The following is a 286718-nucleotide window of genomic DNA, read 5'->3' as shown; positions in this document are numbered from 1 at the left end:
ATTTTTTGCCCCCAAAATCACCCCCGCATGCCCCAAAATCCTCCAATGAGCCCCCCTCATTGTAAAGAAAACAGTAATGCTGGAAAAGCAGGAGAGAAGAAAAAAAATCCAGACCAGCTTGGCTCTCTGTCCCCCTGCTCAGAGTTTAAATGTGATGCTTTCGATGTGAGAAAAATGGGCCAGGAGACCTGCTCCCTTAAAAAGGCCTTTATTGATTTTTCAGCTCTTTAAGGGGAATCTCGAGGGGTCGCCTGCGCCGCCGCTGCTCCCTAGCTCTCGGGTCGCCGCTGAGGAGGAGGTCCAAGGCGAATCTGCTGCTCTCGCCGCAGAGTCGGGATTCCTGCCTCACGGGAGTCCCCAGGAAGTCACTTGGCTCGCGTCGTCTAGGGGTGTTACTCTTGTCCTTCGCTCTTTAGGTCATGGCGAGGAGGTAAAGACTGCGCTAGGCATCATGGTAGTCTTCTGATTTTCATATTAGGCGGGGGCAACAGTGTGACGAGCAGGCAGGGGAGCATTAGGCGTGGTCAGCAGTTTGACGAGCAGGCAGGGGAGCAGCGGAGGCCTAGCCCGACGGAAAGACAGGAAGGATTCAGGAAAAAGGGGTATGTAACTTGGAATACAAGACTGAGGGACTTACAAACTGGGAAAAACAGGGTGTTGGGAAAAATGGGGGGACAAACATTCTTAACAGCTGATACAATTCCTTCAAATAACAGGTTTAGCATGGCTTTAACATATTAACTCATGCGTAACAACAACCCAACAGGAGTTTTCTGGACTTTGTTTATCTCAGTCCCCCCTCTATTTCTTTGATCGGGCCTTCGCCCGCATCAATTTGTTGTTTCTGGTTCTTGGGAGTATATTTTCCTCAATTTTTGATATTGGTTGTATATTCTTTTTGCTTCATTTAGTTCTTCAGTTTGGTGTTCTACTCTCATTATATTGGTGGGCCTCTGAGAGTTTATCTCAGGAAGTTGGAGACTTGCTTGGACTGTGGCAGTTACTGCTCGAATTAGGCAGGGAAGTATACAAGGGAGGAGTAAAAGGCTAGCCAGGGCACTGATTGCAATGAACACTATCTTTTTCCACCAGGCTCCTTTTAGTGACCAGAAATTGTCCCACCAGTCTGTGGAAATCAGGGGTTTCCACTCTTGGGTGCCTACATAAGCCACTTTCCTAATTTCTTTTGAGATGTTCCTGATCACTTCACTTTTATCGTCAATTTCTAGGCAGCATTCTGACGAATTAAATTTTCCACAAATGCCACCTTCATTGGCTAATAGATAATCAACAGCTAATCGAATTTGATAAACCACTGCTCTGGTTTGAGCCAATTGATCGCTTATATGGTCCAGTGCCAGGGCTGTTTTGTTTGAGATGACTTCTAGTACGGCTTGTAGCCGAATGATCCTATTGAGCATATAGATGGGAGTTCTATATCCCCAAGATCCGTCTTGTGCCCAGGTCGCTGGCCCATAAGTTTTTATAATTTGTTCTGGGGTCCAAATTGTTCCCTTCCAATTTTGGTTGCTGCCTAGATCTATGATAGTTCTTCTTCTTCGAATGGTCTTTTTCAGATTATCATATAAAGGCACACCAAGGTGGTTCCCTGATTCCCGGGGGAGCAGAAAGAAAGCCGGTTTTATTACTCCAATGGTACAGCTCCCAGCCCAATCTCCTGGCAAGTGAGTGTAAGCGGTATCCCCACAAATCCAAAACAGATGTTCAGGGGCTTTCCATGAGTCGTCCCCGAGGTCAAAGGGGCACTCCCAATACTTAGATATCCCTCTTACTCCCCAAAAGGGGTTTATGCCCTTTTCTGCACACTCATACAAGTTATACCCTTCGTGGTGGATACACCCTGTTTGTTTCTTTCCCATAGACCAGTATCTATTTGGTTCCTGGGGAACCCACTTTTGTTGTAAGTCCTTTATAATTAGGTACCTTTTACAGGCCATTTTTCCAACAAAGGTTTGATACCGTTTCCCTGTTCTCTGTATGCACTCCTCCCCAATTATTTTAGATTTTAATTCCCATTGCTCTTTTCTTCTCTCCTGACGGTTAGGAGGCTCCTGTTTCATTAATTTCCATCTTAAAATGTCTAATGGTGCTAAGCTTGTCCCCTCCCAGGGCCACACGTCTGACATCTGCGTACTTCCACATATCCAGCAATTTGTTATATTCAGTTCTTGACTGATCTTTTCTATCAAGTCAATATATAAGTTTTTATTAAGAGGTTCATCTATTTCATTCTTTTTCATCACCAATGTTTTTTCCTTTATCAAATCCGCAACTCCCTCTGGGTTATCCAAGTTTTCAAAACAGAACCATTCTCTGATAGGACATTCTCCAGTCAGACGTTGCCTAAAATTGGCAGTGCTCCTGGCAATCCAATACCTCTTCCCATCCTCTTGACAAGAGGAGACCTGGGATTTGTCATAACAGGTGGGTTTCACATGGGTATGGACCTGTACGAGAGATTGTATGTTCTCCCCATCGTAGACTGGCTGATAACATTTGGAACATGTTCCTTCAGCGACCTTGCTGATTATCAGGACTGTCACCAGTCCTCCCAAGAGTCCGGTATGAACCATCTCGGTCTCACCCGGTCTTGCCTCTTGGGGTAGGGGAGTTATTTGGTGGTATTAATCCGGTCCCCCAATGTGTCTTCACCTTTTCTCCTAACTTTTGGATCGTCTTTCGGGGTTATATCCTATGAGAGATATTTTCTCCTTATACTAATTTTCACAAGAATGGTTCAATTATATAACCTTAGAAACCTTTTTAACAACACAACACTAGAAACTCCTCAACAACGATGGGAACTTTTCACGACAAAGTGTAGTCTTGTGAGATCTCAGTCTGCTTTTGGCTGTTTTCTAAGAGTCACTTTGATCGTGTCGGGATGTGGGATCACAGTCCATTGAGAAGGAGGATTAGGGTGCACACTGGATGGATCGCTTGCAGGTGCTACAGGTCCTTTTATCCTCGATACATGAGTCCAGCCTTTTTCCTGGGTCAGCACGGCAGTGTGGGTGGTGAGCAGGACCTGAAAGGGACCTTCAAACTTAGGGGTCAATGGGGTGGTATTCCAGGACTTAATCAGTACCCAGTCCCCTGACTTTATTTGATGTATGTCTGTGTCCAAGGGAGAGGTTTGAGGAAGATACCCTTTTTGTTTAAGATTTGCCAATGTTTTGCCAATTGTTCTTATGTATTCTTTGGTCGCTGCCTCCCCTTCTAAATAATTACCGGTGCTATATGGTGTTAGCAAGAAGGGGAGTCCAAATATCATTTCATATGGTGATGCCCCTATATCTGATCGTGGTCGGTCCGAATTCGTAATAGAGCCAGGGGCAGACACCTTAGCCAATTAAGTCCAGTTTCAGCGATCAATTTGGTTAATACATTTTTCAGGGTTTTATTCATCCTCTCAACTCTCCCTGAACTCTGGGGGTGCCAGGGTGTGTGTAGCCGCCACTTGATTCCCAGGGCCTTGACAACATCTTGTAGCACTTGGGCTACAAAATGAGGTCCCCGATCTGAATCAATGTTATTTACTAAGCCATACCTGGGAATAATTTGCTCCAGCAATATCTTTACTACTGTTTGAGCCGTCTCGGTTTTTGTTGGGAAAGCCTCTACCCAGTGGGTCAGGTGGTCAACAATTACTAGCACATGTTTGTACCCTTGAACCGAAGGCATCTCAGTAAAATCTACTTGAATGTTTTGGAAGGGTCTCAGGGCTAGTGGTCTTCCCCCTGGTGTAGGTTTCCTCATTACTTTTTGGTTGACTTTTTGGCATAGTAAACAGCCTTCTGTTATTGATTTTGCCAAACTATATATTCCCAGACAGACATGTTCTTTCAAAAAGTGGTCGGCTAATCCTTGGGTACCCCAGTGGGTCAAACGGTGTATTTCTTCTAACATTTGTCGTGCAAGGGCCTTATTCAAAAATTTCCTTCCATCTGGGGTTAACCATTCCCCTTGCTTTCCCTGCTGCAATCCTAGCTTCTTTATTTCTTTTAATTCATCTTTGGTGTATATAGGTTTCGCTCCTTCTTGGGCTGGTACCTCATGTATAGCAAAGACTCTTATTGGATCTTTGGTGTTTTGGGCAGCTGCTTTGGCAGCCTGGTCTGCCAAGTGGTTACCTCTCTTTTCAACATTGTCCCCCTTTTGATGTCCTTTTATATGTACCACCGCAATTTCTTGAGGTTTCATAAGTGATTCCAATACTAATTTGATCAGTTCTTTATGCACCAAATCTTTTCCTTTAGAATTTAGATATCCCCTCTCCTCCCAGATCTTTCCGAAGGTATGGACTATCCCAAATGCATACTTAGAGTCGGTATAGATGGTTCCTTGGTCCGACTCTAACAGATCTAATCCTCTTTTAAGAGCATAGATCTCACAGCATTGGGCTGACCAATTTGGGGGTAACCTCCCTTTTTCCGTTACCTCTAAGTTGCTCACCCCGGTCCTTTCAATCACAGCATAGCCTGAGACTCTTTTCCCTTCCACCACCCGGGATGACCCATCAATAAACAATACTCTCCCATATGGCAAGGGTATATCTTCGAGGTCTTCCCTCATTTTTGTCTGCAAATCTATAATTTCCAAACAATTGTGTTCTAAATCAGGTATAGGTTCCCCTGAGAGAAATTGTGCAGGATTTAAGCTTTTTGAGGTGGTTAACTCTAGGTCACTGGTTTCTGTCAGAATTACTTCATATTTCAAGATTCTGGAATCTGTTAACCATTGTTGGGCCTTTTGACTTAATACTGTCCTTAGATCATGGGGTGTATGTGCAACGATTTTTCCTTGCAATGTTAGCTTTTGGGCTTCCTCCACCAGGACTGCTGTGGCTGCTACAGCTTGGAGACAAGCTGGCCATCCCCTTGCGACTGGGTCTAGAAGCTTGGAAAGATATGCAACAGGTTTCCTATGCCCTCCCCACTCCTGGGTTAATACACCATAAGCAATTCCCTCTTCGGTATTGATAAATAAGTCAAATTTCTTCTTAAGGTTTGGGAGGCTTAAAACTGGGGCTGTAGATAATTTGGTCTTTAAAGTCTCCAATTGTTCCTCATCTGTAGCAGTCCATTTCACAGGTTCAGGTTGGACTAGTTTCTCATACAAAAATTTAACACTTTGTGAATACCTTTCTATCCACAATTTGCAGTAGCCAAATAGCCCTAATAATTTCCTTATATCTCCTTTTGTCGCTGGTGCTGGGATTGAGAGGATACCTGAAATTCTTTCTGGGCTCAATTTCTTGCACCCTTCCCCAATGAGGTGTCCAAGATAGGTGACTTGTGATTCTACAAATTGCAGTTTATTTTTCGACACCCTGAGGCCTTTTTCTCCTAGGAAATTTAGGAGGTCAATACTGGCTTTTCTCACTTCATCCTGCTCTTCTCCTGATATTAGGAGGTCATCTACATACTGCAGGATTTGCACCTCGCCTCTAGGAATGAATTGTTTTAATAATTCTTCTAAAGCTTGTCCAAAAATGTTTGGACTCTCTGTAAACCCTTGGGGAAGGCGCGTCCATCTTAATTGCTGTTTCCTCTTTGTTTCGGGACATTCCCACTCAAAAGCAAACCAGTCCCGGCTCTGTTCAGCCAAAGGACAGGCCCAGAAAGCATCTTTCAGGTCTACTACAGTAAACCAGGAATGTTCCCTAGGGATCCTGCTTAGAAGAGTGTAGGGATTTTGTACCACCGGGTATCTAGTAATTGTTCTCTTATTTATTTCCCTGAGGTCTTGCACTAGCCTAAATTTATTCTCGGTTTTCTTTATTGCCAAAATGGGAGTGTTATGTGGGGACATACAAGGCTCTAATATTCCCTCTGATAGTAGATGTGTTATGATTGGTGCTAACCCTTTCTTACCCTCGATGGAAAGAGGATATTGTCTGACTCTTATAGGGGGTGTCTTTTCTTGCATTTTTATCTCTATAGGCGGGATATCTAAATATCCATATTTCCCTTCTTCAGCCCACACCCCCGGCCTTATCTCGTTAAGGTCCTGTATTGTCAATGTCATTATTTGTACTACCATCCTTCCTTCCTTTGGGAGGATTCCTACTCCCAGTTGGACCTGTAGATCCCTTCCCAATAGGTTGCTATCTATTTTGGGTAGATAGATAAGATCCACTATACACCTTTTTGAATTTCCTTTTATTTCTACCTTTGGTATAATGGAAGCTTTGAAGGGTCTTCCCTCTGCTCCTAAAATTTCACATGTTTGTTCCCCAATTGTTATTCCTAGGGGGAGTTTGTTGATGCACGACCGGTCTGCACCGGTGTCAACTAAAAATTCAAATTCCTCATGATGGGGACCCACTTCAAAATTTACTATGGGCCCTTCTTGATGTTTCATTGGGTCCCCTACTGGATAGAGCCCATGACACCCCTAATCCTCATTGTTTTCCCCCTTCAGTAACCTCTCCAATGCTTCCTGCTCTTTCACGATGGCTTCATCAAATGATATCTTTTTGCAATGTTTCTTTAAGTGGCCTGTTTCCCCACAATAATAACACGTTCGGGTCTCTCCTGGCATTTGAGGAGTACTCCAAGGTGGTAGACTTCTCCTTCTTCCCTTTCCCGGTAAAGGGTCAGTATTTTTCCCATCTGGGGAGTTGGTATTATTTTTGAGGTCTTTCACACTTTCTCTGGCCACTGCCACCATAATTTTGGTTTTGGCCTTTGTTTTCTCTTCTTCTCTTCTGAGATATACTCTCAGGGCTTCCCTTAATAGCTCATTCATTTCCCTCTCTTGCCAGTCCTCTATCTTTTCAATCTTTCTTCTAATATCTGGCCAGGCTTTGGTGACAAACTGCATTTTTAATAGCATCTGGCCCTCATGACTATCTGGATCCACACTAGAATATTGTTGAAAATTTTCTCTGAGCCGGTTTAACCAGGCTGCAGGGGTTTCGTCTTTCTCTTGGGCTCTATCAAACGCTAATTTAGTGTTTGTACTCCTGGGCACAGCTTCCTTTATGCCCCTTACCACCAGACTTCTATAGTCTTCCATATTTCTCCTCCCCTCTGCCCTATTCGGATCCCACCCTGGATCTACTATGGGCAGTTTTTGGTCACCGGGAGGACCCATTCGATTTTCTCTTTCCCAAACTCTCATCCCTGCAGTCCTGATCAACCGCACTTCCTCAGGGTTGAACAAGATATTCAATATAGAGTGTAATTCTCCCCAGGTGTAGATGTTAGGACCCAGGAACTGATCCAGTTGGTCAGCAACCTTAACCGGGTTTTCTATCAGGTTTCCTAGCTCCTTCTTAAAACTTCTCACTTCTGTGGCCGTTAAGGGGGCATTCACAAAACCTATTCCTCCAGCTACCCCACCCATCGGGACCTCTCTTAAGGGAAAAAGCCTCGCTTTTGATCTTGTATTATAGTGGGGTCTCTCTGGGGCTTCTACCATCTGGGATGACTCAGGAAGTGGTGAATCCAACTCCCAATTGGGTGGAGGGGCAGGAACTATAGATGGTGAGGGGGAAGAAACTAGGCCATCATTAGTGGGCCTTGGAGAGTAAAAGGGGTTACCCTTCGAGATATCCGTGTTAGTTTGGGGTGTAGTCGTCGAGGATGGTGTAGGACAGGCTGGAAACGGATTTATGGGTAGAGTTGAGGAGTTAGTAGGAATGGGTCTAGGGACCTCGGGATAAACTGGGGAAGGAGGTAGGTAATCTAAGGGATCCCACTTACGGTGGGTTTCTTTTGGGGTTTCTTTTTCTTGCTCTTTGTTCTGCTCTTTTCCCTGGAGCTTACAAATTTTTGCTGTTTCTGTTTTGGCTGATGGTTTAAGCCAGCATGCGGCATATGGCAGCTGTTCTGCGTTCCCTTGGGCTCTGAGGTGTTGGTTTAGTTGCGAACACATCCACCGGTCACTAGTACCGCACCATGGCCATCTTTCAGGGAGAGCTAAAGTTGGCCAAACCTCTATACAATAATGGATCATTCTAACTTGATCCAATTCTTTTGTTCTTCCGTCTACATCCCATTTTTCTAACATTTGTCCTAGTGGACTTTCTGATGGGATATTCTTTATCTCGGTCTTTCCTTTCTCACCTGGTCTAGGTTTGCTTAAACACGAACCCATCTTGGGTCAGGAAACTGACTACCTCCCCAAAAACTGCCCAAAAATTAGTTTCCTCTTTAAAAATTGGTCTTCTCAAAAATTGGGTCTACTCTTTCACTCTCACTCTCGCTGGGTCTTAACTAAAAAGGCATAAGGTGCTCTTACCCAAACAGAAACTTTAAGACAGAGCAACACAAATTTATAAACTTTCGACCCTTATCTTAAATTAAATCTCCTTAATGTGCCCCTACTCGAACTCAAATTTAACAGACGGGCTACTCAAAATTTAAAGCCACACGCGCTCCGGTACCCCGAAAGTAGCTTAGGCCCCGAAGGTAGTCTGGGCCTCAGCCACTACCCCAGCCAGCCCTCACTACTTCAGCCAGTACCCTCACTCACAAGCCCCGTAAGTAGCCCGGGCAACCCGCCCTCAGGGTTCCGGCCACTACTACAGCCAGCTCTCACTCACTCCCTGCATGCCACAAGCCCCCGAAAGTAGCCTGGGCAGCCCGCCCTCAGGGCTCCAGCCACTACCACAGCCAGCACTTGGACATACAGTGCACAGCTCACTCTCTCCCCCCCCTATCCACAGATCTCCTGTGCTCTGAGACTTTTCCTGACTCTCACTCCCTGCACCCTGACAGCTACTCCGGACTATAGCCTCAGCCAATGCAGCCCTTCTATTCCAGCACCCCGACAGCTACTCCAGCCAGTGCAGCACCCCGAAAGCAGCCTTACAAGCCCCGAAAGTATCCTGGGCAACCCGCCCTTAGGGTTCCAGCCAATACTTCAGCCAGCTTTGCTACCCCAGCCAGTACCTGGACACCCCGGACTGTAGCCTCAGCCAGTGCCCTCTTACTCTCCCCACACCCCGGCAGTTATAAGCCCCGAAGGTAGCCTGGGTAACCCGCCCTTAGGGTTAGCCAGCGCTCTAACCTCAGCCAGTGTGGTACGTGCTTCACACAGCTCAAGCCTCTCCGCACGTTTGGATTGGCTTGAGCAGCCTACCCCCGTTGGTGTTTAGAATGGGGAGGTCTATACTCTCATCCACCCTAAGACGTGCCACTCACTCCCTAGCTTTCCTCCGCACGTCCGGAGGGGGGCCCACTACGCCCCTGGAGGCGCCTCACTCGCTCAGTGGTCACTTGCTCACTCGCTCGGGGTGGTCTGAGCTGCCAGCCCCCCCCTCATTCACTCCACACTCGTCCGCCTCCACTCCCGCCACCGGTTGCTCACCGATGCTCCCTAGTGGCGTCCCTCGATGCTAGCGGGCGCTGCCTTCTGGGTCCGGATGGCCAGCGGTCCCGGAGGTCCGAGGTCGGGTGGCGCCTTCCCGTCCCGGAGTCCTCTTCTGGGCGTGGCTTATCCCGGACGAGCCCCCAGCTGAGAAAAATGGGCCAGGAGACCTGCTCCCTTAAAAAGGCCTTTATTGATTTTTCAGCTCTTTAAGGGGAATCTCGAGGGGTCGCCTGCGCCGCCGCTGCTCCCTAGCTCTCGGGTCGCCGCTGAGGAGGAGGTCCAAGGCGAATCTGCTGCTCTCGCCGCAGAGTCGGGATTCCTGCCTCACGGGAGTCCCCAGGAAGTCACTTGGCTCGCGTCGTCTAGGGGTGTTACTCTTGTCCTTCGCTCTTTAGGTCATGGCGAGGAGGTAAAGACTGCGCTAGGCATCATGGTAGTCTTCTGATTTTCATATTAGGCGGGGGCAACAGTGTGACGAGCAGGCAGGGGAGCATTAGGCGTGGTCAGCAGTTTGACGAGCAGGCAGGGGAGCAGCGGAGGCCTAGCCCGACGGAAAGACAGGAAGGATTCAGGAAAAAGGGGTATGTAACTTGGAATACAAGACTGAGGGACTTACAAACTGGGAAAAACAGGGTGTTGGGAAAAATGGGGGGACAAACATTCTTAACAGCTGATACAATTCCTTCAAATAACAGGTTTAGCATGGCTTTAACATATTAACTCATGCGTAACAACAACCCAACAGGAGTTTTCTGGACTTTGTTTATCTCAGATGTGTGCAAATGAATGAAGGAATAGATCTTACAGATCCTTTAGAAGATACAGTCACTATGCACCTTTAAGGGCACATGTGTCTCACCAGAAGTGTGTTACGTGGTCTGGAGCACACACTGAAGTGATTTCCGTGCGGTACCTCTGGTGCCCAGAGAGGATTTGACATCGCCCACCTCTGAGAAGAAAGGGTATTTCAGCTGAGCCCCCTCTCGGCTTTGGGCAAAGCAGCGCCGGTGTGCGGAGCAGAACTGCCCGGCCCTGGTCACACCCAGCCTGGGTGAGCCAGGGGCTGAACTTAGAGCTGAGAGAAAGGCAGCTGACACAGGGTGGGGTTTGGGTTTGCCGCTCTGAACTCTCATGTCTGAATTGACTTGTTCTTTTATAAAGCAGGCAGTAGGTTTAGGCATTACCACAATGCAAAACATTTCATTTACATGTAACAGAAATGGCCTGTGTAATTTTGCAAAAGAGAATATTTTTAAATGCTTCAATCTGTCCTTCAGCATTTCAACACCTCTTCTGTGCGAGCTTACAGGGAAGTTAAAGGCGATACTATTACAAGCTATATCTCCACAGGAGTCCATGAGTTTATTCTTAATTCCTTACAAGTTTTTCAAGGCTGTCAGCTTCACTTTAGCTGCTTGAAGCATTTCCTTTCTCCTGCCTCTAATACCAGCAAATGTGTTGTTTGAAACACCAGCCCTAACTCCTTCCCTACCACAGCACTGACCTGCTGGCTTTGTTCCTTTCAGTTTGCTTCTCCCATATTTTCTAGCAACTACTTCCAAACTAAAACGCCACTGGTCTTCCAGTGGACCAAATGGACTTCCTGGTCCATTTCCCTCTTTTGTCTTTGAGTCGCTGTATGCTGCTAGCTCAGGGATGCAGCTTCCAGTCTCTCACCCATGCTTGTGTGAGCACTCTGCTTGGACCTCCCTTAGTCCCAAACACAAACTGGGAGCCAGTCCTGCCTTCTCCCCAGGGCTGAAGGAGAACAGGGACTGCGAGGGACTCCACTGGCACTGGAGGCAAAAAGGCTCTTCCAGCTGGAAAAACCAACAGTCTCCCATAGGAACACTCTTAGGGTGGTACAGGATGGGCATGAGAGTTCCCTCGGTATCCTTCCCCACAGAAGCCTCTTTGGTCAGCCGACCTGATGGCTGAGGAAGCTGGAATTTAGACAGTGGAATAATGCACAGGCTTTAAAGGACATTTAAGGCTAGGAAAAAAAAAAAAAAAAAAAAAAAAAAAAAAAAAAAAAAAAAAAAAAAAAAAAAAAAAAAAAAAAAAACCAACAACAACAACAACAAAAAAAAAAAAAAAAAAAAAAAAAAAAAAAAAAAAAAACAAAACAAAAAAAAAACACTAACTTTGCTACTCTGAAGCACAATATTAACCAGAGAAGACAAGACAAAATGGGTGCTTTTCGTTATGGTAGTGCTAAATCTAACAAAGGCCAGAACAAGTGTTCCTTATGAGACCATCCTTTTATGCCTTCTCAGCTGCCAAACAAGGCACCACAGATCTTCTTGCATTTAAACATCAGTGGGAGTGGTTTTGCATAGGGAAACAATTAAGAAAATAGATCTCATTTCTGAGATTTCCTGTATTTCCCTTCCCTGCTAAAGTTAGAGGAAACTGATACTCCTACCAGCTGGTGAGTGCCTTCTACAGTGGTTGTGGTGATGACAGGTACCACACATTGTGCCAATCATTCCATAAGGTATTGAAATTAATTATTTTTAAATATGGTAAATTGTGTCAGAAGGAATGAAGAAGTTATTTCAGAATAGGTTTTTGAAACTTCTCTAGTTAACTCAAAAGTCAAACTAAGATGTTTGAGTTTATACCTAAAGGGGAATTCTCAGCCTGTGTGTGAATCGACACGTACGGGTAACCATGGCAACCACCAAATCACACCGAAATGCAGAGTACATTATTTCGTTACCTCACTAACAGCGCTGGGTGGCAGAGACACACGGGACACAGGCTCTGTCAGGCTCAGCTCATCCCCAGCAGGAGGAGCTGCTGTCTGCCCATGTATTAAAGGGCTTCACACAGTTTATCACAAGGCTGCGCTTTTATGAGCTCTCTCTCTTCCAGCAGGAGACAAGCATGTCTACGAGACTGGTATCTACATAGGAATTTTACTTCTCAAAACCCGTAGAGTGTGAACAACATTAGGCATAATAAATAGAGTTTTCCCACACCAACATTCTTAGTATTCCCAGCTGCAACAGCATTTTGAGTGAAATTATTCTCTCCTTGTCAAATCTTGTGGTTTTAACCCATTCCTCCCAATAGCATGCCTTCAAATTGTTATTATTTGTTACGAACTGAAGCTCAGAAAAATACAAAACTTTCCCCCTTAATGTCTTTGGTCTTTTCCATTTGGCAAATTTTGATTTTTTTTTTCCTTCTTCCCTACAGTGAAGAAGGAAAATTCATGTTACTGGTAGTAGAGAAGTTCAGGCTAGAGGCCAAACCTCCTGATCCCTCTGAAATTATCTACAGTCCCTCAACCATTGAAACAAAACCTTTTCCATGTGAGCAGCTGGTCACTGGGAGACCTCTGACCTTCTGTCTTTTCTGTGGTGGCACCTTCTGTCTCGGGGTCTAGACAGTGCACCAGCAGTGGCAACACTGGGGGTCTGCTCCTCCTGCAGCCCCTGCGGGAGCACTCACTGCCCAGGCAGGCAGACATCCCTGTGGCACAAGCACAACACCTTGCCCACAGCACGTCTCACACCCTTGTGCCTGCACCAAGGTTGCAGGAGGGAACATCTCTTCAATTGCTGGCCTGAGCTCTGCCCTGCTCTCTGACCCCGGGACTCACAGAGGACCCACGGCTCTCCAGGCTCACAGCACCCACACTCCTCTCCCTCAGAAAGGGGCTGCAGCAGGTGCCCTTCAGAAATTGCCACCAACTAGATCCCAGCTCAAGCCTTGGGCCATAAAGACCTTTATCCGCTGCAATTGGTTTTGCTCTTGCTGCTGCAGACATGGGAAAACTCCAGCTGTATCAGAATCTCATCCAGTGCTGGAAGAGGCAGGAAAGGTGCTGCAGTTGTTTCTTTGCTTGCTGGGAACACAGAAAACCAACAGGGCTTCTGCCCCAAGCAAACCGACCAAAACAAGCACACAAACAGAACGTTGGGTGCAGGGTTCCCTCTGTGAAACGGAGCTTGGAGCTGCTGACAGCTGACACGGAAAACAAGCTACTAGGCAGCAAGGCCTTTGCTCTTGCTCCTACAGACATGGGAAAACTCCAACTGGGGAGGAAATTCTATTCACATATGCTCTAGATCCAGGAGGATTTATGAGCCCATTTCCCACAGATACCAATGGAAGATTACTTTGGCCATTTTTCTTCTTTTGGTAGCAGACCAGGTTAGTTTGTGTCTTAAAATATCCTTTCCCTCTCCTGCTCTAGGAGTTTGTCATGACATCCTACAAATGCCTCCTCTGCTACCACAACTTTGTTGGAAAGCAAAAAAAAAAAAAATCAAATATAATATATTTGTTCTTTCCCTCTCACAAGTTTTTCCTGCTAATTACACTTTCTTTCTAAAGTAGCAGATCCTCTACATCCTTCCAGTTTCTTTGGAGACTGCAGGGCAGTTATGCTGATGCTTGAGTGATGTAACAGCCCAGGCTTACCAAGACCCAGCAGTAATTCAGGGACTGCAGGTTAGAAATCTCTGTAAATCAAATAATACTGCACAGCCAAATCTGTTCTGCTTAACTCCCCAATTGTAAATGCATGAGTTGAACAAAAACATATTTTCTCATTTCCCATATCTGTGACTGGGGAGTAAGAGTGGATATTGTCTATGCTCAGACTGCAGCAGGTAAATGCTTAACATTAATTAAAATGTCATGTGCATAAACCCAGTTTCTATTTCCAATAAAGTATTTTGTTCACTGCTCTCTCATTTCATAGTGGTCAGAAGATGACATTAAAAGATTCTGAAAACATAACAAAGAAAATCAATTGTCTGACTCTTGCCTTACATCAAGGAAACCAGATAAAGCAACCTAAAAAAGATACAAAAAAAACCCCCAAAACCAAAAAACCGGGAAGTGATTCAAGAGAGAATGAGAGGATTTGAGCATCACCACGGCCTGAATGAGATTACCTGTAGCAAAAGCACCATCCCTGTCTACATGGCAAAATGGCACAGGCCTGGAGAAAATGACACTCCTGTCCCATTTGGGAAATGGGAACTCAGCTCACTCCACCCACACCCAGAGAAACTGGAGCTGTAACTACAGGCACTAAAAGATGAAACAAGGCTGTCCACTTAGCTCTCTTTGCTGATTATAGCAACATTTCTTGAAGACACAGCTAGAAAAAGCCTTGTGTGGTTTATGTGCAGCCACTCTGTAAGGTTTGTTTCTGCAGATGCTTTGTTGGGACAGGAACAAAACAACCACATGCTAAAAGCTTTACTGAGACAAAGAGGTGAAACCTTTTCAAGTCAGAAGTGCAACATCAGGATGAACTACAGACACTGGGCAGGTGAGTTACCTGCAAAGTGCTGTTTATAGTCACATTGCACATACTTACTCCAGGTAAGCTATCGAGTGGCATTTCCAGAGAACACCAGAAATACCCCACTCCACAAAAGCTGTGACCCACCACTCTTCACTGTAATGACTCACCAGTTCTCTGACTTCTGGGTGAATTCTATGCTAAATCAAAAAGAAGAGTTATTGCTTAGGTTTTTCATGCATAACATTGCCTTGTTCATAAATTACTGCTTTCAGCACATACTTGAGAAACTGAATGCCCACAGCAATTCAAGCTCTCAGGGAGCTGAAGTGGGATAAAGAAACAATATTAACAGCACTTATCATGAATCTAAACCAGGCAAAATCATAACTTGATATGCATCAATAACAAAACTGAGGGAAAAGAAATCAAGTAAAGAAGCTAATAATTTTCATTTTCCCCAAACACTGTGTTCAATACTGCAAAGATAAACACATTGTGATGAAAGCAATAAAGAGAATCATACTTCTTGCAGTAAAAGGGGAGCCCATTAAACACTTTCGTGTGGAGGGAAGAGAAAAAGAGCAGGAAGGGACAGTAGCTCCTTAGAGAAAACCAACAATATTCTACTTACTGAAGTTTGCTTTAAAACAGATTCTTCATAGGTCAAGAGGGCTCATGCTCATTTTAGTGCTCATGCTCAAACCTTTGCAAACTGACTTTGCAAAGAGATTGACAGGGTTTCTCAACACTTTTGAATTGTGACAAAATAAACATAACCCAAATTTTCCTGACTCAAAATCTGAAGATGGAGAGAAAAAGCCAAACACACCAATGACTAACTCTTGCCACAGAAGTAATTCATTCACTGCAATTTAAAGCTCTCTTAGGAAAGCACTGAAGATTCCTAAACTTGTATTCCTAAAGGGATGTTACACAATAAATACTACATATACTGCAATTCAATTAACTACTTTACATGTTAATTGGACTTCTTAGAGTAAGAAAGGTTCTCAGACTTCTTTTTCTCTGTTTAATGACTTCAAAAGGGAAATTCAAATGCTTTTTCCCATTTGCATCTTAAAACTGCCTGCAGGTGACTGTTTCTATACTGACCCCAACAACTCCTGGTCAGAGTCACTACTTAAAAATTTTGCAAGTATTGAGATCATTCCATTTAAATCATAAACATCGTGTTTGTGACAAGGGTCAGACTCTGCTGGAAAAGCTTCATGTGTGAACCAAAAATCTATCAAAGAACTGAAAACAAATCATGAAGATCAGACGGTATTCTCCTAAGAATGCTAAAAAACCTGAATGAGGTTGAAAAATTAAATACACTGTCTAATCTCTAAAGCAGTAGAAATCAGTGCCTTAAAGATTTTTGTGCATGATTTTGCCTTGGTAAATATTAAATCCTTAAAAAAAAAAAAATAAAAACCAAAACCCCCCAAACCTCCTCTTATCCCAAGGTATTTCCAGGCCAGTGGTCACACCAAGCTTGCAGTGTGTGTGGCTAGCCAGGATGAGTAGCTGCAAATTAACAATGCTTGCTAACACATCTGTAAAAGCTCCACAAAAAACAAAACCGACAATTCATTTCAGGAAAGGGAAGGAAACAAAATCTGAACACAATATAATTTTTTCTTCTGCATATTTTACCCTGAAAACACAGCACTTAGTAGAAAGAGATCACGACGATACTAATTCAGAATTACAACATAAAAAATTAAAACTTTACATTTATTCCACATGAAAGTTTTAAAGCTCTTAATAATGTATGAAGAATCAATTTCAGGAGGACTATTAAAACGTGCAGTTTCCACAGCTAATGTATATGACTGATTGATAAACCAAGTTTGGAGCCATGGTGCTCACACCACCAAGGCACGAAAGAGAAGTCTCTTTATTCTCCTTCACACACGTCAATTTGATTTTCAGATCCAGTCATAAATGCTGAACAAAAGCAGAGAATTCAAGGCAGCCCACAAAACAGGCTGGTGCTTCTCTCACACTGTGCTCTGCTCCCCAGTAACCTGAAGGGAGGGATGCTGCAACCATCCTCTTTTCTCACAAGATCCCTGAAGAACAGATCCCATCTCTTCTTCACCTGCTTCCATCCCAGACATCCTTGACTGGTCCTAGAGTGCAGCACACACCTGCTCTACCTTGGCCCTGCACAGCAACTCTCCTTCCTTCCCTCCCTGCCCCAGCTTTAGAGGAGAAAAACAATGCAGCACAAAATGAGAATGCAATGCCCAGCAAGCACCAACACTTTGGTTTTCCAACTATACTAAACAGCAGCATCACCACAGCACCCAGATCCTAGGCCAGACATGAAGATGGAGAGCTGCAAAACACCATAGATAATTCAAAATCTCAATAACAGAATGAAGTATGTACCAACAGTCTGAGGCAGTGGAATCACATCAAAGGGAAAATAGATTTTAAAACATTAAATTCAATTAAAAACCACACACACAACTGTAACGTGAGGGGGACAATTTTATTGGTCCTTTAGATTTCCAATGATTACTAGTAATATGTTCAGCGAATTCATTCAAATATTACATACAAAGGATTTCCTTGCCATGTTAGAACTAGCTTAACATTCAGTGGAAATGTAAGGAATAAAAGCAAAAAAGGATAATGTTGAGTTTACTGTGAAATGCATTATTATTTTTTCCTATTTCAGCAAAACACCTGTAAAGAACTGGGTTCTGTGCTCAGCACCCACCCTCCATGAAGGTGACTCTCGCAGATCACAGAAGGCACTTGAAATTCCTGGAACTTGGGATGTGGGGAAGAAGAGGGATAATAACGCGCTCCTTTTTGCTAAGTGCAATCCTAGTATCAATTCAAGCAGCCACAAAGCATTAAGATACAAAACCTCAGGCAGACATGCTAATGAAGGGCTGCAAAGCTGGAGCATGACGAGTGCTGCGTGTCCCCTGCTCATCAGTCGTCGTCTCCACCGCAGAGGAGCAGCAGAGCTTTCCTGTAGTCCCCAGACGTGTCTTTCTGTCAATGCAGCACAGCAGCACTGTGAGTCACCAGAGCAGCTGCCAAGGAGGGCCCCAGCCCCTTACACATTCATCCCACCCACAGGAAATCCACACCGATGACTCTCCACTCAGGAATGACACAAGGAAATTCTCTGCCTCTCACATGCCAGTTTTATTTACACAGACAGACTCTGCCAGAGACAAAAAATCTCAAAAAGCTTTACTAAAAACCAGAGCTACCCGTTGCACATTTGATGCATTTGTCTCCAGGGGAAAGTCCAAAGGAGAAGCTCAAAGGAGCACCAAAAGCAACACATGGGCAAAGAAGTGCACCTGCCACTGCCTAGAGAGGCACCAGCTCTGATCCCTGTAATCAATGGGAAGCTTTGATACAAAATCCATATGGGCCTGACAGGCAGTGCCAAAAAGCAACTCCACCCAGCGTAGTTAAGGAACATAATGTCAGGAATAACAGTAGAAAAATCATAAAAAGCAGACTTTCAAAATAAAACAAGGGAAAAAAAGCCTTTTGGCTTAACTCTGCAGCAACAGCTGGCTCCAGATTCCTTGCTGGCTCCTTCCCTTCCTGATCCTTCCCATTCACTCAAAGGAAATTATGACTCAGAGTGATTCCACAGTGAAGCTCTTTCCACTTGGAAATGTTACAAAGGGTTCCCTACCACAACCCAAGATCTAAACTTCAACCTCATGATAATTCAGACTCCCAGCCCCAGTGTTATTTCTCTGCACCCAGCACCGTCTCTGAAGCGCTGCACAATAAGGAACCCAGACAAGAACAAGGAAATTATGCAGTAGCTAAAAATGGTGTATGAGTAATTGTAATTTCAGAAAATTACATCATCTGCCCTAGTGAACATTAGAAGGAAACATTTTTCCACAGGAAGTGTTCCCCACCAAAATAATGCTATGTCAAACTGCATAGGAACTCATCAACCTCAGAGCCCAGGTCACCCAGCTCTACCCACACCAACCCTCTGCCAAGAAAAATAACAGTGAAAACAGTGACATCTCAGTGACTCCTGTGTTCCCCGAGAACAGAACAGAAATTTTACCTGAATCATTTGGTACAAAGATTTAGCAAAATTCTTTCTGAATTCTCGTCTAATATCCAGCAGATCAATTTCACTTCTTGAAACCATGACTCTGATCAGGGTGTCATCATCAGTGCCAGCCCCCTAAAAAGAAAAGATCACATAACATTCAAATATGAGTTTCTTCTGGACAGATTCTGCAACAAAACATGAAGCACAAACAACTATGGTACAACATGAAAGCAACAAGTGGCATCTCAAACCACTCCTGCATTACAGTTCAGCTCCAAAACAGAACACTTGAGACAGTACCATGGGACACTCACACCAAAACGTGGAGAACACAGGGCTGACCATGCAGGGTGCTCCATCCCTGGACCTCTATCAAGTGTCAAATGCTCAGGCCTCTTATTTTCATGTTTCACCTCAGGCTTCAACTGTGAATGCCCACATAAATTTAAAGGAGCCCCATTGCAAGCTTACACAGTAGCACAGCTGCTCACCACAACCAGAATCACATGTGCAGTGCACCCTGAGGCTGCAGAGCTGCAGGCAGTTCTGACACTGGGTACCTCAATCCCAACAGTGACCAGTACAAAGGAACATCATACAGTAGGACACAGCAGAACACCTCATCCCATGAACTCTCCAGCTGTTTATTATGGGGGCAAATGTCACAAACCTTTTCCAACCACACAAACATGCCCCACTCTGCTCATCATCTTCAGTGCTTGAAACATTTCACATTCCTGTGCAGACCAAGGCCCTGATCCCTCTGCTCAGACAAGGCAGACTCCACACAAGCTGAAGCCATAGAAACTTTCACGTGCTGACCTGCAGATGCACCTCAGGGAAGGACTTGGCAGAGCCCCCACGGTCATCTTCAGCCTAACGTCCAGGGCCACTCAATCCTTCTGGGGGCAATATTCTTGGATTACACCTAGAAATGCCCTAAAGCTGCTCAAAAGTTATGCCATGAGTCCGGTGGTTTCCCAGGAATAAAAGCCAAGCTCTACTCCATCTAATCATGAAAGCAAGCTCTGCTCAGTGCAGAACCTTGTCAGGCCAAACTGATAAACTAGAAGTACAAACTCCTCTGTCGAAGTGATAATTGACAAAAGGCTTTCTTATCTGATGTGTTAAATGATTTTTGTTTATATTTAAAAAAAAAAAATTGAGGATCTCACTAGCACACATTGGTCAGGCTCCTCATAGCAGAAGTGTATAAGCATCTAAAGCCTATATGAAAATTTCATTCTTTAAAAAATAAAAATTAGTAATTAAAGAAAAGTAATCCTCCTCAGACAGCTCAGCCCACTGGTACAATATTCTGTGTTATTCACCTGAACCTTATTCTACATTGGTATCTAAAAAAGGAGTAAAGGACTTTTTAAAATGAAGCTATCATTGTGTGTCTCATCATTAACTCTCAAGCTTGTCACCTCATCTTCTGACAAACACATGTCAGGGGTCTCCAGCAAGGGGAAGGGAGGAATTCCTCAGGGAAGCTGATAACTTGCCTGAAAACAACAGCCTAGCTGACTCTGGTTTAATTAATACTACTCACTGGGAGTTAAAAATTACAGCTTTTCCAGCTTATCTCTTCCCATCCAAGAGAAGGTAAAGCCAACAGAAACATGGATGCACTAATGCAATTCCCATGTGTAATCTTTTGCAGCTGTTTAAGCTTTTCCTTTTCTCTGCTGCATTTCTTTTGCTTCTCAAAACTGGATGGATAGTAACCAAAATGTATTTCAGTGCTACCTAACGCCCTCAGTCTGGAAATACTCACATCCAAATCAAAGAGCACTAATTTGCACAATTTACAATCCTTTCCTTTTTCGGTACATCCACCACCTAAAGACACTGGAGTGTTCATCAGCTGGAAGTGCCCAGTGGATCTTGCCAGATACTCTCCAGTGTAGCAACACCAAATTAAACAGCTGATGAGACTAAAAGGTCTAAGGTCTGACAAACCCATGACGAACTCCAAGGAAACTGAATTGTTTGCATCCTCTCCCAGACCTGCATTCCCTGAACCTTTTACAGATACTTAGCCACTCTGCATCTGTCAGCATTTACAGTGGCAGAAGAAATTAGGAACAAGCTAAAGGGAGAGGAATTGTAGCTGGAGGAGATGGAAAGTGACCTAGGGAAAACATTTACATACCTTCATGGAATAATACAGGGTCTCAGCAAAATAAGCAGGCACACTTCGGATGCATTTCACTGCAGAAAGCAAATAATTGAATTACTGACTGATGCTAAATAGAGAGCAATCTTTGATTGCCAAGACAACGTGTGTCATACTGGGTTATTGTCTCCTGTGGTGTCACCTGGTCTGTTCCTCTGTTATAACTCTTTGGGTTCTGAGATTTAGAACATACATATATTTCTCGTAGTAGAGAGACTTTATTAGACAAATTCTACAACACTGTCCTAGATTAGCTGCCAGGAATACAAGTCAAGGCAGAGTTCTGTCTCACCTCTGGCAGAGGTGCACATGACCAAACAGAATGCAGTTAACCACCGCTTCTCTAGATACAAAAATAGATCTCAGGTGATTAATTACCTTCCTGAAGGAACCCTGTTTTCATGCCAGTCTCTGTGACAACTGCAATTTTAGGAGGCCTGGGAGTAAGCAAAGGCAGCTTAGTGCTAGATGTGTAATGACTCAATTACCCACTGCCAGAAGCAGCTTCTCCAAATCACCGGAGGTCTCCCGGTCAATGGTCTCTTCAATCTGGAAGCCAGAAATGGTCATGTACTTGTCAAACACTGCAAAACAAAATGTGCTCAGTCAGTGAACAGCCAACATTCCTGCCAGTGCCCCTCGGTTCAGGACAATGCCACCTGTGTATCATTACCCACGGTTCAGGTGCTATTGCCACTCACTGTCATGAGCACCAATTTCCCATCAGATGTCCCCTATGCAACCCCTCCCTGCACCTGGAAGGGACAGCCCCATGCATTATTCCCAATGGCCTAAAGAGATTAGTAAAACAGACTTATGGATGGGCAAGGAGCAGGGGGGGAAAGGTATTGTGTCTCAATTATCAGCTCATAAAATAGGCACCTCGATGTGGGCTGAGCTTTTCCAGGCTGGATTTCAGGGAGAAGCTTTCAGGCCCTCACACTACCTACCCCTCCTCAAGTGGGAAATGCTGCGGGTTCCCAAGATAGTGATGAACTTTTCTTCATCTGTTCCCCATTTCAGCTCCCCAGCTCTGAACAAAACCTGTTATGAATATAAGAAATCAAAACATCAGCATTTGCTTTGTGGTCACGCATCCTGTTGAAAAGCTCTATTTGTCTCACTCTAAGGAGCATTAAATTTATTCACAAGCTATAGCTGGAGGGAAAAAAATAGATAAAACTGCCAAGTACTGAACTCATCTTAGAAATAAATTTAAAAATCTGAAATGGACTGTGAAAGCATTTCCTTGAGCAATGCAGCTTCAGGCCCTGAAACTGACTGTGCACAGTCCTCTTCATAAGCCTGAAGTTTCTTGAAACTCTGATAATACAGCAGATGAAATCTATTCACAGTACTGCCCTTTCTGCCCTTTCTTCCCCCTTTCCTTTTTCAAACCAAGTAGCAAAATTTTGGTGTATGATGGCTCTTTAACAGCAGAATCCTGCCAGCTTGGCTCAGGAGGAAGTTTTCCAAGAAGGAGGGAAAGATGGATTTAGCTCTCAGAAACAAGATTTGTGGGCTGATAAATTCTTAGTTGTTCGAAACCAGATTTTAATCATAGTTTTAGCACATTCATGGCTTTTCAGGTAAGTCTGTCTTTGATGCAAAGACCTGGGTGCATTTTCAGCATCGGGAAAATAAAGGACTTCAAGAAGTTGGGATGAGCAAGTGCCAGGAGAAAATGCGAAAGAAAAATAAATTTGGAAAACAAAGCAAGTTATTTTTCCTGACAGCTGGAAAACTTTGCTGTTTTCCAAATTGTGTGCTAAACACTTGAAGGAGAAAGGTTGTACATGTTGTAGTATATATGCTCTTTCTAATATAAATGGTACAGAATAAAAAAAGGTGGAGAGGAAAAAGCTCTCAAGGCAATCACTGCAAGGATATTTATTACAAATAACATATACTAAGCCCTCCAAATGAATACCATCACTCTCCATCAAGTAGCAAATGAGAAGTCCCAGTAGAGCATTTACAAATACCAGCAAAAGACTGATTTACGACTAGAAGCTGTAAATAGAACTTCATGTCAGCTTTAAGTTTTTACCTGCCTTGCCACTTGGCAATACACAAAATGTACCTCGACTATGTAACTTTAAAGAAGTGATATTCACAAAATCTTTTCCAAAAAGTGAGACTTCCTCCTTCAGGCATTCTCAGAAAAGTCTCACAATTACTTTGAATTAATATTTAGTAATGGTAGACAGAAAAAGTTTAAAAATCACCACTGGGCAAAAAGTTTGTCTTTTAACATATCAAGTCCTTTCCAGAATATATGGCTTGAGAAAAACATTGGGAATCTGAAAATATTCCTACATTTGCAAAGTCATGCACCTCAGTTCTGACCATCTGTACCCGACAATAGCAATTAGAAAATGACTGACTCTGTTCCAGCTGTGGTGGATGGTGAATGGAAAGTCCATTAATTCAAGGTCCCAGCCCAAGCTAAATGTATGCACCAAACCACAAAGACTGTTTGGAAAACCAGGACCTTTTCAACAGCGGGCCTTGGTGCCTCCTAAATTTAGCTGCTCATTTAAACCCAATTAAAGGGGCCAAAAGCAACCTATCTACCTACTAGGGCTGATGCTTCCTGGTTTTCCTCAATTACATAGGCCTAGCCAAAAGCAAGACTGAAAATTTCATGGAGCTGTCTAGTTCACGATTCAAATATTTTCCCCTCTAATTTTCCAGCTGTAATTGTCACAGGAAATTAACAGCAGAACAATAATGCTTTCTGAATTTAAATGACAAAGGATAGACCTGTGCCAGTAAAATGTGTTTTGCCAGTTAGTCTCTCCATCTTGCTGTGGTATCAGGGGAATGTTTATTGATCTGATATTCTGTGTTTACTCCATGTCACCTTTAACAATCCCTGTATTTCTTCCATCTCAACAGACAATTTATGAGAGAAAACTGTCTCATGCAGAGTCGTCTGAAATAACTGGGAAGAAACCTGTATTAAATGAGTTGCAATCAAATTGCTGAAATACTGACTGTGACTCCAACAAAGCAAATGGCACCCATCAAGAGACTGGCAAGAACACCAGTGAACTGTTGGCCTTCCTTTCCATCCAGAGCACAGGGTTAGGGAGCAGTCATGGACAAGGGATGAAATTCAGAGAGAAGTTCAAGTCAGATACTAAGGAATGAACAGTTAATATCTGAGTTTTCCAGCAGTGGCCAACACCAAGTGTCAGCCTCTCTTCCAATGGTCTACTGAACTGGTTTGTTCAGGCCCTTCATCAAGTAGTAAGCAAAATTGAAATGTGGAAGTGCCAAAACTTTTGATCCCAGTATTTCAGGTTTTGACACTTCTTTTGTCCAGAACATACAAAAAAGCACACAGAAACATAAAAAAACCACATAGAAACTTACCTATCACTCTTTCACATTTGAATTCTAGCTGTTTACCAACTTTGTGAGATAACTTGTAGAAATACCCCAAACTTTAAGTCAGTCACCCACCTGAGCATCCTGCTCAACCAGAGCCTCATCAACTCCAACATCAGGATCTCTGTTTGCCTAATCAGAAATTCAAAAGTTGTTAAATTGAAGAACTAGAAGATATATCAAAAAGCATTTAGCTGTTATGTTGAGCCTGTAAGTTACTGTGAGAAGTCACTCCCTAATGCATCTTCTCCAAAACCACCTTGTTTTTCCTTTTCCCTTGCATGTATCTATGAAATAAGTGTCCTCTTCCCATTTTACCCTCAAAACCCCATGTAGCAGCACCTGCACCCATGAGCACCACAGAAGTTTTTTGCTTCAGTAATATGGAAATGACTCAGAAGGGAGCCCAAGGCTGACCCTGCAGGTCAGAGGAAGTGACTCAGCTCCAGAGCCAATCCCACCTACAGCACTGGGCCCACCCAGAACCCAGCTTAGTAATCAGAAAGTGATAAGTGCACCTGGACGTGAAAGTCATCACACAACAGGACACTGACCTGCAGCAGCACCACCAGCAGCCTCTGGAAGTGGCCTGATGTTTCTCCTGTGATCTTATCCTCCAGGTCGGCTTCATACTCTGCAAAACAGCAACATGCACTCACCACCCTACAGGCTCCCTCAGTATTTTGAGGGGAAAGTAAGGAAAGGCAAAAAGTTCACTGGGCTCACAATTTGTAGAATCATCTATCAGAAACATCTTTAACACTCAGGACATATTCTGCTTTCACTTACAGCATAATACTACTCTAACAGAGGAAAATACAGCACCTCACACCTCATGTCAGGAACAGATTACTCACAATATTTTGAAATACAAGGTGACATGCATGGGTTCAGCTCCTTAAGGAACTAAAGAGGATACAGGCATGAAGTCATGCTAAAATATGGCAGTCTCACTGTACAAAAACTGTGAGCCCAGAAAAGTCTGCTACTAATAAATTTTGCCCCTGGAGACTCTGTGTTTGGGCTCAAAATTTGGTAAAATGTGAGACTTTCTTGTGCAGCAGGAATCTGCATAGAACTAAAAGAAATTTGCTGAATTAAATATTGCCCTGAAAAATAAACCCACAATTACAGGGCAAAAGCATCTACTCCTGGGGACAGCCAAAAGCTGCACCTACTTTAGCATAAGTGCACTTGAACACAACATAGAGCAAAAGGAAAAAAAAAATCACTTCTGGTTTTTTATGTGATATCAGTTTTCTTGTTTCCAATTACTGAAAATTACCTTTCAGTCAAAGGGATGAAAATAACAAGTGGAGGAAAGAAATGCCTTTGAAAGAATTCTAACTATAAAGCACAAAGCATCACAACCTGCAGTCATAACCCTGAAATAAAAACTATTTCAGTTTACAATTCAAATTCTAGTTCCTTTCAACACAAAGTTTTGAAACAGAGCAGAAAAATTCCCTCTTATTGGACACATCCATCAGTTCAGAGATAGGCCCTATCTAAAAGATGATCTAAAATCCTATTAAGGGAATTGAACAGAGATCCTTATTTTATAGAGAAAATTACCTTGCTGATAAACCTGTTTAATATTCTGCACTTCTGCAGGTGTTCTGGAGGCAAGAATTTCAGTCAACACTTTCTCATTGGTTCCTGCTCCCTGCAGGGGTGCAAGTATGAATCAATTGATGGAATAACAAAAGGAAAACAATTCCCTTTGACAATCAAAACCAAGCATGAACTCATACATTTGGACCAAATAAAAATATTTCCTTCTTCTGGTTTACTGTGGGGGTTTTGAAGATGATTTCTCCCACTTCTGTCTGAATTGTTTTTAAAACCAACCCAATAATTTATAAAAACCCAGTGCTGTAGGATACATATTAGCCCTTCCATGCCCAAGCCCAGCCAAGGGTGCCTCAGTTCTTTGCCATTACAATCAAGGACACCAAGAGAAGTGAATGGAGTAAGTTTGCACCTTAGCTCTAAATCATTTGGTGTCTGTCACCAGGCAGGACACTGAGCCACCCAGCACAGATGTGCACCCTACTGTGAACTGTGCTGTTAAACAAACCCCTTCTCCCACTGCAAACACACTTTACAACAGAATTGCTAACCCAGATACTTCCAGCAATCCTGCAGTTCTAAATGACAGCAGAAACAACAGCCACTCTTTCACTTGTTACAAGGATAAAATTTACAAAAGCCACACCAGTATCTTGTTTCCACAAGTCTAAGCCTACTTTGTTTGCAAGAATAATCCACTGCTCTTCACACATACAAAGGAGTCACTTCACAAAAGCAACACTGAAATGCAATACTGAGCAATTTTTGCTTCAGCATGTTATTTACAACCTTTCCTGTAAGGAAAACATTGAATACTAAACACATACAAAGATATGCAACTGCACTATCCAGAATACAGACCTGCCAGGTTACAGGCAATGATTTCCAAAATGCAGAGTGTTTCACGAACGTGCCTACTCAACAAGGGAGGCAGGCACAGTTAAACTCACTGTAATCCAAACAGCAGCATTGAAAATTCATGGGACAGCCTCCAGTACATAGTTAGTGCTCTTAGCTGACTTATCTTGCACTCAAGTTCCTGCCATCACATCTCCTTTACTGTTACCCCCCCTTGGTTGAATGGCAGCCAGGACTGACATCCTTTCCTGTGCAGACACATTCTCTGAAATTCTATCATCCCTAAGGTTTAATACCCCTTTTTTTTAAGTGACAAGAACAAAACCACTCTTGCTTCACTATCTCTGCTTTACCTCCTACACCCATCTATCCTGTCATTTCCCTGTCAGTCTTTGACTCCTAAATCGATAAGAGGAGCTTGGGAATACAATTTGTTTTATAAATCAACAAGGCCTTTATCAGTTTCTCTGTCCCTTCCCCCAGTGCACATAAAGGCATTACAGAAAAGCTCCAGGAACAAAGTTTCTGTCTGAGGGACTATTTGCTGGGTCACAAGTGCATGAGCACTTGCTTGCACAGTTGACTAAAGCCTATATATTAACCAGTTGCCCATCCAGGATCTTGAGAGTTTACATGGGAGTGTCATTCCACACAGCACTACCTCACACTAGAGTCAAGTTCAGTGTCCTCTATTTTGATCAATACTGTAAATAGTCCAGGGTCATCCAATTCCTGAAATTCCACAGGTGTGACAGAGGCGGAAAAAAAGAGCACATGAAAGAGACCCTGAAATTCCTACACATCCACATTGTAAATTGTTTGTTTACCTGGTCTGCCCAGAAAGGCACTAAATGCACTCACTGAAGAGAAAATATAGAAGGGTAACACTGACAGGGCCATTGATTATTCCCTCTGTGTTACTTGAGGCAGTTTTTACAGCACATTCAATACTACAGACAATACCTGCTCATAATTTTGGGGGACACCAGTTTACACAAGCTAGTCAATTTTGGACTTGCACTGCAATCCATTAGGGCTAAATACTCTGTAGCTTAAATAACAGTCAAGAAGAAACAAAGAGCACCAACTTCCTTTAAATGCTCTGAACTAATTTTCATACAGGTGCATAGCTATTAAACCTTGTCTGTTCACAGCAGAAAAACCAGAGCCCACTGGACTTCAGCACTGCACTTGAACAGCAAGAAGAATGTGAAAGCAACATGCACATCTACGCATGGTATTTAAACAGAAGGTACAATTCTTATGCTGTGTAGATTTCTAAACTGCCTCTGAGTTACTAGGATAAAAAAACAAGGCAAAACCATGACATTGGCAGGCATTAGCACATCTTTGCTGATTTTTTTTTTTTTTAATCAACCAAAAGCACCAATCATTTAATGTAACACATTGATTCCTCTTACCTTGATGGCATGCTTCAGTGCATGAGCATCAAAAATATATGCTGGTCTCATCAGAGACACCATCAAGGTTTCAAATTTGCCAGTAAGTTCTGATTTCAGGTCATCCACGAGATCCTAGTGCAGAACAAACAGGGCTGTGATGAACAAGGACTAAGCATTTTAAAAGGATGCACACGATCTGCAAGCTGGAGACACAGCAAAAAACACAAGGGACACCTCTCTTTTTGTTTTAATTGGTACCTCAGCTGAAACAGATAAAGCAGGAGAAAAGGATAAATAGCATTTGGAAAACCTGAAACACATTGTGATTTTTTTTTTTTTTTAGGATAAGGCAGGGTGGAGGAGAGGAGGAGAAAAAAGCAAAGTAGATTTTCTTGTAAGGAATGTTTTACAGGGAATAGGGTGAATGTGCCTTGTATTTTAAAGTCATCATTGTAAGCCAGAACCAGCTCATTTCAAGAGGTATTTCCATTTCTTCTTACCCTGCCAAATAAGGTTTTAAAGGCAGAAGCTATTTCTTGACGCTGAGCATTGTTTCTGGTGGTGAGGATCGTCAGCACAGTTTCTTCATCAGTCCCTGAAGTTAGAAAGTACAAGTTACAAACACACTCTGAAAAACAAACTGCATTGGCACAAACTCAAAAGGCAGTGAAAGACACTTTGACAACAGTCTACTGGCAAACAGCAGAGGCATTTAAAACAACAAATGTCACCGTACCCCAAGCTGAGCCACCAAGTTTGGTGCAAAAACATGACTGGAGGACTTAAATGTTGTTTGTTTTCCATCAGTGCTCTGATCCAGACTCTGCTTCAAGCACCAGTTATAACATTTAGTCACAGTCTGTATTCCACAGAAAGGCCTTTCCTTTGGGCTCACCAACAAACTGCCAACTCCCAGCAAAACTCAGTCCAGCAATCCCAAACACCCAAGAGGACAGCTGTGTGGAGCTATTATCCATTTTACAGACAAAGCTTGCAAGGTAGGTCCTCCCAGCACAGCATCTTCCCAGCCCTACCGAGTTTGCCTGTAGCCTGAGGTGTATCACACGTCACTCCTTCCCTTCCTTCTGCTTCCTTCCAAAGGTGGCTTCAGAGAAAGCAGCAAATGGGGGCTTGGTCTCCCAGGGAAGTTTTGGGGCAGAAAGCTACAGTGTGGGTTTACAGACCACTTCTTAGTCTGCATTCACACTGTGTGCTCACATTCCTTGTCTCAGTAAGCACACTGTGCTCACACACTTCCAGGCTGAGGAGGCTGCTGCGGATTTTCTGTGCAGATTTCCTACCATGCTGCTGTAATTCCCCACAGCTGTCCCTGTAAATCCAGGGCTACTGTGCTGTAAAACTTTTGTGTGCCCAGAACAGCATGTGGAGCATCCATTTCTTAATGGGGAATGTGTGAACTCCTTTTCTCCCTTATGCTAATCCAAAAATAAACACCCTTGAGAGCTGCGCAGTCACAACCAGGACATGCCCAGACCAGTGTGGTCCTGGGGCTGTCGTTCCATGGCTTGTAGACACACGCCCTACTCTCATCTACTGAGACAAAAAGGTGTATCAGAAAGGATGTTTGCAAAGGAGGAAGAGCCTTTTCTTTGTGGTAAAATAAAAATTATCCTTACCAATTCCCTTCATGGCCTTACGAAGGGCTTCGGCATCAGCTCTGGCATCAAAAGGAGCGAAGGCTGCCACGGTGCCTCTCGTGTACTGGGGCAGAAAAGGGGTCAGGGGGAGAAGGAAAAAGCCATGAAATGGAGTATTGCATCTTTCACTTCATACATGAGTACAGGCTAAATTTGAATTCACAATCCAAAAGCTGACTGTATTTCTTGCAATTGTCTGGCTAAAGAGCAGTCTGTGGGTGTTTAAACACAGCTCACTCCAGAGGCACTACTATGGTTTTCCTTAGCAGTGCACCAGCTAAATTTGAGTGTATTTATGTACCAATTCTGCAAACTACTGTTATCTCCAATGCTGGAACCTGAATGTAGGGAAATGACTAAGAATTTACATTTGCTAAAGAAATTTGAAAAATTAATTGCACAAATCATGTACGTTAGGCAAATGGCACAAAGACACATATGGAAATAATAACCTCTCCTCAAGAAAACCCTACTGGAACTCTCAAGTAGTATCACACCTATTTTTTCCACCACCCTGTAAATGAGACCCATCGAAGTCTGCAACTGCCTTCATTTTTTCATCCTAGTGCTTTGTGAGCAACATGAGCAACTTCTTAAAAAGTGATTCAGCCACATTAGTTTACAGTTAAAAAAAAAAAAATAACAGTTCCAGCATAATGGTAAGAGATCAGCTTGTCCAAACACAAAAATAATTCCACTTGGTTTCCATGGAACATGGCTGTTGAGGGAATTTCTCTTTGGATTAAATACAAAAGGACATTCATCATCCTCGTGGAAAAGTTTTGCCTTTATTTAAACAGGGTAGTTCAGGAACCTATATATGTATTTAGCACAGTAGTTAATTTATTAACTATGGAAGTGGCCAAAAGGGGAAACAGCTGGGTTTGGGGAATAGGAAGGTTTCAAACAGCTGAAGAGGGAAAATTTCCTGTAAAGCACTGCCATAAAAATGCAGCAATAGGTACAGGCAGGGCATTTTTCCACTCTCAAGAAAGTGCACAATAGCAAGTGCCAAGACACCTACTGAGACTGGCACCAGATTACTCCAGAGGCAGCACAGCCATCTGGCCTTCCCTGGAGTTAGGAATTTCAGCCACTCTGTGCTTCGCTCTCCAGTCAGTGCACTCATCAGAGACAGGTCAGGCAGAAGGGCAGGAAGAAAAGAGCAGTAACCAGAAACTGCCCCAGGGCTCCCGTGTGCTCCTGCCAGCGGAGACTCCCCAGGGCTCCCACTGCAGCAGCAGCAGCCAGGAGTCAGGTTCATTTCTCACATATTCTGACAGATCAGAACAAAAGCTTCATGGTATTTAATGGCAACAACAAATTTATTTTTGGGAGATGGTTTCTAATAGCCTGAATAACTCAGGTGTAACAATCCCACTGGAAGCAATTTTTTTAGGTAGTACTTTGAATGTATTTATTGTCATCTTCCTAGCTAATTCCAAAGGCTACCATGAAAAAAATATCAAGGATTTGGGACTCACTTTTATGAACTGAATTCAATTTTGTAGAATAGATAAAGACTGAGAAGTCTCTCCCTCCTCCTCCCTTACAACCACTCTAGCCAGAGTGGGGTTATTTATTTTATTTTTGTTCCATATCATGTCAACATAATTAATATTACAGAAGTACCACAATTCTCCTTTAGAAATTACAAATGTCAACAAATCTCAGGGGAAGTAGATATTGATCTTTAGCTTTCTTTTGCTTATCTTGTTATAAGCAAGTGGAATTCCCCTTCACAATTCCGAAGTCGTGTGACAACATTCCTGTGTGGCTGTTATAGGCAAAGTATGTGTGAACACTAAATGCCAGATGGAATTTCTCTGCATCCCTTCTCATTTTTGTTACTGACAGGAATCCTTCAAAACTCTCCTTTCCAAAGCACTGCACAGAAAACCTGAACATGCACTAAGCTTGATGAGTAGCTCCTGAAAATCTCCTGATGCAGCTGAAGCCTAAAAGACTTTCCTTGATGTCTGAGCACCATTTGCATTCCAGGCATTCCCTTGTGGCACACAGCACTCAGTGGATTTTGGCACCCCACTTGCCACAACCACCCTCCGTCAGAACCTGAGCCACACCTGCCTTTAGGAGCCACGTGTGGGCAGATGTGACACTTCCAATCTGGCCCCATACTGGGGAAGGGTGAAGCCATCCCTAAATCCACATCAGAACCCTACTCAACCCCAGTGCTTTTTAGAGCACTGCAGTGTGGCCTGACAATTGGGTTACAGCAGGGAATACTTCAGGTACATTGTGTTCAACAACCACAAATCCATCTGAAACACTCCACCATTCACAAATGCCCTTTTAGTTATTCCACTTCAGATTTCTCATTTGTGAAATCCATGGACACAAGCAGAAGGCTCTGCAGCAGTAAAATACTCAGTCTACGGAGGAAAGAGCTGTCTCCTTGTTCCCAAACATGGCACATTTTGGCCACATAAAGAGAGGGCAGCACCTCTTCTGAACCACCATCACAGCCTGACCCAAACTTGCTGTCACAGCAAATCTGAAACAGGAGCTATGAATCAGACAATCTTCATTATTTATTTACCTCTATGAAAAGATATCTTATCTTTAAACATTCCTTGCCGTTTAAGTAAGCAGATACACAATAACATTACAGCCTCGTAGGTACATTTTTCTTTGGATAGTAAGCAGTACCCAGTAGCAGCCAAAAGATATCAATGAAAAAGACAAATAGTCTTCAACATAAATCCTTGTGTAATTTAGAGTTATCCTTTACTCAATCACCACACCTTACACCAGGCAGTAAAAAATATAAAGGGAAGCACAACACAAAAAACCTCAACACAAAGTATATTGCAAGATTGTAACACCCCAAACCTACACACATTCTTTTCTGCCTACATTCCCCAATACAGTGATTGTTGTTAAGGAGTCATCTGTAGTGCAAGAGAAATTTGCGATTACACACTAGAAATAAACAGCGGCTTTCATTTTCTCCAGACACTTCCCTGTGAGACCAATGAAGTTACTAGAAACACAAAATTAGCATGAAAAGGCAGAGGGGAAAATAAAAAAGGCAAAAAAAAAATACTACAAAGTAAGAGATAATATTGCTTTAGAATTTATGCCCCTCCAAATGAGGAAATTCACATTCTCTGGTATTTTTGTCAAACTCTGTGCTAGCAAAGGTTTCCAGAAGGAGAAGATGAAACCTCACCAGGGGAAATGTTTCTAACCAGCACCCCAAAGTGAATGTCTCCCAAGAGACAGTTCAGCATCACAAATTAATACTGCCACATATCCTGGCAATGGTAACAATAGCCACTTAACAAGGTTCCTTTTCATCTTCCTCACCAAGTCACAAAATATTTCCCATCCACAGGCCCATGTTTATTTACTGTTAAATGCAGAGATTGATATCAGCAAACATGATTGAGACTCCTTCCCCACTACCATGGCTCTGTACCACGTACAGCAACTTCTTCTCAGAGTTCCACAGATGAAGAGCCACTCCCTTTCTCTGCAGCAACAGAAGCAGTGTCTCAAAAATTTGCTGCTGAAAACCCAGTATTTAGTGCAGAGAAGGTGCTGTGAGACCTTTTTTCTTTTTTTTAAGCAGCCATTTGTTTACAAGATGGCAGAGGAAAACTGTGGAGTGGTAAGATTGGAAATGGAGAATATTTACCAGCAAAGAGAGAAGGTATGCTATTTCCAGCAGACAGAGGAGAGCCCAGAAGGTCATGTGCTAGAATAAATGATAGACTGCTGTAAGATGTCTTACACAAGAACCATCTAGCAGATAAACACAACACAGTGTTCACTGCTGACCTGAAAGCCTTCACAGCCATTGAAGCCCACAAAGAGATGCCAGTTCAAACTGTGCTCTAAAACCAACATGATACAAGAAATATGCAATTACTTCCTGACATTTCAAAGGGAGTACAGTGCAAATGATATTGTGAGTGAATGGATACAGGCATAGAGCTGATGCAAATATAAAAATCTATAAAAAATCTATAAAGACATGTCTGCAAAACCTCTTCAAGTTTAACAGTGCTTCAGACTATCTGCTTGCACAGGAGGAGTAAGCTCAAGTCAGGAGACTATACTCACATCTGCCCCACTAAATTTAAACTCTTGAGAAAAAACAATTACACAACATCTGTGGTGAACTCTGAGTCAGTACACCATGGAGATATCAAAGACAGGGTGGAGGGATGGAAAAAAAAGGAAGAGAGGGAGTGGGACAGGAGAAGAGCAAGCAGCAGCCACATAGGAACCAACACAGACATATTTGAGAAACCCATCGTCACAAGTAACCTCAACAGAGCCAGAGGGGGCTGCTCAGAGCCCAATTCTGAAGAAGTGTTGTACTTTGGAAGGTAAGACAATCCTCTGGACCACTATGGAGCTGGCAATACTATCCCTGTGCTCCCAGTCACACGTGCACATTGGCAGAACAGAACTCCAGATACAGGACAGAGTGGCCACACCTTCACCAGCTGCAAGTGATCCTTTCCTGGCAGTTTACAAATGGACACACTAAATACTCCCAAAGTTTTATTCACAAAAAAAATGGAAGTAGCAGACCAAAACAGATTAGTCCACAGCAGTTGCTGCTTTCTTTCCAGATTTCTGAGCCAGCAAGCATAGGGCAGTAGTTCCTGCACAGAGCAGGAGGAGATGGTGCCCTGTGCATTGCTGCAGTAACAAAGACCACCTCACACAGAGCTAGGAGAGAAAGGGCAGCTTGTCAGGGCAGCAAGTGCTCCCTCAAAGCAAGCAGATAAACACAGGCAGGGAGAGCCCAGCCTGTGCAGTACATCACAGCATGCTGTGGTTTTCCTACAAAATGAATGAACCTTTCTGTTCTGGACAGTGAACACGCAAAATTCCTCAGGCCTCTGAGCAAAAAAAAGGCTTCACAGAACTGGGCAAGGACAGGCTCTTCAGTGACCAAGACACCAACTATATATAGCTTACCTTCTTCAAGGGTTTTATTCTTCAGTGGCGTACCTAGGCCAAACTAGACTCCAGTACACTGTGCTGTGCAGCCTTTGTGAACTCTGAAGCTTTAGTTGTACACAAGGAGTTTCTGTCAATTGACAGTCAATATTTCATGGGCATTTTCTCTCCTACCTCCATTTCATAATGCAATATAGAGAACACACAGCTGTCATGAGGAGTTTCTTCTTCAAGCTTGCCTTTTCTGTTTCCATAAAATGAGTTACAGGCTACAATATTTAACACTCCCAGTCTTTCGTGGCAGCCTAACTGCACAGGCAAAGAATACTACTTACTGGAAAGCAGCCTCTGAATGTGGAAACTGGAGAACAAGGCCTCCCTAATAAAAATCCTCATTGTTCCAATGACTTCAATCTACCATCACCCATCACAGATAAAAAACCAACCCCAAGTGTCACCTTAGGCAGTAGAAAATTTACTGCCTGAAGCCAAGAGTAACTGGTTTGCACTAGTAAAGAAGTAAATATTCCTGTTTAGAAGAGGAATTAAAGTTTGTCTCTGTGGGACAGACAAGATTAATGTAAATTTCTATGTTTTTAGTAAAAGAAAGTTACCCTTAAGCCTATAAGCAATGCTACATATACTGTAATAAAAGTCTTATTGTCCAAGTGTATCTCTCTGGCCAGGTGCCCTGCATTGGCATGGGTAAGGGCTCCTGTTCTCCTAACACACATCCTACAATCCAGGCTTGATGTTTAGAGATCTAAAAGAAACCCCTTCTTTGTCACTCAAAAGAAAACGCCACAACAAAACACAACTTCAAAAACTTAGAAAAATACTACTAAAAACTTTTTTTTTTCTTTAAAAGAAGTTTCCTTTCTTCCTTTTAAAACTAAATCCAGACATAATATGAGTAAATATTAACTAGGGTATTAAAACACTACTAATCATTCCACTCATTAAGTGCAATTACTCTGACCTTTGTGAAAGCCCTAATAGATTCTGATTGCTTTCACTTCCTACAGCAGTACAAACCCCATAAAGCCATTACAAACCCTACAACAAAGCCATTAAACTCCTCTTTTACTTTTCAGAGCATATGCATTTGATGCAATTATAGAAACAAATGCTGGAGTCCGTAGCATTTTCCACGCCTTCATCCAGGCTCAAACCACAGCAACCAAAGGGCTGCAAAGGAAAAATCCCCAAACGAAGAACTGCATGATAGCTCCAAGACTCCCAGAAAAATTCACGTTAGCTGTGGGAAACTGCGAATGGAAATACCGAGCCCCGAGCCACCACCAGATACTGCCACGACGATATTTTTTTCTACTTCCTTTCAGTGGAAGGAGCCTCCACCCATACGCAATATAAACACAGGGTACCGAAAACTTGGACAAATTAGTGGAAACTAGTGGGGGGAAAAAAAAATAAAAGAGTTGTGCCTGACGCGTCCCTCACATGATCCCCGTCCGCCTCCCGTCCGCGTCCGCCCGGGCTTGGGGATGGGCTGGTTTAAGACAGCCCGAAAAGAAATCGGTGAGTAGGGAAAGTAATAAGAGGGAGAATACAAGGATGTCCCCAGGAGCGGCCGGGCACGGGCCGTGCCCTCCCGGAGCCGCCGCCTTCCTCACCTTCGCCATCTCTGGGATCCTCCGGGTGGAGCCGAGTTCGAGTCTGCAAAGAGAGATGCGACAGTGAGGGACATAAAAGCGACAGCGCCCGCCCGCCTCGGCTGCCCGCGCCCCTCGCCTCCCGCCGCGCCGCCCTGAGCGAGCACCGAGCGGGGCACCGAGACACAGACCGAGACACCGAGCGGGGCACCGAGACACGGACCGAGACACCGAGCAGGGCACTGAGACACGGACCGAGACACCGAGCGGGGCACCGAGACACGGACCGAGTGGGACACTGAAACACGCACCCAGCGAGCACCGAGCGGAGAGGAGGAGGTCCCGGCACGGCCCCGCCGCTCTTGCCTCACCCGGGGGCCGGGCCAGCCCCACCCCGGGCGGGCAGCGAGCCTCGGCCGCCGCCCGGAGCCGCCTGCAGGCCGGGTATCCCCGGCTGAGTCCCGACTTTCTCCTCCAACCCTGGGATGCCCTGGAGGGGCGGCATTAGTGCTTTGTTTCTTAGCGATCGCGAACCTTTTAAAAGAAACATTACATTTGCCGACAGACAGCCTCCAGCAGGTGCTCAAGCGCCCTCCGGATGAAGTCTGTATAAAATCGGCTCCCGTGGATCTGAAGGGGAGCCTATGCCAGCACTAAGGGGCAAGTGTGAACTGAATTCGGTCAAAAAAAGACATTTCATTAGCTAACCTAGCTTGGCTCCAAGTTAGCGCAACAAGAACAATGTTGAAGGGAATGTCAGGGCTGTAGCTGTGAACTGTCAGAAATTGCAAGCATGTCAGGCGATATCATGTCTTCCAGCAGGACCGTTTCCCTGCCCCAGGAATAGGGAAGATGTATCCCGTTTGGGAGAGCAAGGAGGATGCAGTTTGCACGGCTACTCAAGGAGCTGCTCCATCTAAGCTGCAGACAGACTCACTCCCTCAGCCACACAGCCCTGAGTCAGATGAAAGGAGAAGTGACTGCAATGCAAATGGAATTCACTGTCTCCGCCAAAATAAAACATGAACATAAATCCCGCTGTGTGAGCATTTTAACATGTAACAGTCACTTCTGTCTGAAAGTAAGTTGCGTTTATCTCACAAACAGCAAGAGAAACATAGATCATGATGTAAATTTAAATATTCTGTGCAGCATTTCTTGTTGCTCCAGCAGTGTGCATACTGTTCACCCATCTGGCTTCCTCTGCAGGACCGAGGAACAAACTGCTAAAATGTCCTGATTTGCTTATTAAACTCTGATTTGAATCTAAGCATTGAAGTGGTATTCCACACATGCCCAAAGATGCATGAAGGGAATAGAGAGCTGCTCACAGCATGCATGTGGAAATGCTCATGTGGGTTAGATGTAGAATCACAATATTAAAGAAAACATTATAGAGTATAGTTTAAAAAAAGAGCAGTTGATATTCAAATTGGTTACTTTTAACTTATGCACAACCTTGCTTAGACATCCACCCCTTTCTGCAAAAATAAATCTTTTTCTCCTTACACATCATACCCAGACGAGACACAGGCCACACTGGATCATGTTTCAAGCTGTAGCATCTAGACAATGTAGACATAAGAAAATGCAGTGGGAGCTAAATCCACTCTGTTTAACCCACTGCAAAATGCTGTCAATCAGAATGAGGCACATGAACACTGCAGGAAAGGCTCCTCAAGTGCCACGTGGAAGTTAAACCTCATTAGTAAATCAGATGTGTGATAAAGAAAAATTATTGGATGAGGTGGAAATTTTAAAAAAGCTGTATCAGTATCATGTGAACAATTAATGAGACTCTAGGAAATAGTAAATCTGTAATCATCATCACTTTGAAATATGTTCACAGAATCTCTACTACAATAAATATAACACAAAGGTCAGTAAGTTACTTTTCTTGACACAAAAATATCTATTAAACTTCACAAATAAAACAAACCCTTGCATAATTTGGAAAAAGGTATCTGTCTGACAAATTATTTAACAGTTGTCATGGGACCACTGGCCTGCATCTGCTCTACCTCCCTCTCCTCGCTTCAGCAAGCCCATCCCAACTCCCAGTGAAGTTTGGAGCAACCCAAGGTTTGAATCCTCAGCTCCCTGAAGTGCTGGGTATAGTTTAACCCAGGCACAGTGACACACAATTCCTGCTATCCTAAAGAATCTGTTCCAAGTGTGTCATATATAATAGCACATTAAGAGGCAAGAAGGGACAGCTAGGCTTTTAACCTTTCAATTTAGGACAATGGATTTTTCTGCTTTACAGGATTTTTGTTTCCTGTGCCTTATTTGGTATCCTTACTGCTTTATAGCAACTCTCAGATTCAAGGAAATGATCCAACAGATGTATTGAATTCCATTTTGCCCTTTAAACTTCGTGTTGGGGGCTGTGGATTTGGAGTCAAAATAACACGTGCCTTTTGTTCTGCAGTAAGTGTCTCTGTGTACACTTTGCTTCTCATCTCCAGTGGCAAAAGTCTATTTTATTCAAAATCAAAATATTTGCAATGGTTTTCCACTCTTTTACCTTCAATCAGCTCGTTATTCTATTCTTTGTGAACAAACACGAGGTAACAGTCAGTCAATGGGAGGCTACCTCTGGATTTCTGATCAGTGAAGGACACGGAAAAGAATCTTGGGAGTAAGAACACAGAATATTTTCCTGCTCTGGAAGGGGTCTGAAGTGCATGATCCAAGATGAATTGCAATGGTAGGAAAAGGTTAAACAGAGAACAGAAGGATCTTCTTGCCAACAGATGTTGTTGGGAGTAGAACCCACTTCAGTCAATCTAAAATGTTATCAATGTGTGTTTAAGCAAGGGAATATTTATATAACTTCATAAAGCAAAGAGGCCTAGGGGAGCAGGGGGAATTGTTAGAGTAAAACCGTGGGAAAGATTCGCCAGGCCATTTGGCGAGATGCAGATGTTTGAAAATAAATCTGATTATCACAGAATTTCAGCGTTTACATCAATTTGAATGCAAAAGGAAACTGCAGGAGTAGCTCTATGAGCAAATCCAGGATGAACCTGAAGACATGAATGTGTGCCTGGAGAGAAATGCATTTTTCACTGATTGTCTTCAGTAGAAACAATTCAAGTTAGGCTAAACCAGTTGGAGATGGTGACTCACAAGCACCAACTGCAGGACCTTCAGGGTCACTGTGGGCAGGTATTTCACCTGACAGCAGCTCTAACAGTCAATAGTGCCCACCCACGTCACAAATAAGCCTTCTAGATTTAGTATAATTCTTTTTATAATTTTTTAAAAATGAAGACAAATTTTCACACAAGTTAAGAGACTGCATGAGGTCATAGCAGTCTTTTCACCTTCCAAACCCCTCCTCGTTCTTTACATCTTCAATCACTACTAAAATCATACCAGGATGTGACAGTCTGCTTCCCAGGGCTGCTGCTGGCACAGTGCACTTCCAACTCTTCCTTAACACAGAGCTGCAAACACCTGGAACGAAAAACAGCAGTAAAATACCAGAAATAGAGTGGCATTGCCTTAATAGTATATTTAGCTCTGGCACACATTGAGACTTTGCAAGCAGGGCCCTGTCAGTTCCCAATCCATTTCAAGGCACAAGATTTGTCCATCCAGAGTGAAATCCTGGGGTTGTAGCTGCACAGGAAGGCAAAGAGTGCATGCAGGAAACATCAGATATGTGAAATAATAAACTTGATATGGGGTTTTTAATAATGGGCTTGAAAATGTTTTCAGAGTCTGGTTGCAGCACTAAAACACATCTGTGTGCTTTTCTGGAAACAATGGAAAAGTCTAAGGGGATTAAAAGTTAGAAAAAAAGCAGTTCATTTCAGAAGCACAGCCCCTTGCAGTTGCTTTGAGGAGTTTGTAAAACATGAATAAATAGGAAGATAGATGGTTTGCTGTATCAAGGCAGGTTTCCAGCAGGTCCTCACCTCCTGCCCCAAAGCATCACGCCTCATTTTGCTACCAATGCTATTTCTGAGCTGTTCCATGACCCTACAAAACAACCTTTAAACGCATCACAGAAGAGAATAAAAGAGCAAGGCTGTCCTCAAAGCTGAGTTTGCTCTACGTATCCAGAAGCTGCTGAAAGGTCCTTCAATTTATCAAATGGAGTTGGGGCACAGGAATCACGTTAAAACACTTCTCACACAAGAGAGAAAGGCCAAGGCCTGTTATTGTCCTAGTTAAAATATTTCCTCCTAAAAATAAAATCCTATTGCAAAATATTTTAAAAGCCTATTGTAGAGGCACTGGAGGGCAATAGGCTTATCAAGGGAGATTTTCAGGCTTGGGAAATTTCATGGAGCAGACCATATCCTTATGGAATTATAACAAAAAATCAACCAATGCTTTTCCACACTTTAATGTCTCTTTGGAAGTGAAACAGTCTAAACTCCTTGATGAACCACTGTCAGAAGCAAAGGTGAGGGTGGGAAAAATAGAGCAGTTTCAAGTTCATGGTTTGATCAATGCTGACAGAGAAAAATCTTTTTTGTTCCAGACTCAGTGCCAGAGGATAGAAATTTCTCAGTGCCTCATTTCCCTGAGGACAACTCAGAACAAATGGAGAGAGTTTTGTGCTGCACTCCAGCACCTTGTGGGTGGAAGGTGAGACAAACACTAAGCAGTAACACCATTAAAAGAAGGGATAAGAGAGGAGAGTTTTACTGGTCTGCAGGCAGGGAAAAAACTTTAGAGTTTAACACTGACAGAAAGTTTATAAAATTTTTTCCCTGCTGCAAGTGCTGGCATCAGGGGGCTGCTGAAGGACAGGGTAAGAGTACAAAGTAGAAGATTTTGTTGTTTCTTGAAGCACTTTGAGAGTTGCTTTGGAGACTAAATGTTGTATTATATTCCAGCAAAGACAACTTCCTGCAAGTGATTCATTACTTCTAGTCCACAACCCATTATAGAGCAGCATTCTGTCAGATTCTTGATTTCTCTGGGGACACCAGTGCAATATGAAGAGGTAATGGAAGGTACAAGCATTCATACCAATTACAGCAGCAGGCAGCTGATTTCCTCTTATTGGAAAACAATGTTATTTTCATTTACTCAGAGGAGGTGCGGGTTTCTTTGAAATTGTCTTTAGAATAGGACACATCACAAGGATGCCATCAATGCAGTAGTCTCAATTCAAGCAAAGATAAATCACTTGAGCCAGATTCTAGTCCTTGTCTCAGCCCCTGATGCTGCTCTTGATTACTAGGACAGCTCTACAGCACTATACAACTGGCAGGACTTGATTTCCAGGCTAGTTCTTCCTGGGAACACAGTTTACATCCCTAATTACTACTGAGATGGACTCCTTATGTGGGGAAGCGAGAGAGAAAAGGAGATAGGGGCTCAGGCTATTTTCCTGAACTTCCAGCTGTTTTGCACTACAGCTTATCTTGAGCAGATCACTTGGGCTTAGCTCTACACTTCCACACCGAGAGGCTGTATGAGGGCACAGCTCATCTATAATAGCGAACACTTGTCTTGTCCCCTATTCAGGAGCTTGAAACACCGTGTGAACAACTTAAAAGCCATTTCAAACCTTTGGGATAGCACTAAATAACTACCCTGAGCAACCAATTCAAGCTCAGAAAGGTATTGCCCTTAACCATTAAGGCCATTAGTTCTACTTAGGAGAGAGGAGCAGAGAGAAAAATAATTGAGTTCTGTTAGCTTAATGGAAATTCAAAAAGTCTGAGGCACAGAAATAAAAATCACCCATGAGTGGTTGTTTCCCTCTCTGTGGAGAAAAGAAAAAAGTTTAGCTGAAATGAACTGGCATACGGTCACTAAACAAGTGTGGGCTTTGCATTTACTGTTCCCTGAAACACTTCTAAGTGAGATCCTGTAACAAGACCCCTTTCTCACTAAGGGGCCTCCCATTAGAAGCCACACAAGAGTCCTGGGATACAGAAACAGCATTATCTTCATTTTTCAAATGGAGAATAAAGGTAGGCTGAGGCTCAGTGGTGTCCCCAAGGTCACTGCTGGGGACTGATAATTGAGCCCAGGTTTCAAGTCACAAGCTACTGACTTTGCACTGCTTTGTTCTTCCTCTCTCCACTTTGCCAAAGGCCCTCAGTCACTGAGAACTGCCTCCTTGGTTTACCTATTGACTCATGAAGAAGAATCCATAAATTATTCTGAAGGTGCCAGGATAAGAAGCACCCTCCCGCCTCCTGGTGGCTGTTGTCACCTGACAAAGAACAAGCCTTGGCTCCCATAAGGAAGAGTAGAACCAGGCCCACAAAATTCTGCTTTGATTACGAGAAAGTAAGCCTGGAGACAAAACCAAAGCCTACGTCAACTTTTTTTCTCATCAGCCTTTTATTAAGTTTCTAAAACGTGCTGATCTCAACCTTCCAAGTGACTATTCACCAAAACCCTGACTAACAGTCTGATTTGATTTCTAACTGTGTGGAGCTCACATCAAACCCAGATGACCCAACAGTTTTATCAAGAGGCACTTGTGTCCTACCGAGCTGAAACAATTTGTTTGGAACTAAATTTCATTCTTTCTGTCAATAACTTTCCATATAATCCTGAACTCTGGATGTTTAATGCCCTAAAACACAAATATTTTTAGCACTTAGCTCAAGATTTCTAGAGCCACTTTCCTGGTTTCTACATTACTTTTTGGTACCTGAACCAAAACAAACCTACCTAAACTGCCAGCACATAAGTCAAGTGTGTTTTAATTGCTCATTGCCAGCACACACAGACACTCTAGAGTAAAATCCTCCATTTCTTAATTTCTTAATTTTTAAACTTTAAAAGGTGACCAGGTCACTCAAAGGTTTATGCATGAACAAAGCCATGCCAAAATGAGACTTTGGGCTTAACTGTGGATAGGAAAATATTCCATAAACCTTCTTCTGCTCACTGTCATACACAAACAGAAACACAATATTCTGAGTTGGAAGGGACCCACAAAGATAAAGGCTGAAAGGCCTGCCACTGTCTAAAATCCAACTTTCACCTCAAGAAAATATTCAAAGACATTTTAAAATAGCATTTCTTAGCATTCTACTATTCCCACCCTGATCATTGCAAGGCACCAGGGGTTTTTCCCTCCATGGATTACTGGCCCTACTGTTAAAAAATCAGACACTGCTGGTAGCTAAAATTTCTCACATCCATCATAACTTTGAAGAGTTGGCTGTATGACAGAATATTTTAATTCTTCCTAAACTAGCTGTTTGCCTGAGAATAAACTATAAGTCCAGGAGAAATGTCCATAGTATTGTTCCTCTAAAAAACCCTCAGTGCCTCAGCATCTCTTTTGGTGGAGGTTTTGTTACTTTAATTCACATTTTCGAGTTCAAAACAATTAATATAGTACACCAACAACTTCCTGTAGTGTTAATGACAGCAGAGCTGTAAGTAAACCAGAGCCAGGTTAAGGTCCAGGAACAAGTGACATCCTGATGCAAACTGCAGTTCTGTTTACTGAAAGGTCTTCCCCCTCCCATGCCCAGCAATAACTGACATGTAGTTATTATTCTGGTATTCCCAAAGGAAAAACTGGTTTTCTTGATTCTACTGATAGCACTTTAATATTTAATTTCATTTATTTATAGCTATAATTTAAGTTTTTCAGATTAGAGGATGAATTCAAAGTCAGGGGTCTTTTCAAGATCCACTGTTAGGCTCCTATGAAACCTCAAGCCTCTTTTTCCAGGAGTGATATGGTTAAAACGTATCACATATGTTAAAATATATGGTATTTATTCTTCATAAAAGTGCATTGATGCAAATCCCTACCCAAGAACTAATAACAAGCACTAAACTATAGTGTTCATGTAACACCTGCTACGTATCCTGATCCCTCACGAAAAACCAGAGTGGTTTTTTTGGCATTCAGATGCCACAGGATAATCCCATTTGCAAGGGGAACCACAGACTGCCTGATGTTAAATGTCATTCCCTGCCTCCTCCTATGCCCTGAGCTCCTCATTTTGTTGTATCTATTTCCGGTCAGTGGTTTGACTGACTTCTCCCAAACTGTCTGCAACACCACGTGCTTGACCATACCCCAGGTAATCAAACCCTAAAAATAAAATTGCTATTCTATTCCAGGTCTGGAGGCCATTGCTCAAAAAAGCCAATGCCCAGATCCAAGAGCAGAGTTAAGAAGGAATGAGATGCCACAACTGAGCCAGTCAAATCATCTTCCCAGAAGGAGAAAAGAGAAATATCCAGACCTTACTGTGCCCTGGCATGGGTGAAACTGAGGTTAGACAACATTAAAGTTTTGTCACACAACTTTTCCAAACAGGGCAAATCTTGCTCCTCTCTAGCAGCACAACTCCTAGCTCTGGACTGGTAAGAGGGAGGGAAATGGGGAGAAATTTCTGCCCTGATCCCTTCAACACCTTTAAAGCCCTTAGGCACTACAGTGGCGGGAATTGCAGCATCAGGCTGTGAGCTGCAGGAAAAGCTGGTGCAATGCCATCTGTGCCACAGCACCTGGCAAATCAGCATGTTTAAACTTTGCATCCAAACTACCAAGCAGGAGCAGATGCATTTTATTCTTTTAATGGCTAACATATTTTCTTCCTGGTGTTCTATTATTTGCTTAAGACAGTTGTGGACATAAATTACCTTACTGCCTTCAGCCAAAATAAAGAAATATTTATGGCTAATTAGGACTCTCCTCCCAGGGTTGGGAGCGTTCACGTGGCTAAATAAGAGCCAACGCCATAGGTCCCAGGAACAGGGAGCAGCTACTGTGCCTCTAACCAGAGGGAGAAACCAGGAAACTCCGACTTCACAGCAACCCCAGCCTCCATCTGCACCCCAGATCTATATCCCAGTACAGAAGGGATATATACAACTGCTGTACAGCAGCTTAATACCAACTGACCCCAAGTTATTCTGCAGAACACAGTGGCAGAGAAGGATGGATACCTGCTTTTTGTCAGGCTCCCCGTCTCAGTCGTTGTAGGAACTTTAGTTAAACCACTTCAAACCACGCTCAGTAGCAAATTTTTCAAAAATAGTTATGGTAATAGTCAAAGGGGAAGTGAAAAGATGAATAATGTAAACCTTGACTTGCTGAAATCCCGGCCTGCATTGCCAAAAATCCTAGGGATTTTGAAAGCGGGATGAACCTTACAGAAAGCGCACCATCTAGTGGCACTGCTCGGGAAAAGAGAAAGGTTTTGTTTGCCTACACATCCTAGCATTTGATCCCAGGATATTTTTGCTTACTGAGCTTTCCCAGCAGCTCTAGGCAGGTCCCCCACCAGCTCTGCTGTCTGCAGTATCAAACTGTGAGCAGGTTTCTGTAAGGCAAATTTTCCATAGGAACAGATAATCTCATGTCAGGAGTTTGTCTTTAACACAGGAAAGCTCAGTTCTGAGCTGGAAAAATGAATCCAGTACAGAGGCAGTAGGATCAAAAAGGGGGAAAAAATAGAAGGTCCTGGTTGGGGTTTTTAAAATTTTTTTGTCCTCAATCCTTATTAAAACTTTGTATTTAATTTTGGGTATGTGTTACACGTTGAGGAAATAGTTAATGCCAAAAAAAGCTGCAAACTAAACCTACAGTTGTGATGGACAAATAAGGAGAAAACAGTAAAGCCTGATGATTAGTCAGGTTACTTCCGTGGAGACTGCAACCAAAACCATCACAACTCATAAATGCATCTCATGCCTTCCTCTGTACTAGCACTGAATAGCATTGCAGTGCTTTCTAGTGTTCAAATAATTCCTGTCAAGGAGGGAAAGATTTTACAACAGTGTCTCTACAGACAAGGCAAATTTTGGTCAAGCAAACTTTTTTTTTATATTTGATATTCACAAATGATATCAAGAAAACAGCTTTCAAATGATGAATGAGAAATCCAGCTATGTCTTGACTATGCTCAAAGGACCAGACTAAAGTAGAAGTAGTAGATTAAAAAACTTTTAAATTTAATTTCTGTTGAAATTAATGTTGCACAGCTCCACGACTATGCATTTCCTTTAAAAGTTAAATTATTTCTACAGAACCTCCCAGGTGAAACTTGGTTTCTCAGCATTGCAGACTGAGACAAGCAAACAGATGAATTTGTAACACATCTCACATCACACAGTTCTGCCTTTTCACAAGCATTTGCTGATGCTTGAGGTCTTTTATCCTAAAACGTTGTCAACCTTTGTGTTTTCCATAGAGCCTGCTGTTACTTACAGAACTGGTGGCAGAAACAGGAAGTTGAAAAGGAAATTTGTCTGGGGGCTTAGGGCCACAAGTAAAAGCCACCAAGCTGCTATCACAGTGTGGAGGGGACCTTTGTGGGTTCATTAAATAAGTTTCCTCACTGCACTCCTGCTAACCAGCCACCCACGGGGCAAAACAAGTTCTTGTTCCGTAAGCAGATTCACCTGCCTTCCACACTACAACAGGACAAGGGGGAAAGTACTCTTTTCCCTCAAGGCCAAATTGCAAGCTTTATTAGCTGGCATTATAACACACTTTCTAGCAGTCTTTTGGGTTTCTGACCTGCATTAAAGTGGCAGGTAACAGTGCATGCAGGAGTAGCTCTCAGTCCATCTGTATTCGGTTCCAGCAACCCAAAATTTTGGCTTCAGCCACCGGGGGCCTTGAGGCAGGTGGGTCACTGCTCACCCTCAGGTTTTGAGAGGCACACAAACTCCCCACAGGTGATCCCCACCAAAGGCTTGCATTATATCCCTGCTCAGAACCACTTTATGCCTCTGTTTTCCCCGCCTGAGGAATTAGGGTAACAGGGCTTTGCCAAAAACCAGCAGCCAGAAGAGGATGGGCAGTGTACACACAGGCCAGGTGCAACACATTTCCCTCCCAGTTTTTTGAGCCATGGATAAAGTGATTGAATTCAGTCAGGTTTGAATGAGGTATGTGAATACAGTGCTGGAGTAGAGCAGCATCTTTTCCTCCATGCTTAATCTTTGCACAGTAACACATTGCAGACCTGTAATTCCTCTGCTAAACATCTATAATTTTCTGACAGCTGACAGATCTCCAAGGGTTTGTATGTGAATCAGGGCAATAGACATAGACAAGTCCATTAAAGTAGACTTCACTAAAGCAGAGCTATAAAATTTGCAGACTTCTACTTTAACCAAACCGTGCATTTTAACAAAGAAGTGGTTTACATCACTTCAACTACTGGCACTCTTAACAAAATTGTTTCATTGGGGTTTATGAAAAGACCATGAAGATATACTGTCTGATTCCCACAATTTTTAAGTAAGGAGGGCACATCAACCCAAGACATGGTATCCCTCTGTCTAGGAAAAGGGTGCTAAGATGTATTCACAGGACAGACAGAAGAACCTCTATGCAGACACCAAAACCCCTATGGAACTGCTGGGGAGATTTGACAAAGGAGGAGAGGCCTCATCATGTCCTGCTTTGTAAGACCTCACTGTTTGCCTGGGAACTATGTGGCTGAAGAAGACAAGGCTCCACACGCACATTTCCCTTCACCCTCTAAGGAGGGCCATGCTTTGCTCTTTCCTACACAATAACCCAAGTATGGCAAAATACATAAACACGTTGCCTGCTCCATCCTCACCTGCTTCTCTTGCCAGACATCCACCTGGCTTCTCCAGAGGGCACCACTACTGCCTAAACCAGCAGCCAAGTCCTGGGACATCCTTCCCAGCCCTCCCCTCTCCAGAAAACCCACAGGTACCTGTCTCAGCGCTTTTAACCTCTGTTTTCACCCTCACCTGCAAGTAAACGAGCCCGATCCCCTCTCTGTTGGTGACACCTCTGTTTTGTTCTGCTCCTCCTCCACCTCCTGCCAATCCTCACCTCCCCCCATGGCTCCCCCGTGGCCATCAGAATCCCCCAGGGCTCACAGATGCAGTCCTAGGCTATCCCAAAGAGTCAACGACATTGTCATAACATGAAGATCTGAGAGTTTTTGGGAGGCTTTTCTCATTTTCAGGACGGGAATATCAAGTTTTCATGCCACGTCTGATGTTACCTGGCATTCACGTCGCATAGAAAGGACTGGTTTGAATACATCAATCACCCCAAAGGAAGAGAAAACAACGGAGGAAATATATACACCAGTGATCCTTTCTCCAAGCAGAGCAGTTAAACTTGTCTGCAGCAATCAATCAAGGCTCCAGCAAAACCTGTTCTACCAAAGATAGGTGATCTTTTGCGAAAGAACAGATTCCTCTGAAAACTTCATTACCATGCCTGAAGATACAGTTACCTCTTGACAGGCTCCTTAAATTTTAATAAGACAGCATACACCATTTCCCAGGTGTGAAATAGGTGTCAGCGTGCCCTGGTGATCGCAGCAGACCCACAGTGAACTCAGCTTTTAAAGATATTAAGTCTTACTGAAAAAGCAGGACCATTTGCTAACACAGAGATTAAGTAAATCTTTGTGCAGTGTAGGGGACGTCCGAGGACGGCAGGGACAAGGTAATGTGCCTGACCTGAGATATTCTAGAACACGTGGTTTTATTGCAAGGGTCGTGGGTAAAAGGGCCTTGCCTTCAGCCACCAGCCTGGGCTGAAGGGAAGTCCCAAAGAGAGAGGGAGAAAGAACAGGAGGGTGAGAGCTGAGAGAGAAGGGAGCGAGAGAGCAAGGTGGCAGCGGTCAGAGCACAGCAAGAGAAAGGAAGAGTAGGAGGAAGAGCCAGAGGTAAGAGAGGTAAAAGGACAGGGGTAAGAGGTAAGAGTAGGGGGAGTAAGAGGAGGAATAAGAGAGGAGCAGTAAGAGGTAAGAGTGGTAAGAGAGAAGGTAAGAGGTAAGAGGTAAGAGGTAAGAGGTAAGAGAGAGAGGTCCTTGTTACAATACATATCTCCTTTTGTGATGAATATTCTAATTTACAGTGACCAACCAATACAAGACACAAAATCCTATAGAATCTACATACAGCCTATAAGAACTACTACATTACCATACTGTGTTATATTTTAAACTCTAAAAGCTACTCTTTAGACCTTTCTGTTTTGCTACATCGACCTTTGGATCTCTTAGCCAGCAGAAAGGGATTGTTCAATCCAAAGGGATTCTCCTTCAGCTAGCTAGACCATTGTTTTCAGGTTATATAGCAACTAAGACTCAGTATCCTACAACTCAAAGTAAGCTTTCATTTCTATTTCGATTATAGGTTTCATATTTTCAGAATCTTTTGCCAAGCAATCATATTTATAAGGCTTCCCTGATTCATCTTCCCCAACAGTGCACAAAAACTGCAATGAAAATGAAATTAATTTTTCTCTATCAACAGCTTTCTTCAACAAGCAAGGACTTGTCTTTTAACCATTTTTGCAGAGTGCTGTCTCTGTCAACACACATCTAGAAAAAGTACAAAATTAAATTCTGACAGCATAAAGACAGAAATTATAAATTAATCAGACTGAGGATGTACATTTTTTCCCCTGATTATTAAAAAAATTATCCAGGAAATGCAAAATACCATTTTATTTTTAACTATTGTTATTGACCAGATCTATTCTGAAGATGTTAGTTTCTCTGAAATCAAAAATAGGATATGCATTTCAGAGGGAAATCACCTGAAGCATATGCTGCTGAATTTCACTGGAAGTCACACTGAAAACATGTAACATTCAGATTTGTGAGTCTTTCCATAAATTTCCTCCAATAATTATATAGATTTCTCACAGAACTGATTAATACTTCAATTTTTCTAACTACATGAAGCAATATGTTCCCCATTCTCTTAAACTTGCAGTCATTACCATGTCGTAAAGTATCAAAGTAACAGTAGTAGTAGTAGTAATAATAATAAAATTCTTCTGTAAGTCCAAATAAGATGGACCATCATATTCTGTATTGAAAGCTGTCAGCTCAGATGTGCCCATACACGTGAACAAAAAACCTGTTTTGGCTGAAGTCCCCCCAAGGCACCTCAAAACAGATCTGAAACGACTGTCAGAATTTTGACAGCAATTCAAAGAGTGGAATTTGAGAGCTGTAACAATGTTTGAAGGGAAGCAACCCAACAGAGAGTTTCTCAGGAATGCCAAAAAAGTAAAGGTACTGAGCAGGCCTTGCACAGCTGTGGCTGTGAGTGGAGCTATGCCACTACCTGTCACTGTGAAAATACACCAGATTAATCATCAGAAAAAAGAAACAGATTGCTCTGCTTGGTTTAGAGTATTTTTAAATACCCAAATTAGGACATTTCTGGCATAATTCTTCAGCTGGGAACTGTTCTGGTCCAATGAGCCTTTCTGTCTTTTAATCTACAGATAAGAAAAGAGGTGACAACCTAGTTAGTGCCTCTTCATGAGAGCACAGCATTATTCCATCTAGTCACAGTCAAACTTCCAACGGGCAAACATCGAGCTCTGTGTGTCTTCCCTGGGAGATAATTCTTAAGTACTTTCTCCTGCTTTTAGTGTTACTAATCCCAATCTGTACTCTGTTATGTCCAGTTACAGATCATGCTAAATAAATCATCTCCTTCCTCAGAATTTGTATTTTTCAAATATTTGCAGATGATTTCGTTACCCTATAGCTGCCAGCTAACAAAAGCATACATATTTAACTGTTTTATTCTTTCCTTCTGGACTCCCCAAAGGCTTTTCACGGCTCTTATCTGACTTTCCTCTGGTGTTGCGGCAATGGCCCAGTAATGAGGTGTCCCAACACCTCAGTGCTGAACAGAAGGGAGACCTTGCCCCCTGCCAGGACAGGAGACTTTGCCTGCCACTGCAGCAACACTCAGGACTCAGGAGTAATTTCCTAATAATGATTCCATCTTGTATTTCTCTCACCTTGCAGCTTGTTTACATCTTCCCGTGATGAATCATCTGGCTAATCTTTTAGAACCTTTGGCTTACTTATGCCTCTCATCACTGATTAAATAAAAGGGTGTACACCTTCTCTTGAGAGGTTGGACACTGGGAATTTAGCACCTTCCCACATCTCTGGACTGTGGGACAGGCTCTTTGCACAAGGGGTAGCCTGCCCTCCTTCCTGAGCAAAAGGATCAATCAAAGGATTGGCAGCATCAATCTTTGGGAAAACAAAGTACTTATAACACCAGCACAGAAGAGCTGAATATCCACCACCTTCCTGCCCTGTGACCATACCAGCAGAGGAGAAAGTGCTGCCTCCACAGCTGTGCCCTAAAACACACATCAAGAAATGGAAAATTTTTGAATGGAGCAGATGTTCGATGCTTCTTGGGTGTGCAATGCCAAACAACTCCCCTGCTTGTCCTTCCAAATTACACTGCAGATTACAGCACTGGAACATGGAGCTTATAAAAGGAGCATTCATCTTGTGAACTGAGGTATTTATTCCTACAAGTATTAGGTATTTGGTATTTATTCCTGCAAGCATTTGTGAAACGACAAGATTTGAGATGCAGTACTAGTACCAAAACAAGACAAAGCAAAGATATTATCATCCTCTGACCTGCAGATGTTTCACTGAGTAGCCCCCACAAACTTTTCTCCTGCACTGTTGGTGTGTTGCCTCAAGTTTGCCTGTTTTTCACTTTTTGCATTTTGTTCTCACGCAGCTTCAAGTAAACTATGTATATTATTAGAATTGTTTACATTCTTCCTCTCTAGGAGGAGAATGATGATTGATGGTGATGGTCACCAACGAGGTCGAAGAGGTGGCTACCTGTGTAGCCAGTCTTGGCCTGTCTGTAAATTGGTATATATATGGAGTCAGAAAAATAAAGTAGAAGCTTTCCTGCTTGACCTCCTGCTGGCCTGCGTCGTCCTTTCGTGCTCCTAACAGCACATGTGACCCTCCGTCACAAGTGTGACCTCGACGGTGGGAAAGGAATTCAGCCGTCTGTGTCTGAGGTCACATTGGTGCAAAATGCTTATATGTCAGAGAAAAACCATGTACTAGTTTACATTTTCCAGAGAAAGGCAACTGTGTGCTGCCAGTCATGCTTGTAAAGAGTCATTACAGAAACGAGATTCTCTCTGCTCCACACCATACAGTAAGTATGAAGGGCTTCTGCAACACAAATTATTAAAAGTGCCCCAATCATTCCCAAGATTATAACACTTCAGGACTTCTCTGTGAAGTCACCTTCGGAAGGTAATATCTTGGTGCTCATACAGAATATGTGTCGCAGTTTTACTCATATTAATTGAGCATTTTCACAGAGGAAGAACAAGAAAACCATAGAGATAAGAGGCTGATGGGTCACTGGCAGGGAAACCTGCACTGGATTCTTCTCTCATCATTTTCCCATGACTGAAAAAACCAGCCAGGAGTGGAGAAGGGCGGGGCTACAGACAGCAAATCCTCATGGCCCGAGGTGTGTGAGGCAGCACGGCATCAGCTCCAGGACTAGTATCCCAAATAGAATGTCCCGTGTCTTGCAAAGCCAAGCAGGGCTGCGTGTTGGGACAGTCGGTATAAGAGATGATGGATCTGTAATGATCCAAATAAAAGACCTGGCCTAAGTCACAGAGTGTGCAACAATTTCAAAAGCTTGAAATAAAAAGCCATAGTGAGCCAGCTGTAAGAAAGGCCAGAGCAACGCCAACAACTCTGGAGGAGTGCCTCTCCTACTTGATTTTAACTACCCCTGCACCATTAGCAGATTCCTCCCCCATGCCAAGCTACCCAGCAGCAAGCAGGAGAAGAAAGCTCAGATCATTGCAGCAAGGCCTGGAGAGCTGGAATATCCTATGTTCCCTCTAACAGACTCCTCATGCTCGCAGCACATTCTCTTGTAACAGAGCAGTGCACAGCAGGACTGAAGAAGGCAGATCATGTACTGAGAGGCACTTGTTGAATTAGCAGGAACCTCCCCTGTAAAAATACACTCCACAGCAACGCTGGAGACCCAGCTGCCTGCAGCCACACCGCCCCAACAGCTGCCATCTAAATGTGCCTAAAGAAGGGCCCCTAAACCCCACACTTTTAAACAAGAACACCAGCTCTACAGCAATAAAAAATTTTCTTTTTGCCACGCTCACTACATAGCTGTTAGCACCTGTTCTTAGCTTCTCCACAGTTCCTTCCTATAGGGACAAACGGGTGTCTGTCCATCTTTTGCCATAGTGCAGAAACTCACCAGTGAGCACAGGTCAGAACTCATGTTTGCTTAAGCTCACTCTCTAAAGACACCCTGGTTCCAGAGAGCTGTCAAAAACCCCATACTCTGACAGGTCTGCACGAATGTCCAAAGGGCCTTAAGCACGAATTTCCAGCGGCTGAGTTGCTTTGTCCATGCCACCCCTGATGCCCTGCCCAGGATGGGGGCAGTCAGCAGGAGGTGGCTGCTCAAGCCACACTACATCGACACCAGCTCCAGGCATTACCTGGGGAGCAGCAGCTGCTGTGCTGGGGCCAAAGTGGTCCCTGGGGGACATCAGAGATGGGGCAGAGTCAGCCATGGCTGTTGCCAGGTCTGTTCCCAGCCTACAGGGAGTGAAGCCTACTTAGCATTTTTACTATATGATGGAGGTGATTTTAGCTCCTGTGAAGTAAAAGCAGGAAAACTGAGTTAGATGTTGAAGTTAGGGGTGGAAAAAAATCTTTTAAAAGGGGTATGTCTTCTGCACTGGAAAACGCTGCATTTAAAAATTCTCTAATCGGGTCAAATTCGGATCTCTATATGCCAAAGGAAAGCCTACATAACCTCCTCCACAAAGACAGCCTGAAGGGAGTTTTATAGTACTTTCTTACAGAGTGAGAGCTGCAGGGTGAGCGCACCTTCAAATTTCCCCCGAATTTTACACGGCAAACGTAGAGACAGCGGGGAACCGGGGACAAGGGATGCTGACGGAGCAGCACCCAGCCCGTGCCTTCCCGGGCAACGCGGAGAGGCAGAGGCGGCCCCGGGGGCGGCCCCCAGCCCTCCCCGCGTGTCGCGGACTCACCTGGAGGCTGCCCGGGGCGGCAGCGGGCGGCTCCCGGCTCCCGGCTCCCCGCACTCAGCCCAGGGCTGCCGGGGCGGCGGGAGACGGCGCGGGGCTGCTCCCGCCGAGCCCCGCAGCTGCCGGAGGAGCAGGCACAGCAGGAGCAGCAGCAGCAGCAGCAGCAGCAGGAACAGCGCCAGGTAGAGGAGCAGGTTGAGCTCCCACTCCATGCCGCCCGCGGCGCGGCTCGGCTCCCCGCGGACCGCTCGAAGCCGCCGGCAGCCGAGCCTCCTCCCCTGCGGCAGGAGAGGAGCAGCGGCCGGAGAGGCCGCGGAGCCCGTCCTGCCTTCACCCTCCGCCTCTGCGGCACCTGCCGCCGGGCCATCCCCGCTGGCAGGAGGGCACCGGGGCGGTGGGCGCAGGGGGCACCGGGGCTGCACCGCGCCGGTGCTCCGAGCTGGCGCGTGTTCTGCCTGCTTCCCTGTCACAGAAACGACGCTCCGAGATCACCTGTCAGCGGCAGGAGAAGCTCCTGGGGTGGCTCACTTGGAGTCGGAGCCTCCCATCCAGACTGGAATGCGGGCCCGCATCAACGTACCCCAGCACAGGCAGACAGCTCCTAACTCCAGCGGTGCCAGAAAATGTCCTTCTCCTTGGAGACATTTGAGGACTCTTCTCTTGAGTCGAAGCACAAACACTCTTCACGTGGCAGTAGGAGAGTTATTCCGAGTTTTGGCTGCTTGACTCAGATTTTGGTGAACGATACAATTGTGATGGAGCCACCGTGAGTTCTGCTTTTCATGATACCACTTGTCTTGGCTCAAGTCATATTCTCACAGCTTCCATGGATTTATAAGCCAGGGAAGTGAAATTTCACAGAGGGAACATTATCATGGCTGCATATACTGCAAATTTTGTGAGGGTCAGAGAAAGTGTACTGTTGTCTGAAAAAATACATAGTAAAAGAAAAAAAAAAAGCTCATGAAGTCTACTCCATCAAGCCTCCCAAATTCCTAACATGAATACAGCATCACTCCAAGTCTGAGCTAAGGAGACAAATGAGTCTTGAGTTATGATTTTACACCAAATCTATCCTTGTTGGACCTCTGAATAATATTTCACAATAAAGCTCAATATAACAATTTGGGGCAATTTGGGGAAATTATAAATTTACCTTTTCTTGAAACATCATTCATACAACTTCATCCATACTGTAGAAAACATTACCTGCTGGAAAAAGGCAAAGCCAGCATCCATCATTCTCCAGTGCTCATCCTGGTTCAACAATAATTGGCACTTTCCCATTTTATGCTTGTATTACTACGAGGAATTCAAATACTCACAGCAGTTTTCTTGTCAGCATTTCTTGGCAGGGAATGAAGGATTGGGATCTTTGAGAAATATGGAGAGATTAACACTTACATGTGGTACACAGAGAATACTTAGTGTGAGACAGTCTCACCACTGGTGAGTGGCTGTTCTAAAGAACAGGAGGCACTTCTCAACCACACTTCCATCTTTTAACAACACCGGCATTCTAAGATACAACTGTAAAAGTGAAATTTCATTTAAAATCAGCTGAACCAACAACAAGATGCATCCCCTGTATTAAAAGGAGCATTTTAGTATCAAGATTTTAAGAGACGTTGTCCATGAAGAACAACAAAAATACTTGATTGAGAAAGATTATGACTTCCAGCATTTCAAGGCAGTGAAGATTAACTTCTGGTCTGCAACAGATACTTGGAAGCTGAATAAGCAGGAGAAATAATTGGAAAAAAAGGCATTTTGACTTAATGGTTAAACTTGATTATCTGATTATCCCCCAGTTTTATTAAATGGGCTATCATCTCTTAGGGATCAGATGTGACTCATAAGTTTGTCAGTACTCTGGATTTCCTCTGTGTTGTAGCACTATCAATATGTGGTATCAGCAAACATTTTCTGACCAACAGAAATTTTCCAATAGGAAAAAACCCCAGCTTCCAAATAGATAATCACTTCATTTTCACACTCCTGAGTTCTTGCATCAAGCCAGTATTTAACCTATATAGCAAGTAATATTTAAGATTAGAATATAAGAAAGCGCTTTTTTTCTGGCAACAGTTTTGGTTTATTTTTGCCTATTCCCTATGAAATGAATTTACAGTTTCTACTTTAACACGGACATTTGTTGCTTCTTAAGTGAATTTGAAGATGCTTCTAAAAGGTTTGAAAATCTTAAACCACGCTAAAATCTGAACTCAGGCATTGGCTTTGTATATTCAAAGCCTTCAACTTGAGCTGTAACGATTCTGGCTTAGCATGACACTTAACTCAGCCACTGGTTTCACTTGAATCCATAGAAATAGTGGAAACAGTTTGCCTGGAGACAGGAAAATTGCAGGATGTGGAGAGGAAAAAAAAAAAAAAAAAAAAAGCAGAGGTGTAACTTCTTTTCCTCTGACTTTGTTGCTTGCCTGGCATCCAGCCTTGGAAACACTTCCCACTTTCCTGAAGGGATTGCTGAGAGCTGAGAAGTGTTCAGTGTTCAACTGTCTACAGGATCAGAGTTCCTGGCAGGACCCTTTGAAGCAAAAAACTTCTTCCATGAGAGCAGTGAACCCCAAGAGATGATGTGAAGGCTAAGTACAGGTGGAAACAGCAAGAATATTTTGGGGTTGACTCTGAAATCTAGCATATGGAAGATGATCAAGCAAGCATCCAGCAAGTAGATGAAGATGATATTAGCAGCTTGCCTTAAGCCGGTGTTTGGATGATTTCGTGGATTTGAGCACATATACCAGGCAACTCCTTTCCTAAATGTTAGCCTTGGAAGCTGTGACACATTCCTTCTAATACCTAAGGGACAAAGGTGCTTATCTGTGCTTCAGATAAAGAGCTTTTTTGAGTGCTTCCCTGGATCCTGGCCAGAATATCCTGCTCCTCATCTCAGCAGGAGGTAGTGTTCATACCTCCCTTCTGCCGGCAGCACCGCTTGCAAGGACTGCCCATCCTCCCACCCCCCGTGGAACTGTTCATCTTAAAAACAAACTGTGAATTACATTATTACATCTAGGCAGAGCCTTTCTTCCCAAATGAACTTATCAGCTGGAATACTGCACACATCATGTCGTGTACATGGGCAGGACTTGCAGCCAAGCAGCAAAGGCACGCTGCAGTTAAGGCTGCCATGGAAAGAGAAGGTCAATTTCTTATTTATTTCGATTAGCCCGTAAAAATTGCTGGCAGCTTGCTGTCAAGATGCTGAGATTCTGATGCAGTTTGGTCTTCTTCTCCAGTCCTCAAATGTGATTTTCCCTTCAGGCTGGGTTCAGTAAGATAATCCAATTCAAGCATTTCAGCCCACAGAGCATTCAGCTCAAATGAAGAAACCTTCCATGTGGGCACAGTAGATCATCAGGATCTTCTTTCTAAAAATTCCTGCTTTTCTAAAATTTCCTGCTCGTTTATCCACTCTGCAGGGTGTGACAATCACTCCTTCTGAACACCCAGAGTATTTCCATTATTTCATTACCACTGTAACCCTGCCCTTCACTGCTCAGAAACATAGAAATTACTCAGCTTCTATTCCATTAACCATTTATACTGACCTTATTTTCTATGTACCCTCCTCCTACAGATTTCCAATGCTGTGGTTTTATACCTCCTCAATTCGTCTGTGAAATTCTTTACCCTTCCTAGCACATGTGAATGCACAAAAGCTGCAAAGTAGTCTTTGTGTGAAGAAGATGGCATGGATCAAAGGGGACACAGCTGATTTCCAGCCCAAATACATGACTTATTTCCCCTGGAATTAAATCCAGCTCCCCCTGAAGTTCACCATCAGCACCACCTTCTCTATTTTGAAAAGGGTGCTTTGCCACCAGCCTGATGGATTGAGGCACCTAACAGTTCACTCAGAGAGCAGAAACAAGAATTTTTCCCACTCCACCCCAAGCAGAAATTGCAACATATGCTGGAATTAACTTTTTTTTTGTAACTGATGAAGACTAAGAGAGTTTGGACAACTCCCACAAACAATAAAAACCCTTCCAAATTTGCTGTTAGTAAACTGTAGAGTTAGAGAATTTAACCCCAAGCCTTCACTAATAAATATTGTTACAAATTCACACAACAAAAAAGTAAATTCAGAGAGAATTTCCATGTAAAGATTGCCAGTAGAACTCTAAGGGCTATTTGGTTATTTTTATCCTTGGACAAGGAGTGTTTTTCTATAATCTCATCAATATTGTCTTACACAGAATATTTGTGACAATATTAACTTATCCTAAACTGAAAATGTAAAACCAGCATGAGAAAATCAGGCAGCATTTGTCCTCACCTGCACAAACTTGTGAGATTCAGAAACACGACTTACATTTTAGTTTGTACTAGTATGGTAGTGTGTTAACAAGCTTCGAAAAGACAGTGTAACTGTGATACTTCAACAATTTTGTCTGGAAAATGCCAGTGTCTGGGGTTTAATGTTGGTAGGACTGTTATAAATGAGTGCGCTGCTTAATTATCCAATTAAAAAAAATTAAAAAAAAAAAAAAAACCACAACCAACCAAACAAAAAAAAAAAAAACCCGAAACAAAATTAAATATAGCAACAATTTTAATTTGAGCAGCTTATTGGTTCTAAATAATAATACAAAAGCAAATTTATGCTTTGGGATACATTCCTGCAGGGTATGGAGCAGGACTTGGTCTCCTGTCTGCCATACGAATAAGACATAATAAAATTAACCTTTGAATGCTGTGGGCCATCTCTTGTTCTCTCCTACTTTTAATTCGTAAAATTTACATCATTGGCTTCATCACTGCCTATTTCTGCCTCCATTGTGCAGACTCCACCATCCCCTTTTTAGGGGTCTCCTCGTTTTCAGGGGTCGCAGGGATGAAGGCTCTCATCTTCCTCTTGTGTCTTTGCAATGAACTCATTGGTTACACACGTGTACTAAGCCTGTATTATGTTAGTAAATACTATATATGCACTTCCGAATAATTTCATGGTACACGGAGGCAATAAATTTATTTTAATTGACATTTCCCGGGATTTTTCTCAAAACTTTTCCATCTCCAGATAAATATAGCTTTGTTATCTCAGTTTCTTCCTCTCTACTGAACATCTGCGGGAGAAAGGGGGGGGAAACTTCCCCCTCCCTCTTCTCCTAAAAAGTTACATTTTAACTACTGCTTTAAAATATTGATTACTGTTTAAATTTTGTCAGCACCAGTTATGGCTATTTATCACAGGAAGATAATCGATTCTCTTGTTTTAGCTCAAACTAAGCATAAAAGCCACTTGTAAAGGTCTTTTAACTTACGGGCAACATTTCAGAAGAGCAGGGAGGGATGTTTTTCTGGCAGACTGGATGTCTTGGCTGCATTTTTGGCATGCAGCACCGCCCGCCGTGTTCCTCATAGCGGCCGGGCTCTTTCCTGAGGGCTGCAGGGCATTCGCACCTTGAGGGCTGGGCACCACAATAGCGTTAACCACTCAAAATGCCTGGCATGCATGTTTTGTGGTTTTGTTTGCTTTGCTTTTTTAAATTCCAGACGGCTTTCTCGACGGCCGGCACTCCGGCATCAGCTCACGCCGCCTCTGTATGTGTCACCTCATGGCTGAGGCGCACACCCTGCTCTGCTGCGGCTCCTCCTCGGGTGTTGTGAGCAGTTTTGGGCACCACAACACGGAAAAGACGCTAAGCTGGGGAAGTCTGAAGACATTAATTTGGAGAAGATGCTGCAGGGTCTGGAGGGGAAGCCGGGTGAGGGGCGGCTGAGGACACTTGGTCTGTGCGGCAGGAGGAGACTGAGGGGAGACCGCAGCATGCTCGGGAGCGGGGAGAGGAGGGGCAGGTGCCGATCTCTGCACTCTGGTGGCCAGGGACGGGACTGGGGGACACAGCATGAAGCAGAGTCGGCGCAGGTTTAGCCTAGATATCATGACAGCAGGTTTTCCCAACAGAGCGTCGTCGGCACCGGAGCGGTCCCTGAGGGACGCGCCATCCCCGAGGGGGCGTGGCCCGGGGCAGGGACGGGCGCGTGCGGGCTGGGCACGCGCGGCGCGCGGTGATGACGCACACCCCAATCCGAGCGGCGCGCGGTGATGACGCACACAGCCCCCTCATCCGCGCGCTGCCCCTCACGGCGCGGCCATGAAGGCGACGCCGCTCTCCAACTGCGAGCGCCGCTTCCTGCTGCGCGTCATCCAGGAGAAGAAGGTGCGGCGCCGGCCTCCCGCTCCCTGGCCTTTTCCCGATCCCTTTTCCCGTCCCCTTCCCCTGTTCCCGAGATGCGCTCCGCCCCCGCGGTCCCGTCGCATGCCGGGCATGGCGCGCTAACCCTCTCCGTGTGTGTGTCCGTGTATGCCCGCAGCGCCTGGACGGGAGGCAATGCTACGACTACCGCAACATCCGCGTCTCCTTCGGCGCCGACCGCGGCTGCTGCATCGTGGAGCTGGGCAGGACCAGGTGGGCGCGGGGCCTCGGCCGCGGGTCGAATGGAGCCTGAGGTTCCCAAGCCGCAGAGTTCTCTGTAAACAGGTTTTAGCCTTTCAAGCCTTAAAGCCGTAGTATTTCAAGAGTAGGAGCAAAGAGGAGAAGATGGAAAGGAAGGTAGCGGGAAAGGGATGGGGTTTCCGTGATGATTTTAGTTACAAACAGTTTTATAAAATGCAGAATTGTTCCCAAGTTTTCATCCTTTTGTTCACTGATCTCGTATTTTGCATTCTTCCCCAAACCAGAAGACCTTTTTTTTTGCCTGTATAAAAGTGAAATAGATGCACTTACATAAATATTTCATGACAGTTTCTCATGTGTTCAAGTAATGTTTTTAGTCCCAAAAGGAGCATGTTCTAGTTCTTACATTAGGTTCTTTCGGTTGTTGACCAAAGTTTGAATGTGTAGGACAGGCGTTGAACAAGAAGCTGTCAGGAGTGAGAATTACAAACTAAAACCCTAACCACATGCTTTTTCCCCAAGTATGTGTTTTGTTTCTAGATTTTCCCTGGTACGTTCTGTGACTTGGTGCTTTCTTTGCCTTGGCAGGGTTCTTGCACAGGTCTCGTGTGAACTTGTTCCCCCTAAGCCCAGTCGGCCCACTGAAGGTGTTCTCTTCTTTAATCTGGAGCTCTCACCCATGGCTGCACCTGGGCTGGACCCTGGCAGGTAGTGAATGTCCTAAAAGGACTAAGCAAGGAGGGCATAAACCCCTCTGTAATCATATTAAGTTTAGGTTAATTTTGTTCCAACAGACAGTCCGAGTTACTGGTGTCACTGAACAGGCTGCTGGAGCGATGCTTCAGAGATTCCAAATGCATTGACACCGAATCTCTCTGCGTTGTTGCTGGTGAAAAGGTGGGAAAACTTAATTACTTTCTGGTGGGTTTAAACTAAAAGATACATGTAGTCCAGTTTAAAGTTGGTCTCTGTCTTGTGTTGGATAGTAGAAGTACAGATTTTAGATTGCTGTAAAGAGCCACTCATCTGATTTGAGAGGTGTTTTTAACTTGCATGTCTACAGAGGCTTTCTGAAGTAGCTGGGACCCTACAAAATGGTGTTTAAATTGTGGTGAAGTGCTACATATTTCGTCATAATTAAATCTGGCACAGCGGGTATCTTGAAATATACCAAGATCTCTCATCTTCTTAATCAAAGATTTAAGGCATACAGGCTGGTTTTTTTTCTGGTTCAAAAACATGAACTAGTTTTGAAAAAAAAAAAAAAAAACAAACCATAACTTCTGTAGAATCGAACAGTTTCTGTATTTTTTTGTATTTTTCTCAGGTTTGGCAAATTCGGCTGGACATGCACCTGTTAAACCACGATGGCAACATCACTGATGCTGCCAGCATAGCAGGGATTGTAGCTCTGTGTCATTTTCGCAGGCCAGATGTGTCTGTGCAAGGAGAGGAAGTAACCGTGGTAAGTTGTGGGTTTTATGGTTTTCTTCTGATTTCCTTAAATGTAATTTTAAAATTAAACGAGTTTCATAAATAACTGTTCTGGGCCCAATTCCTTTCAAAGTACACTCCTGAGGAACGTGATCCTGTCCCCTTGAGTATCCACCACATGCCCATTTGTGTCAGTTTTGCCTTCTTCCATCAAGGGTAAGATTTTGACATCTTATATACCCATATAAGGGGTATAAGTCTCGTGTACCCATAGTTACTAATATGCAAACCAATTCCTTTGTTTAATTATGTTTAAGGGTAGTAAGATGTCTTGAATTTCTACTGTTGCTTCATATTTCAAACTTTGATTCTAGGACCTATTTATTGGTGGATCCGACTGAACGTGAGGAGCGGGTGATGGATGGGCTCCTTGTAATTGCCATGAACAAACACCATGAAATTTGTACCATCCAGTCCAGCGGAGTGGTCTCCCTGCTGCAGGAGCAGGTAAACCTTTGCCTTGACCAGTCCTTCTGTGGTCTATAAACTGGTTTCTGTGCTGCAGTCTTGATGTGGAAATATCCATGACGTTTGCAAGCTGAGAAATCAATTAACTGTCTGATTTTATTGGAAAAGATGATGTCTTTTTTATCTTAGTGGAAGAGCATAGTACTGGTACCACGCTGCAGAAGTGATGTAGGAAAAGCATGGTTTTTGGTCAGATATGCATCTTTTTATTTTCCATATGATTTGGCTGAAAAAGCCTGCAAATTATTTCCAATTGCACTCTGGAGGCTGTTAACTTTTTGCACAAGTCTCAGTGAATCCAGTCCCTCATTCTAAGGTGCCATATTGTAAGTGTTTGTAATTCCTGTGATTTAATTCCTGTGATTCTTATGATGCTCTACAGTTTTAGTTAAAAACATCTTGCTTTCCTGGTTGTAAGCTGTTTTCTGTATGTGTAACAAACAGATTCTGAGATGCAGTAAAATAACAGCTGTTAAGGTCGCAGAAATAACAGAACTGATTCAGAAAGCCTTGGAAAACGACCAGAAAGCCAGGTGAGTGTTACAGGAAGGAATGGAAATGGAGATTTTAAAAAATGTAGTGAAAACTAATGTCAGCTTGTGGTTTCAGCAGCAAATTGTCTTCACTTGTGTTTGTTTTAAATAGCAAGCATTTGTATGTTTGAACTTAAAGAGAGAAACAATTTTTGGGTTATCCTGAAATAATGTCTGTCTCTAAATGACCAGGAAGGAAGGCAGGAAGTTTGGCTTTGCTGAATCCATCCCCAACCAAAGGATCACTACCTTCAAAATGGAGAGTGCTGCTGTGGACACCAATGATGTAGAAGAACAGGCTGGAGAAATCATCGCTAAAGCTGACCCTCCTTCAGAAGTGTATCTTTTCCAGGGTGTTTCTCAGGGGAAAACCGGGCTAAACCTACATCTTAGATGCCTCATAGCTTAGGCAGCCACATAACTTTGAAAGGAAACAGCTTCCTGGTCTTGGTTAAGTCTGCTTTTAATTCCTTGTCTGAAGTGCAGAGCTGAGGTCAGAACTGTGATTATTAGAGCGACTAGAGAAGTGGCACTCTGAACTCCCCCGTAGGGCTGTTTTCTCCTGCTTATAAACTGCCTGGTTTGCTTTCAGAATACAAGGAATTTTACCAGCAAACACCAAGGTTTTTCTTAACTCCCTGTAGTTTTGCCACTCCAGTATTGCACACTCCTGGGACAGCCCAGATTGGGGAAGGAATAGAGAGCTCCTGGGGAGACCTTGAAGAATCTGAGAAGGAAGAAGCTGCGGAAGAAGAAGGTGAAAGTGAGGCAGCTGCTTTTGAATGTGAGAAAGTGGAAACTGAGGATACAAGTACACCGAGGGAAGCTAAGACTAGTAAGTATTTGTCTTTCTTAATATCAGATCTTATTATTATCACTTTATCAGCAGTTCAGAATTAAAATGTGAAAGGTCCTTAGGAAGAAAGAACCATTGTTGCACTTTACATGTTTGCTGATTCCACTTGACCTGGTCAGTTCTTTTCAAAACTTGATTTCTGCAGTATAGGGAGGGCTCCAAATGGATCAGTAGCCCCTCTGAATGGTTATTTAAAAATACTGTGGTTATTACTTACAGAGGTTGTTTGTACAAAACTGATCAGAGGTTTGGGGTTGGTGGGGTTTGTGTGTTTTTTAGGTGAACCCATTGTACTGTCTGACAGTGAGGAGGAAGAAGTTGTCATTCTGGAACCACAGGAACTACCAAGGAAAACAAGGTGACCAGCAAATGGAATTAGGAGGGAAAAGTATTTTGTAAGGAGTATCCTCCAGGAAGGACAGGATTTTGGCAAGGCCAGGAAAAGTTTCAGTTGATTAAAGGGAATACAGGTAAGGCTGAGAGCGAGGAAGTTTAAAGCTAGGCTAAATCTCTGGCCTTCTGTCCTGGGAGGCCAGAGCCTGGCTGGCCTGCAGCTGTCTGAGATGGTTTTGACCATTTGACTTGCTTTAGTCCTTCCACAGGGAGTGAGAGCATAAAAGTGGATCTCAGTCAGTGGCTCCTTAGAGGTGCTGCACTAGACTTGATGTTGAGTTTTACCTCCAAGAAGTGAGATGTGCTGCTGTATCCATGGAAACCCTTGTTAGTGCTCTTTCAAAAGATTATACCTTGGTCCCAGGTGTGGTGGGTAGTTGCCAAGTTATGGATAATCAGGCTGTATTATTTTGAAAAACTTTTCAGTATGTTTCTCTGATACAACTGTTGTTTGCTGACAGAACACAGACCAGCTCCAAACAAGAAAATCCAAGTAAGAAAGCATTTAACAAAAGGAGAAGAAAGAAGAGAACTCGTTAAAGCTGTCATCCCTCCTGCAGGAATGCTGTATAATATGGATTTTGGTGTATTATTACTGAGCTTATTTTTGTAGATAAATTTATTTCCTCCCCTCCCAATATCTGGTTCTGCTTTTACATATATGTTAAAATGGTTGTACGCAGATTTAAATAAAAAAATGGTGCCTGTAACTGAAATCCTATGTTTGGCATCCAGCAAAAACTCACCTAAGTTTAGCTTTCTTCTCAGGGGCAAATCACTGTGCTGTGCGTGATTAAAACTGTGTCACTCCTGTTACTCCACACCTTACCTTGTACTCAGACTGCTTTATATGAAAATCACCAGGAATGAACGGACTTAATGAACTAGCACAGAACTTCAGCAGTGGTGTTTCTTAAAAAGTTTAATTAAATATTACATGCAACAGACAGGAATGCTTCTTGAACTATAGGCAAAGAGTTATGTTCTGAATTTAAGATCAGGCAAAACGAAGAGACAAGGAAGATTCCGAAATACCAGGTCTGGGTGCTTTGTTTACAAACAAGTGACACTGGAAACACACACATATTTACAGGGTGAAGCAGGGCTATTTTACAGGTGACCTCAGTGTTACATGAGCTGTGAACAGGAGAAAAGTTACTGTTACAGATTTTACTGTCCCCAAATCAGGTTAAGAACTTAATGCAGAAAACCTCAAAACCATATATATATATATATATATATAATTGCTCCCAGCCAGGCAAACCTTGAATCAAGTTGTGCTCTTTCAGGAAGGGACCAACACACAAAACCTCTTTTCTCCAGGAGCTAAACCAGTGCAGTGTCAGTTCTTCCAACCCAAAGTCACTGTCCTGAGTACAAAAATTTCCCTCTTAGTTCTGTAGTACCACAAGACTGTAAACTGCTTCAGAAAAAAGAACAGTATTTTTAACACTGCTGTTTCTCTCTTCTTCACACGTAACATCCCTATATTCCTTAGAGCCTTTAGTTGGAAAGGCTTAGAAGTTAACCTGGATAGGCTTAACAGTAGTACTGTACAACCTGGGATGTTTTGTTCAGAGCTTAGAAGCAAAAGCTGGAATTGTCCCATATTAACTTCAGAAAATGAGACGATGGAAAATGAGAGCACTTAATAGCAGAAGCAAGAGCTGCCCTGAGGAAGGAGGAACATTGTCATGCTGGGCAGAGATGCCAGCGCTTGACTGGAGATTTTTTGTTAGGTTGCAGAGAAAGACTAGTTGATAATGGTGAAGATAAAGCTCAGGAAGCTTGAAAGAATTTTTCTCTGTGCTATGGGAACAGTAAGGGAACAAGTTCAATTGAAACTTGAGCACAGCTCTTTGATTAAGCACTAAATTAATACTAAAACCCACTGAAGTCTTTGCACCTAAGTACTGCTACTTGCTCTTTTTCTGGAGAAAGTAATTAATAAGCTTCCTTTAAATTAACCCCTCCCCCCCCCTTTAATGTTCATATTTCTCAGAGGTCTTGGAATACACCACAGAAAGGAAGGGGAAGGCAGAACTCAGTTTCCCCAGAAGAGGACTGTGGGCTGTTGTCTTCAAGTAATTGCTGCCAGTCAGCATCACAAGTTACCCTTCCAAGGTCACAAAGAGTGGAAAACACATTCCTCCCTGTATAAACTCTCTCTCTTACAAGGTTAAAGTGTTTCCAACCTCAAGCACCAGACATGATACACTGCAGTCTGTCCCCCATCTGTCTCAGCATTTCAGTAGCCGCCCACTGAAATTGATCTAAACAAAGGCTGTTGGCCAATGAAATGTGGTTCTTCATTAACCATTAGAATATGCATAAAGTCCAAGTGCATCCTAAGAAGCTCAGATTGGCCAAAAAGGCCACTCCTGCTACATATTTCAACCAGATTTCTGACCGCCACTGGGCTGGGTTGGTTTAGTAATTGGGTGGTTCGGGGAAGGCTCTGGCAGGAGCACAAGGGTTGGGGCAGAGCAGTAACTTTGTAGTTGTTGAGGTGAGACAGAGTTCCTTCCCATTAACACCTGCTGCTCAGCCTGACAGAGAGATGAGGAATTTAAAAAAATTATTTCAAACAGCCCACCCTAACAGCTGTTGGACGTCTGTGAGGAGGAGTTTATACTGCTGGGTGCCCAGATAACCAGAGACAGTGCTGACCCAGCTTCAAGTCAAAGAGGCACAGGTTTCACAGGGCAGCCCTTGCCAAAAGGCTTTAGAAATGAATGCCGGTTGAGGATGACAGTACTTTACCCCTCAGTGATTCCAAGCTTTTGGCAAGACCACTACCATTAGATACAAAAAATGTTTATTAGCCAACCTGGAAATGGCTCAATTCAGCCCACTTCTGTGCCTCACTGCTTTACATGCAAACAACAGCGGGTACAGGGCAGCATCACTCCATTTACACAGACTGAAGGTAAACATCCACTTCATCTAATGCTGAATGAATGCCAGTTTACTCATGTAACAGTTCCAGGAGTAAGGAAAAACATGGCACATTTTTGCTGTGTGCCAGAGGAGCTCCTCCCAAGTGTGAGGGGTGAACAGAACTCATGCTGCACTGCACGCAGCCCATCCATGCCAGAAGACATTCCCTGCTCTTAAGGGCCCAGAACAGCAGTTCTCCCACTGCAGTTTTATTCCTCCACCACTCCTAGAGAGGTACAAGGGAAGCAGACTGAGGACTAATTTTCTCAGTAGGCATCATTGAAATTTTGAGACAGCCAACACATTAATGGGAAGTCCATGGGTTTAGATTAGTACCAGTTTTACACTTGGACTAGAAAACACTGACAGCAAGACCATTTTCTGTGTAGCGGAAGCACAAGGTATGAACTGGTGCAGGGTTTTTAACTGTGCAGACCCTGCAGCAGAGCATTCAGCCTTTCCCCTGATGAAGATCTGCCACTACATTATGCAGCAAATGGGGCACGTCCTAAAGAGCCTCGTGAGTTGCTTCCAGCAAGGAGTTCTCCTCATAGTTTCTTCCAGTTCTGTAGCCAATAAGGCACATTTTGGATCCATGCTAAGTCTCAGTTTAAACTAGACAGTATAAAAACGCTACTGATACTCTGTGGTGACCAAGTCTCTTATCCAGAAGGAGAAAAAGCCTTACTAAAATAATGCATTGCTAGTATTAACATTTAGTCTATAATTAGATAACCAGTCTCAGACTCCACATAGCTGGCATGGTTAATTCCGTGTCTGAAGAGAACATTTTGATAAAAACATAGCTAAAACTCTTAGCGAGATTTCATGTACAAAAGATTTACATTAAAACCACATGAAACTGAACTTCATAATTGAAGTCATCAAAGCCTGTATTCATATTCTGAGTGATCATATCTAGGATCCTGAACCACGTTTAAAAATGTACATCATCTCCTGGTATTATACATATCTTAAAAAGATCAGTCTCTTGATTATTACAATAAGTTTAGTGTGTCTGGTGGGTCAATGAGAGATACTCCATGGTACCTAGAGAGGGAACAAAAGAGGCAGGATGTCATCTCGCTCAAGTGCTCTTTGCCACAAAGAGCAGCATAACTGCAGCAAAGCACATTTCCCACCAGGCAGGAAACATCCTGGGGTTTGTTGGCTGCCATGCCCCACACAGATTTTTAGGAGCATTAGATATCACCAACTGTAGGAATGTCAAGAAATTTCCTCCAGTTTCTACATGACAGTTCAGGCAGCAACAGAACACTGAGTATTGCTTGACAAACCACCATGCCAAAACCCCAGGGAGTCTTGTCACCATCTCATCGAAGAGGTGAATTTGGTTAGCTGAGTCTGCCTGAAGACTCAGAAGATACATCCCACACCCACACCCTTCCAGCCAGTTAGGAGTTTGGGCAGCTCAGACCTTAACACCTCCACAGATACTCACTTGGTACTCTTGTACTTTTCCCTTATGGACTGCTGTGTGTGCTGGGCTGCTCTGAGGTAGGTGTTGTGGAGGTCTGTGAGGCAAGGCTTGATATCTTCAAGGGTGTAGCCAGTTACTTTGCACAGGGATTCAGGCTGAGGGGAAAAAAGGAAAGGGACTTTTGAATGTTCCTGTTTGCTTATGTTGATCACCGGTGGAGTTTTTAGCTTCCTGTTGAACCATATTGGCCTTACCCCCCGCAATCCCATTTTTCAAATGCCACAGGGAGCAACCCCTAATTAACAGCCCAGGAACACAGAGGGGCTGCAATTCTCGCAGCCCAGGCCCAGCACTCAGAGCTGTGTACAAATAGAACACACAGAGGCCTGTGGAGGCTCATGTTGGACTGCTACATACCCAGGTTTGTCCAGTGAGTGTGTAGTTTGCCAGTTGAAATGCTGCAGCAGCAGTAACTGACGGCAAGTATTTCAAGTAAGGATCAGCATCAATTAGACTCAGCTCTCCCAGGTACTGCAAGGGAAACAAAAGAGGGAATAATCTGCTTCCAAAAGTTAACAGTTGCTTTATAACCCTAACCTGAGCTTCCAATCCTGCCATGAATTGGAAGGACACCTTTTATTAGATTCCACTCACTTTCTCTTTAAGCATCTCCTGCTAGCTACTGTCAAACAGCATTCCTCAACATATGCTTTCCCAGCACATTTTATATTTAGGGATATATAAGAATTTATAATGTAAGAACTTATTTAGGGATATACAAGAGGGAAAGACTGTAGTCAGGTCTGACCTTTCCTCAGTGAGATAAAAAGATTGTGTTTAGGACCTCTGGTACCTACCATACAGCTAGGATTTACTATAACTTCAGGTGAAATGTTATCTGTGCTTTGCTTTAGCCTCTGGATTTAGAGCTTGCTGCTAGTTGAGGGGAAATCCAAACCAAAAGTCCTTTTTTGCCAAAGTGTGTGTGGGGGTAGGTGTGGCAGCTGCAGATAAGAGAGAGGGAAACATCTGTCTAGCAATGCAACAAGCCCCAATTTAAAATTCATTAATCTCTGCTTGCTCTGAGTAAGGGTGTATGCTTGAGCCAGGCCAAGTGCCAGTCTGTGATAAGCATGGAGTATCCCAGAAAGTGGCAACAGGAGCATTAGTTTCCTGCAGTGGGGTACTACTTCTGGAGGAGCACAATTCATAAGGTGTTTATGTATTATACATACATACTTACATATATATATATGTTCAATGAATATCTGCAAAAAAAAAACCTCTCCAATTACATGGGCTGAGCTAGTAATTCTTACCATTGACAGGTTCTCCACTTTAGCATCTGTCTGATGGTGTAGGAAATACTGGGTGAGGAACTGGTTGATTGTTGGAGCTGCCAAGTCAAAGGACAAAACCTTCAGAATTAAGTGCTCCATCCTTAGGACCTGCTTCTTGGTGTAGGTGTCATCTGTGATGTAGACAAACTCGGCTACTTCAGGGGGGTAGATCTCTTCAAACTTTCTGCCAGGAGAAACATTCATGAGTAAATAATGGAGTACTAGAAAACCACAACATTTAATGAAATGCTCATTTGAATTCTGACTTGGGAAGGAGCTGGGCACTGGTGCCAAACAGGTTTGCTGCAATTGGTTCAGTAGCTCTTGAATCAGCAGGAGTTGAAATTAGGGAGCTACAACAGCATGATAATTTAGGACTAAGGAATTTGGGACTTGGAGTCACTGAAACTCCAGAATAACCCATTAAATTAGTAATTAGGACAAGCCCAACTTGCTTTTCATGTGCCTTATGCATATTCCCTCGAACACTGTTTAGATGCTGGCTGCTGCAGCTGGAAACAACAGAGCCTCACTTTAGGGTCAAACCTCAAAGAAAACTGCCAAGCTTTTAGGTGGATAACTCCTGATTTTTATCCTCATGTGAAGCCCTCCCGAGTCAGTCCTGCTCTAGGCAACAGAACAGCCACAAGATTTTCATCTGTATGAAACCAAGCAGGTGGAACTTGAAGCAATTTCACTTACGATGCCAGCAGCATAGCTGCAGTACCCACAAGCTGAAGTTTTCCTCTCAAAACAGACATGGAAGAAAGAAACCTATCAATGTAATTTACAGCTAAGTGCAGGGTTTCGTTCTGTAATTTGTATTCTTCTCCAACTTCCACCAGCCAGTCCACAAGGATAGCCCGCATGCTGTTTGTGATATCAGGTTGCTTCTTCATGTAACCTATTCTGGGCTTGCATTTCACCTGTGGGTTTAGATGACAGATAAAGTTGAGGTTGGACCACATGCTGGTAGGGAAGCAACTGTTTAAACTCCATTTATCAGAGTTTAACAAACCGGAAGTAAACACTGGTGAGTTTAGGATCAGTAAGTTCTATTTCTGTAATCTTGCTTTTCAGCTTGTGCATGGCACAATCATCCTTATCACAAGAATAAACCAGTCCTGTGCTCTTATTTCTCCCTTTCTAGCAAGCTCTAATTTAGTCACTGTCTTAGAAACTCCTGTTCAGATACATTTCTCCACCCCAAACTCTTCCCCCAAGGGCTGTATGCAAATAAGGAAAGGGACAGCAGCTCACCTCCATTTCCCTCAGGTATGTATGGATTTCGCTGATATAGTCTGGCACATTATTAACGTTTGGAGATTTCTCTTCTGGTTCTGAGGTTATTGAAATATCCATAATACTTGGAGAATCTAAGCAGAGCATAACAGCCGTGTTAAAATGGGCACCATCACATCCCTCCCACACAGCCAGGAAACCTTGTGCAGGCTCACTCAGCTGGACTGGGAGGCTCTACAGAAGTCAAATGTTAGGGCAACAGGGAAATTTCCCCTTCCCCTTTCTCTTCTTCCCGCCTAGAATAAAGAGCTGGAAAACGCTCTTGCAATTATGCGGTACTCAGCACACCCTGGGTTATGCTGTTACATAGATGCAGATCCTGTAAGCTTAGATTGTGCTTTAAAACAGGGCAGGGGTGCCAGAACTTTTTGTAGCCTGCAGAAGTGGATCAGGAAAACCAGCCCTCAGATATCTGGATGTGCTACAGGAGATGGATCTGGCAGTTCCCATTTCTCACGTACTGGAAAGAGCTCAAAACACTTGCACCACTACGTGGGAGAAAAACCTGTTACATCTTGGGATTTGGCTGGGTAAAGTCCCCTTCTAACTCTGCAATGGTAGCAAAGGGCGAGGCTTTATGGCTCGATCTTGTCTGCAATCTGGCCTCTCCAAGGATAGTGAAAGTTACAAAGTATAAACCGGCCCAAAACAGCGGGGCTGAGACACAGAGTCTCAGCTGCACGGAAGAGCTGTTGCATCCCGGCGGCGGGCTGGAGGGACCCAAGCCATCCCGTGTCCCGGGGCACGGCCCCGCAGCCGGCTCTGGGAATCATGCCTTTGGGAGCAGGCGGGACGCGGCCTGCCCGGCGCGGCGGGGCCGAGGGGTCACCTACCGAAGCTCAGCTCCATGGCGTTGCCCAGGGGGGCCAGCGGCCGCCGCTCCCCCAGGGCGCACACGGCCGCACGCAGCCCCAGCGCCGCCTCCTCCTTCTGCCCCGCCGGGACGGCCCGCTGCCGCCGCGGCTCCCGCTCCGCGTCGGGCTCGTCCACATGGATGGAGAAGGGCTGGTGTTGGTGCTGCGGCCCCGCCGCCGCTCCATGGCCCTCGCAGCCGCCCCGCGCCGCCTGTGGGGAGAGCGGCGGTCAGCGCCCGGCCCTGACAGCTCCCGCCGCGCCGGCCCGGCGCCGCGCCTTCCCCGAGCCCCCGCAGCCCGCCGCTCGCCCCTCACCTGCAGCGGGACCCCGGCGCGCTGCTGCCCCGCCCGCAGCAGCCTCAGCCCCACGCGTGTGCCGGCGGCGGGCGGCGGCGCCGCGGCTTTGCCGGCCGCCGGCGGGGGGACGTTCTCCTGGTTCTCCTGCTCCGCCAGCATGGCCGCAGCCGGAGCGGGGGGCTCGGCGGAGGGGACGGCGGGGCGACGGCGGGGCCGGAGCGGCGGGGCCGGGGACGGGCGCGCCTGGAGCCGCCCGCGCCGTTCAAGTAGCCCGCGACTCTTGAACCGCCCAATGGGCGCGCGCGGCGTCACGGCCGCGCCGGATGGGGCGGACACACGGACACGGGGACGGACACACGGACACGGGGAGGAGCGCGGCTGCCGCGGGCGGAGAGCGGCCGGGGGAGTTCCCGACGGGAAATGTGCGTGGGAAACGGTCTGCAGCCGGCCGAGCCAGGCTCGTGAGCGTGTCCCGGCAGATGGTGGGGTTTAGTCGGGAGAAAAGGAGGCTCGGGAGGGGAGACTTCATCACACTACAGCTCTCTGAAAGGAGCGGGTAGGGAGGGAGCAAGAGGAAATGGCCTCAGGATGAGATAGGAGACATTTCGATTGTCAAAGAATCGCAGCCCACAAAGGTACTCTTGTTCCCAGATCCATCCTGCCATAGACACATCCAGCCTTTCACCAGACCAGGCTGCTCAGAGCCCCGTCCAACTTGACTGAACACTGCCAGGGATGGGGCATCCACAGCTTCTCCGGGGAACCTGCGCCGGGGCCTCACCACCCTCAGATGAGACAATTAGGGAAAAAATTAACACTCTTAGGGCGAGTCGCCGTTCCTGGAGGTGTTTAAGAGGTGTCTGGATATGGTGCTAGGGTGTAGGGGTTATAGTGATAATGACAAGTTGATGGTTGGACTTGATTATCTCAAAGGTCTTTTCCACCCTTGATGATTCTATGTCTCTTCAATGGGCTGATCTTTATCACTTGCAAACATATCTCTGTCTCCACTGGCTGCTTCATCTCTTCTAATTTTAAATAAAACCAAGTGAGAAAGTAGATGGAGTTTTGAAATGAAGCACAGGGAGGCTGGAGAAGCACTGAAGAAGTTTAATGCCATCCATTCTTACACAAATGTTACTTTATATGGAGCTGTCGTCAGTCTAAAATTCAGAGTTCTCCCCGCTCTGCACACACCAGCTACAAGTCTGGTGAGATACACCACATTCTCAACACAAAAGGAAAAACTAAACTAGCTACAGCTTAAACACACAGATTTCTTCTAAATCCATCCAAGTCTCTGGAAACCAGCTTCTTCATCCATGGCTGCAGCTGGGGGACAGGCTACTGTCCCATGTCCATGTCATCTTAAACAGTAGTGAAAATATCTTTGCCAAAAGTATATTTGGTATTTACATCTGATCTTTCTTGAGCTATTAACACTGTACATAAAACCTCTGCACACAGTTAACATACACAACAATTTATATGAAATAGTTTACTACTGTATGCAGTATGGTAATAAATATGAGTAAAACCTAAGAACTGACAGTACAACAAAAGAGCAAAAGTGTTTTTTACTTGATATTGAAATGCCTTGGTTAAGGCCAGAAAAATGACTCTGCTTTTTCCTTGTCAGGCAGCATCAAAAAAAGCGATCAATCCATCCTGATCACAGCCATCCAGAATTTCCAGAAGGAGAGGAACTTTGGTTTTCACATTGGTACCTTTAAATTTAAATTTATCTATGAAGAGATCTGTGATCATACCTGTAAAGGTGAAATTCCAGGAATTACTATTTATTTTCAGTAGGTGCTATCTCTACTTTTAACTCATGATTATGTACCAAGTATTCAGTTGTTAGAAGACTTTTTAAACTTTATGTTTTAAACAATGCTTTACTTGTAAACAAATCCAAGCCACTTAACTTTTCTTAACATTCTTAAGTGCCATTCTGAATTTGAACACCATCTTTAATGTCCATAAAGACAAGAATCATCTAAATATAAGCAGCTGTCTATTTCAGCCATGTCTCTGGACATTGAGCCCCATTTAAGTGAAGCTGAATTGTCAACAAACCATAAAGTCTCTCGAGATGTGCAGGTTGTCTCTTGTATTCCTCGAGCAGCTGATCTGCCTCTTCCAAAATGCTGCGGTATTTTGGGAGCAGGAAGTCCACATTGCCTTCATGAACTTGTAATTCCTCAAAGACAGTTTAAAATGATAAGAGCTAGCAGCAGGTAAGTATCATAAGAGCAGGTAAGAAGAAATTAAGCTTAGATATATGGAAGTACTTCAAAGGGAAGACAATCCCCTCCTAAACTAGCAAGTGTTATTTTCAGAGTCCCTCGTTTTCTAGTCTTCTAATGAAATGCCATTATGTCACTTCATAGACTGGATTCTCAAAATCCTGTGTTTTACAGCTTCCAGCTCTGAGCCAAACAGGATCACACCATACAGACTCAAGCCTTGACCATACCTTCATTTTTAGAGTAAGTGAATTCCTAAAAACGTGTAGCACGCACTGGAGTCTGAAGGTAAAAATAAACTCTGAAAGTATCACTCAATTTGTGACAACAAAAAGTTTTGAAGGCCTCTTCTAAAAAGTCTCAGTCTGTCAGCAGACCAGTTTGTGATGGTTTATAGTACAGATCTTTTTATCCTCCAGAGAAAAGCACTTCTGTTCTAGACAAGAGGTAATTATGTTGTGCAGTCTGCTGGGATAACAGCTTTCATCAGTCATTAGATTATTTTACTGCCTGTCAATAAGTTATCATCCAAAAATTTGACCCCCAAATTTCTTGAAGATTTGCTGTCTAAAACAAGCAAGATGTACAACACCATTATTATTGCACAAACACAACAGGCATTAAGAATAAATTCTCTATTATTGTTTCATGCCTGGTTTGCCAAACCAAGCCCAAGTAAAACCCTTTTAATGGTAATAAAGATTCACACTGTTCTCACTGGTAGTCAGCTTTTCTACTGCCTAAAGAGATCTGACAAGTATTTGATTCCCCCAAAAGGCCAAGAGAGAACTAGTTGAACATTTTCACCTTCCCATTAAATAAAAAACACCAACTTGATGATGGTGAGGTTTTGACAGCAAAATCCTAGTTGTTGGAAAAAAAGTCCAAGAAACTGAGACAAGCTGCCTGACTGGTACCTCCCAAGGGCTATTTGAGGAGGGTATTAAGCAAAAGATTCAAAAGCAGGTAATTCAGAAATTATGACACACTGGGATGAAGTTCCAAAGCAAAGAAGTTCCGGCCTGGATGATCTAAAAACCTATAAATGTTAGTGGAAAGAGGGACAGAAGGAGCTGGAAAATAACAGCAGGCTAGGAGAGAACATTAAATGATAAAGCTGGCTGCCCTTCTACCAAGCAATTCAAGCATCTTCAGTAATCTGACATGTTATTTATTCACTATATAGCAAAAAAGAGAATTTTCCTCGAAGAAACTTAAAACACATGCTTTCATTTCACTTTAAGGAACAGAAAGGGAGCAGATCCCCACACGACACACACCTGACTTGAGCCATGGTTTGGTATCTGACAGCATAACCCCCTCCCATAAAAATCAAACCCCAAGAGTTCAGATACTTACTCTCAAAGCATCTATTAAGTGAACCTTCTTGGCCAGCAGCTGCTGATACTCTAATTTAGGGTGGATAAGCTGCAATGTGTGCCTCACAGATTCTTCATTTACATCTAGCAGAGAGTAAAAAAAGAACCTCAACAAGCAAATGAGTACTATGTATTCCATTTATGGGAATAACAAATGAACTGAAGGACAACAAAATAGAGAAGGATTTTTACCATATGATATGTTGAGATTAATCTTCCTTTTAGTAGCCTCTTTGGAAAGCACATCTTTGAGGATGGATATTGTAGAGATGTTGTCAGATTTAAAATATCCCTCACCTTTTCTAAAAAAGAAGAAAAATTTTAAATAAACAAACTTGAACACACAAGCATACATTAGGTTTAGTAACTGTATTTTACCTGTAGGTACTTTCAAGCTGTGTTCCCAGGAAAGTGTTCTGAAAATAAAAGGTGATACACTCTCCAGCAGGAGTCTTTTCAGGCACCTCAGGCAAGCAAAACACAACCCAGGAGTGAATTTCAGCAAAACTGAACTGGCCTTTGAGCATCAGTGTATTCATGGGCCTGTGACATTGTGAAATCAAAAGAGAAAAAGTAAAGTTAATAGTTAAGAAGGAGGGACACTGTCCACATAAAAGAAGTTTAGTTCCATGTGGTGGTTTCCTTTTAACCAGCAACCTGTAAAAGATCAGGTCTCTCCCTAAGTACAGATACATATTGCAGATTACAGCTGTTTTTCTGTACTTCAAAATGCAAAGCTACATGCACATTCAAGTTTTACCTCCCACTAGGTAGATCAGGCATGTCAGATCTAGAAAAAAAAACCAAAACAACAAGTTGGAAGTTTCTGATGTCCCATTACAAGTTGCTAAACCTGAAATTTAGGACAAAGGTAAATAACTGACAAGAGCAAATATGAGTAAGACAGAGCCTCAAGAGCCTTCTGTGCTGTAAATGTTGCATTTTTATCAAGAACATCAAGGCACAGTAGAGCTCATTTGCACACTGAAGCCTTTGGTATCCTCCCTTCAGTCTTTCAGTTTTGGTTTGAATAAGCAGATCCTTGGAGGCAATACGAGGTGTTAGCTGAAGGTGGGTAAAAATCCATCAGAAATTGTGTAAAATGCCAAGCTCCTGTAACAGTGAGATAAAAGTATAAAAAGTCTTAGCTCAGTTTTTGGGCCAAGTTAGCTGTGAGAAAAAAATTAGAGGAAAAGGGTGGACCAGAGAATGAGGCTGAAACTGAAAAGACACAGTTACCTACCACACCCTCAGCTCTACTAACACATAGGGCTGAACTATAACCCAGGGCAGTAAAATGAAAAATAGCCTCAAAACAAGAACAGCAAGAAACCCATTTAATCCATAATTTCTATTAAGAAATCCAAGACATGGAACTACAGGCTCAAAAGTGTAGGTTAGGGGTTAGAAATTCTATACTTAAGTTTACAGAGCAAATGTTTTAGCTGGCTTGTGTCATTTTTTCCAAGTGAAAAAAGGCATTGATTTTTCATTGCACATACCTGTCCTGGTCAATAGAATGAGTTCTCTGGTGAAGTGAAAGTGGCTTAATTTGATATTGATGAACTTGACAGGTTTTTGGTTGGATTCTGGGAGTTACGTATGCCTGAAGTGTCCCGTACTGTCCTTCAATTGAGCGAACCTGCAGAGAGGAAAGAAGGACCCACAGAAAAGAAGAAAAGAGAAAAGATTATTTTACCCCTCTTTGGAAATTTAGTGAATATTAGAAGTATGTTAAAGAATGCCTCTAGTATTTTAAGAATATTTAGAGTACTATATTTACCTGATAGTGCCACTATAAATAAAGTTGATGAGTTTTAAAACTAAATGGAACATAGTCCAGCGAAGTGCTGCTGTATTAGATGAATTAAATGTTAATAAAATAACACCCTCTGACTCATTTTCTGATCATTTAAAATAAAAAGCCTCAAAATTGAGAGTTTTATGTAAACATGTATCAGGTTCAGAGACTGCAGTAAAAGAAGAGAAAACCTTCTGCCTGTGTGCATGCTGAGCATTTTCCTAATCAGGATTTCCTTCATGATTTCCTGTGGTGGTTGCCATAAAATGTGTGAATTTGGTGGAACCTTAAAAATAAACTCCAAAACACCCACATGCCTTGAAGTATAATAAGCATGGGATGACAGGATTTGCTTCCTCTCCAAAATACAAATTAAGTTTATATTCCTTTGTTAGTTGCCAATGTAACTTCCTTCAAACACTTCAGAGGATAAACAGTGCCAGAGCTTTCTTTCCCACACCTCCCTCAGCTTTAAATTTCACACACTGCCTTCAGAACCCTGTACATTCCCAATCTCTGGTGTCCCCACTGCTTTCATCTTAGGGACACTCAAAAAGACCCCAAACCTCCCCTGTGACATATTTTTAGAAGCGCTTAGAAATCCTAAAGATAAATAAAAAGGAGCACAAGCCCCAGATTAGAAGGTCTTAGGAAAGAAACAGCAGTAGAAACTGGACTGATCCATGTAGAAAACTCTCCATTCCAAAGCAGGACTATTAATTTTATGGAACATGTTTTTGAGCATTTTACCTTAAGTTCAAGTCTTGTAGTATTTGCTTGGCATCTGTAAGTTGCAAGAAGAAAGTTGCTATTTGGCTGAAAAAAAAGGAAATAAAACCACAACTAAACAGGAAAATAATATGAAATAGGCCTGTGGATTCACAAAATTTCTACTGGTCTGTTTTGACTGTAGATATTCACTTGTTACTGTGCAGTTTTTGCAATGCATGTACAGCTATCTACAAAAGTTAAATACAAAAAAGCAATCCTTGGTTCTCCTGAATGTTCCAATTAGTTTTAATTATGATAGAGTTAAAAAAAATAAAAATCTCTATAAGGAGAATACAACCAAAGTTCTTTAATACTCTTTAATATTTCTAGAAAGATGATATAGATATGTACTTTTCATCTGAAAAATGCATGTCAGCCTGCCCCACTCATCTGCAAAATTAGTTCAACATTCAAAAACTAAAGCAGGATCAGTAAGAAAATACATCCCCAAAAGCATTAAGTTAATCATCACAAATGGCACAAAACCTAAAATAAAAAGCTGATTTCTGGGAGCTCCAGGGCAGAACAACGATGTGTGAATTCAGTTCTTAAAACTAAAATAAAGGACAATTAGAAGGGAAAAGGTTTTACAGAAGATTTTCATAAATCCTAAGGTAGCTTCTGGATTTTCTCCCTGGCCCTCAGTTTCAATAGTAATTCTGTAACTATTTAACTCTCTAGTCATTATATTTTAAAAAAGGCAAAAAGTTGCCTCCCCACACAGCAGAATTGTCACATTCTAAAGGTTTCTTTTAGAAATTAACAAAGTAAGAAATGTAACACTCTTCACCTAAACTACTTGGAAGTAAATGTACATGAGTCTATGAAATCCAGAGAAAAGAGCAATACTGAATGAGTCTCTCACAATCCTCATGAATGAAAAAAAAAGAAAGACAGCAGATATTTTTTCACATATTTAGATTAGCCTTTTGTCAGGACCTGCCTTTAGCTCCTAATTCTGCAGTATCTCTAATGAAGCCGTGCTCTCCAGAATTACCACATGAGTAGTTTAACTGAATGTATTTTAAATCAGAGATCTATGAATCCAAGTTCTACTTCTACTACACAATAATAAGAGTTTCCATCATGCCACCTCTACAGACATCACCTCCTCTGTTTCACTCACCTCAGAATCACAGCTGCTAAAACTAACAACGGCAGAATTTTTATCCACATCCAGCAAGTCTAATGGGACGTCACTCTGCAGAGCACAGGAGGAAGGAAAAATAAAGAGCTTAGGTTCCTGAGTAGCTCCAAGTCCATTTATCCTCTAACTGTCATCAGTCTTTGTAATAAGGGAGAAGCAAGGAGATTGCTTCATCTCAGAGGCAAAAGCCTAACAGACATGCAGCTTACTACTTAATCCTGGAGTAAAAAGATGTTCTCTTATTCCCTTACAGAGTCCTGAACTCCTGGGGGGTTGGCTTACCGCCACCTCACTGTAAAATCTGTAACTATCTTTCAGACATGAAAGGTAGATCAAACAATTTCATTATTTCTCATTTAGCTATGGAAACATCTGATGTTATACAGTGGCAAATCAGCTGTAGCTTAGCATTGCTCTGTAACATCATTAATAAAAACAGGATTTTTATTAAGAAGTGACAAATAAAATCCTTCTTTCCCATTTGTTATAGAAAACTCGACTCATAAATTCCTCCTTGCCACATTTTTCTCCTCATGCATTTCCCAAAAGAAGGCAATTCAGTACTGCTACTCTTTCTGACTACCAAGGATAGATTTAATTTCAGCCGATACAGTAGGAGGAATAATTAATTAAGGTTGCTGTGATGGGCAGGAGTATTTCTCCCCAACTGCACACAAATCAGATGCTGTTCCACACTGAAAGTGAAAAGTGAAAGTGAACAACATTCTGAAAATAATTTTCCACTACAGAGGGCACTTAAGTGGCAAATGAGGATGTGCACTTCTTTTAATTGGTGTTTAAATAAGGACATCCAAAAGAAAACACAAAGTTACAAAGAGATCTTCTGTTACAGCAGGCACTTTGGTCTGTTTTGGTAACCTAAGGTTGCTCTGCTGAATACGAATTTGTGGAATTTGTTCTGGAACAAACGTGTCCTTAAGATGCTGCAACTTGGCTTTTTGAACTAGAAAGTCTCTGAGTGTTTTATATATGCATGAAGAAAGCCAACAAGAACAAAGCCCTACTGACCTGCACCAGGACATTATCTATGGCTGTCTGCACCTCCAAGATGAGGCTGTAGCTGGCATCATCCTTGTTCAGTGTGAACTTGTCATTCACACTGAAGGCAGGAACTGAGGAAACTGCAGTGCTGGACTGAGAGGACTGCTGGTATTTGTCCCGTTCCTGAAGTACTTTTATCTGCAATTGTTCCAATTCATTCCTAGAAAAGTGAAACATTTTCTTCAAATGTCTTTTAAAAAGGCAACCATAGAGCTACCCTAGAAATTAAGTAGTTTAAACTTGCAAGGCAATCATGTTTATCTCCTGTCCTCAATTTTCCAGCCAGAAGTGACTGGTGACTCCCCTTCGACGTACTTAGCAAAGATAAAATTTAAACTCTATCACATGGATACGTGGATACATGTTCCTTGCCAAAAGAGGCTTCTGAGACACAGGAAAGGACAATCTTTTTCCTTCAAGAGTACAATGCATTTTGAATAATATGGTAGTGACTTTTTCCTGCCATCATTTAGAAGCTATAGAGCAGCAAGGAAGAAAGGAATTTTATCTTGCTGATACTGAGGCAGAAGGCATTAAGACATCATCATATGAAGGCAAGATAGAGAAAGACCGTGAAATGAGACTGCTATTTATTTCTACTTTGAAAAGGTTTGATTCTACTTCTAGATATATTAATGATAAAGAAAATCTAGTGAGATAGGAAGGAGAGATGACATTTCAGCTTTTAACATTTCCATTCTTCCATTTAAATTTCTTTCTAGCGCAATTACCTTAAGGATGAAATCTTGCTCTGCATTTCTTGACTTAATTTTAGTTCTTCACCTGATCCACCTTCTCTATGGACAGGTTCTGTAGTCAGTCCTGTCAGCCAGCCTAAACCAATACATGAAGTTTATATTCCTTATAAGCTAAAAAGAAAATTCTACACTCAGCTACTGTATGTGTGGAGTGATGTTTGTTCCACACACTGGGTAGAGAATTGAGCCCAATTTAACCCTTTTTTGTAGGATTAATCCTAGACACTGAGCATCATTTTTATGGGTTTCATTCTTAAACTGGAAAACATTACTTTTTTTTTTTTTTATTAAGTACTTTGAGCAATAAATTCCTCTTTAACTGTTTTTCACTGAGCAGTTGGATTTTTTCCTCACCTCTCTTTTTCTGACAAAACTTTGAATTACTGGCAGTACTGAAAACAAAAAAAAAAAAGCTGTGCAATGTGCTTATAGCAAACTGGATGTTGCTCAGTGGGCTTAGAAGTTGGATGCTGCTGCTTGAAAAAAGTTATATTTTTGCTTACTAAATTGCATTTTATTTATAAAAGCAAATACTAATTGATTATATTCTGATACCTCAGACATGATATGCAGACACAAATGGGTGTTTACAGCTCTGGTTCCCTGCCAAAATCAGTCTAGTGCACATCCTACCAGAATTCACCATTGAAAGCCAACAGGGAAACACAGGCTTTCATTTTTCCCTTTCTTCTATGATCCATGGATCTTTATAACATTCTCACTAAAAGAAGCCACAAAGGACTCAGGCTGCACCTGTACTGTGGCAAATCATATCGAAACAATTCATATGAGGTCAGGCGTAAGGGTCTTTTGATCACTCAAAAAGGTTTCAAAGAAGCACTTGGAACACCATTATTTCTCAGTAACTGACTGAGGACTGTATCTTGCCAAATGATATGATTTTCACTACAAGAACTTTCATTAGGTTAAATTTTAGCACTGAAGGTACCTAAAGAGAGAGAATTAGAAGTCTTTTAGCTCCCAGCAGCTGATATATGCAGCATGTTTATCATGGCCTCTGTACCAGACAGGCCCACAGCTCAAGTCTTACAGAGGAAGTGCTGAGATGCCTCACATGGGGAGCTTTATTTCCTACTAAAATTAAAACCAACCTCATTTAAAGCATTGAGAAGCTAAAAAGGAATGAAATTACAATTCTGTAAAGGGCAGGAAAATAGAAGAAAAACATGCTTGTATATCAACATATTTCATATATATTAAAAAAAATTACAACCAATTCCTTCAGACATACTCATTAATTCATCACAATAAGGCAGCAGTTTACACCAAAATATAGCCAGTCACTGTGTCACACATGATCAATATCTTAAAATATAAAAACCCCACAGTTTAAGAGCAAGGATCTTTTATTTAAAGTGCAAATATTACATCAGAAGAGATATTTTCAACACAAAATTTTAAGAGATGTGAGTTGCACTAACAACATAACCTGTTTCATTTTATCACCTCACCACACATGGCATTTATTGTGTCAATGATATGAAGCTTACCTGAGTATGTTGCTGCTAAAATTTCATCATAGCCATCTTTTCCCACACAGCCACCCTGGATTGATGCAATGCTCTCTGATAAAGCCTTCAAATAAACACATTCAAGAGGAGGGAAATACCACTGCACTCATTTCAGAAGTTTTTAGAAGACTCTACTCCACATAGCAAACTTGAAAGCAGAACACTTGATAGACAGCTTTTTTCCAGCAGAAATTCACAATCTGACTGAAGTGAAATGATCCCTCTGGATCCAGTTACTATTTTAAACAATTGATAACCAAAGTAATTATGCTCAGTGAAGCCCTGGGGGCTTCCATTTATTAATCTGTAAATCACAGACTATACACAACACTCTCTGTTTTTTCACTCAGAGAGTGACCCTGTATTAGGTTTCACCCAGCAGTCAACTAACCCAAAACTTGAACACACACTCTCTACATTGTTTCGATTTTTGCTCAAATCATGACTACTTCACTTTCTGGTTCTTACATGCTACCACACTGATTTCAAGTTCATATTGTCAACGTTACCAACTTCTTAAATTAAAAACAAGCCAAGTATTTGAGCAGTAATGATCATGTAAGCTTTGAAATACAGATTTTTATTTTCAATTGGTTTTTTTTCCAGCTGAGTATGAAGAATGATGACTTACATAATCATGTCGAAGGACAGGATCATCAGCACTCTCAAAGTTATAAATCTCTATCATTCCATCATCTCGTCCAACAAGTAATTCCTTAACTCCATCTCCCAGAATGTCAAAACTATCAATACACAGAATACCTAATGAAGAAGAAAACAAAGCCATTTGCTTAATCTTTATTAGTTTATGATACAATAATACACAGGCCACACTCAGTTACACAGAAACAGACTCCTGACCAGCTTTTAAGGTGTTAATAATGAGATTACTGGATAAGTCCCTTCCCTGTGCTTCAGGTTCAAGACTACTTTTTATGGTTCCATATTTCATAGAAAGACTAAGGACATACCAGGAAGCATTTTAAGAAAAGAATGTGCTAATAACTCATATAATTAAATAAAAATGTATTTATACATTCCATTCCTGATCTTCTCCTTTACAAAGCAGTATGGGCTGGTAGATGGTCCAGAAGCAGCACACCAAGGCTAAAACTGGGAAAGCTTTGATCAGTTATTGTGGAGACATATTCCACCTTCAGACAAAATCCTTTATTATGACTTTAGAGACCTTAAAACCATCTGGTAAATTTGGCAGGTATATTTGCCAAATATACACACATTTAGAAATAGAAAAATGGTAAACATTTCAATCAATCATACTTGAATTAACATGGTGTTTTACAGAACACCACTTTAAAAATAGTGTAAAAACAAAAGCTTGATAAAATACTGGAACTAATATGAATACAAAATCCAAAGCAAGACAAACTGATAAAAATTATTTGACAGAAAATCAGAAGAATTAAAGAGACCTTAGCCATATTAATATCACATACTGACATAATCACAATATGCCTCCAAAGTTATCTAGGAATAAGATTTCCTGATTACCTCAGGTATGCTGGAAAGCTAAAGAGTGAGAAATTGAGACACATACCTCCTCTCTTCTTTTCATTTCCAATTTCCCACCTTGGTATTGCCTTGGTACAAGTAATCTGGGTGAGACCCAATTTCCCATCAGAAGTCCCATACACAACTTCTTCCCCAGAATCCCCTAAACACAGAAACTGAATTTAGAATTGATAAAATCGAGCACACCAACTTCAAAATTTTGTGTAGTTACACTCTGCAGCCCATGGGAAAAGAAAACACTGAATTAGTGATATGCAACAGAACTGTCAGGTTTCAAACCTGAACACAAATCCATGAAAACTGATAATTTCCTCGTGGCTATCACTATTCTGTATTTGGCTGTACCCCTGCACTGGAGTTCTGCCTAAGAACCAGTCAGAATCTATTACTATATATTTCAGCAGAGTTAAGCTGAAGTATAAATGCCATTCAACAGACTTTACAGAAGAAAAACAGAGAAATCCTTTCAGAACACACACCCAGCAGTGAATGTTGTGCCAAAATTTCAGCAGTTAAGAACTACTTTCCCAAACCAGTTCTGGATGTTTGTCACACAACCTAACTGAAACTAAATTAAGCGCCAGATTAATACCCTAAAGCGATTTCTATGAGGTTAAAGCAGATTAGCAAGAAGGAAGATCAAACTATTTTAAGTTTGAACCTTCCAGTCTTAGTTTCTGTTAGCTCTACTCAATAGTCTCATCCATCTATGTATTCCAGTTATGGAAATCCATGTGTAAGAGAAACACAAACCCAAAACCCGGACATGGCCCCCAAAAGTCCAATTTGTTTTTACACAATGAGATCCCTCAGATTTCACTAGTGTTGTAAGAGGCCTTCAATTAAATGTGAATATAATTTGGAACTGTCTAAAACAGTCATATTTCTGTCTATTTATATGTTAAAAAAAAATCTCACATGGTCACTTTTCTGCTGCATTTTTAACGTCAGCTTAAAAATCAAGACAAAATAATTAACAAAGGCAAGCTACAAAATCTTAAAAATATAGTAAAGCAGTATTATTAAGTATGTGTATCCTCAAAATCTTGTTACCCCCATTTCCATTGCTCAGAGCAAGAACAGTAGGTGGTCCAGGAAGTTCTACTTCATACAGTAAATCGGATCCCTGAAGACAAAGAGAACAATCTTAAATGAATTTGTTAAAAACCCCCCAAAACCACAACCAAAACAACAACAAAAAAGAACAAAACATCAGCCACATCCCAAACTAAAGCCCCACAATGACAAAATTATTAGGGATCATCCTAAAAGGTAAGATTTACTTATTCAAACCCCTATGGCAGAACCATTTCTAAGCCAAAACCAGGGTGAAGTCTGTAGAAATAAAACCTAGGACTCTTGAAACATGTTGTTATCATTAAAAATGATCCAGGAATTCATCTGGCAATTTAATATGTTAAATGGCTTGTATCGCTTAAGACTTGTCGCAACAGTAACTTATGAGAGCAAGAATTCCCAAAGTGATAAAGACTTCAGGAAATTAAATGTGTATGTGAGCACTTTTAGTTAGAAGGGACCAATTCATCATCGACTTCCACCTATGGATTCCAGAGCCTCTTGACAGTGGTTTTATTAATTCTCATTTTTGGCAAGTTAACAATAATGATTCTCCTTTAAAAAAAAAAAAACAACAGAAAGGGAATGCACCAGCAGCAACACTGCCAAGGAAGGCACAATTCTCTGAGCCTTATGATGTTTAAGCCATGCTGATATATATTCCCTGAATAATTAGTCCAATTCCATAGCATCCATAGATAAAACATAAAGGAGGAAGCATTTTAACCTGTAACACCCTGAGGACTCTGTCCTGACATGCAAGCACTGGTGTGATACACTTCACTTTGTCTACAGGAAGGCAGAGAACATCGTTGATTTTATCTCCTGATAGGAAATAGTGCTGGTCCTTGCAGTCACAGTAATGGTTATAGATGTAGCTTGCACAGAGAAAGAGATCTGCTCCTGAAATGTACCTGAGGAAAAGAAAACACTTCCTGTAGCATCTTGCTGCAGCAAGAGTCTTTTATGCCTTACTACACTTGCAGCTCCAAGGTATTATGGGGCCCTGCAAGCTGTTCCAGCTTTTAGAGTTCCTTATAAATATTAAAACCATGTGGTTTCTATAGCTCTCACATTTCTACTTTGCCTTCAGGTAAATCCCAAAGAATATATTTACAGAGATCTCATTACTGTATTTTTTATGCTGATTTGTCTATGGCAGCATCTTACAACACAATCCAAACCAGATTTTTCCCCAGGAGCTATGTGGACAATAACCCCAGCTCTGCTCACAGAGATTTTTGGAGGCACTGCTATGACTGCCACCAAACCACTCCCAATTCCCCCGACACTTCCAAGACTTCTTCATGATATTCCAAATTCCTGCTACAGGTCGCAGCACAAGCTGAGGCTGTGTATCACCTTCACAATATGCTCAACATTACTGCATAGAATCATAAACCATCAATCTGCTGCATTTCTCAAAAAATTGCAAGATATCATACATACATAGCTTTGATGCTTTCAGTAAGGTTAGTTTCAAAGGAAAGAAACTGCTTCCCTCTTTTTGTGAAACCTCTGACTTCGGATCCTATAGCCACAAAAATTTTCTCCTGTGGTGTATTAAGAGCTCCTCCCAGCTCCAGTCTGGAGATCTTTCGTCCTGGCAGTGTCTTGAACACTGGCTATCAACAAGAATGCAATTTTCATCATCACAATATCATATTTATGGTAATCTTCTATCATAAAGGATAAGAAATTATTTTACAATTTCTGTCAAAACTAAGATGCAATGGGTTGTACATAGACAAAAATAATCTCTACATTTATCTTCAGAATCACAGAGCAGCCAAGCATGTTATTAGTAAATAAATACAAAAAGCTTTTAAACATAATAAATTAAGACTTCATTACTTCAATGTTATTTATTCATCCATGGGAAAAATTCAGCACTGCTGTCAGCTGTTTGTGGTTTGTTTTTCATTTTAAAGAACAACACACACACACACACACACTCCCTTCTCTCTTATATGTTACATTCTTATTCCAGAAGTCTACATTGATTTATTTGTATTGCTATGGAATATTTATGAGCTAACCATGAACTTCCTGGAGAAGAAAACCCAAGAAAGAAAATAATTTTTCATTGAGCCGGGCATAAAAAGCTATCAGTGTGTCCAAATCTCTAAGGTGATTTAATGAATCTCTGCAGGATTTTGTCCCGTTACAATAACAGTGTACGTGCTTAATCCAAACCAGATTAAGCCAAATTTAACTGAAGTGTAAAATGTGTGGAAATTACTTTTCTTGGTGATGACCCACATTAGTTTTTGACTCTGTGACTGAGGAGGAATCTGTGCATGAGATCAGCACGCCCTCACCACAGTTAGCATCAGTCCACAGCTCTACCCAGACACCTTCCACAGGCATCTTATTTGTGACATCAGTAAAAAACAGACTTTCAAAGTTCACTGGGAAGAACATTTCAAAAATAAATTTTTAAACGGAACAATTCCACTTACCACAGCTTCCCCCTTTTTTATGCCAAAACACGTAACGACCCCATCCTGATCACCAACAACCACCTTCAAAGGTACAATACATTGTTATTTCTTATTACACACACAGCTGTGCTTTTAAATAACGCACTTCCTGCATTCACAGAATCACAGAATGGTTTGGGTTGGAAGGGACCTTAAAGTTATCACTCAGCTCCAACCCCTTGCCACGGGCAGAGACGCCTTCCACTATCCCAAGCTGCTCAAGTTCCAACCAATCTGACCTTGAACTCTTCCAGGGATGAAGCAGCTACACCTTCTCTGGGTAACCTGTGCCAATGCCTTGCCACAATCACAGTGAAGAATTTTTTCCTAATATTTAATCTGAACCTACTCTCTTGTCTGTCTGAAGCCACTCCCCCTTGTCCTACCACTGCATGATATCATAAATAGTACCTCAGTTATAAAACTAATGATATTTTCATATATTTAAGGACGCAAAATTCTAGAGATCTTAATTACATATGGGAGTATTCTTTAAAGATCTATATAAAATGCTATATAGGACACTGAACAGCAATTCAAGTACTGGCATTTACAATCCTTTTCCTGCTTCTACTTGCACAGGTTGGCAACCATGAGATGAAGATGTATTTGGGAAGAGTTGTGTTTTCACACTAAGACTTTATTATTAAAGGAAAAAAAAGTTATTTTTTATTGTGTTTCTCTAATAAGGTTTCCTTAATTTGAACTTATATTATGAAAAATGTAAAAAAACTTGAAAAAAACTATTTCATAGAATCATCATGGCTGAAGAAGACTAAGATCATGGTCCAACCATCAAGTTGTCATTATTATTGCAACCCCTAAACCATGGCACCCAGTGCCAGATCCAGACACCTCTTAAACGCCTCCAGGAATGGTGACTCCACCAGTTCCCTGGGCAACCTATTCCAATGCTTGACATCCTAACAGTAAAAGTCCTTTTTTAAATATCTAATCTGAATCTCCTTTATTTCAGTTTCAGGCTATTTCCTCTAGTCTTTATTGTTTGTAAAACCAAAATAAAGAAATACGGAAGAACTCCCTTGTGGTTTCAGCAATGCCGTCAACTACAAAAACTCCTTCCCGGTTCTGAAGTTTTCCATTCACAAATTCAGATTTTCTTTCTATTTTTTCCCAAACCCGCCAAATGGGGTTGGCAGTGTCTTTCCCTATGACGTCCTATATCTAAGGAAACTCTGGAGAACGACAGGATGAGGCAGAGGACAGGAGAGGCAGCGAAGCACCAGGCGGTCGGTACCTTCTGCGTGGCCTTCTTCCCGGAGGCGGGCAGCAGCTTCATCGTCTTCTGCGCCGTGACTCCCACCTGCGGATGGAAGAGTCGCTCCTGAGCGGGGCCCGGAGCGCCGGGACGCGCCTCGGGCCGCTCGCAGGCTCCCCCGCACGGCCGCCCCTCTGGCCCGGGCGGGCCGTGCCGCCTGCCCCCGGTGCCGGGATGCCGCCGGGGGGCTGGCAGCGCTGCCGGGCCCACCTGCAGGTAATCCACGCGTGCCAGGCTGGGCTCCATCGCTCCCGCGGCGCGCCCGCCGCCCGTCACCGCGGCAACCTCGGCCAGGAGCCCGCCTCCCGCCGGGGGCGGGGCCGCACAGAGCAGCGCTGCCATTGGCTGGGACGGCCCGGGGGCGGGGCCAGGGGCGGGCACAGCCGGGAACGCCCCGGGGCGGCTCCGGCGGGAGCGGCGCTGAGCGGGAGCGCCGGGCTCGGTGCCGGAGGAATGGTTTATTTAACAACGGAGCCAAAAATACCAGCCCGGGACGGAGTTTGAGTTTAAAAAAGAAATCCTTACTCTTCCCAGAGAAAACACACTGAATTAAGAAAGGGTCGGTGCGCCACGTGTATACACAGACATGTTAAACGGCGCTGCTGCCATTATATTCCCACTTACCTGGTTCTCAGCAACTCCTTGTGGTCATAACCATGAGTTGTGGCCTTACACGCGTTACTAACACCACTAATAAAGAACAAAGATTTCAAGTAATCCTCCACTGATCTCTAGTTGGTTTATTGTAGTATGAAAAATCCTATTTTGTACCTGGACACTGCAAGGAACAGAGTATTACGCTGTTAATTTTTTGTCTTGCAAATTTAGTGCAAAGAATTTTCCATATGTAATCATAAACCTGTTAAAACATCAGCAGTCGATACCATTATACCTTTTTAATGCATAAATGCAAAAAAAAATGTTATGATAGTTCTTGCTTTTAGACAATTAAAATGAAGAGAGCAATCTTTCTGTGGTGAGTTAATAAAAGTTCCTAAGACTAAATTCCAGAGAAGCTGTACATAAAGTTATTTAGTGCTAAAAATCTACAATACATTTTTTTCAAGTATAAGATACTGAAATATTATTGCCAATAAATAGTTGTGCTGTAGTCAAAGCCATGGTTCCTTTGTAGAATCATTCACATCTCAGCATATTAGGATTTAGTTTCTCACTGAGTTTATGTATTAAAATTGCCAACTCTTCTGTTGCTTGGGACTTATCCTCCAACAGTTCATAGCGAAGACTGGAGATGTCCTGTTTGATTTCCTTTAATTCACCTGCAGTAATAATGGAAAGACACCCTCATTAGCGAAGTTTAACATTCAGTCAACACTTTTCTGTTAAGTCACATCAGCGTCTATTTCAGATTATCATCCCAAAATGTTCACGAGAGCAAGTACAGGATGGATCAGGAGGATTTACCTCTTCTTCATTCTCAGTGAGATTTGTCTCCACCCCTAAATAGTACCAAAAGAATTTTGACAGTCCGTTAGGATCTCGCATTATGCTCCATGTGTATACACAACACCAAAGATTCCCAAAGGGCCATACAAAGGTTAAAGAATTAATCACACCAACACTGCTGAACAGCTGGTAAATATTAGTATCCCCTTTTTAGAGAGAAAAGAAAAAGAGGGTTTTTTTCTGAAGGGATGTGCCAAAATCACAAAGGAAAAGTGTGGCAGAGTTGGCAGTAAAACTCACAGCTTCTGAGTCTCTCTCCTCTTCCTTACCAACATCCTTGGAATTAAAAAAAGTCAACCAATTCAACATGACATTATAATTTGACACAAATATAAAAAACACATTAAAACAGAGACAGCTGTCAAGGCCAGGCTTGTAATAAGCAGCAGCATGTTTTCCCTTGTAGGATATTCAGTTCAAGAGCAAAAGCTTTTTAAAATGTTCAAATACTGTTATTCCAGCAAGTGTGAGGGATGTGAATTCTTACACAGTATCTGCCTCTGGAAATGATTTGTCATGTAGAAAATAAAAGAGTATGAAGAGACACCTAAATTCTCTAGTGATGCAGAACAGGGAAAATCTCTAGGCTTTTGTTAAAGTAGTTGCAGTACATAGAAATGCCAGCGTTTTCTGTTTAGGGAATAGCAGACTTGATGTGTCTTCAGAGGCTGGGTCTCTAATCTGGGTACCAATGAGATGCTCAGGACAGACGGAGCACTTGGCTGTGCAGCTGAAGAGTGAAACTCAAAGGTTCCTTGCCCTGCTCAAAGTGGACTTTCCTCTACAAAACCTGGTGCCAAAGCCAGAATCACGATGTCAGGAAACCGTGACTCTTCTGCACTGTTTTCCTAATTTAAACACATCCCTGCCAACACCAAAGTGGCATCAGGGACCTGGAAAGGGCTGGCGCTGCTGGTGACAGAAGAATCTTTTCATCAGTCACTAGGTAGATGATTTCCTACATCACAGAGCAGGAACAGGAGGAAAGCAGTGGGAATTCAGGAGAGCAGCACACTGGGAGGATTCAGATTCAGGAGCCTTTCTGCTTTTGTCACTGACAATCACAGCTCTGTACAGCCACACAGGATGGGGAAGCGTCAGGATAACAGTCAGTGCACAATGCTGCCTTCTGAAGGCACTGAGGGGGATTTAATTTAATCTTTTTGCTCCCTGCTTCTTGCTGCAGAGAGTTACAGGTAAGCAGAGGGCAACTAAGGAGCAAAACAGAGGCTCTGCTGCCTTAGCTGAACGCTGAGCAGCCCTTTCAGGCCCCTCACATCACACGTGCACACAGCTGCCTGATGCTGCCATGCCAGTAAAATATCTTCTGACGCCAGGCTGTCCATCACTGCATCCCGCTAACTGCTTGATAACATTCTAGCTAGAATTTGTGTTTGGGGATCTGCCCAGAGCACAGGAGTTTCTTTGTTGGACTGCAGGCCTGCGTTTCCTCCATGGAAGGTGGGAGGAAGGAGGACAACCTTTGCCATAATCTCATCCCAGTCACTGGTGAGTTAGGGCATGCACCTGCAGCAAGCATCTCTCACATCTGCCAGGGAGCTCAGATTCACTGTTTCTCAAAAGGTCTCCCACTAAAATAGAGGTTATATTTGTCGTTTTTTATCACCATGCAGCTGACTGAGGAGCTTTGTTTAATGATCGGCAGCTTCACACGTGATTATTTCTCACAGCTTTATGAAGGAAGGCAGGACAAGTAGTTCATGGTGTAAAGTGGTAAATTGTGTGTAACTGTGTGTTCAGTTGAACAAAACAGAGAGGAAGGCCCTGCAGCTTTGATTAGGACTCTGCAAGTGTGAATACGGTTAGTGGTTCCTTCACAGATTTCCTCTGTGCATTATGTCTGTGCTCTCATTTTCTATCTGTAAAATGGAGCCCATAATATTTCTCAGTTCTACTTCTTTAGTCCTACTTTTCCTTTTTTTTTTTTTTTTTTTTTTTTTTTTTTTTTTTTTTTTATGACATGGGCATACTTCCATTACTATCTGAGCCTCAGTGCATGTGAAATAGAAATAATCCCTCTTTTCACTCAAAACCCCCATGCATCACTGTAATACTAGTTCCTAATACAACATGAAGAAAATTGCCTCTGAATATTGCAGTCTCTTTCTTACCTTCATTGACTTCATCATTTTCTTTGTCCACTTGTGCTTTCAGAACATAACGTTTTATCAGTCTCTTCATTATTTGCTGCCAGATTAAAACAGTTATATAATCACATGAAATTATATAATTAAACACTGTTCATTCTTCTTTCTTAGCTCTCTCTGTCACATCTGCCTAAGAGAAAGAATGAACAGCCCCAGATGAAGCACTTGCCTCAAATGGACTTTTCTAGGGCATGCTGAGAAAGAAAGGGAACAGCCAACCTAGTCAGCTTTCACATCCCTTAGTCAGAAACCCATTTCAGATAGTCCTTCCCCAGTTCTAGATGTTTGCTCCTCACACTTTCCAAACTGGGACATCAGAGACCAATTTTAAGTACTGCATAAGCTAGTTTTGAAATGCTTCAAGTAATAGTCTTGGACAATAACTTTTTTTTAAGGAGCATCCTAGACTTTGACTTCTACAGGAAGTTTTCTTTATCTAGTGAAGGCAAAATGTTACCTGAAACACAAAATTCTGCTAGAACCTTCTCACAGTTCTATTACTCAGGACAGTGATCACTGTGTGTACTTACCTGATAGCGTGTTGGCTGATTGAGAATGCTGTTAAAACTGTGGGATTCAAAAACTCTGGTGTTCGACTGAGTGAAAAGGTTTAACTAGGAAGAAACAAGACAAAATTAAAATAAATTATGGATTTCACAGTTAGTATTCAGCTCCATTTTTCTTTTTCTTTAGACATATTTGGGATCTTTCCATTTTTCCTATATTAGAGTGTTGTTTTTTTAAAAAATGAAATTGCCTTGAATTATATGTTGGTTTCTTGGGGTTTTTTAAATGCTGATAATTTTAGCCATCCTGTTCTGAGGACATAGGCTTAAAGTATCTTTAATCAATATTCAAGTAACTCCTTGTGGGAATTATTTGCATTTTTGAACACTTACCAATTTTTGTTTTAATTGCATTTCCCCAGATTTGGTTGTTCCAACAAAATTTAGGTCTATTTCTTGTTTCATGCACTATGTTTATTTAGGCAGTTTGAAATAGAGATTTATTGATATAAGTTATTAATTACTCTCATCAGAAACATGGATGATAAGCTAAAACTAAAAAGAAATGAAGACTGTTGGAATGGACACACAATTCTTCACTGCAATGAAAAGATCTCAGAGCCTACCCTTGATTTGGAGTTGCCCATTCCCATTTCAATGTCCTTCTGTAGCCGTCTCCTCCTGCACTTAGAAAAGTTAATGATCCTCATGATGAAATAGAAAAAAGATTTGGGGCTTGGTACAAGACTGAAGGGTGGAGGTAATGTTTTCCCATCATCAAAATATGACAGCCAAAGTTTAGAACGAGCAAACTTCCACTCTACATCACTGTCATCCTGTGTTAGGAAACAAAACAAATGATACTTTTGTTTTTTATGAAATGCAAAGCTTCTTTCCAATGAAACTGCTTCGAAACATCTTTCTGGTTTTAGATAAAAAGTTATTTTCTTGCTAGTAAGACTTCCAGCAGTTCTGCAGAAATGCAACCCCTTTACTTAAGTCTATTTTAACCAAATTTCAGTTGTCTCTTTATGGCAATATTTCATTGAGAATGCTTAGTTCAAGCACATGAAGCATTTAAACAAGCATAATTTTTGCATCAAGTGAAAGCCAGCATATAAACTCCCTGCTATTTAAAGTGGAGCTTTCAGGGTTTTTTTCAAGTCTTGTTTTTCTTATTGAAGTGGTCACATGAGTTTGGTACTTGCACAAGTGTTGAAGTATTAGACTCAAGGCAAAAAATGGCTTAAAATGGTAGTGCTCACAGCCTTTTACATAACCAGGACAAGCAACTCTGATTTATAATGGAGTATAGAAAATACAAACTTTGTGGTTGTGAAGAAATTGTGTTAAATACTGACAAACTTACTTCGTCCTAATGCATTCTTACTGAAGTATTCCAAGGCTGGATTATAACTAGTTTTCTCCTGCTGAATTCTCTAACATTTCCCAGAACTCATTGAAAAAACTGGGAATGACATATCCATTTGTACACTATGTCTTAGATAATCCTTCTTCCTGTTTGTGTGGGCGTATGCCTACATCTGTGTGAATGTAGTACTCTCTGAACTTACAGTCTGGAAAGCTGGCACTGTAAATATACTTCTACTTTTCATTTCAGCAACCTGAGATTTATTTTTGAAACCTAAGTATCTTCAATACTCTACATTTTCTGATTTGTTTTTTAACTGGAGTTGGATGCCAACTATAATGTATACATGGCACGAGATAAACATGTTTACATCCTGTGAGGTTCTGCAGCTTGGCTGAGTTGCTACATAAAGTCAGCCTTATTTTATACTTTTTGTGATATCCTTTCCTGTGGTAATCTCTTCTTTGTACTTTTTGCATATCACTGAAATAACTCCTATTAATGCTACCCTTTTTTCAGCATAACAGAAGAGAACAGCTTGAGAACAGAGCCCACCTCAATTTCCTGATACGAACTGTTGATCATAGCAATCAGCATGTTAAGCAGAACCACCACCATTGTGACATTGTATATGCCATAAAGAACATAACCAATGTTCTCAATGAACTTGTGATCGTATTTGAGGACAACGGAGGTTACTTCAGACAAGCCAAATATCGACCAAAATAAAGTCTTGAAACTTTCTTCCACTCTGTAGGGAAAAAGAGAGGAAGGCATTATTAGTAACTGCACAAAGAAATATGTAAGTTGTGTATACAGTGATAAACAACCTCAATTAATTTGTTTGTGAATCAGAGCACTGATCAAAGCAACAAACATGCAAGGAAGCATTTTTCACAGCACTTTCCCTTTCTCCTCTGTGCTCCACCTATCCATCATATCTAATAGAGCTGTAACAATACATGCAGAACAACAGGAACTAGAAAGGTATTTTATATCAAGTAATATTCTCTTCCAATTGGTTGCCCACAAGTCTGTGTGATTGAAATATATACAGGTGAAATTTTTTCAGGCTGAAATGAAAGCTTCCACTATACAAACAGGGAACAATTGATCTTTTGTGTTCTGCTTTCTGAGGTCTTCAGTTTTATTTTAATGCTAAGGGAGAGCACACAATATCTCACAGACTTTTTAATTTCAGTGAAAAACCTGAAAGTTTTGATTGGCTTTTTACTTACAATGAAACCTCATACTTACGTTGTAAAGGCCGGGTTTAGTTTAGCTCCAAGGTAGTAGGAGTACAGTATGAACATTCCAATCATAAATGCAAGAAATACCATAATAAAAAGGACCATAAACTTGAAGATGTCCTTAACAGTCCTTCCAAGGGAGATCTGCAAGGGCCCAAAACTCTCATTTGCAGGCAGGATATATGCAATCCGAGAAAAGCTGAGAACAACTGCAATTGCATAAAGGCCTTCAGATATTATCTGGGGATCAGATGGGAGCCATTTATCTCTAGCTGGAAGATACAAAATACAGGGGTTACTCATTTATCACAATCTTGAGGAATAAACCTTGATAGGATTTTTCCATTAGCATGTCTGAATTTAGTTGAGACAAATATTTGAAGAGTCTAATAGTTGCTGCTCTATTCCTATTTCATTTAAATTACAAATTATGAATATGAGTTACATTACCTTCTGTTAGAAGAAAAGTGACTTGAAGAAATGTGACATTTTCTTTTGCCTTTTTTCTTTTTTTTTTTTTTTTTTTTTTTTCTGACCTAGACAATAACTAATTCCTTACTGCATTTTTTTTAACATGTCTCTATTAGCTATCTTAACAAGCACTACGCTGAGGCTGGGAAATTTATTCCTATTTGGTGTTTTATTGATGGGAAGTTAAGTGTTGCCTGATGAACAATTTCATTTATTAGTCACACCAAGCTTTTGCTTTTTGCAGGATATAACCTAGTTCCCATAGTGACCATAAAGATTTTTGCCAATTACCTCAAAAGAAATAGGATTGTGGGTTTCACACACAGTGGGCACAGAAACAATTGAGTTATACAGAAATTCATAAATTACTATGTGAATACATGCACCTTCTTAGGAAGAACAACACTGAATGAAAATGTATTTCATATCAAAATACCGTGTGTTTCTAAATGGGTATTTACATATGCACAAGTTCAGACTGGTCATATTGCAATTAAGGTAAGTAACAAAGTCTGCTGTTACAATATATTGAAGCCCATCCTAAAATACACTCTCAGCAGCATTTTCTTGTGTTGCAAATACAGATTAATCACAACTTTCTTGACAATTTCTGCACTGCAATAAGTATTTAGTAGTTTTATTCTACTTAAGCAGACCTTCACAGGGCCAGCATCCTTCCTTCAGAAGGAAATGCTGATAGATGTTTATGAACATGAATAACTATCAAACAACTGAACCAAGAAAACGAGAAAGGGATCACATCAACATTTTATCTGTTGTGCAATTAGCCAAGAATAAAATATAATTCCAAATGTTTAAAATCAAGGGGATCAAATTTAGCTCTAGGATACAGAGAGGCTTCTAAATGCATCCTTCAAGCTTTCCTATGTTCAGATCTGTTTGGCAGAAAAACTAAGCTCACCATAAGTAAAATATTCAATTTCTGGAGGAAGTGTGACCTCGGAGAGGTCGTTCTCCTCAATGTAGTTGTCCACATACTGTTGTGCTTTTGTGGCCTGAAGGAATGCCAGGAGCCTGGCTGTGAAAGCAGCAATGAAAATGGACAGCATCCCGAAATCCAGAACATTCCATAACTGCAAGATGTATTCCCTGGGTCCTTCCAGCCACAGCTCTTTGCATTCTGACCACATCATACCTGCAACAAGGAATGAAACAGCACAGCAATGTTTGCCAAACTGTTATCATTTCAATTCCCTGTATTCTCCCATTTCATGGAAGTGGATGATACCAGTGCAGCAGAGATTCACTTATTTGCAGTATCACAGCATCATCATCCCCTTCACTAAGGTAATTCTCTCTTGGTTTCAGCAGGGTTGATCAAATAGCAAGGTATTAATTGAGATTAATTAATGGAAATACAGTTCAGACATCACCCCACAGAGGGTAGAGAAGAGCCTTGATTTTGCAATGAAAATATTGTGGCCTAACAACAAAACCTCTGTAATTCCAAAGGAAGAAAAATAAAGTGTGGGGAAAAAAATGTCCTCTTACTTTCTTACCATTTACATTCCTAAATCACTTCTGAATCAGAGGGTTTAATTTTTCCACAAGAACACAACTACCCAACAACACAAACGACCAAATATAAAGAGCACAATTATATTACATTTTCTCCACTTTACAGAATAAGATGCTTTTCAGCATACAAAGTGGAATATGGCTATGTGTAATTCAGTTTTCTTACTTAAACTTCCCAGAAATTAATTTATGTGGATTTAATCCAGATCACAGCCTCACCACAACCATGAGATGCAGTTTCTGTGAATCAAGACTTTTTGCTTGATTCAAAGACGTTTCTTAGTGAAAATAAAAGCCCCACAAATAACAAAATCTCAACCCCACAAACTTTTTCTTGTTTCCCTGGCTGTGTGATTCAAAGGGGGTGCTGCTGCCATCCCAACCACACTCAGAGCAGCCATACACTGGACTGGAAAATCCCAGCCCTTGCTTTTTGTCAGATAAAGAGCATAAGCTGGAACTCCCAGCGTGCAACTGATACTCATCTCCCTACCCTGACACAGTTTAGGATAAAGCAGTGCTTAAACCAGGAGATACAAATGATTCAAAATCTGTCCTAATGCCCTGTTACCCGCCCTAAGGATTTATTAGTTGCTGCACACAGCAGCTGGATCAAAGGTTTGGCACCTGGGCTTCTCTCCTCCCTTTCAGGATTTCTATTTGCAGGAAAACAGGAGGATGAAGGGGCAATATACCTACCGAGAACCCACACCATGATCAGCATCTCTGTCCAGGTGAACTGGGTGGTCTTCACCCTAAAGATCTGCTTGGGGTAATCAGTGACAGTGACATTCGGCAGCGTCGTTATGCCCTCAAATCTGTCTGAAGCATTGAACACCAGCAGGCCTAGGAAAATAATGAAGGATGCTGCATGTGCCACAAATTTCATAAATGGGCTTCGAAGAATTCTTCCAAGCTGCAAAGGCAGAATGAAAGCAGTCACTCAGTTTTCTCAAAGAAACTCCAGGCATTCCAGAAGCATAAATGGGCACTCAGAGCTCAGGAGAGCCAGAAACCTCATTCTTAAAGGATACTCTTCCAAGAGCACTCAACTGTGATGCTTTGCCATTTCAGACAAAAGGCTCCCACAGGGAGCCACACAGAGTACATTGTCTTGTTAGTGAGTGCTCATGTTATCCCATAAACTCTAGATGGCAATCTTTGAGGGGAATCACTCCAAGGAATTGCAAATGTACAATGCCAGTGACCAGGAAGAGTTTGTAAAGTAAGCCCAGGGAAAGATAAATTATTAAGATCACCAACTCCAGCAAAACATTTTCCCTAACAACAGGAGTGTTCTATTAACTTCTCTATAACTACAGCTCTAGGAAAAATTAGTTGTTTTCTTTTCTCTGGTTACTGTATTCCAGCCAAAGAACACATGTTCAGAGCTCTAAGTGCCAAGTAAGTACCTGTGTCTATTAAAACTAACGACTGTTCCACAAAACAGACTAAGAAAAATAAGATAAAAAATATTAGTGATTTTTAAAACAAATTCAGCAGGTTTAATTCACATCTGCACCTGGTAAAAGAACAAAAAGCAGCACTAGGGCCACTCTGTCTGCAGCAGAAGAGGAGACCAGCTGCTTCCAGAAGACCACATGAGCTTTCTTATTTCAAGGAATTGTTTTCCTTGAAATTTGGGTCAGCTACTGTGAACTGAGCAAACCAGCACACATTAAACTGCATTTACTACCTGGGCAAACAATCTCAGCTTCCCTTCCTGCTCCTGACCTTTAGAAAGCATTTTGTAATTGCAAGATCCAACAACTGACCGGAATGTATAGCGCTTTTATTTGACATGAGCACCGACAAAAAAACGTCAGATGTTTCTGCTACTGGGAATTAGAGCTCAAGGACAAATGTCACTTTTCCATATTAGACACCAGCTAAAAATATATTAATATGTTCCCATTATGTGGAGCTGTGAGGAATCTATTTACTAAAGATATTAATGGAAAGCGACATTTCAGAGGATAATGAGAGTAACAATTACACTATTTTCATAAAGATTTATCATTAAAGTAAATAAATATTTAACCCAGAAAAATGATCAGGTTCCCTTCAAATATGTAGATGAGAAAAACCTTATCCTCTTTGGAATGAACTAAAAGAATGAAATATAAAAGAAACTCGCATTTCTTTGCTTTACACTTGCTAAGGAAATAAAATTGAAAGACCACATTCAGCACAGGAGTAAATGTACTTAATTTTTTTTAAAATGGTAATGCAACAGAGAAATCTTTCATCTGATTTACCAAAGATTTATCAACATACCCGATTTGCAAACAATTCATGTGCTACAGACCACCAGGATTTCAAAGAAACTGCTGTTCCTTTCCTTGTGAGATCAGCAGGAAAGATGGGAGCACCCTTAAACTTCAACATATTTTTAAAACGTAAGAGTTTACAGCTATGCTCTTTTACAAATATACCCCACTATATGGTCAGAATGATGCATTTAATTTAATTTCTGCTCTATGGTTCAGCTGGCAAACAGACCTCCTAGGGCCCAGATAACAAATACTTTACTTAAGATTAAGTTCTGCATCAGTAAAGTCAACAGATGTTCTTCTAATGGTTTATATGGGAACAGCATGAGACCTTAGGATGCCACCAGAGGAGACTTAATAAAGAATTGAGTGGTGACTTTCAAAAAATCCATGTTACTAATACAAATAAATTGCACAGCAGAGACTGTGAGGTGAGCACACCTAGGGAAAATTAAAAAAGAAAAAGAGCTCTTGGAGAAGGTTATTTTTCTTTCCTTCAGCTTAGTGCTAATTTATATTCATACTTCATCGTTGTGGTCCCCTCTTTACATTGCAAATAACAAGAAACCCCTTAGCATCTTTTGGCTCAAGGTTAGAGGTGGCTAAAAATATCATTAATTAGTTAAAATTTGGAAGCAGCAGAAATTGCATGTTGACTGCCAGAAAAGGAAAAGCAGCTCTGAGAACAGCACAAGACATATAATTTATAAAATTCAGTACCCTGCTACAAGGTGCAATCCAATAACCAATGGCTAGAAAGGGAAGGCCCAATGCCACAACCAGCACCACCAGACACTTGATAGCTATGGTCTGCTCCCGTAATCCTGAGAGATTTTCATACCAGATTGTCAGTAGCTGTTGCTGACAGTTTGGATGAGCCACAAACTGTAAAGAAAAAGAAAGAAAAACCAAGACATGCTGTCATTAATAAGAAGAGTTATGTAACTGCTACGTGCACAATTGCGATCACCTTCAGGTATAAATTAACACCAGATATTTAAGAACCATGGCTTTATTTTTCCTCATTTCCTTTAAAGCAAACGTTAACAAATAAGAAGAACCTGCCACTGATGCCTTAAGTGTTAGCTTTCGTGTTTTTCAGATTCTGTATTGCCTAGGTGTGTAGTTCTGAGCCTCACATTAAGCATTAGTAAGCCCTCTTCACAGAGCAGGTAGACAAAATAAATCCTTTTCCAGATGCAGACCAAGGACGACCATTACAAGTTTTCAGGCCCAAAAGCACAAACAACAGTGGACTGAAGAGAGAAAACAAGAAGGATGGGACTTCCTAATCTGAAGCTGTAATTGGAGAATTAACCCCAATATGCAAATAGACCAAAAACTCATAAAAGAGTGAAACCTTGTGACCGGTTGGCCATTTTGTGACTATTTTGGGTCCACCTTGGGTGTAGCCCTGGCCGGGCTCTGGCACTGCCCAAGGTGTATCCTTTAAGGCCTTTTAATAAATACCTACTTTATTCTTTTAGTTTTGTCTATTCTCTGTTCCAAGTCAGCCTTCCCAAGGCATCACCACATCACAAGAGCATGTGGGACAACAGTTAAGCACAAGGGTGAGCAGCCTGGTTTTCACAGCAGTTTGAAGAAATCTGGTGATATACTTATCGATAACTAGGGAATCAGAATAAAGAAAGCTAAGTGTTCCACAAAAAAGGGTTTGAAAATAAATCTGATAACTGATAATTTCTGTTGGGTTAAGAGTGATATTTGATATCCGTTGGTTATATTCTGGAAAAAAGAATTAAAATACTGTAAACCTTGGATACCCATTTTATTATCCCTTGTACTCTGCAGAGATCATTATGTACTACATATACTGTTGTTTGCCAGGTCTTGCTTGCAAAACTCTATCAATATTCCAAATCTCATTAAAAAGTGCATAGAGGAGTACAACAGGACAGACGTTTTAAAGAAAATCAAATTAAATCATTGGCAGTAAAAACAGGGAACCTGAAACCTCTCAAGAAGAGCAATCTGAAACTGCTGCATGAACTTTAAAAAGGGAGGCGATCTTCCTATTTTAATCTACTTTGCTCTAAAATAAAGTCCCTAAGCATTTTGGTGTGTGATGCATTAAGCAGTTACTTCACATATTAATGCAGTTTGTACATAAAGTAGAGTGGCCAAGAGAAATAAATAAAGAGATTGTAAAAAAGTCCTTTAAGAAATTAATGTTGACTCAAACTGCTTCTGTTCTTTTTATTAGGCTGCCACCTTTGAAGCTTTTGCACCATAAAAACTGCCAGCCTGGCCCATTTGAGAAGAAGAGATTGGGTTTTTGTGTTTGTGCATTCTGACATATGCCCCCAGCCTCTTCTTTTGCTAAGATAAATTTCATTGTCAACTCAGGACATCAAAGGGACAAATCCCACAGCAGATTAACTGTGGACAAAGGCAGGAAAGTAAATAATTATTTCAAATTACAAAGACATTTTCAAAATCAGGCTTAAAACTGTAGGGAAGAGGAGGGAAGAAACACCCACATCATTCCTTCTGTTACCACAGGGGATGGGAAGAAACAATAAAGGAGCTTTAAGGAAGTTTGCCAGGGCTGGGAATCAGCCCATGGGCCCCGTGGCACCTGATCCAGAGCTCTGTGCTGGTTTATTCTCCTGATCTATCAACTTTTTGATCTGACACTAAGAGGAGATGTATTATAATTAAAAAAAAAAAAAAAAAAAAAAAAAAAAAAAAAGATTTAGTGAATAAGATGCCAAGGGTTATGGGCAAGTTCTTCTCTGGCAGTGAGTCTAAAGGCTCTTGAGAGCATCTTAGCAACTTATTCAACTGCTGGCAACTGCACAATGTGCACCACTTCCAAGCCCTTGGAGCGAGTTGTGTCACTTCTTATCCATAAAAGCTCTGAAATTCATCCCTCCTTTCTCAGTCTTCACTGAAATACTTCAACTGATGATTAGGCTGGCTTTATTTTCAGCAATTTTAAACTATGCCCACCCCTGTTGTGTGTGTCTGTATTACCTGTATTTGCCTGCAGCTTCAACTCACATCATCCTACAACTTTGTTCTTCCTGCATTTCTCCTCTCACTCTATTTTCCATGCAGTTTCTCAATTCTCCTTACATATGTTGAACTTTTTATCACATGTGTCTAATACCTTCAGCTCCAAGCAGAACCCCAGGGAACAAAAATGATGCATGAGAACAGTATCTGGTCACTACAAGAAAAAATGTCCCAGTTTTAATGTAGCTGCTTTTTCAAGCATAATTGACAGTAACACTTCTGATGTTTTCAGTTTCATGAGGGTGAACCAAGTCATCAGTATGTAAATATTTTTCTGTATGACTCAGAGTGATTATGTTATTTATTTCTACCATCATAATGGCTGGGTTTAGATGGAGCAAGAACAAATCCTGGCACACTCTGATACACTAATGCACAAAATACAAAGAGAATTTTGCATCTTCTTTCCTATCTATCAATTTAACACTTCAGGGTTTGAAAATTAACTCCTGTGGTTTTATTCCAGCTCTTATTGATTTCACTTGGAAATTCCATCCTGATTTTTGTCTCGGCAAGAACTGCAGATTAGTTGGGCCAGTGTCAGCTCTTCTCTGGAATTTTATTGGCAATCTAAAGACAGAGTTGAGGTACAAAAGCAGTAATACAGCAGTAATTCAGCATACAGAGCAAGACTCACTTTTTTTTTTTTTTTTCCCCTCCACTAATTCCCTTAGTCCTTCTCTTTTGGAGCTGCAGTTTCAGTCTGAACCTTAGCTTCAAAATCACATCATGTTTAAAAGAAACTCCCTTTCCCAAGCAGTGAAGTTCTGACCATATTTGCTACTTGTCATATGTTTTTTCCTGCCTCTCCTCCCTCCGGCCAGGGCATAGGCTCATTAACTATTTCATGGACCTGCTGCTCCAAATCCCAGCATCAAAGAACCACGACAGCAGAGACATTTCCACCCTTGCCATGCCCTGTGTAATGGCCACTTCCAGGGAACTGCACATGTATGAATATGGTAACAGCTCTGCACCAGCTATTTCCTCCCACCAGGATCCTTCCTCTTGGACGTTCTGAACTGTATTTGTTGTGAACTGCAGCCAGCACTCTGAGTTTCTTGCAAGAGAAGGGAACAAGTTTGCTATGAGGAATTCTTTCTTCTTTTTTTTTTTTTTTTTTTTTTTTTTTTTGGTCACTATTTAGATTTCTGTTATTCTTAACAGATCTGTGTGGCCCTTTGCTCAGCAGTGAATTTCATCAGTGACAACAAACTCATAAAAGAAAACCATAGCCTTCAGCATGAAAGCTGAGACACGAGCCTCAACAAAGTTTTCATACACATTAAACTAGAATAGCATAAAGAATGTATATATTTAGACACTACAACATGCTTATGCACTTGGAATTTTTTTCCCCCATTCCAGTCTTTTAAATTCATTTAATGCTTATATATATTTACCTTGATTTTTGGTAATTAATATGCATTTATCTACTGTAGACCAATTCTATACTGGAAATGGTGATTTGCTGCTTGGGACCTCTGTTTACAATTTTTGTTCTCAATCTTTTGGAGCTGTCATAAACACCAGCAATCCCCAGTTCTGGCAGGGTCCTGCCAGAAACAATTCCTTTTATATGGCAGATTGGCTCAAGAGGTGGCCACAGAGCACAGGGATATTTATTCTGAGAGACACAAGGCTTCATGTGGGGATGATGAAACTATAATGGCTGTAAGGAATGGAAGTGATGCTAATCATGTAAATAGGTAGCTGTAAATAATGCATAGGCACTGCTGTATTTCCTGGCTCCTCTCACAACAGCACACAGTATTAACTATTTTCTGTGCTGGCCTAATGTGGGATCTTGAGGAGAACAACATACAATGAAAACTACCATGAAAGGATATGTATTTATGTCAAACATGTGATGCACAGCTCCATTTTTCAACACACAACGTTCATTCACAAAATGCAAACTACTTTGAGAGAGGCATGTACTGAAAACACTTGCCAAAGCACCAATAAACATAGGTACAAAGGTGAAGAACTGAAATGAATCGGTCAAGAAGCCACAGACATATTCCATGCCTTTCCAGGGCTGAGTTTTAAAATATTTTTTAAAGGAAAAAACATGTAAATCACACGGAATTTCTCACTACCACACATAGCTGCAGATGAGTTGTTTATGGGTTGAAACCAACATTTTCACCAGCACAGCCTTCTCTTTGGATTAGGTATTATTGCATTGACTGACAGGAAGACACAGCCTGAGTGTCATGGAGTGAAAACCTGGCTCTACTGAAATATCCTTTGGGTTAATCAGGAGAAGGATCTGACCAACTGTGCAAAGCCTTGCTAACGCACCTCATTTATGTCACTGCAATGTCCTGCCACTTCTCAGCAGTGGCAAGTAGATTAAACCAAACTCCTTCATGACAGGCCCTTTCTGCCTTCTGAGAGTCTTGATTACTCACACCACGCCTCAGCTGCGCATCTGACCACGGCTTCAGGACACCTGCGGAAGGAGGTGGCACTGCCCTGTGCCACGGTGTCCGAGAGCTGTGAGGAGTTACCTTTTTGACTTCGTACTTAATGGCCAGCTTCACACGGCTCAGGGACGCCCGGTGCCTCTGCGCTTCCAGCGGCTCCGCGTTCAGATCCCCGTTCAGGATGGCCTCCACCTCCTCCGAGTCCCGGCACAGATCCAGGACGCCCACCACGAAGTCCTTGCACTGCATGGACAGCTTGCGGTAGTCGTTCTGGAACAGGACGGGGGACAGAACCGTGACACACACGCTGAAGAGCCGACGGCGAGGAAGAAAGGGCCCACACAATTTGCTAAAAACGAAGGGTTTGATTTTTACATCAGATATTAGAGGGTTTTTGTACGGTGGAATCATTGGTTCTGTGACACAAGGTGAACGTTCTAACAGCGTCTGTTTAACACAGCATGGGAACACGACATAAGAGTGTGATGGAAATAACCTGGATGGGCAAAAAGGGGCAGCTGAAATTTAACAATTTCACAAACCAAGCAAGGCCAGGACTATCAAAAAAGTAACATCACTGTCACAAAAACTTTGCTGACAACTAATGAAATAATTGCCTCTGAGGCTACAAATATCTTTTAGCCCTTTCTCCACTGCTGAAGTGGCTGATTACTCATTACTCTGATGTACGCCAGGTACATTTCCCCCTTTTTTCTTTTCCACCCTCTGCTTCCCACCTTCCTTGGAATGCCTCACACCCAGCAACTGGTACAGCGGGTTACAAAGTAACTGCACAGAATAACAGGACAAATCGGACACCAACGTTGTGGGCAAAACACTCCAAATTTCCTGTAAGAGTGCCCTGGAAATAACAGGAGAATTCATCCTGTTCAGCGTTTCCAAGGACTACCATGGAAGTCAATTTGAAATATTTGCCTCTCTCTAATCTCCTTCCTCCTCTGACAAAACATTTGTGGCTGCATTTCAGAATTTTTAGCTAACTCTGTAAAGCATGCACATGTGAAATTTTGCCTGTACTTTTGTTTATACTTGTAAATGTCTCCTACCGTCTTCTGTAACTCTTATCTCGATCTCTGCTTCAGAAGAAACCTCGGTCTCTATTTTTGTGTTCATGTCCTCTCAGATTTCTAGAAATTCCATATCTGAGATGTGGCCCCTGATTTCCTCACATGAGGCTACAGATGGAGGAGGAAACTTGACTGGATCTGCCAATTTTACCTTCAGTGCCCAACTAGAAACAGCACAACCACCTTTTTCAATTACTCCCTTTCTTCAGGACTTTCTTCAGGTCTTTTCCCCTTCATCAGGCCACCAAAACACTAATTTGAGCCCTCCACATTTTTTGTGTTTTACTGTTCATTTCCAGACACTGCCATATCAAAATCACTTTTTGAGGGTGCAGAATGTCCCTTAGAGGTGCCCGTCTTCTCAAAAATGTTTCCTTACTGCTTCTGCCCTCATAATTTTCTCTTTTTATTTCTTTCATTTTTTCTGAAACCCTCACTTTTTCCTCCTTTCCTACGTAATTTTTCCTCCTTGTACTGGTAGTTATGCTAAATTTTCAGCTTAGCATCTATATAACGGGACAGAGAAACTAATGTGCTCTCAGTAGTTTCAAATTATTTTGGGAAATGATGGGAAAAGAGGCTGCATAGGGTAAATGCCAGAATCAGACATCAGTGGCACAGGTCAGATTCAGATATGAATCAAAATGAAACATTACTGGAGACAAACAAGTACTCCCAGAGAAGTTGTGTTCTTACACAAGACTGACATCCCTGATCCAGACTTGGAAACAACCAGTCCTAATCCTGGACCTTAAACAGGATCCCGTTATTTCCTTTGGTCATAGAGGACAAATTAATCTAGTTGTCAGTGAAGCAACAGGATATAAGGTTATTTTAGATTTGTTTTTGGCAACCAGGGAGAACAGGACAGAAGAGCTAATAATAAAAATAATACCGGAATGTGTGATTAAATTCAGTGAAGGTATAAGCAAGCTTATATATGACCAAGACTTAGGACTTTGAAAAAGGTAAAGTCTCATAAAAAAGTTAATCAAGGCAGTGAAATATACTTACTCGCATGGAAGTCTGAATGCAGATAGAGATTTTACACGAAATGTGATTAGATCTCAGACATTATAAAGATAAAAACCTTGCAAAAGAAGACTCCAGGATGGTGGCTAGAAAACAGCAGCAGTTAAAAAAAAAAAAAAAGAACAGTCTTTCATGACAGCCTAGTCAAAAGAGAGCTTCATCACAGAAGCCAAAACTCTAAGTATAAACTGCTAGAATTCAGGTTATGGAGAATATTAAGCAAATCACCAGGACATGACACAATATAAAAAGAAGATGGGGATTTTATTCAATGAAGAAAAAGAAAAAGGAGTGACCGAAGACAATCTAATAAAGCTAAAAACAATACCATGCCTTCAGTTTATTCAAGTCGTATGTTGTTCATATTGTTTTCACAAAAGAATTCCTAAATATTGATGAGAACTCGAACACTCTTCCTTAAACATCTAATTTAAAGCAGGAGTTGCTTACAAATTTCACTGCAGCTAAAGGAAGTATTTACTAAAGGAAATGGCTGAGCAAAACCCATGAAAATCATCACACACAGCTTAACATTAATTCAACAAGAATAAGACTGATAATCAACTTTTCTCTAATACTTTAAAGTAGCTGTAAATCTGCTATTCAAAGTGCACAGGAGGATACGCTTCGTGCAGTGACTTCAGTAATAATACAACATAACTAAAAGAGAAAGTACATTCTTACTCACCTGAATTTGCAGGCACTTTAAACTTTCCCAAGGAAAAAAAAAAAGAGTATTTGTTTTACTATTATTTGTAACTAACCTACAGTCTAAACTGGTATCTTATTAAGGTTTAATGAAGTTTAGTTCAGATGGTTTTGTATTATTCAAGTGCTTTATGACATAACACAACCCAAATTTTGCCCTCGTATGAATGAACATGGGCTGTCCAGTTGCAGGGAGAGGCTTCAATTACAAAGTGTTTTCTCATTCTTTTGCTAATTGTGAAGAAATAGAAGAAGAAATATTGGATTTCTAACAGCTAGGAAATAACTTCCATGCTTTGCACGTTTGCCTACCACAAGAGTTACCCAGATTTCTTCTAACAGCAGTAGAATAACAGTAGAAACATGAATGACATGTTTCTTTATTGGTATATACACCACTTGCTTATACAAGTTATGCTTACTGCCAGATAAGATTAATAATACAATGGATGAGGTTTTATTCTGTCAAATTTAAGGATTAAATACAACCTACATTACTCACAAATGCTGTTATAAGAACTGAAAACCAGTTATGTGCATTCTTAATATCCCACTCTGGCTTTGAATCTTATGGCAGGAAAACTTGTCAGATTTCCCTCTCCAGGTCTTTATTTACCTAAATGTTAGCAAATCAAATTTATCCCAGTCTATCTGATTGCTTTACAGAATTAAACAGACAAACAGTACCTGATTCTCAAACAACCTTCTACCTCTAGGGTGTTGTGTGGATATTTTAATCTATGGTCCCAGTCATCCAAATCACCTCTGCTCACTCCTGGGAACATACAAATGAAGCCACTAAATCAACACTAACAGTTGCACAAACATCTTTGTAACATCAAAAAATATCAGCCTACACTCTGCATTTCCCAGGTTCCACAGCTGACTCCAGCACATACAGGACAACCGACGATGACTGGAATTGCAAAGCTGTGTCTCACAAGCAGTTTCAGAGGACTCTAACACACATCAAAAGCTGGATCTCAGCCTGCCCAAATTTGTATGCTCTGTTCTCACTCATAACATCAAGCACTGCCCTGTGAATTAATCTGGAGTCTTGGCTAAGAATGTATCAGTCTGTGTGCAAAGAACGAAGCGCACAAACAGAAAACCTTCGGCTGATTTCACACAAGATTTCTGTGAAATCTATACTGAGCAATCATGTGCAGTCAAACAAAGTAGGGATCAGTGTTCTGCTGCAGGACCCACACTCCTGCCAAGCACCAAAGTTCACAAGTAATGCACAACTAATTCACAGTCACTATACTGAATCATAAATTTATGTGATTATCTGGTAAACGGCCACTTTGAAACTACCTGTATTTGGTGAGTTTGCACATGTAACTGTACATGCAAATCAAGCACATAATTGCCCTAATGGTTATGGATCTATCCTTTCAAAAGCTGGGCCTAAACCTAGATCAAGCTTGAACACTCTTTGTTAGTTCAGCTGAGATAACACTATGTAAATTTACTTGGAACACTGACAGATTCTGCTTTTAGATGCACGTCCACATCTTCCGTTGGTTCAGTGGGAGCTTTCAGCAAAACTGGGAACAGGGATTTATCCTATAGAAAGCAGGACTACAACCTTTTTGATCCTTGCCAGAGCAATTTCAGCTGTGAGAACTGAGCTTGCTTACACAGGACAGTATTTAGTTGAAAGCTGGTATAAAGAGAACCACGGGGCTTTCTAGCTACTTTGTCCTCTCTCTTCCTATGGTGACTCCAAAGGAAAGTTCCATCGGCTGTCCCGACTGACAGAAATCCTCCCTTCCCTGGACAGTAACAGCTTTGAAGTCCTCAGGGAGGAGGGTGAATATCAATTAACTTTAGTAACCCAAACCTGTCATTTCCCAAGCCAAGCTGCAGTGGTCATGGTCTGCTAAAAATAGGGGAACAGGAAAACAAACAAAAAAAGGGAATATGTGTGTATTGCAAAGTATTTTGTGGTGCTACTGGACAGGAAAAGATAATTCTCCAACTATGGTAATGGTCACTTATTTACATTAAGACAAGATACAGTTTGGCAGCATTCTTGACTGCGATCAAACTGAAATTTCCTGATGTCATCTGAAATCCTGCAGGCAATTCCTGAAATTAGGAGACTAGAGGGACTAGGAATACCAAGTAAAGTCAGAGAAATACAGTATTCCCTGTCCTAGTCATGAGAGAATTGAATAAAAGTATACATGAGAAGAAGACAAGTGGATGCAAAGATCAAAAAGGAGTAAAAGAAGAAATAAATATAATAGATGAAGAAGAGCAAAATGACAAACAGGTTGAACAAAGGATTTCACAAATGGACTAAGGAAGCTTGGAGATGAAAGGAGTAGAATGTAATGGTCTTTAGGGCTCCAGTTTCCTCATCTATTTTTATTAATTTTCCATGCTTTTTTGGGGGGCTATGTGTCTTGCATCTTCCATCTTGAATCCTTTCTCCTTACTTCTAAAAGGAAAATAAAACAAAACCCTAAAAATCAGTGTAATTAATCATGTTCTCTTGAGGAACTGTCACGAATGAATGGCCTAAGTCACCTTCCCACATTTCTAATTCACTTGTGTAAACCCTGGTTTGTGCATACAAATATCTCAGTGTAAATGCTAAGCAAGAGAGGCAGACTGGACTTTGCATATGCAATGGATGTTAGGTTCAATTTAACAAGCGTTTACTAGGAAACTTGGCCCTCAGGTGTTTTTAAACAGGTTCAACCCAAGCTCTTTCTCTGTGGGAAACCATCCAGAACTGTGTTTCCTGTAGGAGCACTCTGCATCCTGGAAGTGGAGCATGCACAGGAAACATTGTGGGCCTTAATATTCCATAGATACTGAGAATAAATCATGATTTAAACTGGTTTGATTCTTTTTTTGTTGTGAGAGAGATGAATTATTTTGCCCATTTTTCTCCACCCTGAAACAATTCTGATCAGTGCTGTGCTACAGACTGAATTTGAGTGGAATGCTCAAGCATTTCCAGTGATGATCCTAGAGAAGAATGCAGCAGAAGTCTGCAGGAATGCAAATCCTGGATTAGAAGCCCTCTCCTCTGCGATGTGACAAAGCACACAAGTTATCAGCCAAACATATTCAGATGACACATCTATAGGGAAAAAAGCACTGAAAAGGCAATTGCAGATGGGAGGGACTCCAAGAAAACACTCAGCTCTCCTATCAGGCTTGTCAGAAACAGAAGGGAAAAAAGAGAGATGTGACGTCAATGAAGAGAGTAATTATTTCACTGGAATGTTTTGACGTTGATGAGAAGCCGGAATTTCCATGCCAGCAAGAAGTCAGGAACCATTTTCACTGAAGGTGCCAAGACTGAGTCATCTGATACACCTGGCAAGGTTAGTAGCCATGTAAGCACTATCCAAAAATATTGAAATCTGTGAAAACAGTGAATTTCTTGGAGTTTTAGCATCCCAAAATAGCAGGAAATTACCATTTAAAAAACTGAAATAATTTTTTCAAGTTCTGGTTTGAAATGAGAAGCTTAATCAAAAAACTTCACCTTTTCTCCTCCAAAATTTCAAGCCACGGTTTTGGTTTTTTTCTGATGAAATTTGTATACATGGTATTAGTACCTGTGAGATGGGAGTCTCCCATGAATTTCTATTTCCACTGTAATTTTTCTATGCAGTTCCAATCATCTACATCCTTGCCTAACAAAAACACAGTGCAGCTTGCCCTAATTTAGCTTTTGGTGGCAGGGTACCTTTTCATCTGAGGAAAAAGAAAAATCTGACATTTTTCCCTGAATAAATACATTGAGGAAGTATTCAGCTAATTTGCCAGGTTCCACAATACACAGCGTGGTATAAGTGAGTTCCTTCAGCAAAGAAAGGGGAGGAAGGGTTTAAGATGAATTTTACACTTCATCAGTGTGTGTTATAATACATTAATACTTCTCACCACTGAAAATTTATTATTAAATTCTATTTTAACTCACTCAGCTGAATATGGACCTATTCTTTCTCAGGAGTTTTCTTCCTCTTCCGTTAAATTTCACTTTACTAATTTCTGCCCGTCTTTTTCCAGGTTGTTGTATATTCCTTCTGAGTACTCCACAGAGTAAGCAGTGCTTGCTGCTGTTTGGAGAGGTTAATGCACCTCTTTTGTCTCTCTCAGATCATTTTTGAAGATATTAAACTAGCAAGTGGTACCCAACACTGGCCTTGCAGAACCCCAATAAATTTGCTGTTACATTCAGAGACAATGCTGTGAATATCTTTACTCACTGAGAGCAATCTGTCATTCCCCAAGCCAAGCTTTTCTCATTACAAGCAGTCTACTGGGATTTGATTTTTTTTGGTGGGGTTTGGCTGCAGGGGGAGAACGGGGGACAAGAGGAAAGGTGGCTGTTGTGGTCCTTTTCCAGGTATCCAACTGAACTGAAAAATCACTAAAAAGAAGCACCGAGCAACAGTTAACAAAGCCATTAATTGTCTGAGGGAGAAGCTGAAATATATAAAGAAGTCAGGGCACTGGCATACAAAACCAGATACAGCTGCAAACCAGGTAAGAGGACCAACATCTGTAAGCATTCTAACAGCTGGTTTTGAACATGTAACATTCCTAAAAAGTGCATCAAAAAAAAATCCACTTTGGGTATTCTTAACCATTTGGAGACATGAGCCAAAATCAGTACAAATTAAGACAGAATAAGGTCAGAGCTGCAATACCCTCAAGGAAAGCAAAATGTTTCTGCTTTCTGCACTTGTATTACTCAGCATTGGTAAATAGGAACAATCCTTGTGTGCTGCAGCAACCAGAATTGTTTTCCATCTGCTGCAAGGTTATCAAAACGCCCACTTTTTCCAGTTTCCAATTTTACCAATTTTCTCCAAACACAGCAGGTGCAAAAGCAATTTCATTTAATTAAAAATTCTTTTTAAAGTCTTATGTCTCAAGAATAAAAGAGACAAGATGAGAGTATTTGTAACTGAAAAAGTAAAAGCACAGGGAATCATTTCAGCATCTAAGGACAACATGAAGTAGCAACAACTTTAAAACAATAGCAAAGACAGAGAAATGCAAAAAACACCATTACCTTGAATTCTTTTTCAATGTTGGCCAACTTGGCAAGTTCATTGCTGAGTTCTAGAGCAGTGAGCACTGGATCTTCACTGGACAGGGACAGATAAGCTGGACTGGCCAGTCCTTTGTACGCGTTTATTCTTGACCTAGAGTGACTGAAAGAATCATGTTTTTGCTTCTCCGTGCAGTCATTACATTTGCAGAAATAATCATGAGGTCTTTCTATCCTCGCTCCTTTCATCAACAGCATGTGCACGACTTCGTATTTTTGGCAGTGGGCAGCTAAAATTATGGGAGTGATGTCTGGAGAAAAGCGGGTACCGTCTTCGTCATAGGAATAAAAATCATCATCCTGGAGCTCCTGCTCACAAGGGCTCAGAGTCAGTCGCTTATTTACTGAAAACCCAGGATGATTCAAAATTGCTTCCACTATCCTAATGTAACCCTTGCTGATTGCGAGCAGCAGGGCATCTCCAATCCGTGCCAAGTTCTCTTTTTTTAACAGAAGTTCTGTCACTTCCAAATGTTCATTCCCCACGGCAAGCTGCAAGGCGTTCTGGCCCATGTAGTCAACGCAGTTGACATTCAGCGTCTTTGACTCCTCCAGCATTTTGCGCACCACGGGGATGTTCCCGTACTCGGCGGCATCCAGGAATCGCTCCTCCTCGGCCGTCAGGCTCGTGCCCCTGTTGTTGAACATGAAGGCCGGGCCCCTAATGGCCTGTCGCCTTCCCTTCTCCCTCATCACGGTCATACGCCTCAGCGACGGGCTTTCTTCCATGTACCTAAGGGGAAAACAAGGAAAAGGTAACCAATTTTCACTGTAGCGCTCATTTGTAACTTCCAATCCTGTGGCTAAAACAAGTTGTTTTGTCCCTCGTCCTTCGCCCGTTTATTGACGAGCAGTATCCTGGATTGGGATTGCTCTTGTCTGCAATCTAAAGGTACTCACAGGCTCAGTGCCTCGGGCCATCGCTGTTCTCTTAGCATGGTCCAGATTTATTAACATTTTCCATTTCTTTTAAGACGTCACTCCTCTTCAGAGGAGCTCGCTCACCAGCTCACTTACCACGTATATAAAATGAAAACACATCTACTGTACTGCTTTCAGCAGTAATTCATATTATCCATCACAGCTATTCAAGCTGATGGTATAAGTAAGGCAATACTTAATGCTTACCATGTTGTAGATCACATAAAAGTGAGGTGAAAACACATTTTCTTCAGAACGTCTTGCCAAGCAACACATGATGAAGCCTGATCACAGCTTCTCGTGTTACTACTAGAAACAGTAAACCTGGAAGCTTCTACTCAGAAGTCACTTTGGTCAAATTACAAATTTTTGGAAAACAATAGTACATACACATTCAGCAGACTTTCTGCAACTAAACTGCTTACAGGTTCCAGACACCAGGAGTCATCCAGTACAGACTGAGATCAGCTCATCCTCCAATGCCATGGATTGTGTTGGGCCTCTTTCTACATCACCCATTTTAGGAGCTGAGAGAGTCTGTGTATACATTCTTGTACCATAATAAAAAACAATGGGAAAGTCGATGACTGAATGAATGAAAATTGGGATAACTGCTGCACTAGAGAGAGGAAAGCTGGGTGTAGGAAAGTGACATGTTTTAAAGGAAAATGAGAACCAGGGAATCCATGAACTCTCCACAGAAACCAGCTGCAAAAGAAGAAAGAGGGAGGAAAGAGAAGGGTGACAGGCCAAAAGAATGGATGAGGAAGCTAATTTGGCAAACAGAAACTGGAACTATGAACCAGTGGAGGTACTGGCTGTGGGAACAGACAGATTGGATGCTGAGCTGGGTCTAGCAAGGCAAGGAAAAAAGAGAGGGGCAGGGAGGTGCAGAGCAGTGAAACTGCATAGAAATTGCAAAGAAAAGGGACGTAGGATGAGAGGCTGAGGAGCAGACGCTGCCTAGCTGAAGAAAAAAGCAGCAGGAGACAACTGCCTGACAAGGTCTGAAACAACAGAATGGATGGGATCAGGCTAAAGTGGTCACAGCTGGGGGAAGAGCAGAAGCCTTTGTGCCTGCCAGAGCAGAGGCCAAAGGCCTGAAAATGTACTCAGGATGCCCTAACCTTCCTTCACCACCATCTGCACATAAGTGTGAAACCAGTCAGCAACCTCCTTTGCCTTTTGTAGTCCAGCTCAACAGTGAGGAAGGCAGCTTCCAGTTGCTATCAGTTAATCCAGTAGCTCAAGGGATCGAGATCACTGGAGATGATTTGATGGGCATGGAGACACCAAGTGCTGCTGATAAACAGTATGACTTAATGGAGGGTGTGCTTTGAATACATATAACACATTAGATATATATATTTATATACACACACTGCGCAGAGATAAAGAAATCTTTTAAGTTCCAGATTTGTTTTTTAGGTCCTATGTGCCTCTGTTCCTCATCTTTAGAAAAAGAACAGTTGGCTCCCATTTTGCAGGAGCATTGTGAAAATTAATTTTTTTCACTTTGCTGAAAAACTCAGGCACAGGAATAAAAGCCCAGACAGAAAAACTGAAAAGGAAATTAATCCTTCTACCCTCAGTGCATTAGAAGAGATGTGAGTCCATGTAATGAATGCCAAGGGCAAACCAAAATATTAAACGGCCCTTTTTAAGCAAACCCTGTCAGTCTGCAAAAAGGACAGAACCAAGAGAAAAATGCCACAAAGGGCCCTTTGGGCACACAGGGACTCTGCATTAAAATTGACACAGTAGCACCTGCAAGGGCAGCTTTGAAAGGTAAACGTCCAAACTGATGCAGGTTCAAATCCACAGCCAGAGAAACCGCCTCCTAAGTGCTGGTGGGGGTTGTTTTTTGGTGGGTGTGATCTTTCAATGACAAAAGCTTTGCTCAATTGAGACTGCACAAAATGCACCCGCTGCCATCACTGGATGCAGCACCCAGGTCTCACTGGGCACAGCTAATTCCATTCAGGTTGTAAGGATGGGCCTGCCCTTCCAGCTATCTACATCAAAATGTAAAATCTTAATCACTTTATCACAGCTACAAACATCCTAAAACCCAGCCCAAGCCCTGAGCATTTCAGTGAGCACAAATGAGCAGCTCAGTTGCACATCAAGCAAAGAGACTATTAAACTCATTAGCAAGGGCAGTTCTCTCCTGGGATGAAGCATTTTATCTTGTTGCCTTTTTATCTGTGGCTGGCATTTCTGGACTACCTGAAACAGCCTGAGTGGCACTGCAGTATGAGCAATACTAACTACTGTTTACTTTTTGGAAGATGTGGCAAAACTGCCCTGGCAAACATGACATGATCCATTCTTCCATTTTTTTTTTTTTTTTTCACTTCTGTACCACTTTCTTTAGATCTATATAAAAAGCTGCATAACAGAGGGGATTTGTAACTCTGTTGAACACAGAATTGATTTAATGTCTTAAACCTCAGGCATATTTCTTACTTAGGAGTACTCAGAAATAAAGACTTGAGCCCAGAGTGCTCATTGTGAACTGCCACAGTGTGCTGCTATCTTATTCCCCAACAAAATCAGAAGTAAAACCAGATACATTGTCTTCTTATCATTTCTTTTTAAACAAGATCTTGTTGTCTTTTATGCTGTTACACTTCCACTCTTTCTGCACATCCAAAATCACACAGGTGCAGAAATGTAGTGTTTACTGTAATGTTACGAAGAAAAAAAATTATAGCTATTAAAAATGTAACAAAGACAAAACAAATTGACTCGTGCTGACTTCTTGGTTTAAGAAGACTCTAAACTGCCACTTTGAACCTCATTTATCTTTTATGAAATACACAATACATTTGTCCTTATATATTCTGTATAATTTTTCAGCACATTTTGAAAGATGACATTTATTTTCATTTTATCTACCTTCCTTTCAAACCCCACTATCTGGGTGATCACTGAGGTGATTCATCTGACTTCTGTAGAAAGACACATACCCTTCCAAAAGTGTCCTTTCAAGAGTGGCTTCCTAATAAGGAACATATCCTTAACTGTAGACCTTGTGACAGAAATTATATATCTGAAGTGACTGCAATACCTTCTCAAAATGAAGATGCACAATGCTTGGTATTTTAATAACTAAAATACTGTCAAGACATCCCCCCAAAAAATGAAAAGTAAAAAGTCTTGTGCAGGACCACAGGGCCATGAGGCTGTTGTGTTCATCCACACTTCTCCTCTCTTCTCTTCCTCATTTCCCTCAGCAAATTCAAAGAAACAGGCATAGCTCTGGTCAGGGTAATGCATGCAAGAATCAGGTACTAAGTCTCCTATTCCATTTTCTGCTTTTCTTTCCTTACATCTAATATTTTAGCTATCCCAAAGTATGAATAAAATAGTTCGAATTTTAGTTTTAAGTGTTTGACCATTTCCAGCGTATTTTATATGTATTATTTGCCATCTGAAATAATCAAACCAGCAAAATCTCAAGTTGCATCTCTCAACATCATTAGTCTGGCTTTAAAATACGATTTAAATAGAACTAAGTGTGCATTAATTACTTGTGTTCTATTTCCAAAGCCTTTAAAGTTCAGATACGCAGCCTTGTCACTGTAAGGTGCTGACAATCTAAATTGAAAAAAGAGGGAAGAAGAGATGGGAATCATGCTGCTCCTCTGAGTCCCAATAGTTCCAAATAGTTGAAAGAATACACACACAAAAATACAAAAATATCCATAGAATGCATGGCAAAAAAACCCACAAAAGAAGCAAGTAAGAAAAATGCCTAATTATTCTGTATTAATTAGTCAGTAGAGATAAAGAGGGATGAATTGGAGATCAGGCACGTTAAGTGAAGCACACCTGTCCCACCACATCTGGACACGTTTCACTTGGCCTTGAGCCTGCAGCAGTTAAGCAGCTGTTTTGAGGAACTGAAAATCTTCTGGAAAGAAGCAAGAACTTCAGGAACTGTACAGCAACCTTCAGAATCTCTCATTCATCAGTTTTGCTTTGCAGCAGAACTTCCACAGGAGTGAGGCCAAGGCTCCTGAAGCAGTATCACCTTCCAAGACCTTTACCTAACGATAACTATCACAAGCTCTCAGATAGAGCCATGTTATGTACACTCTCAGTAATTAATTAGTTCATTATAGGCCTGGTAAATAAGACACAAAAACCTATCCTGTATTATAACATGTGTACTTCAAATACCTCAAATATTTTCATTTAAAATGTATGACCTTCATATGGGAAATAAAAAAAAATCATTAAAAAAAAGATTTTCCACTGAACAATCAATGCCCACTTGTCTCCTGTTTTCTGCATACATCACATTTACTATGACCTTACATTGCATCATCTCCTTACCTAGTCAGAGTCATTCCTACAAGGAATGTACAAGGCAAGACATTTTTAACAAGCACAGCAACTGTAAAGGGCTGGAAAAGGCACGACAATTCCTCTGCTTCTACCATGGGCTGTTTCAGCTACAGATTTCTACTCTGTTACTTTACCTAAGCCTTTTCATCTTCAATCTAGAACTGCAGCAGAAAAGAAATGTGGGATGAAGAGCTGACCTGAGACTTCCTTTTCCCTTATCCTGCTCATTATCTACAGCAATCCAAAAGATTTACAGTTTTGTTTCTAAGTCTACTTTTTAACATTGCATGCAGCATAAGCAATTTTAAAGGAAAGGAGAGTAACAGGAGAAATGGAGATTCATCCTGGGCCTTTCCAGATCCGTAGAGCAATCTGAGCTGAAGAACAGGCTGCTACTCTCCCTGAACTATCACATGCAATAAAAGATGGCATCAACAATTTACAGGCAGTTTACCCCCCTGCTAAACTACAGTACATTAGTGATCCTGATTCCGTTCTAGCCCTGAAAAGGAAAGGCAGTCCAGTGGTAACAGACAGATCTGATAACTACATAATGCCAACAGCTTTTAAAAGCAACAACACTGGAGTCAGCTGAGCAGGAGATGCAGATTGTGCCTTTTGTTCTGCCAAAAGTCATCTCTGAGGTCCCAGTTTTAAAATCAAAGACTGGTAATTGCCTTACAAAAGTGTTCAGACATGCACATATATAAGAGCAGCATCGTAGCTAATGACTCCTGCAATCTCTCAAACTATGCGCTCTCAAGTGTTTCATTTGTTACTGTCAGAGAAAAAAACAGCTCTTCCATGTGAGGAAGAGGCTCCCGGCTCCGAGCAGGGCCACAAGCAGTGCCGGAGGGGCAATCCCCCAGCCTCACTGCCTCTCCAAAAGGAAGGCTTTCCTACCTCTCCAAGCTCTGCTACAGGCACGTGTCACAGTGGGCCACTGGTAAATTCGTTTCTTCACCACTAAAACCAGTGTCTCCTTCATGCATGTTGGCTCATGTTCCAAAAAAACTTGGGAGACCCTGCACCAAATCCCAAATGCATTAAATGAGAGCTTCCTTTTCCCTTCTGTGGAGCTACTGCCTGGGCTTTCCAGAAGAGTGAGGCTAATTCAGCTGAACAGCAGAACATAAATCAGGCCAGCTGCAAGATCAGACTGAGGTCTATACTCTCCCACTGGTCTGAAACGACATAATCCATCATTCAAAATGCCCTCGTGTCATCTCACAGAAGTTCTGGCTCCATACTGGAAAGATTTAGTCCAAAAAAATGGAAAAAAAAATTACAGTGAGATATCAGGAGGAGGTGTACATGCACTTAGGGGATGGAACAACCTCCTGCCTCATAAAACTATGCAGAGCTTTTTCTGACCATTACCCTTCGCTACCTCCTCAAAGGAAAATACCAACCATCTGAATTCCTGTGGGAAAAATGGTCTAAATATTGATGGCAGGAGGGCATCTATGCACACACAGAACAAAGCAAATATCTCACCAGGAAAGAGCCAAGTTAACAGACGAACAAAGAACTCTAAAGCCCCTTCAAAACTTAGTTCTTTCTTTGTGTTCTGTCTTTCCAGCCACAAAACTACGCTGTGATTTTTAGAGAGACTCAGGAAGTCAGGGATCTGATGCCTACTACATTTAATTTACAGGTTTTGCCCACCTTTTTCCCCACTGGGGCACACAGTACTCTGTGAAACAAGTATTACATCCAGTCTGCAGTCTTAGTGGGAATCCAAGGTTAATTACTTTTTTTTTCCCAGCAATATTTGGCACAGGAGGGAGCCAGCTGTACACTGACAGGCACCTTGCACAGGCTACTGCTTTCAGAGATTTCAAAGCCCAACGAGGTCTGCCTTCTTGGGCAAACTACTTCATATCTTCCTGCCTCTTTCCCCCTACACCTTGTGCTGAATATTTAGACTACAAATCCTTCCAGCCAAGGATTCTCACCCTGTGCCTGCTAAAGCCTGACATGTGTCAATCCGAGCACATCAAGAGCAAGCTGATGCTCATCTTTATCTCATTAACATGCACAATGATTTTAGGCATTAGCACCAAACACAGAATATTACTCCAGGAGAAAAATCCAACCGCTACGCCAAGGATGACAACAGGCACATAACAGGGAAAAAAATAGTTGTGTGTCTTTTGCCTCTGTGCCCCAAGAGTTCAATACACCCCTCCTACATTAATCCATGTCACCCCTTCTGTCAGTCCATTGCGCTCACAGATTCCCAGGATAGCAAGAATTATCTACCAGGGAGCAATTCCATGAGACAGAGCTCACTCCAGGCTCAAACACCTATAAGCTGTGTCAACTGAACTCCAGGTTGATCCCTCCCTGGGATTCTTAAACACAGGAATATGTTCTTAAACACCCAATTCTTAAACACAGGAATACGTCAACCTTTCCAGAAGGACACTTGGGACTCAGAAGTTAAGGATTCATAGCTTACAATTCATCTGAACCAGCTTCAACTGTCTAAAAATAATGTGTCCAAGTCTCTTTTTATGGCAGATAAAGACAGGCACCTCGGAAAAGAAGATAAATGACTATGCTGCCTTTCCCACTGCTATTTCCTCTCCCATTCCATCATCTACATGGGAGTCTAGACAAGTAACTCAAGCACAACTAACTTTCTGACAGCTGAAGACATGTGAAAGACCAATTCCCTCGGAGTGCAAATTGCTGGGCACGGGGCATTTGTGAAGAAGTTCTGCACAGGCATGGTAAACACCACTTTTATTTGTGGTTATCCCATTCTAAGCACTACTCTAATTATTTCTGTATTTTACAGTTGTCTCTGGGGTGATTTTAATTAAGGCTTCTACAAATGCTGAATATCTTATCTTAAAACTCCGTGTCTGCTATCTGGTAATTAAAGGATTGAATTAAGAAGCAAATGTCCTCCTGAAAATATAAAATAGTCAAGGAATCCTCTGAGGTTAAGTCTACCTAAACTGCAGTGTGTTATAAAAATTACTGAATAATTCATAGACAACCTACATTTTGCAAGTCAGGGAAAAGAAAGTTAACATCCCTACTAGTAAAATTGAATGCATTTATCTTGCAGTAAGTCCAGTTGCACGGGCAGCATCTCTTTATATATCCAGACAGACAGATGTCCACGATTGTATCTTTGAAAATAAAAGGAAATTTTGGAAGAGCACATCCAAGCAGGACAAGGTGCATCTCCAGAACTAAGGCTTTTCTGCACAGGTGTCCTAGATTTCTGTGGGGAATTTGGTTTTATTTCAGCACAGCTTTAAAAAAAAATACCTAAGGATAAAGCGCACACATTGGGAATGGGTTTTCTAAACCTCAGCTGAGCCAATAATTGGGCAATTTCTGCCCAGCTACGCTTGTATCCATCGGGGGGATAAAAGAGGGGGGGTGAGAGGGAAAGGCAGGGATGGAATTTTCTGTGCCCGGACACACCTGTCCCCGGCTGCCGCCGGAGAGGCAGAGGCTGCGGAGGGCGCCGAGGGCAGGCGGGGGCCGGGCGATGCCTTCGGGGCGCTCCCGCCCGGGCCCAAAACTCGCCGGGAGCCGCATCCCTGCCCCGGGGAAGTTTCCTGGAGGCCCCCTCCGAACGCCCCCCGCCCCGGGCCCCGCTTACATGGTGCTGGCAAAAGTGGGGGGCGGGTAGTATCCGTAGGGCTCCCGGAGGGTTTTGACGGCTCTTGGCGGCGGCGGGGGCTCCGGCCCCCCATTGACGCCTCTCCAGCCGCGGCGCCGGCGCTGCTGCTCCTCTTCCTCTGCCCCCTCCTCCTCCTCCTCCTGCTGCTGCGGGGGGAAGGTCACTCTCCCCTGCTCCTTGCTCTTCCTGCTCTTGCTGGACATGGTCGGGGTCCCCTCAGGCGGCGGCCGCGGCTCCGGCTCCCGGCCGGCCTCGTCCGGCGGCGTGTGCGGCGGGCAGGAAGGCGGGAGCGGGAGCAGGGAGACACCAGCCCTTCCCGGCGGGGGACAGAGCACCTGAAGAGGACGAACCCCTCACCACAAAACCGCGCCCGTCGGGAAGGCGGCGCGATGCGCAGCCCGGCAGCGGGAGCCGGGAAGTGCCGGGGAGGCGAACAAGAGACAGGGCTGCCGGCGGCGGCTCTGCCCCCCTCCTCCTCCTTCTCCTCCTCCTCCTGCTCTGCCTGTCATCATCCCTCGCTAGGACGGCATCGTCACGGAGGCAGCGGGGCCGTGGAGAGCGCTCCGGAGAGGAGGGGACGCCGCCGTCCTCCCTCCGCCCCTCACGGCCCGGGAGAGGGGGAGGCAGCGCTACAAATGTCCCTCAGCCGCCGGCCGCGGGTAAATCCCGTCCCCGCCGAGCGGAGCCCTCGGGGCTGCCCGCAAAGCCGGCACCCAGGCAGCCGAGGCCCCAGGGAGCCCGGGTTCCCTGGCCCCGGTCACAACATGAGGCGGGGGTCCGCCGGCGGCAAGGGAATTCTCGCCCAAATTGCCCCAAAGCAGCCAGCGGCTCGGCCAAACCTGCACAGAGCTCGGTGCTTAGAGTAACACCCAGCCCCACACTGGGAACAGTTGAAGTTGAAATTTTCAGGTGAAAAAGAGGCGCTTTGGACTGACTTACCGAGCGAGCCGAGGTTTCCCCAAAGTGTTCCAGATGTCTCTGCCTTGGGCTTTACCACTTTAGTTCCGTGCGGTGCCAAGCTGAAAAGCAGTGGGAGGATGCTGAGACGTCCATGGCATGTAATCAGAAGTAATTATGCTCCACAGACCCCAGTCACAAAAATTCCTGCCGTACGTAGATGCATCACCTCTTCCATTGTTATGAGATTTCTTTTTTGGTGCGTTATTTCCCAGGGAAAATTATTTTCTGATAGGAGGGCAACCTCTTTGAAATCAAGGCAGGGCCTGTGTGATTTTGTGTGCAGAATGTACAAAACGGTAGGTACATTTAGAGAACGTGTGTTAATTTATATATAATAAAGCCGTTACTTTGTCTACATGCTGCTGAGATGCCATTTTTCTCTTGCTTTAAACTTTTTTGGGGCAATATCGGTATAAATTTCCATGAAGCTGCTTTCTAAATCTGCATTCAGGTGCTGCTGAAACTGAAATTTATGTAAGCTTTCCAACTACTTTAGAGAAAGTAGACTTTCAATCCACATATCGCCACTAAGATAAAATTCTCATTCGTAAGCATCATCAAGCAGTCTTAGTGTAAAACACTTATTAGCTCACACTGTTTTCAGTGCCATCCCTGGTTTTGCTTTTTTTTTTTGTTTTCCGTATGTACAAAATTTGTCCTTATGAAGCACAGGAAAAGCCAACCAAGGGTTTCACAGAGATAATTTACTCAGTTGCAGCTTTGAAGGAAGAATTTGGTTATGGTTTTGTCAGTTTAGTTAACTTGCATCTTGAACTGTTTAGGGAAGTGGTTTTTTATGTCTTTCATCATACGCAAAAGCCCTTTGAGCTTCAGTGGCATTACGTGCACAACAGAGCAAATTTTGCTCTCCAAGAAACTAATATATTGTGTAGCTACTGTAACTCTGAAGTGCTTGTGGTTATTAATTCAAGGCAGTCTAGGTGTCCAACCTAATTATACATCCCTATCAGTGTTATACATTTTAGAGCACAATCTGTCTGCATCAAACCTTGTACTCCTGGAGGGGTCCTTCAACTCAGAAAATTGTGTTCCTTTTATAAAAAGAAGTCCTCTGTTATTACAGGGGGCTACAGGAATGGACTTTCAATTGCCTTGAGTATTTCCCTTGAGAACAAAACGTAAAAGTACAGCTGAAAGTCAATGAGAAATGCTTTTGCCTCACAAATGCATGCTCAGAGCAAGGCTTTCACATATTGAGTTTTGTTTCAGGTAGAAAATTGCTTTACTATTAGTTCTTAGTTTTAAGGAAGTCTTATTCTTGCTTTATCCATTGCACCTCCCATCACTAATTTGAATTGTGTTCCACATGCTGGGTTTTTTCATAATTTGAGTATTGTATAATAGAGGTTGGTTTGCTGTTCCTATAATGAAAGGTCATGTCCACTATTTTGTTATCCAGATCACTGATAATACCCTGGAATTCATCCTTGCAGAAGCCTTCATGATATGTCTCTCCATTTTGAGGGGTAAGGTGATAACTCCCTGAGTAATCTTAGTACTGAAGGACAAGGGTAATGTAAAAAGAATTTACCAAATCCTTTTTTCTTTCTCCCCATACTATTACAGAGCCACCAGGCTGAAATACATGGTTCCTAATATGTGTTTAGATTAAGTGCAATATTTCTCTCTGTTTCTTTCCATGAGATCCAACCTAAAACCAGCCAGCATGACAAAAAAAAACCAAAAAACAAAACAACAAACATAATCCATTGCAAATCTCAAATGTACTTTGTATGGTTATAGTGTTAGAAATAATGCATATTTCTAATTGGAATATGTAGGGTAATTATCTTGGTCACAGTTAAATGGTTTATAGAAAATTTACCAGAGTTTGGAGTGTCAGGCTGCTGCCATTGGAACAGGGATGTGAGAATCCTTGTATGATTAAACTTCAGCCATCACTGCCTCACCTGACAGTAGAATTTCATAATCATTGTTGTGCCCTGGTGGTATGGTTGAGGCTCTGAAGTGCCAGATTCAGACAAATAAAATGCATGAACCTGCACTTTTGAAACAGCAGAAAAAGTGAAAAATCTACAAGTACTGAAATTGTACCTACAAAATCCTAGTCGGGGCTAAATGTCCCAGAAAAAACCTGATTTCTCTTCATGGCTCATGTTTTTGAGAACATTTATAATTTCATTAATGCCAATGTTCTAAATAGTTATTCTTAAAAATATTTCATGTTATCACAGTATCAAATAGATGTCAACATAGCCAAGTTGAAGAAAGTGAGGGAGAAAAGCTGAATAAATTTGAAGTACCAGGCAGAGCAAGGCAGACAAGCTTGTGCTGGCTGTAGATTCAGCTGGGTAAAGACTTTACAGTCAAAGGCTGCCAATCCAGTATATTTTTGTGAATGCTGACTTGAATTTACAGGGTTTGGAAGTGATGTCATTTTAATCTAGAAAAATGCTTCCTGGAAGTTGCTTAGACAGGAGTGAAATAATGAAAGCAACACTACCATGAGGACAGAGCAGGAGCAGAAAAGACCCAAAGAGTTACAGCTAACAGGGAAATATAACAAGTGTGGTATTTTATTTGTAAAGGTGGTAGATTATTCATCCTTTTCTTTTAGAACATGGATTTAATGCCATAACTATTTCATGTTTGATTTGGAATTGCAGTCAAAATACAGTCCCTCATTCTTTCTGCCAGACTGATTTGATCAAGACAGGGTGGGACTGGAGTGGGATGGGGCTTTGTTTATATGGATCGATTACTCTGACAGAATTTCTGTGTCCTCCTCAAAATTATGAGATATATACAACTCAGATTTCAAAATTTCCCGTGGCAGTGTTCTTCAACTGGAAAGGAATGATCAAGAAATAGCTTTTCTAAAGTGAAACAAAGCGTCTCCTAAGAACCCACAGCAATACATTTCCTTGAAATATTGCCAGAAACATGGTTCTCTATTTCTCTCTCCCGTTCTTTTTCAGCTTCTTTAAGCTGAGTGAATGACAATCTGAAAAATGAAAACAGATAGCACAGCTGGCATTTATTATAACAAAATATCAGGAAACATATTCAGGTTCTTAGACTAAACTACCATAGCAATAGGACCTTGCAGGTGTATGAAGCACCTAAATGAGTAGATCTGCACTTAAGTAAGATTGAGAAAAGCGATGGGGGAAAAGATCATTTAGGGAATTATGCCCTGGGGTTACCCTTTACCAGAACTTCTCTTACAGATACATTAACACTGTTAATTTGAAAATAAATCTAACCTGTTTGTTGAAAATTGTGTTGTAGACACCAAGACTTCCTTGTTGAAACCAAGTGATTTGGATTCAAGAACCAGCAACGTGCAAAAAACTTCTAGTAACAATTTTCCTTGTGGAACAACTCTGTATGTTACATGCCAAACTATTATTTTCCTGCTTTATTAAAAAAAAAAAAAAAAAAAAAAAAAAAAAAAAAAAAAAAGTACCTTCCCTCAAGAGACAAAACTGGTTTTTATTTGCTTGAAGTGATGGGTGAAGAGAAGCAAAAAGACACTCATGGTAATGCTAGAAATAGAATCCAGGTCGTGCAGTACATTGAGCCCTTCTCTAACGTGTGTGTACTACTTCCACAAAAATTGGGAAGTTGGTGGGAATAGCAACAGTGTAATGAAAGCAAAATTGGCCTTCTTTGCCTCATACTGGGAATTTGCCTACTTGCCAAGAGCCCAGTGTTTTCAAGGACATTTAGCTCCTACATCAAGGACTTCTTTGAAAGTCTAAACAGGTTAAATCAGCATGAAGGAAAAAGAAGGAGTGATGTGATGTCACTGATCTGTAAGCAGATCTCAACCTCAGAACTAATATTATGGTTTAAGGCTTTTTACATGAGATGAAAAGTCACATTCCTGAGACTTGAGCCTGTAATTTCAGGCACCCTGTGCAGCCATTCAGGCCCATGTGAAGTGAGTGGATATAAAATGCTGTCAAATCACCTACTGGAAACCAGGCCCTCACAGCTGTGTGTTGCAGTGGTATTATGTGGTCTACTTTATAATAATAGAAGGCTACTGAAGTGCCAGTGGTACCATTAGATAGACACTGGTTACATTTTCAAAGAGAAAATTGACAAATGCTCTTTCTTTTTTTTTTTGGCATTAAGTGTCAACTATATGTACATTTACATATCTGCACCTGTTAGTTCCTTTTTTCATAAGGCAAGCCAGGTATGTCTTTAGACAAATCCAATCCACTTTTGAACAAATCCCCAGGCTCCTGAGCCTGTGCCAATTAAGTTTCATTCCTCTCTTTTCAGTCCTACTAGTAGAAATTAGAAGTTAGTAAAAGTTAGTAAAAGTGCCACTTGGAAAGGGATTGCAGAATCAATTCTGCATTGCCCCAGGGACTGTATGGAGCTTATAACCTCTATAAAGCTTACTTTCCTAAGATTTGCTTATCATTTATATATAAAAGCTGGATTTTTTGCCTTAGATGGGTTTTCCTGTCCCTGTGTCAGCCAATACTCCTTGAAAATGTCAACATGAACCTTAGCCTACAGCTGAGTGCTGGGAACCATGTGATAAGTATATTGTCACAAGCCAACATCTTTAAGAAATCATTTTTCTTTTTGACAGTGATTCAAATATGGGTAGGTGAGTGCAATGTGCCCTCCTGTCCTCTTGCTGGTTGATAGCAAGTTACTGCATGGATATTTCCAGTGTCTCAACTAATGAGGGTAAGGGTTGCAATGGATGTGTGGAGTGCAGAGTAGCTCTTATTTTAGCAAGTTATCAATGATTTCCATCCTGTGCAAGTAATTAATTCTGAGTATTTTTGGACACAGTTTGATCTTTCTCTAATTGGGGGATTTGAGTCACTGTGGGGATCAGAACAGGGGAAGCAGGACATAATAAAAATAATAGCAAGAGGCAAAAAGGTCCAGTGGTGAATAAAAACAGTTCACAGTGATTTTTAAACCCAGAAATAAGTGGCTTTTTCCATGCTCTTTTGTGTTGCAATATATTTTAATTTGTAGACATATTCTTACTTGTGATTCCTTAGCAGAAAGAACTTTAAGCAGCAGCTCACTGGTATGCAAGACAAATCTGAGTGACAAGCATGGCTCCCTGAGGAGGAAAAAATCCTTCATCCAGGTTTGTACCATTCTGAGCTCCCTCATCCAGGGTGTCTGGCACTTTTGACTGAAAGATTGCCTGATTCTGTCATAGTTCAGAGCCTGCTTTCCTTAAATCTCATCATTGGATAAATACCATCTGGTCCAAACTACTTGCCATACCTCAGAGCATTGAACTCTGGTTGGAAGAGGAGTAAATACCTCAGTACACAGTGGCATTAAAAATAAAATCTCTCCTTCCACTGACTGCTCTGGAATAGGTGATAACACTCCAACAGAGGTGCTCTCTGTTTGAGTGACAGCAACTCAGGGGGTCATCCCAAACCCCTGCTTTCCATCCTGCATCAGAGGGATGGACAGCTACAAGGGGGAGAAGATCAAAGGAAGATCCTGCTAAGCACTGAAGCTATGCTGTGAATGGGAACACATCCTCCTGTGCAGCTCCAGAGTCATTTGGGGCCAAGAGGAAGAAAAACCCTCATTATCTGCTACAGCAAAAATCATGTTTCAGCTCTATCAAATCCTTCCTTACCCTTGAAATGCTGTTCAGTGCTGAGTGAAGGGCTGAGCACTCTGAGTATCATCATTCCCAGGGGAGCACGAGATGATATCGGCAACTGGTGGGTAAGTCTTAAGCCTCCTGTAATAAACTTTTTATAAAGAGGCCACATCTCACCTCTGAGCTAAGATGCAGAGACATTCATTAGGAATTAATCAGAATTTATATCAGAGGCATGGTGAAGCCTGAAGTCTGATTAAAGCAGCCACAGGTGCCAACACCCTGTTTTTCCATAGCACAGAAGGTGTTTAATTCATGGCAAGCTCAGGTGTTCTGTAAGGTTGGGAATCTCATATTCTGTGTTATGAAATGAAAACAAAAATCATGTATTTTACTTTCGTCAGTTTTCCTTCTATGTAAGAAAAGCCATTTTTCATAAAAAGGAACGAGGAAATGCCAACATTTCTAGCAACTGAGAGGTGCTCAATAACAAAAAGAAGAAAAGCAAACAGGATGTTTAGAAAAAGACTATTCCTTTACACTTGCTGGTAACAATCTTGGAAGCAACTGACAGAGAAGATGAGAAAGTGTGGGAAAAGGGAGAAATGACATTATTATAAATTATTCCCTGCAGGCAATTTAAAATATATTGAAGATAAAAAGTCTTTTGCCGTGAAAATGAGAATAACTCTTCTGTTGTCAATAACAGGTAATGTCCCATTGAATTAATATGTGTTTTTTGGGAAGGAAGAGGTTTGTAGAGGTAAAAATAAGGAAAAAGAACCTCAGCACTCCTGTCTTTCACTGATCCCTGTGGTATCCCAGCATGTGTGACCAGGTGCTGACACAGAGGTATGAGCATCACATTTCCCACTTCACTTTCCAAATTAAGGAAAGTTAAAAAAAAAAAAAAAAAAAAAAAAAAAAAAAAAAAAAAAAAACACCAAACTTGTCTTTTTAAATTTTTTTTTAAATTTTTTTTTTTTTTTTGGTTCAGGTCAATTTCATCAATCCCATTGCAATCACTTTCAATGAAGTTTGAGATTCATATTTGGCTTTCAGTAGAAACAGTAACCCCTGAAAAGCTGGGAGAAATTTTCCTGAGGTTTCAGAGCAGAGCCAAGTCCACCTGGACTGGTACCTCAGACAAATTAAGGAGAAAAGGTAAAACTCAAGAAACCCTCACATGTTGCATTAATTTTTAAAGCATCCATGTCCTGGTTTTTAGCAGTAAACTGCAACTGCAGCTCCCATTAAAACTCAGATGATGAGACCTGAGGTGCTTATTCAGCAGAAGAGCTTGAGTAGAAGGCCAAGTATTTTGTGACAACATGACAGACAGACACAAGAAGTGTCTTTTATGCAGAAAGCATTTATATGCTCATAATAGAGGTATTTCTATCTCTCTCAGTATTTTTCATTACATTACCAGAGCTGCTGTGTGGAAACTGTGTGCAACAATGAGGGCTTTGTCTAGGAATCCCACCCCCTCAGCTTCCAGGTTCAGCTAACAGATTTTTCTTACCAATAGAAAGCTCAAAGGAAATTCATCTAAATAATCAGAGGTAGAGTAAGCCCTGAAAAATTGAAATCCTAAGCATCAAAATCAGTCCATAAGGGAAAAGTGATACAAACGGTTTCCTTATCAGATGGAACAGCTGGTGACAGAAGTATGTGCCTGGTAAGTCAGAGATTTTGGAAAACTAGGAATCTGTACATTGTGGACTTTGATGTGGGCATAGAATTCATTTGAAGAGATCCAAAGGTTATTCAAGGGCATGTTAAAATCAGATGAATAGATATACATTAAGTATACATCCTATGTGTAAAACCAGTATGTTGGAAGACTTACAGAAGCATTTTAAAAATTTGCATTGTGGCCAAAATTGGGTTCTCAAATTAATAAAATCCCTTTTACACATGTAATCAACAACAACAAATTAACCTGCAGTATTAGATTAAAAAAGAAATCTTCAAGATCCTCATACATTTCTAACATTTGCATTGCAAAAAGGAGAGTGTGAAAATTATTGTGAACACAAGCAAAGTTCTAAAAAAGGCCAAGAATGATATACTGACTTATCCCCAAACCAGTGAGATCAGTAGGAAATCATTGAAATATTTTGAAAAGGAGACAAGAGCTTTTTTCAGCCATCTTCAGAGGTGACATCACCACAGAAAGGAGGTAGATATTGAGAGGGGAGGAAGCATGAGTGCATTTTTTCTCTTTTCTCCCTGTGACATTCCCACAATCAACACAGCTCATTAGCTCCTGAAAGGACTGCTAGACACTGTCCTCAGCAGTGTCTCCCTGCAGCCCTATTAGATTAGATACGCTGATATGCTGATATGCAATTAAATAATTAGCATCCAGTTTTCTGGAAACCACAAATAAAATCCAGATACAAGGCACAAGGATGCCCTTGACTTGCAGGAACTGAAAGATCCCTGTCACATACTGAGATGTTTGACCTGACTGTACATCCCATCAAGAAAACTAAGCAGGAAATTTTGTGTTCCCATGCAGGTTTCCTGCTTATATTCCTTTACTTTGCCCATCTTTCCTCTTTTCCCTCTGCTGTGATCCCCACACAATGCAGCAATAATTACCAGTAGTTCTTACTGCGGCATCTGGACCTAGTTCAGCAGCAACAGAATATGAATCAAATGAAGGAAATTCAGTGGAGCCCTCCTGCAAGGCTCTGATCAGTGCATCCTGTTTGTAGCTGTTTAATAGAAATAGCCACTAATGTCTATTTAAAATCAGAAGTGATTTTTTTAATGCTGGCACAAAATCGTGGAGATTTGTGAATTCTATTGATTTATTCAACTGCTGAATTGAAATAGAAATGAGAGAGGTAATGAGAATGAATGTGAGCAGCATTGTGCACAAAAACAATTGACAGTTCAAGAGAAACAGACCCAACCAGAGCATAAACACAGCCTTAAATGTTATTAAAATATTAAACCAGTACATTGGGTCATTCGTGCCATTTGATTACTTTAACATTTGCAACCACATGGGACAAGGACTTGACATGAAGGATGGAGTGGCTTTTGCACAATGGACTATTCAAATTGAAAAATTGGCCAAGTGCATGATGAACAATTTGCCTTCCTTTGAAGCATCTTGCATTTGCCAAGCAGAAGGGACAATATTTGAGTTGATGGATCATGGGCTTAATGGAGCATGGCAGGTCCTATGTTTCTATTAAAACTGACTGGCAGAGGGCATTGTTCCAGACACCAATTTGGGATTAAAGTAAATGTATATATTCTTCTGAGCCTTCCTTATATAAAAAAAAATTTACAAGCTGCATGATTTCTGTCAAAACTCATTAATTTTATGTAGCTTGATATTTTTTGTGCATCACTCTGATTTACAGATTTATTTATGAGACACATGATTTAATATTATTGATTATAGTAGTATATTATAATCATGTAAACTGTTAAAATTTGTGTGGCTGAGAAGTGTGGTGGGCTTGTGACAGAAGTACTTCTAGGTAAAATGAGGGGAATGGTCTTGGGAAACCAGAGATAAAATTCAGTGATGGCTGTCTTTATAACCTTTCAACCAGTGTAATGCAACAAACCTACCTAGCCCACAGCCATAAAACCACTTATCAGAATTAAGCCAGAATTAAGAATTTTTTAAAAAACCCATTTAAACCTTTTTGCAGGCAAAGGCAGGGCTGGAACGGATAAGTATCTCAGAATGACATCATCTTCCACTCTGTCCTCTTTGTGGCAGGTCCACACCCTTAGAAAAAGGGCAAGGCAGGGCATCTGGTGCCAGCTGCCCATTAGTGCTACAAAATGCTCTCCCTAAATCTAAAGGGACTTGTCTTGAAAGTAATTAGGTGTTTTACCTGCTTCTGTCTTGTCCTTTGTTAGAAAGCTACTCTAGATTTCATCTTTGTCCAAGTAAATAATTTTCCATGGCAGAACACCACTGTTGTTGTCTAGGGACTACATGCAGCAACACAGTGGGTTTGTGCATGTCATTTTTTTCAAGCTAGAAAACTATTGCAGTATTAAAGGCAAAGAGCCTTTAAAATCCATCTCCCTCCAATTCACATCATAATGACTAAATTGCCTCAGAGCTCAGGTGAACATCCTGCAGTGAGCCATAGCAGATGCAGAGAAGACTAACACACTCTGTAACTTCGAAATTAAATAACGAATTAAGAGCCCTCCTACTACCTCCCTTATGTGTCAGTGGAGAAAAGCAGCAGCTCTTCCACAGAGTTGCTCTAAATGCCTGCATCAGGGAATGTAACAAGGGAATCTAACTGGCTCTCCAGTTTAGCCACCTACATTAGCTCCCTGAGGTCAGGTGGTACATTATGGTCAGAAAGGGATTGCTTTACCAGCTTTATCTGACTTTTCTGTATTATGACAGGCACATTAGAGGCATGGTAAGAACTTTGAGACAACAACTCTACCAGAATCCACTGCTGGAAGCGGGGCTTTAAAATGCCAAAAGGGTTGCTGCAAGATTTCTTCTGATTCCTATCACACTTGGACACTTCCTTGGGGAAGGATGCAGGGAAAACACAGGTAGAGGACGTAAGGAAGAAGGTGAAAAGGTCCCAAGTACAAAAGCCACCTTGGATTTCTATTCAAAGCTTGCAGTGTTCAGCTTCCTTCTTCCTGGTAATCCCAACTCATCAGGAGCTTCACTTGTCAGAGTGATGTGAACACGACAAGTGGGCACTGCTTAGCAGGGCCTGTGGGCAAAGTGCAGAAAGGGGACCTGAGTACACCTGAATTTCGTGCTTCTTAAAAATGTTTTCATTTTAGACCTTTCAGCGTTGTGCAAGCACTCGCCTGGGAACGCTCGTGTTGCCATATGAGCAGATGTTTAATGCTTACAGAGTGCTTCATTTTTTTTTCAAAGAGCTTAAAGAACATAAATAATTGCTGTGGTGTACCCACCACTCAAATTGTTAAGTTCGTAACAGGCTTACGGCCAGATGATCTGCCTGCACCTTAGAAAAGGTTTGGAAGTGCTTTCAAAAGCAGTCGTAGCTGGCAGCTGTAAAGAGATGATGATAATTTCTTCCCTTTACAGCAGCCAGTGTCTTCAGAGAAGACACTGAAAAGGCACAAGCTGTCACAAATAACAACTTCCCTGTCACACGACAGGCAGGATTTTGTGAGAGCTGGAAAGTGATGAGCCAAGTAGTGGTTTTTCACACTGATCACAGCTTGGGCACAAACTGAAGTCATCTCTGAGAGCCCTGAAAGTGGAGGTAGCAAAGAAGATAGTGGGTAATAAGAAAAGACAGTTACATGAAGAGGTTTCTTCTCATGTTTCCAGGGTTGATGATTCCTGCTGATTTCTGAACGTGTCTTTTTGGAGCATGGAGATAAACAGCTATGTCCCTTGATGCTGCAGATGCCTGCAAATGCCTTCTGGCTTCCAAAACACAGTAAAACCTAAGTTTTACTACATCTTTCAGCTTGAAGGGATTTATGAGAAGCTTGCCCTCATCTGTTCAGCTCTGTGCAGCCAGGGAATATGAGGTCTCAAGGGCTTTCCTTTTTATTAGAACAAACCCATTAGTTTTATGAGCTTTTAAGTAAAGCATTGGCAAAAAGCAAAAAATAGTAGCTGATATAAAAGATGCATACCTCTTTATCTGTGCATGAGAAATTAGATAATTTTCATTAATTTTCAGGGTTAAGAAAGGATTTTGACATACATCTAAAATCAGGCCAGGCTGGGGATAAGGCAAATAAACCATTCTGTGCTAGAGCTGTCCTCAACCACCCAAAATGTTCCTTCCTCATTCACTAAGTCACAGCTCAGGCAGATATATTTGGGACATTGCCCAGGCTCTTTGCTCTGAATTTGGATTGGCCATCTTGCTGATGTATTAGCAGGCACTGTGCTCTATTCCAAAGAATGCTTCTGGGAATACATTTTTGTGTTGTGATTGCAGTAACAGTAAATACAACTGGTCTTTCAGATTATGAAATACTGATTAAGTACAGGTCACTCCATTTAGTCTGGCTACTTTTTAAGTGCATTTCCTCTCCTGCCTTTTGAGACAGCAAGGTCAATAGGTGAGCCAAATGTGATGAGAGTTTCTTACTCAGGTTGTGGAAAATGTGTATTCATATATGTCCTTTACTAGTGTACAGAACAACTTACAAATTCTGCATCAAGCTTTCTTAACTACAAAACCATTAAGTTAATAATATAGTATGGCAGAGGTTAATTAGGGGATATCACATTTAAATGAAGATCTGTTTTGCTACAATAGAGGTCTGTGAAACCACAGATATGTAGGACTGTGTATAATCCCAGCCATAAATCCTGTTCTCTGGGATCAAGTGTACTAACTCACACAGATATTTGTATGGCCTGTTCTTAGGCATGCCCTGCAATGCAGATTCCACAAATTCTGGAAGTTATCTCCTTATTGCTAAAATCTAGTTAAAAAGTTAATTTTTAAAAAATTATTTTTTCTCTTGCCATGAAAAAGTAGATTTAATTTACAAAATGAGCACTCTGTAATTTGTTCTCTTAGTGCACTCAGGGCCCTGACAATGGTTGGCTCTTGCTAACTTATTTCCCTACTCTTCCCCTTATTATTTTAATTTTAAATTTCATTATGCAATTTGTAGATCAAAAAATGAGGGTTTTGACTGAAACCAATCTAACCTAATTTGACCTATTCTGAGTGTAGCCATGGCACCTTAATGTCACAATCTTTTGAAATCATAGGCTTCAAGGACAGTTTCCCTACAAGGACCTCACACTGGGAGTGCTTTATTCACTTATTTCCATGGACTGGTATATAAAGAATCATTTTCACACTGGATGGACTATTATATTTCTATTTTCCAGGTAGAGTGGTACAGCTTCGACATGTAGAAAAAAGGAATTTTGCAGAGAATCATGGAATGGTTTGGTTTGCAAGGGATCTTAAAGTCACCTTTTTCCAACCCCCTGCCATGGGCAGGAACAGCTTCCACTAGACCAGTTTGCTCCAAGCTGTGTCCAACCTGGCCTTGAACACTTCCAGAGATGGCACATCCATTTATAAGGCTCCTTTTTCTCTCCCCAGTTACCCCTTGGCTGCAACTCATAAGCAAAGGAAGTATCAGGCTACTTCAGTATCTTTCGACAGATAAAACAGAGCGCTTGTACATGTTCTTAAGAATAATAAAACAATTTTTGTAGCCATTAATAATAAGTAAGTAATGTTGAGTTGATAAAAATAGAAGATCTAGCCTACACAAGCATTATTTTTAAGGGATCATAGTTCTAGCAGCATGGCATTGGGCTGCTTTGCTTTTGTATATGGATTTATCAACATTTCTGGAGGTAATATCACTGTTTTAGCAAGAAAAATACTGCCTGTTTTCACTGGCAGGCATGCAACATTTTTTCACTAAGGCAAGGACCACATCACCAGGCATGGGTTTGAATGTACAAACTAAATTAACATGATAACTTCACCATCTGATAAAGCCTTCAAGCCCTCAATCTCCTGACCAGCCAGCTGAGAGAAATGCAAAATACTTGACCAGACAGAATGTGTGCACAGCCTTTATAGGAACACCTGGGAGAAATTTTTATGGAAACAGCATTTCTGCAGAACCTGGTGTGGAAGAGAAGCCTGCCTGCTGCTCCTGCTCTTACCTGCCCATGAAGAGGTGGACTGGGCCTATTTCCACAACTATCAGCCAGCATTTTAAGAATTAGGGTGTCCTCTCCTTCCCTTCTCTGAGAAAAGGTGCTGGCTGGGGAATTGCAGCTTTGCCTCATTCTTTCTCCCTGTTCTGCCACAAGTCTTGGTGATGTGCTGGAATAATGTCAGTTGTCCTGATAATAAGAAATGCTGATTTCCTTGCCGCTGTGAAGTAAAACAATAAGTTGCTTTATGATAATATTTGCCTCAAACCACACTTAGACAACGCTCTGAATTCCCCCTGAGAGGCTAAACTAATGCTTTAAACTCAGCTCCGTGGGTTATTTATAGATCCTCTGCTGGCTGGTGATAATGATCCTCCTCAGGCTTAAGTCACAGGCAGAATAATCCCCTGAATTGGAGACCTTTTATTAATTGTTCCTGTAATTTTGCTTTGTGGGAGGAGAGCTACGTCCTACCTGCGTGCTTGGATGCTATTAACAAAACACCTCAAAGAGCATATTGTACTGTTCCAAAGGAGCCTTACCTCAGAGAACAGGGACCTGCAGTACCTTGGCTCAGATTCCCAAGAAACTGCCTGAACTTCATCCTGAGGAGGACAAAATTCTCGGGCTTTATCCTGAGGATTTGCTTACTCCAAACCACCATGGCTGAGGCATCCTTCACATGCCCATAGCAGCAGGAGCCAAGAGTAGTTGCCCCAAGAGTAGTTGTTCCAAACCACACAGCCAAGCAGCTGTGTTGTCCAAGGTATTCAACACTGTAGAATGCTAAAATAATTATTTTCTTCCTTTTTTTTTTCTTTTATTTTTAATTAATTTGGAATGTAGCAAGCCCTAATCAGATAACAGAAATGATCGCTCATTATTCAGAAAGCAACAGATGCAGAACAAATGCTCCCTCTTCTTTAATGTGCCTTTGGGAACAAAGAAGCAGGAAAATTGGAAAATTGAAATTGGAGCAGAGAGTCTCAGAGCCTCTGTAAGGGAGGAATGATGTAGCCTTTGCTATACAGTTCCTCTGACCTCCTTCACTCAAGCCTCTTCCATGATGTCCCCAGTAATGGTGCAGGTCCCGCAGAGGTACTTGGGAGCAGAAGGTGTTAATAAAACAATTCTTTGCTTTTATTCATTCCCTTCAGGGATGTGTAAGTTTGGGGGGGAATAATATTCTTTACACTGGTGTATGGAAAGAGAATGCATTCTTTGGGATTTGTCATCATGTTTAGAAAGGTGTTATTTTCATGTGAATCTGCCAAACAGGTATTTTGATAGTGATAAAATTCTTTTTCTTTCAAAGTGATAAAATTCTTTTCATCACAATTTTATTTCCTTCACCAGATTTTACCCAGTTTTCTGCATATGTATGTGATGGAAAAAAACCCCATATTCCATGGAAATCTTGAAAAAGATGGGAGCACTTGAAAAATCATTGGCATTACAGATTTCCTACCAGCAATTCCACTAAAGAGTGCAATGAGAAAGCAAATGGCAGACTATTTCCCCTCACTTTTCATGCTTCCAAAAGAGTTACAGGTGAGAAGTAATATCATAATGAATTCAGTAAAGACAAGCCTTATGCTGCCCCACAAATTAAGAAGGGTCAAAACTTTGTTAAAGGGTCAGGTCCTACACTAAAGGAAAAATTAATTGTATCATCAGACAATTGGTGACACAATGGAGCATTACACACACCACCAATAGGTGCTAGAATGCAGCTCTATTCTGGAAAATGATTTAAATTAATTTTTAATAGACAATGCCTGCTACACAAGTACAGGCAACAAGTTCTCATGAAATTCCTTCAGAGAAACATCTTACTGAGGCACCTGAGGATAAATCTCTCTGGGAAAACTCTTTAAAGTTGCTTTTAAAACTAGAATGTTGTACTACCAGATAAAAAGAGAAAGTTAAAAGTGCTGCAGATTTGCTGATAGGGAGAGTACCTACTGAAATTTCTTTGTAGTCTCCCATAAAAGTTGAAAATATACATATTTAAATGTTGATGAACTGGTCTCTGTTTATCTGCTTCAGTATTTCAAGTAATGGGAACCCAGGCAAAGTATAAATTGCCCAAATCAGGGCTATGCGTAAGGTGTGAATTTACTCTCAGAAAAAGAAATGCAGATACCACAAAGATAGGAACTGCCCAGTGAACTGGAGAAATATTCAGAATAATTAAACAAGGAATACTGATAATGCTTGATCCTTCACAGGTATTTTGTATAAACGACGCAGTATTATAGCACTGTTCAGACACGTGCAGCAGTTTAACCAGATGCTTATGTTTAGAAATGATTATTATAAAAGATAACTAAAAAATCATATTTTTAACCAAATTTACTGTATCCATGTTAGCTTCCTGAGGCTCCACCGGTAATTATGGAAAGGACCCCCATAACTAGCCACCCCTTTTAATTTCAAAGAACTAATCTAGTAGCAATACAGTGAACACAAAATGTATTTAGTCACAGTTTTGCAAAGCATCTGCAAAAATAAGTAAATAAACAAAACCCCAGAGATTTTTTCGAAAACTCTTCAAATGAGCCTACAAAACAACACTTACCACAGAACTTCATTAAAGAGAAATAATGACATAATCTCTCTGTGTGTTTACTTCTTCAGAACAATTACTTGAGGCAGGAAATCGTTAGATAAAAACCTTTAATGAGGCTAAGTCTCCTATCTAACCTCCTTCCCGAAAACATTACAGTTAATGATGACAGATTTTTTCCTTTTGTATCATAATAAAATTCAGTCTTTGTATGTGGTTCAGTAAGAACAAAAGACAATTTGCCCTCCTTCTTTCTGACTATAGATTGACACTGGTAATTAACTTATGAGAAGTTTAAAAAGGTGAAAAAAACCCTGTTTTTCTTCTTTTGTCAGTGTAGCTTTTATTTCTTCTGAACTCGCAAACAGATCAGTTTAATGAAAGACTCAGGTGCACATTCAGGAGTTCTGGGGTACAGTGAATGAGGGACTCTGCATTTGCTTTTCTCTTTTATAGGCTGCCAAGAGAACGAGATGAACCTACAAGATGCAGTCAGACCAGGTGAGAAGGATAAAAGTATAGCTACAGATGGAAGAAAAACTACCTGGTGGTGTGTACGATCCTGTGAGAGTCAGGAGCTGTGAGAAGAATTCACAAACCAGGAAACTGGAAGGGAAAGCAAATTCTGACAGCTTGGAGTGTGGTTCATAGGTACTGTGGCAGGAAAGCTCATTTCCAGATAGTCCTATCTACGGGCCACATGCTGCTTGGGAGCACAAAAGTGCCAGCAGACCTGCTTACCTACTGATACTGCCAAATATATTGGGAGTTTATCACAAGTTTTCAGTTACTCTACAAGAAAATGAACTTGGGCCAGTTCTGTTTGTATCTAACGAGAAAAGAGTCCGCTTTGCAGAAGAAATTATGGAGCTAGGGATTATTATGAAGAGAGGACTGCAGGGTTGTTCTTCAGTTTAATTATGATTTTGCATCTGAGTCTAAAGTGAGTCCTGTCAGTGATGCTAGTGGCAATGAGTCCTCTACTACTCAGTGGATTTGCAGAAGCCTTTTGCCCTTTAAAGAACTCACTATTAGGCACATGAAAAGGCTCTGGTGCACTTCGCTGACATCATGTACTCCTGAGAAGGTGATACCTGTGTTTAAATCCCAACAGCATTTAGCATTCCTTATACTAAGGCTGTGTTCTGACCATCATTGCTGGGAAGGTGGTGGCAGCTTTAGACGCACAGAGCTGCTTGTTACTGCTGTGCCAGAACTCACCCTGGCAGTTCAGCCGGGGGAATGGATCACTGGAGTGCTCCTCATCAACACTGCTGCAGAAGTCAGCCCATCTAATCTGTGCTGCTGCTGCGGCTCCTGAAGTAACATGGCTGATTTACCACTGGAGTGGCTGAGGAAAGCTCATGTCATCTGTTCCCTGGCTGAACTGTGGGGATGGAACTGCCCTCAAGCAGCTGCTGCTGACAAATAGGAGAGACTTTCTGCATAGATCATCTGAAGGACACCTAAATGCTGCTACCTCTGGCAGGCTGGAATCAATACCAGTTGCTTTAGAGGCTCCTTATCAGTCTGGGTAAAGCCAGAGACTCTACAGAAGCAGCATCTTAAAAGCTTGAAAAGCATAAAAGCATAAAGCTGATGTTTGAGGCAATGGAGGTCCACCAATACTGGAGTTTATTATGAAAGCTCTTACTGAAATAGTAAATGAGATTGTCTGAGCAATTGTCCCTTAGCATTGCACATGCAAAAGAAAAAGAAACATGTTTAATTCAATACTGCATGTCTTTGTCTTTTACAGGACCTGGGTAACAGTAAGGCATGGATAAAGTTCAATCAGGAACTCTAGGAAGTTCTTAGCTGAACAGAAGGTTCTGCTAGGCACTTTGTTATTGGAGCTGGGCCAGGGGGGCTGAGGAAGGACTCCCACAGCTCAGACATGGCTGATACTTTCTTGTAGGTCCAGCACAGAACGTAAAACAATACGTTATAATCTTTTGAAGTACATGCTGGAGTTTCCACTTTTTGAATTTAAAATACACAGCACTGCAGTTCAGGCAAGAAAAACAAAACAGCACACACTAGAGTGGACTCTGTTGCCTGAGTCTAAAATGTAAACAGAGCACACACCCTCAAACAAATACCCACCATATAGCCCCTAACCCCAAACAGCAGCCCCTCTGAGTATACTGAATTCTTCTGTTACCTACGGCTGTTATCAGCTTTTATTATCCCCTTCTCTCACTAAAAGTAAAATCATGCTCAATTTTAACTCTCTGATCACTGTCATCTCCAGGCTGAAAGAATGCACCTTCTCCAGAGAGAAACACCCAAAGAACTCATTATTGCTGTAAATCACAAGAGCTCTGTTTTAAAGTGATTTTCCATCTTTGTGGTTGCTGGGGCTGGGCTGAGGCAGAGGTGACCATCAGAGGTGACTGGGGAGGTAGGAAAGAAGCTTGATGCTCATTTTCTCAAGGTGATTAGGTCTCAGCTATGAGATCAAGGGCTGTGCTGTGTGTGCTAACACCTCATCTCAGTTGTGTACCAGACACAGCCTTTCTGGGAGGGCGACTGGGGTATTTTCAGCCCAGCACTCCTGGTGATGCTCTCAGCTGGGACTGGTAGATCAGAGCTGCAAGTTTTCAGCTCATGCCCCTGCTAGGCAGAGCAGGCATCACCTCTAAGTCCCTGTCAGACCCCTACTGAGGCCTGTGTGTCCTGGCAGCTGGAAAAAACTGCTAATGCCACCAAAAGGCTGTGTCAAGGTCCCAGTCTGGGGTTGTTTGTTCAGAAGACATCAATAACACAGCTGGAAAGCATACAGGTACAGTTTCTAAGCCCTTTCTGAGCTCCCTGCCCTCATCATAACACTTCTCCTCTACTCTCCTCTTGCTTCTGCAGAAGTTGTACCCACCTTAGAGAGGGGAGCAGGAGCTGCCAAGTCACTCTGTCAGAAGCTACCTGCTCTGCTGGTGTGTAATTTCTCCTTTTCCCTGCTCTCCCTGCCTTCTTTCCAATTTGTCAGGACCAACCTCTTCCATCCCTCTGCACAGGATACACCCAGGGCTCTGGAGCTGGGGAAGGGCAAGTGGGAGATGCAGCAGCAAGTGTCAAAGAGGGAAACATGTAGAAAATTGAGAGCAAATAGTAAAAAAATTAATCAGTATTCAGGAGGATTTTGTGTTTGCAGATAGTTACACTAAATCCATCACTTTTGTCATCATTGTCAGAGCCCTGTGACACAGCCTGTCCTCACTGGTTTTAGTGGGCTTCAGATTAGATCTGTAATCAATACAAAGTATTAAAAGGGCTGATTAAGCAACAGCTCCAGGAGTTTGGCTGGTCAAAAGCCATTTTAGTGCTTGAATGATGCTCCCTGCTCAGCAGTCAGCTGCATCACTCTTGGGCCCCTTGCTTTCAGAGGATGTGTCTGTGGGTGACAGTGACAAAGAGAAATACACCTAGGGGACACCATTTGATCCAGGGATGGTCCCTGCCAGGAAGGGCTGACTCTGGACTGACAAAGATGCTTGTCCTTAGATTGAAATACTAAGCTGGCATCTGCGCTAGGCCAAAAGAGAGTAGGCTTGCTTTTTTTGTGGGAGTGCTGGTGCTAAAGCCAGCAGTTTTCCTTTTTGCTAAGTCTGCAAAAGCAATGACTAATATGGTCAAAGTCAAAGGAATACTGTCAGTTTAGCCGAAGCTCTGTTTCTGACTATTTTCAAGTCTCACTTGTAAAATCTGGCAGGAGCAGAGTTTCTTATGTCGCAGTTAATACTGAAAACACTTTCCATAGTAAGTTTGATTTTTGGTTTCCTTCCCTGCCTCTTGCAAATGTAAATTGAATAAAAATAAAAGTGCAAACTCCATAAACACATTTCAAAGTCTATCAACAAACCCTTTCCTGTGCATGTGTTGAGCCAGGGAAGTGAGATAACTGCAGGCTGAAAGGGAAACTGTGCAGCTCCTTCTGCCAGAAGATAGTGGTTCCCTATCTCACCATTCTGGCCACTGCCATAGGAAGCATCCAGGATTTCAGATAACAGCTTTTGAGGCAGCACAGAAATGGTGACCAGTGTTCTCTTTTCCACAACAACAGTTTCAGTAACTCCAACCCGTAGCTCAAGGGCACCTGCTGGTGTTGACTGTTTTCAAGGATGGCTCAGGTAGACAGAGAGGACACACTGTGCAAACAGAAAATGTTGAGCTGTCATTTGCCAGCTACCTGCAAGATGGAAAAAATGAAGGGCTGATTTTGTTTGAAGGCAAAAACCACCTCACTCTTGCAGGGTGGCAAACGGCAGAATAGTCCAAATATAATCAGGGAAGCTGCTTAGTTTAATGAATGCAAATGTGATAAATTGCTTGTTTGCAAATTACTTACTCCTTGTAAATATAATTACTGAGGTATTTATTAGTTAAAATCGCCAAAATCATATGTCTCCAATTTTGTGAGCTGTGTATTAGCAATGCTAAGTGTTACCACCAGTTTTCACCATCATATTTTATTATCAATAACAATATATTTATTTGTACTGTTTTGTGCAGTACTCAAGTGGGATCTGCAGTGATTACACTCTGAAAGTGTCAGCAACACTTTCTCTGGGTCTCTGAGGAATATTAATGGCATGCACCCTGCCTCTGTGGATGTCATGGTCATTACTTCCAGTAATTTCACTGAGAACAGGAGCAAGCCTCACATGTGCTGCTCTGCTCTCTCCTGGCGTGATCCCACTTCCAGCTGAGGGCTTGGAGGCTCCCTGTGAGCCAGCTGACACCTCATTAATTCATTCCCTGGATGAAGTATGTCTTGAAGCCTTTCCTCCTCTATTTCTACTGCTGCTTGTTATTTTAGTGACGTTTTTAAAGTCACCTTGCTCATGTTGAAGTGGTGTGAGCCTGGAAGGCAAGATGCAGGATCTTTGCAATTCGACACTGTAGCCTTTGGAAGTGGAGGTATCCACAGTGAATTAAGACACTGTCCTCACAGTTTTGTCAATGCTGTATTTTTCCCATTTACCCTGGAAAACACAGGACATCTGAAAAACGCCTGTAAAGAAGTCACTTTACCCAGGCACTGCTCTAGCTGAGTGTGGTCACCTCTGTGGCCTCAAAGTAATCCTGCCAAGCAGCTATCCACAAAAGATTGGGAAAAGATGACATTCGAGGTGTATAATGCACCAGAGGATCTCCTAGGCAACTTCCAAGGCCCTTGGTCACTTAGGACACCAGCATTTCAAAGCATTGAACACAGGTAAGTTGCATTACACAGTAATTTACAATAATAAACCATCACTGCTTCCTGTGTTTAATGGCACTCCACAAGCACAATTTTGACAGCCTTTGGTCTGGTTTTTGTGCCACAATTACTACCTTTACATCTCTTCTTTCACCTCTAAATCGTTTTCCTAAAATCTGCACTTAAGCATCATTATTCCCTCAGTGGCACAATTATATCACCCCTTAAAATCCATGTTATATTTGTGCATGAAGAATTCACTGTTGGATTCCTCCATGCCTTTCACTTTTAAACCAAAAAAATGAACAAGTAATGAAAGGAATAAACTCCCACAAAGTCTCAGTATGGTCTTGCCACACAGCAGTCATTGAGACACCAAGTGAAAAGTAGCTTCTCCAACAAAAACGCTAGAGGAGGCTTAAAAGAAATGTAGGTGGATATTTGCCATTAAAAAAGGCTTATTGTACAGAGCTGGTATTAAACATGGGGTGATACCCCTGTGTCTGTCTTTGTACACCCAAACTTCAAGGCTGTGGGAATTTCCAAAGTGCAAAGAACATGGAGTATAAGCCAGAATTATTTGTAAACACGGGATAGCTGAGATTTATATAACAGGCTACTGCAGATTTATGAATCCAGGAAAGGAAATAATTACAAAGGAAATTAAAGTTAAAAATAGTCATGAACCACCAAAAAGAATGTGCTTGCACCTCTTTCTCTGGCAACAGAGTGTAACACCCACTTGCTGTGTGGCAGTTCATTCTTCTAGATAATTAGTAGTGCCAGGAATGGGGTCTCCAGTTTAAAAAAGAAACTTTACTTGGTAAATACTTCTCATTATATGTTTAAAATGGGGATTAGATTGCCTAAACAAAAGGCTTATACTATGTGCCTATACATCTAGCACAAAAAGTCTAATAATAGTGTGTTTCAGTATAATGCACTTCTTTTGAGATCCGGAATAACTAAAAATAAGAGAAATTTTAAAGCCTAAAGCTAACCTACCATCTGACGCCATTTATTACCAGCAGAACAGCATAAAACACAGCGTGTGAAATGTAAGATATGAACACTGGAGGAATGGCCACAGCTGCTTCTAGTTACCCTGCAGATAACTATTTATAGGGCTGGAGACACACAATAAAATCCAGTATAAATCAAGAATGCAACTGGCCAGAAACGAGATGGTGAGAAAGAGCTCTACACTGCTGGATACTGGTATCACCTGTGGTGCATGCAGGGCAGGGAGCTGGAAGCATGTCCAGGATCTTTAGGGGCTTCCAAATACTGCCCTGAAGCCAGGCACAGGTTTTTAGTGGGTTCAGTGAACAGATCATAGGAAAACACAACAGCAACCATTTTCTTAAGAGTGAGGAAGTTATAGTCTGTGCCAAAAAAAAAAAATCTGTACTGAAAAAAGGAAGCAGTAGCACAATTAAGCTTCATGTATGCACATCCAGCAAGTGATGTGGGGTAGAAAGGTGGGATTTTAAAATAATAAATGAAGGATTTTGTGAAAAAACATGTGCAGGTGCAACACAAGGACACTCAAGTGTGTTTTAGGGATTGCCAAGACCCAGCAACGGGATCTCATGGGATCCCTACCTGTTTGCTTGTTTTCACCTGTCATTTTCTGAAATTAAAAACATCAACTTTTCACAGAAATAGGGTGTTCTGTGCTGTCTGAAAACAGTTCCGATAGGTGAGTTTTAGCAAGATTTTGGTTTCTAGAAGATATACTCTGGGCTTGCTGAAATCACTGTTAATTTTGTGTGTTTTGATGCCTGTTTCCTCACAGGATAATCTGTGTCCAGTAGGTCTGAATGACAGGTACAACAACAGCCCTGAGAACCTGGCTAAACAACACTTGAATCTAAAATGCAAATTTTATTGTCAGTGTTGGTTTACAGTCACCCTCATTAATTACACCAGAAGGAAAGAGTTTATGAAAGTGATAATTTGAAGAAACTAATAAAAATGAACATGTTTTGTTAGTATTCTCGTATTCTACTCTGATTGCTGATCAAAGTAAAAATTATATTGCTTAGTTTGGAGGAATATGGCAGCATAACCCTTATGTAAGGTAAGTTATATTTTCCTTTGCATTTTGTTTAGGGATTGAATGAAGAATACCTTGGTCTTCCTACGTTTTTCTTATATTCACATAAGATCTTGGTGCACAGATCCACCCACGATTTCTCAGTTAAGGAACCTGTTTGAGAATCAGTTTTTGGGCACACCATGAAATGGGGAATTCCTTTGAAAGACAGGCAATGTTCAGTGAAACTCCTTGAATAAATATGCTTTGGAAGTTAAAAAGGCACTGAGTACTGAAAGGCCAAGTATGGAATAAATTAATTCTGTAATTGATAACAAGCGACTTCCAGCTCTGGCAAATAATGTATTTAAAACAAATTATTAATATTTGTTTGTTTTCTGAACTAAGTGTCTGTGATTTTATCCTCAGATGAAAAGAACCAAGGAATTTAAGATTTTGCCCTGAAGTTAAAGGAAGTGGGAGTTTTGACCCAGCAGCTTCTGGCTTGTTGAAGTGACTTTTCGCAGTGTTGTGAATACTTTGCATAAGGAACATTTATATTTCTTTATCTCTGAGATCAGTGTTTGTTTTTAATGTAATCTAGAATGAACTTTTATAGTAAATACTGATGTTATTTAGAGGAAGCATAAATCAACCATTGATATCCCCACAGCTCCAGCAACTTCAAACCCCTCACCAAAGCAGAGCTGAAGGCAGAATTAAGTTTCATAATACACAGAATGGTATTAATGTGCTATTTTCTTTCCTATTTATTTGCAATTGTTGTCTCAGAGCTGGGAGCAAGAGGGAAATATTTGGAATTCCAAGTTGATTACCATGCTGCTCTTGGTCCATCAAAAGTGTGAGATGCCCATGTCTGTACTCTGCAGCCTCATACCAAATGCAGCATCAGGAAAACAATTCCCTGGTATTCTTAGAGAGCTCTCTGCAAGAGGATTGCCTGACAAGGGCTTTTCCATCTGATAAGGTTAAGTGTAGGGGCATCCGTGGACAGCAGGGACAAGGAACTCTGCAGACCTGAGATATTCTAGAAACAGTGGTTTTATTGCAAGGGTCATGGGTAAAGAGGGCTGCTTTCAGCCACCAGCCTCAGCTGAAGGGAAGCCCCAAAGATAGAGGGGGTATGAGGTGAGGGAAGTAAAAAAGCTAAGAGGGGTAAGAGAGGGAAGAAGAGTACCAGGGTCAGGGTGATAGGAGAAAGGGAGATAGAAGAAGCAGAGGGAGAGAGTGGGCAAGAGAAGGGGCAAAGAGGTAAGAGAGAGAGGACCTTGTTCCAACACATTCTATCTCCTTTTGTGTTGAATATTCTAATTTACAGTGACCAACCGACGCAAGATACAAAACCTACAAACTGTGCATGCAACCTATGAGAACTACTAAATTACCATATCATCCTGTATTCTAAACTCTAAAGACTACTCTTCTTATCTACTTTTTCCTTGATGCCTTGGCAGGGTGGAGAGGGGCTGCATTCTTGTGTCCTTTTGTTTTCTGTCCTTCAACCAATATCCAGTTAATCACAGTATTCCTGCCTGCCATGCCTACATCTCGAAGCTGGCCTTCATTTCTATTTCACTCACAGATTTTATATCTCCAGTATTTCTTACCAGACAATCATATCCATAAGCCCTTCCTGTCCTCTCTTTCCCAACAGTTAAGGAAGAGCTCTCAACAGCCTCCTGATTAAATGAATTGTCTCCTCAAGTAACTGATGCCAGTGAATCAGCTTCCAGCTCCAGGATGGTGGATGCCTGGTTCTGCTTACTGGGCTGATGCAGGATTTTTAGAAGGTTCATACCTGTGAGTGTCATTTAATGTCAGTTGAGCAGTGACTGCTCCATCCCCCTGGAAAATTCCAGGTCTGCCCTATCAAGGTAAATGGTTTAACTCCCAGAAAAGACTACGAATATTCACAGTCGTATTTTTGCTTTTGTTAAATAGTGTGCCAAGTGCAGCTTCTGGTTCTGTCTGAATAAATTCTGGCAGCCTCGACATCAGCTTGTCTGTGACCCTTGGATGGCATCACCCAAAGATAAAGCAATGGGCTAAATGACTTGGGAGCTTTTAAAACAATGTTCAGAGGAGCATCTTCCACTGCAAAGCAGAAGAGGCATAAATAATTTAAAGACAGTGCTTTTACTCAACTACTCCTCTTTGCTTACAAAGAAAGTCTTGGAATTTCAGGCATAAAAATAAACATACTGAGGTAAATGGGAATGCCACCCAATGTAAAACAAGTTAAAGCATAGAGGATGTAATTTTCTTTATCTTGAAAGTTAGATGATGAGACAACATTTATAAAATCTCTTTTCAGTTGCCATGCTGATAACTAGAGATGCAACATCATATGCTGGGAAGAATTAAGGATGAAATATTCTCTGTTTTCTAGACCATGAAAAAAAAAATTGGGAAAGATTGAAAGTTATACCCCAGAGCCAACATTCAAACCTGGGCCATTTGTCCTGTGTGCATATACATAACACCACCAGAAGCTGCCAGTTTTCCCCCAAAAAAGGAAATGAGCCTCTGGTATGTTACAGAGCAGACAGGAGTGGAAGAACCCCCTGATTTAGCCCCACTCTGCAAGATGTGAATCTAGATATTACAGTCATTTTGTTACTCTGCTTTAAAGGTATGGAATTGTGTTGCAGTGCATTAGATTTCATCTGTTAATCTCAAAAATGCCTCGAGAATGGCTCAATGTGTCAGGAGAGGATTTCCTGGTGCTTCAGATCTGAGTCATCAACCGGGTTACAGAAGACAAAGGTAATTATCAATTCATTTCTCTTATGACATGAGCTTTTAGATTTGTGCGGCTAAGATACCTTGAAGCTTTGATTATTAGTTCACCCTTTTAAAAGTAATTTCTACAAATAAATTTCAAACGTCAAATATATTTTGTCTGGAATCAGTGTACAGAAGGAAGGGCTGAGAAAAGTGATTTGGCATCAGTCCTTATTGGAAAGAAAATGAAGGAAAAACTCCTTTAAGAAGAGAGAGAATGAAAAGAAAGCAGGGGGAAATATCAGGAGCTGATTTGTAGACACTCCCCCAAAAGGTCACGGGAGGCAATGGAAGGAATGAAACTGGTGATGGAAATCAGCATCAGAGGCAAACATCCCAAAAATGCAATCTTCAAAAAAGCAGCAGGCAATCAGGCAGGGGTGCTGTGAGAATCCACAAAGCTCACGTCAGCACTAACCTACAGCAGCCACCAGCTCCGGTCCCTGTCACACCCAGGCAACACCCCTGCTTCCAGGGAGCTGCACCCAGGGGTCACAAACCTGCACATAACACCAAGAGCCCACCTAAAAAGAGAAAATCCTGGCACCCATTTTCCACGGCCCCAGGCTGGGATGCAGTGACTCTCTACATTGTCCACGTGCAAGACAAGAAGAACCAATTTCCTTGAACTGAGTAAAACAATGCTGAAAAAATAATTCTCAGGTGTAAAAAATAGAGAGATCTGAAAACAGAACAAGTTTAATCTAAAAATTATATGAATTGTTGGCACTAATTGCTAAAATTACTCTTTGTTACCCGTTTTGGAAATAGTTCTTATTCTTGCTGCATTAACAAAGAAAGGAGCAAAGACATAGCAAACCACAGTGCTGCTGGTTGTCCTAAGGCAAAGTGAAGCTATTAAATAGTAGGGATGTTACAAATACTCACAGGGCTTCATTTTTTAGATGAACATTTTGGACTTAAGCTGACCTCTTGCTTAAAAATACTGAGTGGAACACCTTATGGGTTTGATTTTATCTGTTGCACAAGTAGACTTAAAGCCTCTCCATTTTCTGCCCACCAATGTAACTGGAAAAAGATCCAGAGTTTTGGCTATCCTGGCTTTTCTATTTCAAACCTGGTAACTTAAAGTTGTGATATTACACTAAGAATAGAAATAATTTCTCCCTTTGCCTTATTTTTGGTTGTTCTGGGACATATTCTGCCCTGTATTGGTAAGAGTTTCAAAATAAGTCTAGTCAAACATAAAAATGTTTTTGTGAGAAGAAAGTGCATGTTTCTTTTAGAGAGAATGTAAATATTAGTGTCCTTTAGAAAACAAGTAAGTTCAAAGGTGCAGAGGAGTAAATATTTTTCCTTGTGTTAATTCCGTATTTCATTTCCCAGCCAGGCCCATATCAGCATTAAAGCTTTCACCTCAGTCTCTTACAGCAGGCACAGGGCCACATTCCCCAAGTTCTAATGATAGCTTTGAGCTAAAATTTCTTGGTGTGACTTATCTGCATGGACCTCATTAAAGCCTTCAGGCACCATGTGGATAAAACATTTGGAAGAGCCTCTCAAGACTCCATCCCTTCAGCAGAGCAGGTCAGAGAAGTGTGCTGGAGTGCATAGCTCTAGCAACAGCGGGGAAGGAGGTGGAAGGGGGGGGCTTCAGTATGAAAACCAGGAATACTTAAACAATATTTTTGTTACTATGCTTAGTATGATGGGAATGTAATATGAAACAGCAAGGATAAACCTCGTTAGGTAAGGCTGGCTTTGATGGTGGCTCATCTGCTGGGTGGAGGATGCCTGGAGCTACTCTGAGCACGGCTCTGTCCAGCAGGGTGCTGGGGGCAGCTGGGGGCAGGCTTCACCTGTGGTTTGAGGCACAGCTCAAGGGATAATCTTGCCAATGCCTTTCTGTGCTAGGTTAAGAGCTCTTGCCTGGCCCCCAGGGGCATCCATACCCTTGTGCAACGAGTGAGATTATGCTCGCTGTTTGCTGATCCAGCTGAAAGTTGGCTCTGCAGGGAAAACCATGCAGAATGCTTGAGCAGACATGTGCCAAGGAGGCAGGAACATGTGGCTCACAGAGAGGAGCCACAAGCCCTCTGCTCAGCTGGGCTCGGTTTCACTTTGGCCGAGCAAATCCAGGCAGCCCGTAGACAAGTCTCACTGTCAAGCCAGTGAGACCAGCACCATGGCTTAAGGAATCTCTGTTTCTCACCCACAGGATTTATTTTGCAGGTACCAAGCCTTCTGATCGAGGTGCCCAAGGATGGGGTAGCCCTCGAGATCCACGGCATGGGACAGCTTCTGGAAACCTCGGCATTGAGGGAATGTGGAGCTCAGCACCAGCGTTGACAGTGTGCAAGGAGCTGATGGAAGAAGGTTCATGTACACACACAGAGTCACTGTTTCAGTTTCCTCTAATGCGCTACCGAAGGCTGGAGGATGCACACCTCGGTGATTTTAAAGAAATCTATGCTTTTTATCATGCCTGGGTGATTTTAAAGAAATGGGTGCAGTTATATCTGGCTACACCCGGCAGTCAAGTCACGGCCACACGTGTTCAAAAATGCCTGAAAATTCACTTTTTATCAGGTTTCGGGGGGCCAGCTTTCTTCACCTCCTTCGGAGAGTACAAAGAACGGGCGGGAAAACGAACAGCCCGTTAACCGGCCGGCTCGGCCAACAAACCCCTCCGGTGCCTCGCAGTCCAGCGGACACGGGCGAGCGGCAGGTGCGGCCGGCGCACAGGCGCTCGCTCCGTCAGCCGCTGGCGGGCGGGCAGCACTCCTTCCTCCGTCGTAACGGTCAGCCAGCCGCGCCGGGGGCGGGATCCATCAGCGGGACTCCAATCTGGGGGCCGTGGGCCCGCCAGCCCCGCAAGGTACCGGCTGCGCCCCGCCCGCGGCCCCGAGCGCAGCGCACATCTGGCGGCTCCAGCTGTGCCCGCGCCTGCGCGCGCCCGGGAGGGGCGGGCTCAGCTCCCCGCACACACACATGGGGCAGGCACCGCCCCTCGCCATTGGCGGAGCGGCGCCTCGGGCCCGCCCCCGCGGGGGGCGGACGGCGCCGCCATTGGCCGCGCGGCCCGGCCGTGCCTCTCGGTTGGCTGCGGCGGCGCCGCGGGCGGGGCCGCGCCTTCACCGTGAGGTGCGGGAGGGCCCCGGTCGCTGCCGCCGCCGGTTCCGGGTCCGCGGGGGAGAAGCCGCGGAGGGCGATGGCGTAAGTGTGTGTGCGCGTGTGGGGGAGCCGGGACCGGACTGCGCTCCGCTTCCCACCGGGATGGGCCCGGCGCGCAGGGCTCGGCCCCGCCGCTCGCCCTGGGCCTGCCGGGAGCACGCAGCCGCCCCCGCGCCGGGAGGAGCCGCGGTTCGGCGCGGGGCTCTGCCGGGCCGGGCCGGGGAGGAGGGGGCCTGGTGCCTATCCTTCCGCCCCGGAGGGCGGTGCGGTGACCCCCGGGGGCCGATCCCGCCGTGCTCCCCGTGGTCCCGGCCGCTCCGCGGGGGAGCGGTGCCAGGAGAAGCCCCCCCGGTGTCGGGGTTCGGTGTTTTCCCTGTGGCGTGAGTTAACGCCGTGCAGAAAGGGTGTGAGGCCAGGGGCCGGCAGCTCAGGCGCCTCCAGCTGTGTTTGGCCTGCGAGGGAGTTTCCCTGTGCTGGTCCCTGAGCGGTGAGAGGCGATCTCTGCCAGTGCCTCTGTCCTGAGAGAGTTCAACACACGTACAGCGATTTAACGAGATGTGCACCTGCTTTTTGGTGTGTCTGGAGCTGTAGTGGTAATGAGACGTAGTGATGTTATGATAACGTGCTTGCACTTCGCGTTACCAATAAAAAACTCGATGTAGTTACCAATGTAACGTGTACATAGGTGGCCATATAGCAGATATCCCAATCTCTGGACTGGTTTCCCATCCTGAGACGCATCTTCACATCAGCCTTCACTCAACTTCGTGAAAACTTCCCAAGCTGGTAGTTCGCTCCCACGTGTAGCTTTATGAGGTTTAATACTGAAAAGGCCACAGTTGTTGCAGTGTGAGTTCTGTTGTGTCACTTAATCCACTAATTCTGCTTTTCTGGCTTGTTCTTTTTATTGTGGCCGTGCAGGAGTTCCCCTGCCCCCCCCCTTTTTATGTGTAGTGACCAGCTAAACAATGGGACCAGAAATTTTGGCAACCGAGAAAAAAAACCTGGAGTGGAGGAGGGAGTATTCCTCTTGTTTGTAAAAGTGTGTTAATAGGCTATTCAAACAGCCATTGATAAAAACTGTATTGAGCGTCCAGTTAGGCAGGTGGCTCAGAATGGATGTTCAGGGATGTTTGTTTAGGATCATGGTCTGAATTTGCACATTCTAGCCGTGTTCATGAGCAGGTTTTGCTCGTGGTGGATTGTTTGGGCTCATCGTGTGAGGGTATGGACACATTTAGAGAGAGCTCTTATACTTGTGTGTTGCGTGCTGAAGTCACACACCCTTTTGGGAATGCTGTCAGAGAACTTTGGCATGTGAAATGTGCATCAGCTGCTGTTTGGTGATTGCACTTTTGCACCATTTTATTCCACGGGAAATAGGCAAGAGGTTAATGCTTTTGGTTAGCAGCATCCAGAGTTATCCTGTGTTTACAGTGACATGTAATGCCTTCTAGTAACTTCTTATCTCCTCACATAACTTATTCTAACATTTGCTGCTGCACCAAAATCTTTGTGGTGACTCCAGATTGAGATGAACCTACAGGTAGTTCCCTTAAGGATGATGGTATATGTAGCTACAAGACTGGCTCTTGGTTTGATTTATGGCAAAGACTTCCCCTTTCCCCAAATTGTGGTGATGTGTCAGAGGAGAAATTTAAAGGAAGTATACTTCTGGAAAAATTCGTAGGTATGGGGTAGATGACTTAGTTTACTGAAGTATTTCAAAGGTATGGTGCTGTACTCAAATTAAAAAAGGGGAGGGGAAAAAAAAGTTATTGCTTACAACAACAAAGTCCTCGAAGGCAGTATTTTTCTCTCTAAGTTGAGGACTGTGCATGAGGGAAATTCTTACTTGGTTCTACTCTTGTGAGCCTTTAGGTTCTGTTGTTTGTGTGGTTTGGGGTTGGTTTTTTTTTGTTTTGTCCTTCTTTTTCCTCTGCAGCATCAAAGCCTGGCAATGTAAGCAGGAAAAGAACCAGCTCCCCTGAATAAATCTGGCAGACAAGGTTAAGTTAAATTTAAAAAGGTAAATGAAAAATCATCCCAATTCAATCAGGGATTCCTAGGTTAGTGGTGGAAGTACTGTTAGCTGGTTGCCATAGCAGGAGTTTGTCTTTGATCTCTTCTGTAGGAAAACTCATGTCACGTACCATTAAAAATAGATAAATAAAAGCTACCACTTGGGCTGTGTAACTCAGCCTCATTGGGTGGGCTGTTGTGAGAATGATTTCTATCTTGTATCTTACCGTTCCTTTGAGTATGCTTTAATTTTTATTAATTTTGAAGTAGACCTGTTACTGACTGAGCTACTGTAGTGCAAATTTTGTTTGACTGAGGCCTTCTACACACCGGCTCAACCAGGTGTGGCTCTGCTGGGCTCTACTTTCAGTGCAGCTGTTTCTGCTGGGAGTCGTAGCAGGATTTCATTAGTATAATTAAAGCTCTGGTTTATTTTGTTTACAGTTTACCGCTAGTGGGACTTCAAGCACTGGCAGACAGGGAGGAAAATAGACCTGAATCTTCGCTGGTTTCTTAAAAAAGCTGCTAATTTTAATTGGGTACCAGGTGTGAAGGCGATGTGATCTGTCCTGTGGCAGAATTGCTCTGTGACTACTGTCACTTCCCTTGGCTTTTTCGTGTGGGTTTTTTTTGAGAACAACCTTCCTTCTCTTCCTTCCTCTTTCCTTTGCTTGTTGGCTGAAGAGCAGCTGAGTTTCCTAAGCTGCTCTGTGATGGGTCTGAAGTGTTTGACCTAACTGGAGAGTTTTGGGACAGGCGCCAAGGTTGGCAGCTTTTTGTTTTGTGAGATGTGTTTAATGTGCCTCTGGGTGCTGACAGTGTAAGGAACGTCCTGAGAGGAAAATTGTGTCTATGTTTATGAGCCTCCTTTATAATATCATTTACTTATCTAAACCTCTGATTTTGTAGCACAAGTGCTAGAGACCCTTTGAAAGGCAGTGGAGGAATGCAATGCAAATGCAAAAATGCCTTTTCTTTCCTTTAGGGAGCTGCCTTAGGTATGGCTTATTTTTGAGATGAGGCATCCAGACATATTGTCTACATGAATTTATTGAGACCAGGGGGATTTGCCTCCTGTCATTTAGTGTGACACTTTGGGTGTAATTGTAACTCCGCTGATTAGTAATTGCTGTAGAAGTTGGGAGTATCCTTGGAATGGTAGTTAACCTCTAATAACACCAATTAACATGTATTTGATAAGCAGTTGATTTCTGTGAAGATCTGAGGGATATGTCTGGCAAATTTAAACTCCTGGTTTATTCCCCCCATGAATTCCAGCAGTAAGAAGGGAATTGGCCATGTCCATTATTTCCCTACCTACTTCATGACCATATAAAAGTATTTCTTCTCAATATGAAATGCCTGTTTTTCCCTCACCCTTGGACAGCCCTTTTATTCAACTGTTTCTACAAGGGCGTGCCAGGAAAACGACTTTACAAAGAATAAAGAGACATTTCATTTTCTTCCTCCTCTTCTTGCCCAGCTCAAGACCCACATCACCCTGATGCTCCCAGGCACTGAGTAAAACATTTGTTGCCTTTGTGGTCAGGTGTAAGTGCAGGACAGACCTTTTTACAGGTAGGTGCAGCTGTCCCTGCCAAGTGGCTGCACTCTGGTCACCGAGTTTCTGGTTTCTCTCCTGCCAGCTCTTGCATATATGCATGCCTCCTGTAAATTTTTAATGACCTAGCTCAAGCAGAGGTTTGTTCTTGGTGTTGAGTTAATTTGCCAGGCTGAGGTTAGAACGAGTTTACCAATCTAATGTGATTGAAATGAGTTTGTAAAGATCAGGAGAAGCTGCTTTTGAGTGTTTGACTTTTTAGGGATGGAATATTTGCAGTGAAAACTGGATTTGGTTTGTAATGCTGAAAGCAGGCTGAAAATGAAGTGCATCCTCCCAGGATTATAATTTATCTTGCTTCTTTATACTGCTGTTAAGAACAGATTATGTGTGACACAAGTAATTAAAATTCACTTTTTAAAGTCTGTTAACTATGTTTTTTTGCTATTAAGACAGCCTGACTGACCATGTAGTGTAACTTGACAGTGAAGTTGAGCCCTCATATCTTGAAGGCTGTCGGGCGTCTGCCTTGAGCCTCCTAAGTGCTCCAAACATGCACAGCCTGGAAAGCAGGCCCCTAGTATTTCAGTTTGGAGATCATAAATAAGGGATTTGACCTTTATATCTCCCTGCTTCAGATACTCATTTGGAGAAAGATGACTGCATGATGCCCTAAAGGACTGCTGTGAAGATAAAATATGAGTATCAGTGTTCTGTCACCTCAGTGCCACAGAATATTCCTTTCCTCCTATCTTCTTCCCAGGAGAAAGCTAATACATTTTGTATTTATTAGCATGGTATGTGGTAAATGAGAGCTGCAAGTGACATAATGAATAGTAAAGATACGTTTCAAAAATAAGGCGGGGGGAAGGCAAATAAATCCAAACACTTACCATGGTTTTGGACTATATTTCAGCATGCTGACTGTGCTTGCTGTTCATCACAGAAGAGCAGAGACTTTGAGACAAGTTTATAAATAAATGCAGAGATACAAATGTGAAGTTCTGGGTTCCTCTTTGTTACATTTTCTTTTGTGTAACTGCATGATTGGCAAGAGTCAATTTCACACCTTAGGGTCTCCTCATTCCAAGAGTATTCCTTGCAGCGTTTACTTCAGAGAATACAGTAGGCAGTATGAAAGAACATTCCAGGCTCGGCAGCCTATGGACCACTGTTCCTGGAGAGCGCAGCAGTTTGCTGTGATGGCAAAGTTAGGTTTGCACACAGGAGTAAATGCAGTGAGAGGCCCGCAGGATTCAGACCTGTGGTTGTAGTATACAGGGCATGCCAGAGGAAAGGCTGCAAGGTCTGGGATTGAAACCAGTGGTTACAGTGTGTAGGGGGTGGAAGGTGCAGGACTATGGACAGAAAGAAATGCTGGTTACTGAAAGTAGCAAATACCTGCTCTGAAAAGACTGCATCTCTTCCTCAGCAATCCTGATGGTCCAGGTCCTGCCCCTTCGTCCTCTGGGCCTTATAAATGCACTGGGATATTATGAGCAACGTGTACTCCTTAAGTCTGTGCCTGTATCCCCTTTCTATTACAGTAATTCATAATCTGGGTGGATTAAGCGCCTGAGTCCTCTGAGAGGTGTGTTGAGAACTCACATCCAGTGTGAGTGTTGCTGCTGCCTGGTTTGGCAGTGTAACCACTTTTATTGCCATAATCCTCCCTCAAGGAACTCGATCAAGGGCAAAGGCTACCCTAATAAGAGGGGGAAGAAAAAAAAAAATCAGTGGGCCAGGGTGTTAAAGAATCGTCTTTGAAGCTCAAATATCTTATATTGACACATGATGAGTTGTGGGGGATTCCTGAATTTATTTGCATACAGGTAACAAATGTATCCCAGAAAAAAATTGAAAGTATGTCCAGTTTATGGTTATAGACAGTGATGACAAGAAAAAAAGATGAACACTGTCTTTATTTAAGCAGCTAAGTATTAAGATTCAATACTTTCGGTCTCCAGATTGTCTTACCACAGTCCTATTTAATGATTTTTAATCATGGCTCAGTATCATGTAATTTTGGATGATAATTTCTTAGGAAAAAGCCATGGTTTGCTTCCTTGATGAGATAAATATTGGTGATTGAGGCAATGGATGGACAGTTGTCATCTCTTGACAACATTTCCATGGTGATGTTGGTCACAACAGAGTGACCCTGTTGTCTCATGGTGAGAAGGGAGAGAGCAAGTTCTTCCATCCTGTTGTGCTGGAAGTGTTGATCTGGCTTTCTCTCTTTACCCTGTTAGTCAGGGGTTAAAAGGCTCCTGGAGGCTGCCTGCAGAGGCATCATCTGCTTCATCATACAAACTGATCTGTGGCTTTTTTATTAAGGCTTTTTTATTAAGGTGTAGATGTCTTAAAGCAAATTACAGTGCCATTATGTGATTTAATTTGCTGTTCTAAAGTCCCTTCTGAAACAACTGCTCCTTTCTTAGTCTGTGTGCGTGTGTGTCATGTTTATTCCTTTTATTCCTCCCCCTTGTAGGGGAGTAAGCTGGTAGCTTTTTTATCATCCCTGCTGGAAACTGGTGTTGGTTCATTGTGTTTCTTTGTTGTTTCTTTTTTTCTGTTTGCTGCTGTTGTGTTCTTTCCTCCCCATTCTATTCCTGCTTGCAGAAGGGGTAATGAACAAATTATTATTAAATTATTATTAATTCTTGGGACTGTACTCCTATTGTGGTTTAAACACAGGCTGTTGGTTGGGGGTACAACAGGAGAAGTAAGTGCATTAAAGGCAGGGTTTTTTTCCAACTTCTTCCAGTTAAAATAATGAGAGTAGTATGAGTATTAAAGGAAAAAAAAAAAAAAAAAGATGAGTTGCTACATTTATTGCTAACATTTGCAAAAACTGACTATTCGAAAGCTGATATTCTTCTGAAAAACTAAGGACTTATCAATATTAGTTTTATGTTCTAGAATCCTTGACTGAGAAGCCAGTAGAGACTTCATAACAAAGGGGAATAAAAGTCTACTCATATTTTTTGAGGATTGAATACTGTCAGGAAGACAGGATGCCAGGAGCTGGAAGATGTTCGAAAATAAATAAAAAAAAAGCAGAATTTTTTGTAAGATTTGACAGATAACGTCCAAGGGAGAAGACTTCAGATGAAACCAATGCAACAGAAATACTGCTGTGTAATTACAGATGTTGCTGAATTGAGCAACACCCTGCTAATCACATATAATTAAAATAATCCAGTTGCAAGGTGATTTATGGGTGATTTGAAGAAGTGTGTAAGAGCAAAAAGACTGGTTTTCTGTTCTCTATAGCAGGTCAACCAGGAACTCAGTTTTTACAAAATGATGCAAATCCATCCTTAAGCAGAATTAATGGACACAGTGGATCAGGAGGTTTTGGGAATTTTCCATAACTCCTAGAAGTGTCTCCTGTGGCCTTTCCTTCTGCTAGGGCAGGGTTTTAGTCTCATGTTACATTTTTGCTTGTTAGTAAGCTTAATGCAACCTCATTTTTCCTTGTATGTTCAGTTGCCTTTTGACTTACTGCTGTGGCACAACAGTTTCAGACATTTATTTGCTTTTGTATGCTGTACAGGGCATTCAGGGTACTAAATTTAGAGAGCATATTTTGGGATTTTGTTGATATGTAGTTGTTTGGGACAGTCACGTGCTAGGAAACTGTTCTGGCAAAGATGAGGGGAAGTGTTTCTGGAGCTCTGGAGCAGAAGAAGAGGTAGCTGAGAATCATGAAGTTATTACTGAGGGAATAAAACAAGTACATTTGTATTTATGTGAAAAAGACTGTGGAGATGATTTAAGGTGGTACATAGTCCATTTTTACCAAACTGTACTGTGCTTATTACTCATTTTGGTATTGAAATGGTTTTCTTTTTCCTTCAGTTCTATAGGTGCTGGTGCAAAAGCAGTGTAGCAATGGATCAAAGAAAAAATGATAGTTTTGTCCCAAGTATCACGCAGCTGGAAGACTTCCTGACAGAGCATGACTCCAATGTGGTTTGGCTGCTAGTAGGTAAGGTTAACTCTTCTGTTTTGGTTAAATTTCTTTTATGATACCAAAGGATTTATGATAACAAAGGATTAGCATGACACTCAGCTGCAATTACTTACTTATGCCAATATGTGCCTACCTGCCATTTAATCTGGTGTAGTTAGGAAAGTGATCTAAGGACTATTGTGTTTGATGACACAGCTTCCAGACTAAATCGTGTGCCACAATGAGCCTTTAAGCCAAGCTGTCATTTAATCAGTAATGAGCTGGATTTGTAAATGTGCCTGATTCAGGTATGCTGATTTATTTTTTTTAATAGCACTAGTGCTGTTGCTTATATTGGTGTAGGTATTTTTATTTTCTTAATCTATAAGCAAGTGGATCAAGGGCAGCAAAATAAATATGAAGTTGGACTCAGGTTCATGTAAGATTACTGAAAGTGTGCAGTGAACTCAGACTTTTCCAAAGGTAGCTATTGCCTGCTTTCCAGCCTTGACTCTTGGACTTGGAGTAAGGGGCAACACAGAAACAGCTTTATTTTTTCACTTTCTCTTCTGACAAGTTAAAGCAAGCAGTCTGTTGGCTGTTGACATACTGGAATTATTTTTCAGTAGTCCAAATTGAATAGGAGGGACATAGGTAAATTTTTTGAGGGTGCTTACTGTGTGTTATTTATTTCATGTTTAACGTGTTGAAATGGAAAGTTTGTACTCAACAGAGTTCTCAGTGTAGTCAAGAGGAAAATACAAGAAGTCACTGGTAGTAGCTCATGGTAAAATGTGAAACAGATGCAAATTTGAATCTGAAGATTTTGAGAGATCTGAAAATTGTCTTCAAAAGCTTTGACTTGCTTCCTGTTACAACGTTTGGATAGAAACCAGTTTCAACCAGCCTTTCCTCCTTTGCTTTTATCTGCTGACCTATGGCATTCTGTTACAAGGGAACATAAAAATATATCAGTAGCTTCCTCTCCTGAATGCTGAAACACCTAACTACTGGTCTCTGTAAAAGGTGATGAATTCCAGAAATGAACAGGCTCCTCGAAGAGCTGTTGCTCACTTCTGGAATAATTTCTAAAAATCACATGCAGTAGAATTTAGGAAATTTCCAAAACTTGGTTTCAGTGAAGAGGCTTTAAAAATCAAGAATATGATGAAGAAATTAATGAAGTTTATGGGATTTGGAGAAGGAAAAGGCAACAGTTTGTGGCAGAGATGAGTCTAGTGCTGAAGGCCGTGGATCAGGACTGGAAACTGCACTGGTTTCCCAGTTTTTCTCAGTATGTTCCACCTTGAGAGGGCACCTTTTTGACTTCAGCCATCTAGCAGTGTCTCGTTGAACTTTAGCCTCAAGCTGAGCTGTGTGGACCCTCAGGGTGTGAGTCATCCCACCTTTCTCCCTCCCCACAGAGGACCAGCAGTGAGGAGCTTGCTCACCTGAAAGTGGGATAGGTGAACACTGTCCTTGGAGTGTGCCTGCTCTCGATGCCAGCCTGAGTTTCTTTCCTGGGATGAAACTAGCTTCCACCCTCCCTGCTCTTTCCTGTGTGATCAACCACACAGATTTGGCTGGTTTAACGTGTCAAGCAGCTTACTGCTCGAGGGCATGAGCTACTTGAATTTTGATCACACTGGATCCGTTTTCCAGTAAGGAAACAATAAAAGCCGTGGGAGTCGTTTTCACCTTCCCTTTATCTTTCAACGAAGTATTGTTGTGAAGGAGTGGAGTATCCCACTGGAAAAAAATAAAGGAACAGTGGAAGAACAGATTGTTCTTGTAAATTTTTTGTAATTTTTTTTGAGTAATCATCCAAACTCTCTTCAAAAGTGAAGGTGTCTTGCTCCTATGCCTTTCTACACTTTACATTTTCCATAAATTTTTTCCATTTTTAGCATAAATGTAAAACTTCTGTTACAAAGTTCAGGTTTTTTCCCTACTCCGTTTTGGGTGAAACAGAATGGTAATTATCAGTAAGGTGAATTGGAACTAGTCCATTCCTTGGCAGTACCATTCCTTTTGGGTTTGTCCTTCTGGAAGCTTAGAGAACCCTTGTAATTAGAAATAGGTTACTAGCTCTTAATCAACTAAAGTAAAAATTACTTTGGGGATTAGCAGACCTAATTTTTTTTGAAAAAACACGTTTCTCATTGGATTGCTATTTCCTTTTTTCCCTCTTAGATTCTGTGCTTGAACTGTTAAGGTGTTTCTGCTAACCCAAGGGCTGATACATTTCTCTCTGGATACGGCATCATAGGAAATGGTTTCATATATGATAATGTTTCCTGTGGTAATATATAAAAGACTAGAAATTTAAGTTACAGTTCACAATTTGGAGAAGAGTAGGGAAGGGATGTAGCATGACTTCGGTGGTGTTGGGGTTTTTAAAACTTCATTTATTTCAATCCCTGAAATAAATGTCCTTGTGGGACAATGCATGTTACAATTCAATTTATAAAACCTAACTTCTTAGATGGTGAGTGTTGTAACGAAATAATGCAGTGCCTTCTGCAGGTCCTCTGGGAGGACAGGGGTTTTTTTATATTGGGGAATTGAAGAGCAGTTAAGAATCTATATTTTTCTGGACTTCCCACTTCCCCATTTTCCCCCCATCTCTTCACACTTTTCTCACACCATCTCTCTGAAAACACCCGTTAAAGTGTCCTCTCAGTTTCAAACTTTTTGGAGAGCAGGAAGAACACTGCTATGCCTCCTAGTCCTAATAGGTAAGGTTTTTATCTGGGTCAGTGTACTTTAAAAAATGTTTTAATTCATTGTAATCTTTCAACAGCAACAATATTGTCCTGTGGATGGATTATCTACCTAACTTACTATAATTCCCGGAACATTGGACTCATTTTAACGTTGGTTCTTAACAGATTATATAAACATGGCTACATACATATTGGTAAGTTATGATTAATGAAATGCCACTCTTTGTCTGCTGCTTTTTATCCTACCTCAGTTTGCTAAAAACTTGAAGTGAACCCAGTGTTCCTTTGTTAAGAGTGATTTGAAAACATTTAGTGGATTCAAAGCAGACTCAAATCTTGAGTCCATGTTCCAGCACTGTCCTTGCTTTCTAAATAAGCTGTCAGAACAACTAATCACAGGTTGATCCATACTGGGACTGTGATATGTAGAATTGATACTGGCTAGAACATTTTGCATCAAAATTCATTAACTTTTTATAAAAATATTTTAAATTTTTTTTCAATAAAACAGGTCAGTGCAAATCACTTGGGCACTCACCCATTTACAAAAATATCTGGTGCTGAGTCACAGAGGGCTGTAGCCCACAGCCTCATTGGTCACACTTTTAATTTTCTTTCACTTACTCCTCTGCCTTCCACTGCTTCACAGAATAACAATGGCTTCAATTCTGGACTTTGTCTGCAACTATACATCATAAGTGCAGTGAAAACTTTAAACCAAAAAATCCCACTCATGCTTGGCCTGCCAGAGACACCCTTGGAATTCATTTGCTTATGCCCTTAAGAATCTAAGAACTGTGTTCCAAACCATGTTCAAATCCAGCTTTTTTGAAGAGCAAAATAGATTAAGTACTTAACTGGCTGCTACACTTGATCTATAGGCTTTTATTAATATTTCTCTTTGAAATTGCCATTAAAAAAGGACAGCTGATACGACTGGCCAAATATTTGATATTCTTTATAAACCTTATCAGCAAGTAGAACATAACGTTAATTAAATCCCATGATTTACAGTTGATTTCAGTTGTTTAATGTGGATTTTTTTTAAAATTATGGTGTACTTAACTTTCTGTGAGTGAGGTGAAGAGCCTTAGGAAAAATCTGGGCTATTGCATTACCTGCTGGTCTTTTCATAGTTATTAATCCTTCTTGCTGTAAACATAATTTGTCATAATAATTGGACTGAAATCCCTATAGCCATTTAAAATTTTTAAAAAGAGTCCATCAGGAATCTATATTTCTCTGATATGTCTTGCACACAATGGCTTGAGACTCTCAATGTTCAAAACAGCTGTTCTGCCTCTTTTGAGCTTTGCAAAGCACCTGGATGTTTCTGAGTGACTCATGTGCCTCAGGGGCTTGGTTGTATTGTTGGGTGGTGCCTAACCCAGCATCCCTTAGTCTCTGTTCTGAATCTCTGGCTTCCCTTCTAAGGGAAAACTCAAGATACTCAGTTAACCCATTTCAGATAATTTAATGCTGTATTCTCTCTGTTCACAAAATCAACAGCTTTAGGCTAATAAAGGCTTTTTTTTTTTTTTTTTTTTTAATAATTAGGTTCCTTTTCATTCTCTGTGCTGTCTGGAAAGATCATGGTGCGTGAAATCTATTTCATCACAGAGGACATGTCCATCAGGTACGGATTTCCAAGGGAGTCCTCCTCCTAAATAAGTGTATTAAATACGGATCTAAACAGCACAAATCAAGATGCAGGCTTCCAAATGAGCAGTGTCTTTATAAGTGTTAGACTGTCTCCTTTGGTCCTAGTATTTAGCACTCCTACATACTTGTGAGCTCATTTGCTGCTTTACCCTTATCATTTGGGTATGAGTGATGGATAAGATTGCAGTTGTCCCTAATATTTGTCAAATAAACCACTGTGGAGTGTGAAGGAAAACTGTTTTTTCATTTATGTCTTTGACTCCTTCATGCTCCTCTCTTAAGTCTGGAAGATTCACGTTGGCCAAGTAGTTGGCATTTATTTACTGGGATTCAGAGTAATTTGTTTTGTGAACTGCACTCTAGCAAATAGTTTGTAGTTTTGATTCTTGCTGTCAGATTTGGAAAGCCTTGAGGAGGCAGTGGGTATGGGATTTTATACGAATTGCAGCTAAAGCAGGAGTTGTGTAATACACCGTGTGCTGTAATGCTTTGTGCTTTCATGTTGCTTGTGCACTGCCTCAGTGCAGATCTCTACACAAACTGCATGTAGGATGTTGGATTGTCACTCTCTCAACTAATGTTTTTATACCAATCTATTTGATTTAGAATTCAAGATGGATTTATCATTTTTCGCTGGTGGAAGATGTACAACCCTAAGCAGAAGCAGCATGGTAGGTTTCCTGGAAAGGTTTCAAATTTTAAATTTGTAGATATCCTACAGAAACACGCTTCCTTTGCACAATCACAGGCGTGCAATTGCTTTGTTAATACATACCTGAAGTATTCTGGATCCTCAGAAGGGATGGATTTGTTCACTGGTTGCAGAGTAGATGAAATGAAGAAATAAATACAGGATTAATTATCGGGGACTTGAACTCTTCTTGACACAAACCATTAATCTTAATAGTAGTTTTCATTATCTGGAGTCCAAGCATAATTGTCTCTTTATTGAATTTGATAACTATGATGAATAGAGATGTCTTATGTTCAGCAAGTGATACAAGGTTCTGAGTTTCAGTGAGTGTTGTGCTTTCAGTATTTTAGCTAAAGTGTTACGGCAAGGGATATTCTTAGTATTTGACAAGTGTGTGGGTTGATGACATCTGTGGTTAGAGAAATGAGGAAGTGTGAAAAATGCATTTACTTTTCTTCTTTATCTCTGGCTGAAGATAGGTTATTAACACAGATGCAAGAGATGAATTGTATCTGCAGAAAACACAGTGAGAAAGCTTAAGTAGCCTAGGGCTGTGTACTTAATAATTTATGGGATTAGAATCTTGTTGAATGGGACTCAAGTCCTGCCTCTCTTGACTTTTGGAGCCATCACAGCTCCATTGCTCATTCAAGGAGGTCCAGAAATGTCAGCTGTCTACAGCTGAGTACAGTAATTGAGAGGGTCATTGAACTCTGGAGGGCTTTTTTTTTTTCCCTTGTCCTTGTCTTTGAGAGTGGCTTCTGCTGGTGTGAAGCCTCTTAGACTTGTCAACAAGCTCATGGAGTTGTTGCTGTGTCAGCCCCAACTCAGCAGTGGCAGCAGTGCTGCATCCAAAATCGGGCAGGTGAATGTGAGGCACCACTCTGGGCAGCGATATGAGTTTGGAAGAGCTGCTCATTTCTGTTTACTGAGGCACTGCTCACCCTCTGAGGTGGTAGGGCACAATTCAAATTCTTTTTACCATAAAAAAGAATTCAAAAAGTGGAACCTGGTTCATGGAGTTAATTAGGTTTTGCCAATCAAGGGTTGCTGTCCAACAGGTTTCCGTAGGATTATCTTCATCTGCTAGTTAAAACATACTTCTCTACTGGCTCAGAGGATGAAAAAATTATTTTAATTTAATGCAGTGAAGGTGTTTGCTTGTCCTCTGTGATGGCCTTTTTGCTTGGCAATTCTGCAAAGCTTTAAGGTTTTCTGCTGGCATTTAAGGCCATGTGATTACGGGACAAATAATCTGAGTAACCACGGAAGCTGGAGGTGTCCAAATCTGACAACAAATAACATGACTAAAATGCTCTTTAAGTGTTAAATCATGCTGAGGCTCGAGGTTTTGTATATACTTGAGAAATAGGAAGTGGTTTAGGAGCAAAAGCTGGAGAATCATGTTGTGGATACAGCACACTTCAATGACTTGGCTTAGGTGCCACAGCCTGTTATCAGTTTTCACATTGTGAAACAATCTGGTAGCTACTTGTACATAACCTACATAAATGTTTCTTTGAATCATAACATTCAGATTTGCTTGTCTCTTTTTCCTTGCCCCCTTTTTTTTTTCCTTTTCCAAAAGTGTTTTAGGCAACCAAATTGATGTGTGGAGGTCAAACCTTGTTTTTGTTGTTAGGAAAAAGAGATACTTGTCTCTTTAAATGCCCTTTAAAGAAATGAATTAGTACATATTATTTCATTTAGAAAATGAAGTCTAATAATGCTTGCATCCAGGAATTGAAAAATTACATTTATTTGTGTACTTGATGCTACTGAGATCTCCTGGGTGAGTAATTGTGTCCCAGTCCTTTTCCATGTCATTCTTTGCCTGACTCTTACTGATGCAAGTTAAGGTTGGCAACAAATGGATTTGATGGTGCTTTTATGAAAACAGGAAGGAACTGAAGTTGGTTTATTAACTTTTCTCTGTCTCCTGTTCAAGAAAACTGTGATGTCAATGTGTTCTGGGAACTTACTTTCTATATGTATATATTTTTATAATTATATGGCAATTTCTGGTACTTAAGGTGTGATGGGGAAAAAGTGGGTTGTTGTTGGGTCAGTATTGCAGAGATGTGTGATTTTGGGGGACAGGTGAGTTGTTCATCAAATTGGGTGCATTTAATCAAGCACAAGTCTCTAAACCTTGGATCTTGGGCATCTGCATTTCTTCTTTTGACCCTGACCACAAATGTTTGCTCTGAGTTTTAATTTCTCGTGTCTTTGGGAAATGCTGCCTTCAGTTTGTCCCCTCTGAGTTACAGACTGGGGACTGTTGTAATAACCATTGATTCTTCAGCTGCCTGAAGTCTGTTTGACTTAGAAAGACCAGATGAGGTTTTTAGAGCAGCTCAGGTCTCTTGAGTCAATGTGTAATGGGCACTCTTTCAACTGGGTAATTAGGGGGAAGTGGTGCGAGCTTTTCCCTCGCATTAACTGCATAATTAGGTCACACTTTCTGAGGCAAAAGTATGTCAAAGTATGTCACAATCAGCTCTCTATATGATCAGCAGATGTTAAAATAGGTTTTAAGGATAAGAGAGCCAAGCTGATATATCAGTTGAAATTTTAAATTCATGAGACTGTTGATTGATTGTGCAAAATGTGTATGATCTTGTTAGTTCTGCATGTTAATGTTTTCTGTTTCTCTATAAAGGAAAGCTTTTCCCCACTTCAGGCATGCTGTACCAGGGAGCTTGGATAGAAAACCATTTGGATTTTGAGATAGAATTGATCTCCGTGATATCTGTACTAAAAAGCAGAAATTTTCACTGAGGCTTCTGTTCTATGCATTGAGAGGGATATTTGTTTGTTTGTTTTCATACATGAGACTGAAAAACTTCATTTAGCATTTTGTGCAGTTTCTGTCTGGATTTTTTTTTTTTTTTTTTTGGACTGTGACCTAGGGGTGAAATGCCTTTCAGATTTAATATTTTGTATGCAGCTGTCTTATTTGCCAAGTTTTACTGATTTGCTTAGAATGCTGTAATTATTTTGTGGAGTTTTTTAGAGCATTTTTAATATGTACTTCAGCAGCTGTTCAGTACTGTGTGGATTGGTTTTGCAAAATGTGCATGTTTGAGAAACTGTAAATATTCCAAGGGAATGCTGAAATAGAAATGGAACCTCTTTTCCTACTATTTGGTTAGATCCAAAGGCAGAAACTCGACTGTATATTATGGTGAATGACTTTGAATTTCACGTGTACAACCGCTCTGAACTTTATGGACAACTTCAAGAACTGTTTGGCTTGGATCCCACAATAATTCCAGCAAAGAAAGATGATGAGAGAGCACAAGTGAATGGGAGGCAGAGAACACATGCCAATCTTGAAAGGTAAATAATTATTCATTTTGCTATTTTGTCGATGCTTTGTTCTGCAAAGTGCTGAACTAACTGGAGAATGTTTTGTTAACATGTGCTCTGGGGGCCAAATGAGGGAAGGACAGCTGAGAGAAATTGCACTGACAAGCCTGACAGTCTGAATCTTTTCCCTTTCCTCAGACCTCCTACCAGTAATAATTAAAAAACACAGCCAAACAAACCAAGCACTCTCGTTTAATGATCAGAGACAGGCTGAAAAATCTATTTGGAATACAGTGTGGAGAGGAAGCGTGTTTTGAAGAAGATTATGCTGGCAGAATAATAATGGATTTTTTTTTTCTGCTTTGCTTGGTAGAAGTAACATCTGCTCAAGACATTGAATAGGCAAAATGTGAGGGTCTGTATGGTCTTGTGTACAGCTACACAAACTGTCTCCTGTTAGTTCCTCTTTTTGGGGCATCCCAGAAAACATGGTGTGGAAATGTAAGGGGTTTTACATGGCTTATGTGCAGTGCAGTCAGATGTTCAGTAATCAGCCTCTCTGGGCAGGACAGCACCAGACTGATTTACTGTCAGGAGCAGAGGAGATCTAATGAGACTCGAGTGCTGCCGCTGCTGCTCGCCAGTTACAGAATTACAGAGAGGGCAGCTGCAGGATGCTGTGGCAGTCCTGAGTCTGACTAAGGGCTCTGCCTCCCAGCCAGTCTCATTGTGGTTTTATCTCAAGCCCTTATTGACAGGCACAGAAACGATTTCTGCCTTTGAGGAGGATGTGTCTTGGGATCTGAAAAATCCCATGCCTCATCAGTAGTATTTAGAGCAGGCCAAGATCCCCTGAGGAAGATTTATTTAACTATTGCTCTGAGTTAAACAAGGCATGCTTGTTTCCTACCTGTGTCAGCACCAAGGTGTAGCTCCATGTGCTTCCTGTTGTTCTCCCAGGCTTGGCAAGTTGTCTGCTAGCAGGTCCTTTGCAGGAGGCACCCCTCTTGGGAAGGAGTGCTCCCCAAGATCTGTGCCCTGAAGACCTCTGGAAGAAAAAAATTTGTTGGTTCTTCTGCAGAAAAGAAAAAATAATAATCCCCTCTCCACCCACCCCCCCCCTTTCTTTTTTTCACTTTAGTGTTAAAGTGAAAACTGAATCTCAAGACCCCTCTTCTTCATGGAGATCACTTATTCCAGTCATTAAAGTCAATGTGAGCACGGTGAGTGAAAAGACCCTAAGAAGGAAAATATTTATCAGTATTTGCTTAAAAATTACACTTGCCATTCATTTTTCTCACACACTCTATTTAAAGCTTTTATTTGCCTTCATGCTTTAAAAAAGTTAAAGTTCACCATGATCTTGTTAAAGTTACACCAGGACATAGTCACAGATCATGCTGGTGCTGGTGGAAGCACAGTTCTAACTTTTGGGAAATTCTCCTGCCTTAGACTTAGTAATGATTTCCAGAGTATGACCAAACAATTCCATTGTGGGTGTTGTACAGTCTGGTGTTGTGTTTTTGGTGGGTGTTTGGGGTAGTTCTCTTTTTTTTTTCCCCTCTGCATGTTTTAATAGCGATATTTGGACACCTTCTTTAAAAGTTGATGTTGCATCCCAAAACCACGCCCCCCTCAAAAAACCCAAATAATCAACAGTAAAAAAGAAAAACTATTATTGAGGCAATAAAAAAAATAATTCAGAATTTAACATATAAGGTAGTATTTTTAGATCTGCACAGGTTAGGACTTTGGTCCATATTCTTTATTTGCACAGAGCTAGTTCAACTGCATTTTTGTAGGTAAATAAATACTTAAATGTGAGAGAACAGTGTAGATAGATATGTAAATATAAGAGATCTTTGATTACCAGTGAGTTACTGGGTTTGCTTTTTGATTTAGGGTCGTTTGGCATTTGGGAATCATTATCAGCCACAAACACTTTGCATTAACTTTGATGATGCCTTTTTGACATACACCACAAAACCACCTTCAAGCCACCTTGATCAGTTCATGCACATCGTGAAGGGAAAATTGGAAAATGTTCGAGTCATGCTGGTTCCAAGTCCAAGATACGTTGGTCTTCAAAATGATGAGTAAGTTTGGGGTCTTTTTGTATCCATATTATTTCATTATGTATTTTAAGAACACTAAATAAGAATGATTGTTGTGCTCCAACGCCTTTATTTTACTCAGTGTGTTTAGACTGTTGCCATTTTTGCCACTCTAAAGGTTTTTAATTCTGGATCTTTGAACTAATTTTATTTATGGAGAAAAGCACTGGTTTTCTGTGTTATTCTAGGTTTGCATTTTTGTGTGTGTGTTCTCTATTATTAAACACAGAATAATAGAATAGTCTGGGTTAGAAGGGTTTCTTCGAAGGCCATTTAGTTCAACCCCTCTACAATGAGCAGGGACATCTTCAGCCAGATCAGATTGCTCAGAGCCCCATCCAGCCTGGCCTTGAATGTTTCCAGGGATGTGGCATCCTGTGTCCAAGATTTATTTTCCTTCTCTCAGGTACTAGAGCTGTACCCAAGGTTTGCCAGCACTAAATTTCTATTTGAAATGCAAAGTTTAAGGTGTTGACTTCTGTAAAGCTGATTCATAGTTTAGGAAATAGTAAAAAAAAACCCCAACCAAACTGGGCAAAAGTTGTGTCAGACTTGGTAGAGGGGAGACTGTGTTATCTTTTGAAGACAGATTGCTGATCCTTTCACCTCTGTGTATTCTGCATAAGCGGGGTTAGGCTGCCTGAACAAACTGGAGGAAGTCAAACACAACCCATAGTGCTTGCATGAAGTAATAGAATAAACTGTACATCATTTGTACCTTAATTGGCTTTTTATCAGCCAAATACTGCTGTTTGTAACATGCCTTTATGCTTGTCAAAGGACATTCTGTGGTTGTGTACAGAATCTTACTCTTCCAACATGACGACAAAGGAAATTTCTGCAACTAATATTGAAAACAAACAAGATTAAAACAAAATAGGATTAAGATACTCAAACTATTAGCTTTTCGTCCTGCTTCCTCTAAGTATTTGTTTTTTATGTTCTTACGATCTTGGTTGCTCCTGATGGCTGAAGGATGGCATCTGTGCACAAAATGTGCTCTAATTTACTGGGCAAATTCAAAAAATTGCCCAATTCACTGGAAATGGAGAATGTTTGGCTCTTTAGAGCCTGCCCTCATGTACTGCTTTGGCTTAAAATTTGAGCTGGGTGTTTTAACTTCCAGAAATTCCTGCAGGTAGTGAATATATAAAAAGCAGCCAAGTGACTTGATGAAATTTCTAACAGACTGAGTATTCAATAGGAACATCAAAATTTCACCTTGAAAATTGACATTTTGTATTACAAACATGCATCTCAATGCTTCTATCACTCTTTGCAAGGGAATACTTGAAAATGGTAATGATAATCTCATTTTAATTTATTGCCATTATCTAGTTTGTGTTAAAGTATTTAATCTCTGTCTGCTGTTGTTACTCTCAAAGTAAACTCAGTTTCAAGTTTCCTACTCTCTTGCTCTTGAAGAGTTTCTGGCAGTGCATGATCTCTACATCTGCTGTCTTCCATGTTTCCTAAGGTTTCCTGCTTTTGGAAATGAGCTGTGGTAAAGTGGGCAATGTGCTCTGACAGGTCACACTCTTCAACTGATGTAGAAATTGTTGTTTTTTGTCAAGAAATGACAGTTTATGAAAGTGGCTGGGAAGCTGCAATAGTGTCTCTTGAAGTAAAGCCAGAATTATTAATATGTAAATTAACATGTTAAAGAGATTGTAATGTACCATTGTAACAGTGTTAGGAGAAATGTTTCATCTCTTAGTTTTATCACTTAGATCCTTTTGTAATGAGGGAAGTGTTATTGAGACAGAACAGGGTTTTTTTCCTTTTTTAAATTAACTAATGTTCTAATTACTGAAAGTCTTGTCCCTTTGGTGTAGAGGGCTATTTCAGTAAGAAAACAATTAGCAGGTAGAAGAACAATATAGGACAAGGAGAAAGGGACTCTTGACTGAAAGAAACACTGAAAGTAGAACTTCAGTAGTTACTTGTGGTTTAGAATATCTGATAAATACCTTTGTGGCAAAGAGCCTGGTATCTTCATGCTTAAGTTAGCTAAACCTTTAAGTTATTTAATTTAATAGTTAAAATAATAGAAACGTTATTATCAAGGGTTTGGGTTTTTTCCCTCAAATCATTATGCAAATCCATTATGCTTAATACATTGCATTTAAAATTACTTGAATTCATAAAGATCAGTCTTCACATGTGGATTTTTACTCTTTTATCTTTGCTCTCTTTCCTTGCAGACCACCAAGGCTGATGGGTGAAGGTTTTGTTGTAATGCAGTCCAATGACGTTGATATCTATTACTATATGGATGAACCAGGTACAGTCTGTTAAATACAAAGATAGTTTCCTTTTTTTTATGGTGAAAAATCTTTATGCTAAGAGAGTTAATGCAATGTTTTGGAGCCAATAGAAGTATCGTAGATACACTTTTGCTCTGACTGCCCTCAAAGTATTGCCTGAATCTTGAACAAAGCACATTTGGTAGTGGTATGTAGAGGTGTAGGATAGGTGGCAATTTTGGATCATTTTTGGTCATATTTCTTGGCCTTCCACTGGAAGTCTGCATTGAGTTCTGTCTTGATATTTACATACTGTAGTGCTTTCAAATAAAACTGACATCAGGACACTTTGTCTTGTGCTTAAGCAAACATTTCTAATGCTGATTTGAAGCAGCTTCCTTTAATAACATGTTTATTATTTTATGTAATACAGGTCTTGTACCAGAGGAGACAGAGGAAAGTAATGATGGAGAAGCCAGCAATGAAGACAGCAAATTACAAGACCTGCCACCATGCTGGGGTTTGGACATTGTGTGTGGAAAAGGGACAGACTTCAACTATGGCCCTTGGGCTGATAGGCAGAGGTATGACCATGATTTACAGCTTTTATGTTAATATCCATTACTACTGAGAAAGCTTTCTCAAGTCTGTGTGTGCTCAACTGCTCAAACTTCTAAGTTGTGTGTTTTAGGGTAGACCAAGTCTGAAAGAAGATCCTGCCACAATGGTTTAAGATTAGTGAATTCACTGGTGTTTATCTTGTTGCCTTCCAAAGTTAGGATTACTCTCATTATTAAATGAATAGATTATGTTCCCTTTTTGTAAGCAAAGTACTTTTAATGTTTATCAAGTGTTATGTACCCAAAGGTTTAACTTGTTAATTGGTGATCCTTAGATTTATCAAGCTCCTGTTAGCTAATATGGGAATAAATTGCATGTTGATGAAGAAATTTTAGGGAAGCAGAAATCTAGGTATGAAAATCATGAGGGAGGAATAATTTATCCCTGCTTAGCATAATCAGCTGCTTGATATTATCTCCAAAGTATTTATTATCTAGTTATTTTAATACAAGATATTAGGCTAGAGTTCTACTGTCCTTCACTTGGCCCTGAATGTTTTGCACATGAGCATTTCTGGTGAGGACAATAGGATTGTTTAGAGAGTAAAGGATTATTAAGCAGAAGTGACATAATCAGTGCTTCCCCTCTTTTCCCCGTTAATTACAGGCTGGTACTTGGCTTTCACTAATTCTCCTGTGAAACTGTTATGATTTGTTGTCTCTCAGGAGTGTGAGGATGGCAGCCCAAAGAGTAGTCATTAGATATGATAGTGCATTTAAGAGAAAATGTTGCTTTCTAGAACCCTTTGCTAGAAATACGAGGTCAGTTGAATCATTAATGATACTTCTAATACTCCGAAGAAAGCTTGCCCTATAATGGAATGCTTTTTATAATCTTAACTCGCTCAGTAGAAAGCAGTTCAGTGCAGAGTGCATAGAGTTCCTAGATACATACCAGGAACACTTTTGCATCTTGCTGTGGATAGATCATGGAAGTTTGGAAACTTTAAAGCTGCTACAGCAGCCAGGTGCTGCGTGCAGGAAGGAATTCCACCCTGAACTGAGACCTATGGAAGCTCTGCTGTCTGTGCTTCATCACTCTGCCTTTCCTGTCATGTATTTCATGGCATGTTCAGCTATAAATTTGTAGAAATGTGGTTTCCATTCTGAGGTTCTAAAGTTCTGTATTTTCTTTATTTCTGGGCTTACATCAGTGATTTGTGCGCAAACTGAAGAACAAAGAGATGACTTCCTACTTTGCTTTTGTAGCAGATTTTGTAAACAAAGGTTAAGAAATAAGAAGGAAAAACATTTTTTTTGCCTTCTGAATTAAGGTTTATGGCTTTTGTTTGAAAGTTAACTTCTTGCCATGGACATTTCTGGAGATTCCAATGAGTTGGAAGGCTCCCATGATTAAGATTTTCAACCAGCAGTCTTCCTTATCACATCCACTGGTTGTCTAAAGACTCAGCTAAGAGCAAGATAGTTAAATGAACCAAGTAGATGCACAAATACACATATATTTTGTTGTGCTGTGAACAAAAACCAGCTCTTTCTTTTCTTCTTCTTTCCCACTAGGGATTGCTTGTGGAAGTTTTTCTTCCCACCAGACTACCAAGTTATGAAAGTGTCAGAAATTGCTCAGCCTGGGAAACCAAGACAGATCCTTGCTTTTGAACTACGAATGAATATCATTGCAGATGCCACCATTGATTTGCTTTTTACCAAGAACAGGGTAAATAATGAAACCTTATCAAGAAATTAACTTTGTCTACAGTGGTTGCACTGTGCTCTTTGGTTGTGCAGAGTTTCACTTGTTAGGTCTTTATTACAGAACTATGCTTTTAAAAGATGGGTGATTTTTGTCTTAGTCCTTTACAATTATGAGCAAACCTTTCAAAGAGAAATATGTTCTGAGAGGCATTATTTTAAGTTGAGAAAACAATTTCTTCTGATATTGAATGAAGAGATGACACTGAGAGGAGCAAAATTTGTATGTGTAGAAATTTGGATTTTTCTTCTCTTTGTTGCTACTCTTCTAAATGCAGCACTTCACTGTACACGTGTTTTGTTCTTTTGTGGGGGAATGGAAGGGTTAGAATTGTAGTGTTAGAAATGTGCATTAGTTTGCCCTCCCAGGCCTTGGATCAGAGTATTTTATGCTGTTTCTCTAACTGGACTGAAGTCAGTATTTGTTAAACCTAAAAACGGTGTCATTTTGTATCAATGCATATTGATAGTTCATTAGTGATTTTTCTGAAGGCAAGAAAGATTTTAATCATCAGGTGCTTTAGACCAGGTGTGGATAATGACAGCCAGAGGCATAAATAAACCTAGAAATCACATTTGGACTGTTTTGCTTTCTTGCAATGCAGGAAACAAACGCTGTACATGTAAACGTTGGTGCAGGATCCTATTTGGAAATAAATATTCCCATGACAGTGGGTGAAAATGGTGAGTTAAGGCTGATTTGTTTCCCTGCTGTTTTTCCCCTCAACAGTTACCTTAATTCCTGTGTATGTGAATGTCTTTTAGTGTCTCTCTGTAATCTTGAGAGGTATATTCCTAAAGAAAGTAACAAAAATACTTTCTTGTACAATTCACTGTAAGATATTAAGGCAAATGTCCATCAGGATTCTTATTGGTAGTGGACTGGTGAAATCACTGGTAAAAATTGCTTAAATATTAGTGTAATTCTTGTGTCTGAATGATCATTTGTTAACTTTTGTTCGCCAGGCTATTCACCTACAATTAAAGGGCAGCTCCTCCACGTGGATGCCACCAGCAGCATGCAGTACAGGACTCTATTGGAAGCAGAAATGCTGGCTGTAAGTGTGCATTAATAAGCACAAAGCTTCAGTCTCTAGAGGATTTTTAAAAAAGAACATATTTATTTTTCTGTGGAGCAGTTTTTAGTTTCTTAATGCAGGAAAATGCCTTTTTAGTGTGTTTTGCAAGACCTTAACATACAAGGAGTTTATATATACACCTGACATAATTGTGCATGTCTGTAACCTTTAGTGACTTTAAAAGCACTAGCTTGGTGTATAAATTATGTATTTACAAATGTTGCCTCATTTATTATGTAGCCATGTGTTCATATAGGCTTTGCCTTAAAAAATGTTTGCACTCACTAGCTCTGCTAAAGGATGTGTGTGCACAAGTACTTAACAGCGCTCAAGTGTGCATGAACTACTTGAGACAGATTTAATACTGCATTATTCTTTTGTTTGCCTAATATTCCACTTCTGCAGTGCTGTAATCGTGTAGATTACTCTTCTTACTGGTTTTTAAATTATCTTATTCGAGTGATTTTTTTTTTTATGTTTGAATTTGAACAATATATCGATGGTTGAAAAATACTCTGTTCCGCGGGATTTTCTCTTGGTGTGTTCTGAACAGTGATGCTTTTGATGAAAACTTTGCTTTTGAATTGCTTTGTACATCTGCAGCAGCAGATGTATCTGAAACTCATAGTATACCTTTCCAAATAAATGAACACACGAACACTTGACCTTCAAACATAGAAGGAAAGACAGGGATTAAATTATTAAGGAACTGGAAGAACCTTCTGTTCATCCCAGCAGGAAAACAGTTTTAATTATTCAGCAGGGTACATATGTGGAAACTGCTGAGAGACAGGGTTGGGCATTGTCATCTTTTCAGGTAATCCTGATGCTTGAATTTCTTGTCTGCAGTTCCATATTAATGCCAGCTATCCCCGGATATGGAACATGCCACAGACATGGCAGTGCGAGCTGGAGGTTTATAAAGCAACCTATCATTTCATCTTTGCTCAGAAGAGCTTCTTTACAGGTAACCTCTTTGCTAGATAAGTTACATGTCAAATTAAGTATTATTTCTTTGGGATTTCTTTTCAAGCTTTGCTGAGTTGTGCAAGGTCAGGTTCTCTGATTTCACGTACTTAAGGCAACAATTTTTTTTTCTGAGGACAAATTCCTGATGCCTATAAAATGTCCAACTACATGATATTCTTGCATTTGAGTAGAAATACAAATAATTTAATTTTCTAATACCTAAATAAACTTGATTTGCAGTTAAGTGATCCTAAATTAATTTCTTACTGGAACTCTTATCACAGCTACTGATTTGCTTAATATTTGTCACCTGTGATGCTGATTTTTCTTGATATCTCTCTTTGCTTGGCTCATTTTCAACTACATGGGCTTTGGACTGTGTCCCTGTGGTTGACAGATGATGAGGAAAAGTAATTTGCTCCCTCAGGATTCTGACTGTGAGGAAGAAGGCAATGCAAGGTGGTCCAATACCACCCAACTGTTGCTGGAAGCTCCAGCTGCAGTAATGGAAAGAATACAGCCCCATCACTGCAGTGCTGCCTGGGCTAATTAGCCCTGCTGGGAGGAAGGTTTAATTAGTGTGGGCATGGTGCCATGCTAATAAAGTTATCCCCTGAGTGAGGCCAGAGCTATTGTCTGGGTAGTGCCACAGTGCTCAGTGTAACCTGCTGCTATGGTCAGGGCAAACATTAACTTCTCCAACATGAAAATCATAAAAAATCACTCTCCTGATAGCTACTAACTCACCTTTTTTTACTTGGTGTGGGTCTAGATTTGATCCAAGACTGGTCCAGTGACAGCGCACCTGATATTTTTTCGTTTGTTCCATATATGTGGAACTTCAAAGTCATGTTCCATCAGTTTGAAATGATCTGGGCAGCAAATCAACACAACTGGATTGACTGTTCCACCAAACAACAGGAGAATGGTGAGAACTTTTTTTTTATTTGGAAGAAGTATCATATACAACAAAAGTCATCAACAGTGTATATAAATGTATATAGAGAGAAAGTGCTAGAATTACAAACCAAACCCTAGTGAGTAAAGAAAAGCACCAAGATACTAAAATTATTTTTGTTGTTTGCCTGCAATTTCCTTGTGCTAAGTACAGTGTCTTTCTAGTAATTACAAGCTGTAGGTAGTAAATACTTTCAGAGTTATTGATTACAGTAATTTATTACTCTAAGTACTGTGTAGTTAAGTGGTAATATTCTGTGTAATGAGTTCTTTAATATCTTTTAATTATTTCTACCTGTATGATTGATACTTCATCTAAGAACAAAATAGGGAGTAATTTTGACAAATTTGTTTGTTTGTTTTTCGTTTTTCCCTCCCAGTTTATCTAGCAGCCTGTGGAGAAACCCTGAACATTGTTTTTTCTCTGCCTTTCACTGACTTTGTTCCAACCACATGCAATACTAGATTCTCCTTAAGGGTAAGATCTTTCATCTTGTAAATGTGAGACAGCTTCCCTTACCTTCTTGAATCAGGAAATTTTGAATTAACTCTTTCCTGAAAGAAAAATAGTCTTTTTCCCTTCCAGTTCATAGAATTTTTCTTTAAGTAACCCAGAGGTAAATGATTTCAGTTTGCTTGTGTGAACCATTTAATCGTAGGCTGTTTTTATTTGTATATGCATATATACATAGAAATGAAAATACTTATGAAAAATACAAACATGCATATGCTTTACACACATATATAGATACATTTTTAGTATGTATATTTATTATATATACTTAAATTGTGTGTATGTGTTTTGACACTTGGAATTCTGTTCCTCTTTATTTATGAAATGTGAAAATCTAATGTATGTTCAAAGATCAAATTGAATACTGTATTGGCTACCCCCAAACCATTTAGGAAAGCCATCTTCTAGATTTTTAAGAGATTCTGTAGCATATGATCACAAAGCAATAATGTAGCAATATGATCAATTTTGTAGCAGTAATGATCACAAAGTATTTTTAACAGATGCAGCTAATTCTTTGGATTACTATACTTTTTGTCTTCCTTAAAATAGAAGCTATCTACTGCTGCTAAAAATAAAAAACTAGTTGATGGTGATGTTGCTAATTTGGTATAATTTGATAGCAAAGCAATCAATCTTTTATAGGTTTCTTTCTTTTTAAAGTGTGATTGAGTTGTGGATCAAGCTTGGTTTAGTTATTTAATTTCAGCAGCATGGTTTGAACAACAGAAGATCAGGAATCACTAAAACTTGGTGGGAAGCAGATTTCTTGTCTAATTTTGCCTGTAAAATAAAGATGATGGCACATCCCAAAATGAAAACAGGATGAGCATTATGAGTAAAGTGAATGTAAATTAACTTTCCTGTTGCTGATGTTTGATTTTTAGGGAGAAGATGTTGATCTTCATTTGTATCTGCCTGATTGCCATCCTAGTAAATACTCCCTTTTCATGCTGGTGAAAGATTGTCAGCCCAATAAAATAAATCCTGAGTCTTGTATTTCTGCGGAATGTCAAAGTGGACAGAAAACGGGCAAGCCCAAATGGAGGAACATTACTCAAGAAGAGTGAGTTTTATTGAGATATTTACATATATACTTATATTTTTATGTTGCCTCTTCTTATTTATTTATTTTGTTTGTTATTCTTGAACTTTGAGGTTGCTTTAAAGGTATTTAAAGGAAGTATTGTGCTTGAAATAAAAGGTGCTGTTTCCTTTTGAAAGGGCTGGATGGGTTGAATGCTGGACGGTCCCAAGTGTTGTGTTTACAATTGACTACTCCTGGCACCCAATCTATCCTCAGAAGGCAGATGAGCAGTTAAAGCAATCCTGTAAGTGTCACTACCTTCTCCTTGTTAGCGTGGTTCATTTGGGAAGCTGCTGGGAGTTTGGATCACGCTGCTTCCATCTGCAGAGATGAACTTGGAATTGAATTGCCATTTTATGTCTCAAGGGAATGTGTTGAGCATTAGAATGCACTGGGATTGATTTAAAACCTGACAGCATTCCATGCTGCTACATTTCAGGATGTGTCCCAGTTCCTTGTGTAAAAAGAGGATACTGTCTGCAGTTGACTTCTCCTTGTCCTTAACGAAGTGGATCTCTTAAATGGGTTGTTGCACAAAATAAAATATTACTTGGTATATTAAACATCAGTATATTAAATAGGAAGTACAATATTTTTGGCAATATCATGTTCCTTTCATTTCTAAGTTTTTTTTTTCCCTTTGGATGTTGTGATCTCATCTTATGGTTTAAATGTTTAAATACATTATATATGAGAGATAATAATATTGTCTTCCTTTTATGGATAGCAAACTGAGATTTCATTGTTCAGTGTGAAAGTGGACCATCAGAAATGAGTGTTGGACTGGTCAGTCACATTCTAATATCTAAGAATTTATTTTAATTTAACTGTCTAAATATTTCTAGATAACAAATATCCTGTAAGTATGTGTTTGCAAAAAAAAAAAAAGTTATAAACATAGAGAATAAAGTAAGTTAATTTAAATGCAGAGGGAGGTATGCGGGAAGTTATGAGGTTACATAAAACTCTTTCAGGTTGAGATTCTAGGAGCAGAACTGATGGAGGAGAGATGTTAGAAGAATAATGAGGGCTAATTTGAAAGGGCCACAATTAGCAGGTGTTGGAAGACACCTGGATGGCATTTTTAGGGTTTGAGTTCCAACAATTCCCATCTAAAAGAGCTCTAATTTGGGAGGATGAAGCAGAAAAGGTGAGATTGATTTTGCAGATGCTCATTAGATGCTCTTGTGAGACTGTCAGCTTGTGTCAAATGTGCATTCCTCACATTCTGAGAACATTTCCTTGTAATCATAGCAATTGAAACCTGCATTTGCAAGTTTGTACATACGCAGGTAATTCATCTGCAGCTTCCTCCAGTGATTAATTCTGCAGTCCTCCTCACTCCTACTCTGTGGTGCTGATGGAATCTGTTTGTTGCCACGTTTGTGTTTTATTTTGAGTCAGTCCATAAAGTCATGAGTCAGTCAGTTGCATTACAAAAAAACGTAGTTTCCATTGAAAAAAGGTTGTCTCACTGCAGAATTTGGCTGATATATAACTCAAAAGATGGTGCAGGCACTGAGCAAGAACTGTAGACCATAATGGGGAGTTCAAGCCTTGGAGGTTTCTCGCTGCAGGTATCTGTAGTTCTGTACATGCCAGTTTTTCCTGCTAAACTGGCACCTCCAGCTGGAGCATCAATTTTTGATGGCTTTTCCCACAGAGTTCTCTACTCCTCAGCAATCAATTCACATCCCCAAAATACTTTCAGTTACTCACTACATTCTCATTGCCTTTCCTCGCTTAAGAAGGGCAGTTTTTGTGCTCTCTTGTTCCTAACTCCAACTAGATAGACAGGATAAGGAAATAAGATTTGAGTTTCAAACTGTTCTGTGACTAGAGTAATTGAGTTGTTGGAGACAAAATTTTGGCCTACAGAGCTACCAGTTCAGAATAGATTTTTAGTACAACTTCTCACTTTGCATGCTTATTCTCTCTTGTTTATCCTGCTGTAGCTGTGTGGTTGTGGGAAATCTGTTCCCCTGAAATGAAAGCATATCTCTGTTTAACTTCAAAAGCAAGATAAATACACTGATTACTTTTTTTTTAGAACTTGAGGGATTGTTTTTTCTCTTGCATAAGTAACACTGACTAAAATACTCAATATTTTCTTGTCTTCCCATAGTTACTGGAGATGAAAAACCAGTTCTGTAGCATAGACACACTAACGTAATTATATAAATTCAGTGCCAAAAGTTTGCTGAACTTTGTCCAACAGAAGCTTAAGTTGTAACCAGAATCTGTTTTCTACTCTTATTTTGCTCCCAAGTGTCAGAAATGGAAGAAACAATGTTGTCTGTGCTAAGGCCATCACAGAAAACCACGGACAGTGTGATTTCATCTCCCACAGCTTCCACCCGCCTTCCCCTGGACCCCTCGGAGCTGCCCCCAGATAAGCTGCACGTGGAGCTGGAACTCTCCCCAGATTCCCAGATAACCCTCTATGGACCTCTGCTCAAAGCCTTTCTCTCCATAAAGGTAGGCAGAGGGGCACGACTTGTAAAATTTATGGGTGGCCACTTGTAGGAAAGGAAAATGATTAGTTTTGAAATGGACAATTTGAATTCTGAAGAACGTGAATTTGGATGAAAATTTTTGGTAGGCACCAGTTCTAGTTCAGAATTGCTTTGGTGATTTGGTATAGCTGGGATAAATTTTGTTGTCACAGGCTTGTGAGAAGACTCCATACATACGTGCATATATATACATACACACACACAACCCCCCCCCCCCCATATCAGCATAATTTTTCTCTCAAGAAATACTGCATGTTCTGGACACGTGCAGTAAATTTCTTCTTTCAGTTTTCCAGTAGCAAAATAAAAAAAAATATTCCATGATCATGAATAGAGCTTATCTAAACTCCAATTTTTATGCAAAGTTATACCAGAACTCGTGCTTTTGGTGCATTTTAAGTTCTGCAGTGTGTTGTTTCTCTTAATTAGATTCCATGCCATTTCTGGGGTTTAAGATCATGGAGGGGACTGGGGAAGGACATGAGAATAAGGTTAATTAAAAAAGCTTCTTCAGTAAATATTGGAGAAAGATTATGCATCCTTTTCTTGACAATAATCAGTTATGCTTTTTATCTGTGTTTGGTTTGGGGTTTTTTTTGGTATCTTCTCTTCCATGACTGATTTTTTTTAGGGTGTTTAATTCATTCCCATCTCCCTCACCCTCCCTTGTGGTGACAAAAGCCAAGGCAGTTGAATGTGTGAGTTCTGTTTCATGAACAGCAAAATGCTTTGGGTTTGGTTGCTTTTTGTACTTTTTTTTTTCATGTGTGTGTGGTTTTGGGGCTTTTTTGGTGGGTTTTTTCCTTGCTTGTTTTTCTCTGAACATCTGTTTCAACCTGTGCAGATCTAGACTAAGGTAATGCTTCTGGAGGCTGGCATTTTGGAGCAGAGGTTGAGGAGTTTTCTGAGACAGGTGATCAATATCAGGACTCACTGAAACAGTCATTTTCATGAATTTCTATAAGGTATAGCATGTAAGCAAGGAATAGCAGAAAATACTGTTTTGTAGAGTATAAGACTTGCAAATAGGCTCATTATTTTTTCATGTTGTCGATAAAATAAATAGGATTAAAATTAGGCCAGTACTGCATCTTGAAGACTAGATTTCTCCTGGTACAGAGCAAATGAACCCGTGTTTGAATTGTTGATTGAACCCTCTTTTTGAGGCCCATAAGTTCATGAGGGAGTTCTGGTCTTTCAAGCAAAGCAGCACCTTTTCAGTGCTTTTTGTCTCTGGAGGTAAATGCAAACAGTGCTACATTAGATTCTGTAATGACTTCATTTTTAGGTGCAGATTTCTCAGTGAAATTTAGCTTTTCTGTTCTAATTCTCAAGAGAAATTTTAGATTAATAGCTTGTTTGTGAAAATGTGCATTTATTGCTCTTTTTAGCATTTTTATGACTCTGTTTAAAACTTTTTGTCCAGCTGTGCTGGGACTATCTCTTGAAAGATTTCTGGGAGGGTTTTTTAATGTTTGTTTTCCTGACCTGTGGTCGTTTTCAGTTTGTTTTCATTGCTCTTCTTTGAATACTTGGTGTAGAGATTCCTGGACACACATTGTCCAGGAATGCTCTGTTAACCCTTCTAATCTTAGGAGGTAGTTTTTTAGTGTAGCACACCCTGATAAGGGTTTACTGTCTGGAAATGAATGATTTATAGGTCCTGGCATTCTCAGCAGGAGTTGTCAGGAGTGAGTTACTGGAGCTCCCAGCACCCTCTGCTGGGTCTGCCTTATTAAAAATCACTGGAAGAAAATTCTTCTTCAGAGTTTGGCTTTTCTTTTAAAGGAGAAGATGTAATAAATTGCCAGGATTTTCTGTTTCCCAGTAGAATTTGGCAGTGTTACTTTGGCCTTAGATAATTGAAGAGGATTTGCTTAGACACAAGGTGGCCTTTAGACCCAAGCAAGAAATGTTTATGACCTAATATTTTAGAAGCATGTGTAAGACTTTTAAGCTTCCTGAAAAAAAGGTTCAGAAAGTTGGATGAGGGTGACTTCCTGCAGGATTTTTGTTCTTACTTTATTATGTATCTTTAAAAGCACAAAATCTGTTTTAAAGTGTCAGTTATAATATTTCAGAGCAGTTACTTGTGTTGCATGCATCTCAAATGTGAGAACTGCTGAGCTGCCTTCATTTCCTGCAAAGCACAATGCCTAAATTTGCACATTTAAGCTATCCAGTTTTCATAAAATGAAAGTATCTTATGTTCCTTTAGCTATAGGTTATACCTCTACCACTTATTTTAGGGAGGATTAAAACCAGAAGATTTGATTTGTATTTCAAGTCATTGCCTGCATGTTTTTAATTTGTTTTCTATATGATCATAACAATTCTTTTTCCTAGGAAAATTATTTTGGGGAAGATGACATGTACACTGATTTTGAAGAGATTATTTCAAGCCCTGTTTTGTCCCTGTCAACATCCTCAAGCTCTGGCTGGACAGCTGTAGGAGTGGAAAATGACAAAAAAGAAAATGAAATTTCAGTCAAGCCCGTTCACCCTCTTACTTTACGCCCGTGGGATATCACTGTGCTTGTGAATTTGTACAAAGTGCATGGGAGATTGCCAGTGGTGAGTACTTTATAATCATAAAAGAATTTGCTTCATGTAACTTTTTGTTTTGTTTTGTTTTGTTTTGTTTTGTTTGTTTGTTTCATAATCTGGATCCACGTTTAACTGCCTGGAATATTCAGTTGCTGCGGTGCTTAACAAAATGTGTAGATACTATCTGCTGAAACTGTAGCTATCTAAACAACTTTGAGGCAGAATTTATTTTGCTCATCTGGGAGGCAGAACTGGATAATTTTTTAATGTTTAAAGTTTTTAATGTTATTCCCAGAACCTGACTTGTGTGATATTTTTGATTGACTATTACAATTTCTCTGCTTATTAGCAGATTTGTCTTATAATGGTACAGTCTGCTCTCTGCTCCTGAGTTCTGAGGGAACCCCAGGAATAAAAAATCCAGATAAAACATTGGGTTCACCCAGATCTTTTTAAATTGCCGTTTATGCAGCTGTCAAAAGGTTTTTGAAGTTGCACAGGCTTCTTTTTGAGTATTCACGTAAAGGAAAACCAGCATACTTCCTGCTCATGGGATTGCAACTAATAGTAAAGTTTCAACCATATTATGTACTTTCAGGTTCTGAAACAGATGTGTTTTATTTTTTGTTTCAGCATTGCAGTCCAGATGGTCCAGAGTGCCCTACAGCTTTCTTGGAGAGGCTGTGTTTTGAGATGAAGAAAGGATTTAGAGAAACAATGCTTCAGCTTGTACTGTCTCCAGTGAACCTGTTTCTGAATGACAATTACCAGGTACTCAGTCAGTGTTTGTGTGGCTGTATTGTGGAAGTTGTGTTGGTTGTAAAATTGAATCCTGTTTTGGTAGGAGTTTTCCTGTTGTGCAAAGGTTTTATTAAGGCTTGGGAGCAGTAAGAAAAATCCAATGCGTATGTTGTAAAAATCTTTTATTTTTGTCCAGATGATTTTTTTTATCATTTTGTCAGTAAAATAAATGGGATTGAATTAGGCCAGTGTTGCATCTTTTCCAAGAATTGCCTCCCACTTCCTTGTCCTTGGCAGCGCCCTGCAGTGGATGAGGTGCTCCGGGAGGGTCACATCAGCCTGTCGGGCCTGCAGCTCCGTGCCCATGCCATGTTTTCTGCAGAAGGGCTGCCCCTGGGAAGTGACACTTTGGAATACGCCTGGCTGATAGATGTGCAGGCTGGAAGCCTCACAGCCAAAGTGACAGCACCACAGGTACCATCTAGAAACCAACCTGAAGTACTCTTCTTCCTTCTAAATCTGGTGTAGCGTGGATTTCTGGGAAGCGCGTGATCTGTGCCTCAAGTAACCTTTACTTTATAGCTTTAAAATCTAATAATTTCTGTAAAGGGACAGGAGATGCCAAATGAGCCTTTGTCGTAGTCATATTTTAAAGTAGGAGGCAGATGAGATCATTTGTGGGGGTGTAGTATAGACAGGCCTCAGGAGTAGCTGCTCACTGCATAAATTCTGCTCCTTGATCCCACTGGAACCTGGTTTGCTTTCCCACTATTGCACTTGTCAGGTCAGTATTAGCACTAACCCCTTTTGATTTTGCCATTTATGTTCCATTTGTCTTTCTACCTAGGTGAATGGTTCCAAGTATACAACAGGCAGATAATTTTGATTTATTTCTGCTGTGGTCTGCCAGATCTTTAGAGAAGAGTTGCTTTGCCAGTGTATTCTGAGGCACAAGAAAAGTACATACATTCTGTTTAGTAATTACTATTTGCATAATTTTTAAAAAAAAAATTTAAGACACTTCTACATCTTCTTGTTCCTCTTTTCTAGAAATAAGCACATATTTTATTGGGAGACCTCTGCAGCAAATAAAACAAGGCATGCAAGCAAGTTGAGTAAATCTAAAGAATAGATGTATTCTTGCTACATATAGAGATATTTGTGGTGGTACTTCCCAAAATGCTGCCATTGATTTAGATGGTCTCTAGGATTTGCTTCACTGCTCTGTGGTTCAGAATAAAACTTAGTTGATCCAAAGTACTCCAAGGTGAAAGAACATTTCTTAGGCTTAATGCAGCCAAAGGGTTTTCTTCCCTTATAAAGCCATTCTCAATTGTATGCATTGTATAGGATTTTTTTTTTCAGTTGCCAACACTTGAATTAGCTGTTTCAGGTTTTTTTCATTCCATAGTGAGATGTATTGCAAGAATTTGTGAAGAGACTGCAGTGAACGGAGGAGGAGAGATTTTGTGCAGGACAGTCATAGCTACATTAAATTGCGTTCAAATTACTGCTGATTTTAAGTGCTCTTTCCTTTGGCAAACCAAAGAAAACCCATTTCCCTCTCATAACAGAGACAGACAGTCATGAATCATTTCCTTTATGAGTGAACTAACTATATAAAGACTTAAATCAACAATGGGCTAATTACTAGGTCTACGAAGAACCAGTGTTTTGTTGAGCCAGTTTCCTCCTGTGCTTTCTAAATGTAACTTTGTTGCTTTTATAGAAGCAAATTTGATATTTAAATTATGAATGGTAGTGAAGTACCTTGAGCTATTCTTCGTGTAGAGTTGGGGGGGGGGGGGCTCAGTATTTACAATGAAATTCTCAGCTGCATGTGAAAGCAAATTTTTTAATGTCACTGTACTTTTTCCATGAAAAAGTACAGACTTACTTGTTGTGGTGCACACAAGAATGAAAATCAGCCTTGAGTTGCAGGAAGATGTTGCAGGCAGGGGAATGTGCTGAAGCCTCTTGCTCACATCCCAGCCTTTGGGGTTGTTCTCCAGTTCTCCATGGAACACCACAAGTCCATTTTGTGTGGGTGGTGATGAACAATGTGCTGCTGTTTGCTTACAGCTTGCCTGTCTTCTGGAATGGGGGCAGACCTTTGTGTTCCATGTGGTGTGCCGGGAGTTTGAGCTGGAGAGGCCCAAATCCGTTGTCCTGTGCCAGCACGGCATCGATCGCCGCTTCTGTGACCCAAAGGTACCTTTTCGTCCATCCTTACTGCTCACTGCACACGCACAGCTTCTCTGGAGCACTTCACAAGTCCACCCTAAATGTTACCAGAACATAAATAAAAGGATTGGCACAAATTAAGCTCCTAATAGATTTTTTTTTTTCCTTTGTTCCTTTCTTTTCCCTTTTCAGACGAACTCTGTGCCTGGGCCATGCCCAACGTCGGATGACTTAAAGTACACGATGACACGCTTAGCCATGGATGGAGCAGATCTGTATGTGGTAGAACATGGCTGTGCCACCAATATCAAGGTAAAAATATTCCTCTTAACACCAATAAAAATTCTTTGTCAGTACAGATATTGTATTTCTTGATCGAGTATCTGCCTGAATTGATGGCTTGCTTGCATGCAATGGATTAAGCAGAGTTTCTAAAACTTTAAGTGATAAAAGGTCATCATGGACTGGGCCAGGAGTAGATCAGTTTGGCTTCTACTTAATAATTCCATTAATTATGTTGGCAAACGGTAAGGAGGAGTATATGTCTCCCAAAATACAAGTGGAAGCTGCAGAGTTGGTGTAAAATAATTTAGAACATCTTGGGAAATATAAATCTCTGTTTTCATAAATCTTCTGTTGATAAGAGCTTGTGCTCTGAATTAATAATTCAGCAAATGGAAATGATTGATATGGATCATGTACAAGTCCATGCTGGATAACTCACAATCCTCTTGTGTGAATTTAGATGCATCTTTGGTAGAGAAAGGAGAAGTTTTTGTGCCACTGCCTGACTGAATCCTCTGTTCAAAAATGCTATGCAGAGAAGAGCTGATACTCTGTCCCATTATCCTACTGCACAGGAAAAAAGGAATAATTTAGTCAGTGTAGCAAAATATAAATTGAGATACAGTTGAGTTACGGTAACAACAGAAAAGAAAACTGCCGTGCCGACATAACTGAGTAGTAATTGTGCTGTTAGTTAATAAATACAGTTTTAAATGGTAGACTTAAAAATTTTGGGCATAGCTTCACATTATGAGCAAGAATCTAACTAAAGGGCACTGGTAATTATTTTAAACATTTTTTTTAATGACGTGGTATCTCATCATTTGAATGGCTTACTGCCCTGTGGCACTAAAAAAAAATGTGTGAGCCTTCAAATTCTTTTGAATCCAATATTAAAAAGTTCCATCATAAATATTAACAGTGTCTGCAGGCATAAATATGAATGGCAGTATTTTCAAAGGCAGCTTAATAACCTGAACCACTCTAGGAAATTATATCCTGAATGGGTTTCATCCAAAAAAAAAAAAAAAAAAGTTTCCAGTGGTCCTTTATAATCTGTGACAGAGATGAGAAACAATTATTTAATATTAACCCTGTGGGTAGCTCTTCCATGGCTGGGTTATCTTTCAGCTTTTCTTGGTTTAGAGTTGGAAAACTCCATCTGAAATTTCAGGTGCTTCATGGTGACATTTTGGAGACGACTCAAGCTGTGCAGGAAACTTTGTCTGATGTCTAGAGATTAGATGGAGTTTGAAGACTAAACAAGTTTGAAAGTCTCAGATTTTTGGGGTTTAGATGACAGTGAAAAGTTAATGATTTATGTTTTTTAAAGTTTAATGACAGTGTGTATTGACAGTTGTTTTCTGTTTTTATCTATTGACAAAAAGATGCTTCTAAGTAACTTTGTTTTTTGTTATGTAAAAAGTGGCTGAGATGAATTTCTAAGCTTGCCGCCTTCTTTTGTGTGTGTGCTGACCTGCAAATAAAACTGCTACCCCAGGAGAGAGAATTTTACTGAGATATTTTTGGGCTGTAGTATGGGATATGTTAACTGGTTTAAGGCCACCCTTCCTTTGTTTCGCTGACAAATAGCCAGAGTTCCTGTTTAAATCCTGTTTTCAGATGGGTGCCATACGTATTGCAAACTGCAACCTCCACAACCAGTCTGTCGGGGAAGGTGTCAGCGCTGCCATCCAGGACCTGCAGCTCAGGCAGTACGTCGAGCAAGTGAACAACTGCAGAACTGGCCTCCAGCCAATACTGAGGAGGGCTTACTGGCTGGAAGCTGGCTCTGTCAACCTGGGCCTCATCACTGCTGACATTGCTTTAGCTGCAGATCACCCCTCTAAACACGAGGTGCAGAGGCATTTCTTGGAAACACACGATAACCGAACCAAGAGGTGAGCCGTGTGGTTGAGGGAGGTGCATTTGAGAGGATATTTGTTAATTTTGCTTTCACTGAGCTTCAGTGTGGTCATGTTTTTGGTTTGTTTTCTGCTCTTCTGCCTTTTGTAGGTTGTGGTTTTTGTGGCCTGATGATAATTTGAGAAATAAGAGAAGCAAGAACAAGTGCGGCTGTCTCGGTGGTTGTCGCTTTTTCGGTGGCACCTTAACGGGACTGGATTTTTTCAAACTTGAGGAACTGACACCTTCAAGCAGTTCTGCTTTCTCAAGCACAAGTGCAGAATCTGATATGTTTTATGGGCAGTCTTTACTGCAGCCAGGAGAATGGATAATTACTAAGGAAATTCCTAAAATTTTAGATGGTGAGAATGCACTGCACTCTACTTTTACTTTATTTTGCCCAAAAGTATAATTTCTTAACGTGTTGGTCTTTGTAGTGTTTATGAATCTGTTCAGTAAGTACAACTGCTTGTGCTCTTGTGGCCTGACCCCTTCTAAGAGCAAACAGCACTTGAGAAAACTTTCATATAGTGGATTTTTATATTAACATGCACCTCCTTTCTGAGTAAAAAGGATTTTTGACTTGTTCTACTCATATAGAAAGCAGCCAACTGAGACAATCTGATGTTTTGCTGACATGATTTTATTAATTTTTGTCAGGACAACATGCTAGTATGAGCATACATTTCAAAACTAGGGCTTTTATTTAATAATTATTTTTATTTCAGTAAGCAGGGAATAGTCCACTGCAGCTGTGTTATCAGATATTCAGTTTTACTTTCCCTTCCCTGGTCCTAGGTAAAGCGAATGGTGTCAAAAGAAAAGATTGGGACTGCAGATCTGTGGGGATAGAAATGGAAAGGAAAGCACAACACCTGAGCCTCCAAGTGCCACTGCGCTCCCACAGCTCCTCCTCCTCTTCAGAAGAAACAAGCAGCTCCAGTGCTGCCCTGCCCTTGCTTGCAGGGGAGAAGGACAGCCCCTCATCCACTGCTGAGGATCACCTGGGACAGAAGGAGTTCCTGCCCAGTGCAAAAAGGGAGGATGCTCATGGGAGGTGAGTACTCTTGTCCAGGTAGGCATAAAATTCAACTCTTGAATGCTTTAAGATGTAAGAAAAGCTTTTGATTTAGCAATTTTTAGATTCTTAATGGTGCTCCTGAAATGTGTTACCTTGTTTGAATGGTGATTTGGATCCCTAATAGAGGATGGTTACCTGAGCAAGGTAGAAAACCCAGTATGTAAATACACCAGCAGTTGCTGTTAAATGTTTGGTTTTACATCCTCTGTATGTAGACAAGTGGCAGAGCTCAGTGTGTAACTGGCATTATGAAAATAATGGCTGTGCTAACAGAGAGTCGCAGAATCACTGATGCATTTGACAGCTGCTTACAGCATAGGAAGAGAAGCATTAGTAATGAAGCAAGCAAGTGAAGTGTTTGTTTCTGTCCCCAGTGTCACTGTGGAGGGGGCAGAGGTCCGGCCTGCATCCCCTGGCCCCCAGGAGAGGCCGGTGGGCCAGTCTCCCATGAGGTCCCCGCTGAAGAGACAAGCGTCCGTGTGCTCCACGCGCCTGGGCAGCACCAAGAGCCTGACGGCCGCCTTCTACGGGGACAAGCAGCCCGTCCCCGTGGGAGTGCAGTTCAGCAGCGACGTGTCCCGCAGCGACGAGAACGTCCTGGACTCCCCAAAGCAGAGGAGGAGCTTTGGCTCTTTCCCCTACACGCCGTCAGCAGATTCCAACTCGTTCCACCAGTACCGCTCCATGGATTCCAGTATGTCCGTGGCGGATAGCGAGGCTTATTTTTCAGCTGCAGAAGAGTTTGAGCCAATAAGCAGTGATGAAGGTCCAGGAACCTATCCAGGGAGGAAGAAGAGAAAAAAGCAAGCTCAGAAAACTGAATACAGTAGGGGGTCTATTTATCACAGTGTGGAAGGACCCTTAACAAGCACAATCCATAGAGAAATCAGTCAAGACATGAAAACCTTGCCAATTAAGACTCATCCTTCCCAGGCTTCATTTGTTTCAGCTCTGGGAGGAGATGATGAGCACGTTGACAGCATGTATGTCCTGGACTCTGAGAAGACTGTGGAACGGGAGCAAATCACTTCCCAGCAGCCTGTAATGGCATGTTACCAAAATTACCTGACACAGTTCCAGGTGATCAACTGGTCAGTAAAGCATCCAACTAACAAAAGAACATCCAAATCCTCTTTGCATCGCCCTTTAGACCTTGACACACCAACGAGCGAAGAAAGTTCCTCATCTTTTGAGCAACTCTCTGTCCCAACTTTTAAGGTATGGAAGATGGAGTAGTAGAGAAAGGAGTAACAATTCAAAATAACTTAAAATGGCTTAGTACCAATTGGGTGAATAAATGAAAAGAAACTTGAAATTTCTTTGCTTTTAGTTAAAGAATACCTTGAATTTCTGAATCCATATCATGGGGCTGGGTAGCTGAAAGGTTGTGGGCAAAAAAAGATGGAGTTAGAATTCTGTGGATATGTGTTCTGAGTTATCGTTGTTGCACTTAAATATGCTGCCTGTTAAATGATATGCAGCTGGAGGACATTTATGTGAATTTTGTTTAAAATACATTATACAGAACTGCAATAGCAGTACATTTAATACTGATAAAGTATAATTTAGGCTCTCAGTGCTTTATTTCAAAATAAAATTGCAACTCAGATTTAGGAATTGGTATTTTTGAAGTGACCCGAGCATACATGCTTAAGGAAGGAGCTGAAATGAAATACGTGAAAAATAATGGAAATTGCTTGATAGGAGACAGGTATTTTGGGCTCTGGAACTGAATTGATCATTTTGCAGAAAAGGTTTGTATCTTTGCAAGCCTTATGTAGATTCCTATTTGAAGGGGTTTTTCAAACGCAGTGAATCAGTGTTTATGTAAAAGCAGTGTCATCTGATTTTTTTCAAGGTATTCAAAAAGCAAACCTTGGAATTTCTGGATCCTATTTTGGAGAATCTGCTTCTAAGGGTTCTTTTAAGAAAAACAGCTTTAAGGGGAATTTTTAAAGATCCCTTGTTGGGGTTTTTATCATATATGGAAGGAATGTAATAAACTTCTTTGCATTTTTGTCTTAGATTGTTAAACAGGGTCTCACAGCTAATTCATTACTGGACAGAGGCATGCAGCTTACAGGATCAACGTCTAAGTAAGTTGAACACAGCCTGACATTATTAGCATATTTTTTAAGAGTAGGATTTTCCTGATACTCTTCTGAAATATTTTGGCTTCTGCTAGCCCTTTCAAAGTTTGATTTACAGTAGTAATTTTCAGTACCAGATCTATTTCAGAACAGGTCATTCTATTATGAAATATTTGGGTTTGGTCAAACAGAGAGTACGTGGTGAAAGCATTAAATTATTTCACTTGTATGTTTTTAAGATTACGAATTTTGATTTCATTTAGATAAATTTGGAGGTGCTAATGGCAAGTGTCCATTTCATTGCCAGAAGCTGAACTTGAATCTAGGGAGGGCCTTACCTGGGATTGTGTTTTTGTCCTTTCTAAGATACACAGCAGAAGAAACCTGCCATTATGTGGATTTTATTAAGAATTTAAATTATACCAGAACTCTTCTGTGTTTGTGTTTACAAAGCCTGGTCACTGATGTGTGTTTGACTTATTTAGCACACCTTACACTCCTTTGGATAAGAAGTCTGCAGAGAATACAGATGATGAAACAATAACAGAGGAATGGACATTGGATCACCCGGTCTTCCAGACACGGACAACGGCAATCGTGGAAGTAAAAGGAACTGTAGATGTAGTTCTGACTCCTCTTGTAGCAGAGGCACTGGATAGGTAATTTCATTTTGATGGCACTAAAAACTGTCTAAAATCACAGCTGTTCTGTTCAGCAAAGGCTTAGGTAAAAGGATTGAATAACGTGGCTAGTGGAACAGCAGGGCCTGGTGCACATCAGATGTAATTCTGCATTCCCTATGAGGTGGCTGGAAGAATGGGGACTGCCCTTTGTGTCTGTCAGTGCTTGTTTTTTTCCTCTGTAGTGTTAAATTACACGTGGCTGATGGTGTGCCATGTGCAGCTGGGCGTTTCAGTGGTCTCTTGTGGCTGTTTTCCCCTTGCAGGTACATCGAGGCCATGGTGCACTGTGCCAGCTCCCGGCACCCGGCAGCAATCGTGGATGACCTGCACTGCAAAGTCCTGAGGGATGCTGTGCAGAACAGCAAGACCAGCTTCTCAGAAAATGTGAGGAAGGAACAAGAGAAATCTGTATTAATTTGGAATGCATAGTTACATACATTTGCATAATCAGCTCTTACATATTGTCTTTCACTGTCCACAAAACTTTTACAAGATTGAAATTTTTCTGTTTTGGATGGTCTGGAGTAATTTACATGAGATCAAATCACACATTCTGTTCTTTGGATTTACTATAGCTGGTATTCTTAAGTAATACATTCATGTCAGTGAGATGTTATTTATTATTTTATAGTAGTTAGAGAGAGCTGTGAAAATGCCTGTGGGGTTCTTTTTGCATTTCATCTGAGACCTTAAAAAATTAACTTAAAAAAAAGATACAGTAATTCTACAGAATTAGATGTTCTTTCTTCCAAGGTAATGACCACGCTTATATTTTATGATTTCTTAGACTTCACAGTGTAGTGACCACTAATAATTTGCTTCATAGTAAGTTTTTTTTATATAACTTACATGTGTAGAATTCAAACAGAGCTGAAGTCTGGTAAGGTTACTGCAGAATGGCCCTGCTGCCCTTATGGTTTTAGACCTACTGCACCTCTGCGTGCTGCAGCCCTTGTTCTGGAAGTTGTACTAAATTGCCCAAAATAAAGTCAGAATCTTTCTACTTCAGTGCTAGTAAAATATCCTGTTACTCCTGAGCTCAGCAACTCTTGATTTTGTGCTAATAAACTGTTTTTCTCTCCTCTTCAAGTTGTCTTCAAAGCAAGACATCAGGGGAACAAAAATAGACACCACCACCACAGGAACAACAAACCAGGGACCAGCACAGACCAATCTCTCACTTAGGCAAGATAATGTGACAATTAAAGGTCTTCAGGCCAATGTTACAGTTCCAAAGGTAACAGCTTTTTTTTTTAGCTTATCAGTAGCAAAGTGCCTCACAAAGTCACTCTTAATTTGCATTTGTTTCTTCCCCAAAAGCTGAAGTGAAGATGTGCATTTGTGCTAGAGAACTAAAGTTTTGAATTTTGGAGCTGCCTAATTTTATGATGGTAGACATGCAGTAGTTAAATATCAACCACCATAGGAGTAACTGGCTTTTAAATTATGTTCTAGATTTTATTTTTATTTTCACTGAAAGTATAAGACAAGGTTGTATCAGCAGCTAGTGATTATTGTAACATGCTTTTCTAAGTGTCTTTACTCTTTGATGGAATTTTATGTACAGGTGAACCTGTGTTTGCTACAAGCATCTGTGGATGAATCCCCAGGAGTTTCTTCCAGCAAAACTGTGACTCACGTTTCCTTAGTAGCTTTGTGTTTTGATAGAATTGCCACTCAAGTTCGTATGAACAGGTAAGGATAGTGCATGTCACTGTTTGTCATAAACCTCAGACATATTTCATTTGATTGGTTTTGTTTATCTTGAGATTTGCTTAATTGTTTTTTCCTCCCTGTTATTGAAAAGGGGCATAGTTGAGGAGGCTTCCAACAGCGCAGAAACTGGGAGGAATTCTGTCACGTTTGGTCGTTATATCCAAACCAGCAAAATGCAGCCCCAGTCTTCTGGCTCACTGAGATCTAATTCTGGAGCAGAAAAAGGAAAAGAAATTGCTGCTAAACTGAACATCCATCGTGTTCATGGACAGCTTAGAGGTCTTGATACAACAGGTATTAAACAAAATGTGGAAATGTCAGTTTTAATAGAAGCAAGTAGTTACAGTTGGTCTTGTAGCTTGGTTGTAGGTTTTTTATCAACATGGATAAAAAGCTGCTTGAACACAGAGCTTTTGCAGATACTTGAAAAGGAAGTTTGGGATGAATTTTTATTCCACTAAGTGCTAGATTTAAGCTTAGGTGAACTAAAAGCTGTCAAGACAAACTTGTAAGCAGTTTGTGTGGCAGATGTGTCACCCTGTAAATGTTGGCTGGCACTGCTGGAATTTGAGGCCTGAGCTCCCCATCTCCCAGCTGGTTTCTTTTCAGCTACCATTTATGTCACCTTTTGTAGGGAATGAATTACACTTATTTGCTTTCTTACTACTTTCTAACACTTTCAATAATGTGCCTGTTGTACCAGCAATTTCAACATGACAGCCTGTAGATTTTTAACCAGAATGACTCTAAAGCTGAAAATTAGTTTTACCCAATTGACTTCCTTCTTGTTCGTGTTATGGAAATGCCTTCAAGAAGCTATGAGTTAAATTTTGTTATAACTCCTGATCCTGGAAAAACTAACCAGGAGAAGATGGCCAAAAGTAGAGGCAGTTTTTGTTGAATTTCTTCAATTTTGATGGAATCTGTACCAGTTTTTGCTCTGTTCCATAAGGAACAGGAGTCTTTAGACATGAGGAAGTAGTCTGTAAAGCCAGGATGATTAAAAAATACCAATAAATAAATAAACAACAGAAAATCCTACTGCTGTGCAAAGATGAGTGAGCAAATTAAATTGGAGGAAAACAAAACCAGAGAACACTGAAATAGTTGCCTCCCTTTTTACTTAGCTATGGGTAGAATCTTAGCAATAGTGCCCTGTGTCAGGTATATGCTACAGACATTCAAGAGTGCCAGTTTTGGAGTTCTAACCAAGAAAAGTCATCATCTTCTGTTTAAAAGGTTTGAGAAGAACCTTTCTTAGGATCTTAGCATTTCATGTTTACTTCAAAAGTGGATGCAGTTACAAACTGGAGGCAGAGAGTAAGGATTAGAAGGGATATAAAGTGACTCAGTGTAGTTCTTCTCCTGAGGTATGTGACATTTAGGTATAAAGTTATTTAAAATATTACTCAGTCCTTGTTATTTCTCAAATTTAAAAATTATCCTGCTCATACTAACACACCAGGAGCAAGGCCATTTACCCCTCTATTTGGGCTTCTTTTTTCTTGCTTGTGCTTCAAGTTTGAACTTTTTCTTCCTCCCCCACCTTTCCCCTCTGTTTGAGGAATACTAAAGGGATAACTCCCCCAAAACACTCTCTCATTCAGAGAACTTTTGGAAGATGTAAAGTTTTTTCCATTCTGGAACAAAGTAATAAATATGTTTATTTTCACAGATATTGGAACTTGTGCAATAACAGCCATTCCTTTTGGGAAATCAAAAGTTCTTTTTACTTTGGAAGAGTTGGATGAGTTCAGTTTTGTGGATGAAACAGATCAACAGGCTGTTCCAGATGTAGCTCGAATTGGTCCTAGTCAAGAGAAGTGGGGCTGGATAATGTTTGAGTGTGGAATTGAAAATTTAACTATAAAAGGTAAATCTTCTAAACTCTTTATATTATTTTTTATGAGATTACTGACAATTCTGTTTTTAGGTTGTCTGGCTTAACAATTATTTGATCAGAAATTGTCGAATCTAGGTGATACTGAATAGTACATGTCTGTGGTAAATAAATTTTATAGGTTATACAATAAAGACTTTTTAGTTGTAAGTACCACTAATAATAGTGTGAAATAATTTCATATAAACTGGTTTCATCAGTTTCTGAAATAGATGCTTTCACTAATCACTCAAATCCTCACCTTATCCACAGGAAGTCCATTATAGAGCCAGAGTTTCGCTCTGGGAGGGGAAAGCTAGCTACAAAAAGTAAAAAAAAACCCAAACCACAGTGTTTTCTATCATCCAAGTTACTTTTTTTTCAGACAATAATATTTAAAAAGCCTTCATGTGAGTACTCTTCACCTACTTGTGGTAGACCATCAGAAGCTCGAAGTTGTAGTGATAAATTGTTGAAAAAAATGTACTGCATCTTTTTTAACCGAAATCCTGTATATTTCTCTGCTTATATACAGATCTTTTCTGTGGAGCATAAGTTACAGCTGTTTATGTGCTGCCAACCTTTACAGTCTGGCTATTTTTACAGGGGGAAGACAGTCTGGGGCAGTGCTGTATAACACATTTGGAGTTATGGGTAAATCAAGAGACACAGAGAGAGGTGGATTGCTTGCATCAAACAACTCTTCAGATTCCCCCACTGGTAGTGGCTACAACACTGATGTGTCTGAAGATAACCTCCCTTGTGACAGAATAAGTCCCTCTTCAGATATTAATGGAAATTCAGTTTCAGATGAGCAGGTGTGTTCAAACGGGGTAGAAATGATTGGTCATTCATCCTGTTTGCTTAGACACTAAACTTCCAGCTCTCTGCAGGTTCTCTTGGGAGGATTAGTGGGCAGCATGAGTTTATTTTTCTTTGCCTGAATACCTATGAGAAAAAAAATTTATGGGCATGTATGGTATGTTCTTACCTTTCAGTGTAATAATTTTGGAAGGCAGTTTCCCTTCTAACTTCATGATTCCTTGTTTTTGAAGGATGAAGGTGTTGAATCTGATGATTTGAAGAAAGATATCCCCTTGATGCCTCCTCCCCCTGACTCCTGCAGCATGAAGCTGACAATCAAAGAAATTTGGTTTAGTTTTGCAGCTCCCACTAACGTGCGCTCCCCGGCCCATATATATTCAAGGTATAATTTTACCTGACATAAGAGAGAAAATGGCAGTTCTGCTTTGTTAAATTGCATTTGTTTTTTGTAGGTTCTGAATGAAATTCCAATAATTTTTGAAACTTCTTTGGAAATGATAATTTTGAGTTTGTATATATCGCCATAAGACTTACTTCAGTTTTTTACTGTTGTAATTTTGATGGAAGTGCTGCTAGAAAATTCTTAGTTAGATGTGATTAAAAGAAGAAAAAAGGAAGAGTAAAAACCCAAATAAAACAAAAAGCCGTCACTAACAACTTCTGGTGAGATGGAGAAAGGCAGGGGAAGGTGTTTGTTTTGAGTAGGTGAGATGATGTGGAAGAGAACAGCTCAGTGCTTTTGGTATTCAACCTGATCTGGTATATCATCCATGATCTGACTGTCATTGCACTATGAAGTTCAAGATGTGTCTCTCTAAGATAGTTTTTCACATTGTGTATGTAGAAAAAGCCAAATATTTCAGTCTATCAGTATAGAGCTGTAAGTCAGAAAATACTCTACTGATACTTTATCCTCAGCCCTTTAGCAAAAGTCCTTCATGACATGTAACACTTAATGTGGAATTCAGTCAGTGATGAGAATTTCAAACTGTATGATTTCAGTAGGAAATACTGATGGGAAAAGGAAGGAATAGCAATAGCAAAAGTGGGAAGAATCATGAGTGTGTGAGTGAGTAAAACAAAAATTGCCTCAGGTACTTTTTGCCAGTTCTCGTTTTCTGGGCAGCAAGTCTGTGTTTATTACTTTGCATCAATGCCCCATATTGTCATTCATAACAGCATCAGAAGATCCTGCTTGCTGCTGCTGCTGCCATGTGAACACCCCTTTCTCTTTATTTGTCTCCACAGGCAGCTGAACCTCCTGAGCACTGCCACACCTGCAGTTGGTGCTTGGCTTGTTCCCATTGATCAAGTGAAGTCATCATTAAATAAACTGGAAACAGAAGGAACCCTGCGAATCTGTGCTGTTATGGGGTGCATTATGACAGAAGCTCTGGAGGTAAATGACCTTTATAAAATCAGTGAGCATATCAGAACAGGACAGTGTGGTAGGTAATATTTAGTTTTTGGAATTGGGGATGTTTTTGCTGGCAAACGTAGAGCATCTCTTGTGAGCCTTTGGAATTGGTCACAAGAATTCACAAAAGGCTGTGCTTTTTGGACACAGTCTGAATTTCAGAGCTGTTACTGGTGAGGAAGTCTCATGCTTTTTACAGGAGTGCATCTCCAGGTAAAGTAAGAGTAAGAAGTATGGCAGTAGTGCCTGCTATATTTTATGAAGTATTTTTGTTTGCTGTTGGTTTGATTGGCACTATCCAGTGGGAAGATTTTGACGTGATACCCGTGCTGAGATTCTGTCCTGCATAGTGAGATGGATAACCTAAGAATGATGCAGGTTTTCTGCTCTGCTCAAAAATTATCCTTTGCAGCAGTCTCTTATTCCTACCTCTTTTCATGTTTCTTCTTCCTGCCCTCTTTCTAGCATTAAACCAAATTGGAAAAAGTGCCTGTTCCACCTTTAACTAGCAATAAACTTTCTTTGAAAATTGCAGCTGGCTTTGCATATGTCTGTCAGTCCAGAGGTAACTTTATAAGGTCTGCAATTTGAATCCAGGCTTTTCTTTTATTACTTCATATAAATAAATATGCATCCAGAATGATTTTTCATGTGCAGTATTTAAAATAAAGTGGGTACCTATGAAGCAAGTCTTTGTTGCAGAAGTTCGAAATAGGGTTAGAAGTTTATCTTGGAGATGAAATCTTGTCATTGATGCTCTGTTTGCAGGTATGTTCATATGTTGAAAATGTTTTTATTTTAATCTAGAATAAAAGTGTGCACTTCCCTCTGAGAAGCAAGTACAACAGGCTTACCAAAGTGGCTCGTTTCTTGCAAGAAAATCCTTCTTGTTTACTGTGTAATATATTGCACCATTACCTTCATCAAGCAAATTACTCCATCATTGAGGATGCCACTATGGTGAGTTACCCAGAAAAACTGGAAGTATCTCAGTCCTTTAGTTTCAAATATGCCAATTTAATGTCTTAAATTTGGCAACAGTTTGAGGAAGGTTAGCAAACAAGAAAATATAACCCAAACTCATATGCATCTTTAAAGTGATAAGAAGGTGTTGTTTCTCTCATTTAATTTTTTTTGACATCTGCTCTTTTTATTGTGACCTGCATATATGCATAATGTTTATCAAACTATTTTATTAGTAAATACATGAGATCATGTACCAAAAAGGAATGCCTTTAAAACTGTATGTGACTATTTAAATCAGATTTCATTCCTTCTCTATCATCTTTCAATGGCCTTTCTATAAGATTTCATTTTTCATGGTTTTAAAATTGAGTAAGTCTCAATTATTGAAGCAAGTGCCTGAATTCGTTAGTTTATTCCAAATTCTCTCCTTGGTACGAGTTTTCATGTCTTCTAGAAACACTGGGCTAATGCAGACAGTTTGAGGAAGGAACTGAAATTGCACAGACTTTGGGGTTTAAGAATCGAATACTTTCCTTGATGGCTTTAGAATGTAAATGTCTAGATTGTTGTGGGAATAGTTATTTGAACAAACATCAGGCATAAGGGAGGACTGTTTATTCCTGATTTTGTGTCATTTTCATAATCCAATTCCACAGCTGTCAGATTTAAACACTTCAGCATATTCAGCTGAGAGCCAGTGATCAGGAATAGCACAGCTTGTGGCACAAATAACACAGTTTGATTTGTGGTCAAAATGGCAAGCTTTTGTTTTCTTTAGGACAATTCAGTGATGTAATCAAAACAATCCCTATATTTGGCCTCAAATTTATGTTACTATAATACTGCTTATGAACAATGGAAAAAACAATCTTTTTAATTTCTGTTCTGTTTGTACAGAGTTGCTATGAATCTTAGCCCGTAGTTCAAAGTCTAATAATTACTCAAGTACTTTTAACTTCATATTGAACAAACCTGCTTCCTGTTGTTTATTTTTGGCCCCTTGGGCTAGATCCTCAGGTCATGTAGATAAATGTATTTACTGTGTTCAATGAAGCTGTAATTTTTCTCTCAGCTCCTTGGCTTCTTGCTTCATGTGTTGTGCTGCCAGTATATTTGTCATAAGCCTCTTAAGCACAGAGATTTAATAGTGCTTTGACTTTTTCTCCTCTTCAGTTTACTTCAAAATGCTGTGATATGAATTTTTAATTTTTTTTTAAATTTATTTAAAGAGTGATGGCCTTCCTGCCTTGGTGACCTTAAAGAAAGGTCTGGTTGCCTTAGCAAGGCAGTGGATGAAGTTCATTGTGGTCACCCCAGCCTTTAAAGGAGTCAGCTTGCACAGACCAACCCAGCCAATGAAACTGCAGCCAAATGCCTGCCACGAGCATGAGGATGGCCTTGGGCTGGACAATGGAGGGGCCCTTCAGAGTGACACCAGTGCTGATGGAGCAGAGTTTGAATTTGATGCAGGTATTTTTGTGTTATCATCTACATAAACATTCATAGGGACAAGCAGCTCCTCTCAGACATTTGAATCTTCTTTAGTTCTAATGCTTGACACATTATAGTCTCCTTTTTTACAATTATCAAGGCTCTTTTTTTATATCACCTTTGTTCTGAAGCTGCTGCTAACAATAATTGTAGTACTACAATAATCAGTGCTTGTTCAGGGATAAGCAAAATGGGAGACCTCTTTCTTCACATCTCTTGTCTTGTTTTTTCCTGCATAAAAGAAATCAACTTAATTATTTGCAAACTTTCAATTGAAAGCCAGGCAGCAGTTAGCAGCTTTAAGAGAGCATACCCAAAGGTGTTTGTGTGAGAAACTTGTACATAATCATACAGTATAATGGAAATTTTTGCCTCCTCCTCTCACATATGTGCTTCAATTAAGCAGAGACATTTGGATTATTAAACAAAACTCAGCAGACCTCTGTCTGAGGTGTTCTTATTTGTCTAGAAATCAGACAGCACTGTGCAGGTGTCTGTCACCACTTGGAAGTTCAGGGCTGCTTGTAGATAAATGTGCCTGATAATAGATAATCTTGGCTCTCCAAATATATCTATATGAGGAAAACTGTTTGCTTGGGTGCAGCTACTGTGAGTGAGCACACGATGCTCCTGGAAGGAACAGCCAATCGCCCTCCCCCTGCCAGTGCCTCCTCGGGGCCTGTCACTGGTGCTGAGATCATGAGGAAGTTGTCCAAGACTCACACTCACAGTGATTCTGTGCTGAAAATAAAGGTGAGTGCACAGGGCTGGGCACCAGGGTAAAGGGGGTTGTGGCTGGGCTGTTCAGGAGCAGTTCTGCAGCTGCAGATGAATAAATGCATGCAAAAAGTAACTGTAGCACATGGAAGGTCTGCTCCTGACCTTACAAAAGGGATGCTTCAGCAGTTGGTCTATATTCTACATCTGTTCTTTGTTGTTTTTCTTGCCAATTAACTTCATGTGCATCATTTAAGGATGTATCCTAACCTTTATGGCCTCTGATCTTTTATTTATGGCAGCAGAAACAAGGATTTAACTGTCATGATACAAAATTGAAGACTGGCAAAGCTCTCCAGTAGTAAAATTATTGTATTCCAGCCTTATATTCAGACCAAGTGTTGCTTTGTTTTTGCAGTTTCCACAGTACTTTATTAATGTCTTTGTTTTCTGCTCACAGGGCATCCATCCATATCATTCCTTGAGTTACACCAGTGGAGATACAGCTACAGATTCACCAGTGCACATTGGCCGCTCTGGAATGGGAGTCAGGGAAAGTCCAAGGAAAGAAAGTCTGCTCAGCTATCTCACTGGGAGCTTTCCTAGCCTGCACAATCTTTTGGAAGGGACACCTCAAAGAAGTTCAACTGCTGTTAAAAGTAGTTCTTTAACAAGAACAGGTATGATGTAGCATAAAAAAGTATGATATAGCATAAAGAGGTGTAGCATAATTTTTGAGTCTTTTTGAATAAATAAGGAGTTAATAATTTTGTGTTTGTTTTTTTCTTAACCTTGTAAGTAGCTCAAAAAGAGGGCTGAAACTGATATTTCAGTAACTTAGCTTGCATATGGTAAATTGCAGATTTTTAGTAACGGTCTTTTCAACAAATATTTTAGAAGCTTGAAACACTGAAGTGTTTATGCTCTGTATTATTTTTCAGAGTGTATTGTTACCAGTTTTTCTTTATATGTAAATTACGTACTGTATATTATACTGTATTTTCTCTAAACCTCTCTCCTTTGCTGTCAGGGACTGAAATATTGTTCAGAAAAAAAGGTATTCGGGTTTCCTAATGACTCCTTTCCTCTAATTAATGGTAGAGATAAACAAATGCAAAGCCATGTGTAGTGCAACATCCATTAGTGCCATGTAAACCTATTGTGGTAGCACCTGTAGTGCTGTGTGACACATAATTTAGTGGAATAAACCTTGAGAATTAGGCTTATTTTTATAGTAAATAGGTGTTGTCAGTGAAATTGTGCCATGTTCCTTGTTTTTGCTGACTTGGCTGCAAGAAATGCTGACATTTCTGCTTTATCTGCACAGGAAATACCGTGGCCACAGACATGTTGTCTGAGCACCCTTTGCTATCTGAGCCCTCCTCTGTGAGTTTCTATAACTGGATGTCCAATGCTGTGGGCAACAGGGGAAGTGTCGTACAGGAAAGTCCAGCCACCAAATCTGGGCACAACAGCTTTCCAACAGGTATTGCTAATTTGCAGCTGAGTTCCAGATGGTTCTGGGTTGGCTGGGCCTGTGTTTGCCACATTCTGGCTGGAAGTAATTGAGGGAGTGATTTACATTCAACAAGCTTAATTGGTTCAAGGTATTCCTTATGACAGACTTCCCAGCAACCTGGAAAATGAAAAGGTGGGATTTCAGCAAAACTGTTGGGTTTTTTTTGCCTCACCCTGCCTCCAAAAATTTAGCTTTTTGTTACATTTGGAATTGTCAGTGTAACTGCCAAAACCATGTGCAGCTGCCGGAAGTCAAGCCATAAAATCATCTTCTGCTGCTGAGTTCCTTGGTTTTGTTGGCTACTTTTGCTCTAATTTACATATGCTTATTTTATGATTTGTGCATTGGAATCCTTGCTCTTTCTCAATTCAACTTTGCGACTAAACATAAATGTGTTTTGAGAGTAACTTCGGAATGGGTTAACTGGTGTAAGGGAATGAAGAAAACAATATTTTTGGAAGTCTTAGGTGTATTAAAGAACCAGATGTGTAACAATTTATTGCAGCTCATCTGTTTTTCTTGTTGGCCTGTCATCATTCAGACTTTTCAATGTGTCTTAATTTTCTTTTTCACTAACACTATACTTGAATCGTTTTTCTGTTAACACTCCTTCAACTGTGCTATATTAATCTTAGGCAATAAGAAGTTGTTCTAATTGGTTTTTAGTATTGAACCAACAGTCCAATCCTACAAACATTATCGTGCTGTACATAGTGCTGAACTATTGCGGCTCCATTGTAAACTGGAACATGTTTCTCTGCAGGAAGACTCTTTCCAAATTTGAATTGGGCAATCTCTACCTGTTCCAGCAATATCAGGCCGTTTGTTTATCCTGAATGCTACCTTTGTGAGGTTACAGACCTCACTGTGGCTTGTTTATCTGTATAAATAATCTTGGTGAATTAATCCAGTCAGTGGTGGTAAGATTTGCTGTGGTGTTAGTGTTCCATGGGTATTTATTTTCCAGGTGCGGCACCCAATCTTCCTACAATCCCCTCTGCTTCAGACTTCAACACAGTTCTGTCCAGCGACCAGAACACCCTGGATGGCACCCACTCTCAGCACAGCACCAGCCAGGATGACATTGCAGGAGTAGAAGAAGGCAACCAGGGCTTTCCTGCTGTCCAGCTGGCAGATGCACAGGTAATTGGGGTTGCGCATCACCAAATGATGAGCAAGAGTGTGGAAATATTCAAGGCCTTCATAACTAAATGGGTGGGTTTTGTTTTATAGGTTGTTTTCAAACCTCTGCTAAGTTACACAGGCATTCAGTCGCAGGATGCGATGCCCCTGTGCTACAGGATGTACTTTGGGGAGTACCTCTCCTTCTCAGGAACTCTGGACTGCCTCAGAGCAGATATTGTTGATTCAGACACAGCTAAGGAAAGGAAAAGCAAGCGAGCCCGAAGGTATGATGAGAGATTTAAAAATACATGTATTGGTGAAAACAGAAATTAGGCTTTTCACGTGGTGATAGATTTCCAAAGCACTTTCACGGGATAAGGAGCAGCCCTTTATTCTTCTAATCTTTCACTTTGTCTTCTTGGTAATTTTTTTTTTTAATCTTCCTATGGAATAGTTTGGGAATTGTAATGGTTTGAATCTCAGCTCCTTTTGAAAACTGGAGATTGTGGAAGGGGGCGAGCTGGTAGAAATAATAGTGGGGGGGAATTTGAGTGGCTCTGAAATAGTGTTTAATAATTAATCCTGTAAATAATGATGTGACTTTTTGTGAAAATGCTGAATCTTCCCCCAGACCAGTTTTGGGCAAAGCTTTAGGATATAATGGAATGGTTGCATGCCAAGCCAGGTTTCATAGAACTAGATGATTTCTATGTTATAATAGCACACAATATGAAACTGTTAAAGTTCATTTTATTGTATTTAGGACTGTGGTAAAAAGGTGCTATCCTAAGGGAAATAAAAGGCTAGGTTCACTAAATTAGATGTAAGCTGTGTAAAAAATGTATTCGAACCTCAGTCTCATAAAAAGCAACACAGCAGTAACTTGTACCTTTCCTTTCCTTAGGCAAGGAGCTGTCAATCTTCCCCCTCTGGAATTCAAACCAGCTTTGATGTTAGAGACTTTCAGCATTAGTGCTGTGGTGATGGAGAAATCCATGTGCACCCCTCACAATTCCACCAACGCCCTTTCCTTCCACGACCTGAACAAGCGCTATTACAACACCTTCCACTGCAATTTCACCATTTCCTGCCAGTCCATCAGCCAGCACGTGGACATGGCCCTGGTGCGGCTCATTCACCAGTTCAGCACCATGATAGATGACATCAAGGCCACGCAGACAGACATCAAACTGAGCAGGTACACGGCTGGCTCGGCCTCCCCGACCCCCACCTTCAAAACCCGCAAGCACAGGGACTTCCGCTCCTCGGATTTCAGCCGCAGCTCCCGGGGCAGCCTCAACGGAGGCACCAGGGTGAACAACACCAAGAGCAAGCGGACAAACAACGACAACAACAAGAAGGAGTCTCGCAACAAGAATTCCCTGGGGAGGTCGGAACGAAGGACTTCCAAAGTGTCCAGGAAAGGCTCCAAAGATGTGGTTGACCACGTGACGATCCATATGGATGACTCCGACTCCATAACCGTGTCGGAGCAGAGTGAGCCCTCTGCGGAGTGCTGGCAGAACATGTATAAGCTACTGAACTTCTATTCGCTCATTTCCGATCCGACTGGCATCTTAGAAAAGTCCTCTGAAACTTTTGGGCCGACAGGTAAAGTGGTTCACGAGCCCAAATAATTGAGTGTGCACGCTTTTGTTTAAGTGGGGCATTCTAAAGCTTGGTCGTGTGATGGTTTTTGCAAGTTGCCCACCACATCTAACTTGGATCAGTGGGGCAAGTGGTGACAGTGGAGGGGAGCTTGTAATTACTTCACCAAGAGGATGTACAAAAGAAAAGCTTTACTTTTCTCACTAATTGCATAGTGTGGATTGAGTTTGTTCTCCTGAAGTGCTGTTTTGTGTTCAGGGGGTACTGGAAATGCTGTTTATTATCATTCTGCGAAAATATGCTGGCATGTACATAAACCTTTTAAAGGGAGACAATTTCTGCCTTGAGAATGACTGACAAGAAAAAAAAAAATCTGTGACCCTTGTTGTGAGGGCAGCAAGGATAAAGTATGATTTTGGTGAAGTCCCATAAAAGTTACAGGTGTTTGGGCCATATTTTCACCTAAAATCTTGAGATCTGGTGCGATTATTGCTATCGCCAATGTATTTAAGCACAGCAAAGTAAATCTGAGAGCTGACTTAGTATCATTCTTTTTGTTGCTGAGCATAGGTTGCTGTAAATATTCAGGAGATGGTACAGTTGCTCCGTAGCTATACTTTCTTTGGATTTCTTTTAACTAAAGAATAAAATCTAAGGAGGTGTCAAATGAGAGCTTTTGTTAAACAGATGCCAGTCTTTCATGCACAGAATATCATATCCACAGTTACAATATCTGCGCAAAATGTGAATTTTCTTATAGTTGCTTTTAGCCTTCTGAGCATTGAAAAGGAAAACATGGTCATCCAAAATAGAATTACAAGAATATTTGCCTGTGGGATGATTAAAAAAATAAACGGGACAATTGGTAACTGTCAGGGCATTTTTCTGGTTTTACAAAAAAATTGGATCATTACAAATATTTATAGAAGGTACATAAGAGCATATGAAAAATAATGAAACCTCGTCACTCATGTTTGTCTTCGTTGTATCTTGGATTTGATTCAGTTTGCAGTGGTATTGGGGTGGAGTGAGCGAGGCACAGATAATTTTCCTGAAGAGTCTCCTTGACATGAAAGATACGTGACCCTTGGTTTGAAATACAGATATAAATGGTATGTGCCAAGGCTTGATTATAAATAAAGCCTGAAATAACTGCTGGTGTTGCTGCAGGTGTTCGAAGCCCCACTGAGCCTGCCTGCAGGGTGGTGTTTGAGAACGAGCAGGAGAACGGGCGGAAGCGCAGCCTGGTGACCTCCGAGCCGCAGCACGTCACCCTCATCGTCTTTGGGATAGGGATGGTGAACAGAACCCACCTGGAGGCTGACATTGGAGGCCTCACCATGGAATCTGAGCTGAAGAGAATCCACGGCAGCTTCACCCTGAAAGAGAAGATGAAAGGTGGGATGAGCTAAAAGCGTTCTCTGCGATTAATTTCCCTGGCAGCTATATGTGTTCATGTGCACGTGTAATATGTGTGTGTAATATAATAATATTCAACGAGTTCTTTTTAAAAAAAATGACTAGGATGCTGAAGGATTATAAAAGAATGGAAGATTTTCAGAAAATGCTATGGAGGAAATTCTCTTATAAGACACTCATTTTCAAAGGCTTTCTTCTAGTCACAATTTATAGTTGACATCATTTAATGTGACTGCTAAAGCTGTAATTTTTCAGTTATTTTTCCTGATGAAATATTTTTAAAAGCAGTAAGCATACCTAAAGGATTGTACTGAAATGCTGTTGAATATTTTTATTTTCCTAAAGATGTTCTACACCAAAAGATGACTGAGACATGTGCCACTGCTCACATTGGAGGTGTGAATATCGTCCTGCTGGAGGGAATTACCCCAAATATCCAGTAAGTAGGAAGTTCACAATTTAAAATTGTTGGAGGTCATAGAAATGGTATGAGTTGTATTCTTTCACTTATGCTTCTAATTAATTTTTGAAACTTGTGGGTTAAAACCATATGAGATTTTTAGAGAGTAATTGATCTACTGATGCTAATTATTCCTGTTTAAGAGCTATAGTGTCTCTTTAATCGATATATTTTTCAGCTCTCATGATGCATCATTCTGTGTTCTCTCATGTTATTTTTACAGTTCTAATATCCCTTCTCCAGCCCTTACATAACTGACACAACCTGGCAGGAGAGGGGAAGAGAACCTCTTCTTGTGCATGAACATCATGAATCACTTGCTCAGCATCCATATTGTTCTGGCTTTTTCATTTCTGCCAGGTTCACAGAGTCTGAAAGGCCGTGCATTATTTTAATTTGTTCCCAGCTGCATCTCTTTCTGTTTGAGTTGCAGAATGAACCACAATTCTTTGTAGCACAGGTCTTCCTCACACAGTTGGGGTGTTAGCTGGGTAACGCTCAGTATGTGGACTGCTCTTAGAGCATGACTACTCATGTAGAAAGGGGCTAAACAATGTCACTTGAGTTTCTCTCTCCTTTGAATTCCTGGGTAGTTTCGAGGATGCTACATGGAAGTTAAAACATACAGAATTTCATAATTTCCTCAGCTAAATTGCTTCCAATAAGTTTGTTTCAGAGGAATAAATAAAAGTTCCAATCTGACAGTCATGAAGGGTTTCTGGATGTGGCCAAAGCTCTTCATGTCTGTTTACATATAGAGAAGGTACAGAAGTAAAGGGGGGAAATAATGATAAGTCTTACAAACAAGAAGAGCAAACAACAAACATGAGCAAACCCAAAACCTTCAACTTGGTAATTTTGAAAATAAATGTCATATTGTGGGTTACAAGTAATTAACTGACTAATTTTGCATGACTGTTTATTCTTTATTTGCTTTTTTTTGTTTGTTTTTCTTGCTTTCTCTTCAATCTTCATCTGTAGACTGGAGGATTTTCCTACATCTCCTACAAGCACAGCCAAACAAGAGTTTCTGTATGTCATATTATTATGTTTAATAGTCTTGCAATTAACTCTGTGTTGTGTAGCTAGTGGCTGCATTCCTTCTGTGTGTGATTGTGGAAGCAGATGTTGCTTGAATACATTTTGGTTTAACATCTGGTATTACCTAGATAAGCTTTTTTTAATGAAGTCTGCTAAACATCTGCCTAAAAAAAGCCCTTGTCAATGTTAGCAATATAGTTTTAGGGGCTGCTATTGCACTGCACTCACTACTGTAATGTTAGAATGGTTTCACTGGCCCTGAAGTTCTTTAGATCTGTTTCTATACTTCTTTTAATGAGCTGAAATACTGTTGATAAATGTAAGGGAACACAGAGGTGAGATTTGCTTTGTAACTGCTGTGCTTGGAGTGATAGTTGTAGTGTCATTGTGAGCAGGGCCATTCCTTTTTGTCTTTATTTCCCTGTGTGCTGGTTTAACTCCCAGGCATGCTGAAGATCTGTGTGTATGGGTGCAGGCCTCCTCTCTCACAGTGTCTGTTTATACAGTGCTGTAATACAGGGTTAACTTTAAAATGTCCTTATAGCTCTGGAAGGAGAGGTGATGGACTGTAAAACTGCAGGTGATGTAGGGAAAATATTGGGATTTGTGTTCCTTTTCTGGTAGCAGCATTAAACCAGTGCATCACTGAGCTGTTGAATTCACTGCCACATGATGGTGTGGTCAACAAAAGTATAAATGATTAAAAAGATTGGATAAATCAGTGTAGGATAGGTCTGGTGGTGAGTCATGAGCACAATACAGTCTCTGGCTTGGACAGTAAATTCCTTATGGCTGGAATTAAGGGAAGGATCCCTTTACTTACTCCTCGGGTATCTGCTGCTGCCTGAGTTTTCAGCTGACTCGGTGAAGTAGTTCCTGTATGTTTTGTGCCACCTGCTGACTTTTTTCTCCTCCCAACACTTTTTACAACATTCCCAGAACTCTGTTGAGTACTGGCCTTTTAGTCAGTTCTGTAGTGGGACAAAGACTTTTTGTCACAAATTTGTCTGGAGAGTGATCATTTATGGTATTGATGTCAGACTATAGAATTCTTTCTGGAAGCATTAAGTTACATAACTTAAATAATGATTAATGATTTTGATGAGATACAGCGAGATGTTTTACAGGCATATCAGTGTAGGTAAACAAACTGCAGATCTTTAATAATAAGTGGCTAGCCTGACAGTTATTCCACATTTCATTCTGTCATGGAAGTAGGTTTTTTGTAGGCAAGCAGTGGTGAAGTTAATTTTTTTCATGAAATACAGAGAAAAGCACAGTTAATTTTTGCTGAGGTTTGTTTTTCCTGCAACAGCTAGACTGGCGTAATACATTTTTAATTAAGGAAATGTTTAAAATTGTTTGAATGGCAGTAGTATTTTGTGTTATAGATGGAGATGGAAATATATTCTTGGTTGGCTTCACAACAGTTGAGTCAGAATGGTAGCAGGAAGAGATTAGGAAATGAGCAAACATCAAGAGAAATAATTATGGTTTTTTTTTAAAGAGGCGGATTAAAACAATTCTGGCCCTAAGTAATGTTTATATGTATAATGTTTTCCTGAAAATCGTTGTGAATTGTTTCTTCCTTCATCACATATTTTGAAATCATTTCTACTTGACAGTCTGCCCTAAAATATCAATTATGAACTGCTTCAGGTCACTTACATCTTTTACATAGCTATGAAAATCTGAGAATGTTCCTTGAACTTCCCTCAATTAATTTGCTATTGATAGGCCAGTAGTTGCCTTACAGTGCTGTGTATTTCTTGATTATAAGCAGAAGAGTGATGTCTTTTTGTTTGTTTGTTTGTATTTCCATATCTGGGTTGCCTGGGGCTTGTTGATATTTTAACATAAGAATAAGAAGAAACATTACTTAGAGAGTGGAGTTCATAGAATATTGTATCTTTCACCATGAGATCAAACTGTCTATAAATAGGACACAAAATTTTAAATAGGACACAAAAAGTGTTTTAGCTATACCCCTTGAAATATAGTATTTGAGAAGCTTAGATTGAATGTTGCAATTTTATAGTCTATTTTTCAGCCATTTTAGCTGATGTATTGCATCTTGACAACTACATGTCCTTCTCTTTGAGGCTGTAATTCTGTATTGGCTGCATAATGTACTTCCATTGGGTAACCCTCCAGGAATTGACCATAGAAAGATTAATGTGTTACTTTAATACATTTTTTAAAAGGAGTTTAGTGAATTCTGCAATGCCAAAATTCTATTATGACATCGAAACCTGTCAGCTTAGCGCCGTTAAATTTTTATCTTGGGTAACCACTGTGAACCATATCCTCTTCAACATTTAAATAAAGTTTAATTATGTATATTGGAATAATATGTTTGAATTAAACATCAGAAATAATTCACAAATTCATCTGTCACTTCCTGTGTATTTACTGTTAAATATTTCCTCCAATGATCTATTTGGATGCAAAACTCAGATTTGACTTTTTACCAAAAGGATGATTCAAGATTATTCCTGAACAGGAATTGAAATGGAGGGCTCTTTTTTAGTTTGTGTGTGTGCAAATTTGTCTGTCTGCAGCCCGGTGTGTATGCACTGAACTTACCTTACTTTAGGCAAGAATAGCAGTTTTGAAAAGGTATTTCTGCCATGCATGATGTGTAGTCCCCTTAAAGTGTAGCGTAGTTGTTTGTGGCATGTAGTGCATCTGTGTGTAAAGTGAGAGAAAAAGGAATGTGGGTGTAGTTGACAAACAATATTACTCCAAAATTCAGCTAACACTTAAAAACTCACTTTGACTTGCCACTGGCAGGGCGTGCAAAATGACTGCTGTTCCTTTTTGCTGTCAGAACTGTGGTGAAGTGCAGCATTGCCAAATCCCAGGCCCTGTACAGCGCCCAGAGGGGGCTGAAAACCAACAACGCGGCCGTGGTGAAGGTGGGGGCCATCAGCATCAACATCCCGCAGCACCCGGCCACGCTGCACAGTATGATGGTGCGCAGCTCCCACCAGCTCTCCAAGCAGATCTCCGACCTCATCCGGCAGCCCTCCACCGCGTGAGTGCTCCAAATCCCAGGGGTTTGCCACCTCGGGCATCTGTGGGTGTAGTGGTTTGAAAGCAAAACCAGTGAGAGACTCTAAGTCAGAAATTCAATTTAATAGGAAGAAAAAAAAGAAGTAAAATAAAATAAGTGCAGTAATACAAAAGACCACTGACAGAGTCAGAATACAACCTGACGCCCTGTTGCTCGGGGTGTTGGAAACAAAAAGTCAGCCCTCCTGGAGTGGCAGATGTGGTCCTGTTGGACGCAGAGATGGTCCTGTAGAGAAAAGGGTCCAGAGATATGTCCAGTCTTCCTTCCGGAGTCCCGTGGGAACACTGGATGTCTGGTGACACTTGTGGCTCCTTTTTATCTCGGTGGAAATAGTTTGGCTCCCCCTCCGTGGGTAGAGCATCTCACAATGGGATGATGTAATGTGTCATGTCATTGGTGAGGTTTAATGGCCTATTAACAGAAGATATCCCCGTGGAGGTAATGGGAGGGTGAACAGAGATAAGAAACAATGCCCCACCCAGTTTTAACAGCTGGCTTGTTATCAGAAAGGCTCTCCCTCCCTCCCTCCCGGAGTTAAAACGGATAAAGAAAAAACACCTTCCCAACCGGGTTTCAACAGATGGAATAGAATAAACTTTTTTTTTTGGTTACATAGCCCAAGACAGTGGGACAGGCAGATGGATTAACAGGAAGGGTTTCTTGCTCTTTGTCTTGGTTCACAGGCCCCAGCCAGCCAAAGAAGATGTGGCGACTCCTCTGCCCTCTGAGAAGACTCCAACAAGCATCAATCAAACGCCGGTTGAGACAAATGAATTCCCACAGCTGCCAGAAGGCTTGGAAAAGAAGCCCATCGTGCTGAAGTTCAGTGCCATGATAGATGGGATTGCTATTGGAGCAGCACTCCTGCCCTCCCTGAAGGCAGAATACAAGATGGGAAGAATGAGGAGTCATGGAATGACAGGTAACAGTTCTCTGGAACTTTAAAAACATCACTGCTTTTAGTTTGGCTTTCCTGTAAGCATCCAAAAGCACTCAGTGTTTCTGTTGAGTTATAGCTGGAGCTTTGAATCTGTTGCCATCAGGTTTCGGGTTTTTTTTTAACATGGGCTTCAATCAGATGGGCCCATATAAAGAAGTTACACTGTGGTTGTCAGAGACATTTCCCAGAGGCAGAATGGAAGAGCACATGAAGACGTGCGTACATTCATATATAGCATTCTCCTAGGAAGCTTTCCTCTCACTGGTAAAATCAGTTTATGATCCTTGATTAATTAAATTTTAATTTGTAATGCTGCTTGAGAATAGTCTTGGAAGGCCTCAGTACACTTGGGGTGGTTTGTATGACTCCCTTCTCTATCTTATTACTGTGGAGTCTTTGTTTTCTTTAGAAATTAGGGCAACCCAGAATCCTGTGGGTGGATATTTATAGTTTTTTAGTTCTTCTGTGCATTTCAGTAACATTATAAACATTTCCAGATTTTTTTATTGTTCAAAAACTGTTCTTAAATGTAAGGATAAACAAGAGATTCTTTTCCCAATTCATACCTTTTCTTTTCCTGCCTTCCTCTTACAGGTGCCCAAACCAGATTTAATTTTGAGCTTCCAAACCACAGACTGCGCTTCACTTCCAAAGTTTCTGCCACTGACATGTCAACCATTCCTCCTTCGGCCAGTCTCAACCTGCCTCCTGTCACCATGTCAGGGAAATACATTATGGAAGAGCATGACACTTACTCTGACCAGATCTGGAGCATCGATGAGCTCCCTGCCAAGCAAGGATACTACCTGCAGGGGAACTATCTGCGCTGTGTGGCTGAGGTAGGTCTTGAGGGCTGCAGTCATCTTTATTTCCCTTTACAATTCTGTCTGTACATCTTCGTATTTTTTTTAACAATCTGCCGCCTCTAGAACTCACAGGTTTACAGGTTGAATCTAAATACTTAAAAACTGGAAGACTGTTTTATTGGTTTATAGCTGGGTTGGTTGTTTTCGGGGTTTTTTTATGATTAGACAGCTCCAAGGGCAATGATGACATGACATAGTTAGTGATATAAAATTATCTACTCGACACAGAGTGTTCTATTCACAAGTTTTATTTGTGTGCCAATTTCCATAGTTAATTTTCCCGGAGAGAAAAAGTGATGCTGCTTAAAAGAAACCTACCTGCTGGGGAAAAGCAAGGCATGCCTACTAACAAATTCTTTTGTCAGAAAAATAGTCTGGCATGTTTGTAATTGAGAATTCTGATGTTTGCAGCTAAAAGAAAAACCCTAAAAATCCACTGTTTTTAAAACTTTAAAAACACTTTAAAATCCACTGATTTTAAAACTAAGATTTATGTTTATTTAACATTTGTTCTCAAATGTTCTGCTTCTGCAGGTTGGCTCCTTCGAACATAATCTCACAACTGACCTATTAAACCATTTAGTGTTTGTGCAAAAAGTGTTCATGAAGGAAGTAAATGAGGTCATACAGAAGGTTTCAGGTAAGAAGAATGCTTAAAAGCTGTTCTAAGTAAAATCCTCAGACCTTGTTTGATGGCAATACTATGTAGCTCCCAGGACTGGCTCTTTAATTTCAAAGACACCCTCATTTCACCTCTAGCACTACAAGCAGCAGCAAGAAGCAAAACTGGACTTTGAAATAGTAACAGAGTCTCTGGAAATTATTCTAGGTTTATAATACGCAAGACTTTTTTTGGGAAGCAGGATTTTTTTGGCATTCTGGACATCAGCCTCTATGTTTTTCCATGGTATGACCTTGGCTGGGTTACTTGCTGTATTCACTTCCCTTCGATTTGAACATTTTTTGAGTGATCCTAAAAGGCTGTTACAGAAATGTAGTTAATCTTTACTGGAAAGATTCATCAATAGCTAGAAACATCATGAGGAAAGAAAGAATAAAAAGTGGTAACTTAGTGAAGACTGTCTGTGTGTACATCTGCCTCCTTTCATGTCCCTCTGTGTGTGGGTGTGTATATTCAGGTATACAAATGCAATAAAAGAATGGTGCAGGTCCACATGATGTGGCCTTGAGGCAGTTAGAAAATGCAGTGGAGAAAATGGAAAATGCCAAATTCCCTGAAGGCTAACAAACGCCTTCATATTTGTTCCAGCCAAAATATATTTGTATTGGGTAGTAAGAAAGTGCTTAGGGAAAGAATAAATCTTCTGACAGCTGTCATTATTCTATTAGAATATTTTTATTTGTAGAGGAGCATACAGAGCTGGACCAGGAAACCTGTTTTAGCTTTTACAGCATTTCTTAGACTCTGCATTTCAATCTCCCCTGCATTTTTATGTGAGGAGTTTATTACCAGTGCTGGTTCTCTGCTTTTCGAGGCTGTAAATTGGTATTGCAGGTAGCAGCCTGATGGCTTTTGAAATGTGACTGTTGTCCTCCATACTGGGGAAGGAGCAGGAGAGTGGTCAGGTCAGCAGTCCGTGGGTCTGGGTGCTCAGTGCAGAGCAATGGGGGCAGAAATTGGCTTGGAGCAAAGTATTTTTTTAAATGGCTTGAAAATACCAATTAGTGTGATGTGCTATACTATTTTTCCTAATTACGGTTTGTGTTGCACTCAAATATTGTTTGCGTATTATCCTGGTATAAAAACTGTGCAAGTACCAATTACTGAAGGTGAAGTTGCAGAGATTGAGAGCTAGTTAATGAATAATTGCATCTGGAAGTTGAAGGCAGTGTTGATTAAAAGAAAATTATCCAGATATAAAATGGAGTGATAAAAATTTATTGTTGTTTAGGGTTTTTTTGAATCCATGATTTAACTGCTTGTCCTTACCATTAAATAACTGTAATTAGGTCAATTGGCATATTTGGAGAGAATTAAATGCTCTCAGAATTAAATTGCTGCTTTTCCGGCAGCAAGCTCTTCCTAAGTTGGGATGTAGATAAATCTCAAGGAGAATTAAAACCAGATTGCTTCTTCAAGGGTATATAACTTGGGATGAAATATGCCAGGATGAGGAAGTAAACCCAAAAATAAAATAATTGCAGAATACTCTTTTCGTTGAAAAATCCTGATATAATTTCAATTCCTCATTTCATGGAATTTGCATAGTGTTTGGTCAGGTGTTAAACTTGTATTGTCAGATAAGTAGGAGATACATTGGTGCAGGGGACAAATAACACCTTTTTTGAAAAGAAGGTTTCACTCCTTACAGACTTTGAGACTTCCTGTGGAAAGTTTCCCAGGAGGAAGGAACATGCCTCTGTTCCTCCATTCTTAGTGGAGAGATATTAATTAATGTCAGAAGATGAATCTGCATTGATGTCTTCAATACTTGTTTGTTTCTATAAAACCTTCAACTACTCATTGTTTAAAATGAGGCTTAATTCATGGTCACCTTTTTATGTGTATTGGTTTTAAAATGTTTTCTTTGGTATAACTGACTGTACATATTTAATGTGTACAGGAGGGGAGCAGCCAATACCTCTTTGGAATGAACATGATGGCACAACAGATGGAGATAAACCAAAAATTCTTCTTTACTCATTAAGCCTGCAATTTAAGGTAATCTCAGTATGACAAAACAGTGGTGTGTTTGTTTTTTTTTCTTTCTCATCCTGTCTCTGAACCAGATGCTCATAACTTTATAACTTCCTTATCCATTAGGGAATTCAGGTGACAGCTACAACTCCCTCAATGCGTGCTGTGAGGTTTGAAACGGGGTTGATAGAACTTGAGCTCTCCAACAGACTGCAAACCAAAGCAATGCCTGGAAGCAGCAGCTACCTCAAACTGTTTGGAAAATGCCAGGTGGATTTGAATCTGGCACTGGGACAGATTGTTAAACATCAGGTTAGTGCTCAAAATCTTTGCATGTAATACTGTAATGTTCTTAATAATGTGTGATTAAAAAACGACATAATCAAGCCAAGAGGTTGTTGTACAGTGCTGGGTTTTTTGTTTGTTTGGGTTTGTTGTTGTTGTTTTGTTTTGTTTTTATTGGTTTGGGGGGGGCTTTTTTTCCCCATACTATTAATATCTTGGAACTTAGAAGGGTAATAGCCTTTCTACTGAGTCCAACTCAAAACTTTTGTTGATATTGACACAATTTTTAGAACATTTGAATGAAAGAATAAGATCAGAGGAGATCCAGACTTTGCTAGACCTACATTTTGACCTAATTTGTCTGTCTTGGTTTGGCAGTTGTACCTCTTGTATTCTTAAACCAGCTGTTGTCTGGAATCACTCGTTCTAGGATATGAAAGTGTTTTGTGATGCCTAGAAACAACACACAAATAGAAACCTTAGGACCTGTAAATCAACTGTCACAATAGTGGATCTGGATGTAAAAATAGCTACATTAGTTAACAACTTCTGATAAATAAAGACAATAATGCTGTGATCAGACCTTAATGCAATAATAGTGAAGGTCCTCAAAGGGACTTTGGCTAAAGGGACAAGAAGAGGAAAGGACACAACTCACTGGTTTAGTTCTATATTTTGTCAGTTGCAGTAGTTCGGGGGTTTTTTCCTCCCACTCCCCATCCCTGAACTCTTCCCATTTTTTGGAATGTTTTAAGGTTTATGAAGAAGCCGGCTCAGACTTCCATCAAGTTGCCTATTTCAAGACAAGAATTGGATTAAGGAATGCTCTCCGGGAAGAAATCAGTGGCTCATCAGACAGGGAAGCTGTGCTTATCACTCTGAACAGACCCATTGTTTTTGCCCAGCCTGTGGCCTTTGACAGAGGTATTGTAGAGACAATTGCTAGAAATTTGTGTTCATGCTGAGGAAGAGATTTTTTTTTTTTTCTCAAAAGGCATGTTTATGCAAGACTCGATATATTTCATGTTAAGTAGCTGAGAAATTTGGGAGATCTCCTCCATGTTAACAGATTTGTTAATTCTGTCATCAAACATTGAAATTCCACATGTTGAGGTGATTAGTTTTCAGATGGTTTGGAGGAGATTGCTGTTGTAAATCCTCACAGATGAATAAAGCTGAAAACAGCAGGACTTTTCTCTATTTTAATGTATTAACTCTGATGGTAAATGATCAGGTTTGTCCACCTTGTCCATTGAAGCATGACCCTGATCACTGCACCCTGAATGTGTGTGTAACCATTGTTATACACACTCTGACTTAAAGTAATGGAGGAGCTGTTAAAAAGGAAAAAGAAATTTATTTGGTGAACATGCATTGATTTTGTTAACATGTTGATTTTAATTACGCATTTTTGATTTCCTAATCAAGCTGTGCTATTCTGGCTGAACTACAAGGCAGCATATGACAATTGGAATGAACAGAGAATGGCTTTACATAAAGATATTCATATGGCCACAAAAGAAGTGGTGGATATGCTGCCTGGAATCCAGCAAACCTCTGCACAGGCCTTTGGGACCCTGTTCCTTCAGCTGACTGTCAATGACTTAGGAATTTGCCTGCCCATCACAAACACACCCCAGGTATGCAAAAGTGTGACTATTGGAAGTCTGTTAAAATACCAATTTGTGTGTGGTACATATACAAGAACCAGGTGATGTATGTTTCAAAAGAGGTCTAGCTTTATAAAAGGAAATGTGTGGACTTTTTTTACAGGGAAACATAAGTATGGATGTTCATATGCAGAGCTAGAAATTAATCGGCCAGTCTGTAAGCTTAAGATTGTACATAACTGTACACATTAAAAGAAACACCAAAAAACCCACAGAAAAATTAAAGCTACTTTTTCCTCATTGTTAAATGAAGTCATATGTCATCTTTCTTGGAGAAAAAGAGTTGATCCTGGGATCGTGTTCTGTGGTCATGGGGCCATATGGATTATAGTCCTTGCTCAAACATGGATTTTTGTTCCTTTTCCAGAGGCGCTCGACTCCCACTGCCCTAATAAATTTATAATGTAGGTGCTGCATTCAGGAAACAGCAGTGCAAGGCATTGTATGGGGCAGAGGTGATGCTTCTGAAATTCTCTGCAGAGAAGGAAAAATACAAGAAGATATGAGCAGGAGATCAGTTAATAGGGAAAGATAAATGGCATTAGTAAATTTATAATATCACTGTGACCTTGCACTGACTAGTAAATTCTCCCTGTGGTTTTATCTTCCAGTGTAACCACTCTGCAGATCTCGACACTGGCTCTGCTTTAGTCCTGACCATTGAAAGCACACTCATCACTGCCTGCTCCTCAGAGTCTTTAGTTAGCAAAGGTCATTTTAAAAACTTCTGCATCCGCTTTGCTGATGGCTTTGAGACAAGTTGGGATGACTGGAAACCAGAAATAAGAGGAGATCTAGTCATGAATGCATGTAAGTGGGGGGGGTTTCATAGTGGACAAGAGTATTTCAGATGTAAATCCATTTTCACCCTTTCCATTGACTTGTAAAACAGCTGAGCTTTCCCAAAAAAACTGAAAAAAAAAAAAGACTTTTGCCTCTGGAAAGCAAAATAGTACAGATCTAAAAGGTTATATTCCTTTGTTGTTTTACTTTATTAATAAACTATGCTGCTTAATGTATCATTGTAATAATTTAAGCTCTGTCTGAGAGATGTTGGAAGAGTTGGATGCATTGCTTTTATATAATTTCATAAGATCCCAGTAAGTTTTAATAGTCTAATATAGAATATTTATATGTAGAATGGTGAAAATTCTGAAGTTTTTATGGAATTTAAAGGTGATTCAATACATATATATTTTTATACATAATATATATTTAGAATTTTGTAAGTTAGGAAGTAGGTTCACTTTACTAAATAAGACAAGTCCTTCATTAGGAAATAAAACTAGAACTCCTGTCATTCTTTAATTACAGCAGGCAGGAGACTGAGGGTGGGATTGGGAAGGGCTGGTCTAAAGCAATTTTTACTGGCTGCCTAATCAGTGTATTTTCTTTGAATGCTTCGTGTAGGTGTTGTGCCAGATGGTACCTATGAAGTGTGTTCTAGGACAACTGGACAAGCTGCAGCAGGTGATGTGCTTGTTTAAATAAATCAATCTCCTACATAAAAGAGCATTCATAAAATGTGACATGTAAATCCTTTAACTGTGTTTTAATTTAATTGGTTGGAGAAGAGTCAGCAATAGTTGCCATAACAGTAATCTTGTCCCACTGCCTCCTCTCCTAGGAGTTGTTAAATCTTCCTCATGCTGAGGCTTTGCACCCTGAGCTGCCATCCTTCCTTCTCCTCTCCCAGAAAAGGCTTCTGTTTTTCCCAAGTTCCTTCTCTGCCCAGTCTAAGTAGTCTGGACCTTCTACAGAACGTTCAGAAATAGCTGTCAGTCTCTGTATTGGTCATAATTCCATCTAGAAAGAAAACCAGTATCTTGTGTAGTCATGCTTAGAGCACGGTCTGTATTTGGACACTGAAAAGTGGCACTCAGAAAAATCCTGGGCAGACAAGATATTCACTAGGCACACAACACACATAATATAACATCTTCCAGCATCATTGTTCAAGACTTGAATAAATAGGTCAGCATTTGTATATGTTTTCTGTTGCTTGCTGTTACAAATTCTGTTTTGTAATGGTGTACTTGCTTGCATTTGAATGAGCTGAAGCTTGAGGTGCTGTTTACTTGCTCTGCAAGGAATTTATTTTCATTAGGTCTGCCTGTGTTACATCACTTGTTAAAGAAATACTGTGACGTATCTTCATCAAGCATTTCACTTGTGGAATGTGTTCTTTTGCAGAATGGGCAGGGAAGACAGTTCTTTGTACCTGACAAACACTGTCTTAGCTAATGAGTACATAATTCACTATGGAGGATGTTTTAAAAGAGGAAAAGCTTTTTAAACTGACTGGGGTTTTTTTAACACAGAAAGTAGTAGTGCTGGAACCTGGACACTGAATGTGTTGTGGAAGATGTGTGGTATTGATGTCCACATGGATCCAAACATTGGGAAAAGACTGAATGCTTTGGGCAACACCCTCACCACACTGACAGGAGAGGAAGACATTGATGACATTGCTGACCTCAACTCTGTGAACATAGCTGACCTTTCAGATGAGGATGAAGTTGACACCATGTCTCCCACTATACATGCAGTAAGTGAATCCACCAAAATAAGTGCTACTAATTGGAAAAAGTCTTCTGTCAAATAGAAAGGTCTTAGTCTTGAGTCCAGTATGCAAGTCTTTGTTGCTCATACAAGTGTTGTTGCAAATCAGAAATGTTTGTGTGTGTGTTTTCTAACTCCATATTTCAAAGGCAACAAGTTGCAGATCATATCTCTACTGGTATTATGTGGAAATATTGATCTGGATTTGAAAACATGGAGGGGATACAGCACCTAACCTCAGATACCTGAAGTGTAAAAGCTGTGGCTTTCTTCTAGGTTTTCTTCACAGGAGAGTAAGTTACTAACATGAAAAAAACTTTAAAAAAAACCTACTTCTACTCAATATGCTGCTGACCTTGCTTTTTGGTTTTCTTACAGAACCATTTTAACAGCTTTTCCTTAATGTCTCCTGCTGACAGTGGAAACGTTCTCCCAGCATACTAATGCTCCTGTTTGTTGTTCAGAAATCAGGTGGAGGCTTCATGGGTGGAGAGGCACGCAAGCTCACATTTGGGCAGCGGATTGTAAATCACCTGCTGGGTTTGAGCCCCCCAACCCACCGATACTCTGTTCCTGTAGAATATCTCTTGGGCTCAGCGAAGCAGGATTTGTTCCAGCCTAGCAGAGCACATATGAAAGCAGGCAGATCCTGCTCATGGGGACATGTATGTAGTAGTTATAGCGTGTCTAACTGAATGATGGGCTTTGGATCACTGGAAAAAAATCCAATCAGCTGCCTATTCACACGAATTGATTCTTTTGCATGCGCTAGTCCAAATTTGAAGGTGTGAAATTCACTTTGCCTGTTCCTTAAAAAGTACTGAGGTCCAGTTTTTGATCAGAGCATTAATGAAATGTTTATTTTAAACAGGAGGCCGTTGATCACCGGCGACAGGGAGCTTCCGGAATCCAAACTGGAGAACAGCGAGGAAGGAAATTTATGAAGCGTTTAGTTGATATTAGAGAGCTCAATGAGCAAGCAAAAGTCATTGATGACTTAAAGTAAGTGGGGTTTGGTTTATGTTCTTATCATACATCATGTGGCCCTGTTATGGTTAAGTGCAAATCATTGCCTTTATTTAAAAATAAAATGTTGTTCCTTTGGATTCCAAAAACAAAGACTATATATGCAAGTACTCTCTCAAATATGTCTTGTTGTTCTGTAAGTATCAGATTAGTCTGTGTTTTTCTGACTGCATTTTAATGACTGATCTATAATCCTTTTCCTATTGATTCAGAGTCATAGTTCCATGTTGATTTATTGTCAGGTTGATTACTTTAGCAAAATATATTACTTTGAAACTGTAATAAGCTTAGGAAGAAGAAGGATAAGAATATTTAAGTTGACTTTTTTTTGCATCTTGCACATGTTTAAGTTAACTTTTTTTTGCATCTTGTACTTTTGCATCTTTTATGTTTTCAAGGTAAAACTTGAAAACTTCCTTACGCTGTACTTGAGAAAACCCTTAAGAAAAAATTATTTCAACTTTCATGAATTTCATCTGACCTTCTGTGTATTTTATTAGCAGTATTTGCAAACATGATTTGTTGGGCTTGCTTGGGTTTTTTTCTCCCTTTTCCCCAAGACGGACTTACTATAAATGGATCTGTTTGTGATGGGAATACGGAGGTTGGAAGTTATGTGTTAAATAATGAAAAGGAATTAATGTTTTACTGTTTGTACTTAAAATGAAATTGCTGTCACCATCCAGAGGGAAATGTTATCTGAAATTAGGATTTTAGGTTAAATGTTTTTCATCCTCCTGTAGCTATATTTGGCACTGGTCATAAGTACTGGGACAAAAGAGAAAATGGGGTAATTCCCAGGGAAAGCATTCTTACAAGACAGATTTTTGAAATAGTGGAAATAATATCTGTAAGGTAACTCAACCATCCTTTATCTCCAGGAAATTAGGTGCAAGTGAAGGGACCATAAACCAAGAAATTCAACGCTATCAGCAGCTGGAGTCGGTGGCTGTGAACGACATCCGCAGGGATGTCCGCAAAAAGCTCCGGAGATCCAGCATGAGGGTGAGCTGGATTAAACTGCTTTGAGAATATTGTAGCAGTTAATGTCCCAGAAGCCCTTTTACTTTGCTAGCACTCCCAGGTATAGTGGCATTTTAGCCAGCCAGGGTTTTTTCTCTGTGTTCTCAGTTGTTGCATTTCGATATTATTTCTGGTTTTAGGCTGCCTCCTTGAAAGACAAGTGGGGTCTGAGCTACAAACCCAGCTACAGCCGATCTAAGAGCATTTCGGCATCTGGGAGGCCACCTCTGAAGAGAATGGACAGAACAAGGTGAGCCTCTGGGAATTTGGGATCTGTGGTAGCCACAACAGCACATGGAAAATGTTGGACTTTGGCCTGAAGAGTCCTTTTACCACAACCTGCAGCTGTTTGTAGGGGAACTGGATAGGAGGAGGTCATTTTGCAAGGCAGGCATGTTCTAAACAGCATTTTTTCTCAAATTTTCTGAAACCTCTGAGAAGATTTCACTTCTACAACAACATGGGGTTTTCTACAGAATCATGTTTTCAAAACATACTGAAAAAATGTATAGAAGGAAAAATGGCGTGGTTGTAATAATGTTGTTTCCTACACCTGATTTACAATCATCTGCCTTCTAAAAGGGCTCTTGTAACGAGAAGAAGAAAGAGAGATTTTTTTTTGTGTGTGAATAATTGTCCCATGTGGCAGGTTACAAATAGCTTGTTTTTCTGTAATTTCTGCATGTTGGTTCAGGATTGAAAAGCTTCCATAGAAAAATTAGCAGAGATGGAATACTGGGCAAGTCGTGTGCAGCTTCCTTCTCTTTTCTTCTCCCCCTCCTTCCTTTTCATGTACCCAAGTGCTTCAATGATAATTTTACATATTCTTTCCTGAAAAAATGATTGAGACCTTATATTTGTGTAGATAAATGTTTGCCTGACCTTAAAATCCTGCAGTACAACTCAAGAAGCTGTTCTGGTTTTGTTTTGCTTGCAGCTCTCGACTGGGAGACAGTGAAGACCTCCCAGATATCCGTGTGGATGCTGCATCCCCTGGGCCAAGAGTAACCTTCAACATACAAGATTCTGTAAGGATTACTTTATATGACATATAATTGTATTTCCTGTGCCATTTGGTTGCCAGTTCATGAGATAATTATACCCAGACAAACCTGAATTGTGTCTGCTTCTGTTAGCATTCACCTCAAATTACAGATGTGTTCTTGGAAGATAGACTTATTTCATTAGAAGACAGATGTATTTTGGTTTCTTGGCGCAGAAATTAATTGACTCAGGAGAGAGAAATATTTTGAAATTGCTTGATTTGTGTTTCAGGCTCACACAGTGGTAATTTTCTTGGAATTTTTGTCAGGGGTGTGCAAAAAATCACCTAGGTTTTCTTGGTGTTTGAATATATTTAGAGTTTTGGAAATGGATATTAGTTTGCTGTAGGTCTACAGGTGTATCCACAGTGTTTGAAATGGATTGTTGAATTGGTTTGAGGTTATTTTCTTGGGTTTTTTTTAATTTATTTTATCATTTTTAAAATGTTCATTTTGCATGGCTGAGATTATTGTAATTGTTTTAATTTCTGTATTTTTTCATTTCTGTTAAGTTGAATCAAACAGCTTTGGGGATTGCACAACAATCCAGCTGTCCAGGGGAAGGGTATTTTCAGGTATTTCTGAGCAGAAACAAGTATCTTCTTTGCCAGAGAACTAATTTATCTCATAGGGAGCTGCTTTTCAATATTTCGCCTCTTTTGCACTCAGCTAAACAGAATGTATATCGAGCTTGAAAATATTTAAATACGTAAACTAAGCAGAGGAGCATGATTTATTGTTGATGAACAAAAATCAAAGTGCTTCTACACCCTTATGTAGACATAAAACTTCACGTAAAATGGATTATTGGCTTTTTGCTTTTTGATGTTAAATGACCCAAGTCTAGCCTTGAAATGTGCTTTAGAGGATGATTTTAGTGTGTGCCTTCACCTGTTACACTGTGTTCCAATGTAAGGGCAATCAGCACTGGTACAAAATAATTACCAGGTGGGAGGACATTTTCTCACACTCTTATTTCTGTTAAAACTGTTATATTTGAGACATTTTTAAATAATAGCAGGTAGAGAATGTTTGAAAACTTAATATCCTGAGAATAAGTGGAGTTTTTTAACTGCTTTCCAAAACCATGTTTAGAGAAAATAGTAGATTATTTTTCCTTAAAAAAAAATTTAATCAAGCAACCCCAAAACTCAAGACAAATTAGGAAAGGCAAAACTAAACAAACAAAAAAACAAACAAAACTAAACAACAACAACAAAAAACACCAAAAAAACCAAAAAAAGCCCACAAACCCTGAAGAGATGATAATGCACTTTTTCTCCCTTTTAACTCTCCTCATGCTCCCAGGAAATAAATTCCTATTTCTGAGAAAAAGGTGGAAATGATACCTGGGAGTGTGCTTTTCACATTTTAAGTATGTTCACATTTAAAAGCCACCCTAGCTATTGTTGTTGTTTTGTGGAAGCCCAGTTACCTTAGGTTTTGTTGGTATAGCAAAATACTGTCAATCACTTAGAGGTATCAGATGTTGAATATTTTTTAAAAAAATGTATTTTCCTGACATCATGCCAGTTGTTCAGCAGAGCTGTAATTTGGATTTGCAGACAACAACTGTGTAGCTCCACAGTGACACTGCATAGGAGGTGCTGGTGTTTAACACTTGCTTTTCCCAGGCATTTTAAGAATGTAGTGTTGGGAAATGGCTTGTGGCATGATTTCTGTGAGAAGCAGGAGGCTCCTTTAGGACATTTGGTTCCGTGCTCGGGCCGGGATGCCCGGGGGCAGTGCTGTACATTCTGTGTAGTGCCCTGCATGCCCTCACTAACGCTTCCTGCAAGTCCTGGGCACTTGGGCTGCCTTCTGTCCTTTTCTTTCAAAATAGTTCTTAAACTTAAATCAAGTATTTCCTTTCCATCTAAATTGGTAGGAGCATGATGAATCGTGGTCTACCAGGCTGAGCTCAATCACTAGGCAATGGCAAAGGTCTCTCCACCAAGCTTTCATTCCCTTCTTTCTCATAAACCCTCTTGCAATTCCTTTACCTGCTGTCTCTGTGCTATGAGGAGCTCAGAAGTGAGAGTTTCTCATAGCACTCCTGCTTCTTTATTTCCAGATCTACCTACTGTATTCACGGTGGAAATCATATCTGTGGAAATTTACTATCTTTTTGTCTTTTCACAATCAGTTTCCAGAGGAGACAGAAATGGACCTTTTGTCCGTAACTATTGATGGTCCCTCCCATTACTCATCTGCTAGTGAAGGCTCATGCTCGGTATTTGGTTCACCCAAAACTCCAGTAGTCTTCTCACCCGGCATTCCCTTCCAGCCTGAAGAGGGACGCCGGGATGACAGCTTATCCTCCAGCAGCGAGGACTCGGAGAAGGATGATGACCACGAAAGGGAGAAGACGTATTTTTATAGGAAACCACCGTAAGTAGCGGCCCTGGGGAACAACACAGAAATTGAGAAGACACCTGAATATACTTTCAGTACTCTCTCAAACTTGCAATAGTGAATTTAAAGCTGCAAATTTTGTTGCTGATGAAGTACTGAATGCACTCAAGTGCGTGTGTGTGTGGAAGGCAGGTGAGGTTGCGTTCGCTAGAGGTGACTGTGTGGGGAGGACAGATCCTGATTTGAAAAGGAGGTAACTGTTGCAGATTTCAAGGCTTGGAACAGAATAAAAAAACTTAGAAAGTGAAGTTTTTGAGCCACAGAATAGGGTGTAGTTCCAGAAACTGGATGTGGATACTTAAAAACATGAAATTTATTGTGTATATGTATTTTTGTTCCTTTTTTGATCGAGAATTTAAGAAAAGCTTGGGGTTTTGTACTACCCTATATTAAGAATCGTAATGTGTTCACACAAGATGGGTCACTATATTGCTGCATATCAGATAAGACCTTTTCCAAAAAGGTTTTTATAAGATTGTACTGAGTTTGGGAATGCCTTGTAGCCCCTGCTGAGGTAAATGTCCTGCTGACACCTGCCCCCCACCTGTGCCTGTGCAGGAGCACCTCTCGCAAGAAAGCCACGGGCTTTGCTGCTGTGCACCAGCTGTTCACCGAGCGCTGGCCAACGACACCCACCAACAGGAGTGTCACTGGCACCACCACAGAGAGGAACATTGACTTTGAGCTTGATATCAGGGTTGAGATTGATTGTGGGAAGTGTGTGCTGCACCCCACAATGCTCCAGCAAGAGCACGACGACATCAGTTTGCGAAGGTAAGAAATGCGTCGGTTAGTTCGTTAACACAAATTCATTTTTAGTAGTTATCACTGCTTTAAAACAGCGCCATAAGTTGCAATTGTTCTGGCCCAGTGTGACACAGGACATTAATAACATGAGAATATTTATTTCAGGAGCTATGATCGGAGTTCCAGGAGTTTGGATCAAGAGTCTCCTTCAAAAAAGAAGAAATTTCAAACTAATTATGCATCTACTACTCACTTACTTGCTGGCAAGAAAGTGCCATCATCTCTACAGACAAAATCCAGTGATGTGGAAACAACAGTGTTTTATATTCCTGGGGTGGATGTAAAGGTAAAATGAAGGGATAACTCAGCAGAGAGGCAGTGACAATGTTTTTTCTCCAACAGTCAAACTGTACACTCCCTTGGTTTTTTAATCATTGTTTCTATATGAAAGGGTCTCAGCAGAAATGTCCTTGTATTTTGTAATTTGAAATCCTAATGGACTAAGAACAGGGAAAAATCTCTCATTGCTGAAGGAAAACTTCATGCAATTCAGTTGAGGCAATGCCATAAATCAAGTGCTCCTCACTTGATACAGCTTGGCTTTTTCTAGTCTTTCAGTGTGGAAGGGCTATGTGTATCCATGTCCAGTATTCCAGGCTGTATTCTGGGATAACAATTATACCTCAGGTCCTGCCTGCTGCTTTTAGTCAAATTCAGAAATAACTAAATATTCTTTACAACGTTGGTTATGTTCTGTGTTTTCAGTAATAGTCTGCTGTGCACACAGAGGAGGTGTGAACTCTTGGAATACCTTACTTTGATTTTTAGGCCAGTTTCTGTATGCCTGTGTTCAGCAGTTGAACAATTCCACCACACATTAAGACAGAAAGGAGTCTGTGTGCACAGGTGGCATAGGATGCCTGTGAGGTAACAGAGAGAGAAACAAGGTTTAGACAGTGTTCCTAACTAATAAATTTCCTGTTTCTCTGTGTTTTCTTGATTTTTTTTTTTAATTGTTTAATAATTTCTATTTTTTTTTTGTGCTAATTTTTCAGATCTTTTTGTGTATAGGATGTGAATTGGAATATAATGTATCTTACAATGATATTTCTGTAAATAATGAGAAGAAATAAATTTTGGAGGGAAAGCGTGACACCGAATGGCTGTACAGAAATCGAGTTTTTCACATGAAGTAACTTGATCTTGCTTTGCTTTCCAGTTGCATTACAACTCCAAGACTCTAAAGACGGAATCGCCAAACACTTCTCGAGGATCCTCCTTGCCACGTACCCTTTCCAAAGAGTCCAAGCTGTATGGTATGAAAGATACTGCCACATCTCCTCCTCTCTCTAGCACTATCCACAGCAAGACTAACACCTTACTTCCTCCCCAACCCCCACCCATCCCATCAGGTACTTACAGACAAACTTTCTGAACCTTTCATGGATATATTTTTCCTTGGTGTAATCTACTGCCGTTAGATCTGGCTGCACCTTACCTGGAGCACTGTATTTATCCAGGCTTGACTTTGGCTGCAGAAACCTGACCCCAGAAGCAAGAATGCAGTTCATAAAGCTGCATTTTTAGACATCGTTTGCCAAACCAGTATCAGTAATATTTTTGTCATAGTCACCACATCCCAGTGTTGGACTGTCACTGCCTTCTCCTAGTTTTCATTTAACAAAAGAATATTGGAAAGCAAAGTGTAAATATCTGCAAATATCTCGCCCATTGAAGGCCTTTAAATAGCCATTATTTGAAGTAAGATGAGCTCTAATACAAGCCTTGTTTTGTCTCCAGGGATTCCTGTTTTCTAGCAGGAGGCTGTTGTTACCTCATGTCAGATCCAGAGGCATGTAGATTGCATCTCAGATTTCTGAGACTTTCACTCTTTTCTCCTTTGGTGTTTAAATATTGCTTTAAACACAAAGCCGAAATTTTGTCAGAACTTGGTCAAGCAAAATGAGTAATTGGAAGTTGGGCTTGTGGGTTTTGCCTTATAAAATCACCAGAGATACTGGGAGAGAACAGTGAAATGGGGATACCTTCCTCAATTCTCCATGCTGTTGAACCATTAGCTCTTACTCCTTTAGGTGGCCATCTTCTTTATGACGACCAGATGTTGTGTAGTGGTTTAGAAGTGCTACTTCACTTTTGTTCTCTATCTTCCTTCTAATCTTTGCCTTTCAATTCTTATCACATCATGACCAGGTACTGACTCTTGCTGGTTAAATGTCTGTAAGCTCTGCATTTGGTGTGGAAATTGCACTTGTATGATAATATAAATGCCTCTCCAGACTAGAGATTGGCTTTTAATTGCTTTATTTCTTTATGCATTATATTTCTATAAGTATTTATTAGTCCTGAATGGTTTTGAAACACATTTATTGTGTTTCAATTTATACTGCTTTTTATAATAGTACTTTTCCTCTGGAAACCATTCCTCTGGAGACCAACTTGTTCTATTGTATTTGTTTCCAGTAAAAGTAAGATAGGACAGTGTAGTCAGAGACATGGGGCAGAATAGTTTGCACAGAATGAAAAGTCAGTACCTTCTTTTTTTTTTTTTAGCAAATGAAAGGATTTTAAATCCCTGTTTTAGTGGTTAATTGTCATATTTTTTTCTTGGAGAATTTTAAATCTATGTCTCCACTGATGTATATTCATTCTAATAGCTATATGTCATAGAGACAGTAAGTGAGCTGGTACTAATATCTTCTTTGCATATTAATATTTTGATGAGCATGGATTCAAGATTCCTCTTCCACAAATTTACAAGACAGTAACCTTTTTATTAGTTTATACTCTGGCTAGTTCCAAGCTTTCAAAATTATGGTTTAGAATCATTAGTAATCCTTTGCATAAATATAGTAGGACTTACCATTTGCAGTTTAAATTTTTGGATGTTTTTTCTCTATTTAAACTGACATTCTTTCCAGACTTGTGCATTTATTTTTTCTAATACTACTTTCATTTCCAGTCAGCTCCTGCTGTTTTGCACTGGGTGTTTGGAGGAGACTGTCTGTGTTTGCTTTCAGTGCTGTCTTCTAAAAAGTGAGGTGTTGACAATGACAACAGAGTGCCTGGTCGAGAACATGAGCAATGGAATTACTACAATTAAGCCTTACAGACTAATGGTTATTTTTGCAAAGTGAAAACTTAATGACTTAATTTCTTCTAGCAGACTTGATCTAGATCTCTTCAGATGATAGAGAAAATTAGTAGGCACAGCTTGATAAATTATGAATTGTCTTCTAATATTTATCAGTTACTGCTTAGTGTTATTACTTTAGACAAATGACTCTTCTCAATGTTGCAGCCAAAGGGAAAGGAAGTGGTGGAGTGAAAACTGCTAAACTCTATGCCTGGGTTGCACTCCAGTCACTGCCAGAGGAGATGGTGATCAGTCCCTGCCTCCTGGATTTCCTGGAGAAAGCCCTTGAAACCATTCCCATCACACCCATTGAAAGGAATTACACAGGTCAGTTGCGTAATTGTATTCTGGCACTCTGTGCTTTTTTAGTATTGAGCTGCTTTTCCCTTCAAATTCCACTTTCTAATGAGTTCTTGTACTTGTTAAAAGCTGTTAGTTCCCAGGATGAAGACATGGGACAGTTTGATATACAAGATCCCTTAGAAGAGTCCACAACATCCTTGGTGTCATCCTCAACATCAGCATATTCCTCCTTCCCTGTAGACGTGGTAGTTTATGTACGAGTCCAGGTGAGGTTTTGACTCAACATTCAGGGTAGTAGTAACTGGCTTTAGTCATTGTCTTCTAAACAATCCATGCTTCTAAGTTCGATTTTTAAAGAATAACTCTTAAAAAAATTCTTAAAGAATAAAAACTCAAGTGTCCCTTCTGAATGCTTTATTTTCTTTCTGCCTGTCAGCCTTCTCAAATCAAGTTCAGCTGCTTGCCGGTGTCCAGAGTTGAATGTATGCTGAAGTTGCCTTCCCTGGATCTTGTTTTCTCTTCCAACCGAGGAGAACTGGAAACTTTAGGCACGACATACCCATCAGAAAATGTGTCCATTGGTGGCAGTACTTCACAGAGTGGCTCAAAGAATTCAGCTAGTAAATCTGGAGCACCAGGTAATACATGTGTGAATGTTGATTCTCTACGCAGAATATTTAAGCTATATTGCTGCTAGAGGGCATAATTTGAAGTGCATTTGGTCTGTTTAATACTGCTGTTAAGATTAAGTATTATTTCATGTTTGAAAATGCTTTCAAAAATCTGATTTTTGCCCCAAAAAAATGACTCCAGGTTCATCGCCTGGCCTTGGCAGCCCTTTGGGCAGGACGAGGCACAGCAGCAGTCAGTCAGATCTGACAACTTCCAGCAGCAGCTCTTCAGGCCTGAGCTTTACTGCCTGCATGTCCGACTTCTCCCTCTATGTGTTCCATCCCTATGGAGCTGGAAAACAGAAATCCGCTGTTACTGTGCTAACCCCTGGATCGGGAGCCTTGGGTATGGAACAAGATTTTGCTTGCTTTTATGAACATTATTCAAGTATGGCAGTATTCTGAAGTGCAGATTTGAAAGGACCACAGAAGATGAAAATGTTTACTTCCTGCTTCTAGGGAACGTGGATGAGGAGCCAACCTCAGTCACTGGCCGTAAGGACTCCTTGAGCATCAACCTGGAGTTTGTGAAAGTCAGCCTGTCAAGGATCAGGCGTTCAGGAGGCTCCTCCTTCTTTGAGAGTCAGTCTGTGAGCAAAGCTACCAGCAAGATAGACACCACATTGATCAACATATCTGGTAAATGCTCCTTTCATTTTAATCCCAGCTAATTAGAGAACTGCTGTTCCATTGGTGCACTTCACTCTTGGCAGCTTTTTTCTGCTAAGAGCTATGCTCTTATCTTCTGCCCTGCACATGGGATCCTGTTTACTGGGCAAACAGCAGTATGGTTGTGATTGATTTGCCGTTAAAATCCTCCATGAGGTGTCTGAGGCACATCCAACACAAGCAGGACTCAGTCTGTCTTTATGTCCATCATGTCTTTATGAAATGCATTTGTATCTGATGTTTGGACTTGGAGAAATGGCAATAACTCAGGAAAACTGTTTTTTTCATGACAGCAGAGACAACACTACTAGGTGAAAGAGAATTTGGCTTGGTTTATTACTGGCAGTTTACAACTGTGTGCATGTGCTTTTTCAGCTGTCTGTGACATAGGATCTGCTTCTTTCAAATATGACATGCGCCGCCTCAGTGAGATCCTGGCCTTTCCCAGGGCTTGGTACAGGAGAAGCATTGCTAGAAGGCTTTTCCTGGGTGATCAGACAATAAATCTGCCAGGTAGGAGACTGCTGCTTATCACAAAAAAACTTGTTACATGAAGGGTTACAGTAAGAATTTTATAAGCATTTATTACCCGTGTCATATTATATCATTGAATAGATGTAAAAGTGTTATGATTTACTCCATATGCAGTCACTCAGAGATGTTTGATAGGAAATCCTAGATGGAGGAAGTGAAAAATTGCTAATGTAGGTTGCTGAATAATTTAAAGAGCATATTCCAAGGCCAGGTTGGATGGGGCCCTGAGCAACCCAATCTAATAAATGGCACCCCTGCCCATGGCAGGGTTGGAGCCAGATGATATTTAAGGTCGCTTCCCAAACCATTCTATACTTCTATGATATATAAACAAAAAAAGTAGAAAACTTTTAGTTATGTTAAATGAAATACATTTGGACCCTCTCCCAGTACTTAGTATACTTTAGGATATGGTCAGACACAAATGAAATAGTTTTTCTGTATTTCCTGTGCTGCTTTTTCTCCAGTAGCATCAGGCCCTGGCACACCCGATTCAATTGAAGGAGTGAGCCAGCACCTTTCTCCTGAATCCTCAAGGAAAGCATACTGCAGGACATGGGAGCAGCCCTGCCAGTCTGCTTCCTTCACTCACATGGCACAGTCACCCAATGTTTTCAGTGAGCACAGTGCCAACAGCAGTATGTCACCTGGGACAGCATCTCACAGTCTCAAGTCTCCAGCTGTCACAAGATCCAGGAGCGTGTCTGACTCCTCAGTGCCTCAGAGAGGTGAGTAGATAATGACTTTTTTCTTTAAGTATTTCCGTCAGCTGTTTGAAAGAACTATGTCATTACCACTTGGAAAATATTTTTTCCGCAGTGCCTGGCACTGGAGAGTCAATGGCTTAGAGAAGGGGAAATGCCTAAAATGGATGAAAGAAAGCTATTAGCATATTTTCCATAAAATTCCCCTATGTGTGAGTCAATTTCTGTGACAGCTAAAGCAATGCATATTGCAAATCCTCTAGTTCTCACTTATCTCGTGGTTTTGTGCTCCTTATAAATATTGTGCTTGTTGGTCCTTTTGTAATATTCAGAATGGATATATTCTGCCAGTTTTTCCTAGAATGTGGAATAATTTAAATTTTTGTCTACTTTTTTTTTCTGTTTAGATAGTCTCTCAAAAACCTCAACTCCATTTAATAAATCAAATAAAGCTGGGAGCCAGCAAGGGACACCGTGGGAAACACTGGTTGTGTTTGCTATGAACCTAAAACAATTAAATGTTCAAATGAACATGAGCAATGTAATGGGTAATACTACGTAAGTATAAAATACAATCACATGTGTTTTAATAGAGGCAGTGTTTTGGGGAGCAAAAAACCATGTTTTTTTCTCCACACACTGTTAGCAGTCTGTTGCTTTTAGCTTTAAAATCCTACCCTTTTCAGTTTTGAACTGAGAATCCCCTCATGAATACTGTAGTTGCTTAATCCTGAAGTCACATATGCCTTAACCATGTTATTTACTGCTTTCCAGTAGATAGTATTCCGTTTCTCTTTTGACAACCTGAAAAGTTGTTGTCTATTTTCACCTCTGTTCTAGGTGGACCACCAGTGGTTTGAAAAGTCAGGGCCGTCTGTCTGTGGGAAGCAGCAGAGATCGGGAAATCAGCATGTCTGTGGGCTTGGGAAGATCCCAGCTGGACTCCAGAGGGGGAGTTGTTGGAGGTACCATAGATGTTAACACCCTGGAGATGGTGGGTAAGTTGGAAAGCCTCCTGCTGCAGTCAATAAAGGTGATATCACTGGAAAAACTGATTTTCATCTCTTTAATTCTGTATTTCTGTATTGCTTTGGTTCTATTTCAGCTCATATTTCTGAACACCCAAACCAACAGCCCAATCATAAAATTGAAATTACCATGGGTTCTACCGAAGCACGAGTTGACTATATGGGATCCAGTATTCTAATGGGAATCTTCAGTAATGCTGATCTTAAACTGCAGGATGAGTGGAAAATCAATCTGTATAATAATCTGGATTCGAGCATGACTGATAAAAGGTAGTAATTTCCTGTGTTTAAAATGTATGATGTTTGATAATGTGAAATGTCTTCTGTGCAATACTGCTAACCAGAAACGTAAATGTCTGCTACAATGCACAGGGTTCATTGTTTGGTTTTGGTGGGTTTTTTAAAAAAAAATTATTAGTTAATTATTAAATATTTAAATTATATGGTAGGAGATATATTAACTGCTCATTCTCTTGCTGTTTTTAATATCTAGTGAAATATTTGTCCATGGGGACTTGAAATGGGATATCTTCCAAGTGATGATTTCAAGGTCAACTACGCCAGACCTGATAAAAATAGGAATGAAACTCCAGGAATTCTTCACTCAGCAGTTTGATACAAGCAAGCGAGCTCTGTCCACCTGGGGGCCTGTTCCTTATCTCCCTCCCAAGACAATGGCAAACAACCTAGAGAGAAGCTCACATGAGCAATGTAAGTGCTACCAAAAAGTAACTTAATTCCCAACTAGGATGTCGTAATTGCAAAAATTGCCTAAGAGAGAGTGTCAGTGAAATAGATAAGAAAATATCACTCATAATTCCATGTTTTACCAAAATATTTGTTGTTTGTGTTTGCTCTGCAGTGTTGGATGCAGCCCATCATCGCCACTGGCCAGGAGTTCTGAAGGTGGTATCTGGGTGCCACATATCCCTGTTCCAGATGCCACTGCCAGAAGATGGGATGCAGTTTGGAGGATCCATGAGCCTGCACGGGAACCATATGACCCTGGCTTGTTTTCATGGACCTAATTTCCGCTCAAAATCGTGGGCCTTATTTCACCTGGAAGAACCCAATATTGCATTTTGGACAGAAGCCCAGAAAGTTTTGGAAGATGGTAATTTAAACTGTTTACTCATTTCTCTAAATTCCTTTAAATAGGTTTTTAATAAAGTATTATTACATAAGAAGAAATAAAAAAAATATTTTCTTTGTCTGAATCAAGAATATTTCCCAAAAATATACCACTTATCTAAAAATAATCTGTTCCTTCCCCATCTTTACCACAATTTGCTTTATCTGTGAAAAAATGCAGAGTACATTTTCAAATGTACTGAATATATCCCCGATAATGAGCCCACCAAGTGGATTGCCTGGCTTTTTAATTGTGTGTGTGTATTTGTGTCATCCTTTCTTAGCTGTACGATGAATTTTGATGATCTTGCTGCTTATATTTGTCCTTAGTATTGTGAAGTTTTATTGTCTGTAGCTAGTGAGGATTTAATTTCTCTGTTGTTTTCAAGTTTTATATCAGTTTTTATTGCACCAGCACGCTAATTATTCATATTAAATACCTGTAGGAGAATGAGAAAAAATTCCAGTACCCTCACTAAGCTGCTTTTACTTTTTTTCCTGTCCCACCCCACGTTGCCCACACCTTCAATGCAGGTACCAGTGAACACTCCACGTACATCGTTCAAACCCTAGACTTTCATTTGGGCCATAACACCATGGTCACCAAGCCCTGTGGGGCCCTGGAAAGCCCCATGGCTACGATCACAAAGATAACGCGGCGCCGCCACGAAAATCCCCCCCATGGAGTTGCCAGCGTGAAGGAGTGGTTCAATTATGTGACAGCCACGAGGAATGAAGGTTAGAGTCAGGTTCATTCAGTGTGGGGATTGATCTGCTTGCAGATGGAGCTGTTGAAAAGCTGCTAAATCTCAAGTGTATTAAGCAGCAAATTTGATTCACCTTTTCGAGCCACGCTTTTGGGAGCAGAATAAAAGATAAAATTTTCTCAATAGTCACATAGCAGCAGTTTTACAAGTGACTCTTCATAATTTTTTTGCCCTGTCATGATTTAACATCTCCCATTGTTCCTGTAGAGTTGAACCTGCTTCGGAATGTTGATGCCAACAACCCAGAGAGCAGCACAACAGTGAAAAGCTCAAGCTTGTTAAGTGGCTTCAGGGGTGGCTCCAGTTACAACCATGAAACTGAAACCATCTTTGCATTGCCAAGGATGCAGCTGGATTTTAAATCTATCCATGTTCAAGCGCCCCAAGAGCCTTCGTTACAAGGTACAGTAAAAACATAATTTGATTTTTCTTGGTCAAAAAATATTTCTTGCAAATTAGGAGTTAAAGGCAAAGGTAGTGTGCTGATAAGAGGATTTACTATGAGAATTGCTGCAGATCTGCAAGAAAAGATAACATTTTGTAGTCAAACGTAGAGGGAATTATTTTGAGGGAGTGAAGATCTAGTGCAGAGACTGGTCACTATAGAAAAAAAACTTGCTAAGAGAAACCAGTATGAACATTTCAGCTACATTGGCTCTTTTCATAAGGTTGGTTTCCTTGTATTTATTAAAATGTCAGCTGGTTCAATGAAAGAAATACTATTTTCAAATTATCTGCATTCAGATTCTGTGAACTTTTAGATCTACTGTATGTACTTGTGTATTAATACTATTTTTATTTGACTGTAGATACAAATGTTAAACCAAAGGTGGAATGCAGCGTAGTAACTGAATTTACAGACCACATCTGTGTGACTATGGATGCTGAACTGATCATGTTTCTGCATGACTTGGTGTCTGCTTATCTAAAAGAGAAAGAAAAAGGTGAGTTGTTGTTTGTGAAGTAACACATGTCAGTCTTGACTGCAGTTGTCAGATTATTTGACAGTAAATACTCTTAACTCATGCTCCTGTTTTGATGCCTGGTGTTTAACTTTCTCTTCATATGACAGTATAGGCAGATGAAAACTTTCATAAAGCTTTATCATTGTTACTGCAATACTTTCATCAGTGGAGTTTTTTCAAAACACACGTTTTTCTGATTTTAGAATGGTTTACTATTCTACCTCAGTATGTTCAGTTGCAGCATTCAAATTTGACATGTTCATCCTGAAGCGGTATGTGGTATTTTGCAGAAATTCTGGAAACACGAGGTGGTTCTCTTCTTGTTGAGACTTGTGCTTTTGTTTTATTTAAACTGTGTCTAAAAAGAATCCAAGTGAGCTGCTCGTGACTGACTGGTGTTCTTCCTCTCTCTCCTTTGCAGCAATTTTTCCTCCTCGCATTTTGGCTGCTCGTCCAGGGCAGAAGAACTCTGTTGGTGTCCTTGAGGACAGCTCCACTGATAAAGAGGCAGAGGAAAGCATTACCTACACTACAGTCGACTGGAGGGAGTTTATGTGCAATACTTGGCATTTGGAACCCACACTCAGGTAAGAAGCACCTTTAGCTGCAGTCTCTTTTTGGCTGTGCGTTAACTTCTGGATTAGAATTTATGCAGATTAAAGGCATTGTTGGAGGCTCTTCTGAATTTCGAATATACTAAACTTGAACTCATTCATTTCAGTCAGGTTTTCCACCTCCTTAAACATCCTCTTCCTTTGAGAGGATGTTCCATTAATCATCTTGAGTTTTATCTGTCTAAATCAAGGTTGAAACAACGCCTGTTAGGTTTAAGTTGATCACAACTAACACTGGGGAAAATGGAATTTTTTTGTGTATACAAATGCCTGTTTGCTGTATTTATATATTTGAGACTCAGTCTTCTGTTTATTGCTTTTGTAGATTAATATCCTGGACTGGGAGAAAAATTGATCCTGTTGGTGTTGACTACATCCTCCAAAAGCTGGGCTTTCACCATGCAAGGACTACTATCCCTAAGTGGCTGCAGCGTGGTGTCATGGATCCTTTGGACAAAGTTTTGTCAGTTCTCATAAAGAAACTTGGTACTGCACTACAGGATGAAAAGGAAAAGAAAGGAAAAGACAAAGAAGAATATTAAAAGTACAATGTGACAACCCTAACTCCATTTGATTTTATCAAAGTGTTCTATTATATTTTAAGAACTTAAATATGGTTTAAAGAGAAACCTAACAGCTTTTTGCTACTCTATTTAAAACTTACATTGTGAGTAACTGTTTACTGTGGTACTTGATACCATTCTGTATTTGAAGTTATTGCATGATGATGATGATGATGATGATGACCAATGTATATTCTGTGAAGGAATAGCCGGAACACTGTAAATCTGCTCCTCAGCGTCCATTCTATGATGTGCAATATGATCCTGCATCTTTACAATATTTGCAGATTAACTGTGAATTTTCTTAAAATTTTACTTGCCATAACACAAACCCCTTGTTGATGTGACCAGTAATTGATTTGTCAATGTAGACTGGTGTAAATTATATATATATATATAACTTATGAAACTGTGATTGCCTTAGTGCTAAAAATCATGAAGTTTTATTACACTTGTAATAAAATTTAACTACTGTACAGAACCATTCTTTGTGTTAATCAAGGAAGCTGAACAAGACGAAGAGAGTGTCGGAAGTGTAACTTTGCGGAGTGTGACTGAAGTGAGGCAAAGCCCAGAGGCCGCAGCTCGGGGAGCAGAAGCGCCCGGACCAAGGAGCGGGGACGCGGCTGCTCCCGGGCCGTGGCGGCTCCAGGCGCTGCCCTTGCCCGGGGGGAGCGGCCCGGGAAGGCGAGCAGGGGGCCGGGAAGGCGTGCAGGTGCCTGGGAAGCGTTGTTGAAGCCGAGCCCGGCAGCACAGGGGCAAAACCGGGCGGCGGCCTCACTCCCCCAGCTGCTCCCTCAGCCCGTCCCTCAGCCACAGCTGCGGCTTCGCGCCTCGCCCCTCAGGATCTGGCGGGAAGGGCTCTTCAGTGTGGGGCTGCCCCGCCTCGGAAGGGGCGGGAGGGCTGCTCATTGCTGTTCGTTGTGCTGTTGGAGTATTGTTGTATTGTTGGAGTATTCCCGCCTCGGAAGGGCCGGCAAGGGGCGGGAAGAGGCGGGAGGGCGGCTCGGCTCTCGGCGGTCGGCGCCTGAGGGCGGCTCGCACCTCCCCGGCTCCTGCAGCTTCGTGTGGCCTCGGGCGCGCCGCCTGCCCGCGGGCTGAGCGCTGGGGAGCCCTCCACAGCAGGACGAGGGCAGCAGGTACAGCTGCCAAACCCTCCAAGCTCGTCCTGTGGTAATTTGAGAGCGATCAGCTTTGCTGCTTTAGTTCGCCTCATTCCCTCAGGAGTTGGTGTGTCCTTGGAGGGCAGAGCCGCGTTCCGTGTGAGGGCGGGTGGTTTAACAGGAGGGAGAAGTGGGCACCCTGCGGGGGAGGACGCCGGGTCTGGGCTCTGCCCCAGGCCGGGGCCAGTAGTGTCTGGTGTTCTTGTGAAATAGAAGAAGAAAACCTTCTCTCTCTCGACCAGGGGAACTGCAGAGGTTTTGCAGCGTGTCTTTATTACTGTCAGCGTTAAGTTTCCTTAGGTCGCTGTGAAATGGCGAGCAGCAGTGGCCGCCTTGAGGGTCCAGCAATGCTCGCCTTCGACGACGCGCCCGGGAGGATTTCGCCGCCCGAGGTTCTCAGCCAGCCAATTTCAAAGGATCTCTCCGAGCCTGGGACTGCACGGCTGAATCCCCCACCTTCTATGAGGTGCAGTGAACCAGGGGTGATGAAAAATCCAGGTATAGTATGTAGTTTATATGCCAGGATTGGCTGTTCATGCTATTAAAAGTAGCTTTGCTTTTTATTATCTAACTTTGCTGTATTTTCTTACTTTAGCATCTTCTTAAACTTGTCTCTCTTCTTCTAAAGTTTTTTTGTGCTGGAAGTTTTTTAGCCAGTTGTTGTAGGGTGGCCTGTGTAGTCTGCAGCATTACCTAATTATAAAGTTCAAGTTAAACATTAAAAGTATTGTAGTTTGACAAAATATAGAATATGTTCTGCTGCATGAGTTTTCATAAATAACATTGCGAAGGGTTTTAACTGCAATTTGAGATGTCTGAGGATGTATTTTGAATTGCCTCACTTTGATGTGTTGAGGTAAATGCACCTATTAAGACTCTTAAAAGTGGAATTCTATTCGTTCTTGGCTGGGAAGTGGTTGTGCTTGGGTATATCACACCCCTAAAGCTGATGATTTGATCCATCCAATGGTTGCTGAAACTCTTAGAGTGTCTTACAACAGCAAGCCCTACTGCTGCACAGCTTTGTGTGGGAAAAACACAGGTTCCACTGTTTGGTATCTGCCATCAGCAACTTCGATTTGATTGTTGATTTACAAGAGAGAGGAGGGGGGATATATGTTGTATATTTTTGTGATACCTGTCTGTATTCAGAGATTACTGGACTTACCACAACTAAAAGCTTTGATGCTTTTGAAAGAAGATGTACACACCATTTTGGAATTGCTCTTGTTGCTGATATGGGGTTCAGTAAAAAGCAGTAATGCTCTACAGTAAATTTTGGTGTTTTTGGTGTTTGTTTTTTTTTTTTTTTTTTTTTTTTAAGAAGCATCTAAAAAGCATTTATTGTAAGCAGATTTTCAGAGAGCATGTTCAGTTCTCTTCTTAATTTTAAGGACCATTTCTTTTTAAAGGAGCAGACACCGCCACATTATCAGCCCTTCCTTCAGAGCAAGACCTGGATTTGATTGAAAGATACAAAATGGGAGCATTAAACTCGGTATCTGCCTTGCATATGTTTGCCAAAATACACGATCTGCAGCTTGAGCTGAAAGAAACCAGCGTGCCGGGTAAATACTTCTGCTGCCAAATTAAGTAGTATTCGCTTATGCCTGAGATTATCTGAGTTGATGATGCTGATACAGCTGAACCTTTTTACTCTTGACTGCACTGCCCCCACGTATGTTGGCTTTGGGCTGCCCTTTTGTTGCCTCCACAGCTGTTTCTCAGGATGAGGTGCTACAGAAATAGGGTGAATTATGTTTAATTATGGCTGTTACCAGAACTTTGTGAAAAGAGTGCATGAAGCAAAAGCTGCCAAAAATTTTGGGGAGGTGAGGGATGACAATTGTACTTTGCCAAAATTGTGGTTTTGTCTTGTATTTATTTTAGGAATTATAAGGATGTAAAGCTATGGATGAAGTACCTTTAAAATAATTTCACTGATTGCATCTGCTTTTTTCTTCCCCTTTAAAGGTGATGTCATAAGGCCTTATTTTGCCTTTTGTGCTGTGATAAATGGTGTTTGCTACAAGACTGGGCTGGGAAAGAACAAGAAGGAGTCTAAATCAAATGCAGCTAAACTGGCTCTTGCTGAGCTACTTAACTTGGAGAACACAGGGGCAAAGTCTTTCGAAGATTCAGGTAAATATTGTAGCAACACTTCATTAGAACTTGAAATGCTTGGCTTAACAGTGTCCTATGCAAAATATCTGTGGTTTTAATTAAATGCTGCAGTACCAACCTCTGTCAGGTTTTTTGAATCCTTGGGGCAAGTCTGTAGTTTGGTTCTGAAACTGGTTTTTATTTTTGTAATTTGTGGATTAAGAATTGCATCAACTGATGCCAGGAATACTGAAGGAATTAATTTGTTGCTGTTGCACTTGATTTACTAATCACTAGGTACAGCAATATAAAGTACATCTTGAGTGGGTTTGAATTGTTAGGATTAAAAGGTTTCCCCACTGAGATACTGCTCTCAAGAGAGTTCAGTTGCCGTAATATTTCGTCTTTTGTGTTTTGAGCCTGAATCATTCTAAGCTTACAAGGACTTAAGAATCAGAAAAGAAAATTCATATGGAATTGGAAAGTTTGATTTCCTGGAAATAGGGTGAGATTCGTGTTTAGAAATTAGGAATGTCCATCCCACTTCACAATGTTGTTAAATTCTTAGATTTTTCCTGTGTTCCTGGTGAGCTCCGACCTCTAGCAAATTCTGCTTGTGTTTCAAGGACTGGTAAGGAATAGTCTTGTTTTCTCTGTTGATTCAAATTGCCCAGCAAATAGTTTATTTTTAAAAGTACTAATCTTTTAATACATTTAGTGATCTCTGTGTTGTTACTGTTGTTTTAAACATATTTGAAAGCTGTAAGAACTAGTAATACTAGGTTGGTTCTACAAAAGAAAATTTGAAAAATTCTTCAGAAAATTGTTTGAATTGAGTAAATTGCTCAAATTTCCATCACCAGTCCATCTGATAGAAATAGAAACAGTATTCTCTGTCCTTTCTTGTGCTAGTGTGCAGTAAGTGTTCAGACTTGGGCTATATCTGTTGTTGTTATAGTGGATGATAAAAACACCAGGTGTTTAGGTGGTTTTGAGCTTTTTTTAACCCTGAGGATCTTCAGAGTACTGAAATTACGTGTAGTTGTGCTTATACCATGTGTTCAGGGTTATAATTTGGCAAGCTGCTCATGTCTGTTCCTTGCCCCTACCTGCAAGTTTGAAATCTTGATGGATTATTCCATTTAGGAGGAGAGCATATCTATCAAAAACTTTCCCAGACGCTCGAGGAAGTGTTTAACCGCCTGACCTCCCAACACCCCGAGTACCAAAGCTGCGGCAGTTCCCTGGCCGCCTTCATCATTGAAAAGGGCAAGTCTGGTTTGATTGTGAGCTTTGGGGGTGGGAAACCTGTTCCCTCAGAGCACTGAGGGCGTGGGAGGAGCTTGGTGGGCAGCCAGGCCTGGTGAACCTGCCACCATCTGTGGTTTTAGGTGGGCAGCATGAGGTGGTAGCTCTGGGGACAGGAGAATGCAACTACAGCCGCCGCTTCGAGTCCTGCGGGAGGCTCCTGCACGACAGCCATGCCATTGTCACTGCCAGGCGTTCCCTGCTCAGGTGAGAATGTCTCTGCAAATCCTTTCCTTACAGCCAGTTTGGCTCAGTTTTACTCCTGCACTTGGATTTTATAGTTATGTGGACAAATAAATAATCTATAACAACATAAACGTACATCTAGATTATATATTGCGTAAAACGTACAATTTGTTGTTCTTTTAGGTATTTGTACAGGCATCTTTTGCTGTTCTATAACAAAAATCCAGCCAACGCAGAGAGATCCATATTTTGCACAGCACCAGGCTCGAAGCTGCTTACCTTAAAGCAAAATATAACTTTCTCTCTCTACATGAACCAGCTTCCAAAAGGAACCGCACAGATAAAATCAGAGGTGTAAGTACCATGGCATTTCCTGAGATATAGTGGAAGGTGAATCTTTATCTCGTTTTGAGAACACTAATGTACAGGGTAGTAGTGATAACTATGAGATACAGCTCAATATGATACAAGAAACTTCTGCATGGGTTATAGGATGAGCTTTTGTTTATTACAGATAATAACCTGTTAACCCCCTTCCCAAGATACTATTAAAATAGTATTAAGTCTTGAATTTTACCACTGAGCAAGTGGATGTAATCACTTAATGCCATTGTATGCACTGCAGGGTTGGAGTACAAAAAGCCTTGAAATTAAACAAAGACTCTGCTTTTCCCCTTTGTAACTAAGAGGAAAAACTGTTTTGCTTCAGAGCAACCATTGGTTTGTCTCCCTTATGTGTTTAAATATTTTGAAGCACCGTGTGAGTTAATTTTAAAGGCAATTTCAAGAACCTTACAGCAGTTTTTTCATGAGTAACTTCTGTTAGAGTGTGAGTAGACAAAAAAGTAACAGCTTGTTTGCAACTAGTCTTTTTAATGTGGGCACAACTGGTGGCTAAGATTAGACTGAGTGGCTCTTTCCTGTTTAAATACTGATTTAAGTATTCTAGGCACTCGAGCAGCTCAGTCTGGTGTTTCTTAGAATTACAGACGCTGAAGATAATACAAGGCCTAGATCTACTGATTATTTTTTTCTGAGAAGCAACATTAGATTCCACTTACTGTAATCTCTGATCAGAGTGCTTTCCCGCTGAAATCCATTCTCTTGTCCTGCCGTAGGCATCTCGGTCCCCAGTCTATATCTGCTTATGAAGCCAATGAAGAGCTGAGTCTGCATGTTGCTCTAGAAGGCAGGATTTACCTGGCTGTTTGCTGTCCCCCCAAGACTGTCAGAGTGAGCAGCATGTCAGCTGGTGACAAGCTGACCAAGTGGGAAGTGGTTGGTCTGCAGGGAGCCTTGCTGAGCCACTTCATCGAGCCCGTGTACATCAGCAACATTCTTGTGGGTATGTTCAGTGCAAATTCCAGGTGGGGGGTTTGTGTGTATTCCTATTCCAGTTTGATTGCAGTTTACAAAGCGTGAACTGAACCACGAGTTCTTTGGAGAATTACAGAATTGTTCCTTGAGATGCAGTGGAACAAAGTGTATTTATTTAGTAGGCAGTCAGAAATGCTGTTGGATAAAGTGAAGTGACGTGGGCAAACTTCATAGCATATTTTCTAGTCTGAAAGGTTGAAGTTATGTTTTAGTGGTGTCTTCTGCAGGGAGCATAAAGAGTTGGTGAAAAACAGTGGTTCAGGAAAAGAAAGCATCCAGTGAAAATAAAGGTGCCTCTGGAGAAGAAAGTGGGAAATCATTTTTGTTTTTTGAATTGAATATTGGAACTGATTTTTACAAACATGAATTTTATGTGAAAAAATGACTATAATAGATAAGGAACGCAGAAATATCTGCACTTTTAACTTTTAAATTTGATGTGACTTAGCGTGTCATGTTTACTAGGAGGTGGAAGTTGTAAGGATACAAAAGGACTGAACATAACCATAAAGCAGCGTCTTGATGATGAGCTTACTTCAAAGCTTCCCGTGCCTTACCTGGTCAACAGATCTCATATTTACTTGGTGAAAGCTGCACTGCCAATCCAAACAGATTTGAACCAGTGGTCGCTTAGTTTGAACTGGACTTTGTCAGATGCATCCCTGGAGGTTGTGGATGGATTAAGTGGGAAAACCACTGAAAGGTGAGCATTTATCTTCATTTTGTTGGAAATAATGGATTTGTGCTGTTCATTGGAGTATTCAGTTTTTAAGCTATGAGAGAAATTCTCTCCTGTGTTAGCTGAAAGCGTCCCGTGATGAGGTGAAGTTTTAGAGATCTTGTAAGTTCACAGTGAGAGACCAAGATACCGAAGAAAACCGTTCTCTGAGTGGAGATATCTGTAGTCCACTGCCAGTAGCAGCGAAAACATTTGAGCTTTCACCATGCATAAAACTAATTAGGATTGTGACTGGGATGGATTCTCATGGAGATGAGTGCCAGCGTGATGGCATTCACAGAGTGTTAGGAGGGAGGAAAAGCCCCTGTAACGCAGGGCAGTGTCCCTGAAGGGAGTTTGTCCTTGAGCTCCATCCGTTTCCCCGCAGCTCCCCGTTCCGCAGCGGCACCTGCCTGGCCAGCCGGCTGTGCAAGGCCGCCATGTTCAGCCGCTTCAGGATGCTCGCCAGGGAGGCAGGGCAGGGGGATCTGCTCCAGTTCACCACATACCATGAGGCAAAGGTGAGCTGACACCTTTGGGACGGGTGTCACTTCTTACAGTGCTTGTGCTTATATTGCGTGTTGGTGGCAAAGAGCGCAGATCTCTGTAACTGTAATTCCTGAGACTTTTTCCAGACTTTTTCTTTTTTCTTTTTTACAGATTAAGTCTCAGCTGTACCAAGAAGCTAAAAGCTTGCTGCAGAACTACTTGGAGCAACACGGTTATGGATTGTGGATTGTGAAGTCTCCACACATTGAACAGTTCAGTGATTGATGGAGGTGGATTGAATGTTAAGTCAGTTTGAATGATCTGTTTCAGTAAACACAGTTCCTGAGTAGTAAAATGTTCAACTTTAAGTTTGTAGTTACAGGAAGAACTGCTTCTTGTCAGTTTAAATGCAGTCATTAAACCACCTGTTACAGTTCAGTCTCTTCCCAAAATGGATGTTTTCTCATAGGTAGGAGTATCCAACAGCTTTGTAAATCTGTTCTGCCTTGCCAGCCCAGTGCCACCTCATTTCAGCTCCCTCACCCCTGTTCGTACAAATCTCCACCCCATGGAGTTAACATGTTTTTTTTTCCTGATAGTTTCAGGATTTCTAGATACTGATTTCTTCTTTTTCCTGTCTTTCTCAATACTTTAAAAAAGAAAAAAAGAAAAAGTAAAAGCTGGATTTCTTTTTTAGAAAAAGCATATCACTGTAAGAGTCTTTCAGGAAAAAAAGGAATGAGCAACCTGAGTTTTGTTTAGTGTGAATTTGCCAAGTGGCTTATAGTTTGTTGTTTGTGCTAGAAGAGTAAAAAAAGTGATTTTTGCACTTCCAAATGTGAAACCTGGAATGACCAGCTGTTAGTCACCTGTTTTGTGACAATTACTGGTTCTGGTAGTGGGTTTAAGGCATAATGCAGGTGTCAAAGCTGTAAATAAGAAAACAGTGCAATTTTCAGTACAGAAGTTACCAGAAACATGGGATTTTTCTGCTTTTGTGATTTGCCTCAGACCCCATCAATGTTAGTGCTTATGGACGAGCTGGGCTTCGCACCCTCAGATGACTTCATCACTGCTTTGACAAGTCCCAAAGTGAAATTGTCTGCCTACACAGTAACCTGGTGCCTGTCACAAGGGAATTTACTTCCTTCTAAGTCCTATTAAGAACATAGCAGTTGGGAGGGTGTTGTTAAATGCCATGTTTGGTGTTGGCATGATGTTGTGAACAGTGGTGTGTTCAAGTTAGACAGTACACTTGGATTATGTTCCATGATTTCTGTAAATCATGCAAGAGTGGGGAGTTCCACAGTGTTCTCATACATCAGGAATAGGGAGGGTAGTGCTGTAGTCATGCTTCACCTTCTTAGTGTTAGAGGATTCTCAAAGATGTTCCTCCTCCTGGTGTTTTTTTCCTTAATCTTCTGACTAATACGTAGAGTCTTCTGTGAGGATGACCTTTCACTGATCTACAAGTTGTTGGAACTTGCTGACTTGTTACTACTTGCTCCTTGGCTAATGTGCTTTCTTGTTTCCCATTACTGTCCCTTAACTTTGGGGGGTTGTGCAGTGGTGTTTGGTTTATTGTGGCACTGCTTGTTCTGTAATGTTGTTCTGTAATGTTTCCTAAGAATGCTTGGGAATGGCTGCTGTATTCCAGGCTACTGCACAGTGTTTCATTTTTGCAGGAGTGTTAAAAGTTCAATAAATGTCCTTGACAATGTGTTAGCTATTCCTATATACATATATACAGCTGCGGGAAGTGATTTACGTGTCAAATCTGACATAAACATAGTATTCTATACGTGTGTTTGCATTCTATACATTTCTGGATTATTTTTTGTGTGGACTTAGTCTTCTGCTGAGATACTGGCACCAAGGTGTTTCCTGTAGTGACCCAGAAGCCTTAAATACATACAAGTACTGAGCTTTTTGGGTGCTGCCTTAGGAAGAGAGATGTTTGTTGGTGAAAAGGATGTGTTTGGCTGGACATGCTCGCTGTGTCCTTGAGCAGTAATTTGATGGTGCCAGTGTAGGTCCAGTTCTTTTATCTGGATTGTCCTTGGATTAAGTACCAGCATATGCAGCATGCTCTAAGCTAGTAAATGGAAGCATAGAAATGTTGCTTCCAGGGTTTTCCTCAGCTACTTCAGTAATTCCAAAATGTGTCATGCTACAAGCTTGAGAGAGGCAAGAGCGCTGCAGTTCCAGTGCTGTATTCCCAACGTGCACACAGAGGAGACAGAGGCCTGTGAGCACCATCAGCAGCCCCTTGTGGCTGAGCTCAGCCTCTCCCCTCCCTGCCTGAGAAGAGCCGAGCTCCAAGGGGAAGAGTGGATGTGCACGTGGATATGGGGTGAGGTGATGTGTGGGAGTGTTCTTTCCACTTTGCTGGAGCTCTGCCTGACTCACACAGGTGGAGTCACACACAGTGACCTTTAGGAATGGTACTCTGAATTCCGTACCCTCACTGAGACTCTCCAAACCGCTGCTCTCTCTGTTTCCTGTCTCTTGCTTCACCTCCCTCCTGCAGTGAGATGGAGAGGAGGATTTGGAGGCAAAGGCCATGCATTTGAGATAAGAACAATTTACTGGAAACAGCAGTGGTTCCCGTGGGGGAAAAAACCCCCAATAATAGACAATAGTTCCCTCCACCATTTTCTGAACCAGAAGGAGCTCCTCTCTGGAAGTGAATCCCGTTCCTCTGTCCCTGGTAATGATGGGAGGTGATCTTGAATGACCTCTGTGTCTTGGCTGTGCAGGATATCTCCTGGATACTGCAGAAACTTAACCCTGTCCTGCCTGGGACCAGAACATTATTCATCCCTCTTGCATACAAATACAGATCTCCTCATTGCCATAGTCAATGGCTCTCCCTCCAAGCTGTGGGTTGAGTTAATTTAGTCCATCACTGTAGGTTCTGTCCATCCTAGATGTACATACAATGCATACAGTATCACACAATTCAGCATTACAGACTGCTACCACCCAGAAATCAAATCCCCTTCAGGTACAAATTGTGTTTCCCCATCTCTGGATTACCTGCCCCATGTCCCTGGATTTTGGGGCAAAAACAATCCCACAGCTGGTTTTGCCTCTGCAGGACTGATGCACTGTGTAGTGTTGTCATGCATTGTATCATGTCACACCACGTTTCAGACTTCATACGTTTGTTCACCTCTCAGGTGCATGTCACATAAATGTCATGTGCCACATGCATATACCCCTGTCATGTCAAATGCATGTTAATAGTACGTGTCATATATCTTACTTTCATACTAGAGCTGTGCAATCAAGCAGGAGAAGGCAGCTCAGGAAATCAGTTTTTATAACTATTTGAAGGGGTTCTGTGGGGTTTTTTACAACTTACAGGGGGAAGTATGTCTAGTAAAGTTCACCTTGTTATGCATTTTCAGATGCTCTTAACATCCTTTAAAGACACCTTTTAAAGCTTGGGCAAATACAGAAGCTGATCCTGCAGATGCTGTTGAAGAATTGCAGGCCTACCTATAATTAGGTGTAGATTTGACAGACATAACCATGTGCAGCACAAGCACCTTCTTCACACCTCAGCTAGCTCTTTGTGCCAGCAGTCTTGATACAAGTATTTCCTTGAAAAAATGTCTTGAACTTCTTGCTGGAAGTGCTACATGGGGAGCAGGGCATGTTTTGAAAATTCACAGCAGATCGTGGCTACTGTGCAGAAGTGATGTGGTGATCCCAAAACTAGAGCCAGGACAGGCACAGCCTCCTCTTCCCATGGCTGTAAACCTGCACGTGTCTCAGAATAGCCCAGCTCCAAAGCAGTTTGTGCCAACTAAATGGTAAAAAAAGTGTATGTAATTTCGCACTGCTTGTGCCTGTGAAATTTTTAGTGAGCCCCAGCTGCTGCCTTTCCTAATGGATGCATGGGTGAGTATCTCTTTACCATCCTTTCCTGCTTTCTGAACTATATGACTCTTCCTGCCTAAACTAATACTTACTGTTTAGGGACTTGGGAAATGTGTTGGTTATTCCGTGTGGGATGTCCAGCTGCACAGACTGACTCCAGGGTAGGTTTTAGGCAACTGCCAAAGTTGAGGGCTCTTGTGCTTAAGAAAGTAATGAAGGAAGCCTCATTTATTGAGATAATTGTGTTTTAATGAAAACTGCTCTTTCACCCTCTGGTTGCTGAGAGCTGCAGCAGCACTGCAGACGAATGTCTGAGCTGATACTGGAAGAGGCTTGTTGCAAAGCCAGGTATTGTGTGTGATGCTGTTTCTTTCTGCATGCTGCAGAAAGAATTTTTGGAGTAAGAAGAAATCTAGGTAAAGAGAAGGATTTTTCTACAAAGATTGACCAGGAATTCTTCTGCAGAAGTTTCTTGCCTGTTTTCTCATCTTCTGTATCCTACTGTATTCTGGTATTTTTTGTTACTACTGTCTTCTGCTTTAAATAGAGAGGGTGGAGTTTATCTGTTTGTGGCTGAGGTGACTGACAGTATTTACTTTCCTGAGTCTTTGTGGGTGGGGTCAGAGCACTCCTTCACCGGTGGAAAAGAAGATGAGTAGTGAAAAAGACGGCAGTACTGTGAGTATTTTCCCAGTTTCCCAGCAGAAAGCTGTCATTAACGCTTATTTTCTCTCTGCAGCATGCAAGGAACCTGCTGGGTTTTTCATTGATAGTCTGGTTTTAAGTGTAAGGTGTAGTAGTCCATACCACACCTATCAGGAAAGCACATCAAAGTCTTCACGATAGCTGATAGCTGTTGCAGGCTCACTTTCATCAGTTATAGTCTTGTTAGTAGTCACTTGGGGCTTTTGTGCTGTAAAAAATGCTCTTACATTATTCATTTGTCACATAACTGAGTCCATCTGCCTTGGGAGTAAGGACATTTCTGAGGTTCCACAGAAGGATTTCTGACAGAGCAGTGTGTTCGTGTGGATTTATACATTCATCCTCAGCTTCATTTCAGTTTTGTTGTTCTGGGGCCCCAGTTACCTGCACAGTTGTTATTTCAGGTGTGTTACTGTTTTCATAATGCTTCCCTATATCTGAAGAATTTTGAGAAATTTGTATTTTGCTTACACCAATGAGAAAAATGTATCCTGCAGGAAGCTTGTGCAGCTTAATAATACAGCTCAGAAAAAAAGATTTCTTTTTTGAGAGGAAGCAATTTGGTACTCTATAGCTTGTGCTGTATGCCAGCATATACTGGCATTTTATATTGCTTAGAGTTATCTGCAGGGAGTCTTGCTTTGAATCTTGAACTCGCACACTTGCATGCTGCTGAATGCTTCATTGAGGTTTTTTGTGTGTTTTTAACAAAACAGTTTTAAGTCACCCATTAAAAAGACAGTATCCTAACAAAGAAGACTCTAGACATGGTTTTTATATGTCTGCAACATTTATTAAATATAATCAAGTAACTTTTAATAGCTTTTTCAATAAATAGCTGTCTCAGGTTGTTGACAAAGTAACAATGAATGACTTTTCCAAAGAACGTTGAGCCCTTAGGGCTTACTGAAAGGATCAAGTGTGATCTTAGAACAGACCACCCACATTAAGAACATTCAGTGGTCCTAAAATGGACAACAAGCTAGTAGTATGCCAAAATATGGCAAAATATATAAGTTATTCAGGATTAAATACTTCAATAAATAATCTAGCAGTAAAAATAAAAATGATTATACAATTTCTCTCTGCATAAATTGTAGGAAACTGATAATTTCTTGGCGAAATTCAGGAAACTTCTTCTTCTCGTTGGCTTCACATTTCTTGCATGTTGAGTTTGAGAAAGCATGGCCCTGCAATACAGAAAGTTTTACTGATTGGTGATAACTTTCTTGGTAGCTGATTTTAACAATGATACACCAGCTTCTGTAAAGATTTTCCTTTAATGAAAAACAGCCCTTAGTATTTGTAGCCTGAAGAGTACTCCTAAAATGCTACAAGGGTCTCTGTGCCATGGATTTTATTTGAGTAGTATGTCAGGGTGTACTGCATTCATCCCTGGACCCATCCCTGGGTCGTAAACTTACAGCACAGTTTTCAAAGTCATTGCTATGGAAGTGTTAGTTATGCTCCTAAAAGCAAGATTTTCTCAGCGTGAGATGCTTTGCATGATTCAGTAAAGAAAATGTTTTGTTAAATGTTGGCTTGTATAACCAGTAGAGCTCAAATCTATTTTACTGTATTAGATGACCATGCAAAATATGTTTTCACATGGTTAATCTTAGCATATTTTTGTACAAACTCCTGTATTTTTATGAGCTGATAACACAGATATTCATGCATAAGCACACTGACTCTGGCATGGTTTTTCACTGATGGTGAAACACTTTTTTCTTTTTATTTCCTTTTTTTTTTTTTTGATAGCACTTGTAAAAGATTGAGTACCTTAAAATCCTCGAGATTCTTCTCAATATTTATAACATGTCGCTTGTACTTCTCGTCCACATCTTGTTCCAGGACCTTCAGTTCTTTCAGGAAGCATGCTAGAGTTGTGTGGTTGCACTCCTAGAACAGTCAGCGAAATTGTTGATGTGTGACTTGTTTTCCTTGTTCTAGATTTCAAAATCTCAATTCCTTGTTTTTACTCTCATCTCAAGAACTGAGCTGTTTGTTTTCTGCAATGCATTACAGTTCATTTGTTGCCCTCAAAGTTGCATTGGGGGATGTTAAGTGTGGCCTTAATTCTGAAACTTTTGAAAAGTGACAAGACACTTGAAGTGTTGCGATCTCTCTTGGCAACACAAAGCTGCAATATTTATTCCTGAACCGAGCCCTACTCCTGGTTGCCATCTGAAAATCATGGGTTTGCAAACAGTTGACCTCTCCTAGAAGCATCTTCAGTTGATGCACTTTGGTTTCTCTATCTAATGTCTGCATCAGAGCTGGCTTTTGAACCGGGTAAATAACTTTATGCAACACTTTTGCAAGCTATTTTAGGCACTCGCAGTATGTTACTGATCAGCCCCAAACATTTGCATTTAAGCCCTGGAGCTCTGAGACAGCCAGGTCTTAATGCTGCCAGCACATGAGAAAAGGGACACAGATAAGGAAGTGGTTGCAGAATCTGACTTTAAATCTGTACAGAAGCAAAAGTGCTGTTAAGTGAGAATTCTTCTGAATTAGAAACTTAGCAAGGGTTCAAAGCAGCTAATACATAACTTGTGTAAAGCTTTTAACTACTTCCCAGTACTAAATAATTCATGCTCTTGTTTATTGGCCTGTTTGCACACTGAATGAATGGTAGTAAAAATCAGCAGCCTGTCTGCAGTAGAGCTGTATTTGGAACACTCTGCGCGCTGATGCGCTTGTGTTTCAGAGAGAGGTGACCACAGTGATGGTATTCTTGTGGGAATAAGTCTCAGATATTGACTCCATGCCATACAACATGATTTACAGCTTAAGTATCCAGAAGGGTTTGGTTAAGTTTTATTCGTGAGGAGAATTAAGTGGAGCATAACTGAGTTTCATCACTGATGGAATACAGAAAACTTACATCTTAAACAGAACCAACCAGTGGCTCTGCCTCTAGTTTAGGTAAAATGTGGGAGATTCCATGTAGATACTGCTATAATCTTTTTCTAAGTCTGGATGTTCTACAAACATCTATCTCTTTCTTTCATTCTTAGAATTGTTCCTTTGTTAGAGTTAACATAACAGTATTGCCTCCTGCAAATTTTATACCATCTTGAAATTGTTCATGAACCACTTTTCTTTTCCTGTGAATTAAAGCATGTTTTAAGCAGGAAGAATACAAATTATTCATTTTGTGTTACTTATTGCATAGAGGCAATGAGACAATACTCTATGTTAACCTTTTAATGCTTGAGACAAAAAGCAAAAGCAGAAGTTTCTTTAAAAAATTGCTCTCCCTAAATTGAATTAAAATTGAACAGAGAATTCAGACTCACCCATTTGTCATTTGGTGTGTAAAAGTCAAGGAAATTCTGTAGAGAAGAAGGGGGGAAAAATTAATTTTTCTGTAAAAAATTACACGGAAAAAACCAAATACAAATGAATCTTCAGACAGAAGAAAATCATCACTTACGTTGTCGATGCCTTCCAAAAGTTCTAAATCCTTAAGTGCATCTTTAAGACGTCCCGCTTTTGTAGCAGGAGATAGTTTAGTCTTCTCATAAGGTGCTCCATAAGCTGCAGTCAGGAGAATTGCTGCAATACAGCCAAAGATGATGACTTTGCACATCATGTCAGTGTTATCTGGGTGCCAATATTAGAGTTGGGATGGATGGTGAGAGCTGATAAGTTGTCATTAAGCTGTTTAGTGTATTTATACTCTTCTTTCTAGGGGGGGAAAATGATGGGGGCGTCCTGAAGAAGAGGTTATATTACACATTTTTTCACATGTTCTACCTGTATGGCAAGAACCATTACTTTTGATTTTCTTCCCATGATGACACTTTGGAACTTTTATCAAGAGGGATTTTACCTATATTCACTGCTGTAAGAAGGGCCCACATTTAATTCTGGCAGCTTCTTTCTGTGCTTCCTGCATGAAACACTTTTTCCCTATGCTGTCCTCCTCCCCCATAGAATAGGCCACAGAATAAACTGCTGCCATACAAAATGTTATCCTAAAGGTGTATCATTTACTCATTACTTTATTGAAGAAGAAAGAAGCCTTCTAATCTTAGTAATTGTTGATAAAACAACAGGAAGAAAGTTGGCTTCCTGTCTGAAGGTGTTTTTTTTACCTGTCATCTTTCACAAAGGCATTGTAAGCTTAGGTGCCTAGATCAGTCTTTATAGCATCACATTTGAAACATTTATGAAAAAAAATCCAGCAGAATTCCTTGTTTGGGGATGATAAACTATTCCTTCTATTGCTGTTCATCTTAATGCTACTCATTTTTTGTTGTGTGCAACTTTCACTTTTCTGCTGCTTACAATGAAAATGCACCACTGTAAAATGTTTACAGATTTTATTGCTGATACCTAACCCACTGCATCTTGTGGTATGTATCAGAGTACTGAAGTTGACAGTAGGCAGTCATTTGACACTGAACTCTGGCATGGATAGTAGTGCTAAATTGTTTTTTCTTTTCTGCTTCATGTGTCTGTTGTCTGATTGCTTTGGGATGCAAAGTGTTTAAAAGTCATGGTTTCCTTAATTTTGAGTGTAGTTCTGATCCAAATACTCCCCCTGCTGCCCAACATTCTGACATTATGTGAACAGAACCAACAGGTTCTGACATGTGAAGCACGGTTCTTTTGCTCAGTGAATTCAGCTGCTGAAGCTGTGTGGAATAAATTCTGGTTTGCACCCTGCTGTTGCTTGAAGTTTTGTGGCATTTAGGATGTGCAGGATTGGGAGGGTAGGTATTTCACCCACCATTGCATTATGGAAACTCACATTTACCTGTTCTGATCCTTCAATCAGAGGGGATGTGGATCTGCTGGAAGTTGGTTAGAATATGCTTTGGCTTGGATTAAATGCAGCCATTACTATCATTGTTTTTATTAGTGTGTGCCAGTCCCTTAATCATTAACTCAATGCTAATTAGCAGTGCAATCCCAGCCCTAGAGAACATCTTAATTTCTGGTTTTGAAAGAAGTACAAACATTTCGTGTCTCTGGTCATAAACAAGTCCTAGTAGCTATTGGAGCGTGCAATACTGTAATATTTGTGCAACTTTTTCTGGCACCTTGTATTTGTATCTTGTATTTATTCTTGATGGTAGCCATTTCGTAATGAGGTAAGCTGCTGAGCCACTGGGTTGTCACCTTTTCTGCAGCTTCCTACTGTTTTCTTTTTCAGGTCTTGGAGAACTTAGAAAAAAAGCCTGAGCATTCTGTTGGAACTTCTCAGCAAGTTTGCAGCCAGGTCTGTACAAAATTGTGTACAAAATTGTAACTTCAGTTGTAGTCTAGATGTAATTGGAATCAGCTCTTTATCTGTTCATTCTTTTCAAAGACCAAAGAGGCTTCCACATCCAGGCAGGAGGGTAGAATCTTAATATGCAGCATTTAATAAATTGTGCCCAGGAGTTTGAGTGATTCATTTCTGCTTCATATTGTGCTGCAGGATTTGTGGTCCAGCTGGAGAAAAAAACAGATTTTGTTTTGACCATTTGTATTGGATGTACCAGTTGTGGGAGAGATGGTTTGGAATGTATTGATGAGCTGAGAAACAGCAAACCCTCAGTAAATGTTCACACACAGCTTGATGTGCTGGTCAGTTTTCAATTATGCTCAGTCTGTGCTCATATTTATTACTGGGCAAGGAATTACTTGGGGGTTTTATTCATTGATTTAATCCTTCCAACTTCACTTCGCCAGAGTTGATTGCATTTTAACAGGAAATGAAGTTGCTCTTTTAAATTGCCCTGGAATTGCAGAGGATAAAGCAGTGCTACAAATGCCCAACTGGAAAAATACTGCCTTTAGAAAGTGTTGGGACCAGGTACCAGTGATCATGTCACATGGTGGGTTTTTTAATTTGGTTTTAATGTGCTATCAGGAATGGTTGGTTGCTTTATCTCTCATTTTATCTCCAAAGTTCATGTTGTTATGCTAAAACAACAATGTAAGGAAATGCACCCTGCCTGAACAGCTTCTAAGACACACTTTGAAATTTTAGGCAAGGCCTTTAAGAAAGATTAATTAGCAGTAAACCACATATTTTAAAGGGAAATGGTGTTTATGGGCCAGGGATTTGGAAAGGGAGAAGATTCTTGTTTTGTGGATTGTTTATACATTTGATAGTACTTATGCCTAATTTAAAGAATAAAGACTGGTTTTCTCTTTTAGAAAGTGACTCAAAGTAAATGACACACACTGACTAAACCCCTAACCTGTACAACTTCAAAGTCTGGAAAACTTTTTACATAGGATCTGACTCCTCTCAGTTAAGACTGGTCTTTCTAATCTGAAACCTTGCCTCTTTCTTTTTTTGTTTTGTCTCTTGTTTAGTTTTCTGCCCTTGCAAACCTGCTGACTGGTGGATTTTGGGGACAGGTTGTGGTTTCATTGAAGCACTTGGCATCTTGTTGATCAAGGTGTTTGCCTCCTTTCTCAATCTCCAGAACAAAGTAGTTCACTTCAGTTGAAGTGAATGTCTTGGTTTGTACTTTAGTTCATGTGCAGGTTTTTTTCAGACTCCTATTGCAATATAGGGTTACTGTCAGTAGAGTGATAACCAATTTTTGGTCATGGTCTGTTGATTTAACACTTTCTAGGTGTGTTTCAGAGAACTTGGGGGGAACAGAGGTTGGCTTCTGCTTGCTGATCTCAGCATTTTAAGCAATAACCTGTAGAAGAGAAACTAATATTCTTATTCTGCTCAGTAGGGAGACTCTTGGAAAAATGTTGAAGAGTTGAATAAAGTGACAGCAAACAGAGTGACAGTTGTTTTTCATTTGATTTTAAGCCATCAACAGGAGACATTTACCACTTTTCATCTTCAGCCTTTTCTCAGTCTTTATCATCTCTTTGATAGTTGCTACAAGTAGAATAGTTTCCAGATAAGCACAGTGGATTCCCTAACGTACTAGTATTTAAATGTAGGAGTGAATAATGGATGTAGCTAGTTGAATATTGTCCCTGCTCCTATTTCAGGAGCAAGTGCCAAAAAACCCCAACCTCAAAGTGAGTAATTGTTAGAGTGATTTTTTTTCCTGCAAGGATGTCAGTGGAGATTTTTTAAAGACTTTCGGTTTTGGAGGCTTGACTAAATTGGACATGGAAATAGTTGACAATTGGGAATCTCTTCACAAAGCCAGTGTCTGATGTAATCTTCCATTAAAAGGACCAACATCAAGAGGAATTACTTTAAAAATAAAAAAATATTTTAGTTATAAATGAGCCTGTCCTTGTGGAAAGTAGCTTTAATCTGTCCTTAGAAGCTGTGTGACACACGAGTTTCATCTTTCTAAAAATCTAGTCTGTAATTGTTGAATAGGTGTGGATTTAGTTAAGGTATGGGGAGCCCTGGTGTTCAATGTCACTATAGTCTACTTTTCAGGAAGTAATTTTACAAGATTATGAACTTTGGAGTTGGTGGTTTTGTTTTCTGGTTCAATTTGGTGTGATTGCAAATCTGAATGATATGATGAATTACTGTGAGAGTTATGGCTGAATGCAAAGTTGGGAAGGTTGATTGTCAGTAAAGGGTGAGAATTAGGGCTGGATGTAATGTACGTTAAGCTGGTGTGCTGACTTTACCGAGGAAGTAGTTTAATGTTGCAAGATTTCTGGCTGACAGATTGGCTTCTTTCTGATTGGCTTCTTTTTGTCTAGGAATAGTCTATCTTCAGGAGGTCCAGTATATATTTACAAGGATGATTAGTCCTGTTTACTTATGTTTTCCTTTTACATCCAAATGGATTCTTTAAGGCTCTCTCTGCAGTGAAGTGTTGCCAAAACTTTAGTTACAAGCTTCTTCTTAGTACAATGTGCACCAAACCTGCTAAAAGCATTCTTGGTGTACCCACAAAATAATACAAGTGTTAACCTCTGCTAGTTTTGGTTCACACTTCTCTTTAGGTGCAGAACTGGAGGGACCAATACAAGTGCACTGCTGATGAGGCACAAATCCGTGAGGGAAAGCAAAATGGAGATGTCCTGAAAAGAGGAAATCAAATCAGAGCATCCTGATCAATTTAATAGGAAAAAATGCTTTGTTGTGGCTGGAAAGAAAGTGATGTCTGCCAGTTACTCTGGGTAGCTCAAATTAGAAGAATGCTTGTTTTCATTTTGGGATGAGAAGTGAAGAGAAAGCCCAAAGGCAAAAGATTTCTGATTTTTAATATTATTGTTTTGCAATGGAAAAGGGGCTGGTACATACACTGACAAGCCAGGTTGTTGCCAAGCTGTTCTCAGGATCTGGATTTAAGAAAGGTATGATAAATTCCAAGTTAAAACTGCCCTCCTGGGTCAAAAAGCCAGTGTCAGGCTATGACCGCTCAGGATGTGAAGAGCCCACAAGGAAAGAACCTGTCTTGCCTTGCTGAAAGCTGTGATAGTACACATGCTCAGCAGATGGCCTAGATTTGTCACTAGATAGGGACTAAAGGTGTTGAGGTGCACCCTTAGTGCTGGCTGGCTCTCAGTTTTGTGCAGGCATTGTCATGACCTTCTTCCTATTCTCTCCAAGTCCCCTTAATGCCATTTGTCCTTTACTCACTTTTCCTGCCTCAGGCTGGTTGTGTGGAATTCCCTGAGGAACACCAGGGGCTTGCCCACACTGATTTGTTTTTCCCACTGCCCAAGGCCAGTATAATACTCCTGTACCTCCCTGAACCACTCTTAGGACTCACAGCACAAATGTTTGACAGGTTCTACACATCAGCCTACTGTGGCTCTGCATGTTTTGATCCTGGGCCCTACTGGGTTTATTTGATGGTTTTACCTTTTGGTCCTGGTACTGGAAGAGGTGGTGAATCTTCCTGTCTGCCTGTGCTGCAACACTCAAAATTAGATGGAACTTTGTCCACAAGAATTGCCTCTTTTTTGTTTGCTGAACAAAACAACAGAAATTTGATTGTGTTTGTTGCCCTTGCCTGAGCCTTGGGAAGCTCTGCTGTTGTTTGGAAATGAGGAGACTGCATCCCTTTCCTTTCTTCACCAAAAACAATTAGAAGTTGCTATTTGCTTTATTTTTGAGTGAGAGTTTTAAGGGATATCCCACAGAAATAATGAATGCAAATGCAAATTTATTAGTGATTACAAGGGCAAATTTCCGTACCAGTGACCTGGCATGATGTGAATTTGAATGTAAAGCTGGAGAAAAAAATCTTTTTCTAGGAAAACTCTGTGCCAGTGGGATTCAGAACTAAGGAGTGTTCCTGGTTCTTTCCCTTCTATTCATGTTGAAAATAATTTTATTAACATAAGTGGAGGAGCGTCCTCTTTGGTCTTAATGCAAATGCTGTGGTAGACAAGCTGAATTTCTTAGGTGTCTGTAATGCGTTTGTTTACTACTAAAAATGACGGTTTTAAGGAGTTTACATCTGTTCCTATTAGGCAGAGCAGTTCAGTATCTCTAGTTCAAAGTCTAGTCTTCAAAACCAGTCAACACAAGTGTTTCATGTGTAGAAAAATTATGTTGGGTTGGTTTGGCACAAGAACATCTATATAGGGACCAGAGCTAAATTTACACCCTGCCCGAGGTCTCACACAGTAATATGTGTGAGACATAATGAAATTTATGCAACATGGTAAGAGCATTTCATAATTCAAACCCTGTGGTGACTTTAGAAGTGCCTGCCCCTAGCACTGCATGTCTGCCCCAGCCACGTCATGACCCCGTAGCCCAGCGAGTCCTGTGCGTGCGTCACCCTCACCCCTGCAGCTTGCTTTTCTCAGAAAGGAAATGCACTTGGTGTGGGCTGCAGAGGAGATGGGTGTTCTACCTCACCTCTGATCTGGACGATTGGGGTAGCACCCGTGTCAGCCTCAGTGGAGAAACCAGACATCACAGTGGTGTGGTGCTTCCCTTTGGTGCCTAAAGAGCATCATGAAAGGCTCTGGGAAAGTCCATTGATCTTGGTAGAAGCAGGTTTTTCCTGGGTTGTGTTGGAATGGGGAGGGTAAGTTTCTGCAGTACTCAGCCAGTTAGGAAACGGGGTATTAAATTCCAAACCAGTGGATACTTCTTGGGTGGCAAAATTACAAGAGGTGTGAAACACTTAATACCTAGAACATGTTTCCTGTCTAAATGCATGCACTGTTATTGTTAGCCACGTTATAACAATGCCCAGCCGTGACCAGTGAAATCCACATCCTGTCTGTTCACTGTATAAATACAGAAGGACACAAGCTGCTGTCACATGACATTGAACACACCACTGAGCAATTATAGGTAATAATAATTCCTAGAAGACTTGTGTTCAGCAGGATTAAGGTGTGAAGTCTTGCACATCAAGACTTGGAGTTTGGGAAAGATGCTTTTACTTTTCTGCAGCTCTGGAGGCAGTTTGCAGCAAGGCAAGACTGAACAGCACAGTAGCAGAAAGAATATGACTGATTTTTCAGTCTTGCTCTTCTGAAGTAATGGAATGTACCTTGAGAAGAGTGAGGTAATGTACCCAAATACCATAAAACCATTTGGTCTGTGACCTCATCATATCTATTACCATTTACTTTGGCTCACTAGTATTAAAAAGTGCAGGAAATAGAAACTTTGATCATGTAGTTAGAGGTTTCATAAGGGACCACAGTGATCTGATTAGAGTTTATACTCCTCTTTGGTTTCTGCAGTCTTAATAGAATAGGAGAAGTCCATTAAACCACAGAGTACAAGTTTAAATTACACAATTACAAGGTGTATTGGATGATTTGCTGCTTCAATAGCCAGATATGAAGGTCAGTAGAACCTACTATGGAAAGCGAGGTTGAAATTTTAGTGCTGGGTTCTCACTTGATCTCTGGACTTTCTTCATGACAAATTTGGCAGTGGAAGCAAAAGCGACGGAGAAATTTGCTGGGGTATTGGTCTTCCCACCATTCTTCAGATTACTGTACTTTTCATTTTCCATGTCTCGCTGAAGGAAAGATTGACAGTGATTTATTGGTGGCAAGAGCATCACAGCAACTTCAGTCATATATTCCATAATGAAATGCATGAGAGAGTAAGCATTTGGTCCCCCTGCGCTTAGAAGATCACATTTCAAAATTTTTAGTGTTATAAAGGGTTTGATATCAGTGAACAGGAGCCAAGAAATCCCTGAAAATGTCATTTTGTGCCTATTCAATTTCAAACTTTTTAAGAAAAGCAGGTTTTGGATTTGGCATGTCAGAGATAAAGCACATGAGAGGCTTCCAGGGGGTAGAGTGGGGACCAGCAAATGTGTGATTGGTGAGAAGTTTGTTTTTAACCACAGAAAACACCAGTTGTGGACCCAAGTACGAAAATGACCATGGTTTATTCTCCTGTAATCACTTAATTCTGCTGCTGGCCATGGAGTGACATTTGCATCCAAATGCTAAGGTGTTGCTTTCTGGAAGGGGAGAGACAAAGGTGGGAGAAGAGAATGGGATGGACCAACAGAAACCCATATGAAAACAGGTAGCATAATTGCACCTTCCATCTGTGGAGAAGGGAAAAGTGAAGGATTTCAATCTGATTCAGGAGGTAGCCCATGAATATCACAGAGTCATGGAATATCCTCAGTTGCAAGGGAGCTACTAGGATCAATTCTACCTCCTGGCCCTGCATAGGGCATTCCCAAGAGTCATGCCATGTACCTGAGAGCATTGTGCAAACACTTCCCAAGCTCTGTGAGACTTGGTGCTGTGACCACTTCCCTGGGGAGTCTGTTCCAGTGCCCAGCCACCCTCTGGGGAAGAAACTTGTCCTGATATCCAAGCTAAACCTCCCTGGTTCGCTTCATGCCATTTCCTTGAGTCCTGTCCCTGGTCATGAGAGTGAAGGGGTCCAGCACCAGCCTCTCCACTGCCCTGTGAAGATGGAGACCCCAGTGAGGTGTCTCCTCAAATACAAACAAACATCTTGGACACTTGAGGATTTCCTGTAGAGGATTTCCTACACCTTAGATGCTCAATACATGAAACTGCTACTATGCATTATCACAATAATGATAAAATGACTTTTCAGTGTATTTTTTGTCAGATTTAGGCTACAGAAAGAGAAGTGAATGTGCGATTTGGTTACTCTTTTGATTCTAGAAAACTGCTTCTATATTTATGCTGAATTTATATAATTACTTCTTATTGCAAAATGTTCTTTTTTCAGCCTTTAATGACCAACCTGACACAAGCCATTTGTTTCTAAGTTGAGGTGTAAAGATTTGAGCCAGATACTGAAATAAAGTACCAAACGTTTGTCACTGGTTCCTAATCCCTGATTTCAAGAAGCCTTTTCTGGCAATCAGCTTTCCATTCAAAGTAGGAGGCTTTGAGCAGCTTTTGAATGCCCCAGGCAAAGCTCTTAATATTTCCAGAAGGAAATTAAGCATTATTGCTGTGAAACATCTCCTATTCAAAGGATTTTCTGATTGTTTTGATATAATATGCTTTTTACTTTTTTTTTTTTTCCGATTTTGAATCTTGCTGTTTTAAGAAGATTTAATGCTGATGATCCTGTCAAGATGGAGTTATTGGTTATGGAGTAATAAGAATTAGCCATTGTTAGCATAAGCCTGTGAAAATTGAAACTTATTAATAGAATTCTGTGTGGTTTTGGTGGTCTTTTTTCTCTTTCTGGTGAGATGTTTTTTTGTTTTGGAATTTTTAGTTGGTAAAACACTTCATGGCTTAAAATTACTTCCCCTGATGGCAGAGGCAAGTCATTATACCCTTTGTAAAGGGGAGTTTATATCAACTGACAATATTAGACATTAAAATCTTTTAAAAATACTGATAATTTAAGGAAAAGAGAACATTTACTGCTGAATTAACTGACCAACTTTCCTAATGCAAAGAAGTAGAGGCAAGAAGAGTATCTAATGGATAGAAGGAAGGAGTTTTTGGGAAGATACCACTTCTTAGGATGCCAACATCTAAGCATGATGACTAATCTCTGACTATTAAAATCCTATTTATTTAGGAAGTATGAAAATGAACCACTGAGTTTTATTGAGTCCTACTACACCTCTTCCATTTTTGAAGGTGTAATAGCAAAATTACTGCGCTTTCTGCCAAAAACCGCAGAAGTGACTAGAAGTGACCAAAGGTCACGTTGGAACAATTGTGATTTGGATTTATGTGGGGAAAAAATGGTGTAGTAAGAGATGTGCAGACTTCCCTGAGGCATATTGTGACATCAGGAAACTTTCAGCTTGTGGTAGATTGTTTGTTTGCATTTTCTCCCAAACTAAAAAATGTCTCTCCTTAGAAAACACTGATTGAGGCTTAAAAATTTCAGAAGAGTTCCCTGCTTTTCCCCTCTTTAAACCTAGCCTTGGGCAATGTTGCCAGATTCATGGAAGAACCCAGTTATGCTGAGAAATCTTAGCTGATAAAGCACAGGGTAAAGGAAATGTAGAAATGGCACATAGTGGAAATTTTAATCAGATTTCAGCTGGAGTTTTCTCAGCTTGAATCTTTCAGCACTTAAAATTGAGTGCATTTTTCTGTGAAATGAGAGATCATGGTTTGTGTCACACTATTCAATGGCTGTCATTTCAGGAGGCTCTTTAGGAAGTGGATATACATATGAAGGATGTGCCATGAAGGTACAAGGGAAGTAGTACAAGGGGAGTTTTGTTGTTGTTGTGGTGGTTGTGGGTTGTTTTTTGTTGTTGTTGTTGGTTTGGTTTTTTGGGTTTTTTTAGGGTTTTTTTGTTAGTTTTTTTCCACATTTATTATCCTTTGAGCAATGTGATGTGGTGGAAGGTGTCTCTGCTCTTGGCAAGGGGGTTGAAACTTGAAAGGCATCTTTTAGGTGCCTTCCAACCCAAAATATTCTGTGATTCTATGTTCGTTGACTTAAACATCTGTCTAAAATTTTGCTTGATTTCAAATACTTATTGTTGCAAATCTTATCTTCCAACACTGATCTCCTGGTATCTTAAAATTTTAATGTGCAAAGCCTGTGTGATTGAGACAGATTGCTCTTACAGCATGAGAAACAATAGCAATTCTGACCCCATTTGCTATCTTTTTAACAAACAAACAAACAAAAAAAAGTTAGTATACAGAATACCTCTTGTGGTTTGGGTTATAATTTCATTATTAACAAATGTGATTCATAGGTAGAACATAGGGGTTCCCCCTACACTGTGTAGTAGATCTTTGCTTGTGGTAATTCAGGATTTTCCCTGTCCTGGTTTTTTAGCTGGGTTATAGAGTCTAAATTTTTCTTGTTCTCCTAGACGACTGTACATTAATTTATTCCTTTCTGCCCAATCCTGATGGGGTTTTGTAGGAATTCCTAGGGTGCTAAAGTGGTGACCTTCAGCAGGGCTGTGGTTCAGAGGCTCCCATGTTGTCATTCTGGCTATGACACTGCCTCCCCCGTGCCTGGGGATGTTGCTGACTCTGCTTTAATCTTCATGAGTAAATGAGAGTGAAATTTCACTGCTGAGTTTTGCAGAACTTGGTGCCTCCTTCTGAATAATCCAGTGCCAGTCCTGATCTCAGAGAAACCAAGAACTGATTTGCATTGATGAATTTCTTCATTTTGATGTACAGCTTTAGAACACTTACCTTATACATCTGTCTCCTGATTTTGGCTCATTTTTTTCCCCCCAATGGAATTGGTGATAAAATAATTCACTTTGGTTTAATAATAGTAGGAAGGATGACATGTAGTTCTGAAAAAACATACTCATCTCCAGAGCATCTCTCCATTCCAAAAAGTAATTTTCTTTATTCCTATTGGCTCCTGCATTGCCATGCGGCTAATTGATTTTTCCCTAATGCTGGTTTCTATATCCATGTAAAATTTTACAGTTGGTTCTTTTCTCCAGTATCTATGAAAGTCTGTACATTTAGATTCTACATTCAGAAAAAACTGGGGGACTATTTTCTGAGGCGTTTGTATTTTGTGATGTGTATTTTGTGATGTATCCTATACAGCAGTATCATTACTGCCTCCAGAACCCTTACCTATATGTGGCTAAACAAAAATGTCAAAAGGTTCCACTTAAATGCCCAAGGAAAAAACAGAGAGCGAAACCAAGATCTGTGGGAGAGAAATTTCTGATGTAAAGCATGAAGCAGAAATATTGGCAGAAGCATAGTTAATAACTCTACAGATGTACACATGTTCATTTTCTCACTCATTTTATCTGTAAGGATTATTATTTTATTTATGGGAAACTTAAAATTATTTAAGCCACCTAATTTAATATTTAAACTGGAAGTTATGTAAGTGAAACGAAATTTTTTTTTTTTTTGTATTTGCCAAACAGCTGATAGAAATACCAAGCAGGCCTGTAGCCATGTAGCTAGCCAGTGTTAAAAAAGGAGTTGTGTTTACTCTTTGACAACTCCAATACTAATATTATCTGAAGTTTGTGCTGTATATGGAGTTTGTAATTCTTGGTGTTCTGTAATAATACCCAACTCCTGCATGTCAGTGTTAATTGGACAGTTAGTAGTAGTTTTCCTGTTTTCCACCTGTAGAATTTGGACACAAAGATCCAAGTGTTTGTTTTAAATCTCTGTGTGCCTGGACATTCTCTGCAAATCAGTAGGAGCAGAGATGGGAAAAAACCAAACCAAACCGACAAACAGCAAGTTCAAGATCATTGTATTTGGGAAAACTCCAGACCTACTATGTAGTGCCCTGAAAGTGAAAAGCATTTCCTTTGCTGCTGTAGATAAAAGGATTGTGTGGGGCCTCGTGCACTGCAGCACTTGTGAGAATCCTGAATTCTAAGTAGAAGTGAAAGGACTTTTACTTGTGTTTAGAAACTAAGTTGATGTTTTTTTCCATACAGAAAATGGTTGAAAGGTTGTAAGGACAAAAGAACAAAAGAAAAAAAATCAGAGCAAGAGTATGAGTTGGCCTTGACTCAAAGTTTTATTATATTTAAAAAGTACAGGTGCATTAGTCATATTCGCTGAAGGATTTCTTGTAAAAGAGCTTTGCTGTTTGTAAGCTTTCCCTGTGATTAATGTTGTGTTTTGGGGTTTTTTAAATAAAAATATTTTTAAAATTAGGTGAATTGGTACTTTGGAAATTGATAATGATGAAAACTGAAATTACCTGCTGCTGGCTTTCAGGGACACTGAGTGCTGTGAGCAGTGTGCAGAGAGCTGTGCAGAGGAAGCCATTTCTGCTGGGGCTGGGCCAGTGTGTGGCTCTGAGGAAACCCCAGGAGGTGACACAGGACCTGTTGTGAGGCCCCATCTGCTGGTGCCTCCTCCCCTGGCCGCTGCCTGAGGCCGGGTGTCAGGTACAAGGTGTGGGCTGTGTTCTCCCTGAGGCCACATCCCTCTGCTGTCGCTGAAGAGGACCTCCTCACACCATTTAAATCTTGCAGGATGAGCCGGGAATTGAAACCCATGCAGTGCAAAATAAGGGAGAAGTATAGAGTAACAGGGAAGCTGTTTCCATGTTTGTTACATTGCAAAGCAGCAAAACCAAATCAAACCTGTGTGAATAATAATAAAAAGATGGGCCACTTCTGGTATGATTTTGGGTATCAAAAGTCTGAGATCCCATCACTCTCAGACTCCTGTTAAGGTTATGTGCTAGAGCCCATCAACATGGCCAGTTTTTGGTTGGTCACCGTTAACAGCTGAAAGCTGTTGCTGTCAGAATTGTTTTTTATATATATTAAAAGTCTGAATATTATTTTATATATATAAAAATACAATATTTTATATATATAAATATATAAATAAAAATACAGTCAAGTTTCAATTGACTATGAAATATAATCAATAACTTTTTATATATAAGCAACATTCAAACAGAGCAACAGAAAGAACTGGAATTTTAATGGAATTTATGATGACAAATTAGAAAATAGCATTTTACAAATATATGAGGCTATGTATCTGTCTTAGAGAGTTTAAAATATGTTTGTTATATATTTTAAGACATGAATCATTGTTCTTTACCTGAAAAACTGAGCATGAATTATCCAAAGCCATGTGACTGCTGATATCTGACTGTTGGTACAGAGCAGTTTCGCTGGAGTGAACTTGTAGTGTTGGTGCTTTGTCTTGATGGAAAATAAGGAGATCTGTGGGGCCTGGGAAAGCACCCTGGCTGCTTTTGGTTGTGAAATGGGTTATTGATGGATCAGTACTCATACAGAAACTTTCACGGAGGGAGACGTTTTAAATGAGATTACTATCCATCTTTGTTCTCCCAGTGACTTTTCAACCTACGGTTTCTTTTATTCCACAGAGGGATTTACTGTATTTGTGTACCTCTGCTGCTCTGCATCTGACCTTTATTGCTCTGCTGCCCACTAAGTTGTTCTTAAAGCCTAAAAAAGGCATATGTGTCAGACGGGGAAATTTGCTGGAGAATTTATTTCAAACACTGAAACAAATCATATGAGACCCACATAGAACTAGCTAGAAGATATTTCCCTGTCTCACAGAAGTGTCACTTTTTCAATTATGACCTTTATTTCCCTTCGTGTCACTCTGAAATTGTGTTGAAAACTTTCAGCTGTTTTAGTGAAAAGTCACTCAAGAGAGAGTGAGACTGATCCATAGCCATCAATAGCCTGTGGATTAGGCATCTCCTCTGGCACCTTGGTGGAGTGTGTCCCAATAGAGAAGCCAAACCAAGCAGAGCAGGGTTTGGAGCCCAACTCCAACAATCACTTCCTATTCCAAAAACCTGCACTCTGCTCTTGTTTACATGCTTTTGTTTCGAACAGAAATTCCATCCTGGACCTGAGAAATGGATTTTGCTTGAAGTCTTGTAGACTGTTGCAGTGAAAGTTGTAAAGTTTTAGTTTCAACAAATTGTTATTCTTCCCTTGAAAAGCTTTCATTGAAAAACTCCCAATCCAGTCTGCTTCTGAGTTTGCCTTGTACAACATCTTTTTAAGGGAAGTCTTCTGATGAAGAACAGTTACCCTTCACAAAGGCATGTTTTAAAAGGGAGAGTCTGGGTCAGAGGACTTACCCAGAGCAGGTACAATTTTCCTCCTCACCCTCTCCCTTCAAAAAATGCACCTGTCAGGGACTGGTAGGGGGAAGAAGTGGGAATTGTTTGAGCCAACCCTGCCCAGTGCAGCAGGTAGAAAAGGAGCTTTAGGCAGTAGGTTCCTAGTATTTTGTTCTTCAGTGCCATAAAAAAATTCTTAATGCCAACTTATGTGTTTGGGAATTTGTACTACACCTTTCCCACCACCTCCAGCTGCACCTGCTGCATTCCATATGTTACCTGGTGTTTGTCCAGCTCTTTGCAGGGTGTAAAACAGGAAATGGGAAGAATTGATAAAAGTAAATTAGGGGGGCAGCAGAGTGTCACAGCTGTCTTACAGGATGTGGAACATCTAAGGGGAAAGGCAGTAAGTCCATAAGGAATGCTTGGAACTGTTGTTCATCTGCAGGTACTAGGTTAGCAATTTAGAAGTGAGCCAAGTTCTCCATGCTGAAGGGAAGTGTAAATCTTCCAGGAATGGCACAGATCCTGTTCCAATTTTTTTTGCATGTTCTTTGTTTTCAGGTGATGCCTCTCCTAATGGCACCTCTGAGATAAGGTGACAAGATTTGCCAGTGCTTTGTCCTGTCTGGTGTTAATGCAAGAGTTGTAAATACTAGGCATAACTAAAGTGGTTTCCCTAAAGGAGAGATGAAAGGTAGAAGGGAGGAGTAAAATGAATGAGGAGTAAATTGTTTGGCAAAGAACAGAATACAGAAAGAAGTAGAAATTATTAAGTAGGTGGCATTTGAAATGTGCCTGTAAAAGAGAACACAGAAATGGGAGCATTTTTAGTTGAGTCCCCTTTTTGAACTGTGTTTCCCCAGATGGGCGGGTTTGTAGATTAATTTCTTATGAGCTGGGCAGGGTCAGGAGGAAAAGGAGGAGAGTGAAGATCTTTCCTTTCTCAGCTGCCTGCTGCCCTCTTGTGCAATGATCTGCTTTCTACACTGGTGCTTTTCTTAGCCATTCATAAAGGCAGTGATAAACTTGGAGTTCCTTCTCGGTTTGATGAAGTGCTGAATTTGGGGTGCCAATCTCCATCACTTTTCTGTGTTTCACCCCCTGCAGATCCTGTCCTCATATCAGCTGGCATTGCCCTTGACCCCTTTGTCGCTCACTGTCTCTACATTTTTTTAAGGATTTAAGGGAGGATGGAGAGAGCTGCTCTATCATAGCCTTTGTCTGATCTGTTGTGATAACCTTGATATGAAACCCACGGTATCTCCTGTTGCAGCTGGTTTGTGAGTGCTTGCCTCACTACTTTGGCTTAGAAGTGAAAATATTTGACCTCTTTGTTGTCAGGATGTTCTCCTGTGGATCATAAGGAACTAAACTTTATACGGACCACTAGCATTATGTTCAACTCTTTTTCCATTTTAATGGAATCATGCAGGTGACGATCTTGCCCCATCTGAGTGTTTGAAAATTCCCTGATAACAGAAAGGAAGCTGGAGGAAGTGTAACAGGAGGAAGAAAGTGAACTGGGGATGGGAGAACAAGTGTGGGGAATTAGAATGGGAGGAAGATGGAGAACCAGGGGGCGGGCATGGAGAGAGGACAGGAGACAGTAGAGAAGTTTAATAATCAGGTCATCTTCAAAAAATGGAAAGAGTTAAAAGTAAGAGGATTGTTTACAAAGGGTCTAAAAAGAGCAGAACTCCTGATAGGTTGTTAGACACTTAATGAAGGGACACGTGGACACAGCATCCGTTTGTACATCCTCTTGAAAAGGGAAAGGAGCTGCTGAAGAGCCTAACTGGTGTGATAAGGGATGTTTTTAAACACGGTATTCGTGATGTTACTGCAGCAACGCAATTGAACCTTCGGCTGTGCAAAGAGGAAAGCTAAATGGGAAGTGGAGAACTTAGTTGTTATAGTCTGTGGTGTATCTCAAAGCTCACTGACATGACAGTGATACTCAGCCTGGTTGTTCTGTGTCTGGAACTGCTCTGCATTTCCGAACTGCCATCAAAAGGTGGCAGTACAGCAACGGAGAGCAGCAGCTTGGGCAAAGATGTTTTGAGTAGGAGATGTTCTCTATCACCTTTGCTCTTGTTATGACATGGATCATCAGCACAAGTGCAAAGCACAGAACACTGTAGGGAAGTTTTGTAGTTACCTATTTGTAGTGAGAACTATTCCCCGTGGGTTTTCCCACTGGGTGGAGGGATCCCTCCTATCTTTGCACACGAGATACGTGTGGATATACTGGGATTCATCCAGAATTAACTGTTAGTCAAGTCTGACTCATCTCACTTGGTGAGCTACAAAAATACTCAAGGACAATTTACTCCAAACCAGGTCTGTGATACAGGTGGCTGGGAAACGCACAGGGAATAGTTCTCACACAGATAACTAAAAAAATACCGTTTTGAAGAAAAGAACAAGAGAAAATGGTATTAACTAAAATTGTTTAATATCTCAGGCATATAAATTAATCAGACCACATAGTCCTTAGTATAAACATTCCCTTTACAGAAATGCAATAAATAATTAAATTAGATTAATCAATTGGTATAAAAATAAAGAATCCTCTCAGGAAAAGTAAATAATATATGAAATTGTATATATACCATGCTAAAACACATCTCGAAGTGCCTACAAAGGGCACTTATGATTAAAATCATAAATATATTGCAAAGCCTCCCTGGGAGGTATTGAGCTTTTATGGCTTGCATGATGTACTCTGTTAATGAAACACACATTGTTTCTGCAGAGTGCACTTAGTACAAAGAGAGTTCATCTCGTGAAAGGAAATAAGGCAAGAGGGTGTACACATTTAGATTTGTGATATCTGGTCCTTCCTAAGGTCACAAGTTCCTCCTGCAGCATCTTCATTTTTCCTTCTGACAACACTGTTGCAGAACAAGGTGATGTAGTCTTGAACACTGGTTTGTCCTGTACAGATTTCCTCTTCTTCATCATCTTGTTCTTCAAATAGCACACCCTGAATAATACACTCAGTCTTTGATCACTCTGACAAGTGAGAGAGTGAGTGCAAGGCCACACATCTTAAAAATCATATATCATAAAGCGTATTTGAATTGCACAGAGTTGCCCACAGTGGTTGTGCTGACACTGCCCAGAGGTGAGGTCTTGGCCAAAATCAGCTGTGCTAATTTTGTGATTAAGACTCTCCACAGGAAGCTGGATTGGCTTGTCCAATAATTTCAGTTTTCAGCAAGATCTCAGAGTGATTAACCCTCCAAAGTTACATTTGTTGCAGTTTCCCCACTAGTTTTTTGAATACTACAAGTGAACGTTTTAAGTTAAGTTGTTCTGCAGGTACCAGAAATAACCTCCATTAATAAACAAGGATATTGTGTTTAAAATGAGAAAAAATAAGCCTTAGCACTAAGTTTGGTGTGATAAAATCCATAGTTAAAAACAGTGAAGCAACTCACCAAACAATAATAGGTGCGTTACTTACTACATTACACGCTGCCTCTTGGACAAAATCCAGGCATTGCTGCAGTGTAGGCAGGAGTACCTAGTTAGCTTATGACATTCCTGTAGGAAATTACTTTTCATTCATACATTGTCCATCCCAGATACAAAAGTTGCTTCTCAATGCTTTGTAAGGATTGCTAATCAATATGTATTTTGTCTGCATAACAAGGGTTTTAACAGGCTCTTTTAGAACACTGATTTCAATGCACTTAGCAAGTTACTGGAAAAGACATTTACAGATAAAGAAATACATACTGTATTTTTTGTACAAAAATAAAGCTCTTTCTCCAAAACCCTGCACATGCAAATATGCCATGGAGCTGCATGACAAGTGCTAGTTTATTGGTTGTCCTTCTAGGACTCATGTAAAAAACTTGATTAATTCATGATAAAGACATTCAACTAAAACCCCTCCATAAAAATACAAATGTAGAAACATCAGCAGGTATGCTGCCACTGCAGGACATGCTTCAATGTTTTCCCAGTTGCTTTTATCCAATTCTGGAATGGAATTTTAGGGACTTTAAAAACTGTTACAGTTGCAGCAGCAGCTTTGCATAGTGCTCACCGATTGGTGACTTCGTGGGTAGGCGAGTCAGAGAAACGGGGATAGAAGGTGCAGAAAGAACATCATTTAAACTCAGTACTTTGATTACTTACATGTGCGTTGTGGTTCTTTTTTAGAATGTTAATTCTGATGCAGTAATGTGGAAACATTGAGGTACGAGAACATTACACAGAGGAAAAGCAGGTTTTGAAACAGAAAAAAAAAAAAGGAAAAAAAAAAGGTGTTCTAAATCAAAATGACCATCACCAGAAACAAGGAGAGGTCACTTGGTTTATTCTGCCTTGAGGATCTTCCTTCCTCTTTCTGATGTACATTTTTGAGGAAGTTCACATTTCAGGACAGTGAAAATGTTAAGGCAGCAAAGCTTTTTGTATTAGTTTTCCTTTAGGCCAACGACATTGGTAGGAATGGAAATATTTTTAATACTACCTCATTATTTTTGGAGGTAACTAAGCTTGTTATTTTCCATCCTAACACTAGATGCAGTTTTCCAGTTTCCTCTCTCTGCCACATTTCTACTAAGTAAAGAGAAAATTAGATGAAAGGTTAATTTTTACTGGAAGGCTTTATGCTCTTTTTCAAGATTGGTTTCCTCATGTGGGGCTAATATCTGTTTGTGGTTACTGCTCAGATGGAAGAACCCAGAGGTTCAGAATCCTTGCAAGCAGAATATGGTGGTATATAATTAAGCTGCCAAAACTAGTTTTAAGTGCAGTGATACTCACTTTCATTTTAAAAATTTTCAATGGTATCTCTGGCCATAGATCCACAGAAACATTCAGGATTCAGGAGCTGTACAGGAAGGTTTCCACATAGCAAAAAACTTGACAGATTTTTAAAGAAAAAAATAATAAATAGAAAACTTAATCAGGAGGAGAGAGAATGAATAGTGTTAATTGTACATGAATATGAGAGTAAATGCTGTCCTCTGAGAAAAAGCAATATGTATTAGAGCTGTTTCACTCTGACTAATCATCAATTACTGTATTTATTGCATGTTTTGCAGTGGCTGGTTGTACCAGCCTGTCATGCCTTTGCTGTATCTATCATGTTAAGCTGGAGCAGTGTAGATGAAATTCCATTTTCCAAAGCAGGATTTCCCCCAGAATCCTCCCTACTGAATCCCATGGCAAATGTGCCGTTAGTTTCAAGATGTTAATCACAGCCATACAGTATGATTTGTAAATGTTTTTCCAGTATTGAGAAGGCAGTTAAATGCAGGATATTTTTCCATCGTTAACTCAGATGCAGTCTAAGAACTTATAAATAAAGCTCTGTGTGTGGTATTGTTGTAAATAAGGATCAGTCCAAGCAGATTCCTTTGAGGTTTCAAAGCCCCTGATCATTTTTCTGTTAATTTTTCTTTAAAAAGTTGCAGAAATCTCTGCATGGGATTCAGTTAAGATCAAAGCAAAAATACAGAAATAACCATCTCACATATTTCTAGTTCAGCATAAGGGAGTCAGTTAAGTCCCTTACAAGAGCCTATTTTTGTGAAATTAGAATTTAATTTTCCCTGTAAGGCGGGGCTAGAATCAATTAAAAAATAACGTCTATCTTACAAATACCCGTCCAAATAAGACTCCTTAATATTTTGGGAGAAGCTTTTCACTTACCACACACAGAGAACACATAATAATAGCACTGGGAAGTATTTACATTTTTCACATCTTAAATATAACATAGTGTCTGCTTTAAAAAGTAGATTTTCAGTAGCCTTCAGCTCTGGTGTGTCCTAGATTAGTTCTGGAATAGCTGTAAAAACAACACATTGTTAGTAAGGATGTAAAATAAGGATGCCTGCAATGGTTTGCAAAATGTCAGAAAGCACCCAGGAGGAATGAACTCTGTACTTACCATTTGCATTAGATTTGCAAAGCTCTTCAAGAATTCTTTGGGGGTTTTCTTCTCATAAGAATCACATGTAGACTCACACTGCTGGAAGATAAAGAGAATCATGGCACTTCTAAACAGCATATCACAATCCTAAATCAAACCTCAAGCTTTCTCACTGAAAGATCAATGGGGTTGTGATCAGTGCCTTTTCTAGCTGGAAAAGCTTTGAGACAAGCCCTTTCAAATGGGAAAGAATTAAGTAGTTACACCTTTCATTCACGTTTTTTACAGCAATCCATGTCCTTCTGCCAGCACGTTGTGTGGTGCCAACTACGTGTATGTGACTTTTTAGGGTCACAGGGAATGCTTCTCCCAAAAGTGCAAAAACGGAACATTGGAATTTCCAAAGTAATGAAAGGCAGATTCTAACAGATTTGCTTTCTACAATTCCATCATTGCAGGGGGCATCTGCTACAGAGAATAAGGAGCAATGACCACAATTCTGGGCCCTGTGAGGAAATCCTACCTTTCCAGAGTCTCTGTAGGTGAATTTGCTCACGATTCTAATGGCTTTGGTGAACTTTGCATTTTCTTGGCTGCTCGCTGGTTGTAATTTCTGGATGCCCTTCTTGAAGCATGTCACAGCCATGTACAGGCATCCCTCCTAGGGCAAGAGAAGAAGGAACTGTTTAAAGCCAGTGTTGCAACGCTTTTTCCTGCACGTTTTTGGTTGTGGTCTATATGCAGAAGAAAGTATCCAGGATATTGACTGAGAATATTCGACTGTACCTTTGGAGTTTTTTTTAAAAGTTAGTTTTAGATATGCAGGTGATATTGAGGCTTTACTTTGGCTGTTCTTGCCTAATTATTTAAGTATTTCCTAACAAAATGAATTCCACTTGGCTATTAATCATGAGAGCATTTGAAAGAAAACAGTCCTGAAGAGTAGATCCTACCTGTGTAGTAGGTTTTCACCAACGAAAGCACAACCATTTTATTTTTTAAAAAATTGCAAATGTCTCTCAGTGCCACATGTGGGAATATACTTTTTTCTTCCTAATTTTTGTGCCCTTTCTAATAATGCCTAGTTAATAATTAGAATTTACATAGAACTGCTTGTTTTCAAATACAGTTGCAATGTTCTTACATGATAGCATCAGAAATGACACAGAAACTATCCTCAAAACTAAGCTAGCAGTCAACAGAGAAAGAAAAGCAGTGTTTACTGAAGCCAATATAAGTTGCTTTCTGAAGAAGGAAGCTGCGGATCACACATAGCAGAAAGGCTTCAAAACCATCATCCTTGTTTTGCATACCAACTGCTACCCAATGATATGTCACTGCAGTTTGCTCCTTGGGCAAAGACAAGGCAACCTTCATGGATGTTGCTTATAGCAAATTTTACTAGCAACATTCTTTGTTGGTCAGATAAAACATTCTATTTTCCTTAGAAGGCACACGTTTATGTTTGTTTCAAGCATCCTTACCGTAAAACCAGCTTTGCTTACTGGAAAAAAACACTACTCGTCTTTTAAAGAGATCGATTTTCCAGCTGAAACTGAAAACGTTTTCGGTCTCATCCGTGCTGAGCTGAGAAACCAGCATTTCTCATCTGTGTTGCCTTTTCTGTTTTGCTGAGCTGTCACTTAGAGGCGAGGCAGCCAGCGATCAGGGCACGGCAAGGATTGTGGGGCCTGGCAGGTTGTCATGGGCTGGGCATTTTGGGGATGAGGCATGAAGGAGCACAGACCGTGGAAATGTCTGGGGGGGGCTAGAAACGTGTAAAATACTCGTATCAGAGGAAGTTGGCAGCAGTACTCTGCATCTGAGTCAAACCAGCTTTACAGATGAGCCCATAGAGCCCTCGCTTCCGGAATTAGCGATCAGCGGGGTGAGATACAGATCCGGGGCCCATCAGCCTTGTGCCAGTTCAGCTGCAGTGCCAGCCACCAGCAAGGGAGCTCGTTTGCTCTCCAGGCTGGAATCACCTCAGCCTTAACACTGCTTTTTCAGCCTCAGCCTGTTCTCCCTTGAATCCATGTCCTCTACCCTCTCTTTATTCAAAGGAAGCGATACTTGATTGTTGAGGGTAGAAGGAAATTGTGTGGGAGTGAATTGGGGCTAACAGTCCACACAAAGGAACCTCCAGGAAGCCAAAACAGATAGGGATAAACTACCTAATTCTAAATGTTATAATAACTAGTTTTTTGACTGAATATTTGAGACCAAATGCAAATCTGGCATGAGCAGGTTATAATAAAAACAATTTCAAATATTTTGGTATTTGAAATGCAGCTATGTGAGTGACTTTTTATTAAATTGAGTTTCACCAGGCTGTGATGACACCTGATCACCCTGAGTGTTATTTTGGCACACTGATAAATATTTTAGTCACCCTGTAGGATGAAAAGTTCGTTGATTTGGTTCCTGGTGACAATTACTGTTAGCTTACTGATGTTTTTTACATGTTTTTCATCAGAAGCTGAACTTGTATCAACTTAATACCTTTTAAATATGTAGATTTTCTGTCTTCTCTAGTATTCAGAGGAGGCATTTAGGACCTCCCAGAATCAGACAGTAAAGCCCTAAGCTGCAAGTGAACTGTCGTTTTCCTTCCTGAGGTGAGCGTGACTTTTTTTAAGAAAAAAACCCCAACAACCTCATTAAGCAATTAGTCACGAGTTGTATTTGCTTCGTTTCAGAGGCAGTGGCAAACACTGGAGTAAAATGACAACTAATAATCTCCTCCTTTTCACTTTGACACCACAAGTTAGAAAGAGTTTTAGTGGGAAAAGCCCAGCAATGAATTTGTGCACTGCAGTTGTTTCTAGCAATTCAAAGGAATATATCTGGTTTGGTCATACTTCTGTATATTTTTTGGCAAGTTAAACATGTGCCCAGAAGTAAAGCCTAGGAGGAGGCTAACCAAAACCTGTGTGAAATGAGGTGAGTTGGTTTTTTTTCCTTTCTTCTTGTAGCTGCTTTGAAGGGAGCTTAGAATCTAATAGATAAAGTTTGAAGAATGCCTACAGCTTTTGGAGCATAGTAAAGCATATGTCAATCAAAATTGTTTGTGCTACAAAGTAGGGCTCAAAAATTTAAGACAGCTGATAACACGAATATAATATTAGATAGCCACTGGTTGCTCTAGACCTCAGTTGCACGCTGAGGGATTGTTAAATGGATGCATTTACCCTCTAAGTTTTTAAGACATAATTTTACTATGATTAGCATTTAAATTCACAGTATGTCCTGCCTCCTACCACTTTTGAGAGTGCACAGACTTGGTGACTCACTGTATATAAGATGATCTTAACTCTGGAAGATGCAAAGTATCAGCACTAAATAATGTATAAATAAGTATCTGTATTTAAAAGGGATTCATAGAGAGCTCCTCTTGTATTTTTAACTAGTTATAAACTGAAGAGAATATTTGCAGGTGCAGTTTTGTCTTCCTGCTGGTAGCACAACCCCTGCACAACTAGTCTCAGAGAGAGCAGTGTGACTGCACATGAGAGGAGGCACACAGTGACATTGCCCTGCAGTGCCACTATTGCCATTTGGCTGCAGTGGAAGACAAGAGGGGCAGCTCAGCCATGCTGGAGCTCGTGGCAGCTGGAGGCACTTCCACTCCAAATACCTGCATTGTCAAAAGCACTGCTGCTTGTCTGGCTCTTGTATGAATCCTTACTCCCAGCACTATTTCTTAATTAAAGGATGGACTGTGTGCAACTCTGGATCTGTTGGTGGGTTATGATACGCATACAATAGCAAAATAGTAATTGTGATGCCAAAATACAAACACTTCTGCCATTAAATATCCAGAAAAAGGAACTTTTAAAAAATATTTTCTTATTCAGTCTAGCTTGCATTAAGAGTACTAGGACAGAGATGTGAAGAAGTCATCTTCCACTTGTCAATGGAATAAACCAGTACAAAACCAAAATTATGTAATTATGAAAAAAAAGTTAAAGCAGTCTCACCACAGGGTTTTCTGGTGTATGCAGCAATTCAGCATCCTGAAATAAAACAAATCTAAGTTAGAAAAGTTTTAACATTTGAAAGTGATGTCCCTCACAAGATACATACTAGCAATACATAAGGCTTGAAAGCAATTTCAATATTATAACAAATACCATCACTTACCTTATCTTTCACCATAGTTTCTAACTGTGCAATTTTCTGCTGAATCTGTCTGTATTTTACTGTTCTGGGTGAAGCTGCAGTCAGCACCATAGTGGAGCAGAAGAAAAACATGCAGAAAATAACCATCCTCTTCATCCTGATGAGTAATGTTTTAAAATGTGCCAGGAGCAAAGTTGTGCTGTTCAAGTGTAACACTCCAGTTTGAGCTGTGCTCAGGTAAGCTCTGCACCTACCTATATATTGCTCCCTGCTGGAGATGGAGAACCCACCCATTTCAGTTTGGAAAGCTTTGTAGAATGGATTAATGAGTAACCCTTTTTTCTTTTCCACTGGCTAGGTGCATGTACGCGAGCTTGTGCGTGGGGGGGGCAGGGATTGATGGAGTGAAAGAAAATGTGCCCCATCTGCACATTGGGCAGGAAAAAAAGAGAAAAGGGTGAATTCCCATTTTCACTTTGAGTCAAGAAATGAACGTACTAAAAAGTCGGTACTTAGAGACCACAGGCCTAGGTAAACAAAGATTCTGCATTTCGTTTCTGTGTCATACAGCAGTGAATCTCTTCAGTCCATCTGCAGCTCTTCTGTATTCTTCTGGAGAGTTATGACAGGACCTCTTTCAAAATTTAAATGTATTTATCTTACTTTATGGCTCCAAGGAGTGTTTGTTAGCTGTTTCCTCATGACATCTATGAACTGTGGCTTTTTCATTCTCAGCTTGGATTCAGTTAGAGCTATGAGTAAAAGCTTATCTTCGCATTTAAAGCAGCTGAAGTTTGCTTTATATTTGCTTGGAACCAGTAGCAGATACATCAACAACATTGTGGAGGACATGTCCACTGGGAGTGAAGGTTGCAGACGCATACATTGTCCTGGGAGAGATGAATCCCTGGAGCATGCCCATTACCAAGAGGGGAACAGTACTGGAAGGGCAGGGACTAAATCTTGGTGAGTCAGGCCCAAGGGACACTCTTGCCTGTGGCAGTGATCCAATGCTTGTGAAACCTAAACACATTCAGTTACATGCTTCAGCAGCTGAGAATTTCCTTGGTAATGGTAGAAGAAATTGTGAAGTCCTAACAGAAGTGTGTGAAGGCCCTAGGGACTTACTGGTTTTCCAGCTCTAGGAATCAGTTGATTTTAAAATCACTGATCTTGATACTTCATCACAAAGAGGGGGAAAACAGCTTTAAAATACTTTTATGTATTATCATTATTTAATTACTATCAATACCATTGAAAGGTTCCTATGTGGAATTAGTAGAGAGCAGGTAAAGTTCACTTGGGCGTCTTCAGTTGAGATGAATAAAAAGATGGTCGTGTGTCTGTAAATTAAATCTTTTCCTCTGAAAATTCCAGATGGCTTTGGGGATGCTTTACAAAATCTACACAGAGTCTGGACTGCAGTTGGATGTCTGCTAACCTGTGTAAAATGCTGGCATTGTATAAAATGCAGCTGTATAAATCTGCCTGGTGGGTGAATCTGGGCTGTCAGGCTTGCTCACTTGTTCACTGTTCATTTGAAAATGAGTGTTTAAGCTGGTGAGAGCTCTATCTGACATACTCGAGCATGTTTCTTTTGCTGGGTACAAATGATTAATTTATGCTGTTTGTGTGCTTAAGTAATTTTTCCCCATTCAGAAAATGGATAGCCTAAAGGAATAAATTTTATAGGTGTGTATGTAAATACACATAACTGCCATCAGCCTCATGCATGCACACACAGAAGAATCTCTCCTGGTGAAAGGGGTAGCTACTAACACCCAATAGAACAGAAATTCTGAAAAATGAGAACTGAAACAAGTAAGAAAAAAAAACTCCTTTCTTCTACCACATAATCTGAAATTTGATTTTCTTCTTTTCTTGAAGAAGAGACAGTGTGATGATTCCCCTCCTATGGATGCATCTTAAAATAATTTAAGATAAGCAGCACAGCTGCACTGAAGTGTAGAGGATCTCAGTAGGTTTTATTTGAAATGTCTGTTAATTTATGGCTAGGGTTCATAAAAGGAAATGAACAGCATCTTTGGTTTGAGAAGCCACATGGTGACCAATACTACTTTTTATCCTCTCTCCCTCCATCCCATCTCTGTGAAGCATTGCGAATTTTTTGTTGTTGTTGTTTTTATTTTTTTTCTTGTTTTGTCTGTTGTCCAACACCTCCCTGAGGCTACTGAGAGCATGGAGAGATTATTTCCAATAGTATTATTTTTTACACAAAGAGGGGACTTGCTCCTTTTTACCATAACTTTTCTGTAGGTTGTTGGCTGGTAATGTGAATGAACATTCATTTATCCTCAATCCACTTTTTGATTTACTATTGGAAGTGTTCACAGTAAAGAAACAGGCTGGCAATGATGTTTGCTTTTACTTCTTATTGTCAGTATTTCAATTGTGAATTCTTTTTGGAAGTTTCTTTGAGCCCAGCTACAGTAGGTGATTGTAGCAGCACTGTCAGCCATTTATACATCTTTATTTGGCTGATTGATTTGGAACTTTCCACTTGGATGTGTAACAGGACTGTATTAGCTGTGGCATCATGTAGTGGCTGACAGCATTTCATGCAAAGAGATCACTGAAAGTTTTTGCTGGTCCAGACAACTTCAGAACTACTTAAAAACTTCAGTTAATGCGCAGGGTAAGTTTTAAGAAGCACCGGGCAGAAGGGGCAGAAGCAGATCTCCACCAAAATCATGGGAGGTGAGATGGCTCTGTCTGAGCTACTCCAAATGAAACCACTTATTATCTGAGATCAGTTTTAAAGCTGGTGGAGTAAAAGGGAACTTAAACAATGGGCATCTGACTGCGGTAGCTTGTGTTTGCATATCAGGTCTCTAAAGCTGCTGTATAGTCTTCCTTTTTGTGTTAGAGGCTGTAAGGCCACAAGAATTGCATCAAGGAAGCCATGCTGACAGAGAAAGTGAAATGCTGGGACAAAGGAGGACTTCCTCTATTGTCTAGGCAGTGGAGAAAACTCCTTGATATCCCCCTTATCTGATAAGAGCAAGCAGCAAGTTTTTTATATACGTCACTGTTCTCTTGTGGCTTAGGAACATGCTGAGTCAAACAATGACAGCCTCTCTCACACTGTCGCCGGCCTGGCCCCACAGGGATGGCTGGAAAGTGGAAATGTGAGAAACCTCCCGGCCCTGCCCCGCCGGGCCGAGTCCTTTCCTCTTTACCACGGTGCCTCCCAAGAGCTGCATGGCTTCGACCCCGAAAGCCCAGTTCCCCCACCCACATTTTCCTTTACAGGAGGCTTTTCCCATGGCTTAGTCATTTCTATGGTTCGCCCAAAAAAGTCTCTTAATATACAGGGTTGCTTTCAAAGAATTTGTATAACTTAGGTTTGTGACATTTCATGTATGTACTATATGTGACTTGGGGGGATTGTAGGAGACAAGGGGAGCGAGTTATGCTGGAGAATGGGAGATTAGGAAGAAGATTCCTGTAAAACAGATTTAGAAAAACTAGTCTTCAAAATGGTTTTGACTGCCTTGCAAGTCAGTTCTACCACCTTGCAATCTTATTTTCCTATTATAAGCTTTGGTATTATTCTTTGGTCTTTTAACTTTGCTTTGTAAAGAGAAAACCTAACCTAGGGAAAAAAAAAATCTATTCTTTTACTTTTACTTGTATTTGCAAAAAAAGTCAGAGTAAATATAACTCTGAATGTGGAGACACAGACACTAAAATATTAACAGGCAACAATATAAAACCATTTACATTCTCCATACTGTTCCTTTAGGGCTAACTTGTAGCCAATTTCTTTCCCATCCTGCTCCTAGGTCAAGCCAGTAATGCTTTGTAGGCACATAGTTTGGTGTATTTGTGTCCTTACCAACTACTAATGACAAACTGTACTGAGGAAACATCCTGTCAACACCTAGAGCTGAGATAAGCTTAGACCCACCCTGCACAGAGCCAGATATTCAGAACTGTCCTCTTGTGGGCACATCCTTTTAAGTCTCCTTTAGTGCTGGGAGCATCCTCCCACCCCCTGGGTCACAACTTTAGCTGCATGTAGGATGGAAGAAGCCTCACAGGGTGACTGAGTGGCATCTTCTGCCACTGCAGTCAGCCATATCATGCAGTTCCTTTAACATCTCAGCTAAAAACTCCTGCGTAAGGCATGAACAGTTTGATCTCTCTAAGAGTTTAGAGCTGTGCCTGAGCTGTGTTCCAGCTTTCACAGAGAGCTTCATTCTTCTTTACAGTAGTGCTCAAAATCTTTCCCCACTACCAGAGGACAGCCACCTTCAGAAGACAAGGCAGCAGCTGACAGGATGTTTGGCTACCACAGCTCTCTTAAAAATTTGAGGGCAGAAAGGAGTTGTTCAGCTGAAAGCCACCGGTGGGGAGAGGGTGGGCCAAGTCATTGCTCCTGCTCTGTGTGGCAGCCAGGACTTCTGCTGCTCAGGGATTGATGCATGGCAGGCCTGCAGGTCTCCTTGAGAAGGATGGCCCACAGAGTGCAACCTTTCTACCACAAGGGTGTTGTCTGTTTCCCAACATTCCCAACACATTTCCCAGTGATTCCACTAAGAGACAGGCCTACAGTGTGAAAAGTTGGGATGTGGTAGTGCTGAAACCCAACAGTGTGTGTCATGTTCATCCCAAGTGTTGAGAAAGAAAAGTCAGAAGAGATACACACAGGTGTTGGACAGTGAATGGAGGATGCAGAATGGCACAGTGCAAAATGCTTCCTTTCTCCATTTACTATTGTTAATGAACACAAGTCAGAATAGAGTCACTTCTGTGTTGCAATATCAGTAGCATAAAACAAATAACCTCCAAACCATTACAGGCTCAAGATGGATGTGTCTGGTGCACAGTCTGGTACACAGGTAACTATTCCACTGGCAACTGGGACTCCCTATACCCTGACATGCTTTGCATGGTGATCAGCATGACACTACAGTTTGAGTTTTGATAACAGAATTAAAGGTATGATGTTACAGATTCTTTGGGAAGTCACTCCCCGGATTTAGTGAGGCTGCTGAGCTGGTGTGGGATCTCCACAGCACTGCAGTTGTTCCTCTCTTACACAGTCTAAAGCTAAACACAGGGCAGAGCCACTGCGGGGTTGTGGCCCCTTTTCCCTCCTCCAGCAGATCTGCTCTGATTTGGCCTTATTAATACTTTCTACATAAAGTTATCTTCAACATAAAATTCAATCTTCTCCTTTTTATTATGGTTATTATTGGTAGAAGCAGATGACTGAATACCACTTAATTCTGACTAGTTCTGCTTTCTGGTTTTCAGGTACTACCAAAATACTTTGTATTTTATACAAACAGGTTGTAGCCTCCTTCGTCTATGTATATGTGTTTACTGTTCATACTTCAGTTTCTAATAGAATTACTTTTAATGACATTGTTGATTCCAAATCCTATGAACTCAGTCACATTGTTCTGCCCTTTCTTTTGTGTCTTCCCAGGGACAGTGTCACATCTCATGGTGCTGGGGCACCTCTGGCACAGCAAGAAAAGGGAGGATGGAGGAGCAGTGTGACATTGCACTGGAGGATGCCGCCTGCCTCCTGTTGGAGTGGCTCCAAGTCCTTGCTTGCACACCAAGTCCTCAGCTTGCCCTAAGCACCACCACTGTGTGTGCTGCAGACCACTGGATCAGCGACCAGATGTGCTGTACTTCAGCTCCTGCAGCAGAGGAGACGCTTTGGTGTCACACTGCATAGCTGAAGGGAAAGCTGAGGCAGAAGCCACCTCTGCAGTTCTTGGGGTGTAGGAATGTAGGTGCTTTCTTCAGCAGCAAAGCCATGTAAAGAAATTTCTGCGTCAGGTCACTGCTACTCTGTGTCACAGTTGGTCACAATCTGAGGAGCCTCTGCTAAAGGGCCTTGGGTCATTACAGTGAAATCCCTCTCGCAAAGGCCTTGAGAGTTTGTTTGTTTGTTTAGCTTTGTTTTGATTGCAGTAATTTCACTGTCAACCCCATTTTCTCCTTAGCACACCTGACAAAGTTGCAAATAGAAATGAGTTGCCAGAAGTCCAAAACTCTCCTTCTGCTGGCTTTACTATGGAACACAACTGTGATCTTCTGTGCAGTAAGTGCCTCCTTAGCATGTGAGGCTGAGGAGGCCAGTGGCTGCCACTCAGCAGCATTGTTCCAGGAACAGGAATTTGGTGCCAGTGCAGACCGCATTTCATGATTCTGCATTTAAACAATCGTTTTATGGAAAGGTGTTTAGGAGAATATTAACTCTGCATCCCTGTCTACACTTAAGACTCTCGAAGGTATGATGGTACTGTTCAGACAGGATTTGTTGTTAAATTTTCAGGCAGTTTTATCAATAAAAGCCGTGATTCAGAAGTAGCCATACTAGTCTAGAATTCTCTTAAATGAAAATGCTATTCTGTTTCTCATACACTAACTGCTCTGGTAATGAAATGCACTTAGTTATGACTTTTAACTTCATAAATAGATCTACTGCTTAATTGTTTACAGGAGGTTGAAGAATGCTGAGGTGACTAGCTCGTGCTATCCTTAACAGATAAGCTAGTAACTTTGTAAAAACGTTTTTTCTTTGACCTTTTTTTCCAGATGTCTCTGTCTTCGTCTGTAAGTAGACGCATCTTTAGCAGGGATGCGTGTGTCCTGTGCCTGCACATTTATCTGTTATGTGCACACACATACAGATTTGAGAAGCTATATAGCAGAGTTGTTTGCATAATGAGTTTCATTTCTTTTCACAGGTCAGCACCTTAAGCGAACCTTGGAAAAACTATTGTATGAAGAGTCAGCACACCAAGGCAGCAGCACCCGTTGGGTAGAGCTTGTCTTGGATAAAAAGCTGAATGCTATGGTTTCACTGACATGTCGTTGAAACCTTGTGGTTTCTGTGTAGGAGGCTGTATAGGCTGGACACATTTGACATCCTTGTTTCTGAGCTGTGAAATCTGTACATCTAATTTATGAAAATTATCTCTAGTTCAATTGTATTCTTTTTTTTAATGAAGTCAACATATTTTCCTTGCATTCAGTGGAAATGGTAATGGAAATGTTTTAAGATGCACTGTGAGCATGTTTTGACCTCAAAAAGCGAGACAAATCAAGATATTCTTCGTTATGATTAAAGTTTAGGAAGGAAATTTTAAATTAAA

The 286718-nt window shown here is 40.9% G+C and overlaps 8 protein-coding genes across 24 annotated transcripts; 3 read left to right on the top strand and 5 right to left on the bottom strand.

Annotated features, from left to right (window-relative positions):
* Positions 1 to 17101: 17101 nt before the first annotated feature.
* On the bottom strand, positions 17102 to 36634 carry ANXA5 (annexin A5). 3 transcript variants are annotated; one of them, XM_066318233.1, is made up of 13 exons: positions 36594 to 36634; positions 36328 to 36370; positions 29732 to 29816; positions 28595 to 28689; positions 28113 to 28226; positions 25837 to 25927; positions 24816 to 24895; positions 24337 to 24393; positions 21816 to 21909; positions 21354 to 21449; positions 20842 to 20900; positions 18693 to 18815; positions 17102 to 17635 (listed from the first exon to the last, which is right to left on the bottom strand). In XM_066318233.1, exons 2-13 carry the CDS (start codon positions 36334 to 36336, stop codon positions 17573 to 17575), a joined length of 966 nt encoding a protein of 321 aa, XP_066174330.1. In that variant the 5' UTR covers positions 36337 to 36370; positions 36594 to 36634; the 3' UTR covers positions 17102 to 17572. The 3 variants fall into 3 exon arrangements, with proteins under 3 accessions (XP_066174330.1, XP_066174331.1, XP_066174328.1); XM_066318234.1 differs by having other exon boundaries at positions 36618 to 36629; XM_066318231.1 differs by lacking the exon at positions 36594 to 36634 and adding an exon at positions 36446 to 36464.
* A 23593-nt stretch (positions 36635 to 60227) lies between these two features.
* EXOSC9 (exosome component 9) lies at positions 60228 to 65015 on the top strand. Of its 2 annotated transcripts, XM_066318229.1 has the most exons (12): positions 60228 to 60318; positions 60473 to 60567; positions 61144 to 61263; positions 61350 to 61452; positions 61883 to 62020; positions 62123 to 62205; positions 62364 to 62496; positions 62962 to 63050; positions 63243 to 63389; positions 63695 to 63885; positions 64186 to 64264; positions 64761 to 65015. In XM_066318229.1, the coding sequence occupies exons 1-12, from the start codon at positions 60253 to 60255 to the stop codon at positions 64837 to 64839; spliced, it is 1323 nt and encodes a 440-aa protein (XP_066174326.1). In that variant the 5' UTR covers positions 60228 to 60252; the 3' UTR covers positions 64840 to 65015. The 2 variants fall into 2 exon arrangements, with proteins under 2 accessions (XP_066174326.1, XP_066174327.1); XM_066318230.1 differs by lacking the exon at positions 61144 to 61263.
* A 188-nt stretch (positions 65016 to 65203) lies between these two features.
* Positions 65204 to 72688, bottom strand: CCNA2 (cyclin A2). Its single transcript, XM_066318228.1, has 8 exons — positions 72492 to 72688; positions 72156 to 72387; positions 71281 to 71396; positions 70723 to 70946; positions 70000 to 70204; positions 69098 to 69211; positions 68702 to 68835; positions 65204 to 68289 (listed from the first exon to the last, which is right to left on the bottom strand). Exons 1-8 carry the CDS (start codon positions 72630 to 72632, stop codon positions 68238 to 68240), a joined length of 1218 nt encoding a protein of 405 aa, XP_066174325.1. The 5' UTR covers positions 72633 to 72688; the 3' UTR covers positions 65204 to 68237.
* Positions 72689 to 73567: 879 nt separating this feature from the next.
* BBS7 (Bardet-Biedl syndrome 7) lies at positions 73568 to 90090 on the bottom strand. Its single transcript, XM_066318227.1, has 19 exons — positions 89755 to 90090; positions 89524 to 89589; positions 88245 to 88307; positions 87232 to 87407; positions 86510 to 86696; positions 85759 to 85831; positions 84731 to 84847; positions 83804 to 83934; positions 83152 to 83236; positions 81614 to 81716; positions 80850 to 81042; positions 79800 to 79874; positions 78653 to 78718; positions 77604 to 77743; positions 76480 to 76644; positions 76294 to 76403; positions 76082 to 76185; positions 74553 to 74676; positions 73568 to 74242 (listed from the first exon to the last, which is right to left on the bottom strand). The coding sequence occupies exons 1-19, from the start codon at positions 89884 to 89886 to the stop codon at positions 74109 to 74111; spliced, it is 2244 nt and encodes a 747-aa protein (XP_066174324.1). The 5' UTR covers positions 89887 to 90090; the 3' UTR covers positions 73568 to 74108.
* A 161-nt stretch (positions 90091 to 90251) lies between these two features.
* Positions 90252 to 123890, bottom strand: TRPC3 (transient receptor potential cation channel subfamily C member 3). 4 transcript variants are annotated; one of them, XM_066318224.1, is made up of 13 exons: positions 122884 to 123361; positions 113940 to 114711; positions 106146 to 106331; positions 101311 to 101475; positions 99017 to 99233; positions 97701 to 97934; positions 96315 to 96579; positions 95613 to 95808; positions 94312 to 94521; positions 93710 to 93793; positions 93144 to 93219; positions 91252 to 91287; positions 90693 to 90824 (listed from the first exon to the last, which is right to left on the bottom strand). In XM_066318224.1, exons 1-12 carry the CDS (start codon positions 123105 to 123107, stop codon positions 91277 to 91279), a joined length of 2640 nt encoding a protein of 879 aa, XP_066174321.1. In that variant the 5' UTR covers positions 123108 to 123361; the 3' UTR covers positions 90693 to 90824; positions 91252 to 91276. The 4 variants fall into 4 exon arrangements, with proteins under 4 accessions (XP_066174323.1, XP_066174320.1, XP_066174322.1 ...); XM_066318226.1 differs by lacking the exons at positions 91252 to 91287; positions 122884 to 123361 and adding an exon at positions 123844 to 123890 and having other exon boundaries at positions 90252 to 90824; XM_066318223.1 differs by lacking the exon at positions 91252 to 91287 and having other exon boundaries at positions 90252 to 90824; positions 122884 to 123359.
* A 28928-nt stretch (positions 123891 to 152818) lies between these two features.
* Positions 152819 to 240203, top strand: BLTP1 (bridge-like lipid transfer protein family member 1). Of its 11 annotated transcripts, XM_066318222.1 has the most exons (87): positions 152819 to 152903; positions 160309 to 160438; positions 163206 to 163322; positions 164686 to 164764; positions 165397 to 165461; positions 168640 to 168826; positions 169938 to 170019; positions 170699 to 170892; positions 173115 to 173194; positions 173590 to 173740; positions 175295 to 175451; positions 176092 to 176170; positions 176453 to 176544; positions 177415 to 177532; positions 178307 to 178462; positions 178872 to 178969; positions 179893 to 180071; positions 180230 to 180336; positions 182362 to 182570; positions 184955 to 185182; positions 185789 to 185926; positions 186194 to 186370; positions 187979 to 188107; positions 188273 to 188392; positions 189989 to 190266; positions 190382 to 190632; positions 191069 to 191327; positions 191726 to 192569; positions 193377 to 193447; positions 193927 to 194100; positions 194388 to 194508; positions 195215 to 195361; positions 195692 to 195819; positions 195932 to 196134; positions 197516 to 197713; positions 198326 to 198537; positions 198775 to 198926; positions 199793 to 199943; positions 200769 to 200921; positions 202157 to 202397; positions 203023 to 203171; positions 203596 to 203815; positions 204463 to 204621; positions 205622 to 205797; positions 205888 to 206063; positions 206684 to 207390; positions 208558 to 208785; positions 209152 to 209245; positions 210248 to 210298; positions 213138 to 213344; positions 214067 to 214305; positions 214918 to 215162; positions 215724 to 215829; positions 217775 to 217872; positions 217975 to 218160; positions 218889 to 219057; positions 219562 to 219773; positions 220415 to 220613; positions 221214 to 221273; positions 222125 to 222351; positions 222830 to 223030; positions 223237 to 223367; positions 224273 to 224396; positions 224555 to 224664; positions 225352 to 225442; positions 225970 to 226032; positions 227604 to 227848; positions 228431 to 228646; positions 228785 to 228965; positions 229839 to 230031; positions 231939 to 232100; positions 232203 to 232342; positions 232513 to 232714; positions 232890 to 233093; positions 233207 to 233386; positions 233792 to 233929; positions 234421 to 234678; positions 235062 to 235212; positions 235495 to 235652; positions 235760 to 235952; positions 236176 to 236393; positions 236545 to 236796; positions 237348 to 237551; positions 237788 to 237982; positions 238390 to 238524; positions 238967 to 239132; positions 239485 to 240203. In XM_066318222.1, exons 2-87 carry the CDS (start codon positions 160342 to 160344, stop codon positions 239699 to 239701), a joined length of 15258 nt encoding a protein of 5085 aa, XP_066174319.1. In that variant the 5' UTR covers positions 152819 to 152903; positions 160309 to 160341; the 3' UTR covers positions 239702 to 240203. The 11 variants fall into 11 exon arrangements, with proteins under 11 accessions (XP_066174319.1, XP_066174314.1, XP_066174310.1 ...); XM_066318217.1 differs by lacking the exon at positions 222830 to 223030 and having other exon boundaries at positions 178382 to 178462; positions 234418 to 234678; XM_066318213.1 differs by lacking the exon at positions 222830 to 223030 and having other exon boundaries at positions 205661 to 205797; positions 234418 to 234678.
* A 993-nt stretch (positions 240204 to 241196) lies between these two features.
* Positions 241197 to 248011, top strand: ADAD1 (adenosine deaminase domain containing 1). Its single transcript, XM_066316858.1, has 11 exons — positions 241197 to 241383; positions 242301 to 242453; positions 242860 to 243027; positions 243557 to 243619; positions 244135 to 244257; positions 244380 to 244503; positions 244666 to 244836; positions 245601 to 245827; positions 246325 to 246562; positions 246966 to 247098; positions 247238 to 248011. The coding sequence occupies exons 1-11, from the start codon at positions 241197 to 241199 to the stop codon at positions 247349 to 247351; spliced, it is 1701 nt and encodes a 566-aa protein (XP_066172955.1). The 3' UTR covers positions 247352 to 248011.
* Positions 248012 to 262389: 14378 nt separating this feature from the next.
* Positions 262390 to 279791, bottom strand: IL21 (interleukin 21). The gene is made up of 5 exons (XM_066318466.1): positions 279598 to 279791; positions 279435 to 279470; positions 275978 to 276115; positions 275473 to 275553; positions 262390 to 262554 (listed from the first exon to the last, which is right to left on the bottom strand). Exons 1-5 carry the CDS (start codon positions 279730 to 279732, stop codon positions 262390 to 262392), a joined length of 555 nt encoding a protein of 184 aa, XP_066174563.1. The 5' UTR covers positions 279733 to 279791.
* Positions 279792 to 286718: the final 6927 nt, after the last annotated feature.

Source organism: Sylvia atricapilla, chromosome 4 (assembly GCF_009819655.1).
Source record: "Sylvia atricapilla isolate bSylAtr1 chromosome 4, bSylAtr1.pri, whole genome shotgun sequence".
NCBI classification, from domain to species: domain Eukaryota; kingdom Metazoa; phylum Chordata; class Aves; order Passeriformes; family Sylviidae; genus Sylvia; species Sylvia atricapilla.
Note: the sequence above shows the minus strand (reverse complement) of the source record. Positions and strands in the feature narration are given on the sequence as shown.

Excerpts from the sequence above, each read along its gene's own strand:
- CCNA2 (XM_066318228.1), bottom strand. The coding sequence starts at position 72,632 with ATGCTGGCGGAGCAGGAGAACCAGGAGAACGTCCCCCCGCCGGCGGCC. Across the intron at positions 70,947-71,280 it reads CATACCTGAGGGAAATGGAG|GTGAAATGCAAGCCCAGAAT; the intron begins GTGAGCTGCTGT and ends CTAAACCCACAG. Across the intron at positions 68,290-68,701 it reads GAAAAGTACAAGAGTACCAA|GTACCATGGAGTATCTCTCA; the intron begins GTGAGTATCTGT and ends TTCCCTCTCTAG.
- TRPC3 (XM_066318223.1), bottom strand. The coding sequence starts at position 123,107 with ATGTCCAGCAAGAGCAGGAAGAGCAAGGAGCAGGGGAGAGTGACCTTC. Across the intron at positions 97,935-99,016 it reads GATCATGGTGTGGGTTCTCG|GTATGATGTGGTCAGAATGC; the intron begins GTAGGTATATTG and ends TCCTTGTTGCAG. Across the intron at positions 96,580-97,700 it reads AATTGAATATTTTACTTATG|CTAGAGATAAATGGCTCCCA; the intron begins GTGAGCTTAGTT and ends TGTATCTTCCAG.
- ADAD1 (XM_066316858.1), top strand. The coding sequence starts at position 241,197 with ATGGCGAGCAGCAGTGGCCGCCTTGAGGGTCCAGCAATGCTCGCCTTC. Across the intron at positions 243,620-244,134 it reads TGCTTGTGTTTCAAGGACTG|GAGGAGAGCATATCTATCAA; the intron begins GTAAGGAATAGT and ends TATTCCATTTAG. Across the intron at positions 244,258-244,379 it reads CGCCTTCATCATTGAAAAGG|GTGGGCAGCATGAGGTGGTA; the intron begins GCAAGTCTGGTT and ends CTGTGGTTTTAG.
- EXOSC9 (XM_066318229.1), top strand. The coding sequence starts at position 60,253 with ATGAAGGCGACGCCGCTCTCCAACTGCGAGCGCCGCTTCCTGCTGCGC. Across the intron at positions 60,568-61,143 it reads GTGGAGCTGGGCAGGACCAG|GGTTCTTGCACAGGTCTCGT; the intron begins GTGGGCGCGGGG and ends TTGCCTTGGCAG. Across the intron at positions 61,453-61,882 it reads GCGTTGTTGCTGGTGAAAAG|GTTTGGCAAATTCGGCTGGA; the intron begins GTGGGAAAACTT and ends TATTTTTCTCAG.
- ANXA5 (XM_066318233.1), bottom strand. Across the intron at positions 28,690-29,731 it reads TAAGGCCATGAAGGGAATTG|GGACTGATGAAGAAACTGTG; the intron begins GTAAGGATAATT and ends TTCTAACTTCAG. Across the intron at positions 28,227-28,594 it reads TTAAAACCTTATTTGGCAGG|GATCTCGTGGATGACCTGAA; the intron begins GTAAGAAGAAAT and ends GTTCTGCACTAG.
- IL21 (XM_066318466.1), bottom strand. The coding sequence starts at position 279,732 with ATGAAGAGGATGGTTATTTTCTGCATGTTTTTCTTCTGCTCCACTATG. Across the intron at positions 276,116-279,434 it reads ATACACCAGAAAACCCTGTG|GAGGGATGCCTGTACATGGC; the intron begins GTGAGACTGCTT and ends CTCTTGCCCTAG. Across the intron at positions 262,555-275,472 it reads TTGCAAATCTAATGCAAATG|CGAGACATGGAAAATGAAAA; the intron begins GTAAGTACAGAG and ends TCTTTCCTTCAG.
- BBS7 (XM_066318227.1), bottom strand. The coding sequence starts at position 89,886 with ATGGCAGCGCTGCTCTGTGCGGCCCCGCCCCCGGCGGGAGGCGGGCTC. Across the intron at positions 78,719-79,799 it reads TTAGCAGCTGTGATTCTGAG|CCAAATAGCAACTTTCTTCT; the intron begins GTGAGTGAAACA and ends CTTTTTTTTCAG. Across the intron at positions 76,186-76,293 it reads TAATCTCAACATATCATATG|ATGTAAATGAAGAATCTGTG; the intron begins GTAAAAATCCTT and ends ACTCTCTGCTAG.
- BLTP1 (XM_066318222.1), top strand. The coding sequence starts at position 160,342 with ATGGATCAAAGAAAAAATGATAGTTTTGTCCCAAGTATCACGCAGCTG. Across the intron at positions 215,830-217,774 it reads GGTCATACAGAAGGTTTCAG|GAGGGGAGCAGCCAATACCT; the intron begins GTAAGAAGAATG and ends TAATGTGTACAG. Across the intron at positions 235,953-236,175 it reads TCGAGCATGACTGATAAAAG|TGAAATATTTGTCCATGGGG; the intron begins GTAGTAATTTCC and ends TTTAATATCTAG.